Here is a 288358-nt window from a genome sequence, read left to right on the forward strand (position 1 = left end):
AGGGGGAGGAGCGAGGGCATGGCAGGCTTGGGGGAAGGGGCAGGGGCCTTGGTGGAAGGGGTGGAGTGGGGTCAGGGCCTGGGGCAGAGCAGGGGGTTGAGGAGTGAGCACCCCCCAGCACATTGGTAAGTTGGTGCCTGTAGCTCCAGCCCCAGAGTCAGCGCCTATGCAAGGAGCCGCATATTAACCTCTGAAGAGCCGCATGCGGCTCCGGAGTCACAGGTTGGCCGCCCCGATATAGCCTGAGATAAGTGATTCAAATTAGGCTACAATTATCTAGCAGTAATTCGTAAGAAAAATATTTATTTTCATTTTCAGATTTTCACTTTTTGGTGTTAAATTCTTGGGTTACAGCAAAAGGAATCTAACACACTACTACAGTGACCTATAACTAAGCCATAACACTGCAATATACCAAAATTGTGTAAACAAAAAGCCTTTCCATACTGATACTCTCTGTGGGCCAGATTCTGACCTACGAATAGGAGTACCCAATAGGAGTCAGGGTATCAGTGCATGGCCTTCTAGCTCTGCGATAACACTGATCCCCTTTTTATATTTAATAGGGGGGAAAATGCCTGCAGCCAATTTTTAAAGAGATAATTTAACCTTGGATTGGTTCACACATTCATCCTGCATAGAAAAATATTATTCTTATTTTCTTATTACTGCATAGTCCAAACTCAAAGTAAACACTGTGGACCAAAGTGTTGCCTCATTTATATCCAGTGCAACCCCATAGGATTGTTCTAGGGGATAACAGAATAGGACTCTGGAACATTACTGATCTTCTAGTATGAGGGATGTACTTGATATTCATTTGGCAGCAAAAATTAGTTCATTGAACAAAAATGCAAAATCCAAGACGCTCCACTGAAATTCTTCCTCTAGGGCCCCAGTACTAATTATTATTCCTTCTGCATGGGAGCATGAGCCACCAGCACAATCTCTGGACCTATGTCAGGCAATAGATGTCTAAGAGAAAGTTTAGTACATTTTGATGGTAAGTAAACTAGTAGTTCCTTAGATTAGTTCTAAAAGGGCAAGTTGTGGCAACATTTAGTGAGTCAGAGAGTGCAAGAAGCTAAAGAAAGGGGGATATTTCGTTTTTTTTGTAATGAAATAAACAGGACATGTGCATTTAATATCTATCTCCAATTTGATGTATATTAAAGTAAGGCAACATAAGTACCGTAAAATCTAAGGGATTATATGAATTGAAAATATATTCTGTTCAAAAACTAGTTTAGCTACTAAAACTTAAAATCTACCAATTGAATATAAACATTTTTGACAACTTTTGTACCAGACATTAATTACAGAGCTGATTGATTTGTATGGTTTCACCGGCTGTGTTTCGGATAGCATTCAACAAGATTTTACTCTTGATAGATATTTATGGATCTGGTCCCGCCGCCCTTACTTGTATGTAACTTCCTACTGAAGTCTAAGAGAGTGTTGCGTGGCTCAAGACTGCAGAATTGGATCCTAAAACAATAACGTACAGATGGCGTCGCATTAAAAAATACTGGAAAACTGGAATACAGTGATAGATTATTACAAGGTGATATTTTTAGTTACAAAGTTATAAAGTTACAAACTTGTTTGCTTTACAAAAAAGCCACACACAGTTCACACAAACTATTAAAAATCCACATAAATTCTTGCCCTTTACATGTTTGGCAAAATCAAAATCTTGGAGTTTGCACATATCCATGCTTTAGTACTTCTCAAATGAATTAGTTCAGAACAAGGACATATCTCTGAAGTTGTATAGATCTACTGTATGGACTCATTCAAGTAACATAGTTGTTGCCTCGTAGTGACAGGTGAGCGGTAGTATCAAGCACGGAATATCATTTGATTTTATTTAATTTTAAAGATGTCTTCAGTCCACAAGTACACTTTTCATTAACCAAAAAAACTGTCTTTTTATTATTTCTTTGGAGGAAGAACGTTTTCTTCATAGAAACCTGGATTTACTACATTTCCAGGTGGATCGTATCTGGCCACCACAAATGTGGAGCCATCATTTGCTGTGGCTTTTCCAATTCCCATCTTCTTTGTGTTCTTCCAAACCATTGCTGTAAAGTGACCTAAGAGGAAAAAGGTCAAATAAACACATTATCTTTGGACTTTGGATTTCTAGTGATTGAGCAAAAACAAGTCACACCAAACTAAGTTAGTTTCTTTCTCTGACAGGATAACAAGCCTAGAGGGTGAAAAAAAAAATGCAGCTGATCGAATAGTTTGTTTTTAGAAAGACAGCCAATATGGTTCTCCACTGCACTCATGAGCTCCTTGCTCTGTTCCAAAACCAAAATACATAGGAAAAGTTACGTGGAGATAACCAGGCCTTGATGAACATCAAGTACAAAAGCCCCAGATTCAAGACCCTGGGTAGGCATCATACCATGCCCAGCAATGATCCCAGCCCCTTCTCTCCCAGCAGTATGGCTGACAAAGTAACCATCCTACCACTGACTGTTCCCCACCTGCTTCAACGTTCTGATTCCTCCGACTATGTTTCCATGGTGCACAGCATAAGTTAATAGCATTAGTGAAACATTAACTTCCCTGGCTTTTTTCTAGTCTCTTCTGACAGTTGTGGAGTGGCTGTCTCTCAGAACCTATTCCACCAGCTGTTCCCTCTATGCACAGTTACAGATAAATGAACTTTCCTATGAAAAACTTTTGAAATCTCTCTCATTGTTTCCTGCCAATTCCAAGAACAACGGTATTTTCATCTCATACTAAGTTGCTAACAGGCAACTAAGGAGCCAACATTTGGCCCCAATTTCTACTCTAGGTAACACTTCATTGACATCAATGGAATTAGATGATAGGAGATGTAAACCAAGGCACACATCAGCACAGTATCTTTAATTAAACAGCTGTACGGTTTCTATTATTACAATTTTGATAATTTGTGGGAAATAAAGTGCATTTGTCCTCAAAACCAACACCTTTTAATAATGACAGTTGAAGGAAAAAGACTGAGACATTTTAAAAAATATATCTACTTTGTTTCTAATACAAATTTTGTTTACTTTCTCATTCCCCTCAGAGTCACAGTTTCCTTTTATCCTTCCAGTTCTTGTCATTTTCCTGTGAGCAATTCTAACACTGGTCTTTTACACACACACCTGAATTTTTTTTTAAACAGCTGATTTTTGAAAAATAGTGAGAAAGTAGCTTTAACAACTTTTTAAAGTAAGAGCTGCATCTTTGAAGGAGCAGTGCACAGCCTGAGCTCACCTGTCCCAGAAGAAAACCCTGGGTTTTGAAAGCTGTAATTTTTTATTTCAGTGTACCATCTTTCAGCTACTTCCTTTCCTGCAAGACAAAATAAATGATGCTGTGGAATTGCAACAGACAGAGTGAACTCAGCAAACTGCAACTCACATCTCCTTGCCCACAAGATTCTTCTGTTAATAGATCAGCAAGAACTCTTGATGATTCAATGGAGTCATATAAACATAGAATGAGTAATAATTTTAAGCTTCTTCTTGAATCAAGGGAAGTTCTTAGTTACAAGTGGCCTTCCCGTCCCACTCCCCAATTACCATCATACTCAAATACAGCATTCCATTATAAAAGGAATTAGAGCAAGAAAAGAGAAACAGTGTGCTGATGGATGCTTTCTGTAACAGAAGAAAACCCTAGGCCCTTTCTGAGAAACAGCAACAGAAAGAGACATAAAAGGCCACACCCTAAACAGGATGATGTACTTTCAGAGAGAATTAAAATTAAAAACCACAAACCTACCCAAAAGGATGAGCACTAAAGTGAGGTTTCAGAAAGATTAACTCACCCTGTTGGCTGATGACATGTACAGTAAAATTATCCACTGTCTGTATTATTTACACAGAACAGAATAAGTTAAGGATGAAGTGCTGGTCTTTTACAGAGGGGTTTCTGCTTGGGGATTTGTGGACAAGGGCAATGCTCCCACCACCCCCATTTCCACATGTCTGGGTGATTTCTAGTCTTATTTATTCCCTGTGATCCGAATAGCAGAGGGCAGTATGATTATTACACCTAGCAAATTTATCCACCAAATAAAGCAGAAATACCCCTTTCCCAACCCCACCAAAAACCCCAATGGTAATCCAAGCCTGTCAGATTTATAACCCCCTCAAAACATGAAAAAATAGAAAAGCAATAAATCAAAAGCAATGATAATATTTGGTCCCAATATAAAGCAGTTACCAGCAGCTTTAAGCTAATGCATTCACTGGGAAGACTTAATTTCCCTGATATCTTTGAGACAATTTCCTCTGTCTCAATGAACTTCGGCTAGAGAAGAATATGAAAAGGCTTGCAGTTCAAATTATTGGGCCCTCTCTGGATGGCAGGTGTGACCCAAGAACCTCTTGATGTCCATTGGCAGAGGGCACAGGGGTTCACCAAAGCAGGTCAGATAAAGTCTTTGCTGAAAGCCTGTGTCACAGTGGTCATCAAATCATTGTGAAATGTATGGGCAGAATGTGGAAATGTATACTGAAAATTATATTCATAAGGCCTTGTAGCTAAAGGCTGGCCACTTAGAGGTAGTGTCACTGAGACAGACTTCTCCAGATAGGAGGTGGGAGACGACCATTGTGAATCTTACAAAGGAAGTCTTTCAGTCAGACTGCGAGTGCTGCAGGAAAAAACAAAACCAGCAGGGGTTATCCTGTTTATGAGTAAAGACAATGAACTTTTGGGGGCAAAACTGGGGGTACGGAGGTACACCAGGTATCCTTCAGTCTGTGAGGACAAGCTGCCAGCAGGCTTGATCTTATGAAAGCAGGTCTCAGCCATTCTGGTTGAAAAGGCTGGGGAAAGGACTTGGGGGAAGCTAATCTTTGTGAGGCAGGGCTATTCGTCTTGTGTGTTATAGGCTCTAGCAAGCATATTATCATTTTGTTTTACACGTAACCAGTTGTTTCCAGTATTCTTTCTGACTATCATTTGAATCTCCATTCTTTGATGACAAACTTGCTTTCACTATAAATGTATCCAAGTGCTCCGTGTTAAGTGGAATGGTGATCCTGAGGTGAAACTAGTAAGCTGCTGCGTACTATTCCTTTGGGAGTAGCCAACCTGATAGTTCTGTGAGTGTTCAGTGGAATAGGGGCTGGGCACTGCAGAGGGATGCACAGAGGACTTGGGGATTGGTGTGTGCCTATTGCTAACCCATACAGAGAGAGTGAAGCCTGTGGAGGCCTGGAAGGCAGTGCTTGTTTTGCCAGAGGCTGGTGGAGTTATGGTGCTGATCCACACCAGGCAGATAAGACTTCCTCATGCGAAGGGCAGGTGACAGCGAGGTGCCTCACAACCCTGGGTAAGCTGGGAAGCGTCACAGCAGGTGCACTCCAGAAGTCAGTAAGGAAAAAGTCACAGAGCGTCAAGAAGGTTCCTCTATCCACCACCAAAGAAAAGCCAGTTAAAGGAAAGAAGGAGCCACTTGAGACTCTACAAAAAATTCAAAGCAGGTCTCCTCTGCAGTATTCTTTTGATCAGGGATAAGTGTAACACCCCCTCCCCATTGTAAGCACTGAACTTACCGAATACTGTGCCTGTGCTGTAGAGTTTGTGTTGTGTGTGTGTTTTTCAATGCTGGCTGTTGTGCAGTCAATCCCTGTCCCCGGCATTTTAATTCTATACAGCTCCTGCACCATTTGGAGAACATCTATGTGGTCCAATTTTCTTGTTAAGCTTCTGATACAGTCAACTACTACAGCTGCTCTTCTAAACTTTTTGAATGAGTTATTAAAGACACTAGACCAGATTAGCCAGTGCAGTGTAGGTGCTTGGAGTCACATGGAAAGCATAGTCTTGATCTAAACCAATGTAAGTGAACCAGGGAAGATCATGTCAGTGTGAGGGTAATCCTCTGGTGGGACAGAGCTGATGTAGAGAGTCCTGCACCATTCCCTACTGCAAGTAGATTAGGGAAAGGGGGGCAAGGCAAAGACACCTCTGTGATACACCAATCCTTGGCTGCAGTTAAAATCCCTGGGGCCATTTCTTAGGGTAGCCTTCAGTTCACAGGGACTGGCCCTGCATAAAGCCAGTACCAGGATCAGGGAGGTAACAATGTGAGCTTTAAGCTACCCTTGCTGACACACCTGAGCGGCACTGTTCACCTCCACTCCAGGAGCTATCTGACCAGAACCATATTTCAATAGCTGTTTTTACTATTTACCATCTTCTGCTATTTTAATCCTTTTTTGTCCTGCAATGAAATTAAGAAACTTTGATTATACTACACAAATCCTTAGAACAAAAAAAATGACTCAGGCAAGCTCTGTCTTGAGTTAAGAGTTTTATCATTTGTTAGTAGCATTGCATCGTGGCTTTGTTAATGTTTATAGCCCTGTGATCTGTTTATTCCCAGCCTTGGCAAAACAAGGCTTGCAGTTTGTTGGAGTTCAGAGGTGTTAGGATATAGATATTCAGGCCTGTCTGTAAAGACCTATACTCTAAGAAATTAGGTGTATTCTTATCACTTAGCTAGTTATAGAGGTATACAAGAAAGAATTAAAATCACTGTCTGCCGGTGTAAGAGCCTTGTCTTACTGTGACAGTCTGAGGCTCTGTTCTTAGGCTAAGATCTTTGGCTAAGCAACTGAGGCAGCCATAAGCTGGGAAGCGAATGGTCACCTCCTCACATTCCAAACTAGTCACGTTGAAATAACCCTGTTCTTGGGCTAAGGCCTTTGGCTAAGCAACAGAGGCAGCCATAAGCTGGGAATCAAACGATCACATCCTCACATTCCAAACTAGTCACATTGAAATAAGGTGCTATTGGGCTGTTAGGAATACAGTCCTGTCCTGATAATGCCTATCACCTCCAGAGAAAGGGGAGTGCCTAGAGGACGTAAAAGGAAACTTAGTTTGATAGCATCCTGTCTGGCAAGAACTCACTTATCGATAGCTGGGATGTGAAATCCTCATTTCTGTGTTTGTTCTATCACTGTAGTCCCCATTTCCCCATTGTTTGTCTGTATAATCTCTGTCTGGTTCTGTGATTGTTTCTGTCTGCTGTATAATTAATTTTGCTGGGTGTAAACTAATTAAGGTTGGGGGATATAATTGGTTAAATAATCATGTTACAATATGTTAGGATCGGTTAGTTAAATTTCAGGAAAATGATTGGTTAAGGTATAGCTAAGCAGAACTCAAGATTTACTATATAGTCTGCAGTCAATCAGGAAGTGGGTGGGAAATGGGAACAGGGAATGGGGGTGGGGAAATTGGAATCATGTTTTGCTAAAGGGGGAAATGGGAACAGGGAATGGGGGTGGGGGAATTGGAATCATGTTTGGCTAAGGGCAGGAATGGGAACAGGGACACAGGTAAGGCTCGGTGGTGTCAGAGCTGGGAAGGGGGACACTAAGGAAGGAAACTGGAATCATGCTTGCTGGAAGTTCATCCCAATAAACATTGAATTGTTTGCACCTTTGGACTTCGGGTATTGTTGCTCTCTGTTCATGCGAGAAGGACCAGGGAAGAAACTGGGTGAACGAATAAGCCCCCTAACAAGACATTTTATGTGGAACAGATTGTGTTTAATGGGGCGAACTGATCATTGACCATGTAGTTCCACTAAACTGTATGGCAGTGCATGGAGCAAGGCTGGCCTAGGCGTTTTGCCACCCAGGGAGGAAAATGTTTTTGGCATGCATGCACACATATAAGCAGATCAGCTGAGAAAAAGGTTGGCATACAACTTGACTGCCTCTAAGGCTGGCTTTGAGTTTACTTAAGTGATGAATTTGGCTCTATTTTCGTTCTTTGTTTTGGGGGAGGAAGGGGAAAGCTGTTGAGGATGGAAGGTTTATTTGCTCTTCTGTTTACTGTCAGGTTCTTTTGTGTCTGCAACTTTGAGGAGGCCAACAGCCATTTCATTTTGCCTCTCTTCCATGAGGGACTAATCCTGCAAGTTCACCATTACTTCCTGACAGTTGTTAACTGTTGGAATTCAAAATGGGAGTTGAAGGTGCTTTGCACCCCTCAGGAACCAATCAAGAACTTGCAGGATCAATAAATTGAGAGTGTCCTGGGGGATTTGCAAACTCAGACCATAGGGAGTCTAGCTGTATTTTGGGTGGCTTCCATGGGTACCAACTGAGTTTTGAGCTGCCTCTCCATACCTCTGAATTTAACTGGGAAGATCCTGAGTGCTGCAATCCCGCCTTGGAGATTACAACTCCCATAATGCCTTGGGGAAGGGAGAGAGTCATCCTCTCCCAGGGAGTGCAGGGGGAGCGTGTGGTGGGCTCCGTTTTTGGGAGAAGAGCTGAGATTGCTTTTGTGGATCACTGTCCATCCCAGGAGCTGCTGCTAACCTACTGCCAGGAAGCCAGAAGCTACTACTGAGAGCCTGCTGCGGCTTTGACCAAACAGGGAGCCTCAGAGGTGGTTGGTGGCTTCACTGGAGCCAGGGAAGAGACTGTTGCTGTTCCTGGAGCTGACTGAGGTGGGCCTCAGGTGAAGGCAGTGTGTGAGTAACCATCAGCCTGGTTTGGGAAAGCATTTGTATGGGAAGGGGCACAGCAAAGAGACTCTAAGGGGTTGTCTGAGTCTGAGAAGAGGCAGAGTGGTCTTCTCATCAAACAAGAACCAGGATTTCTGACATTTGGTTGAAACAATCTTCAGAGGGGTTGTGCAGCTTGTTGCCTTGGCTGGATGGATTCACTGGACCAAGGGAGTGCTATCTCCAGTTTCAAGATCTCCAAGCACGCCCAGCCAAGCAAGTGTTGAGAACTCTGAAATCCAGAGGAATGTCCACTTTGGGGAAGGGCAAATGGTGGCAGGGTAAAGGCAAGTTAGATACGTTTCATTTACTATTGTAAACTATATTTGTTAATTGATTTATTGAACTGCTCCCCCTGCCGATTTAAATTAGAGGTGACATTTAATCTCAGTCTGTTATATCATGTTTTTTAAAGTTGTTAAGTAAAGGTGTGTTAATTCAAATCTAAGTGTATATTGGGAGTACATTGTTTATAATTGGAATTGTTGAGTTAGACCAATTGCACAGATTAGCTCAGGGTTACTCCTGGAGGTTCCCAAGGCACACCATTGAGTGTGGACAGGGCCCAGCCAGGGGGAGGCACCACCAATTTTAATTTCCTCTACAAATAAAAGGACTGCAGTGGAGGGTGTCAGGATTTCCACCTATCCAACACCACCACTGGAATACTCAGGATCTCCTTTATTGTCAACATCAGGTTCTCCAGCACACAGGTGAGTGCTGCCTGCTCCCGACCAACCCAAAGCGGAAAGGGGGTGATTTTTACATAATTACGATAATTTATGCAGCACCACAGATGAATGTCGCTCTGTGGACAAGGAAAAGTTTATCAAATAAATAACCCTGCTCTAATTTATGCTTTCGTGTATCTGGTTTCCCAGTCGATTAATCTGTAATAAGTAAGCCAGAACAGAAAATACTGAAGGCAGGGGCTCCAAACACAATTTGCAGATGCAAAGCACTCTCTCTGAAGTCAATTTGAAAAAAAACCCCACAACCACAATTTTCAGAGATTGCTTATAACAAGCATCAAAGGGCCTAGATTTGTCTCCCACCCCCATCAGCTATGTTATCTCTGCTTAACATTCCAGGAAGGAGAGTAATAAGTCAGTTAATGCTGCCAAAGCTGATAGGCCTACAAACATGCACAATGTTGGGCCCTAGTTAATTCTCTGACTGCAGAACAGCAATGACTCATGTTTTGCTATTTCACAGGCAGTTTTAGTCTTCGACAGCTACCAATTTCTCAAACTGAACTCTACTGTTCATATGTGTGTGGCTTCAGTTCTCAGGATGCAACACACTCAACCCCTCCACTTACATGCTCCCATAGAATTATGACTTCACTAACCTCCCGGCCTTAGTTGACAAGAGGGCAGTGGTGAGCTGGAGCCGGTTTGCACCAGTTCGCTAGAACCAGTTGTTAAATTTAGAAGCCCTTTTAGAACCAGTTGTTCCGTGAAGGACAACCGGTTCTAAAAAGGCTTCTAAATTTAACCGGCCAGAAGTGGCGCCTTAGGCACCGACTCCATGGGTGCTCCAGGTCTGGAGCACCCAAGGGGAAAATTTGGTGGGTGCAGAGCACCCATCAGCAGCTCCCCACCCCACCCCCGGCCACAGTTCACCTCCGCTCTGCCTCCGCCTCCTCCCCTGAACGCAGTGCCCCGCTCTGCTTCTCCGCCCCACCCAGGCTTCCCGCGAATCAGCTGTTCACGTGGGAAGCCGGGGCGGGCTGAGAAGCAGGCGGCGGCTTCGCACTCAGGCCCAGGGAGGCAGAGGTGAGCTGGGGCGGGGGGACGCGAGGAGGGCCGCCTGCGCCACAGCAGGTAACCTGGGCGGGGCGGCACGTAGGGGAACCGCTTCCCATCCCAGCTCACCTCTGCTACCCTCAGCCTGAGCGGGAAGCCGCCGCCTGCTTCTCAGCCCTCCCAGGCTTCCCGCTGAACAGCTGATTCGTGGGAAGTGGGTGGGTGCGGGGCGCAGAGAAACAGAGCAGGGCGGTGCGTTCAGGGGTGGAGGCAGAGCGGAGGTGAGGTGATCTGGGGCCGGGCACAGGGTGGGGAGCTGCTGGTGGGTGCTCTGCACCCACCAAATTTTCCCCATGGGTGCTCCAGCCCTGGAGCACCCACAGAGTCGGCACCTAAGGCGCCACTTTTGATGTGATCAGTGGGGGGAGTGGCTGCTCCCCCTGCTCCCCCCCCAGCTATGCTCCCGCACCCCTAGGAGCCAGAGTGACCTGCTGGATGCTTCCTGGGAGCTGCCCCAAGTAAGGACCGCAGGACTCCCCACCTCGCCCCCCCGGCAGGTCCCTCTGGCTCTTAGGGGTGGGGTGGGCACGCACTATGGTGGCCCACGAGACCCTCCTGCCTGGTTCTGGGGGCAGTCAGGGGACAGGGGTGGATGGGGCAGGGGTCCTGGGGGGCGGGCGTCAAGGAACGTGGGGGTTGGATGGGGCAGTAGTCCCAGGGGGCGGGCAATGACCCCCTCGTGGGGTGAGGAGGGAACCCGTAGTTAAGATTTTGGCAGCTCATCACTGCAAGAGGGTTAAGTCAATGCTCCGCCCTGAAGACAAAGAGCAAGTGAAGTGCTGTCTGTGATACAAATCTATGAACTGAATGCATTATGTAGTGACCTACACATGACTGTTTGCCATCCTGGTGCTCTCCAGCAGGTGTTAGTTTACATTTGACACATAAACTGGTGGTAAAAGTAAACTGCATCTCACTCAGACACTTTCTGAAGCAATTGTTTCAAGCATAATTATGGGCTCTTCTCTCTCCCCCTCTGCCTTCTCTTGAGTTTTGGCCCAAGAAAAGCCATTGAAACAAGACCTGTTTCGGAGCTGCATAGGCGGGGTGGGGTGATCTCTGTGCACCTAGATTTGCAAGTGTGATTCCCATTAATGCTAACAGAAGTTACACCTGCACACTGAAGACAAATCATAGACGCTTTGTGCTTCATTCAAGAGTAACGTGTCTAAAATAAATTGCTCAATCAATCAATGAGGCCCAAACCAAGATCTTCTTGATGCTATGAGCTTATTTTGAATGTGATGTTTTTGTATCAACATCTCCGTTAAATCGAGTGCATGTCAAAATATAATTCTTCCTGGTTAAGTGGCTCCAATTGCAACCTTTTCTTCAGCTGCAGAATCTGAATGCACCCTATGTTATTCCTGCTATAGGTCAGTGTAAATGCACAGCATTACACAGTAACACAGGAATGAATTAAGCCCACAGTCTTTATTCTAGGTCTGATAGATGCTTTCAGACTTCATATGAAGAAAGAACTTACCAGGAACAGAACAGAGAATATGCAAGAGATGACGAACCAATGACAGACATGGAGTTGTTATGTAATATTTTAAGAATTCTACTAGGTAAGAATTTTATGAATTCTCTATGTGACCTGGTCAGTGAGGTAAAGTTACTTTATACTGGGCTATTAGAATTTTCTGTATGAATGCCTTAATCTAATGCATACTGGGGGTGGTCAAACTCACTGACCCTCTAAGATGCATATGACAATCTTCAGAAATTCAAGGACTAGGGTTTGCCTGCCGGGCCTTGGGGATTCGGCCCTGTGGGGAGGAGGATCTCGGGGCTTCATACCCATGGGAAGCACCTCCTGGGACTCAGGGCTTCAGCCCTGCTCTTGCTGAAGCCCCGAGCCCCGACAGGTGCACTCCTCAGGGCTGAAGCCCTGAAACCCCCCTCCCTCTGGGCACAGAGGTGATGCATAGGGAAGCACATGGGATCATGTCGTCCCCCCTGATTTTTGCCATGGTTTGCTGGTGGTGCTTGGTCACGTGGTGCTGCTGGGCCCCCTCCCTGCACGGCAGCTGCTGGAGCCAGCAAGATGGCAACTGCAGCTGTCAGGTGAGGCAGCAGCAAACAGCTGGGAGCTGCAGGGAGAGCCACTGTTTTTGCTGAGGCTGGGAGAGAGAAATGGGTTGCATTAATGGAAGTAATTATGCCAGCCAGACCCCAGAGGTTTTGTGGGATTTATCGGAAGCTTAGCCCTATGAGGAGCCCCATATGGATAATAGTTAAATACCTTGTAAACTAGCTATAAGTACAATCTGCTTTATTATTCACAATTTTATCATCACTTTAGCAATTTTGGGGTGTTTATCTGTTTCATAAAAATATGATGATTGGTTGCCAACTCATGAATTTTCCCTTATTCAAAACATGAGATGAATGGCAGTTCCTCTAGGTTAAGGGTGAGGAGAGGGCAAGTGGAGTTTCCATCTGAGCAGCCTGGAGAGGTATGAATTGTTGTGTGCATTACAGGTTGACTTTTCTACCTGAAATTGTCCCACACACATTGGCAGGGGAATAAAGGGGACTTAAAAAGTCAAAAGACAGAATAAAAACCATGATTTGATTTAAAAAAAAAGACTATTTTGGGGGCCAATCTCATGATTTGAGGGCATGATTCATGAGTTTGGATCTCAAGAGAGGGTCTGACTTATTATTTTTGATCGCATAAGGTTGGCAGTATTGTTCTTAAGATCTTTTTTTCTCTTAAATGCTTGTGTGTTAATATTTGACACTTTACTTTAAAAAGCCTGTCCGGTCACTGGGTACCACTGTCATAGCTTCCAGAGGGAACAGGCTTGCAGGTGCTGGATATAAATTCAGACCTGCTCAGATAAGCACAGAATCATGCACAGAAGACTGCAGCCAGAGACCAGCCTGAGAATAGGAGAATGGCACAATTCCACTTTAAGACAGGTGATGGCTAGAGATCTGAGAAGGGGTGAACGCCAAGAGACCGGGGGGGGGGGGGCGGGAAGGGGTGTCAGAAGTGCAGTTAGCCAGTAACTGTAACATCATCTATTTCCCCAAGTTTGATGATATAGAGAACTCACCACCACATTTCTAGTTAACCCACCTGAACTGATTTTTTATTGAGCAACGTAATTTTATATTAAATGCCACCGTTTTACTTTACATTTGAATAAACCTTTTGTAAAACAACAGCAACAACAAACAAACAAAACCCCAAAAAGGAAACATTTGGCTGAGCTGGCACTCCTAAGAAGTACATTTTAGTTTAAAGGAAAAAGCCAAACAAACCAACCACACCCACCTACCCTAGATGACAGTTACCAGATCATAGTGGAAGTGGTGGGTGCAAGCAGTGTGCAAACAGATGTGATCTTTTTTTAAATCACTTCCGGAGCTTCCTTTCTGCTGGGCTTAGTTGCAGAGCAATGTGCTAACACTTTAAAAAAAAAAAAACTTTACTTGATTTTACTGCTGTGAACCACAGCTGAAATTGCAAAACTTTTCTAAGGAAACACAGCTGTTCCTGACAATGTCTGACTGATGGCCCCTACTAGACAGCAATCCTGGCATGCCTCTCTGAAGTGTGAACTGACAGTCTTGGATGGTTTTTGACATGTCCTGGCTGTGAGGAAAAGCTGCTAAAATCCCATATAGCATGTTGATGACAGAACATGGATAATAAGAACAGGTCAACCCGATAAGCAGAAACTTTATGTTCTAAGAGTTGATACTGCTCTATTGTGATGATAGTGATTTTATAGTGAAGATGGAGAAGAGGTATGCATTATACTGCTCCCTCTAAAACCTCTTCTCTCTCTCACTCGCTTTTTTGTACACTTCCTTAATATCTTGTGGTGCCTTTCCTCATACTGAGTAGTACGTTACTCCATGAGTAATCCTAGTGATTTTCGTAAGTAGACTAACAGAGTTAGATATTATTCCTTGTAAAGAAAAGCAGCGGAATTGGGCTTGATTTTAAAAAAAATAACATTTTTCTAATTTCATTTTTAAACAAAAACTGTCTTAGAATTATGAGGAAATGTAGATTTGTTTCCCCTCAAAAATAAACCACGTATTTGCTTACTGTAACCAATATTTATTTATAATATTGAAACTTTCTTTTTTGCCAGCCCTCATACAGGTCTTTCTAGTAGACATGCAGTGTGTGCTGCTGCAACGCACCAGGTGCTCCAGCCTATACAAACCTTTATACTGATCAAGTCCGTAGTGTGCGACTCTGCACTGAGTGGTAAGGAGCCATCCTTGCCACGAGGCGTATCGGGAAGTCTCAAGGCATGCCTGCTACTACACTCCTTTATTGTGGTGAAGCTTGTTCCCTTCTGCATGCTGATCCATCTCCATAGGCTAGGGCCTGCATCCTTCCAATCCTTTGGGAAATCATGTGTCCCCTGGGCAGTAGAATAGTGAAGTCCCTTTTCTCCCCAGAATGCACAGCCTGCATTCCTCTATGGCCCTTTCATGGATCACAAGGTGCCCTCTTGTACTTCCCACCACATAGGGTCTAGTCAGAATATTGTCCTAAGCGTCTCTAGTACCTGCCTTCAAGTTCACGAGACACCTGGCATGCCATCAGGTGTGTGGTGTACCAGAGCAGTCCAAAGAAGAGAGAGGTAGAATACACTAGGTAAATGGTGATGATGATGTCACTCATCTGAGCATAGAAAAAGAAAGTCTGCAACTCAACTTCCTCAAGATCAGAGGGAGCAAATGACCGATGCATACTTGGTAGAATACAGGGCTAAATAAATTTCAAACAACAGCCACAGACCGTTTTACTCTGGAACTCTTATAATGAAATGTAAAGAAATTCTAAAAACGCACAGTTAAGGCATTACATTTTCAAACCCTAGTTTTTTTCTGACACATGAAACCCAACTATGCCAGCATTCTTGTCGAACACTAAGAATCCAGCAATGCAACAGCTCTTTTTAGAGAGACTGCATGCCAAGTTGGAGACTTACTGATGTTTCCTTCATCTGGAAAGGAAATTGGAAGACACTAACTCCCTTTGTTAACTACTTGAATAGACTCCATAATACAGCCAGTTTCCAGCCTCATTCAGCATGACACAAATTAATTATTTGGATGGAACTGGACAAGGAAAAAAGTGGAAAGAGAACCAACTCCACAGGGGCATAGCCTAAGCCAACAGCTGAGAACAATTTTCTGCACACAACTAGTTTTCACTCACAAGTGCTTAAAAAGGCCCTGCTCTATAGACAGTGTAGTTGTCTCAAAAGATTTGTATCATAAAAGTTATCATTTTGGGGAAAAAGGAGAGGACATGGCTCAGACTGCTCAGCAGGATGTGCAACACTGTAAATAAATAAATTAGATACAGCCATGTAAAAAGCTCTCGGTGCAGAGTAGACAAAACAGCTGTGGAAACAGCATGTAGAAGAAAAAGCTGCTCCGTGAAGAAGTACGGATTATATAATGTAGAGGGTTTTTTTTTTTCTTTGCTAAGTTGTCGAACAAAGTCATCATATAAACTGTTAAAAAATGTTTTTGGAACATTAGTGCTAATAAAAAGGAGGAAATAAAGTACAGCTAGCAAGGGACAAGCCCTGTGCTAACTTCAAACAACTATGCTCCCCCATGTTGCCCCAAAAGCACGTTTCATGCTATTCCAAAGGACATCATGCTAATAGTTCTGAAGTGAGCCAAAGCGTTTAATGATTTTTCACTGTGAACGAATATCCATTAAGGGATGTCTGGGATTTTCAAAGGCGCTTAGAGGCCTAATAACAATGGGATTTGGGTTCCGACCTCCCCAGGGCTCTTTTGAAAATCATGGTCTAAGGTGACAGTATGAAACTATGTTTCTTCTAAGTCAAATGCTCTTCCTAACCTACTGCATTGCTGGGTCCCAGCAGCGGGAAAGCAAGCCTTAAAGTCACTAAAATAAGGGACTGGAGAAGGGATGAATGGGAGCTCAGTGAAAATTGTTCTTCCTGAGCACTCACCACATGCTGCCTATGTGAGATAGTTTTACTAAGAGCTCAGTTCGTCACACGTGTCTAAACTAACCCACATAAAAGTCATCTCTCTTTTAGGTCAGAAAGTATTTGCACTGGTGATTCAAGAGGGATCACAAAGGTGTTGACACAAAGGGTATGTCTACACTATGGAATAAGGTCCAATTTATAGAAGTCAGTTTTTTAGAAATCGGTTTTATATATTCGAGTGTGTGTGTCCCCACAGAAAATGCTCTAAGTGCATTAAGTGCATTAACTCGGCGGAGCGCTTCCACAGTACCGAGGCTAGAGTCAACTTCCGGAGCGTTGCACTGTGGGTAGCTATCCCACAGTTCCCGCAGTCTCCACCGCCCATTGGAATTCTGGGTTGAGATCCCAATGCCTGATGGGGCTAAAACATTGTCGCGGGTGGTTCTGGGTATATATCGTCAGGCCCCCCTTCCCTCCCTCCCTCCGTGAAAGCAAGGGCAGACAATCGTTTCGCGCCTTTTTCCTGAGTTACCTGTGCAGATGCCATACCACGGCAAGCATGGAGCCCGCTCAGGTAACCGTCACCGTATGTCTCCTGGGTGCTGGCAGACGTGGTACTGCATTGCTACACAGTAGCAGCAACCCATTGCCTTGTGGCAGCAGACGGTACAGTGCGACTGGTAGCCGTCATCGTCATGTCCGAGGTGCTCCTGGCCACGTCGGCCATGAGCGCCTGGGCAGACATGGGCGCAGGGACTAAATTTGGAGTGACTTGACCAGGTCATTCTCTTTAGTCCTGCAGTCAGTCCTATTGAACCGTCTTATGGTGAGCAGGCAGGCGATACGGATTGCTAGCTGTCCTATTGTATCATCTTCTGCCGGGCAGGCAAGAGATGAGGATGGCTAGCAGTCCTACTGCACCATCTTCTGCCGAGCAGCCATGAGATGTGGATGGCATGCAGTCCTTCTGCACCGTCTGCTGCCAGCCAAAGATGTAAAAGATAAATGGAGTGGATCAAAACAAGAAATAGACCAGATTTGTTTTGTACTCATTTGCCTCCTCCCCCATCTAGGGGACTCATTCCTCTAGGTCACACTGGAGTCACTCACAGAGAAGGTGCAGCGAGGTAAATCTAGCCATGTATCAATCAGAGGCCAGACTAACCTCCTTGTTCCAATAAGAACAATAACTGAGGTGCACCATTTCTTATTGGAACCCTCCGTGAAGTCCTGCCTGAAATACTCCTTGATATGAAGCCACCCCCTTTGTTGATTTTAGCTCCCTGAAGCCAACCCTGTAAGCTGTGTCATCAGTCGCCCCTCCCTCCGTCAGTGCAACGGCAGACAATCGTTCCGCGCCTTTTTTCTGTGCGGACGCCATACCAAGGCAAGCATGGAGGCCGCTCAGCTCACTTTGGCAATTAGGAGCACATTAAACACCACACACATTATCCAGCAGTATATGCAGCACCAGAACCTGGCAAAGTGATACCGGGCGAGGAGGCGACGTCAGCGTGGTCACGTGAGTGATCAGGACATGGACACAGATTTCTCTGAAAGCATGGGCTCTGCCAATGCATGCATCATGGTGCTAATGGGGCAGGTTCATGCTGTGGAACGCCAATTCTGGGCTCGGGAAACAAGCACAGACTGGTGGGACCGCATAGTGTTGCAGGTCTCGGACGATTCCCAGTGGCTGCGAAACTTTCGCATGCGTAAGGGCACTTTCATGGAACTTTGTGACTTGCTTTCCCCTGCCCTGAAGCGCATGAATACCAAGATGAGAGCAGCCCTCACAGTTGAGAAGTGAGTGGCGATAGCCCTGTGGAAGCTTGCAACGCCAGACAGCTACCGGTCAGTTGGGAATCAATTTGGATTGGGCAAATCTACTGTTGGGGCTGCTGTGATGCAAGTAGCCCACTCAATCAAAGATCTGCTGATATCAAGGGTAGTGACCCTGGGAAATGTGCAGGTCATAGTGGATGGCTTTGCTGCAATGGGATTCCCTAACTGTGGTGGGGCCATAGACGGAACCCATATCCCTATCTTGGCACCGGAGCACCAAGCCGCCGAGTACATAAACCGCAAGGGGTACTTTTCAATAGTACTGCAAGCTCTGGTGGATCACAAGGGACGTTTCACCAACATCAACGTGGGATGGCCGGGAAAGGTACATGACGCTCGCATCTTCAGGAACTCTGGACTGTTTCAAAAGCTGCAGGAAGGGACTTTATTCCCAGACCAGAAAATAACTGTTGGGGATGTTGAAATGCCTATATGTATCGTTGGGGACCCAGCCTACCCCTTAATGCCAGGGCCGTACACAGGCAGCCTGGACAGTAGTCAGGAGCTGTTCAACTACAGGCTGAGCAAGTGCAGAATGGTGGTAGAATGTGCATTTGGACGTTTAAAGGCGCGCTGGCGCAGTTTACTGACTCGCTTAGACCTCAGCGAAACCAACATTCCCACTGTTATTACTGCTTGCTGTGTGCTCCACAATATCTGTGAGAGTAAGGGGGAGATGTTTATGGCGGGGTCGGAGGTTGAGGCAAATCGCCTGGCTGCTGGTTACGCGCAGCCAGACACCAGGGCGGTTAGAAGAGCACAGGAGGGCACGGTACGCATAAGAGAAGCTTTGAAAACCAGTTTCATGACTGGCCAGGCTACGGTGTGAAAGTTCTGTTTGTTTCTCCTTGATGAAACCCCCTGCCCCTTGGTTCATTCTACTTCCCTGTAAGCTAACCACCCTCCCCTCCTTCCTTCGATCACCGCTTGCAGAGGCAATAAAGTCATTGTTGCTTCACATTCATGCATTCTTTATTCATTCATCACACAAATAGGGGGATGACTACCAAGGTAGCCCAGGAGGGGTGGTGGAAGAGGGAAGGAAAATGCCACACAGCACTTTAAAAGTTTACAACTTTAAAATTTATTGAATGCCAGCCTTCTTTTTTTGGGGCAATCCTCTGTGGTGGAGTGGCTGGTTGGCCGGTGGCCCCCCCGCTGCATTCTTGGGCGTCTGGGTGTGGAGGCTATGGAACTTGGGGAGGAGGGCGGTTGGTTACACAGGGACTGTAGTGGCCGTCTGTGCTCCAGCTGCCTTTGCTGCAGCTCAACCATACACTGGAGCATACTGGTTTGGTCCTCCAGCAGCCTCAGCGTTGAATCCTGCCTCCTCTCATCACGCTGCCGCCACATTTGAGCTTCAGCCCTGTCTTCAGCCCGCCACTTACTCTCTTCAGCCCGCCACCTCTCCTCCGGTCATTTTGTGCTTTCCTGCACTCTGACATTATTTGCCTCCACGCATTCGTCTGTTCTCTGTCAGTGTGGGAGGACAGCATGAGCTCGGAGAACATTTCATCGCGAGTGCGTTTTTTTTTTCTTTCTAAGCTTCACTAGCCTCTGGGAAGGAGAAGATCCTGTGATCACTGAAACATATGCAGCTGGTGGAGAAAAAAAAAGGGACAGCGGTATTTAAAAAGACACATTTTATAAAACAGTGGCTACACTCTTTCAGGGTAAACCTTGCTGTTAACATTACATACATAGCACATGTGCTTTCGTTACGAGGTCACATTTTGCCTCCCCCCACCGCGTGGCTACCCCTCAACCCTCCCCCCTCCCCGTGGCTAACAGCGGGGAAACATTTCTGTTTAGCCACAGGCAAACAGCCCAGCAGGAACGGGCTCCGCTGAGTGTCCCCTGAAGACAAGCACCCTATTTCAACCAGGTGACCATGAATTATATCTCACTCTCCTGAGGATAACACAGAGAGATAAAGAATGGATGTTGTTTGAACGCCAGCAAACATACACTGCAATGCTTTGTTGTACAATGATTCCCGAGTACGTGTTACTGGCCTGGAGTGGTAAAGTGTCCTACCATGAAGGATGCAATAAGGCTGCCCTCCCCAGAAACCTTTTGCAAAGGCTTTGGGAGTACATCCAGGAGAGCCGCGAATGCCAGGGCAAAGTAATCCTTTCACATGCTTGCTTTTAAACCATGTATAGTATTTTAAAAGGTACACTCACCGGAGGTCCCTTCTCCACCTGCCGGGTCCAGGAAGCAGCCTTGGGTGGGTTCAGGAAGTACTGGGTCCAGGTCCAGGGTGAGAAACAATTCCTGGCTGTCGGGAAAACCGGTTTCTCCGCTTGCTTGCTGTGAGCTATCTTCTTCATCCCCAAAACCTGCTTCCGTGTTGCCTCCATCTCCATTGAAGGAGTCAAACAACACGGCTGGGGTAGTGGTGGCTGAACCTCCTAAAATGGCATGCAGCTCATCATAGAAGCGGTATGTTTGGGGCTCTGACCCGGAGCGGCCGTTCGCCTCTCTGGTTTTCTGGTAGGCTTGCCTCAGCTCCTTAAGTTTCATGCGGCACTGCTTCGGGTCCCTGTTATGGCCTCTGTCCTTCATGCCCTGGGAGATTTTGACAAAGGTTTTGGCATTTCGAAAACTGGAACGGAGTTCTGATAGCACGGATTCCTCTCCCCATACAGGAATCAGATCCCATACCTCCCGTTCGGTCCATGCTGGAGCTCTTTTGCAATTCTGGGACTCCATCATGGTCACCTCTGCTGATGAGCTCTGCATGGTCACCTGCATCTTGCCACGCTGGCCAAACAGGAAATGAGATTCAGAAGTTCACGGTTCTTTTCCTGTCTACCTGGCCAGTGCATCTGAGTTGAGAGTGCTGTCTAGAGCGGTCACAAGGGAGCACTCTGGGATAGCTCCCGGAGGCCAATACCGTCGATCTGTGTCCACAGTACCCCAAATTCGAGCCGGCAAGGCCGATTTAAGCGCTAATCCACTTGTCAGGGGTGGAGTAAGGAAATCGATTTTAAGAGCCCTTTATAAGAGCCCGAAATAAAGGGCTTCATCGTGTGGACAGGTGCAGGTTTACATCAATTTAACGCTGCTAAATTCGACCTAAAGTCCTAGTGTAGACCAGGGCAAAGGTCTTTAGAAAGTATTTATTCACATAGCAGTTCCCATACTTAGAGAGGAGAATGCAGGAGCAATTAGCATTCACTTAGGGCTGATCTACACTGAAATCCTACATCAGCCTAACTACATCTCTCAGGGGTGTGTGGAATCCCTCCGGTTGCTGTAGTATGGGTCTACACTGAAGTGTTGCTGCAGCTGTGCCAATGTAGTGTTTCAAGGGCAGACAAGCCCTTAAGCTTCTTGGCAATGTTGGGCCAACGACTCTCCTTTGCTGCGCTGGTGCAAAATTGGGACAGGGAATAGAGAAGGCGTAGGAGCCTTCGTCTTCTCTGCTCCCATGCAAGCAGCAGGGAGAATATCCCTTGAGCACTCTGGAGAGCTCTAGGTCTGGGGCTTGGCTACTAAGTCAACCCGTGCACCACAGCACCAAAGGGGCATGGCCTGCTACTCACACCACGCAGACCCAGCACACTAGCTGTCTGTCACCTGCCGTTAGCAGACCATGCTAGCTGCAGCATGCACATCTTCTTTTCAGCACAGCAGTTTAAGTGTCCACCACTGCACATCCCCTAAGCCAGTCCCATGGAACCATGTCCATACTGTCAAGATTTCTGGAGCTGAAGAAATATCTACCAGTGCCATTGCTCTGAGCCACCCGAACAGCCAGGATGGGATCTGGGCCTTTGTATTATAAGTATTTACATTCCTAATTCAAAATGACTAAGGAGGCTTCAGAGTAACAGCTGTGTTAGTCTGTATTCGCAAAAAGAAAAGGAGTACTTGTGGCACCTTAGAGACTAACCAATTTTGGTTAGTCTCTAAGGTGCCACAAGTACTCCTTTTCTTTAAGGAGGCTTGTTTACTTAACATCTATGAGTTAGGAGCAAAGACCAAACTTACCTGGCTGATCATAGGAAGCCCACGCTAGATTTTCTCCACATTTTCCATTTGAAGACTCAGGGCTGTGTTGGAGGACCCTGGTGCTAGCCAGTGTTTCTGCATACCTAGCAAAGGAATCATATGCCAGTGACAGAGCAGTACCAGCTAATATCGCATGCAGAGAGCAGTCACACTGACCTGGGGGTTTATAATCCTGTTACTGAATTTCCAGGTGCCTAAAGTAGTGGGTGCTCCGAGATCAACACAGATCTCAGCAGCATGAGGAGAAGAGTCCAGAGCCCTTCTGCCTTCTTATTGCCTCTAGGGCCTCTGCACTTCTATTACAGCATGACTCTCTGCCACAGAGGCTTTGGAGGCAACAAGGTACAAAGTCTCATGTCACTGAGATCTGCGTAGATCCTGGAGAATCCAGGAGCTGCAGCCTCTGCCACTTCTGTGTATGGAGAAGAGCCTGCAGAAACTGCTGTAAGTGCCAATTCCTATAGTTTTTAGTCCCCTGTATAGGAAAAATCTGCATAGGGACAATATGGATTATAAATTAGAATATATTTGGGGGCAGGGTTCCCAAGTCCCCGGCCAGAAGCTATTAAGAGAACAAATTAATTGTGGTATAAGAGGTAAATAGTCATGGATTAGAGACTGTTTAAGAGACAAAAAAGAGTGAGCAGTAAATAAATAGTCCATTTTCAGTGTGGACAGAGGTGATTTCAAAGCATTTAAGCCCAGAAGAACCATTAGATCATCTAGTCCAGCGACTCCCAAACCGCAGTACATGAACACGGGATGGGAGCCTGTTGGAAGGGTTACATCCAAAACTCTAAAAAACCCTTTCGGTTTCAAAGGAACAGTCGTTGCCTGCACTGCGGAGACCAAAAAATGCCCAAGAAGCAACATGTATCGGGGGTAGCCATGTTAGTCTGTGTCCACAAAACCAATGAGGAGTCTGGTGGCACCTTAAAGACTAATAGATTTATTTGGGCAAAGGCTTTTGTGGCTAAAAAACCCACTTCTTCAGATGCACCATGAAAGCTTTTTTTTACCCCAATAAATCTGTTAGTCTTTAAGGTGCCACTGGACTTCAAGAAGCCACATGGCACTTTCAGCCACAAAGGTGAATGACTTGCCAATTGCTCCGGTGCAGTAGTTTTATTCGGTGGTGTGCTGAGTGCTGTGGCTGTCCACCGGGGCGCTCTACTCTCACCAGACACCCAGCTAGCTGCCTTTCTGATATATTATTATTTGCGTCACTGTAGTGCCTAGGAGCCTCAGTCACGGACAAGGCCCCAGTTGTGCTAGGCACTGCACACAGAACAGAAGGCCAGACTAGTCTTCTACTTGTACTGGGCTGCACTGCTCAAGTTATTGTAGCAAACTCGCAAAGTTCCCTGTCGTGCCACAAGAGCTCCTCTCATCCGAAAAGACACAGACAGGCAGGGCTGGTTCAGGGCAGCTGCAAAGCTCACAGTCACAGGGAACCATGGGATTGAAGGCCTCCTTACCCCCACCACACACATAAGTAACCGCTGCAGAGTTCCTTTGCACTTCCTGCCCCACAGAGGCTGAGGCCTGACCCCTGCAGAGCTGGAAGGCAGGGGATGCATGCAGAATGCCCCCTGTCTCTGCAGGGAGGCCAGGAGGGTGGGGTGGCAGCTGGTCAAGTCCAGTGAATAAAAGCCTGGCTACAGGACTAAGCAGAGTCACAGTGCTCTGGCTGCAATCTGAGCTTCATCCTAAGAGTGGGGGCCACTGTGCAGTTTGCCCAGGATTGCAGATGTCCATGGGCCCTGTTTGGGCGTGGAGGCTAGAACTGCTGAGGAGCAAAAGGTCTCCTGGAGCTGAACCTGCCTGGTGCCCAGATAAAGGCCCCAACTTCCAGCAAAGACTCTTCCACCATCGCTTAAAGTGGAGGGGGCAGGAAGGAGCATGCAAAAGATGACAGACCTAGCAAAAGAAATTTAAACTCAAGCTGGGTTGCTGAGGGGTGCACTGTAAGCACTGTTTTACCAAAGGTGCTGCTCCCAGGTTATGATAGAACCCCCACCCCTTCTTTCAGACAACTTTAAGCACTGTCCTCACCTCTCTACCCTACCCCCTGAGTCCCCCAGCCCTTTCACACATATACACCCCCTTTTCATTAATGGTACTGTTCTTTTTCTCTGAGAGCTACTCAAAGTATTTTGTGTTTTTCTTGATTTACATCTTGCGAAAGGAAAACAACGTGACCTTTGGCTTGTGTTCAGTGACCATCCAGATAAGAATTAGCAGGAACTCTGAATTTAAATGAGATGATTTAAAAAGTCAAGCCACTGCATGTAGTACAACCGCATACTGACACAGATCAATGCATCATGGATGAGATATTTAACTGTTTCCTTGTAATCCGAGTACTACAAAAGGCCAATTATAATAATGGCTGCTTCAATGTGCTGCTTCTTGTTGCACTGTCTAAAAACCTGAGATGTTTTCAAATGATATTATAATAAAATATTTTAGGCTTCTGTATGCATTTATTTTTCTATAGATTCTGGAAATGCATAAGGTAAGCCTATTAAGGCCTAAAATAAATATGCACAACAAGGACAAATTTTCATGTGGTATCTCAAACATAAATTTTTTTAGGAAGGTAGTATGTGAATCAGTCCAGTTTGGGAGCCATAGATCTACTCTGTCCTCATGTCTATCACTCGGCATTTCACACAGAGACCTCTAAACTGAACCCAGTGATGTATTAATTTTTTTTAATAAAAAAAGCATTTCAGTCATCAGGAGACTAAACTGTTGTGTGCCACAAGCAGAAGAGGAGAGACCAAGGTGCCACCAATGCCCAAGTTTTCTGTGAAGTCTTCTGCACAGTGGGAGGCATCAGTTAATGACAGGGAATTGCTTGATTGAGGGTGTACAGCGAAGTTGTCCAAGGTGCTCTACTAGGACCGGTATTTAATATATTAATGATTGGAATAGGGGCTTACATCTGCAATGACACAAAAGTTATTAGGTGCTTGTAGTGCCTGTTTACACTAGTATCTGAGTGCCTTCCAAAGTTAAAATAAATAAATACTGTACACCAAGGCGACTAACATCAGTCAAGCAAAGGTTTCTCTCCGTTCCATGCCATACTGGGAAAAGTTAAGTGGTAAATTAGTCAAGAACAGAGAGGATTGTGAGGAATTCCAGAACTTAACAATACTACACAATTGGGCAGCACAATGGCAGATGACATTCAATAGAGACAAATGCAAGGTAATACACATTTGAAAGAATAATTTGAGCTATTCATAAACATTGTTGTTTATATTAACTGTAATCATGCAGGAGAAGACCTAGGGTGGCTGTGGACAACCCAGTGTAAGGCAATCAGTTAAAATACCAAAAATTTAGGATGCATAAAGAATGGGTTAGAGAACAGTAAGAATATTACTGTTTATATACAATCAATAGTGTGGCACCACCTGGAATATGGGGCTAAGTTCTGGTCACTTAAAGAAAAGGAATACTTGTGGCACCTTAGAGACTAACCAATTTATTTGAGCATAAGCTTTCGTGAGCTACAGCTCACTACAGGACTCGGATGCATACTGTGGAAACTGCATACTGGTCACTGCATCTCAAAAAGAATATGAGAGAAGTAGGAGTCGTCCAAAAGTGACCAATGAAAAGGACTGTAGAAATGGGGAGGCTCCTGAAGGAAAGACTGAAAATAGCAGGACTATTCATTTTAGAGAGAAGACAAATACAAGGGAACCCAAGAGAGATGTACAATAATTAATGGTGTAGAGAAAGGCAATTGGAAGCATCTCAAATAAAACAAGGGGACATCAGATATAATTATAACACAACAAATTTTGAAGCATTTTTTAAAATCAAGCCCTAATTAACCTGGGGTTCTCACTACTGCATGATTTATTGAGGTCAAAATTTAGTAATACTCAAAAATGATTTATTGATATAGATAACAAGAAGACTTGTTTACTACACAGTTACATTAGAAGGATAAAAGGATATAAGCTTACATGCTTTAGGACACAAACCAACCACTATCTATCTGTCAGGAGTAGAAAGAAACTTATTTTAAGGGTCGGTTATTTCATATATTGTCCATTCTCAGATTTTGTATACCTTCTTTTGTATGTTCTAGTACACCTACTTTCAGGGACCCTAGAAAGACTAGTGTGCTGATGCAGTGTGGTAGTTCCTACGTTTCTAAAAGAGGATTTCTTCCGTCCTCCTTCCCTCAGAGCACAAAATAGTAGTCTCACAAAAATGTGTATTAATCAAAGCTCTGGTCTTATTATATTAGTCAAAGCTATGTGAAATTATTGTATCTCTCCACTATTCCATCTCCAGAATAGGGTACTTTTGGAGATGACAAGAGTAGGATCCTGGGATGCATAGACAGGGGAATCTCGAGTAGGAGTAGAGAGGTTATTTTATCCCTGTATTTGGTACTGGTGCAACCACTAGTGGAATACTGTGTCCAATTCTGGTGCCCACAATTTGTGAAGAATGTTGATAAACTGGAGAGGGTTCAGAGAAGAACCATAAGAATGATTAAAGCATTAGAAAACATGCCTTACAGTGATAAGACTCAAGAAGCAAAATCTATTTATCTTAAGAGAAGATTAAGAGGTAACTTGATTGCCATGTATAAGTACCTATGAGGGAAACCAATATTTAATAATGGACTCTTCAGTCTAACAGAGAAAGATGTAACACACTCCAATGGATGGAAGTTGAAGTTAGACCAATTCAGACTGGAAATAAGGTGTAAATTTTTAACAGTGAGAGTAATTAACCATTGGAACAATTTTACCAAAGGTCGTGGTGGGTTCTCCATTACTGGCATTTTTAAAATCAAAACTGGATGTTTTGCTAAAAGATCTGCTTTAGGAATTATTTGGGGGAAGTTCTATGGTCTGTGCTATACAGGAGGTCAGACTAGACTATCAGAATGGTCCCTTCTGGCCTTAGAAGCTAGGAATATGAATACCTCCACCACCATGAGAGATTCACTGGTACGGAAGCATCATTTATGGAAGCATCATACATTGGAGGCAACACCTCAACAAAAGACAATACATGGCAAAGTGCACATATTTCTGGGCTATGCATAGGCAATCCCAGCGCTGGGTAATAGAATAAATAGAATGTGCTATGCGTAATTCATATATGTGATAAAAGTCTCATTACAAGAAAGGAAAGGTTGAACTCACTGTTGTGCTCCACTGTTTAACTTCTTGCAAAGCTTCAGTGGCGGGACGCCATGCTTCTTCCTGTAGTCATTGTGGGCTTTTAAGACCTCTTCAGCAAATTGTTTGGAAGCTGAAATAATGCAAAATATTGGAAAGGTCTATCAAATACAGGCTTCATTAAAATCAGGAAAAGAAAACTTGAAATATATTGGGAAGCTGGTAGAGCACTCTGAATGAATCCAAAGAATACTGTGTGCGCTGTTCAGTGAAATAACAACAGAGCTGTACCACCCTAATTACCTATGAGCAGAATGAAATGAAGCCAGAAATATAGCAAGTGCTTTACATCTAAGAATTTCGAAAGGTGTTATATATATTTAAATACCTACCTATGACCTCAAGAGGGAGTTATGTGGGTTAATTGATTATTAATTGATCATTATTGATTAATGCCTGCAGAACACAGAACAATAAGGCTCTTTTACACCACGGTAGCAGTGTAAAGAGGTCTTAAAGTAAGCATAATTTAAGGCCCTTTTATACTGCTAGGTCATAAGTGTAACCTGAGTGTAAATCAGAATCAGGCCCTTTGAGATACTTTTTTGGAAGGACACTATATAAGTAGCATTATATTATGATGATGAATAAAAATAAAGGAGTTTTTTATACAGGACCATTCTACATATGTCAACCCCCCCTGTACAGATAGTCAAAAGACTATGTTAAGATATATGCAAATATTTTGAAGTATACATTGCATAAAGTCACTCTCCCCCCCACACCACTCCCCATCACCCAGTACTAGAAAAAAAATGTATGAGGAATTGAAAATACAAATCAGGGGTTAAAGACTGAAACAATCACCACAAATATTGAGAGGCGAGACAGGAAAGGATTGTTTTGTTTCTTGTAAAAATTTGCTTTTTCAAAAACTTTAAGATGTTTATTTTTATACCCTGGTAATCTTCACCTTTAAGACAGCAAACAAGGGGTGAATAAGTAGTGATATATGGTGTCACTGGAATAGTGAAGCAGGAGCAACTCACTTTGTTGACGGCAGTAAGAAGTTTGCAGAGACTGGAGTTTCCTAGATGCAATGAGCCAAAAAGCCATTAGGAAAGGTTTCAAAAAATGAACAAGGGAAATTTTGAGACATCATAGATTTACAACGGTTTTGCTGAATTTTTCCAAACTTCACAGAGAAACTATACTTTAGGATAAGCTGTGGTGTGTGAAGTTTCAGTTTCTTTTGGAGACGGTTTGGATTTGAAAAAGAAAAAAATATATATACAAACCTTAAATGGGAAGCTAGTTTCAACTTTAACTACTGCTGCTCTACAAGAGGACAATTCCCATTAGAATGTTAATTCCAACTCCCCAGTGATGCAGAATTGTTCACTATTATCCATTTAATTATGTTTTATCGAGTCTATTTTTAAATATCCTAAACAACAGGACTTCCAACTCTTCCCCTGTAAAATCATTTCCAGTTTATTTCACCTCCTGGTTGGGAAGTTTTTCCTGTTATTAACCTTATGTTTTCCTAAATTTCTTCTCAATACACTGCCTGCAGAGGCTGGGGAGCTGAGTGGGCCACTCCGAGCTCTGGGGGCCCCCACTGCCTGTGCGGGTTCGGAGCTCCAGGGTCCCCCCACCACCTGCAGGGGCCGGGAGCTTTGAAGGACCCAGGGTGGCTCGAAGCTCCTGGGTCCCTTGCCGCTCCGAGCTCTGGGGGCCCCACCGCCTGCGTTGGGCTGGGAGCGGGGGAGGGAGGCGGCCACCTGAAACAGCTCAGAGCTGTGGGGGCCCCTGCCGACCACATCGGCCAGGAGCTCTCAGAGGGCCCACACCACTGGCCGGGAGCTACTGGGGGCCCCTGCTGCCTGCGGCGGCCAGGAGCTACATCCCCGCTCCCGTGGCAGCTGGACGCTCCGAGGGGCCTGTGGCCACGGAGGGTGGCAGGAGAACCTGCAGCTCCTGGCTGACAGGGCTGAATTCATGGAGGTCGCTGGAAGTCATGGATTCCGTGTCTTCTGTGACCTCCATGGAAAAATTTTAGCCTTAGTTATGTACAGTAAAATGACAGGTGTACATTCGTCAGAAGACACTATGAATGAGTGTTGAGTGGCAGAACAGTGTGATTTGCACCAGTTTGACATTAAATAAACATTAAACTAATCCCTGAAATAAAGATTAACAACTTCCACTGAAGTCAATGTGACTTGTGTTCACTTATGCAGGTCTGAATTTGGCAATGGGAGTTTTCTGGGTGATGTAACTTTATTAAAAGAAACCAGCCTAGCATCCTCCCCTACATCTTCCTGTAAGATGTTTTTCCTTCCACTTGTATTCTGTACTCACTTTTCATACCTTTAAATGCCAAATTGGTGCCAGTTATACCACTTTTCCTCTTAAACTCACATACACCCATTTTCTGAACAATTTACGCCACCATTTTTGTTATCACTGAATTTGGCTCAGAGATTGCTTTAGGAGTTGCATCTGCATGCTCCAAGCTGCACTTGCCGGAATAAGAGCCATACTACTGCATGCAACAACTAATCAAATTCCACGATGACTGACTGATGTCATCTACAGTGGATTAGCACTTCTGTCCTGTATCAAACAGTGGAAAATCTTGGACAGCAAGGGAGAGAGCTTTTATTCAAATACAAATTGTGACAGATGCTTTTGAAACATGTGTTAGGATATAGATATGCAGGCCTATCTGTAAAGGCCTATACTTTAAAACTTTAGGTGTATTCTTATCACTTAGCTAGTTATAGAGGTACAAAACAAGAATCAAAATCACAGTCTACCTGTTTATAGGCCTTCTCTCACTATGATAGTCTAAGGCCATGTTCTTAGGCTAAGATCTTTGGCTAAGCAGCAGAGGCAGCCATAAGCTGGGAAGTGTATGGTCACATCCTCACATATCAAACTCGTCACATTGAAATAAGGCAATCTAGGGCTCTTAAAAAGGTGATCGGATCTATCACCTCCAGAGAAAGGGAAGAGCCTAGAAGATTTAAAGGAAACTTAGTTTGATAGCACCCTATCCGGCAAGAACTCACTTATCAATAGGTGGGATGTGAAATCCTCATTTCTTTGTTGTTCTATCACTGTAGTCCCTATTTCCCTATTGTTTGTCTGTATAATCTCTGTTTGGTTCTGTGATTGTTTCTGTCTGCTGTATAATTAATTTTGCTGGGTGTAAACTAAATAAGGTGGTGGGATATAATTGGTTAGATAATCATGTTACAATATGTTAGGATTGGTTAGTTAAATTTCAGTAAAATGATTGGTTAAGGTATAGCTCAGCCGAACTCAAGTTTTACTATATAGTCTACAGTCAATCAGGAAGTAAGGGGTGGAATGGGAACAAGGAATGGGGGTGGGGGAATTGGAATCATGTTTTGCTGAAGGGGGGGAATGGGAACAGGGACACAGGCAAGGCTCTGTGGTGTCAGAGCTGGGAAGGGGGACACTAAGGAAGGAAATTGGAATCATTGCTTGCTGGAAGTTTACCCCAATAAACATTGAATTGTTTGCACCTTCGGACTTCGGTTATTGTTGCTCTCTGTTCATGCGAGAAGGACCATGGAAGTAAGCGGGTGAAGGAATAAGCCCCCTAACAACATGGACTATTCAATGACTATTATATAAATGTTATATGTATCTTTGTGGGCTTGCAAGTGAGCATCCCTGGCTCAATGGGTAAGTTAAAAATGTTTCCTGCAGTAAATCAATGGATGACAGTTAATGAACATCCCCAATTCTGAAACAATGCAGATAAGTTTTTGAAATTACGTCTCCTTGCAGAAATAGCGTATATTGGTTTGACCTAGTTCAAGAAGCCTATGAATACAGAGGACCTGAAACTGTACACAGTGACAGCCCTGACCTGGGAGAGGGTCATTCACACTTGATCAAAGAGCTGACATGAGTCTGTGCCCATAGACAGGCCCTGTGAGAGGACCTGAAGTGCTTTAAAGCCTGCCAGGGTTTCCATATGAAAGATGGATGACCACCTGAAAAACCATGAGCTTATGAGCTGTTTATTGTTTTTTAAGATATGTTTGAGCTGAAATGTTTTTGTTCTAAAAAAATAGTATGCTACTTTATGAGAGCTGGTTGGTCACTGAATAACCTTGTCATTGCCTCTGAAGTGAGAGGTGCTGAGGTGATCACAGAATGACAGGTATGTAGTCATGTCTGGAGGGAGAGGATTGTGGGATCTTGCCCTGAGAAAGGTGACAGCTAAAGGCCTAAGACCTAATGAGATACACTCATGGGGACCATGGAGGTTTGGAAGTATAGTTAACTCAGGAACTGTGACACAAATATCTCCAATAACAGCAAGAGCAAAAGAGAAAAATACTAGCCAAAGAGTCCAGAGATTTACAAGATCATGTAAATAGTCACTCAACGTATTAGCAGAAACATAGCACTGAAAATTATTTTTGCACTCACATTTTGGCTTACAAAAGCAAATAAGTAACAGACACAGCTGACAATACCAACAATTTCCTCAAGGCTTAGCAAAGATTACTTAATTTTGCCTAGAGTTTCTCTGTCTCTTTCTCTGCTCTTTTCCCACTCCCACAAAAAAGCTACTATAGAACAACTATATAAATGAGCAATTATCCACCATGATCTCAGGGCCATGTGCTATTTTTGCTCCCCCCGTCCCACCCAAGGATCTGTGTGCTCTGATATGCAAGTAGAGACTCCAAACTGCCAAAAATCTTTTAGTTTGTTTTGGAAGGAATTCTAGTTTTCCATTTCAGTGACATGCCATTAACTGAGAAGCCAGACACTGAAAGTAAGAGTTAGTGAGAATTTCCAGGCTAAATTATGCCAGGAGCTCTCTTGGTCTTTGTTTGACCCAGGATCAGGGGATTAGAAAGGTGCTTCAGAGCCTTAGTAGAAGCTGTGCTGGTTTGTACATGTCATATTGTGTTCACCTATGATAGGTATTTTATAACTTACCTTTTATTAGTAAAGCTATGACTCTGAAATAAAAATGGGAATATCATAACACATAGTACAGATATAATTAAATGTACTGGGACAAACGTCCTACTCTGAAGCAAGACCAGCTACAGTAATCTTTATTTAATCATTTTATTCCCCTACAATAACAGCCCTTCTGTGGAGAAATACCTGAGATTTCTGATTTGGGTGAGAAGTTAAAAGTCCACAGCTATACCTATCCTGTGCCTCACTTTGTTCCACATGCCTAAGGTCCCAAAGGCCTCAGGATGGTCTTTATAGACTCTAAGGCCAGAAGGGACCATTGTGATCATCTAGTCTGACCTCCTGCACGTTGCAGGCCACAGAACCTCACTCATCCACTTCTGAAATAGACCCATAACCTCTGGATGAGTTACTAGTCCTCAGATCATGGTTTAAAGACTTCAAGTTACACAGAATCCACCATTTACAGTAGTTTAAACCTGCAAGTGACCAGTGCCCCATGCTGCAGAAGAAGGCAAAAAGCTCCCAGAGTCTCTGCCAATCTGATCTGGGGAGAAATTCCTTCCTAACCCCAAATATGGCAATCAGTTAGACCCTGAGCATTTGAGCAAGACCCATAAGGCAGATACCTGGGAAAGAATTATCTGTAGTAACTTAGAGCCCTCTCCATCTAGTACCACATGGCCGTTGGGGATTTTTGCTACTTTAATTATGAAACCTTTTGGAATGCTATCAAGGAGTTAAAATTTCATATTTCTTACTCCATTTTAATATTATAGAATTTCTCCTTCCCCTCATTTCAAAACTTTGAATTTTCCCACTGTTAAGGCTCCCCTCTTTCAAATAAAAGAAATAATTGCAATAATTATGGGAAACACAGAAGCAATAAAAAGTTATGTACGCACAGGGTGAAGGATGCTGTATTAGGAGAGCAAAGAGGCAACTCCATCTTTCCAGAAAATGGGAGGAGCATTCTTGTAACTTCCTGCACATGGCAGGAGTTAAGAAAAAATACCTCCTGGTGCGGTACCTCAAGTTCACAGAGAAAGTATTGCCAAAAGGCACTAGAGGTTTTGGGGTTATAGTTATACATGGACTGGAAGGGACGCAGTTTCCAGGAACACTGGGTTTTTTTTTTTTATGCTGGACTTTCTTGTGTGTGTGTTAGACCTGCTCAAAATAGCATTCATTTCAATCTATGAGATCCCTTTTGGTGAGGATTTTCCTTGATCTATTTTTGTATTTTTTTCCCCTCCCATCTTGCCTTTTCTTACACATTTCTCAACATGGGGGGGGGGCTATATTTTCAGTGAGGCTCATGTCTCTCAAGCTCTCATTAAAGTTAAGACAGAATCTCTTCTCATCACACTATTTCTCTCTACATTACACTGGCTATGCAATAGTATATGTGCCACATCACGTAACAAGGTCTTGCTGCTTGTCCATGGAGATTTATTGCTCCTTCTTTCCAGTTTCTAGATCACATTAAAATACGCTTAAAATACATTAAATAGTTTCCTAACTTTTTTTTACCACATAGACAATTGTTGTATTTGCCACAGGGACGGAAAATGTCCACACAACACTCTGTGAAGATGTGGTCCAATTTATTTCATTACAGTATTTGTATGACAGTAGGACCTAGAGACTCCAGCCAGGATTGGGCCCCATTTGGGCTAACCACTGTACAAACACATTCAGAAGCAGTCCATACCCTAAAGAGCTTTTTCTAATTATAAAATCATTTGTGAACCCCTCCATCACAGTAACAGCTGCATAAGACTCCAGAGTGATGGCACAGGTTATCTTCCAAGTTACCTTATCATACCATAATTTATTTGCGCAGTACACATGGCTGTGTGAACTGATCACACTGAAACCTGAGACCACATGAAAATTACATGGTTTCTATGGAAATCTAAAACTCATTCTGGTTCCTTGTCAGTGAACTTTAGAGATTTGTGTTGACCTCAGGCAGGCCCAAAACCTCTTCCTCCAAATGACTCATCCTGCTCCTTCCTTATTTTGATCTTCTGAGGGTTTGGGGGAGAATAGCAGCCTTTGGCCCTGTGCCCGCAAGGGCTGGGCGGGAGACACCAGTGAAAGGAGGACACTCAGGCCTAAGAATAGTAAACTACGCTTTATTGAAGGAAGGAAAGAAGAACTTACGCTCCAATCTGCGTGGAGAGCCCCTAGGACGCGCGGAGGGGCTGCAGGGGACTCTGGCCGTTCGGGACAGTTGACCAGGCAGGACTCCGCCAGGGGGGAGTCCTCTGCGGCGCTATATTCTCCGCGCTTATCTCGGGGTTACATGGGGTCAACAGCTGGTTACATTCTTATATGTTTGCTTTATGCTTATTATATAAACTAACTTGTTTACAGGCAAAACTATGCTGAGCTATGCAACAATATATTTTGGCAGGGTCTGTCAGAGAAAGTTAATTGAAACTGCCTGCATCCTCCGCTTACATCCAGTCACATAGTCCACCACTTAGCTCCTCGCCAATCTTCCACAACCTTGCCCCTACAGGCCCCCTCCCTCACCTCCATATTTCTTTAGGGGAGCAGCTACCTGACATCGGGCCCTTCCCTTGGGGAGGAGAGTGGGGAAAGGAAACTCAAGGGGGGAGGGGACACCAGTGTGCCATCCTCTAAATCCATGGGATGAATCTTTAAAAGGAGTTGGTAATCTACCTTGCACACTCACATCCCTGGATTTCTGCTGCACTATGAAACTAGAACTATGAAATACTCCTTCAGTCCCACTGCTAGCACTTATGTGACTTACCTCACTCTGGGGTCAGATATCACAGAACACTCTGGAACACGTGCACAACATAGACACAATAAAGCCCTGAAGGCTGGATTACTGCAATCGGGTGGTCTTTGTATGCATAAGGTCCTGTCAGCAGTTTTTGCACCAGATGCTATCTCTACTACTATGATGACCTTCCTGAAGGTGGGCACACTCTTAAGTCTGCATGGCACACATACAAAATAGCACACTCTCTCCCACCCAAACTTCTGATTCTCCAGTGTATATGAAGCAGTGATTATGTGCAATTCAAACCCACACAAGCAAAGGCAGAAACTACCACTGTATTAATAAATAAAATAATAATAATAACAATAATAATACCTCACATTCATATAGCATTTGTCATCACTAGATCTCAAAACAATGTACAAAGGAGATAAATATCATTACCTCCATTGTACAGACAGGCAAGCTAAAGCACAGTGTTGAAGTGACCTGTACAAGGTCACCTAGGAAACCAGTGGCATAGCTGGGAACAGAACACAGGTCTCAATCCTAGTCCAGTGCTCTGTCCACTTGGCAACACCGCCAGAAGACTCATTGCTTGGATGAATAACTTTCACCTAATTTTAGTAAAGGAAAAATGTTTGTGATGCCTTATTAACTTGTTGAAAAAAACCCAACGGTTTTCCTTTGGATTAGGAGAAAGCAACAAAGAGAGCATGTTTTGCAGTTCTACTTTATGAAGAACCTTGAGATAGAACTGCATACAAGTACAGTCTGTCTTGCTCTTTTAAATTGCTCGGATATGTTTGCTCTGAGCATTTTTCAGTTTTGAGCACAGGTGGGCTGCACTTAACCTTCAATAAACAGGAAGAATTGGAGATATGCCACAATCTACTGCAACATTGGTGAGTCTCATGTTTAAAGGGCAAGTGCTATGCAAAATTAGAGCCAAATTCTGCACTCTCTTACACACCATGCAGCTCCTTTGACTTCAGCAGGGTTACATGGAGTGCAAGACAGATTTTGGCCTAAAGCATTATTTGCTGGTTAGGAATACTGTATTTTGATTTTTTTTAAACATAGCATCTCGAATCCTTTGTTTGATTTAGGGCCTTTCCACACAAGGAACAGACTAAAAGCAGGTCTGTGTGTTTTTAACTGGATTAAGTAGCTTGATTTAAAAAAAGCACTTTTTTTAGTCTATCCCTTGTATAGAAAGAGCCTTAGATAATAAGAAGAGATAACATTTCTAAGATCAGCAATTGCCCTAATGGTCCTGAACATGGACATCCTGTTGCTAACAGACTAATTCATCATCTCCTGTCTATCCCCTCTGGTCTGGTAAAACATACAAACACAGAAAATGAATGATCATTTTGGTAGCCTGTGTGCATCAGGTTTCACAGAAAATGAATAGATGGGGTCTCCAGTGAACTTGTGATACTTTCCTTACGAGCGAGAACAAGGCAGTTGCAACAAGTGTCGAAAGACATTTTGTGTAACAGCTTCATAACAGGGACATGAATTTTAGCTCACTTTAAGATGTATCTCACTCTGCATAAAGAAATGGAAGGCATTTGAATATTTCCAGAAGTTGCATTTATCCCCCATTTCTTAAAGAGAAAAATGACATTTGCTTCTAAAGCTGTAACTGTGTTTAAAACAAATTCTGAAAAGTAATTTGTTTTTCTTTTGTAATCATTTGTATTCTTTTTGGATTTTATCAGTTATTTATTTGTTGTACTGGCTCAACTGGCAGTACAACCTAGGATACTCCTAGTGCTCACTCACTTCTCACGGATACAGTTATTTTGTTTTCAATTCTGACTCATATTTACAGAAGGCTATGTAAGAGGATATACAACAGTGGTTTTTAAACTGCGGGTTGGAGCCGGACCTGCTGCTGGCCCCTTCTGGGTCCGCGATGCCAGGACAGGCAGGAAGCCTGCCTTATCACCCCGCTGCGTGGCTGACCGGGAACCGCCAAAGGCAGTGCCGGGTTTACAATGGCGTCAGTGGCGCCATGGAGCCGGGCCCATGCTCATAAGGGGCCCCAGCCTGCTCCACTTGCACTGCGCCCCGAGACCCCACTGGTTCCCCCCGCCCACCAGTTGCTCCTCTTGGCCTGCCCACCACTTGGCCGAGGGCTTCTCTCTGACCCCTGGCCCCACCCCCCCACGCCACTCCCCCGCTCCTCTCTGCCCCCTGGCCAGACCCCAATGCATCTCCGGCTCCAGGAAGTCTCTGCTTCCTATCACCTGTGGGGCACCCAGACCTGAGCCACCTGGGACTGGTGCAGAAGCCCGGCCAGTCTCAGCCAGGTGGGGGTGGGGGGAACAATGTGGGGGGCTTGGCTGGGCCTCTCCAGGCAAGTGCGTTTTGAGGGAGCCCAGCCAGGGCCGGCTGATCACGTCACTCCCGAGGGGCCAGAGCGATTCCCCACCCCGGGACCAGCCCTGGCTATGCTGCTGTCTCAGCCTCCCAGCAGAGCAGGTGAGTGTGGCTGGGAGGCAGGGTGTGGGGGAGTGGGTCAAGTTGGGCTATTTCCTGCACAAATCCAGGTTCTCACATCCCCCCACCCCCATACACACACAAACTCACTCTCCTGCTGGTAATAGCTCATCCAAACTGACCACTCTTCAAGTTTAAATCCAAGTTAAACCAGAACATCTGGGGGGGGGGGTAGGAAAAAACAAGAGGAAACAGGCTACCTTGCAATAGCCCAACTTGATTGTCATGCACATTGTGTAAAGAGTTGTCACTTTGGATGGGCTATCACCAGCAGGAGAGTGAATTTGTGTGGGGGGGTGGACGGTGAGAAAACCTGGATTTGTGCTGGAAATGGCCCACCTGATGATCACTTTAGATAAGCTATTACCAGCAGGACAGTGGGGTGGGAGGAGGTATTGGTTCATATTCTCTGTGTATATATAAAGTCTGCTGCAGTTTCCACGATATGCATCTGATGAAGTGAGCTGTAGCTCACGAAAGCTTATGCTCTAATAAATTGGTTAGTCTCTAAGGTGCCACAAGTACTCCTTTTCTTTTTGCGAATACAGACTAACACGGCTGTTACTCTGAAAAATATCTACTGAGTCACTCCTTATTGAATCTCCCCTAATGTGATGTTATTTTATACCACATTAACAAGATTACTTCAAAGAGCAGTTAGTGACAGATCCCCGGGCCATCCCGTCTGCTCAGGAGTAGAAAACGCCCAAATTAAAAATGCCTTTCTTGGAGCCTGGAAAGTGGGCAGGGGGAGGGAGAGAAAGGCAGTGCCAGTTTTGCAATATTCTTCCACCCCTTCACTAGGGACCTTTAGAAGCTTATTTATGGGTTCTCAGCAAGGATCAGGCTCCTCAGAGCCTAGGGTGGGGTTGGCAACCAGCTCCTCTCTGAAACATCATTGCCAGCTGGCCCTACAGACATCCAAATGGGAGTTAAAGCTGCAGAGCCCCTGCACAGCTGCAGTGGATTCAGCTGTTAGGAATCTTGCTGAGTGGAGGTCAACAGCAACAGAGCAGCATAGAATTGCCAGCCCCTGGTGTGGTCATTTCTTGTCAAGAAGTATGTAGAGATTCTTTTCCTTTCAGATCCCCAGGATTCATGGAGTTGAAAGGCTGCCCCAAATACTGTCCCCAAAGGAATGATTTCCTGAAAACGTAGGTAAAATCTGGGGAGTTTCCTGACTGGTGTGTCCTCCAGTGGGTTATTTTCATGGGAGGGGATGTTCTAGTCCTGACGGGAGTATTGCTATCATGTTCAATGTTCTAAAATTACAAAGCGAGAAGGCAGTCTGACTGCTAGGCTAGGAATTTAGAAATATCGCTACTAGGGCTTGAAAAACCCACTCACCCACAGCAAATAGCAATCTTTGCATCAATTTCTGCAGAACCTCGGCTTACCTTTTTTTTTAAAAATGCCCTTAAAGTTTCAAACAAAATCTTCTAAACATATCCCATGTAGCGATATCTGTCCGCAGGCTCAGAGAGATGGTTCTACTACCCACACCACTGTTTGGGAGCAGGGTGAGAGCAACTGCCTCTGTAAGGGGGGAACCTGGCTGGCATTGCAGATAAGGCAGGGGTGCTCAAACTGGGGGTCGTGAGGTTATTACACAGGGGGTTGTGAGCTATCAGCCTTCACCCCAAATCCTGCTTTGCCTCCAGCATTTATAATAGTGTTAGATATATTTAAAACGTGTTTTTAATTTATAAGGGGGGTTGTACTCAGAGGCTTCCTGTGTGAAAGGGATCACCAGAACAAAACTTTGAGAACCACTGAGATTAGGTGCTCGGTAGGAGGGGCACAGCTGCTGCTGTTAGGAGTACGGTTCTTTGGCCAGCCTGTGACTCTGAACTGAGTGAATCATTGATTTCTTTTGGTTCCATGGGCAAACTGGAAAAACAAATTAATTTCAAACAGAAACAACTCTTTCGGTTTTTCTCAAAACAAAAAAAGTCATTTGAGTTGAAACGGAAAATTCGGAATGTCAAACAAACTGTCAAGTCAAATCTTCATTTCTTTCCTGAAATGTTGATTCAAAACATTTCAATATTTTCAAAACTTTTGTTTTCTGGCTGTTTTTCCAGGTTAAACTATTTGCCAAATTTGACTTGAATTCATAAACAGTTTGGGTGCCTCCACAAATGCATTTTTCGGTAAATGTACTCTTCATTGAAAAAAAATTTGTTCTATATAGCTCCTGGAGCAGAAAGCTCTGCTTGTATGGGGGGCCTCCTGCCAATACTGCCCCATCAAGGGCTGAGTAGGGGAATGGGGGGAAGCCTCCTGCCCCATCCTCTCACCAGAAGGTTGTGTGTGTAGGGCCAGCACAAATCAATTTGTTAAGGAGGTAAGGGCTGTTTAGCATTTACTTGTCCTAGGGAACTCATAAACTGATTTAGTTTGTAGCTGGTGAGGAGGTAGCATTAATTGAATGCTTTGGTATTTGGGATGAGAAATGTGATCTGTGGAGCACATTACATTTGCACAGGAGTTTGGATCTTTACCTAAAGGGCTTTACAAATATTAATTAAGCTTCACAACATTGAATATATACTAGGAATCAGTTCACCTATCACTGAAATGCAGCCACCTGTATGGAACACACAGTTATTTAAAGAGCAAAGACCACAGAATGGTTCAGGACAGGAAATGAAGAATACTACATCAAATTGAAATTGCACAGAGAAATTAGTCAGTGAATCTAATTGTCTAAGAGGGAACAGGGCCAGGACATAGGGCTCAACACCCCTACTCTTATTGTATGCCTGGAAGATTTTTAATGATAGATGGTCAGGATCTCCAGTGGTGCTGGAACAATTTGTATAGTGCAGGTACGGAGAGATTGAACCAAACTGTACGTCCTGTATGTGATGGAAACCACGTCAAGCCAGGGGTTGTAGCAGCACCTATGAGGACCTCACTTATATATCATATCTGAATGTACCCCCAGCAACACACACTGCCCACTGATAGCATGCTGGGTCACCCAGTGCTGATTCAAAAGGAGGAGGACCACCTATTAAGTAACCAAAGAAAATCCACTTCTGGGATGTATTTGTATAATGGTTATCTAAAAACTACACCCACAAGAACTGTCAAGATTGGCAAACTAAAAAAAACCAGTAAGAGACTGGAAGTAATTTCAGAAAAAAAGCCACAACTGACGCTCAATAATAAGTATCAGGGAAACATAATCGGTTATTTATTACAGAGATTAATCTCATCATCCACAGAATTACCAGTATTCAAACATGGACCATGTCCATGCCAAGATAAAAAGATTTTAATCAAATTGTAATTGGATTCCACCTATTTTGATTTCCACCACTTTTGCCCAATTAAACATAATCTTTATTGGTGTAGCACTGAGTTATTAATTTATCTGATGATTGTTGTTTTTATTCTACTACCATAAAAGTAACAAGGAGTCTGGTGGCACCTTAAAGACTAACAGATTTATTTGGACATAAGCTTTCGTGGGTAAAAAAGCACTTCTTCAGATGCATGGCCAAATAAATCAGTTAGTCTTTAAGGTGCTACCAGACTCCTTGTTGTTTTTGTGGATACAGACTAACTTGATAGCATAAAACTTGATAGCATAAAACTGTTATTCCAATCTAAAAATTGTATAGTTAAATTTGGAAGTGGTGAACCAGGATAGGTATTTAAATCACAAACATATTTACTAAGGACCTAATCCATTTGAAAATGTCTGTAGCCTTCAGAGCCATGTGACTACAAAGAGCACTCACTTGCTAGCCACGTAACATCTGACATAGAATGTATGTATCCTACTTCCCTCTGTTGGATGGATTAAGTCCTGCTCAGGTTTTTGCAATTGTCTCATCTTTTATGACCAGATTTTCTAAAGACCTCAGCACTCAACATGATAAGCTGTCTGAAAATCTGATCCTAATTATTGGTGCTGAGTGGTTTTGACGATATGGCACCTGGTATATGGTCTTCCAAGGATTAAAGGCACAATTCAACTCCCAATAAACAGATAAGGTCAAAAAGCCCTACCATAACTGACAGATAATGAAGATGTTTCTTGAGCTTAACTGGGAGAGGCCTGCATTTTTAAGAACTGAAAGTCCTCTGTTCTAGTTTCTAGGCCCTATATATGCCATTTATTGGTGACCATCCATTGTTTGTGTCAAAAGAAATGATTCAGCTTCACAGCGGTGAGAATATGTAAATAAGTTCCCCATTTTTCATGCCCAACTAGCCCCTTATTTTTCTCAGAACAGTCAATATCCCCATGTGAGCAAGAGAGTTACAAGTGTTCTAGTGGAGTAACTTCTCCTGTGTGTCCGCCAGGGGACGGCATGATTGAAGCCTGGCCTGGCCTGTGCTTAGACTATTTTTTTTTCAAGTTACCTATTTGTATTAGAGGAAACTTCTGTTCCACCATCTAAAAGCTATTTTACTGGAGTCAGAACTCCTCTTCTGCTATGTTTGGTTTTCAGTTCCTGTCAACTGTGTGTGTAGACAGAGCATTAATCTTTAAATTGCATAATGCCCTTCTTCCCCTTCTCTGAAATGCAGTTTCAGTGAGATAGTTTAGTATCTTTGCGGCATGAGCCCTTTCAAATTCTTCAGACTAACAGATATAAAATCAACTGGGTAAAACTCATATCCCCACATTAATAGACTCGACTGAACATAATAAGCAAATCTCCATCGGCTCCATAAATCTGATAACTAATACAAAGACATCATGCTGGCCCTAGGCCCAGTTCTGATCTCAGACACACTGGTGTAAAACAGGTGTATTTCCAGTGACTTCAGTGGAATTTGTTCTGATCTACACCAGCATTAGAGATATCAGAATCATATCCACAGACTTCAGCCGTGCAAAGAGGACAGCTGTGGAATGTCTAATGCAGCAGAGGGGGTAGATTTCATCCTCACAACAGGGAGGAGGATACACAGCTGTGAAACCTATGAACCCTGCAGAGCCAGAGACTATATTCTGCTGAATTGTAGCCAAAGGCTGATCCTAACAGTTTCCTGAATATGGTCATCTAGGCAAGAAATACTTAACTTAATTCAATAAGCGTATTTATAACTACATGATTTGCCTCAGTTATACGTAAGAGCCACACACCAACTGCAGTTTTAAAACTAAGGTGCTTATCATTATAAATATCCTGCTTCAAATACTGTATAGTTAGTCTAACTGCATACATAAAAGCAAAGCTACCTTAAATATTAAAGTCACCATATCTAATATGCAAAAAGGAGTATTTGTGGCACCTTAGAGACTAACCACAAGTACTCCTTTTCTTTTTGCGAATACAGACTAACACGGCTGTTACTCTGAAACCTGTCATATCTAATATGGTAACTGGTTTTGTCTTATACATTTTGTACAGTATTTTTAAATCTAATGAAAACATTCCTTTGTCACAAAACAAAGAAACTCCTGTTATTGTATGCATAAAAGCAATCAGCTTATACAAGACAAAGCCACTAACATTTTTGCAATTCTTAAACCACAAGGAAAGATTTTAGCATACAAGCTTTGTTTACATAATCTACAGATTAAGTATTCACAACAAGCTCCATATAAATATTCACCAACCTGACTTTCCCATGACCACGTTCTTGATTGTTACCTGAAGCTTCTGTTGACTTAGTTTCTCTTATAAGATTAAGATGTGTTTTGAGCTGACTGTAATTTCCTTGTAGAGCTCCAAGCCTGCAGAGACTGCCTGCAGAGCTGACAGTGCTAGAGTGCGCTCACAGCACAAAGAAAGTGTAACTACACCCATTTATGAGCCTGCCCATGCCTTATAAGGAATAAGGCAAATTCTTTTCTTAGCAAGATTCCAGCTTAGAGTTGGGGTTATTTATCTTCCACAGAAACCAAGCAGCTCAAAAACCACCATGTGCATCCACATACCAATTTAGTTTAGTAATAACAGACCATTGCTGATACACTAAGTTGTTACAAACAAAATACTAAACCATATGGGAACTGGCACAACAGGCTTCACAACAGTACAATAAAAAAGAAGTTAACTTACTTTAAATTGGGTGTGTCAATTTCATTAAGGTAAAAATAACTAGATATTTTAGAGTGTGACTGGGGCCCTGGGGGCATGGGTGGTGGGTATGGTAGGCAGGGGGAGGCTGTGCCTCCCCAAACAGCCTAGCATGGCCCCACCCACGCTCTGGCCCCAGGCCAGGCCCCCCATGCAGTGCCCAGTGCTCTGCCATGGCTGGCTTGTCTGCCTCCCACACTCAGGGCAGCTGGTGCTGAGCTGGCGCACCAGGGCTGGGGGTGCTGCAGCTGTGCCAGCCGGCACTCTGGGGCTGGCCGTCCAGCACATGGGGCTGGGAGCGCTGCGGCTGCACTGCCCAGCCACCCGGAGTCTGTATAAACAGAGGAAATAAGAATGTAAATCTAGCAAAACTACCAAGTCGTATAAACTGATTTTGAACTGGGGAGTCATCCTATCACATCCCTCATACTAAAGTTTTCATGTCTCCTCCTGGTTTGTTACACTATCACCTCAAACAACCAGTTTTTGTTGTTGTTGCTGCTGTTTTTTCTTTTTGGTATATAGATATTCAATTATGAATGTTTAGCACTAAGGACTTTTCTTTCCTATGTTTGTAAAGCATGTGACAGGGTCGGTCCAGATGGCAACAGGAGAGTAATAGAAGGCAGATATATTAGCCCCAGGTTAAGTTGGTCCCTTTTCCCTGGGTAAGGTTGTCATAAATATAAAGGGAAGAGTAACCACCTTACTGTATACAATGCAGTAGAGGGTGGGCCCGGGTTCCCCCCCATCCCTCCATCCCCCGCAACTCCCTACTTCATACCAGAGGAGTTGAACTGGACTGTGGGTTCCACCAGAGGGGAAGGTCTCTGGCCTGTTCCCCAGTCTACTAGGTGGATCAGCAGAGACTGCGGGGATTGTTCTTCTTCCTTTCCCCATGCTGGCCAGTGATGAGGCTAACTGAGTGCACGGCAGATTTGAGCCACGAAAGTGGCCAACTGAGGGCTGCTGTGAACCTCTGAGGCGAGAAAATCCGCCAATAAGCACAGGACCCACCAAGGCAGAGGAGGAACTTTGTCACAACTCGTGTCAGGAGTGGGATTTGGTGCGCACAGCGCAGCAGAAGGAGGGTGTTATTATTTAAAAAAAAAAGAGAGAGGGTTTATTTATTTTTTTTCACCACCATGGAGGAGGTAGTGCGAACACTGATACAAGCCAAAGCTGCCCAGCAGGAGGCTACCCGTGTCCAGGCAGCCGCCCAACAGGAGGCAGTATGGCTGCAGCAAGAGACTAATCGCCATCTGATGGACCAGGCTGCTCAAGACCGTGCTATGTTGAGGGAACTGGTAAATCAAGTGAAAGCCCTTACGGAGATGAACCACGGCCGTGATGGGATGCGGATCATACGGGCCAGCAATTGCCTGCAGAAAATAACGGGGGAGGATGACACAGAGGCATATCTCCTGGCCTTTGAGAGGACAGCCCTACAGGAAGCCTGGCCTCAAGATCAGTGGTCTGGCATCCTCGTCCCATTCCTGTGTGGGGAGGTCCAGAAGGCCTACTATGATCTGCCTGAAGAAGCTGCAGCAGACTACCCCCAGCTGAAAGCAGAGATCCTGGCCAGATCTGGAGTAACGACTGCAATGTGGGCCCAGTGGTATCACGAGTGGAGGTACCAGGAAAACAAAACCCCACGGTCCCAATTGTTTGACCTCATCCATCTCACACGAAAGTGGTTGCAAACTGAGTCCCGAAGTCCAGAGGAGATACTAGAGGTTCTGGTCATCGACTGGTACATGAGAGGACTACCACCAGACCTTCGCGCCTGGGTAAGCCAGAACGAACCCTCCACCTACGATGAGATTGTCGCACCGGTAGAGAGGCGAAGGACTGCGAGGGAGCTGACCCGACCAGTTAAGGAAGAAGCATCCCGGGTTAAACTAGCAGAACCATGCCCTAGAGCTCGGGTGACTGGGCCACCAGGAGAGTCCAGATGGAAAAATAAAGGGGCTGAAAGCCCACCAGAAGCCACAAGGAGTCAGAGCACTGAGGGGAAAGAGGATCGTGATGTTTGACTGCCCAAAAGAAGAGACCTGGGAACTCCTAGCACTCCATACAGATGTTACGCCTGCGGGGAGTGGGGACACATAGCTGCACAGTGTCCCAATGCTGAGGAGCCTATGCAGTGTAACCTGGGGAACTGGGCAGACCCATGCTCCCTAATCCACCTTGTGGGGGTCGAACTAACCCCACATATGTACACCAGACCAGTGAAGCTAAATGGGGTAGGTACCGCGGCACTGGTTGATTCAGGGAGTGCTATCACACTTGTCTCGGGGAAGCTCATGAAGCGTAGTCAGCTGCTGTGGGCTAAGCGTACGGGGATAACATGCGTACGGGGACAGTTGGTTATTACCCCACCATCCCAGTAAAAATTGAGATTCAGGGGAACACTACTGAGGTAGCAGCAGGTGTAGTCCCTAAACTCCCATACCTGGTGCTCATAGGGAGGGACTTCCCAGGGTTTGGAGACTTACTCCCGGGAGGGGAATTGGAGAAGGGGGGAAACCCTAAAGTCAGTGAGGCATCCACAGTAGACTGTCAACCCCTAATCTTCTCTGAAATATCCCCAGATTTGTTCTTCACTCCCAGAGAGGGTAGAAAGTCGAAAAGGAAAAGGAGGGCAGCTAAGGCCTTGGGAACCTGAATACTGACCCAAAGCCAGAGGGTCACTCTCATAGGGAGGTGGACCCGAGCCGCTGAGAAGAAGTCCACCCAGGAGGAAGAAGCATCCGAGTCTGACCCACAGTCTAACGCCTCTGAACCAGTAGAGGCAACAGAGACTGACCCCCTAGATCTCGGGCAGATTAGCCCCGGGAGAGGAAAGTTTGGATGGGACAAGGCTGAAGACCCAAGGTACGACAACGTTAGGAAGGAGGTAACTGAAATAGATGGGTCCCCGTGGAAGGAAAAACCCAGGGACCAGGACCCTACTTCATAATGAAGAAGAATCTCTTATACCGGGTTGCACCAGTACAGGGGCAGAAGGTACACCAGATCATAGTACCTCAAAAACACCGGAATGCTGTATTAAGTCTTGCCCATAGTCATCTTTGGGGGTGGGGCATTTGGGGGTAGAGAAGACCCTGGCACGGATCCTGCAACGATTCTTCTGGCCCGGAGTACATGAGGCAACCTAGTGACAGAGGATGTGGAAAAAGCTAATGTACTCAATGCTTTTTTTGCCTCTGTCTTCACTAACAAGGTCAGCTCCCAGACTGCTGCGCTGGGCATCGCAACATGGGGAATAGATGGCCAGCCCTCTGTGGAGAAAGAGGTGGTTAGGGACTATTTAGAAAAGCTGGACGTGCACAAGTCCATGGGGCCGGACGAGTTGCATCCGAGAGTGCCAAAGGAACTGGCGGCTGTGATTGCAGAGCCATTGGCCATTATCTTTGAAAACTCGTGGCGAACGGGGGAAGTCCCGGATGACTGGAAAAAGGCTAATGTAGTGCCAATCTTTAAAAAAGGGAAGAAGGAGGATCCTGGGAACTACAGGCCAGTCAGCCTCACTTCAGTCCCCGGAAAAATCATGGAGCAGGTCCTCAAAGAATCAATCCTGAAGCACTTACATGAGAGGAAAGTGATCAGGAACAGTCAGCATGGATTCACCAAGGGAAGGTCATGCCTGACTAATCTAATCGCCTTCTATGATGAGATTACTGGTTCTGTGGATGAAGGGAAAGCAGTGGATGTATTGTTTCTTGACTTTAGCAAAGCTTTTGACACCGTCTCCTACAGTATTCTTTTCAGCAAGTTAAAGAAGTACGGGCTGGATGAATGCACTATAAGGTGGGTAGAAAATTGGCTAGATTGTCGGGCTCAACGGGTAGTGATCAATGGCTCCATGTCTAGTTGGCAGCCGGTGTCAAGTGGAGTGCCCCAGGGGTCGGTCCTGGGGCCAGTTTTGTTCAATATCTTCATAAATGATCTGGAGGATGGTGTGGATTGCACTCTCAGCAAATTTGTGTATGATACTAAACTGGGAGGAGTGGTAGATACGCTGGAGGGCAGGGATAGGATACAGAGGGACCTAGATAAATTGGAGGATTGGGCCAAAAGAAATCTGATGAGTTCAATAAGGATAAGTGTAGGGTCCTGCACTTAGGACGGAAGAACCCAATGCACAGCTATAGACTAGGGACCGAATGGCTAGGCAGCAGTTCTGCAGAAAAGGACCTGGGGTGACAGTGGACGAGAAGCTGGATATGAGTCAGCAGTGTGCCCTTGTTGCCAAGAAGGCCAATGGCATTTTGGGATTTATAAGTAGGGGCATAGCGAGCAGATCGAGGGATGTGATCGTCCCCCTCTATTCAACATTGGTGAAGCCTCATCTGGAGTACTGTGTCCAGTTTTGGGCCCCACACTACAAGAAGGATGTGGCTAAATTGGAAAGAGTCCAGCGAAGGGCAACAAAAACTATTAGGGGTCTGGAACACATGACTTATGAGGAGAGGCTGAGGGAACTGGGATTGTTTAGTCTGCAGAAGAGAAGAATGAGGGGGGATTTGATAGCTGCTTTCAACTACCTGAGAGGTGGTTCCAGAGAGGATGGTTCTAGACTATTCTCAGTGGTGGAAGAGGACAGAACAAGGAGTAATGGTCTCAAGTTGCAGTGGGGGAGGTTTAGGTTGGATATTAGGAAAAACTTTTTCACTAGGAGGGTGGTGAAACACTGGAATGCGTTGCCTAGGGAGGTGGTGGAATCTCCTTCCTTAAAAGTTTTTAAGGTCAGGCTTGACAAAGCCCTGGCTGGGATGATTTAATTGGGGATTGGTCCTGCTTTTGAGCAGGGGGTTGGACTAGATGACCTCCTGAGGTCCCTTCCAACCCGGATATTCTATGATTCTAAGAAGTGTGGAGGTACTGTGCATCCTGCCCAGAGTGTCAGCTGCACAGTCCCCGTCCCCACTTGAGGGCACCTTTAGTAACCCCTTCCCATCATAGAGGTCCCCTTCGAGCGAATAGTCATGGACCTAGTGGGACCCCTGGAGAAGACAGCCCAGGGCCACCAATATATACTTGTTGTTCTGGATTATGCTACTCGCTACCCAGAAGCCGTCCCCCTGCGGAACACGGCCTCTAAAACGATAGCTAAAGAGTTGGTGGGCATCTTTGCCCGAGTGGGGCTACCAACAGGAGATATTAACAGACTAAGGTACCCCATTTGTGTTGAAGCTAATGAAGGACATCTGTACGCTGCTCCATATCCATACCCTGAGAACTTCAGTCTATCATCCGCAGACCGATGGTCTGGTAGAAAGTTTTAACCGAACCCTCAAGGCCATGATAAGGAAAGTGGTAAGTTGGGACGGGAAGGATTGGGACACCCTATTAACCTACCTTATGTTTGCAATCCCGGAGGTACCTCAGGCCTCAACTGGGTTTTCCCCCTTTGAGTTCTTATACGGACGCCACCCCCATGGCATACTAGACATCGCAAAAGAAATCTGGGAAGAGGAACCCAATGAGGGGAGAAATATACTTGACCATGTGTTGCAGATGCGAGAACGGATAGCCCGGGTCACCCCTATTCTATGGGAACATTTGGAAAAGGTGCAGGAGGCCCAGTGAACCCATTACAATCGTCAGGCAAAAGTCCAACAGTTCCAACCAGGGGATCGGGTGATGGTGTTGGTACCCACGGCAGAAAGCAAGCTTTTGGCCCAATGGCAGGGGCCCTATGAGGTGGTTGAACCCGTGGGGGAAGTAACCTACAAGGTGTGGCAGCCAGAATGCTGGAAACAAGAACAAATTGATCACATTAACCTCTTAAAGCCTTGGCACCAACGAGAGGTGTGTGTAGTGACCCAAGAGACCCCTATCCAGGGAAATAACATGCAGAAGCAGATCAGGATATCCACTGATCTGACACCAAACCAGAAGAAGGAGGTAACTGAGATGATCAACCGATACCAGGACGTGCTTTCAACTAAATCAGGTCGGACCACCAAAGCATATACCACATTATCACAGACCCTGGGGCAAAGGTAACTTTAAGGCTTTAAGCAGCAAAAAGGGAGGAGATCAAGGAGGAGTAAAAAGGATGTTGGAGCTGGGAGTCATTGAAGAGTCCCACAGTCAGTGGTCAAGCTGATTGTGTTGGTGCCCAAACCTGATGACACCACTAGGTTTTGTAATGACTTTTGCCGGCTGAATGAGAGATCCAAATTCGATGCATACCCCGTATCAAGGAGTTAGTTGACCGCCTGGGCAATGCCCGATTTTTGACCATCCTTGATTTAACAAAGGGATACTGGCAGATTTCCCCTGCCAAAGATGCGAAAGAAAAGACGGCATTCTCTACCCCAGAGAGTCTGTTTCAATATACTGTTCTTCCTTTTGGACTGCATGGGGCACCTGCCACCTTCCAGCGTCTTATGGACAAGCTCCTATGGCCCCATACCAGTTATGCAGCAGCATACCTGGATGATGTGATTATTCACACCCACGACTGGGAAACCCACTTGGAAAAGGTGGAAGCGGTTCTGGACACGCTAAGACAGGCTGGCCTCACAGCCAACCCAGCCAAGTGTGATATAGGGCTAGCCGAGGCTAAATACTTTGGCTACATTGTAGGAGGGGGCATGGTCAAGCCCCAACTAAACAAACTAGAGGCTATCCAAAATTGGATCTATTTATTTTAACAAAGAGAAACTTAAACTGTAATCAAGTCACCCCTTATCAGTACCTACATAGGAAACAAATATTTGATAATAGGCTCTTCAATGAAACAGAGAAACGTATAACAGAATCCAATGGCTGGAAGTTGAAACTAGAAAAATTCAGACTAGAGACAAGGCATAATTTTTTAATAGTGGGAATAATTAACCATTGGAACAATTTACCAATGGTCGTGGTTGATTCTCCATCACTGACAATTTTAAAATCAAATTTGGATGTTTTTCTAAAACATATACCCTAGGAATGATTTTGGGGAAGTTGTATGGTCTGTGTTATACAGGAGGTCAGACTAGATGATCAGAAAGGTCCCTTCTGGCCTTAGAATCTATGACCTGATCAGAGAATTTTAAACTATGGTTAATATTTCCTCATAAATCAGTCCCTCCATATTGGTAGCCTTTTTTGCTCTTTCCGGAATTCCAAATGATATATAACTATTTGTTTAGCTGCCCAGAACTAAGTATACAGAATTCCAGATGCAGTCTCACCAGATTCATAGTTCACCTTCCTGGTCTCAAGTATCATGAGGGTTAGTCATGTTAATCAGTGTAAAGGTTCCTTCCCCACTCTGAACTCTAGGGTACAGATGTGCAGAGCTACATGAAAGACCCCCTAAGCTTATTCTTCCCAGCTTAGGTTAAAGAATTCCTCAAGGTACAAACTCTGCCTTGTCCTTGAACCCTATGCTGCCACCACAACGCGTGTTAAACAAAGAACAGGGAAAGAGCCCACTTGGAGACATCTTCCCCCAAAATATCCCCCCAAGCACTACACCCCCTTTCCTGGGGAAGGCTTGATAAAAATCCTCACCAATTTGCATAGGTGAACACAGACCCAAACCCTTGGATCTTAAGAACAATGAAAAAGCAATCAGGTTCTTAAAAGAAGAATTTTAATTAAAGAAAAGGTAAAAGAATCACCGCTGTAAAATCAAGATGGTAAATACCTTACAGGGTAATCGGATTCAAAACATAGAGAATCCCTCTAGGCAAAACCTTAAGTTACAAAAAGACACAAAAACAGGAATATACATTCCATTCAGCACAGCTATTTTACCAGCCATTAAACAAAAGGAAATCTAATGCATTTCTAGCTAGATTACTTACTAACTTAAGGAGTTAGGAAGAGCATTCCTGATCTGTTCCCGGCAAAAGCATCACCCAGACAGACCCTTTGTTTCTCCCCTCCCCCCCTCCAGCTTTGAAAGTATCTTGTCTCCTCATTGGTCATTTTGGTCAGGTGCCAGCGAGGTTATCTTAGCTTCTTAACCCTTTACAGGTGAAAGGGTTTTGCCTCTGGCCAGGAGGGATTTTATAGTTCTGTACACAGAAAGGTGGTTACCCTTCCCTTTATATTTATGACAATCTGTATCCACAAAAACAACAAGGAGTCTGGTGGCACCTTAAAGACTAACAGATTTCTTTGGGCATAAGCTTTCATGGGTAAAGAAGTGGACTTTTTACCCATGAAAGCTTATGCCCAAATAAATCTGTTAGTCTTTAAGGTGCCACCAGACTTCTTGTTGTCTTCCTGGTCTATGCAGGAAGTCCTTAATTGCACTGAACTCTTTTCTGCCCGGTTCCGTTGTAAATTCATAAACTAGTTTGCAATGTTCTAGAATGCCACCCAGGTCTCTTTCAACCTTGCTGCTTTCCTATTGTCTTCCTCCCACTGAATATCTATGTTTCATATGTTCTGCCTTGCTGCATTAGTTTGCATTTTTCCTCAATGTAATCCCATTTGTGCAATTTCCTGATCATGCTCTTTATTTCCTTTGGTATTATTTCTCATTTCTCAGTGAAATATTTCTCATTTTAGTATAGTCTTCCATTTTAACCAATGTACTATTTAATACCTCTTTCTAACCATCCTTACAAAGGATGTACCTAACACCCACCTCTACATTTTGGTCCAGTTTATACTTAAAAAGAGTTGTCTTTGCTTATTCCATTTTAAAAAACAGGTTCAGTCTGAGATTCATTAAATTTTTTGCTTTGTCACTATGGACCTCACAAAAGTCCAAACTGGCTTCCCCGCCCCCCCCCCCCCCCGAAAATCTTCCAGTAATTAACACCAAAGCAGCTTTATAGGTAATAACAACGCTGATATAGACAAGGCATCAGCAGTCAGTGGTGTTTCAGCCACTGTGTTGAATAGACTTCTTCTGAACAGGGTAAAGCCTGGTCTGTGCTAGGAATTTACATCAGTATAGCTACATCTCTCAGGGATATGAAAAATCCACATCCCTGAGATATGTAGCTATACCAACCTAACCTCCAGTATAAATAATGTTAGGTCGACAGTCAACCTGGCCACTGCCTGTGGGTGAGGTGGATTACCTATCAAACTGGGAGAGTATATCTAATGGGGTCTCACAGGAATCAGCATAGACGTGTGCAGCACATTTCATTAGGGTGTGCACCCAGGGAATTTTTTTTTAAGTTGAACATTTATTGAATACTCAATCATAAAGGGATAGCTCAGTGGTTTGAGCATTGGCCTACTAAACTCAGGGTTGTGAGTTCAATCCTTGAGAGGGCCATTTAGGGATCTGGGGATAAATTAGGGACGGTACTTGGTAGGATGATTTAATTGGGGATTGGTCCTGCTTTGAGCAGGGGGTTGGACTAGATGAACTCCTGAGGTCCCTTCCAACCCTGATATTCCATGACGAAGCCAATTCTTGTTCAGTGTACAAAATCGTGAGTCGAGGCGCTGTTGGGACATTGTACTTAGTTTTTTACATGTGCTAGTTTTGAAAAGGCTCTTTCACATGAACAGCTTGTAACAGGTAAGACTGCAAAGCATTGAATAGATTTGTAAAAGGCCTGGAACATGGAAGATTGATCTGATTCCTTTAGCCAATCAAGCCACTCTCTGGTGGTGCTCGTAGTGCTACCTTTAGGAACAGATCCGTCATAACCCAGAAGCAATCCGACTTCAGCTTCCAACTCATCCAAGGACACTTTAAATTTGTTGGCAATGATTCTCATATCGTCCCTGCCAATGTCTAAGCTCAGCAGTTTTCCCATTGCAGTCACAATTTTACAAGTCTGCTGTTCAAATTACTGGTCAATGCCGGTAATCATTGAGTCTAGGAGTGGGTAAAATGAAGTTATTCTCTCCTGCTCCTCTTTTGTATCAAAGTGATGCTGGGACTCAAACGCGTCATCAATATGAGTGGACATTTTTCTCTTCTTAACTGGGGGAACCAATATATCATTCTCTACACCCATTTTCACATTGTCATTGAAAATACTCTGGGCCACTTCTCATCGCAGCCAAAGAGTTACGCAAGCTTTTCACCCCTGTCATTGCAGTAAGTTGAGATCTGGAGCTTGAAGAACCTTACTCACTTTTACCACCATCTGGAGAATAGGGTGCTTCATGTGAAGGGCAAAGATGAACTTGAATGAATTTAGTTCATGGATAAGGCCCCTGGCTTTTATTTTAGCGTCAGCAAGGCAAGTTGTTTCGATAATCTCTTGTAAAGCTTGTGAAATGAGGGAGTATTTTTGTTTTACAGCAGCCACTGCTTCTACTCTGCAGGCCCATCTTGTGTTTGATAGTGAGTTCAAAGTCTTCAACTGGGATCCTACTTGTGAAATCTTCTCCATTACTGTATGTCACACAGGATTCCCCTCCATGAAGGCATAAAGAGTCTGAATAACACCAAAAAAATCAAAGACAGTTCTGTTTTGTTTACTTGAAGTGCATGCATCTACTAGGATGAGGTTCAAACAATGCACACAGCAGTGTACATAGAGTATTTCACTGTTTCTTTACATTTCATTTAAACTCCCGCAGTACATCCAGACTGATCGTAGATGCCCCATCAAAACAGATAGACATCACTGATGACCAGTTAATTTTAAGAATGCCAAGGATGTCATTTAGCTGGTCAAAAATAGACTGAGCATCAACTGTTAACACTCTCTGAACAGTCAGAAAATGTTCAACTGGACTATGTTTTTCATTGTCAAAATACCGCAACACAACGGACATCTGTTCATGGTGTTCACAGTCAGTAGTGTCGTTGGCAATTATTGAGACCATTTTTCCATGTGGTGAAGACACAATCTTTTGTTGCACAACGTTATGCAAAGGCCACAATTAAATCATTTTGGATGCAATTACTCAGACAGGTAGTGTTTCGAGGAGATTGTTGCACATGCTTTGCCATTACAGGATCGTATTTTTGGAGCATACTGACAAGATTTAGAAATAAACCTTTCTCAAAACTGTCAGCTTTTTCACCTGATGATCACTTTAGATAAGCTATTACCAGCTGGACAATGGGGTGGGAGGAGGTATTTTTTCATATTCTCTGTGTATGTATAAAGTCTGCTGCAGTTTCCACGGCATGCATCTGATGAAGTGAGCTGTAGCTCATGAAAGCTCATGCTCAAATAAATTGGTTAGTCTCTAAGGTGCCACAAGTACTCCTTTTCTTTTTGCGAATACAGACTAACACGGCTGTTACTCTGAAAGCTTTTTCATTGTGACCCCTGAATGGTCTCCCACCTTTCGCCAAACACAGAACAATGTCAGTCAGTCACTCCATTACAGTTTGGTTATGGCACCGTTCTTCTTGTTTAGACAGATAAGCCTGCTTGCCCTCATCCAACAATACATCAATAGGTTTCCCTTCATTAACACTTGACCATGAAGAACAGCTCAACCCATGAGATTTTGACAATTGGTGGTTTTAAAAACATTTGTTAGCCCTATGCCAGTTTCTGAATCCCTTATCAATAAATGCTGGATCAGTGTGACCTTTGTTTGTTGCATCATTAGAGAAGAAGAAACGGCAGTAAAAGCAAAATGCTGCATCCTTTGTTGAGCTATATTTTAACTACCTATACTGTTCATACCAATCGGACTGAAAACTTCTTTGTTTATTCCCTATTTTACTTCTAGGAAACATGCTCAATCTAGGCTGATAAGGACCTCTAGATAATCAAGACCGGCATTCTAATCTATTTTTTGGAATATCACAGACCGGGTCATCAGATGGAATGTTTAATGGCTTTGAATAGGAACTACACTGACCTGAACTAAGAGACAAAGTCTGTTTCTGTTGGTCATTACTCAGTTTATTGCACGCACTGGAACTGGTGGCAGCATTATCTTCATGTAAATTCTTAACCAAGGTATTTGCACTGCTATCGGCACATTCATTATAATTCAGTTTGTCTGCTCCTTTTCTTAACAACGAACCAATCCATATTTTAAAATTAAAAGGGGGTATAATACGATTGAATTAAAACATAAAGCCACGGGCTTGTTATGCTATTTCAGTAGAGTACACGCAACAAAGATTACAAACACTGTAGACACTGCGCTGGGCACACCTGATGTGGCCACTTGTACAGGTCAAATAATTTTCTAAAATAGTAGTCGGAGGAGGCGGGGAGGACCAACGGTAATGCGGCACCGCAGTAGTGGAGACGTATGCTGCGAGCGAACGCAGGCTTTCTATACCTTTCTACAACATCTATATAACACAATTTGGCGCTTATTGCATAATACAACAATCCATACTTTAAAACTAAAAGCGTATCATGCAATTAAATTAAAATTCAAAGCCACTTTTTTTCAGACATTAGGGCAGGGGTCTCAATCTAAAAATGACCATGAGGGCCCCATGAGGACTAGTGCATTGGCCCGAGGGCCGCATCACTGATACCCCCATCATTGCCCCCAGCCCTGCCCCTTCCATGAGGCCCCGCCCCGCCTCTTCCCACCCCTTCCCTGTCCCCCATTCCAACCCCTTCCCCATATTTTTCCGTCTGATTTTATAACCAAGTAGTTTTTAAGTGAGGTGAAACATGGGTATGCAAGACAAATCAGCCTCCTGAAAGGGGTACAGTAATCTGTAAAAGTTGAGAGCCACTGGTCTTGCAGGTTCCAGAGAAGCAGCAGTGTTAGTCTGTATCCACAAAAAGAAAAGGAGGACTTGTGGCACCTTACAGTCTAGCAGGCATTACATGGGCCTGCCATAGCACAGGGGGGCTGACCTTCTACTATTTCTTGCCACCCATTCCAGCCCTACATTTCACTGCAGTTTGTGCTACGCCACCATAAACCAGGATTTGTACTGGTGCAGCTTCCCCGCTGCTACAAACAGGCCCAGTATAGGCAGCGCCTGAGTTAGGGCAGCTGCAACTTGCTCCATTTATGCAGGCTCGTGCTTTGGCCGCGCCCCCGGAGAGGAAGCCCCTGGCCCAGTTCCACCTCAGCGGCCCCCAGCACCGCTCCCCGTGCGGCTGGTGCGCTGCCCCCAGCAACTCGCCCCGCCCCCAGCGGGCATTCTGTTACATTTACGCGGGCGCTGGGGGGGAGGGGCGCGGCGCGAGGCTCAATCTCGGCGCGAGCGGGCGGCGCCATGGAGCTAACGGCCCCGCCGCGGCCCTGGGCTTTCCTCTCGCTGGCGGCCGCGGCGCTGCTGCTGCCGGAGGCGGCGGGTGAGTGACCGGGCCCCAGCTTCGCCTGACCCCAAAGAACAGGGAGCGAGGCGGGGCCTCTCTCGAGTGACGTCAGCGCCCGCCTCGCCGGGAGATCCTCGGGCCGCGCCTCCTTGGCTCCGGCCAGCGGCCCCGCCTAGAGGCCAATTGACAGCGGCGTCTCCGCGGGCTGAGGGAGTCCGCGCTGCGCCTGCGCGCCGGACGCTGAAGGCTCAACCGGGCGCGCGCGCGCGCGCTTCCCTCCCCCGCCACGGGCCCGCCCGGACTGGTGCGATTGACAGCGCGAGGAACGTCCCGCGCGCCAGCGGGGCTCGGGGTGCGCGGCTGCCGGTCAGCTGCGTGTCAGTCATCCCAGGCGGTGCGAGGAGGAGGGGGCACCTGCTGAAAGAGCCCGCTGGGCCTGGCGGCTCCGGCTCCTTCGCCTCGCGTCGCTCCGCAGCGCTGCTCTGGTACAGGAGCTCCGAGGAGCAGCTTCGTGCTCGGTGAATTTTAAAATCGCCGAGTTGCTTAAGGTCCCTTGGCTGCCAGCTGGAAAGGTTGGCGGAGTTTTCCCTCACATGTCCCTCAAATACTGGTCAGACGGGCCGGTGACAGGCTCATGGCTATTCGGTCTTCTGCATTGCGGTCAAGCTGCTTGCCCTTGCATCTGTTGTATACAGGCTCTGCTACGACGGACGTGGCTTCCCTCCTTTGCCACACTCTTAATGGGGGATTCCTGGACCTGGGGGTGCAGTAGCACCCCTTGGCTTGAAGTAATTATAACAACCCAAATAAATGGTTTCCGCCTTCAGCGCCCTCACTATGCCCCAGCACCAGTCCCCTTAATAGGCCCCAAACTTTGTCATTACTCTTCTATTTGGTGCTGATCCAATTTTGATTATTCCTCCCCTTCTGAATGAAACAGCTGGTGAACTTTTCTTTTGCCAGACTCCTTTACTTGCTCATGTTAAAAAAACTAGTGGAGACCCACCTGTGGTGCTGCCAACTCAATTTTATCAAGACTCACGCTACTTGTGTTCTTAAAGGCTCAGCTTCTTGAGTTGTTATTGTATGAAACTCTCAGCTTTCTTTCTTTCTTTTTCAACGTAAATTTTTAGCCCTCCTGGTTCTTGATAAAGGCTTGAAAATGTACAATAAAGATTCAAAACCAGATGGCAAACAGGAAGGACCCAAAATGTGTATTTGGAATATCTCATGATTTTAAACCACTCAGAATTTTTGCACAGCTGGGATTGGGAAGCGGGTCACTTACTTTGGGAAGCATTTGAGTTGGACACATCTTCCTTTCTTTGTTTTTTGTCAAATGTTTGTGTGATTCTGTAATCTATCAACATGTCTTTTGACTCAAAATTCTCTTTGGCAGGAAAGCTATTAATTTGCAATCGATTTTACTTGTCATATAATTAAATGTACATGTAGTGCTGTATAAACTTATAAAAAGAAAGGGAGTACTTGTGGCACTTTAGAGACTAACCAATTTATTTGAGCATAAGCTTTGCATCTGATGAAGTGAGCTATAGCTCACAAAAGCTTATGCTCAGATAAATTGGTTAGTCTCTAAGGTGCCACAAGTACTCCTTTTCTTTTTGCGAATACAGACTAACACAGCTGTTACTCTGAAACCTGTATAAACTTATGTAACCCTTCTGCCAGATGCAGCCAGCAGCAACCAGGCAGGGTTCAATATCTAGGAGTTACTTTGCATTGATACAGAACCGGCTTGAATCCCAACCCAGTAACCTGGGAAATTTACACACCACCTCGGGCACTTCTGAGAGGCAATACTTCCCCAGTCGTAAGCACAGAGTCTGATTGTAGAAAAACTTTTAATAAAAGGAGGGAAGTAACTGCATTAATTTGGGAAAACACTGCAAACAGGGTTCATAAACATAAACCATGAGTAAACGACTCACCCCAAGTACAGTAACTCCTCACTTAATGTCTTGCAGATTAACATTATTTCGTTGTTACATCACTGATTTATTAGAAAACATGCTCATTTAAAGTTGTGCAATGCTCCCTTCTAATGTTTGGCAGCCGCCTGCTTTGTACACTGCTTGCAGGAAGAGCAGTCTTTTGTCTGGTGAAAAACATTTCCCTGGAACCTCCCCCCGCATTTACATTAATTCTTATGGGGAAATTGGATTCACTTAAAACCTTATTGCTTAAAGTAGCATTGTTTCAGGAACATAACTACAACATTAAGCAAGGAGTTACTGTAGGTTGGGCATTGTCTATGCCAGGTTAAACCAGCCTAGGAATGGCTCTTGATGAGAGTGTGTAGCCTCCTGGCTAGGGATACCTGTCACCACCCCTCTTACTTTTACAGTTGTTGGACATTTGAGCCTGTGGCTTAGCAAGATTCTTTCAACTGAGGGTGGCCCCCTCATTTGGGACAGGTTAAGCACAGTCCTGCTTTCCTGTATTCCTACAATAATTACAACATTGGTAACCATATTTCACTACCCCTGCATTCAGTACTAAGGTGATTTGTACCCAACACCAGACAAAGTTGATCACTTGGACACTGCTGTATCTGCTGAATATGTAAGCAAAGCAGGAGCAAACTGTATTTACATAAACACACCCAAGTGATTTCCCTTCCCAGCTAGCTGTCAGGGAAGCATTCATTCAGACCCTGCTTACACTTATAATAAAAATAGTAAGAAAAATTGTTGTATACTTTGATACCATATAGATAACCATTTGACTGAAAACATTAGCGAAGCATGCTTTCTGCTGCAGCATACTCAAAGGACTTCATAGTCATATATTTGAAAATATCCCCTTTCTATCCACTAAACAAAATTCATATCTCCCCCAACCTAAAAGTATGGTTAAATTAAACTCAGCAGTGCTTCAGTTATGTTTAGTGGCTATGATGTGGGCTTTATGCATGATACTCTGGTTTCATGTCTTAAATTTTCATCCCTGCTTAGTGATCAAAATGTGGAAATCATTTATCCTTGTTGTTCACAAGTAAATAGATGGACCGATGACTGCATGATATATTGTTTGCATTCTCCAGTAACATTGGCTGTTGGTTCAAATGTTTTCCTCTATCCTTACTATTCAGACCTTTGTCAATCTGGTTAAAGCATAATTTGAATACTTTAGAATTATTTTGTTTTCATTTTAAAGTTCCAGAGAAGATTAGCATTAAAGACTTTGTGAGTGTCTATCTCAAGCAAGCAGATAGGGGAAGTACTGTAAATCTTGAAAGACAGTTGGAATTCTAGGTTAGAAATTAGACCACTGTAATTTTAAAACTGGAAACATTTTCAGACTTCACTGACACTGGACTTTTCCAATACCATCATTCATTTAAAAAAAATAAAAAATCTAACATCTACAGTTAACTCAGAAGATGACTTCTGAACTTGCTTATTGCACTGCAGTATTGTTTGTCTTATAAGCCTTGGCCTTGGAAAAATCTGCAATTAAAAACAAAATTTGATAACTGGCCTTTGTCACAGTTCAGAGAAACTGCACCTGTATCCCCCTTCTATCATCCAGCAAGGGCACCCACTCTTAGGCTTTCAGCTCCCCAGCCATCACCTCTCTTGGGTGGAGACTCATGTCTCCCTAATGATCAGGATATTTCCAGGCTGCTGAGCTCCCCGACTACACTATGAATCCCCAAATAATACAGATTTTTACAGTAAGCATGCTTTGCCTTCTCTTCAGAGGCTATAAACAAAGTAATTACATACAGTTAAGAAGCAAGCACATTTATTCTTAAGGTGAAAGGCTTACAGAGAAAACAAAAGAACCTGCATGCAGGCTTATAAGCTTACCCCCTGACTCCAACAAGAACTCTGGCAGATGAACAGTCCCTCAAACCCCACCAAAGGGTTTTTCTGTGGTCACAAGTTCATAACACCTGTTAGATAAGAACTATCACCCCCATGAATCTGTGAGACACTCTTTGATCAAGTTTGGTCATCTGGTCTGGTCCTCATGTAACTGGCAATCAGCAGAAATTAGGTTTCTCCTCAGGCTGCAGCTGTAAAAGGATGGCTCTGGCGGTGGAAAGTTGCCTTCACCTTCCAAGTATTTCCTAGGAATCCCACTTAACATTGTTTGTCTAGCACGTTGTTTCAAAAAGTCCTTTGATGCTCATAACACTTGCAGTGTTTAAACTAGCACTGTGTAGAAAAAAGTAGGTCGACTTTGCCTCTGTGTCGTTCTGGGTGGTGGTGTTAGTGTATCAATGAAATGAGGCACTTACAGCAGCGGGAGACAAATTTAGGTTTGGGTGCATCCAAAACTGACAAAATGAGTCAACTTAGGTTGACCTAACTTGATAGTGTAGACCAGTCTGAAGAGTCTAAATAGAAGAATAGAATTGTTCTTAGAAGCAGAAACTAACCAGTCACCTCATGCATGGTAGGATCCAAATAAAGATTTATTACTAATTCATAGATTAGCATTGCAGGCTACTTCAGGTTTGAAGATTGTTCTCTACAGAAATAATAACTGCTAGACAGGTGATTTTAAAATAACAGTTTAAAATATAAGTAGGTTTTTGTTTAGAGGCTATGAAAAATCTGAAGTATTGCCTGCCATGCACTGCATCCTGATTATAATGAGTGGAGCTTTTACTGTACCAAAACATCATTGCAATAAATAGAGATCTTTCTATGAATCATGATCTTATCTAAAATTTGTAGAATTATCAAAAAATATGTAAATGTTTACAATTAAGTATATTAGTAAGGAATACCTTTATTAATGTTTCATCTCTTATGGAAGAAAACAAGATTTATGTGCGTCCCAACCATCAGGGAACAAACCAGTTTTGAAGTCTTAGTTAAGGTTCTGAATGACCTCCCCTTAACACCAGCACCTACCTGCCTATTTGGTCACCACCTAGAGCATTTTTACCAAGCTTGGGAGCATATTACACAAGACCGTTGGGTTTTAGAAATAGTTCAATCGGGCTATTCCATGCCTTTTACTTTTTGCCCCCCTACTCTACCCACCTCCCCGCCTTGGGTCTGTTCTCATGAGCACCTTATAAGACTGGAAGTAGATCGTCTGCCACAGCTAGATGCTGTGGAACCTGTACCAACACAATACAGAGGGAAGGGTTTTTATTCCCACTATTTCCTAACCCAGAAGAAAAGTGGTGGATGGCGACCGATAGTAGACATTTGAAAACTCAACAAATTCATATGCTCCCAAAAATTCAAGATGGTTACCTTAGGCACAATAATCCCAGCGCTGGAACAGGGGGACAGGTTTTCAGCCATCGACCTACAAGATGCATATTTTCACATCTCAATACATCCGGCTCACAAACGATTCCTCCGATTCACAGGGGGACACGATTGGGACTGTCCACAGCACTGAGGGTGTTCTCCAAAACCCTTGCAGTAGTCGCAGCTCACCTGCGCAAACAAGGGATCATATTTTTGCCATACTTAGATGATTGCCTTACCAAAGGACACTCATACACAGAGACAGAAACAATCACACAATAGACCATCAACCTCTTCCAAAGACTGGGGTTGCAAATAAACTTTCAGAAGTCACATTGATACCCACAGAACAACTAGAATTCATCAGGACACATCAGGACTCAACTCAAGCCAGAGCCCTAGCCAACAAACATCTCATAGATGTCAGTTACATCTGTCCACGAATCGAGGCATGGATGTGCCTATAATTACTAGGACACATGGCTGCCTCCATGTTCGTGGCAAAATACATCAGATTACACATGCGCTGTCTTCAGGGCTGGCTGCGTTCAGTATACAAACCCACCAAACAGCCTCAACATGGTGGTAACACCACCGACCAAGGTTTTAGCATCCCTACAATGGTGGACAAGATCAGAGAACATCTGCATAGGGGTTCCCTTTCACCACAGACCTCCTTCAGTCATGATCACAACAGATGCCTCCCTACGGGGCTAGGGGGAACACCTGGAGCACCACACGACACAAGGCAGGTGGTCGACATCGGAAGCATGCCTTTATGTAAACCTGCTAGAACTCAGAGCAGTAAGATACGCCTGTCTTCACTTCCTACCACTTATAAGAAACGAATCAATTCGAGTGATGACAGACAATGTCACATGTATATTCTATATCAACAGACAAGAGAGGGCACGATCCCACTCCCCATGCACTGAAGCCATGAGACTATGGAACTGGTGTATCCAACACCACATCGACATCTCAGCTTCTTACCAACCAGGATGCCAAAACACCACCGCCGACACATTAAGCAGATGGCTCTCACAAGAGCACGAATGGGAACTGAACCCTACAGTCTTACAACAGATATTCTATCAATGGGGGTTCCCATCTATCGATTTATGTGCCACAGCACAGAACCACAATTTTGTTCCAGGGGTGGGACTTGGTCCCCTATCCCTGGGGACACTTTCCTAATCTAGTGGGACTAGTATGCATTCCTACCGATCCCACTACTACACAGAGTCCTATGCAAGACCAGGGATGACAAAGCCAAGATCATCTTGATTGCTCCAGTGTGGCCCAGACAGACCCGGTACCCTTACCTGCTGCGTATGTCAGTTTGCCCTCCATGAACTCTTCCAATGAGATCAGACCTACTGTCACAGTCCGATGGTCAGATCCTCCATCCACAATTGGAGAAGCGCCATCTGAAAGCGTGGCTCCTCCATGGTTCCAATTACACGCGTTAACCTGTTCGGAGCAGGTTAAACACGTGTTTTTGAACAGCAGACGTGAGTCCATGTGCAATACTTACCTACAAAAGTGGAAACGTTTTTCCACATGATGCCTACATAAACGACTTACTCCCTGCACTACGCCACTTCCAGTAATGCTAGACTACCTTGTGGAGCTAAAGAACTCAGGTTTATCATTAAGCTCTATCAAAGCACATCTCGTGGCGATTAACACCTTCCATGACAAAATCGACAGATTCTCAACATTTACACATCCAACTACAAAACACTTCCTTGCAGGACTTCAGAACCTTTACCCTGAAGTACACTCTCCCACTCCCATGTAGGTTCTAAACTTAGTCCTCAGGGCACTCATGAGACCACCCCTTCAAACTCCTAACTGCCTGCTCCTTACTATACATGTCAATGAAGGTAGCATTCCTCGTTGCCATCACATTGGCTAGAAGGGTAAGCGAGATTAGCGCACTGATGGCCAATCCACCCTACATGATCCTTTTCAAGGATAAGATCACATTGTGACCTTACCCTAAATTCCTTCCGAAAGTGGCATCCATCTTCCACATCAACCAGCCTATACACCTCCCTATGCTCTACCCTAAATCACATAAATCCTCACAGGAGGCTTCATTACACACCCTTGATGTTAGGAGGGCCATAGCCTTCTACTGAGAACAAAACTTTTCGTAAATCCCCAAGTTCATTTTGACAACCAAATGATCCAGGGTACTGCGATATCCAAGCAACGACTTTCCAAGTGGATATCGGACAGTATCTAATCATGCTATCAAACCCATGACATAGAATCTTCTCCTGGGATCAGGTCCCATTCTACTCGTGCCATGGCAACACATCGTACCCATTCCAGACATTTGCAAAGCCACCACATGGGCATCAGAACATACTTTGTCCAAGCACTATGCCAGGGTGGATGCCATATTAGACCTTACTGTCCTTTCCGCTGCTACTATGCACACAACTCCAAAGCCTCCCCCCAACCATAGTGGGTACTGCTCTACATTCACCTGAAGTGGAGCACCCACAGGGACAGCACTCTAAGAAGAAGAGAGGGTTACACACCTTGTGCAATAACTGAGGTTCTTCAAGAGGTGTGTCCCTATGGGTGCTTCACTACCCAACCCCCTCCCCTCTACTTTGGAGTTCGACACGTGGACTCTACGGTAGAGAAGGAACCGAGGGGGTTGGGCTGTGCGTGCTCTGAAGAGACTCCAATGGCGCCACTAGACAGTTGCTGCTCATGTGCAACCTGACTAGGTGCTGCTACCGAAAATCTCCAATCAACATCCCTGGGACGCACTGTCACCTGAAGTGGAGCACCCACAGGGACACACGTCTCAAAGAACCTCAGTTACTGCACAAGGTGAGTAACCCTTTCTTACATGGATTCTATTTGAAGAGCTCTTATTGTAAAAATAGTTAAATATGAAACTAACATGAGGCACCTGGTTCTGATCTCACTTAAAAGCAGGGCTTCTGATTTTCAGTTTTAACCAATAAGCACTGATAAAACACCCCGATAACAAAAAAATAAAATTAGTGTTTATCCACTAAACTCTGGAAAAACACCAGAAATGGTTACTTGCATCTAAGGGTCTGTCTACACAGATCAATAATGCAGACTATAGGGATGTGATTTCTAAAGTGCGCTAACTTGTTGCACATTAATTAGTCCATGTAGATCTGCTGGTGCTTACCAAAGATTCCCTAATGCATTTTAATGTAGTGCTGTTTGAAGCAGCATTATGTTAAAGCACACTAGAGAACATTACAAAGAGACTACTCATTACAGTATATACAAAGAGGAAAGCCTTGAAAAAACCTGATTTTTGACATCTTAAAAAACCCTCAAAAATTGCAAAACATAAATATTGAAAAAATGAAATAAATAAGCCCCCCAAAACAGAAATCCTGTTTACAATGAAGTAACTACTATTGACTTCAATAGAGTTACTGTTAGTGTATATTGGAGCAAGTGAAATCAGAATCAGGTTTCAAGAGGCATCAGAATCAGCTACAGTGGAACACTGTAAATGTTCCCATTATTATTATTTGTATTAATGTAGCAACTAGGAGTCCTAATTATGGACCAGAACCCCACAGAGCTAGGTGCTGTACCACTGCAATTCAGTGACAACTCCATTTAAGAGGGCTGAGTGGGCAGCGATACTCAGAGAAAGGGCACATGATATAGATGTTAGAACAACATGAAACTTTGAACATTTACAAATCTGGAAATAGGTGGCTTTTAAGATTTGGATGTTACTGATTTCAGGCTGGTAAAAAGAGAAAATATAGGGCCTGGTTCTCCACTCTGTTATACTATTTTTACATTGATGTAACTTACACTGGCAAAAAAAAAAAGCAATGGTATTGGAGAATTAGGGCATCTTCATTGGTTTGAGCTCTCTCTCTCTCTTTTTGGTTGCATTCCCACTTACTGAGGCTAACCAAGAATGACTTACTTTTTGGTGTACCATGAGAAAGGGGTGGAGATACATATCATGACTAACATTTGCCATTAAATTGAACCTAGGGTCCTTGTTGGTATGTATGGGTGAGCATAATTTTTATAACTTCTTAGACTTAGCGGCTGCGAATCACCAAGGAACGTTTATCCCTCTGTGTTACTGCGACTTGTCTTTAATATATAACTTTCCAGGATTCTTTAATTATTCTGTCTTTTCTCTTATAGCATTTTCTTATTAAACCCCCCTCCTTTTATTTGTAGTGTTTGCACCATTTTACATACAACACAGACCCCCAGGCTGCCCCTGTGTTGATGATTAAATCACTATATTTGTTGGAGTTTGTATAACACTTTGAAGATTAAAACTATGTATTTTTAATATATAGTTATGTCTAGCAATGCATGGATTATTTCCTCTTCATATAAGTTCTCACTGATATATATAACATTTTTATAACTAGAATTGCCAGGATGTTAGAGAGTATAAGTTTTTTTCAGTTCCTTATTAACTTAATTTAACATCTAAAATATTAAGATATCTTTTTAACTGTGAATGCACACTGTTCTCTATTGTAAAGAACTGGAACATCTGGTTGCATGGGAATTTGCTTTGTCAGGAATCAATTCTTGTAACCAGAAAGCTATTTTAAAACTACATTTAATTTAGGTCATGTATTTAACTTGTTCAGTATTGTGGATGTTAGTGTGTTTAACTGTATTAGACTATTACATTCTTAAGTCATCAGTCTCTTATTTAATTTAAAAGGACCCAACATAACTTCAAAGATTCCTCATGCACAAACTGGATGGTGGTGTATATGATTAACATGCTGCTGTTGCTAGAATTGAATTTTTAAGTGCTGAAATATTGAGTTGAAATCAAGAGGAGCTGAAACATTAGAATTTCTTTGTTCTCTTAAGTAACTGTAAACATTTAATTGCTTTAAGTACTGTAGCTGATTTACACAGCATTACCTGGCTAATTTTTAGTTTGGCTAGGTGATCTGCTCCTTTCTTCCAGATTTGTAATGTGTACTTATATGGAATTGTATTTTCCAGACCACCCCTCTGAAAAGTGACAAAAATTTACTTTATAGCTATATTTTACACGGATATTAATTATAGGCTGAACATTCTGCACATTCTTTATCATACTAATATGGATAATGATGACTACTTTTCCTTTTCCTGCCAGATGTTGGCTCAGATATACTGTTTACAACCTCAGTGCCAGGTGGTGCTGACAGATAAAAGACTATATGGTTTTCAGTGCTATATTCTTTAGTATGTAGTTCCCACAGTTCAGCTATCTGCCTTTTCTTATGCCTGCCACACAGTTATGTCTTGGAGGCTGAAACCTGTTTCACATTGTTCAGATAATGCATTCTATTTTTCTCTGAAATTCGAATATCGTAAATATGATTACAGTACTATAGCAAACTACAGTTAGACAATGAAGATATTGATGGTGAAATACATTGACTAAAGAAATAAAAAGAATGAAAAATGAAAGAAAAATGATGATGAGCGTCTGCTACAGAGCACTAGGAGCAGAAGAGAGCACATTTGACAAATTCCTGGTCTTGAATGATTTGGTCTCCTTCTAGGTGTGATAAGATGAAGTATGAAAACCCAACAGTGTGGAAGAAGGCTGGGCAATTTGTGATGTTATTAGGAAAAACACAATAACTGTAAAAAATTACACAACAAATAAGCAGCCAATGTGACTTTGAGGGTACTCAAAGATTTGAGGTTAGAAAACAAACTTGTGCTGTATTTAGAAAAGAAGAAAAATAACTAAACATCAATATAGAAGGAATAAGAAAGGGGCAGCAAAAAAACAGAATAAGTTACCACTAGCACATAGATCTTAAGCAACTTAAGAATGGTTTTTATAAATGTATTAGGTGCTCTAAGAACATCCCCTGGCAGAGAGTATTAGTGTCAAGAGAGTCTTAAGAAATCTTATACTCAATATTAATTCAAACCAATGAGGATACAATCAATGTTGCATGGATTAACAATGACTGAAAGCAACATACTGAATTGGGGAAAAATTCGCTAAAGCTTCATTAAGGGCCCAAGTCTACTCCCATTGAAGTCAATGAGAGATTTAGGAGAAATGGCATATTAATGAAATTCACAGAAAGAACTAAATACAAAGAAATTGCAAACATGAGGATCAGTGGAGGTAGAAAAGTAGCTTAGAGCCACCTTTGTCTCCCCACATTCTGGCACAAGCACACCAAGAATACGTTTGACACAGTCAAGAAATTAGCCCACTGTAATTTACATAGGTCTAATGCCTCTAGGCATTGCCTCTCCGGGAGAGTGCTTCCTCCTCCTCCTTCCCAGCATGGCTTTGTCTTTGCAAAGGCCTGAGCTCTCAATGCTGGTCCTTAAGCACTAGGGTAACTTTCATTATCTATCTAGGTTATCTCAGTATCTACAGTATTCCCTTCTACTTTTCAATACTTATTCTAAGGAATATCTTTAATACTGAACGTTTTTTTAATTATCTAAGACAACTGGCAAACTTTAAAGGGCCACTATACTACATATTCAAAGTACTGTAGAAGAATTAATTCATAGTAATAGATTTTTCAATTGTACTAGTGTAGTAGATCAAGCTTTTAATACAAATAAGAAGTGAGGCTGAAATGATTTTTACTGAGACCATATAATAGCTCTACTATGGTTAGCAAGGATTAGCACCAGCTAGAGTGTTGTTCATTGGCAGAGTTGAACTATAGTGTCACTATAGGGTATAAAACTTAAGAAGGGTTTATATTGCTTCTCTAGTAAACAATTCTGTTCAGTTAGCAGTGACTCCATAGCTGAGGGTGTACTGAGATTTGCATTAAATGTAAGATAGCAATCCCTGGATTGCACATGTATAAATGATTGAATTTAATCTCCATATTTTACATTCTAACTCTTTCTATTTGCAATTTTCTCTAATATTGCATTTTCTATAATTATTTTTCTAAAAAATGTAACTTTAGCAGAGGAAACGCTTGAAAATGCTCCCCTTTTGAAATTTGCCCTGAGTCGCTTTTGTTCAGTCTCTTGTACCTAAAGAATCAAAGTTATCACATACTCCAAGCTTCAATCACATACACATTCTAATCAGACAGGAGCAACTTTCCATGTATTTATATACAACCCAATAACATTTACTACCATAGTTTCACTTCCTAGTTTAGCTCTACAAAGAGTTAAGTGACATATCCATTTTCTAATGCTGCTAGCTAACCTCCTGGCTTCAAGCTCCATGGTGGACTGAAGTTTTGTTTCAGAGTGCTAGAAAGCAATTAAAAATGTAAAAACATGAAACTTCATCTTATGTAACATACAGTAGAGTACAAATGCAAAATTATGCTATTTCAGTGTTACAGATCCCTGGGTATTTTAGAGCACAACTGCCTTTACTTTATTTGTAAATGTTTACATTTTTATTTGTTCTGTAATACTGTTTTTTTTTTCTGTCTATTGATCTAGCTGGAAGTCCTTGCTTTTTGGACAAGACTCGCCTTATAAAGAAAGGAGCTGCACGCTTGAAGCGAGAAAATATAGATAGAATTCATGACTCAGTGGCCTTTTTTGAAACTGGTGGAGTCACATCTATTCCAGATGCTCCACAAATTTCTCATCAAATACTTGGAATAGAAGGATCAACTAGTAAGCCAATAATACTGAGAGAAACCTGATTATTCATTTATACTAATCAGTGTTCCAACAATTCATAGAAATTGTTAATCTAGGGTGTTTTTGTTTTGATCTTTTCCCCTCACATTCCTTATTCCCTAACACTGGGTGATAATTCTAGTCCTAGATTCACCTCTCTCAGACAGGCTGGACGGACAGCATTAGAAACCAAAACTCTTTTTGTGCCTACACAAAACAAGAATGGGAATTTTGCCATTGTCTTCAGTGGGGTCAGTATTTCACACTCAGAGCGTCTATGAAGTAGTGAGTTCTTTGCCACTGGGCCACAGGGCCAATCCTTGTCTATATTCATTTTTATGTCAGTCTGTCTACTCTTGTATCTAATTATTTTCTAACTTTTTTTCTGTTTTAGTTCCAGTGTATGTTCTCATTAATTCCAAAGACTTAATTCTTAAGTGTTTGACTCAAAAGCTGTTAAAGCAGAGAATCATTGATCCAAAATATCAGTGGGTTGGTCCCATAGGACTGATAACCAAAGGTAATTATATTTTTAATATTTGCAGCCAATTTACACCTTCTAATTTGACTTTTGCACTGAGCTGAACTGTAATAGAATATGCAAACAAGAGTAGTTTGGATAAATGTATTGCATTTGATTGGAATCATAAATGGATTCTGAGGAAAAATAACCAATCAGGAGTAATATAAGTAGAGAGTAATCTAAACAGTTTGAAGGGTATATTTGGTAAAATTCTAAGGCTGAAATTATTGGTATAAAAAGAAGAAAAAGTTTTATTTTAAGGAAATATTGGTGCACAATATTTTAAAATTCTGCAAAATTCTGCATATTTTATTTGTCAAAATTACACAATATAATCACACCAGTTTCATTTATTTTTGGTCATTTATTTCAAAATACCAGTCAGCAAATATGTCTGTAACAATACAGACAACAAAAAAAATTCAGGAAATGTTTTTTGACAAATAGTTTCTTTACTAGGCATATTAATACAGAACTCTGAGTAATAATTCATTTAGACTAGAATACAGAACCGTATTTCCCATACCCTTCAGAAGCAGTGCAAAGGCTTGGGGAAGTTGGGGTAATGGAGGAACTGAGGGAGAGAGAAATAAATTGCTGGGAAGGAGCTGGGTGTGAACTTGGAGGGTTGTTGGGTATGGGTGGGAAAAGTATGGAACAGGTTTTTTTGGGAGATGGGGAGGGATTGTTAGGGAGCTTCCCCCATGCAGACTCTGGCTGACCTTTAGCCTCTCCCATTCAGTCAGGCACATCTGCCCCATCCCCATGTGTTCCTGCACCTCCATGTGTCCTTGCACCCCTTGTCCACATGTGTTCCTCCACCCCACTCAGACACCCACTCCTCCCGTCGCCATGTGGCCCTGTACCCCCTCCCCCATCTCTATGTGTATCTGTGCCCCCACCCAGCAAGCTCTGTCCCTATGTAGGTCTGCACCCCCTCCCCAATCACTGTGTGGCCCTGTGCCTCCACTCCCATTCAGCTACTGCCCCAATCTGTCCTCCCCGACTAGCCCTTATGAGCCCTTGCCTTACCCCCCCCCCAGTACCCCACACTGTTTGTCTCCCCATAGCCTCTGTCTCCTGATCTGGCCTGACAGGGTGCTGCAAAGAAGGCAGGCTCTTTCTCTTCCCTAGATGCAGGGAACTGCTGCTTTGTTCTAGCACCACACTGCCCTCTGGTGGGAAAAAGGTGGAACTTCAGCAACATTTCAGCAGAAACTTTTTTCTGCACAACAAATTAAAGATATGCACACCTCATTAATTATGCATGCACTCAGTAGCACAGAATTTCCCCAGGAGTAATGTTTAGACAACTTGACATAGAAGGAAGTTGACTGTTTGTAAATTGTGTCCTTGTGTTTGCAGTGCTCTGTATGTAGGAGTTCTTAAAGAAACTGACTAGAACATCTATCTTATTTGGAGGGCGGAAGTAAAGGAGAGAAGATGCTTTAAATGTGGGAGAAAGACATAAAATATGAAAGTGGAAGTGCTAGAAACTATGCAAAAAAAAAGAAAGAGGACAAAAGAAAAGAACAGAGAGAAATCAGATAGTAACAGGAAAAATGGGAAAAGAAGGGCAAAAAGAGAGCAGTCAAATAGGGACCAAAATGAGATGATGAAGAGATGATGTGAGAAGAGAAAAAGGAAGGCTTTATTTTTTTTTATTGAACTCCCAAAACCTCTTCCCTAGCCATCTTGACTGGGCTCACTGTTTTCATTAAACTGAATTTTCAAATATAAGACTACATCAATTTTGGGAGCTTCAGGCTTGCTTTTCACCCAGAGCCCAATAAGTAAACAGCAGTGTATATGTGATCTTTTTCAATAAAGCCAAGAGACACCTGTACAGAGTTCAAATCTAGGATTGTATTGGAATGATGATTTTGATTTAGTATTTCCTGTATTTCTGCTATTTTTAGCATTTGATGTTCATATGTACGGTCTTAAGAAAAGCTAAGGAAGATTATTATTCTTGCTGAGTGGAGGGGTAATTGTAATTTGTAATTATGATTGGTAGATTGTGTCTACAAATTTAGGGTCATATAATCACCTGTCCAAATAAACACTTTCATTAATTTCAGTGGGAGTTTTAAAAAAGTTCAATATATTCCTCAAGTATAATAAGGCCCCAGAGTACTTATCACTTCCCCATGGAAAATCCCTGTGTGGAGGAAAAGTCTGAAAAAAAATTCAAAGTGCTTTTTCATTTTCTTCTTAATCTCTACTATCTCAACTTCTTAATGTTTTAAACGTTTGCAATACTTGAAGCTATACCAGACTTGTGAGACTTCAGAGTTCTTTTGGTAAGATCTTATTTTCTTCCAGGCCCTCTGAAGTCCAGTGGAGGAGCAGTGGACTGAGAGTCAGGAGACCTGGGTTATATGCCCTGCTCTAACACTGACCTGCTGTGTGACTTTGGACAAGTCATTTCCCCTGTATGTGCCTCAATTTCTATTCCTGGTAAAGTGGTAATAATATCATCCTCTGTGTAAGGCACTTTGAGATCTACAGATGAAAAGTGAAATACGGGCCTGATCCAAAACCCACTGAAGTCAATGGAAGTCTCCCTAAGGATATGTCTATATTGCAATCACAGGGAGCGACTGCAGCTCGAGTAGACATACATACATAACTTTAATCTGACTAGCAGCATGCATTTCAGTGAGGGCTGCACAAGCTTGCCTGGAACCCTGGGTAGTTACTCACAGGGCTTGCCCTTGCTGAAGTGTGCGCTGGCCACAGTTTCACTACTCCAGTACACAAACTAGCTAAACTGAAGCTAGCTTGGGTATGTCTACTTAAACTGTGACTATACCCCATGACTGCTGTATAGACATATCCTGAGCCTAAAAGCTGAATATTAATTATTATTATTTATAATTATTTATTTTGTATCTAACATAATACCCTACTTTCATTTAATTATATTATTGGTTTGTATTCACTAAATAGTGGAATCTGTGTAGTAAACCCCAAGTAAAGAAAAATGCTATCATATTTAGAGTTCTCCAGATTATTTGTTCACATATCCCACCATCTGCTTATCCTTTCCTCCTTAGCTATTTATTAACATCATTTATGTTTTGAGAAAAATGGAGTGTGGGGATTGGACCATTTTTCACACATCATCAATGTGATGCACTGGAGCCAACAGAGCAAGCATAACTGTTTTACTTTCTTATGTGTCCTCTACATTAGAGGTGGCTGATGAAAAGAATGGTACAATCCAACCATACAGAAGACTTCAACTATGGTAACACCATTAGTTACTTTATATCATTATTAATTTTAAAATATTTTATTGTAATTTTTTATTTCTAGAATCACAAAGATTTGTTTTAACTGATGACGGTAGCCTGGAAATTTATAATATTCATGGAAGTGACTCTGGAAGTTACATTTGCAATGTCATCTATGTACATAACAATAAACATGTGACAACAGAAATCCGTTTCATGGTCTATGGTAAGTGAAGCTTTATTGTTTTTATTTTTGAAATGCTTTTACTCAAATGCTGGTTTTTACTATAGCGTTCATTTCAGGTTTGTTATTAAAATACATGAATATTCAAATGATCTGGAAGCATAATGCCATAAAAGTACCTAAACATTTAAATTGTGTAGAAGTACGCTTTAAGGAGACTGCTTAGAGAAAAAACATAAAATTATGTACAGAGATAGTTATTTCTCTGCTTACATGGTATACATGTGGCTAATTATTTCTAGTACACCTTGAAAAGGAAATGATTACAAAAAAGGAATTGTGAAGTGTCCTTACAACACTGGCGAAGCAAACTTGTCACAAATAAATTCACCACTGGAAACTCCCTCTTGGTTGCATGAACCTCATAATGCATAATTTTTTTCTGACTGTAAAGCTCCAGAGCCATTCAAATCTTGTGCACTTTGTAGCTGAAGAGGTACATGATACACGCTGGAGTATAAAGGGTTTATACCAGAGTGAGATTGGCTTGTAGTGCTACTGAGGTATAGAGTAACTGCCATGGCTCCTGAAAGCCCCAGAGCCAGGTGCCTCTGAAGGACACAGTTAGTGACTCAGAGACTTGTTTAAATGTATGGGAGGAGTGCTTGTTCACAGGCCCGAAGTTGGGAGATATTAGAATGGTTTCATGGAAAGCAAGAGAATTTGAGGGGAACTTCAGACAAAGTTGGAGATGGAGTCTCAATTATTTTATTTGTATTCAAAATTTGCTTGATTTGAAATATCTGAACTCATTATGATTAAACTGAACTGGTTAGAAAAGTATGGAGAGGCACTTAGTATCTAACAAGTACACTAGATTTCTCCCTACTTACAGGAGGTTTCTAGAATTTTTTAAGAAGTGTGTGAGTTTCTCTTCCTCTGTCTGTCTTTTCTTGGCTATTGTTGTAGGAAAGCAAGGCTAAAGAAGTGTTTTTTGTGCTTTTGTTCCAAGGGCAAGGAGGTCTATGATCATTCTCACTTCTTCTAGAAGGACGTTCCATAGTCTCAGATCAGCTTCTGTAAAAGCTCAGTTCTCCCCTCTCCCCTCCAAGTTTGACCCTTTGTGTTGACCGTTTTATTGTTATTATGGAACATATCTGTCAAGGGAGGAATGAGCTACTGGGACTGTTGGGTTGAAATCTGAAGTTTCATGTCCAAGATGACAAAACTGCAAGGGAGGTACATAATATTGATTGGTATTTTAAATGATATGCCTGCATATTAAATTATTACATCCTAAATTATACTGATGTTGAGTGTTTCCTAGTGTGTATCTACAGAATGAAAAAATTGGAATATAAAATCCCTGTGCTTCCAAATTCAAAGCAGCTCAAGGGGTAACTAAACTAATGCTGCACTGCCACCTGGTGGACACATGAAGGGAACAGTACCATGGATACTATCTTGATCCATGCATGACTCAATTGTACATTTGGATTCCAGTTTTATTTCAAAACATACAGAATGATTTGCTCACAAATCTGCCAGGATAAACCTTTTTCCAAGCAGTCCCTGTGTATGTTTGCATTTAATTGCAGGAAAACATCCACTACCTTCAAATGGAAATTTAATACAACAGTTCTCATGGAACACAAACATAAGGTCTGAGCTGAACACCTTGTGCAAGGTGCTGAGCGTCTCAAGTCCCAGTGCAGTCAGTCCCATTGTCCCAGTCCCATTGCAGCTTCACAGGATCAAGACCATTAAAATACCTGGAATGTAAACTACAATATTCCTTTCAAGATAACTGTGGCATAGTATCAGAGTAACAGCCGTGTTAGTTTGTATTCGCAAAAAGAAAAGGAGTACTTGTGGCACCTTAGAGACTAACCAATTTATTTGAGCATAAGCTTTCGTGAGCTACAGCTCACTTCATGAAGTGAGCTGTAGCTCACGAAAGCTTATGCTCAAATAAATTGGTTAGTCTCTAAGGTGCCACAAGTACTCCTTTTCTTTTTGTGGCATAGTAGCTGCGGTTTAGACACTGTAGAAATTATTAAAAATGTACTTGGATGGAGAGGGTATACATAGTCCTTGAGATTAGCATCATGATGTCACAAATAACATCCAAGATTTTAAAAGTGGATGCTACAGGGAAGCTTCTAAATCCTGATTTAGGTAGGCAGTGTGGTCGATTGATTAGGGCACTGACTTAGGAGTCAGGAGATATGGGTTATATTCTTGTCTCTTCCACTGACCTGCTGTGTGATTTTGGGGCAAGTCAGTTTATTTCTCCATGCTTCAATGTCTCCACCAGTAAAATGGGAATAATTACCTTTTGTAAAATACTTTTAAGGTCTATGGATGAAAACTGTTAGACAATAGGTTATTATTATTTAATAAGTGGCTTGATTTTCAGAAGTGCTGAGCACTTAGCAATTCCCATTTAGGTTTACTTAACTTAAAGTGCTTTATACTTTCACTTTGGTAATAGATAACACAGTAAGAATCTGACACTATCAACTTTAAACATTGTTACTGAGATAGTCAGCTTCAGTATTTTGCAACGTCAGCAAACTGAGAGCTGGATCCTGCATACAACTGTTGAACAGGGACAGTATGCCCAAAGGACAAAGTGAAATGCTCTTGACTGACAAACATGGACTACCAACAGATCCTCTAGGGGAATAAGTTTACAGTATAACAAAGAAAATATGTAAAGAATGAATGCTTTATAATCTGGATATTAGTTCTTGTTTAATTTATTACAAGCAAAGTAAAGGAGAGGATAAGTCAAACTGTATAGGTGCATCTAGTTTAGTGCATAAGTATTGTCGGACTATATTAAGCTTCCCAAAGTCACTAAATCTTGTTGATATGTCTTTGGAGAAACTAGGATAGTAAAAACCAAAATCTCTAAGATAAAAAATTAGTAATATAACTATTGAGATGAAAAGGAACACTAATGTCCCTAGTTAAAGAACAGGTGCAAATGTGTGAGCTAGCCAAAGCTGTTTCTGTTAGGGTCTGGTTTAGACTGATTCACTATTCATACATTACATCTTAACTACTGAATAAAATGAAATGATAAATTTTTTTTAATACTCCAGTTGCTACACGCATGCTGTTGTTGCCTTGCTCCATCTCATCTGTGAGAGTCTATGTCTGCAGACAGCAGTATTGTAGGAAGGTAACCAAGCCAATTGCTCACCAACTGGAGTGAATACTGAGCATTAACGCTGTGAGAGCAAGTGCTCAAAAGTTAGGACATTCCAAAAGTTTAAGTTGCTCAGGCAATGTTAACATATCTGTGTTACTCATATGGTTATTTTCTATTCCTGTTTCACTTGCTGACTATACAACTTTAAATTATTACTTTCTTCTCATTGTAGACCATAAAATAGATAGAATGTGATTGCCCTTCCATTACCAGAGCAACCTTAGTTTCTAAGATTTCCAGACTTTTTAGTGTTTGGTTTTTGCAGCAGTATCATTTCATTACATTAATTCTAGGGTGTTTCCCCCCCATTTAATACTTTTTTGACTACTATCAAACAAATGATCAGGAATACATAACAAGAAGATACCAAAACTTAGCTTAGCTACTATGGTGTCAAGTACTATATATTACTAGTAGCTGAAAGCCCATGCTGTCACATGGGTGTGGCAGCTGGGCCAAGCAATCCACCATCTGTGCAGCCTCTTTCATACAGCTGATGAAATTGTTGCATGCAAATTAGCTGTAGAGAAAGGAGGGTGATTGGTTGAATTACCTCTGATCTCACAGTGTTCTAGGACTCTTGGCAAGGCAGAGATACATGCTTTGCTGTCATACAGGTGTAATTCATAAAGTCAGAATGGCTGAGAATTTAACAGTTGGATCCTAATGGAGCACAAATCCCCATGATAATTGAACTTGGTGATATTTTGAATAAAAAGAGCTCTCAGCCATGTTTGTAGCTGTTTCCATCGTTTGACAGTGACTCAACAGACATTCTGGGCTTCAGAGTGACACACAGAATGACAATCCTGGTATCTTAATACATGGAGATATATATATAGCTAATTAGAAGGAGATATATAGATTAGATAAAATAGAAAGTTTATATAATTGACAGAGCATTTTCATTTTTATAGTATATCATAAGCCAGGGAAAAGTATACATCTATCATCTGAATTCAAAACAGAAACCTGTGAAACCAATGTAGTCACTTCATTTGAAAAACAACTATTAGAAAATATGGAGAACTTAATCCGTGATCTTCAATGTGAGATCCGGCAGTGGAACTCTCAATGCCATGCAGCTACAGATACTATGGCGATGCTAACACACAAACTTACATTTCAGTTTGTAGGTAAGATATATATTTTTCTATTAATTAAATATTCTGTTACTTACAAATGACATACATGAGGAAATGTTGCATGATTTACATATAGCAAAGAAAGAAAAACAATACATGATATTTGTGGTAAAATATGTTTTGGCATCTGTGTTCCCATGTCAAAAACTATAGATCATATACTCTGAGAAGTATCTCGTTTGCCCTCGATTTTCACAACTCAACAGTTAGTTCTTTTGATTCTGATTCTGCTCCCATTGAAATCAATATCAAGATTCCCCAGTGATTTCAAAGTACACCATCAGGTCATAAATACGTTAACTTCAGTCTTTAGAGTCTAGTTTGAGGTTTAGCCCAGATGCTGTGGTAATAGGTTCTCCAGAAATACCTTAGATTAATTTAGATAGGGGGTTAGACAATTAATTCCAATGTATAAGGATCAGCTTTTACACCATGAACTAAAATCATAGGAGCTATCTACCTTGATTTTTGGTAATTTTATGTACAAAAAATAAAAAAATGCTGAACATAAAAAGAAGTAAACCTAACCCACAGAGGCTGGATAGCCAAAAGAAGATGGATTCAGAAAACTTTTTTATATTGGAAATATTAGTTCTAGTATAATATATATCAACATTAAAAACTTCTACTTGAATTACTCACCTAGAATAATTTGTATTTATTTTACAAGGGAGTAAAAAAATCTTTGTCCCCCCCTCCATTATTTCAAGCATCATGTAAACAAAGAATCAATCAACATATGGATGGTTTGTTGTTTTTTAATTTGTTCATTTTTTGTGTGAGATCTCTCATGCATATTCAAATAACAGTTCTAAATTAAATAGAGATTTTGACTGCTTCTTCATTAAATAAGTTAAAGCAATTGGGAACATTTATCAATGGACACAGGTCAAGAAAGCTTATATCTGCAATTTCAAATTAATTATATGATTATCTGTCTGCGCCTAGATGCTATACAGTGGTGATGACCATATTATAAATACATAGAATGGATAGATTAAATAAGAAATGTTGGATGAACTCAGCTGTATTTGGTTACTGATCCACTCATTTGGGGAAAAAGGTCAACATGATGATACAGAGATAGGGGATTCAGATCTGCTGTCACAGTCTGTTCACATTCTGAAGTTAAATGAGGGATTCCAAAATAATAGATTTACATTGCTCCAAAAGTTTCCATACTAGAGCAGGCCATACTGTGTTCATTCTGGTATCCTGCCTTTGGGAATGGTGATTCAGAACAAAGTGAAAACATTTGTACTTGCAGTGAGTCACGTGTACAAAGCTTCAACATGCAGGTGGGGTGGGAGGACTCTTTCTTCATCCTGCAGGAAGTTAAGTTTTAGACCAAAATCATAATGTTTTCTGCTACTGATTATTTTTTTTCATCCGAAATCAACTTTAAAATGGAAACTACTAGCTTAGAGTAACTGCCTGTGTTATACTTCTGTATATATATGTCTAGTCTCCTTAGCTACCTTACCTGTTAAAATTAATTATGGCATCTATTCTTGATTCCGTGCTTGATGACCATTACCAAGCAACTAGAGTGGGGATAAAAATGACAAAAAGCTGATTTTTTTGAGACATTTTAATTACACCTCCCCCCACTCCCACTCTCTACCAGCCCTATAAGCTTTCAGAATTTCAAATAGATCACAACCTTTTAGACCCCTCTCATATTAATGTAAAACATTCAAATTAAAATATTAAATATCATTCTTTCTCTGTTAATTTGCAGTTTTTCCTTTTGCACTGGCATTTGCAGAGTCCTGTAAAAGTTCAAAATGTGAAAATTCCACCAATTACATCAAAAAGGTACAACTATTTTATTAAGAAAATAATAAAAATGTCATATTTTGAAGCATTGATTCTTGATCACAGTTTTCTCACACTATGGTTATATTAAAAGTCATGATAGATAGAAAAGGACGCTTACTGCATTAGTATTGCATTTAATAGGGAATCTGAGGTACTTCTGTGAGAGTTTGAAACAATGGCACTTTATAGTTTGGTGCTTTTTCATAGACTGATTCATTCTAACATCACATCCAACAATAAGCCCCCTAAACACTTTGCTAGGTGCTGTATTTCTGAAGAAAGACACGGGCCACATGCAGGGAAATTGTTCTCACTCTTTTGTTGGCAAACCAAAATGCTTGGTGGCAACCATAGTCACAGTTGGCGTTAATTGGCACCCCTGTTGTTAAAAATCAACAGGAAAACCAAGAATCAGTTAGGCATGAAGATCGACCTGCCTTCTTACCCTAGAACTGGCTCCTCAGAGACAAGCTTGAAGCACAGCTGGTGCCCATTTTTCGAATAATCAGAGGCCTTCAGTCTCCAGGGCTGTCATTTTGGCACCTTTTCCAAGTGTTCTATTAATTTTTTTTAAAATATACCTTTACAGTATAAACTGATTGATTCACTACTGCCCTGCTGAATAATCATGCTCTTTACCACCTCCTGTCCCATTATATCTCTGAGCCTCATAATATGTTCTTCTCTGGAGTACCATTATACTTTTCTCTTCTTTCTACATGCAAATAAAGGTGAAACCAGTCATCAATTTCTTGTATTGAATGGCCATGTCCACCTCTCCTGGGCAAGACAGTAGACATGGTATCTCTGAAATAGGACTCCAACAACTGGGCCACTGTATGTGACAGGTGCAGGATGATGTCCATATACACCTGGTACTGTGTGTTGCATTCTTGGATAGCCATGCATTTGTCTAGCAGAAATTCACTGCGTCAAGCACAGCTGTAGCTCCTTCAGAACGCGACATGCTGATTAGCCAAAGTTAGAGTCAGCCTGATCTTCTGCACTGTAATCAACATTCTGTGTGTACCCATTCATTTTTTTCCTTCTAGGAACTGGCACACAATTACATTCATGAAGTGTGTACTCACAGGATATGATCAGCCATTCATTTTTTTTCTTTCTCAGCTGATTGTACAGATTTTCAAAACTGTATGTGCGGTGTGATGTGATGTGCAGTATGCTGCTGCTACTAGTAACGACCCCTTCCTCCCTAGCCACGTTTGCCCTTAAGCTGACCCAGTGGAGCAGGAGTCTGACAAGTGGTCCACATAACTGTTCCGAGTTCACATACACGCAACAAACAAGAATACTAGGAAATTGAATGCCAGTGTCCAGGAAGAATGGAATTGATCCCATGAAGAAAAGACAGACAATAGCCTGCCAATAGCTCAAGGAATTTTTCTTCTGCTTAGTCCAAAAGCCTTTTTTTTTTTTTGGGGGGGGGGGGGGGGAAGGGGTCGGGTCCTGACAGTTATTTCAGAAAGGACATATTTCCTCATGTTTCTCGGAAGCCTTGTCCCCTAGGCTGTCTGATGTTACCCCGGTGATAGTCTTTAAGATTCTCTTATACTTTTTTAAAGACTGTTCAAACCTTGTGTTTGTGCCATGTGATGATAATGTTGGGCTCAGTTATGGCTTTGCTGTGAGCCCAGAATAAGAGGCAATGTGTTCTTGTGCTGATCCAAAGTATCTTCCCTCCTGGTTCCCCTTCTGCTCCAAGGGAAGACAAAACTGTGTCGAGCTGTACCTGGTACAGCATACATTCCCCATTGAATGACTGGAGATATGTTGGCCGGTGCACTGGGGGTGGAGGTGTACGGAGCCATGGCTCCGCCCAGTCCTGGTCCCATTCTGCCCCCTCCAACCCACCTATGCAAAGGCAGGAGGGCTCAGCAGTTCCGCAGAGCCTATTTCTCCTCCCACTCCGATATCCAGTGCAGGTGGAAGGAGGCATTTTGCTCTCTCGTATGTTCCTGTGCTGTCACGCTAGATGTCTCATGATTTGAATCTGAATAATTTATTTCTTCTTGTTGCCTTTTTTTTTTTTTTTTTTTTTACTTCTAGGCATACACTAGGATTAAACAATTCTTTGAAGTCCAAAATACTGAATCAGATCACATTCACCAGATACATTATATTTCTGGCTCCCTTACTGGTAAGAAGGTGGATCACTGCAAACCAGGATTTGGTAAAAATATAAACAACAGTACACTGTGTCCAGGATGCTGTGGTGAGTGTCCAAGGCGTGTTTGGAAAATAATATCTGATTACTTGCCTCAAGAAAAATATAGTGTTGTCAGTCCCATCCTGCAAATGGAAGACATCCTAATAATTAGCAGTATGTTTACATATACCAGGGTTCAAGGCTGTGGTATAAACAGAGATCTTCAGTCTCCGGGCCTTGTCCACCCTAGGATATTTTTTTTTTTTGTAACTGCATTAACTATAATGTTTTAAGACTCTAGTGTAGACAGGGAAAGTTGTGTTGTGACCCGTGTTAGTTGGTCCTGGTGAGCCCTATAGAAAGCCTAGCTTACAACAGAATCAGCTAATATATTAAGACACAGATTACTGGGGTTTTAAAATGTATTAACTAATGAGTTTTGAAAATACACTTTTTATCCTCAGGTGGACAAGCCCTGGGACTATAAATCTGGCACTGTCCATGTGCACCAAACTCATTTTTTTTTAAAAATGAAACAGGAGAGGATTTGAGTTTGATTCTAAGGCAGGCTGACCAGGACACAGAGCAGACTCCATATGCTCAAAACTAGAAAGAAACCTTTAATAGAGCATATTTTGAAAAGCCTTTAAGTGTATGTCTTCACTTTCAGGTTAACTCAGTTATTGGCACTCATGTGTGAGCACTCGGCTTGTCCTAGCTTAGGTACGGGGCAGCCACACTACACAGCCATATTCAAGTGCATCCACTTGACTGGTGCTGTACTCATTGTGTGAGGTGCTAGGATTTCTGGGGGGCATATTCCATGGTTCTTAGCACTGCAGTAAGATGGGCAGCTTTGATTCTTTCCCAGAAAATTGTGGGAGAACTTGTCTGTCCTTCTGGGCACACAGGGAATTGTGCAAAGGCACTGAAGGACTATCAGCACGCAAGTGTTTATCTTGGGTCTACACTGCAAAGTGGGCAGATTTCTAGCCCAAGTGTAAGCAGCACTCAGGCTGGGCCAGCTGGCCCAGGTGTAAAGTGAGTGAGGATTGTTCTGTGTGGATGGGAGCCAGATAAGAGGTAACACCCAGGTTAAAAGCCAAAGTTAATACTGCAGATAAGACAAGCCCTAGACAGAAAGGACGGTACTGTGTAAAGTGGAACAACATTTCTCCATTTTGGGGAGCAGAGAAAGCTAACAAGACATTAATGTGGACTGCAGTGTGGAGTGTTAACAGCCTCATTGAACAGGAAAATTACAGAAACTTCTGTGGTTGGAAGATGCATATGTAGGTAGTGTAACATTTCCAACTATGTTAAAAATATTGGAACAGTTAAGGGGGAGTGGAGATATGAACCCAATGGAGCCTTCTCAGGAAAAAGAAGAGACGGAACTGATAAAAAACATTAATACTGTGACCCCACACTTTTCTGGAATTCTTGAGGTAGCACACTCTATAGAGGAGCTGAACAGACAAACTGACAGGATAAAATACATGTTCTTCCACACAAAGAGAGCCTAAGCTTCAAAGTCTTTTTAAAAAATATTCAGTAATAGAAAAGTATTCTTATAAATTCTTTGTGATGTAGGTCAGCCATATTGCAAATGGCTGAATGGGTTGCAGTTCTTGATTAATTTAGCCCTTTTTTGTTTATCTATCCACTGAATAAATCAAGACTTTAACAATATGTTCTTATTTACAATTGTTCAATAAATAGTTTAGGTAACCAAATTTCAACCTATGGATTGCTCACATATTGTTCATGGCATTCTATTATTAGATACCTAGAATTTGCTATTCCAGTGGTGCAACTGGGTCCCTAAATCTCGTGGTATTTTTTATGTTTCCTGAGTGGATAATCTAATCCTTAATTTCATTCCATCACAAAATACCTTTAGTGTTTTGCTTAAGTAAGTCTCAGGTACAGGTCTGAAATATGTTTTCCATGAACACTTGTATGAACAGAACTTTGCTCATGAAAATCAGACAGGAAAGGATGTGAACGTGGGCAAATAGATGTGTGATTCAGATTTTGCAAAAGTGTTCACAAATACTTTCCCCCAATATCTACCCAGTACTCTCGCCAAGTATTTCACATCATTGTCACTAATTTCCTCATCACTGGAGGGACCTGAGAGGATTTGGGTATTTGGGGCTTGTCACTGGGTTTCAGCAGCTAGGAGCGGGGCACCTTAGGTTAAATTTGTCAAAACATACATTTGACATGATCATTCTTTAAAGGTGACATGTAAAAGTGGGGGGGGCATGTTTTTGAATTTTTCCTATTTTTATAACGTATAAAGAAGGCTAGAACTGAGTTTTGCTTTCTTTTTTTTAAACAGAGGAAACAGTCTTACCTACCATTTTCTAAAGAACATGCTATTAATAAACAGTGAGCTAGTATTATGATGACATTGTAATCTGATTAATTGGGAGGGGAACTGATTTCTATTAAGATTATTTAAAAAAGTCAGTGGGGTTTGTTTTCTGAAAATCCTATTGAACCTAACTCAAATACCTAAAAGAGTTCAAAGAAAGACTGCTAAAGATTCTCAGCCCCATGTCTTCAACTAAAGACTGAGAGCCATTCCCAATCTCCTCTCTTTCCCTCCTTACTCTTCCAGTTATTAAACAACAAAAATCTGTTTAGGTCTTGTTTAGACATCAAACCAAGGTGGAAAAAAAGGACTAAACCTGTTTTTTTCCCCTCTTTGCAGGTCTCCTTTAAGGTGGAAACCTTCCACACTTAGCTTCAATCTCAGTGATTTCTTTCTTTCTTCCCTCTATCTAAAGTAAATTTGAACTTTAGATGACTTTTTATCACTGAAAACCAGCTTTGCTTTAAAAGGCCAAGTTCACCAGGCCTTTTGTTGGCAAAGGACAAACATTATTTCCTCTTATACAGGCCAATAATTAAAATTATTCAAGTAAAACAACCTAATGTGTGTTTATTAAAATCCATTTTTACTCTATTGTACATTTTTTTTTAAATAGTAACATGCCCACCGGGTCGATTCAGTGCAAGATATGATACCACATGTATTCTCTGTGCATCTGGATCCTATAATAAGAAGTACGGGCAGACTGCATGCAAAAACTGTCCAAAAACACAAACTAGTGATAGAAGAGGAGCCAAAACTGAGAGAGAGTGTCACGGTAAGTTATTTTCTGTAAAGAAGCACACTGGATTGACAATGATAGAAGTGGTGTGGAATTGCTAATTTTTAATTATTCTTATTGCAAATGTATGTGTTTTCTATCACGAGCTAACAAACTTCTTAGAAATCTCCCCTACCAGACTTATTCAATGGCTCCATCTAGTATCATGCTCTAGCGATCCATACAGAAGACCTGGGTCCATTTCCCAGTCCTTGGACCCAAATCCTCTCTTGCTCTATGCCTTGTCTGGTCATTTACACCAGGTCAAGTGAGTGCAGAGAAGGTGTAAAATTTTACTGAATCAGAATGGTAATGATCTGCACTAGTGTGCAGGACAATGCAAGATGGGAGAGTCAACGAGAATCAAGCCCCTTGTTTCTTGATTACTTGGTCAATGTGCTGTCATTGACAGAAAGAAAATATAGCATAAGAATGAACCCCGATGGCTAGTTGTTGAAATGCTTCCAAATTAACCTTTATGATGATTTCTTTTGGGCTCCCACACAAATATTGAATTTCAGTCTTATCGTTCTGGCTCCCCATTCAGACTGTCCATATGCTACAGTTAGACAAGCGGAAACATGACAAATATGTGAAGTGCTCTTTTCTATTGGTTTTGTTTTGTTTTTGTTCATCTTTTTCAGGAACTCTGCAAATCTGGATTGTGTTCTTAATTTCCTCCTTAGGAACAAGCCTTATCCTAGTGACATCTTGGGTGTAAGAACCTTTATGGCATTGTATCTATTTCTATTATTCTTTAATATTGTTTGTCAGATAGGACCCCTGTACATCCCTTCACTTACAGAAACTGAAGGGAGCCTGTGACAGTGGATCTGATCTTGGAGTACAAATGAGTGAAGTGCTGGTTCCATAGGACACTCTCGCGCTCTTCTCTTGCCTCTAAGCATTGGGGGCTAGATGCACAGGAGATGGTAGATCTCCACTTGATTCTCACCCACTCAGATCAGCACAGACAGAGAGTATAAGTTGCTGCAGGCAGTCAGCACTAAGTTATCCTACTTCCTCCTTTGTACTAGGGAACCCTTACCTCCCTAAACCCCTTAAAGGGACCTTCTGGAGCAGCTGACAACCACAAATGTTGCTGGATGCACATCTTGAGGCTATAAATAAGCCAATATGATTGGGCAGCTGTGCACAGGCCAGAAACCTTTGCAAATGTCCTTGCATATCTGTGGTTTGCAGAGTACAACCTCCATCCTTTAGTTCAGTGAATGGAAGAATGCTATGGAAACCGTGGAGAGTCTGTGTCAGGGTAACCAAACTATGAAAGTGGGGCACACACGCACAGCTTGCCAAGAGCCAGAGGTCCCCATCTTATCAGGATACACATTTATATACATTTTGTATAAAAATAAATGCAGAGGTATTTTCTTTGATGGATTAATCTTGATGCTGGTTATTGGCTTCAGTGGGACTTAGATCAGGCCTATACTGATTAAAGGTCACCAACAATCTTGCTCAGGATGAGGGAGGCTGCATTTAGCCCTCAGGCTGCCCCAGGTGTTCCTAGTTTGACAATTTGTTTTTAACATTTATTTCATTAAATTAATAGTTCTCTGCTGCCATGATGCAGGGGGTACCCAACTTGCTTCACTCACACTGAAGAATTTCTTACCTGATAATTTTCAGTTACCAGTTGCTCTCTTCATTCACCGCAAAACGGTAATGCACCTCACCTGTGCAATTCAGAGGATGTCCAAAGTTGCTGTTGCCTGAGGCACAAGGATTAAGCCCTACCCTTCCATGCAGGCCACCAGAAGAGTTCGTCCACCATTGTAGAAACCCTCCAGCAACCAGTTATTGGCATTAAGACAATAACTAGAAATTACATTAACTAAGCCTTTAGGCAATTATATTGTTAGGACTTCAAAGGAGAGTAAAAAGTTTAATTTGTTACAAACGGTATTCCAGTTATTTACCAGACTACTAGGGTAGATTGAATGAGGAGAGAAGCTGCTAAAGGGAAGAAAATTATTAGGTGAATTTCTCATTCTGCTGTAGTTTCTCTGGTTCTTCACTACTAATAGGAAAGTAGTGAGCAGACATTCACAAAAGTGGAGTGCGGGGGAGGCTGAAGCAGAATTTTAACAATTATTAGAGTAGGGTAATAGGTAGAAATATAGTTTCCCCCCTATAAAGCAAAAGCTTTGTAATGTAAGGAATTATTTGAGACCCAGCCCCTTGGAATCTCTTCACCAAAGGATGCCTCTCAGAGGAATGACACTCTAAACAGGAAAATGTTCCTCAGATGTGGCTCAGACACTCCGTTCCCACAATGCCATTAGGGACCTTACAGAAGGAGCATTGATTCCTTTCATGAATGGTCTCCCAGATGCCAGTTGGTACAGGATTTTAACACGTTGCTTGCAGCAACTTTGAGGTCCGAAGGCCTTGGTAGTTTGGATAGAATGAGATGAACAGGGTACCACTGGCATATATACCATGCTTGATGTGTTTCTATAAAGCTGTAGCAATACCCATTTATGCCCCACATTTTAAAGCAGTTTTAAAGATTGGAACAAAACGATGGGAGAAGTATTTCCCAGGATTTATGGAAAGAAATAGACTTAGGAAGAAAGATTTCTGGAGCTATAAGCATAACCCTTTTCTCACAACAGCAGCAGTGTGGTTCTTGTGTAGAGAAAGGAATTAATTTCAAGACCTGCTTTATAGAGGTGATGGTAATTGGAAAGGTTGGCCACAAGTGTTTCTAAACTGGCCTGTTTGATTAATTTTGACACGATGATATTTACATAGGGACTCCATCGTACCTACTTAAAGAACGCTGGTACCTCCTTTTCTTTAGTGAGGAGCTGTAGAACTCTGCCACCCATCCCTGAGAAACTCTCAAGCAACTAAGAGCTCCAGAATGTTGTGGCGATGATAATCAGAATCATTGTTATTATTGTTAGTATCATTGTTATTACCTAACTGCCTGATACTAAGTTGCTTGCACCTTTCTCTGAGGCAGCTAGTACTGGCAACTGTCAAAGATAAGGTACTGACTTAACGGGCCACAAGTATGATCCCATGTGGCTATTCCTATGTTTTGTCTCACACGTCAGCTGTTGAAATGAACTAAAAGGATGCATGTGCTGAGATTTTAGAAAATTGTACAACACAAGGCATGAGCTGGAGCCTGCTTTTCTGTGAGGACCCATAACCCAAGATGTCTGGTCTTTCAGATTGTCTCCCCACCCTGATAGGCATGTTTCCATAGTTTGTATGCAAGAATCTAGAATGAAAATTGGATTGAATTAATGTACATACCTGTCCATAAATGGAAATTCAGACATGATTTGGAAATGCCTAATTTTGCATTGCAGCTGTTCTGCATGACAGATTTTGTGAAATCCCAGTCAGGGGTGAAAGCAACATGTAGCACCACCAAACCTAGTTGATGGAGACAATTGGCTGTAGACTACCACTACCAAGAAATGACTAATGCAATGAAAATTTGGATCTTTGTAAATCTTCACCATGGTGGTAAAATTATGGTCAGACCTAGGCCTATTTTGACCTCTGGGTGAACAATTTTTTGTTAGGCTCAAGCTAGTCTTGATTTTAAACAACTGGTGGGTTTGAATAGTTTCTAGCAGCTGACAAGTTAGGAGTAGCTCCGTTTCTCTGGCCAGGCCACTGATTTGGTAGATCTGTGTAACTTGAAACTGACAATTGCTGTTACTATTACCAGCCATTTCTTAGGAATGTAGGTGCAGAGACTACATCAAAGAAAGAGAGTCCCGGAAAGGCACTATAAGCTCTCAAATTAAAAGGTTCATTTTTTGTTTGTCATGCTGAGGATTTTATGGGTTTGGAAAGAGGTTTCCCTGCTTCAGACGTGCCCTGCTCATAGGAGAACAGTCCTTTCTTCAGCACCAGTGGTGCTCGTAGTGACCGACGGAGCGTTGCTCTGCTGACTTTGATAGCGAGGACTCAGGCTTCTCTGCATTCTCAGCTGCTAATTTCTCTGGTTCCCCAAACATTCTCACACCTGTGAATTTGGATGCACAGGCTCGTTGTTTGGGGACTCTGGGTATGATTGTTTGCTACTCAAGAATTTAAACACTACTTTTTTTAAGTTAGGAGCTATTGCTCTTGTCACAAAGCACTTAGAGCCAGGAAAGGTTAACAAGAAAGAATATTTTACACACCACTGTAAAGATTTGACCATAATATGAACTCAAGATATCTTGCACTCCAAGCACGGACACACCCCTAGACAACAATCCAGTTGCTTGCCACCAAGTAGGTATTCTCTGCTCTTAATTAAGGATATTTTTGGTCTGAATGGTTATAGTCAAGGATTTTACATTTCTTAGTAGAGTGTCCTCACTTTTATGGTGTAAGGCATCTTTTGGAACTAGGTCAATGGTGTGGATATTGTTTTAACCAACCTTAGGTTCCCAAAACTTATGAAGTATCCTGGTGTGTTTATGCAACATTTTAGTTTAACATTTAGTTTTAACCAGACATCCACATTCTAATTGTATGATGGCTTTACAAAGGAGAGTACAGGAAACCCTGTGTCTCATTATTACTTGAAAGGAAGGTATTTATTATTAATAATGAGCTCGTTGTGAGCCACCAGCTTCCTATCCTAGGAGAACCATGTGAAATTTCTCTTTTTGTGATGGTATGTGTATGCAGTGCTTCCCTTGACTGTTTACAGGAGGACAGTAGCATGCTATTCATCCTGGTCTTGGGATACCCCAACTAAGGAGAATAGCCCCCTAGATGGCCCTGGTAGCCTGACACGAAGCTCCTGCAGGCTTGCTAGGACCCTAGTAAGTTCTGTAACAGTGACCAAGTACCACTCAGGGCTTTATGCTCAGTAAATCAGGAGCTCTTGACCATGGGAAGGGATTTCTCACTTATGCCCCTGTAAACCCATGATGGAGCAGCTGCATGGGAATCAAGTCCTCATGTGCCTCAGCTTCTGGGCACAGGCTGCCTCAAGTGCTTCTTATTCTTTCATAGGGTGATAGCCTCTGGGGCAGCGCTAGAGACCGACTCCTTCCCAAAGCAAGGGGCTGGCTGATGATCACAAGGCACAAATCCCATTCTACTGCTGCCTGATTCTTAGCACCTTTCCCTGGCAGAGCAAGGTTCCCTGAGCTGAGAGCCAGCTAGGCACAATTCCGAGTAGGCTGCAGCCTGAGACAGGGCTGCACAGGAGGAGCAGGCTTCTCACATACCCAGGCATGCTGCATGGTGCACTGTGACAGCTTCTGAGAGGAGAAAAGCCCCAGCAAACATCAAGAAAGGGTTTAACCCTGATTTTTACCCTACTTGCTCATTAATATCACAAAACTGCTGCCTCCCAAAGGGGATGTCTGCTTTTGTCTTTTTGGAGCTAGAGTCTCTGGAGTTTGCTGGACTTAAGGCCCAAGCAGGTTGTGAGGAGATCTCCCTTCCCTGGGAATCTTCATGCCCATGGTTAATCCTGCCTAGGGTGGAGTTGCAGCTTTGAGCAGGGGATTTGGCAGGGTCCTAGCACACTGATCTGACTCAGACTTATACCCTACCAGAGCGAGGGTTGGCAGCTTACAGCTGCAGAGTGGAGGAAGCCTACTAGACAGGTGCTGTAACAGAGGATTAGAGCCTTAATACTCCAGTGATTGCTCACCTTAGAAAAGTTGAAATGAAGTCTCTTCTGCACAAAAATGAATAAAAATTAGATACAATGGTCAGGAGAAATTGAACCAACCACAAACCTGTTCCACTGCCAGAGGCAGAAATTCTACTGGCCTTAGCTGAAGGGCAGGGCTCAGTCCTCAGCCCTCTGGCAACACCACTGGGACCACCTCCAAATTCCACAGGTGAGAGATTACCCAGTCATTATGAATGGAGAGAGAAGTTGTGCAGCAGAAATCTATTCTGCTGTTCACACTGTGGACATTACTGCCTGACTCAGCATTTTTTTAAATCCCCAGAATAATACATAAATGCTGTAGAAGAACATTAGCAGCCCGATATATAGAGGAAGCTGAATCTGAACTTAAAACCAGACTGAAAGCATTTGCCAATATTGCAAGTGATGCAGAGATTGAAGAGCAAAGAAGTAAACTAAGAAACCCAGACAGATATGAGAGAAAGAATCTGCCAAAATATAAAGTTGGGTTTATAGAGGAGGAGTCCATAGGATTATTAAGCAATGATGGCACAACAGAGACATCCACACCTGTTGGTTCAAATCCATCTCCTGACCGTACATGGCCAAGTGAAGTAGAAACAAGCTTTGAGGAAGGCAGATCACAGGGTACTTTGGGAGGAGAAGAAATCCACTGTGTTTCAAAAGGACTGGTTTCTAATCCACAAAAGTTTAACACAATGAATCACAAATTGTCTTAACTTCTCTGTATTATGTAGGGTGAATTGTAAAACAAAGTCTTGATCATCTGTTGAAGAATGTGGGGTTAAGGACCCTTATAAAAATATTCATGTCCATAAGGATATTGCATTATCTTAAGAGTTCTCATGGTTATTTGTTATCTACAATAAGGTGTATACTTTATAGTGGTGTTTTCTGGCAGCTGGAAAAGCAAAAGCTGTTTAAAAGATCAGCATTCTCCTTCAGGCAGACAATTCTCCTTAAAAATGTGTAGCAATCATCAGTTTTCGGAGCTCCATTCTGCTGAAGCATACTGAACCTTCCCTTCTCTGCAGAAGCATTAAATACTTTCTACAGATGTGTGTTAACATATATTTTATTGTTTTTTTTCATATGCAAGCTATTCAGCTGTTTGATAATGGCTCCAAACTAATTAAATTTCTGACTTTCTAAGAACTCCACAGAACCAAAATAGAAGCTAAACATTAACTGATATAATTTGATATTATGATACAATACTGTCATGTTACATTTTTCATAAGCTCAGTACAAACTACATACAACTATACAGTATTTTAATATGTGCTACATGCTTTGCAGTGTGTATTAGGCTCAGAATAAATTTAGAGAAATTTAAAACTCACATGTTATGCCTGTTCAAAACTGAAGTTCATGTGAACAAAAAGGGTATTAGGACTTTAGTCGGTAGTAAATCCACTGGATGGTTTCAGTATTATGAAGGTGGGAAATGTTTTGGTCTGTTAATTTATATAATAAAAACCAAGAATTCGAAAAACAAAATTCGGAACAGACATCCTATCAGATAGTTCTTCATATTCATTTAATATCATTTGAACATTTTCACAATGAGCTAAATATTCAAAATACTGTATAACTGTTGTGTAGCTAAAATCAGTTTTTAATCCATGGAAACCTAGAATTTCCCATTAAACATGCTCTCTATGCCAAAAAATAAATTAAAATTAAGAACCTTTTGTCTCCTCACCATTCCATCCAGTCAAACTGTTGACATATAACTGACATACCAGGTATGCAGCTTAAATATAAAAATATGCTCTTTCAGCTTCTGAATTGGTTCCATAATTTGCATACGAATGTCCAGTTTCAAATGTATTTGGATGCCCATAATTTCAAAACAGGAAGTACAGAAAGTAAGCTGCCTCCATGTATTATAACAATAGCAGTAGATTTCAATGAGTTAGCCAAACATAAGGAGCAGACAAATATTGGAACCCCTTTTTCCAAACAGTTTTAAAACCGGGGTGAGTCACACACTGGGCTCTGCAATGACTCATAGTCAGACCTACCCTTGGAGAGATGGGAGAAGTAGCATGAAACAAGGAGTGGATCCTGGAGACATACCTGTGCAGTGGATGAGCAGGTATAATGCCTCAGAGATGGTTGGCGGGTCAATGTTAGAGGATTGTTGTTAAACCTGTTCTACAGATGTAGCCTGCATTCATTCATCCCAGTGAGGGAATAGGTGAAATGCACAGAGCTATCTTTTAGGGGTACAAATAAACTTTTCAAAGAAAATGGGTGTGGGTAAAGTCAAATCCAGCAGAGCAAAAATAAATTATTGAATCCCACAAGTACGGCAGACTAGATTACCTAAAAATGAAAAATATGTAGTTGAAACAATGCTTTACCTGATCCAGACGGAAGAAGCAACCTTGCAGTCTAATCTTCAAGTAGGAAGCACCTAGGCCCCAATTTTGCAAAGAACTTAACCATACATAACTTTGCTCATGTAACCTGTTCCATTCCATTCTTAAACAGTGGTCAACAGGCTTGTTGAAACCCCTAAAATAGCAGTTTGTGAGTGTTAACAAAAATATGAACTTAAGAAATGATTCCAAGGAGAATCTGTCTTCATGAAATTACAACTTGATATACAGCTGCAAAAGCAAGGCCTGCATAAATGTCAAAAGGATCAGTAGCCATATATAGGCAATACATTTGGAGAACGCCATTTGTTAGTTAACCTTCCTTTTCCCACCAAGAAATGTCTATGCAGATCCCCAGTGTAGGACACTGACAATACAATAAGTCAGGAAGATGACTGAAGAGTACTCAGTTAAAAAAATTATTGAAGCACCATTCTCCTGAACCAAGCATTAGCGCTAACTCCAACTTTGAGCCGTGGAGCTTGCTCCAAACACAAGAAAATAATGTTTTGTGAATGTGTCAATTGAGTCGTGTCAGCCAAACAATGGGAAGGTTCCACAGTTTCTCTTGTTTTTCAGTTTTGCCTTACGTGGTTCCAGTTCTTTATTTGACCAAACTGGATTTCCACTGACATTGTGATAAAAGCGTCATCAACCTGTAACTTGTCAAGCTCACCCGAAACCCATATTTACAGTATCCAGAGAGTACACTTTTTTCTTTCTCTGAAGGAGTCAAAAGGCTTGTAAGAGTCTAGGAAATCTTCCAACAAGTAGTAATATGCTTTTAAAATAAGTATTTCCTTGTTTTGACCCATCATTGTGGGGGAATAGCCTAAGACCTGGTAGTTTCCTAGGAGTCTGACCATCTGTTGTTCTTCAAGATTTCAGAATCTTCAGCCTCAGTGAACATGTACTGAGGTGGTATGCTGAGCTGTTTACTCTCTATCTATTCAAATATCTTCAGTATTTGCTCATCCAACACACACTTTTAAAAATGCGTGTGACTTTAAAAAGGTGCATTATACAAACCATGATTTGTGAACCTACAAATCCTTGGGACTTGACTTCTGCTCTTACCAGACTGAATCTCTGGGGGTATTTTTTCTGCACTCTCTGTCTCATTGAAGACTGTTTTCTTCATGGCTATAAAATCATACAAGTGCCACACATGCTATCCCACAAGGAAAAGATGGTTTTAAGGCCTCATCCAAATTATTGTTTTAAAAAGTGTAAATAGATTTTCATATATATTATATAACTCCCCATTTTTCTGTAGACCCCATGATCTGCTGAAGCAAGATTATATAGGCTAGATGTTGAAAGGTTGTTTCCTCATTTATTTGTTAACAGCTAAGGCATTCAAATAAACCTTCCCAATTGTTTGCAGCTTTTGGTGAGAAGTCTAAAGTCCGAAGCCTTTTTAGTTCAAAATCTTGTCAAGCGTACTATGCTGTTATTAACATACTGGAAGACTCCCAGAACCAAATGGATTAACAGCATGTTCTACAAAAGAACGACTGCAACAGTTGTTTGTATCAAGAGTATATTTATCAATAGCTATATCTCTATATCAGTCTTTCCAGTGACATTTGGTGGGCGCACTCAAGCAGATTGCCTACATGTGCATCCAATTGCCAGAAGTATGCTGAAATTTGCACTGAGAAAGAGGGTACTTTAATCAAAATATAGCATGCTCTTTTCACAGCAGACTGTACAAAGACGACATACACTTATAAAAGCACTTGGAGGAGGTTTCAGAGAGACATGTCAGATTATAAAATGAAGTCAGTGGGACTCTGCAGGTCTAAGAGCCTGACTGTGTCAATCTGCTTTGCAGAACTACACCCAAACATTTTAGTTAATTCTATCCTTGATCTTTGTGCAGATCTCCAGCTGATAGCTGGAAGATCATCTGTGGACTGAGGATTATATCTGACTGTAATTTTGCAAACCTGGAACATAACAACAAATGTAATTCAGCTCTCTCCATGAAATGAGTTTGACACTCCTGGTATAAGGCGAATACAAAATGTTTAGAGACCAATAGAGAGACTATACAAAACTACCGTAGGAATGGTAACTTGAAATTTACTTACTTTGGCAAGTTTTAAAATCTAAAATTGCATAAATGTATATTTTTGCATTTAATTTTTTCTAGGTACTATATCTGAAAGCAAACAAAAACACGCTGAAATATGTGGAAGGTTTTATAAAATTGCATATATATTTTTAAGTATACATGAGAAAATAGAAGTTCTTTTTATTAAAATAAAAAAAGCTTTGATACATTTGCACTGAAAATATTTTTAACAGAAAATAATTGCTACAAACATTCTACAGTAACAAACAAAATGTCCAAAAAGTTTTCAGTGCCTTCTTTTAAAGTTCAACATTTTGGCAAAAAAGTTTTTCTGTAAAAACTTCAAAAGTTGGCTACTATAATACTGATACAAAACACTTCATGTAGATTAAGTTCATGTGCATAAAACACAGTAACTTTTAATGTATTGTTTGTATAAAAACAACATATTTAAAGTGTAATTTTCATTAGATAACATGCAAATACTGCAATATTTAAAATGGCACTTATAAATAGAGGCTTTATAATTTTGTATCCAATAAGAAAATCAGATAGAATACATGGTATTTGCAATATACAGAACTGTAGAAATGAATATATTTGTCCATTTCTTAATGTAAATAAGATTCTGGCTTAGAAAATGATTGTCATTTTACAAACATGGGGCCCAATATCCTGCAAGCACTTAAGCAGGTGAGTAAAGCTACTCAAGTGTGTAAGTTTGCTGGGATAGGCCCATGGCTATTTAGCTTTCTTCATAATAAAATATAAGATAATATACTCACACATAAAATTACTCAGTTCGTTTTTTGGTAAATTATTTAAGTAGCAGCAATTTTTGTTTCTTCCAAAAATTGATGTTTAAAATAGGTGCATGCTTCTCATAATTCTCAATGATATACATCTGAATAATAAACAAAAAACACTTTTCAAAAATCTCAATACATTTGTTCACTGCTGAAAATAATAGAATTTATGTGTAACAACTCCCTTTTCACAGAATCACAATTTTAGAGATTTTTACAATATTTTTAAGGTAGGCGTGCATAAAGAAAATGATTCGTCTGTGAAAAAAATCTTTTGACTAGTGATTAATAGGAGAGTTTTCTTTTGGATTATTTCAAATATTTTAAAATTCATTTTTAATGAAAAAATGTACTACATTAAAACCTTTTTCTGGAATTTTGTTGAACCAAACTGATATATATTTTTCTTTCTGCTTAAAATATATTTTGCTCTATTAACAGATCAGCAGTTCTGAATGTCCTTCGCAATATAGAAAAAATACAGTAGGATATTTATTTTGCACATTTTCTAAGCAGTTATGTATTATAGATTGCTGCTTGCAAGGTCAATATAAGGCTCAAGAGCAGGGTCTGCAATACAGGTATAGCTTTAATAGAGGAAGAAGATATACTAAAGGAAACTTGCACTTGGGATGTGATAAGTGCTGATAACGGCACATGGGATGCTAAAGTTGGGCTGTCAGAATTTATCAGCGACTCTATCTTTTCTGCTTCTTTATTGCAGGCTTCAATCTAAAAAGAAATTCCAACAGTTAGGTATTAAAATCTCTTGTCTTTATCCAGAAGATTAGTATAAAAGTTTAGGGTGGTGAATAAAGGATGGCAAAGCCACAAGTGAATCATACAGCTCAGCTTTTGAGAGTTTTTTAAAATTGTATTTTATGTCTCTGTCAGGTACCTTAGTTACTTATGCATGCTACCATGGCAGCTTCATTGGGAGAAAATTATAAACCTCAAAAATGGTTCATCACAATTTTGTGATTTTTAAGGCCCAAAATCTCATTATAGACCAGAATTAGAAAGAAGGGCCTCACACCACTGGAAATCATGAGATTTCTCTCCTGGTTCACAATGTACTGCACTGAAGTCTATGCGAGTAGAGAACCCCCAGAGAACCTTAGGAGGGTTGGTGTCCCCAGGCCTGCGAACCTTAGGAGACTCAGTAACCCTCTCAAGGAAATTTTTCTTTTTCTCCTGACAAGTCTTTATAAACGTTCAGGTTACATTCTGAAGCCCTTTGCACAAGGACATGGACGAGACTTACTTTTCCTAATAAAAAAAAATGAACAAACCAACCTTCATTTTTCAGAAATTCTTTTCATGAACTCACCACAGATGATGCTTCACAGCATTCCAAGTTCAGAAGTTAATAGTCTATTTTCAAAAGTTATTTTGGGGTTTTGGAAAGGGGATATCTACAGGGCAAACTAACTTTTATTTTCTACAAAATAGCAAAAAAAACACAACAGATTTTTGATTTTAAAGGCGTTAACTTAGAAACCACTTGTCTGATTCAATTCAAATTTTATAGAAAAATTTGAAACAGTGTAGTTTCAGTCCTAGTCCTCAGCCTGCCACTTTTACAGCCAATTTGTTTATTTGTTGAGATTTTAAAGGTGGAGGATGGAAGAGAAGGTTACTCACCCTGTGCAGTAACTGAAGTTCTTTGAGATGGCTGTCCCGGTGGGTGTTCCACTTTAGATGTTCTTGCACCCTTGCACTTGTAATTGGAGATTTGTGGTAGCAGTGCCTGGTTGGGTCAGACATGCATAGTCCCAGTCTCGCGCTGCTTCAGGCCGTGTGACCAACCCCACCCCTCTGTTCCTTCTCTATTGCAGATTATGTACTATGAAATTTCAAAGTAGAGAGGAGGTGAGAGGGTAGTGGAGCACCCACAGGGACAACCATCTTGAATAACTTCAGTTACTGCACAAGGTGAATAATCTTCTCTTCTTCTTCGAGGAGCGTCCCTTTGGTGCTCCACTTTAGGGGACTTCAAAACAGTGCTCTTCAACTCCGAAGCCCCTTCCTTCCACTGAAGACATGGTAAACGATAATACGATAAGTCCAAATAGTGCATCACATGCTGAATATTGTTCTAATGCATAGTGTTGTGTAAATGTATGGGCTGAGGCCCAAGTTGCCACTTTATAGATGTCCATAATGGGGACACTGTTAAGAAATGCTATTGAAGCCAATAAAGCTCTGGTGGAATGTGTGTGGGTACCCATTGGGGGTTGAAGATACTGTTGATGATAGCACAAGTTGATGCACATGGAAATCTGTTTGGACAGTCTCGGTTTAGATATAGCGTCTCCTTTTGATCATTTTGGGATGGAGATGAATAATTCTGGTGACTTTCAAAAAGTCTTTGTTCTGTCTATATAAAAGGCTAGAACCCTTCGGACAGGATGTGAAGTGAGGACTCTTGTCTATTCCCATGGGAGGTTGGATAGAAGGATGGGAGGTGAATGGGTTGGTTGAGATGGAAAGAGGAGGCAATCTTAGGTAAGAACTTGGGATGAGGTCATAGGATAACCTTACTTTTTAAGAATATCATGTATGATGGATGTGCCATGAGGGCCCATAGCTCTCCATCTATCAGGTGGACATAATGGTGATGAGAAAGGCTACCTTCACTGAGAGGTGAAGAAGTGACCATATCATTAGCAGTTCAAATGGGGTTCTGGTGAGGCCCCACCACACTAGGTTAAGATCCCATGGTGGAAATAGGGTTCATATTTCAAGGTAAATGCTGTTGAGTCCTTTTAGAAAGCGCTTGGTGACTGGGTGAGTGAAAAATTGATAAATGTAGCGTGTTCTGGTGGAACGCTGTGATGGCTGAGAGGTGTAACCTGATTGAGCTCATGGAGAGGCCCGATTTCTTAAGTTCTAGTATGTAGTCTAGAATTAAAGGTAGCGGGGAGGAGACCTCTGTGATTTTTTTATTTTGGCACCATGTAGAGAATCATATCCATTTGTGTAAATATGTATGATGGGTAGTTGGTCTGCGACTATTTAGTAGAATGTCCTTTACTTCCTCTGAGCAGGTCATTTCAGGTCCTTGGAGCGATAGAGTAGCCACATTTTGAGGTGGAGTCTTTCTAGATTCAGATGAAGGACTTGGCCTGCATCTTGCGAGAGGAGACAGGGCTCAAGAGGAAGGGTGTGTGGTATGCATGCTGCCATTTTGAGAATGTAAGGGATCCACATTTGTCAAGGGCTAGCTGGGGGCTATCACAATGACTTTGGACTTGTCCAATGTGATCTTGTGTATTACCCGTCATAGGAGAGGGATGGGAGGGAAAGCATATAGGAAAGGAGCATCCCATTTGATAAGAAAGGTGTAGCCCATGGAGCAATGGCCCAAACCTGCTCTGGAGCAAAACTGAGAGCATTTGGCATTGTGTGCCATTGCAAAGAGGTCTATAGTTGGGAACCCCTAGTCTTGGTATATGTTGTGTAGCACCCATATGTCTAATTCCCACTTGTGGTCCTGAGAAAAGTTCCTGCTCAGTGCATCTGCAGTGGTGTTTTGGCATCCTGGTAGGTAGGAGGCTGAGATGTTGATGTTGTGACGGATACACCAGTTCCAGAGTAGCATGGCTTCCGTGCACAGGGAGTGTGAGCATTCCCCCCTTACTGGTTTATATAGAACATGCATGCAACACTGTGTGAGGATTTTTATGGTCTTGTTCTTGATCGTGGGCAGGAAATGGGAGCACACATTATGAATGGCTCGTGGTTCCAGTAGCTTTATACGTAGGAGGGATTCTGATGGGGACCAATGGCCCAGGATAGTATGAGTGTTCAGATGTGCTCCCCAACCTAGTAGTGAGGTGTCCGTCATGATCATCACTGTTGGAGGGTTCAGGACAATGGAGACCCTGGCCCAAACATTGTCTGGTCATATTCACCTTTGTAGCGAGTCTTTTACTTTGTTCGGTATTGTGAGGTGTTTGTTCATGTTGTGCTTGAATGGAGTGTAGGTTGTCTGGAGCCAGGCTTGCAGACACTGCATGTGTAATCTCACATGTTTGATGATAAATGTCGTTGCAGCCAGGTGGCCCAGCAGTTGTAGGCAAGTCCTGACCATTAGCTGAGGGCTGTTTAGCATTGGGGAGATTAGACTGGTTAGAGTAATTAACTCTAGAGAGATAGAGAGGTCATACCTTCTGGAGAACTGAGGTAGGCTCTGATGAATTCTAGTTTTTGCATTAGAGTTAGTGTTGATTTTTGTGCATTTGTAGGCCTAGATGTGTGAAGAGAGCTACCTTGCTTCTAGCGCTCCTTATCATGTTGATGCTTTCAGTAAGCAATCATCTAATTATGGGAATATCATAATTCCCTGTCTGCGGAGGTAAGCTGCGACCACTGCAAGAATCTTGGAGAATACTCGTGGGGCAGTGGATAGGCCGAAAGGCAGAACTTTGTAGTGAAAGTGATCTGCTCCTGTAACAAATCTGTAGAGCCTCTGATGTGATGGATGTATTGTTAAATGAAAGTGTGCGTCCTGGAAGTCGAGAGCCAAGAATCAGGCCCTCCTTTCTAGTGCTGGATTTATGGTTGCCAACGTGACCACCTTGAAGCATTGGGTCTTCACGAATTTGTTGAGTCTACGTAAATTGAGAATGGGTCTCCACCCTCCAGTTTTTTTTTGGGTGAGGAAATAATGTGAATAGAAACCCTTCCCTTTGTGTTTTGTTGGTACCATTTCTACTGCATCTAGGTGTATGAGGTGGATTACCTCCTGTCGCAGTAGATCTTCATGAGAGGGGTCCCTGAAGAGGAATGGGGAGGGAAGGTCGGTACAGGGGATGGAGATAAATGGGATGGAATACCCAGACTTGATTATGTCTAGTACGCATCTGCTGGATGTGATGGTCTGCTACATTAGGTAAAAAGGGGTGAGACAATCTCTGAATGGCTGGGAGATGACAGGTGTTTCCAGCACTTGAAGTTGTGGGGGTCTTGGACTGTTGACCAAAGTCTCAACGTTGCTGTCTTGATGGCAGTGGTTGAAACATAGAAGGCTGAGGTGGAGGCTGTCGTCTCCTCGTGGATCTCTGTTTCTGCCCTTGTTGCACATATTGTCTGTGTGATTGCGCGTAAGGTGTAGACCGGAATCTTTGTGAGGCATAATACTTGCCCTCCTTTTTCTTGTTCTTAGGCGTGTAGATGCCCAGGGACTTTAACATCACCCTTGAGTCTTTAAAGTGTGTGGAGAGATTCATCTGCTTTGGCTGCAAACAATTTAGGACCTTCGAATGGGAGATCCTTGACCACTGATTGCACCTCTCTGGGGAACACAGGGATATGCAAGCAAGATGCTCGCCTCATCACTATTGCTGTGGCTACAGACTACACTGTGGTGTCTGCAGAGTGCAATGCAGCCTGCAATGCTGTTCTGGCGAGAAGATGTCCTTCAGAGATTATGGTCCTGCACTGTTCTCTTTTCTCTTCTGGAATGAATTCAATAAATTCTGACAATTTTGAGTAGTTTGAGTGGTCATATTTGACAAGTAATGCCTTGTAATTGGCAATCCTGAGGTGTAACGTTGCCAAGGAGTAGGTCTTACAATCAAAGAAATCTTGTCTCTTCCAATCTCTGTCATATGGTGTGTTTTTGAGGGTATTATTCTCTGCCCACTTCATTTACTGCATCCACCACCAAAGACTTTGGTGTGGGGTGTGAGAAGAGGAACTCCGTTTCCTTCATTAACACATAATATTTGTTGTCAGACCTCTTGCATGTAGATGGGATTGTTGTTGGGGTCTGCCAAATCGATTTTGCGGGTTCCATAATTGCGTCATTCATTGGTAGAGTGATTCTGGAAGAGGTTGAAGTCTGTAGGATATCTAATAGTTTATGTTGTTATTCCTAGACTTTTTCCAGTGATATATCCAATGAGCCTGCCATTCTCTTAAAAAGGTCCTGAAATTGTTTCAGATCATCCCCCATGTAGGGAGGTGGGGGCATGATGGTGTCATCAGGGGAAGATGATGAAAAATTGGCTGCTGGTGTCACCTCGTGGTCCAAAATCTCCTCCTCCTCTTTGGCCACATCTTCTGGGGGCTCAGAGGGTCACTGGTACTGAAAGTGAGGGTGAATGACATGCACTCACCCTGAGTGGGCTGGAAGGTTTGTGGTGTTGTGGGGGGTATGCTGCCCATGGGATCCAATAAGGCCACTGAGGTTGAAAAAGCATTGGTGGCATCCCATGGGTGTCCATACCACTTTTGATCTTTGGACCCAGTATAATAGCCCCTGTTCTGTGGTGGATCTGATCTAGTAGGTACACAGATGGGAGAGGAATGGTGAAAGGAGCATATTTCTCCTTCATCCTCATCCCCCTCATCACTTGATAATGGAGAAGCAGATCTAAATGGAGCGGTGAGACGGATGACGTCGGTACCGAGGATAGGAGATTCCGACATCGAGGTGACCAATTAGGTCCTTCTAGCATAGGATTTGCTGCGGTGCCAGTAACATTGGTACCGTTTAAGATGGAGCGCTCAATACAGATTACTTTGATGAAGTTGTGGGTGTTGATGCACACACCGAGTGTGTTATGCCAGCAGCAGATGGCGCCATGAGGTCTGCAGTGGTGCCGAGCTGCTCAGTGCCAAATGTTTCGTCGGCTCTGATGGTGTTGAGGCAGGGGGTTTCGTTTTCCCTTTGCTGCCCTCATCTGAGCTAGCCTGCTTAGGTTCTTTTGCTCTTATGGTACCCGTGGTACTGGAGGGTCCCACTACTTTGGCAGTGGAGAATACCAATGGAGTGTGCCGGTTTGGGAACACCATTTCTTGGCAGATTTCCGAGCCGCAGAAGTTGGAGCCCAGTTTTTGGTCACCTTCTTGGCAGAGTGGTCTTTCGTGTGAGCCGATAAGAAAGAGCCTCTGTCAGCTGTCGGGGACCTCTGTTCAGCGGGGGTCTGTGATTCGGGCTCAAATGCTGGCCAGAGAGACTACTCTACCATGAGGAATTTGAATTGTAAGTCTCTCGCCTTCCTGGTTTGGGCTTTTAGATTGTGACAATGCAAGCACTTTTGAGGGATGTGTGTCTCGCCGAGGCAGCGAACACACTGCGAGTGCCCTTCTGACACCGGGACATAAAGTCTACAGATGAGGCAGCATTTAAAACCTGGGCAACTGGGCATGTCCCTCAGAAAACGTGTCCCCCCCCCGGGGAAAACAAATTACTCTATTCTAACCTACTAATGGCTAACAACAGAAACTTAATTTTCTAGTCTGAGAGATTTTTTTTTTTTAAAAGGAAGAAAAAAAATTAAACCGGGAAGGAAAGTTAGCTATAATCCAACAAGAATGAAGTCTAAATTGTGAAAAAAACCCTATTCTAATAAAAGCAGGCATAGAGATGCTGCTAAGTGCGCTGACTCAGGTGAAAGGTGGTAGAGAAGGAACTGAGGGGGGTTTGCCCCACGGTGCTAGATAACCACCCGAAGCGGCACGAGCTGGGAACCGTGCACGTGCAACCCAACCATGCACTGCTACCACAACTCCCCTGTTACAAGCACAGGGGCGCAAGAACACCTAAAGTGGAGCACCACAGGGACACTCCTCGAAGAAGAAATTGGATTTGTAACGGAAATTTAGCTGCAGCGTGAACTATTGAATGTAAAAAACACTCCATGGTCAGTCAAAGTAGATAAATTCAAGAGAACGCTAGCAATTATAGGTATTTTGATAGATGAGGCTGGACAACATAGCTTTGACATAAAGCCAACTTCAGTTACAGTGTAAACTGGTGTGACTTCAATGCAACTGATCAAATTCTGTCCACTTAGAACAGACTTAACTCTGGCCCATACAGGAAGCAAAACTGAATACACAATATGAGCTTGGGAAAATAAAAAGGAAATTGGAGGCAGACTTTACTAAACCAAACAATTTGAGGAAATGAAATTGCCTGAATAATATTTGTGTTGTAGAACGAGCAGAAAATGTGGATTCCAGTCTGCTTCTTCTTACCCACTCCCCCCTTTTTTATTTTAAAGATTAACCTTCATTTTAAAATACTGCAAGTTAATGCACAAGTTAAGAGCATCAATCGGTCAGCGTGAATCCTAAATCCTGAGGGAACTTCATTATAAAAATGTGCTGTCAACAGGGCAGGGAAAGACGCTTAACAAAAGGATAGTGGTTTTTTGGACTTGCAAAAACCTAACCAACAGAATGTCAGAAAGAAGCAAGAGTTCCAGGAAAAAGAAATGCAATACATATTTGAAGCTTGTTTTTATTGTAGTTCTGAGTTGCTCCAAGCAAAATAATACAGCGGCTTTTGTCTAGGTTTATTAATCCACACAGAGTTCTAGGGTTGCCAGCTGTGTGCATGTGTGTGTATGTCTTTGCTAGTGCAAAGTAGGTATGTCACACCATTGTTATGCTGGGGCAGCACACTGTGACTTGATGTCCTTTAACATATTCTGAAAAGTATTTGGGGACGTTGTAGCACACTGATAGCTAGTTTTGTAAGAGGATCATCCTATCAAAACTGTGTTGGTCCCAGAAATATAGGAGCAGATATTTAGCTAGTATGGTTCCACTGAAGTCAGTGGAGCTATGACAATTTCCAGCAGCTGAGGACCCACCCCATAGAGCTGGGTGGCAGCCTAATCCATATCTGTATTTAGCATCAAGACAGACAACGGTATAACCCATTCATACACACCCAGATGCATTTTTTAAGTAACAGACCAAGGGCTCGATACTAAAACCTTATACTCCAAAGCACATTTATTAAAATGCATGGCAGTCACTCTTCTAATCATATTTTTTCTTTGTGAAATTGTAAATGAAAACTCTTTTGTATTTTACTCAATTGATCTATCTGCTATGAGATATAATTCACAGAAAGCTAAAGTATTGAATTTTATATTATTTTATTGCCTTTTTAAAAATGATAAAATACCAAACACTCCAGCAAAATGGAGCAGTGTAAAGTTTGTAGTATTTTCGCTTCCATTTGCTGTAGTCTGCTGTGTGATCCAACATACTCCACTAGCATCCATAACTAGAGCTGGGTGAAGTTTTTCGAACTTTTTTTGCTGAAAAATTCACACTTGGGTTGACCAAAACACTGCATGAATTCATGTCAAATTTGCCAAATTGTTTCAGCCATAAAAGAAAAAAAGTTCCAACAGTCAAAATGAAAGAATTTAATTTTTTAATTCAAAATGACTTTGTTTTTAAAATGTTGCTTCAATTTTATTAAAAGAAAAGAAAAAAAACCTCAAAAACTAAATGAAACATTTTGCTTGACCTGAAACTAAACTTTATTTTTGATTCAGCACCAAATTCAAATACTGGTTATTTTCACAGCTATACCCACAACTTCTTCTTCATTCAGAACCTCTTACAAAAACAGTAACTGTTAAACACATCCCCTTTATCCTTATAATAGAAACTCTTAAGCACAAATCACCAGAGAAGTCTCAAAACAGTCATCATCCAGTACAAAACAATGAAACTCAATTCCATTTTATTCTTGCCATCTTTCATTGTAGCTTTTCAAGTGTAAGTTGAAAGTAAAAATAAATGGTACATAGCACAGATTGTACATATGACAACCTGTACTGAAATAAAATGGAACCGTATTGACAAAAGAAAATAATAATAAATTCTACCTGCAACGGTTTGGGGTTTTGATCAACGGGTATGATGAGAATCACAATTTCAGATTCTATGCTTAAGTATCCGAACACATCGCATTGTGGCACTGAAACATGTAGACGGATTTTTTGAAGTACTTCAAGTACAGTTATTGGCTTTTTATTGGTTACCTGGAAAAAGATTGAATAGTTTATTATGCATGCAAAATTAAATAAAATTACATTTGTCCTCTTCAGAGATGTAAATAATAAGGTTAGGTCATACTAAAAAAGTTGTTTGAACATACTCCATTTTAAACCAAATTATCAAACCCAGTCTATATAAGCAACGACTAAGCCTTAAGTGAAGGGAAAGAGAACACTTACTTATCTTCCAGTAACTGTAGTTCAAGATGTAGTATCCATATATATTTCGCTCTTGGGGCACATGTACTCAATGTGCTTGCGACCAGAATCTTCTGGCTACACCGTCTATTGAGCCTGTGCATGCACCTCACTTAGTGTCCTTGTGCTCCTGTACTAAGGGCATAAAGGGTGGTGCAGGCCACCCACCACTCTTTCTTCAACACTGTTGTAGTGGGGAAGAAGGGCAGGTCATGGGACACATTTGGACAACACATCTCAAAGAACTTCAGTTACTGTAGAGACAAAGAAAGATGCTTACAGAGTCCATCAGACAGCTGAAGCAGGTCTACGTGCCACTGCTGTCTCAGCCAAGATGAAGCAATCAGTATTATCCTTCCCCTGTCCTGACATATATTCCTCACCACCTTCTAAATTAATGGAAAGGGAAGGAAGAATACAGAAGGCTCTCTCCCTAATGCAACAGGAAAGCATCCAAATACGGACTAACTGTCCCTTCCCACTCTTGAACAGAAGAGATGATACTTTTTGCTGGTTGCAGTCAGGTCTACATCAAGTCAGCCCCAGCTGGAGAAAATCCGTTGTGCCACTTGGTACTTCAGGGATCACTCATGCACATGAGAACTGTCTCTGATAAGCCAATCTGCCAACATACTGCTCTTCCCTGTTAGATGCCTGAATAGATATTGTGAAGAATGCACCAGTCCTATAGATTGACTGCCTCAGCACACACCAGGGAAGAATGGGCACTTCTTTGTTTGTTGAAGTAATATATAATGGTTGTATTGTCTGTTGATACCTGAACAACTTATCCCTTTATGTGAGGAAGAAAGTATCTGACAGCCTCATGAATGGCTCTTAATTCGAAAACATTTATATGCAAATTCTTTTCTTGAGATGCCTGGTGGCCCTGAACTGTGAGCAAACCCTGCTGAGCTCCCCATCCATTGTCTGATGGGTCGGAGGTTATTGTGACAGATGGCAAAGGGGGTTTGAACGAAACACCTCTGAGAACATTTTAACTATCTACCACATCAACAAATTTAGACTGTCCTGAGGCGTGGTGACTGACATCTGAATACTGTCAGATTCAGTTTGTAAACCTGAGCCATACAGTGCTGCGCTGACCTCATTCTGAGGCATGCAAATAGAATAACGTAAGTAGTCACTGCATAAAAACCATCAGACCCAAAAAGAAAATCAGTTTCTGGAGCTGACAGTGTCAAATATCTAAAGTGCATTGCTCGCTCTTCAGAAACCCTTTTTTCTGTGAGGAAAGCTCTTCCTGCTACTGAGTCCAATATAGAACCTATTAAATGAATTCCTTGAGTCAGGCAAAGATTTTACTTTTTGACATTCAGAAGCAGTCCCAAATCCGTAAGGAGGGAGATTGTAAATGTAAACTACATCTTTGCGTGAAGACTTTAAGCAGCCAAATTGTCTAAAACTGGGTAAACAAAGATAGCCTGTTTTCTGAGGTGCACCCCTACTGTAGAAAAGCAGTGTTTTTGTAAAGACTCTTGGCATTATTAGAAAGGCCAAATGGCAGGACCTTGTACTTGAACGGTCTTTGTGCCACCACAAAAGAAAGGTACTTCTGATGAGCTGGCTGGATAGAAATATTTAAATATGTATCGAGAGTTGTGAACTTATCCATAACTGAAATCAAGGGCTAATATGGAGGCTAGAGTTTGAATTCAAAACTGAAATTTCTTGATGAACCTATTCAATTTCTTTAAATCTAAAATTGGAGAGAACCCACCCCCCATCTTTCTTCTGAACCGGGAAGTATCTTGAATAAAACCCTGACCCCACCCCACAGATATTCAGGTTTCCCTTCCATGGCACCTTTTAGGAGAAATTTCTGAACTTCTGATAGGATAACCTTGTGAGAAGGTTCTATGAAAAGGGAAGGGTACGGGAAATGGAAAGGGGGTAACTATTATTTCTAGAACTCTCTTGCCCGATGTCACAAGCCTCCAATTGTCAATGAAATGGGCCAGTCTGTCTCCAAAGGAAGGGACATATCCTTGCCAACTGGTCCCCAGGTCTTGATCCTAATGTCAAATCTGAGGCCATGTATTATACAAAGATGGAGAGGAAGTAGCAGATTGCTTTGTCTTAGTTCTGGATCTGAACAGTTTCTTTTAAAGTAGAGACTGCGATGAAGATGTAGTTTGATGATGTTTCAGGTGCAGCCAAAGAGTCAAATATCAAAAGAAGCCCGAGAGCACGCTTTGCCACATTTGACATCTTTGACCCATATTAGACAAACTGCTTTGATCATCTCATAGTGCTTGTAGAAAACAAAGCCATCTTCTCCCAAAATGGAATTGCTAACAGGCCATCCGTGCCTGGTAATTAGCCACCCTAATTCCTAGAGAAGAAGAAGAAGGGAAGAATCACCCTTCTCCCCATCTTTATCTGCAGGAGTTGCACGGGCTTGACAAGACCTGAACCTATTACTGGCTGCAACAACTGCCAGAGAATTTGCCATGGGGGGAGTATGACAGTACATACTCTTAGGATCTGGCAATGCTAAAAGTGGCTGTCTTCTCCTTGGCCTTTTTCTGCAGCATCAACACAGCCAGAACGGTCTGCATGATCATAGGCTCCTTAGCTGCCAACTGGACAGATGGAGCCTTTGTCACCCTAAGAACTTTAACAGGAGGATCCAACGAAACAGGAACAGGAGCCAGAACCAACAACAACCCTGATCTGCAGGATTCTTTAGTCACTTTAGCCTTACTAGATGAGGCAGCTGGAGCCAAAAAAGGACTTTTAGTCTTCAGATCCAATGATCTCCTGGAACCTGATGGCTTAGCAGCAACAGCTTCTTTAAGCAGGGGTACCTGCAGTCTGTTCTGCCTCTCCTTATGCACGCTGGTTGTGAAAGTCTGACAAATAGAACACCCAGAAGAGGAGTGGCACTCCAAGGCACTTAAGGCATCTAAACGACAGCTGGGCATGAAGTGCATCTCTTAAAATCTATCTTCTTCTTTGGTTCTGCCATTCCATGTAACTGAACCCTAAAAGTAAACTAAAATAACTATAACTACAAACTACCTTAAACTCAACCAATGCTAAAACTTACACAACAGCTATCTAAAGGTACTAAATATAAGAGAAACACCCAGATCCGACAGACTGAAACAGTTCATTTCTGTTTGGCACAAGCAGTTGAAAAGAACCAAGGCAGCAGACAGCACGGAATCCCTTATACAGACTCGCTCTCAGACATTCAGTGATGCTGAGTGAAAGGGTAAGAAGGGGGTGCACGTGCGCTTTAACATGCACTGCTTGGAGAAGGTTCTATTGTTAGCCGAGATCAGTCAGTGCATTACCTGTAAGTGGTGTGAAAGTTCCTCCTCTGCCTTGGTGGGTCCTGCGCTTATTGGCGGATTTGCTTGCCTCAGAGATTCACAGTAGCCCTCAGTTTGGCCACCTTTTGCTAGTGGCTCAAACCTGCCATTCACTCAGCTAACCTCATCACTGGCCAGCATGGGGAAAGGGAGGAGAACAATCCCACAGTCCTGCTGACCCACCTAGTGGGTTGGGGGATGGGCCAGGGACCTTCCCCTCTGGTGGGACTCACAGTCCAGGTCACCTCCTCTTGTCTCAAATAGGGAGTTGAGGGGGATGGTGGGAACCCGGGCCTGCCCTCTACTCCGGGATCCAGCCCAGGGCCCTGTGGATTGCAACTGTCTACAGTGTCTCTTGTAACAGCTGCGTGACAGCTATAACTCCCTGGGTTACTTCCCCATGGCCTCCTCCCAACACCGTCTTTACCCTCACTGCAGGATCTTCCTCCTGAAGCCTGATCACGGTTGTACTCCTCAGTCCTCCAGCAGCACGCCTTCTCACTCCCTGCTCCTTGCACACCCTCCCCTAACTAATAGGAGGTCCTTTTTAAACCAGGTGTTCTGATTAGTCTGCCTGCCATAACTGATTCTAGTATGTTCTTAATTGGCTCCCGGTGTCTTAATTAGCATGCCTGTCTTAATTGGTTCTAGCAGGTTCTTGATTGCTCTAGTGCAGCCCTGCTCTGGTCACTCAGGAAACAGAAAACTGTTCATCCAGTGGCCAATATATTTGCCTTCTACCAGATTCCTGTATCCCACTGGTCTGGGTCTGTCACAGTGGGAATATGCACAGCCACTCGAAGAATATAAAAGTAAACATCTTGTAGAAGTGGTTTTTTACCCATGAAAGCTTATGCCCAAATAAATCTGTTAATCTTTAAGGTGCCACCGTACACCTTGTTGTTTTTTGGATACAGACTAACACTGCTACTCCCTGATACTTTAAGCCAGTCTTGTGGATCTAATGATGGAGTTATGGAGGCTAGGGATGCCTCTGAATTTGAAGCACCAGATGAAGGTGTTGGGCCCCCTCAAGTCCAGAATCAGGTGCCATTCTTCCTTTTTCTTCATTATAAGGAAATAATTAGAATAAAAGTCCTTCCCCCAGAACTGTAGAGTAATTTCTTCTATTGCACCAAGAGACAGAAGTGACTCTGTCTCCTGATGCAAGTCTCTCATGAGTGAGGTCCTTGAGATGGGGTGGGGGGTGGAGGGCAGATGTAGTATCTGATAGTGTATAAAACCCAGAAATTTGGTGTTATGAGGTTCTGACATTTTGAAAAAATGAAAGTGATTCCCAAATCAGGGGGAGCAAGGGTAGAAATCCAGCAGACTGTTTATAGAGCAACTCCCTACCAACATTAGCTGTCCATCAGAAAATTTTAACTCCTCACCCTGCATTTCTGTGGGAGTTTGTCAGTAAAGTCTGAGAATCTATGGCAATTCATAAAGTAATGCCTGATAATTAGCAACCTGGAATTGCAGGCTGGCAAATGAATAACTCTTATGTCCAAATATATCAAGCTGCTTCTTTATCTCTGGAGGCTGTTGTTGCTTGCTCCTTTAACTAGCTGCCACATCAGTGGCAAGCCAGGCACTAGGTGAGACTGTCTGGGTGGCACCTGGTACCTCCTAGCTGCCTTTTTTAGAGGTTGTAGTTCCTGATGCTGATGTTTGCCAGCTATGCTTTGATGACTGTAATAGGACTTCGTTGATGGGCAGTGCTATACGAATGGCACTGTCATAAACATACAGCTAAGGGTAGCCTAGAATTCCTCCTTACCTGTAAGGGGTTAAGAAGCTCAGATAACTGGGTTAGCACCTGACCAACAGGACCAATGAGGAAAAGATACTTTCAAATCAGGGAGGAGGGGGTTGTGCTCTTTGTGTGTGTGGGGGGGGAGGGGTTTGGGACTGAGAGAGGCCAGACAGAAATCCATCTTCTCCAACCCATCCTAATCCAAGTCTCCAATATTGAAACCAATATAGGTAAGACAGGCAAGGCGGATTAGTTTATCTTTTGTTTTGCTTGTAAATTTTTCCTGTGCTAAGAGGGAGGTTTATTCCTGTTTTCTGTAACTTTAAGGTTTTTCCCAGAGGGGAATCCTCTGTGTTTTGAATTTGAATACCCTGTAAAGTATTTACCACCCTGATTTTACAGAGGTGATTCTTTTACCTTTCCCTTAAATAAAATCCTTCGTTTAAGAACCTGACTGATTTTCCCATTATTCCAAGACCCAGGAGTTTGGGTCTTTGATCATTTTGTAACCAATTGGCTAGGATATTATCATCAAACCTCCCCAGGAAAGGGGGTGTAAGGGCTTGCGGGGGATTGCTGGGGGAAGAGGAACTCCAAGTGGTCCTTTTTCCTGGTTCTTTGTTAAATCACTTGATGGTGGCAGCGTTACTTAAACCCAAGGTACAAGAGAGAATTTGTGCCTGGGGAGTTTTTAACCTAAGCTGGTAGAAATAAGCTTAGGGGGTCTTTCATGTGGGTCCCCACATCTGTACCCTAGAGTTCAGAGTGGGGAACGAACCCTGACATGGTGGCAGAGCAGTGGAATCATTTTTGAACCAAAAGCACAGCAGGATTTTAAAAAGGACAAATTTTTCTTTCCTTTTGGCTGCTTGGAAACAGGTTTTTGCTGAGAGCAATTAGAGGGTTTTTTTTTCTCTGCCTGAAGGCAGAGGGGTCAAGTTACAGAAGCAAAGGAATTCTAGGCTATGCTTAGCTGTATGTTTATGACAGGCACAGAGACATGAAGAATATTCAAGAGCCTACAGGAGCTCTCTTGTACCACTTCCATTGGTATTTCAATAGATTTTCTGTGTGCCTGAGCAGGTCTTGGAAGCTCTTTTGTCATCTGTGAGGTGGTGTAGATGTGACCACTGCCTTATCTGGGGAAGAAAAGAATATAGTAACTGGTTTTGTCCGCTATTCTGTCCGCTTCTCCTCAGATAACTCCTTGGGGGGTAAGGGAGAGGGAGCAGATGTCAGATTCAGGAGCTTCAAAGCTAATACTCCAAGCTCCCTGGGAAGTATGCAGGAGAGGAGGCTCTAAACCCTGGAAAGTGGTGATGAAGTGTGGTGCCTTGTATGGTGAAGACCCCAGGGGTTCCAATAGGGCCCTGATTAAATATTATATGGAAAAGGGTCTGGGGGCCAGGGAAGAAGGTACCAGATTATATAGGGAATAGAACAGTAGGCATATAATCTAGGTATATATGAAGCCCTCTTTCATACTAATAAAGGATCAAATAGTCAGAGGGCTCCAATGAATATTTCCTACTGTGTTGGGACTCTGATGAAGAGAAATAGCACTCTAAACCTAATGTGAGGGGCTTCTGAAGCGGGGGTTGCTAGGCTGCATCATTAGTTGAGATGTAACTAGCAGGCAGTACTGCCAAAGTGGAGGGCCATCAGCATTGTGGTTGAGATATTTAGTCCTGTAGAAAGCAGTGGAGAGTCTAGCTCATCAGTGACATGAAGATCCCTCAGGACCACATACTACTTCAGAATGGAGAATGATGGCGCTATAAACTTCAGTGCAGACAGTATTGATGCACTTGGCATCAAAGCAAGTAGTACTAAAGAGATTGGGATCACAGGGGTCAGTACCAAAGTGCTTGGTGCCAAGGTAGTCCCTGATACTCTGGTATTCCTGAGACGGTGCTAGAGTTCTGACATCACACTCCCTCAGAGCTCTACTCATACCTGACTTGAGCCAAGAAATCATCTTTAGATCAGGAGCAGTGAGGTGACTTGGACTTCTTTTTTACTGGGAATTTCTAGCAGAAAATTCCTTTTACTAGAGGAGCGATGCTCCTTCTTTCTCCTAGGTTCTGACACAGAGGAGGGTACCAAAGAGCCTGTCCCGGAGCCCCAAGCCTTTTACTGCTTCAAGAGAGATCACTGGAGTCCCTCCCTGACTCCATGTGGTACCCACGCAGGGGAAGGAGAGAAGGAGAAGGAGTTGAGCCTTTATTATGTCCAAGGTCAGAAGACTAAAAGTAATGCACCTCCTCCAGCAGGTGCGACTAGTCTTTCTGGTGTGCTAAGATGCTCTTGCATCGCTTGCACTTGGGTAGGGACGTAGATGATGCTGATGTCTCAACAGCTGTATTGGTACTGTGGTTTTGGTGACTGGAGGTCTAGGTAGCACTGCTGACTGGGTCCACAGACTATTCTGCGCTTGTCTACAGTGCAGCTGTACCGCTGAGCGGCACTGCTGTAGCGCTTCAATGTAGACAGTAACTACAATGATGGGAGGGATTCTCCCATCTGTGCAGGTAACCCACCTCCTGGAGAGGCAATAGCTAGGTCGATGGAAGAATTCTTCCATAAACCTAGTACTGTCTACACAGGGACTTAGGCTGGCTTAACAATACTACTCAGGGGTGTGGATTTTTCACATCCCCGTCAACATAGTTAAACCGACCTAATTTTCCAGTGTAGACCAGGCTTCTGTGCTTATAGACCTTAAGCTCCAAAAAGGGACAGTACGCATGAAGATGCTGGCCACTGACATGTGGGAGCTGCAGGTATCAAGCTGCTGGGTACCAAAAAGGTCAGCGTCAAAGGACAGGCAGCAGATTTAGCTGGTACCATAGGCGCTCGTCATTACTAATACTGAGGCATAATAAGGCTGCCCTTCAGCTGCAGAGCTTGGGATGAGTCTAACACTCTTGTGTCTCGGCTCTGAGGGTCCAGGAGAGGGAGATTTATGTCTCATCTCTGAAGTGATAGCTCCTTCCTACCCGTTTCTGAAAAAGTCAATGTATGGATTGAGATCAACAAGTGGGGTTTATTAGGCATCTCAGCCCTGGAGCATAGGATGGAATCACAGCTTGCTGGGGCACTAACCAAGGACTGGAGGGAGGACTGAGCCTTAGCACAGGTGAATAACCTCCTCCTCCTCCTTCTTCTTCTAGAAATGTCCCTGTGGGTGCTCCACTTTTAGGTGACTATGGAGCAGTACCCTTCAGTGGAAGGTGGGGCTTCGAAGATGTTTACTGAGTGGTGGATAACACTGATTTTCTGAAATGAGCATCAGCAACTGATTGCTTCTCTATGGCGTAATGTCTGGTGAAGGTGTGGGCTGATGCCCAGGTAGCTGCTTTCCATATATCAATGATGGGTGTATCTTTAAGAAAGGCTATTGATGTGGATATAGCCCTGGTGGAGTGTGTGTGAAGACCAGAGAGGGGTTCTAGGTCGTGTTCATGGTAGCATAATCGGATGCACTCTGATGTCCATTTTGAAAGTTGCTGTTTGGAAATGGTTAGTCCTTGAGATTGTTCCGTTGTGGAAATGAACAGTTTGGTAGATTTCCTGAATGTCTTTCTTCTATCTATATAGAACACAAGTGCTCTACGAATGTCCAATGTGTGAAGAGATGTTTCCCTGCTGCCAGCGTGCAGCTTCGGGAAGAATACAGGTAAGTAGATGAGCTGGTTGAGATGGAAGGATGAGGCCATATTAGGTATGAATTTCAGATGTGGGCAAAGGATTACCTTGTCCTTGAGGAATACGGTGTAAGGTGAAGTTACCATCAGGGCACCAAGCTCTCCAACCCGTCATGCCGACTTAATTGTGACTAGGAAGGCAACTTTCATGGACAAGTGTAATAGGAGCAGGTAGCCAGAGGTTCAAAAGGTTTGCCCATGAGGGTACAGAGGACTAAGTTAAGGTCCCACATAGGGGCAGGGTCTCTGACTGTAGGGTAAGTATTCAGTATACCCTTGAGGAAGTGTTTAGTGTGAATAGTGAGGCCATCTACTTTGGAATGGAAAGCTGTGATTGCAGATAAGTGTACCTGGAGTGAACTGATAGAAAGACCCGATTTTTTTAGGATCAGCATATATTCAAGTATTGCGGGTAATGGAGCCATTCGAGGGGAGAGTTGTTTGTCTGCACCATATGGAGAAATGAAGCCACTTTTGAGTATATGTTTTTCGTGTGGCAAATCGTCTGCTGTTCATCAAAATATCCCGGACCTCTCTAGAACAGCCTGCCTCCAGAGGTGTCAGCCACAAATTAGCCATGCCTTGAGATGGAGGATTGGGATGTTTGGGTGATGGGGATGACTTGAGTCTGGAGTGAGTAGGGGAGGTACGAGTGGAAGGGGCCACAGTGATGTTCAGTGATCTGGTTGAGATAGTGAAACCAGGTTTGTCTGGGCCACATTGGTGTGATCAGGATTACTCGGGATCTGTCCTGTTTTATCATATAAAGGACACGAGATATCAGAGGAATCAGGGGAAAAGCGTGCATTAGAGGCGCTTCCCATTTCATGAGGAAGGCATCCCCGAAGGAGTTTTCCCCAAGTCCTGCCTGGGAGCAGTACTGAGGGCACTTGATATTGTGGGATGTTGCAAAAAGGTCTATTGTGAGGAAACCCCAGTTTTGGAAAACAGTGGTGAGGATTTCTCGGCCCATTTCCCATTTGTGTGTCCGGGAGAAGTTTCTGCTTAGCTCGGCCACTGTGCTGTTTTGGCTTCCTGGTAAGTAGGCTGCTTTGAGGTCTATGTTGTGGGAGATGCACCACTCCCAAAGGTGAACTGCCTCTGTGCAGAGCAGGTAAGATCATGCCCCACCTTGGCGATTGATATAAAACATGGTGGCCAAATTGTCTGTAAGGATCTGCAATGTCTTCTTGTGAATGAGGGGCAGAAAATGGTGGCATGCATTGCGGACCACCTGGAGCTCCAACAGATTTATGTGGAGCATGGACTCCATGGAGGGCTATCTGCCCTGGATGGTATGTTCGGACAGGTGTGCCCCCAGCCCAGGAGAGACACATCTGTAGTTATCGTTACTAATGGGGTGTGTCGTTGGAACGGGACACCTTGTGCAGAAGTTAGAATGGTTTGTCCACCAGGATAACAAGTTCTTTATCGTGGTGGGCATGGTCAGTTGCTTGTGAATGGAATGTCTGTGAGGAATGTATACTGTATGGAGCCATGCCTGAAGGTGCTTCATATGAAGTCGTGCATGTTTTACAACAAACATGGTTGCTGACGTGTCCTAGAAGTTGGAGGCATAACCTGGTGGATGTCTGTGGGCTGTTTTGTATGGTTGCTGTGAGGTTCGTTAATGTCAAGAAGCGTTGTTGGGGTAGACTTGCCAATGCCGTGGTGCAGTCCAGGTGGGCACCTCTGGATTCCAACTGTTGGGTCAGAATTAGGGTGGATTTTAGGGCATTGATCTGTAGGCCTAGTCTTCTGAGCAGAGTTGCAGTGAGCAACAAAGCGTCCACCGCCCATTGGTATGTAGAAGCTTTCAACAGACGATCATCCAGGTAGGGGAATATGATTATTCCCTATCTGCGAAGATGGGCTGTGACCACAGCGAGGATTTTGGAGAAAACTCACGGGGCTGTGAAAAGTCCAAATGGGAGCTCTTTGTACTGGAAATGCAGGTTGCCTACTGTGAAACAAAGGAAACTTCTATGTGCAGGATGTATGGTAACATGGAAATAAGCATCCTGGAGGTTGAGGGTCAAGAGTCAATCTCCCTTCTCCAATGCCAGGATTATGGTTGCAAGAGTAACCATCTTGAAATACTGAGTTCTGATAAACTTGTTTCGCTTGTGCAAGTCCAATATGGGCCTCCAGCCACCCATTTTCTTTTAGGTGAGGAAAGAGTGTGAATAAAACCCGGTCCTCCTATGTTTGGGAGGTACAGGTACTACGGCACTGAGTTGTGGGAGGTGATTTATTTCCTGCTGTAGTAGGTGCTTGTGAGAAGGGTCCCTGAAGAGGGATGGGGAAGGGGGGTGGGTTGATGGAATAGAGGTGAAGGGGATGGCATAGCCCTTGCGTATAATTTCCAGAACCCATTTGTCCGATGTAATGGTTGCCCAGACCAGATAGAAAGGTGTTAGGCAGTCTCCAAATGGACTGGAATCGGGAGATGGTTGTGGCAATGGAATTTGATTGGCTCTCATGCCCTCGATCAACACTTCAAAATGCCTGTCCAGAAATATATGGTTGGGACGTGGGGCATTGCCCTGGTGTCTGTAGTCATCTTGGCTGATGTTGTTTGCGACATTGATAGTACTATCTCTGCGGCTGGGTATACAGAGCAGTATGGAAGCGCTGGGTGTAAAATGTGCCGTTCCTTTTTGTTATCAGGTACGTGAATTCCCAAGGTTTTCAGCATGGCACGGGAGTCCTTGAGTGGATGCAAGGCTGCATCCGTGGTGTCCGCAAAGAGTTTCTATCCCTCAAAAGGTAAGTCCTCGATTGTCGCCTGGATTTCCTTGGGGAAGCCAGAAAGGTGGAGCCAAGAGGCCCTCCACATGACTACTGACATGGTGATGGAGCGAGCCACCGTGTCTGCAGAATCCAGTGATGCCTGCAAGGCTGTCCTGGCAATCAGGGGACCTTCTGAGATGCTCGCTTTGTATTGTTCTTTTTTGTCTGTTGGAAGATGCTCAATAAACAGTCATCTGTGCAAAATTGTTGTGAGTGGATTTGGCTAATAGCGTGGAATAGTTAGCGATGCGTAACTGAAGAGTCACTGAGGAATAGGCCTTTCTACCAAACAGGTGAAGGCATTTCCAGTCTTTATCATAAGGGGTGGTACGAGACAGGTGTTGTTTTCCCCTTTGATTAACGGCTTCCACAACCAGTGAGTTTGGGCTAGGGTGAGCGAAGAGGAACTCAACCCCTTCAGCTGGCACGTAATACTTCTTGTCTGAATGTTTACAAGAGGGTGGGGCTGTGGCTGGTGTCTGCCAAACCATTTTTGCTGGGTCCATAATGGCAGAATTAATAGGCAATGCAATCTTGGCCGTAGAAGAGGCATGGAGAATGTCTGTGAGCTTATGCTGTGTCTCTGGCAGCTCTTCTAAGCAGATGGCTAGGGAATCAACAGATGCTTGAACAGATCTTGGAAAGATTTACAGTCGTCCGCCGGTGTAGGGGGAGGCATGATTGTATCCTCCGGGGACGATGAAGAAATATTGGTAGGAAGTTGGATGTCACACTCTATTAAGTCCTCATTGCCCTCTTGCTCCTCCCCGGCAACTTCAGGAGAAGCTGAGGCAACCAGTGAAGTAGATCTGGCTGATCTTGGTGTTCTGGACCTAGATTGGTTAGAGGGCTGACCGGAGGTGGCGCCACAGCATTGCTCTGTGCTGAGGGCTTCAGCTCTCCAGGCTCTGAGGGAAAAGACAGTTACTCGCCTTTGTAACTGTTGTTCTTCGAGATGTGTTGCTCATATCCATTCCAATTAGGTGTGCGTGTGCTGCGTGCATGGCCGTCGGAGAATTTTTACCCTAGCAAAACCCAGTGGGTCGGCTGTGGAGCCCCCTGGAGTGGCGCCTTCATGGTGCTGGATATATGCCCCAGCTGACCCAGTGCCCCCTCAGTTCCTTCTTGCCGGCCACTCCAACAGATGGGAAGGAGGGTGGGTTTGGAATGGATATGAGCAACACATCTCGAAGAACAAGTTACAAAGGTGAGTAACCGTCTTTTCCTCTTTGAGTGCTTGCTCATATAGATTCCAATTAGGTGACTCCCAAGCCTTACCCTAGGTGGTGGGGTCGGAGTGAAGTACCGTGGATTGTAGGACCGCTCTACCAAACGCCACATCGTCTCTGGCTTGTCGGACGATGGCATAGTGTGAAGCAAAAGTATGTACTGAAGACCAAGTAGTGGCTCTGCAGATCTCCTGGATTGGCATCTGGGCCAGGAAAGCCACCAACGAGGCCTGAGCCCTTGTGGAGTGAGCGGTGAGGGGCAGGGTCAGATCATCGGCCAGATCATAGCAAGCACAGATACAGGACATGATCCAAGAAGAGATACGCTGAGAGGAGACTGGGAGGCCCTTTATCCGGTCCGCCACCATGACGAAGAGCTGGGTCGTTTTCCTGAATGGCTTCGTACGCTCAATGTAGAAGGCAAGGGCACTACGAACATCGAGGAAGTGTAGCCGCTGCTCCTGACGACTGGCATGCAGTTTTGGATAAAAAACTGGGAGGAAAATGTCCTCGTTGATATGGAAGGTCGATACCACCTTGGGAAGAAAGGCAGGGTGAGGTCACAGCTGCACCTTATCCTTATGGAAGATCATGAAGGGTGATTCCAAGGTAAGAACCCTGAGTTCGGAGACACGCCTCGCCGACGTGATAGCAATGAGGAAAGCCATTTTCCAAGAGAGGTATAGGAGGGAACAGGTGGCCAACGGCTTGAACGGGGGCCCCATAAGCCTGGAGAGGACCAGGTTAAGGTCCCACGTGGGGACTGGCTGCCATACCTGCGGGTAGACATGGTCCTGTCTCTTAAGGAACCTACCGACCATGGGGTTGGCGAAGACAGATCATAGAATCATAGAATATCAGGGTTGGAAGGGACCCCTGAAGGTCATCTAATCCAACCCCCCGCTCGAAGCAGGACCAATTCCCAGTTAAATCATCCCAACCAGGGCTTTGTCAAGCCTGACCTTAAAAACCTCTAAGGAAGGAGATTCTACCACCTCCCTAGGTAACGCATTCCAGTGTTTCACCACCCTCCTAGTGAAAAAGTTTTTCCTAATATCCAATCTAAACCTCCCCCACTGCAACTTGAGACCATTACTCCTCGTTCTGTCATCTGCTACCATTGAGAACAGTCTAGAGCCATCCTCTGTGGAACCCCCTTTCAGGTAGTTGAAAGCAGCTATCAAATCCCCCCTCATTCTTCTCTTCTGCAGACTAAACAATCCCAGCTCCCTCAGCCTCTCCTCATAACTCATGTGTTCTAGACCCCTAATCATTTTTGTTGCCCTTCGCTGGACTCTCTCCAATTTATCCACATCCTTCTTGTAGTGTGGGGCCCAAAACTGGACACAGTACTCCAGATGAGCCCTCACCAATGTCGAATAGAGGGGAACGATCACGTCCCTCGATCTGCTCGCTATGCCCCTACTTATACATCCCAAAATGCCATTGGCCTTCTTGGCAACAAGGGCACACTGCTGACTCGTATCCAGCTTCTCGTCCACTGTCACCCCTAGGTCCTTTTCCGCAGAACTGTTGCCTAGCCATTCGGTCCCTAGTCTGTAGCGGTGCATTGGATTCTTCCATGCTAAGTGCAGGACCCTGCACTTATCCTTATTGAACCTCATCAGATTTCTTTTGGCCCAATCCTCCAATTTGTCTAGGTCCTTCTGTATCCTATCCCTCCCCTACAGAGTATCTACCACTCCTCCCAGTTTAGTATCATCCGCAAATTTGCTGAGAGTGCAATCCACACCATCCTCCAGATCATTTATGAAGATATTGAACAAAACCGGCCCCAGGACCGACCCTTGGGGCACTCCACTTGATACCGGCTGCCAACTAGACATGGAGCCATTGATCACTACCCGTTGAGCCCGACAATCTAGCCAGCTTTCTACCCACTTTATAGTGCATTCATCCAGCCCATACTTCCTTAACTTGCTGACAAGAATACTGTGGGAGACCGTGTCAAAAGCTTTGCTAAAGTCAAGAAACAATACATCCACTGCTTTCCCTTCATCCACAGAACCAGTAATCTCATCATAAAAGGCGATTAGATTAGTCAGGCATGACCTTCCCTTGGTGAATCCATGCTGGCTGTTCCTGATCACTTTCCTCTCATGCAAGTGCATCAGGATTGATTCTTTGAGGACCTGCTCCATGATTTTTCCAGGGACTGAGGTGAGGCTGACTGGCCTGTAGTTCCCAGGATCCTCCTTCTTCCCTTTTTTAAAGATTGGCACTACATTAGCCTTTTTCCAGTCATCCGGGACTTCCCCGGTTCGCCACGAGTTTTCAAAGATAATGGCCAATGGCTCTGCAATCACAGCCGCCAATTCCTTCAGCACTCTCGGATGCAACTCGTCCGGCCCCATGGACTTGTGCACGTCCAGCTTTTCTAAATAGTCCCTAACCACCTCTATCTCCACAGAGGGCTGGCCATCTCTTCCCCATTTTGTGATGCCCAGCGCAGCAGTCTGGGAGCTGACCCTGTTAGTGAAGACAGAGGCAAAAAAAGCATGGAGTACATTAGCTTTTTCCACATCCTCTGTCACTAGGTTGCCTCCCTCATTCAGTAAGGGGCCCACACTTTCCTTGGCTTTCTTCTTGTTGCCAACATACCTGAAGAAACCCTTCTTGTTACTCTTGACATCTCTTGCTAGCTGCAGCTCCAGGTGCGATTTGGCCCTCCTGATATCATTCCTACATGCCCGAGCAATATTTTTATACTCTTCCCTGGTCATATGTCCAACCTTCCACTTCTTGTAAGCTTCTTTTTTATGTTTAAGATCCGCTAGGATTTCACCATTAAGCCAAGCTGGTCGCCTGCCATATTTACTATTCTTTCGACTCATCGGGATGGTTTGTCCCTGTAACCTCAACAGGGATTCCTTGAAATACAGCCAGCTCTCCTGGACTCCTTTCCCCTTCAAGTTAGTCCCCCAGGGGATCCTGGCCATCCGTTCCCTGAGGGAGTCGAAGTCTGCTTTCCTGAAGTTCAGGGTCCGTATCCTGCTGCTTACCTTTCTTCCCTGCGTCAGGATCCTGAACTCAACCAACTCATGGTCACTGCCTCCCAGATTCCCATCCACTTTTGCTTCCCCCACTAATTCTACCCGGTTTGTGAGCAGCAGGTCAAGAAAAGCGCCCCCCCAGTTGGCTCCTCTAGCACTTGTGCCAGGAAATTGTCCCCTACGCTTTCCAAAAACTTCCTGGATTGTCTATGCACCGCTGTATTGCTCTCCCAGCAGATATCAGGAAAATTAAAGTCACCCATGAGAATCAGGGCATGCGATCTAGTAGCTTCCGTGAGCTGCCGGAAGAAAGCCTCATCTACCTCATCCCCCTGGTCCGGTGGTCTATAGCAGACTCCCACCACTACATCACTCAGATGGGCCATTTGCTCCCGGGTGGAAAGCTGAGATGGCCGCCAGGTGAACTCTGATGGATGATATAGCCAGGCCCTGCTGTTTCCTACCCAGGAGATCGTGCCACTCATTTTGGACTGACGCTTGGAGGGGGGGGGCGTGCCGCGGTGAGTGCATCAGCATGAGAATCGCTTCCACTCAGCCATATATGTGGCCCAAGTGGAAGGTTTCTTGCTACCCAACAGAACCTGCTGCACCAAATGAGAACAGAGGAGTTCTGAATGGCTCAGTCACGCAGCATCCATGCTGCAAGGTGGAGCAATTGTAGGTCGGGGTGACAGAGACGTCCGTGATCCTGAGTGATCAGGTCTGGAAAAAGGGGCAGCAGCACTGGGGCGTCCATGGAGATCTCCAGCAGCGTGGTGTACCAATGTTGCCTGGGCCATGCCAGGGCGACCAGAATCAGCCATGTCCTGTCCCTGCGCACCTTGAGCAGGACCTTGTGTACAAGGGGAAATGGCGGGAAGGCGTAAAACAATCGGCTCGTCCATGGGAGTAGAAAGGCGTCTGTGAGAGAGCCCGGGGAGTGATCTAGGAGGGAACAAAATGCCGGGGATTTCTGATTGCTGCGTGAGGCAAACCGGTCGACCTGGGGAAACCCTCACTTTAGGAAGATGGAGTGGATGACATCCAGATGGAGCGACCACTCGTGGGAGTGGAAGGACCTGCTGAGGTGTTCTGCCAACATGTTCTGGACCCCTGGAAGAAAAGACGCCACCAGGTGAATGGAGTGGGCTATGCAGAACTCCCACCATTGAATGGCCTCCTGAAAGAGGGGGGAGGAACGAGCCCCCCCTTGCTTGCTGATGTAGAACATGGCCATGGTGTTGTCTGTGAGGACTGCCACACCCCGACCATGCAACCACTCCTGAAAGGCTTGACAAGCCAGACGTACTGCCATTAGTTCCCGTACGTTGATATGGAGAGAGAGCTCAGATGGGGCCCATAGATCCTACCTCTAGATCCTACCGCTGATAGGTGTGGAAGGGGACTCCTTCGCATACGGCCCTGGGGTCTAGCCACCAGTGGAGAGAGGCCAGGACTCTCTCTGGGATGGTGACCACCAGGTTCAGGCTGTCTCGACCTGGACAATAGATTGATGCCAGCCAGGCTTGAAGTGGGCGGAGCCATAGTCTGGCATGCCTGGTCACGTACGTGCAGGAAGCCAAGTGTCCTAGAAGACTCAAGCACATTCTTGCCATCGAGGTTGGGAAGCTTTGAAGGCTCCAGGTGAGGCTTGCCAAACCTTGGAAACAAGTGTCCAGCAGAAGGGCTCGAGCAAGCAGAGAGTCCAGGACTGCCCCGATGAATTCTATTCTCTGGGTCAGTTCTAGCATAGACTTCGCCACGTTGAAAAGGAGGCCTAATCGACAACACGTGTCCGTGACCAATTGAAGGTGGGACTGTACCTGTTCTTTGGTGCGACCTCGGATGAGCCAGTTGTCGAGATATGGGTATACCTGTATCCGTCGTTGACAAAGGAAGGCTGCCACGACTGCCATACATTTGGTGAACACCTGGGGGGCCGTAGAGAGACTGAACAGAAGGACCGTGAACTGATAGTGTTTGCGGTTGATCGTAAAGCGGAGGAAGCATCTGTGCACTGGATGGATCGCTATGTGGAAATATGCGTCCTTCATGTCGAGGGCAGCGTACCAATCTCCAGGATCCAGGGAAGGTATAATGGTGCCCAAGGAGAGCATGTGGAACTTCAACTTTACCATGAATTTGTTGAGTCCGCGCAGGTCCAGGATAGGCCGAAATCCGCCCTTTGCCTTGGGAGTTGGGAAGTAAGGGGAGTAAAACCCCCTGCCCCTTAGCTCCCTTGGACCCTCCTTGAATGCCCCCATGGCGAGAAGCATCTGAACCTCCTGAATGAGGAGTTGCTCGTGAGAGGGGTCCTTGAAGAGGGACGAGGAGGGAGGGTGGGAGGGTGCGGAGAAAGAAAATTGGAGAGAGTATCCCCTTTCCACCGTGCAAAGAACCCAATGGTCCGTGGTTATGAGGGACCAAGCACTGTGGAAACGGGATAAATGATTCAAGAAGAATCCTGAACGAGGTCCGGTACATCATCCTCACGCGTCCCTTCAAAAGTTTTGTTTAGAATCTGCCGAGGGCTTGGAAGGGCCCTGGCCCTGCCCGGATTGGTGGTTGGAGGACTTCCTCCTGCCATTACGCCCCCGTCGCCTATAAAAATCCTGCCTCGGCCAAGGAGGGGGATAGGAGCGTTGAGGCTGAGGTTTAAAGGGCTTCTGCTGAGTAGCTGGTGTGTGCATGCCCAGTGACCTCAATATGGCCCTTGAGTCTTTGAGGTTCTGAAGCCTTGAGTCAGTCTTGTCCGAAAACAGGCTCTCTCCATCAAAGGGGAGATCCTGCAATGTTTGCTGAAGCTCCGGTGGTAAGCCGGAAGCTTGAAGCCAAGAGATACGCCTCATTGTGATGCCTGAAGAGAGGGTCCGAGCGGTAGAGTCCGCAGTGTCCAAGGAGGCCTGCAATCAGGTCCACGCCACCGTTTTGCCCTCTTCCACCAGGGCCCCAAACTTTTCTCTGGACTCTGGAGGTACCAGCTCCTTGAACTTCATCATGGAGTTCCAAAAGTTAAAGTTGTATCTGCTCAGGAGCGCCTGCTGGTTCACGATCTGGAGCTGAAGTCCCACCGAGGAATAGACTTTGCGCCCAAATAGATTGAGGTACTTGGCCTCTTTTGACTTGGGCGCCGGGGCTTGCTGACCATGCCGCTCCTTCTCGTTCACTGAGGCCACCACCAGTGAACAGGGCTGTGGATGAGTGTAGAGACAGTCATATCCCTTGGAGGGGACGAAATACTTCCGCTCCACCCCTTTAGCAGTTGGGGGAATGGACGCGGGCATTTGCCAGATTGTTCTGGCCATGGTCTGAATGGTCCGAATGAGTGGTAGGGCCACCCTAAATGGAGCATCTGTGGACAAAATGTCAACCACAGGGTCCTCCACCTCAATAACCTCCTGTGCTTGCAGGCTCATATTCCACGCCACTCTGCGTAAAAGGTCCTGGTGGGCATGGAGATCTATTGGAGGGGGACCCGATATAGCAGTTCCCACCACCGCCTCGTCGGGTGAGGATGAGGAGGAGGCCAAGGGAGGCAGAGGATCATCTGGAGCCTCTTGCTGAGCTGGGCCCTGTTGCCCTGAGCCCGTGACTTCGGTTTCCGGACCAGGAACTGGAGTTGGAGGAGGGCCTGGAGGCGGGAAGGATGACACCACAGTCTCCATGCCTCCAGGAGTAGGATAGCTGGAGGTGGCCTCTGGCACTCACAGCTTGGACGGGGCTGAACGAGAAGCCCAGACGGAGCATCCTGGACCTGCTGGTATGCCCAGGGCATCCAAAAGGGCCACTGAGTGGACCCTTGAGCGGGACCTTGCTCCTGTACCTGCCAACGTCCAGCCCAAGTCCAGGCAGCAGTGATCCAAATGGCGGTGGTCTGAGAAACACGACCCTGCCTCCGACTCTGATGAACGAGAGGCAAAACACGATGGCCACGGTGGTGCTGAGTGGGTCTGCGCCGAGTCACATCGACAAGATGATGGAGAGTAGTACCACGAAGCTGGAGATAGATGTTGCGACGGTGGAGAGCGGTACCGTGATGCTGGGGAGTGGTGCTGGGATCTACACCGGTGTCTGGATCTGGACGTAGGCCGCGACGATGACGCATCAGGAGCAGTGTCTGGATCGGGATCTACTCCTGGACGGCGACTGGCATACGGAGCGGCATTGAGAACAACACCAGGAGTCAGAGTGGTGCCGCGAGTACGACCAGCGCCGTGATGGAGAGCCGTGCCGGGACTGCAAGCAGTGTTGGGAGCAGGAATGGTGCCAAGAACGGGATCGGTGCTGCGGCTCGACCAACAGTGCCAGCGAGTGAATAAGAGCCGGCTTGCCCCGGGATGGTGCCACATGAACAGGTGCCAGTGCCTGTCATGGCAATCAGATCCCTTGCAGCCGCAAAGGTATCTGGAGTAGACTGCAACTGGACCTCAACCACGCTGCGAGTAGGGGAGTCCAGTTGCACTGGACTCAACGGATCCGTTCTTGGTGCTGGAGTCTATGGTGCCAAAGCTGCCACTTGTACACCTGGGCACTCCCCTGTAGGATGCGGCTCTGTGGGCGGATCCAGGGAGGGTGGCGCCTGCTGAGGTGGGCCAGCCTTTTCCGGTTTGCAGTGCCACTTCTGGCCAGGCGAGTGGGAGCGCTGCTGGACTGATGAAGTCTGTTGCGGTGCCAGGGAATGTCGGTGCCATGGGTCTCTATCAGAGTCTGATCACAGTGTCGTTCCTACCTCTGTTGCTGGGGAGCTGCGCACCAAAGTGCTCGATGCTGGGTCTTGGCACACCGCTGCAGGCTGAGGACTAAGAGCTGCCTCCATGAGGAGCTTTCTTAAGCGAAAGTCCCACTCCTTCTTAGTCCAGGGACGAAACCCTCTGCAGATCCTGCACTTGTCTGCTTGATAAGACTCCCCCAGACACTTCAGGCAAGAGTCATGGGGGTCGCCCCTTGATATGGGCTTAGAGCAGGAACCACAGGGCTTAAAGCCCAGAGCCTTGGGCATGAGCCCAAGCAATAGATGGGGAGCAGGGAAACCCCTTCCAACCCCACTAATACAAATAACTATAACTACAACTATAACTATTAAACTATTGACAAACTGTGTAGGAAAAATGGTAGGGAGATTGGAGAGCAGCAAAGCCGAGCTCCAAAGTTCCAACGACCGTCACTGGCGGTAAGAAGGAACTGAGGGGGCGCTGGGTTGGCTGGGGCATATATCCAGCGCCATGAAGGTGCCACTCTAGGGGGCTCCACAGCCGACCCACCAGGTGTTGCTAGGGTAAAAATTCTCCAATGGCTGTGCACGCGGCACACACACACCTAATTGGAATCGGTATGAGCAAGTACTCGAAGAAGAACAGCCTTAGTTTTGCCTGTATGAGTGGCTGCCTGTCTGAGAGCTAAACCACACCGGGTCTTTCGCGCCTCGGGTTGCCTCTGCACTGGACGAACCCGGTGCCATGCGGTCCGAAGCTCTACGTGCCGATGGTACTGGGGTGGATTTAGTGGTCGGAGATCGCTTTTTGCATGGCGATTCTCCCTGGGGGGAGGAGTGAGACCGCTTCTCTGTTTTCATGGGGGCTGGATCCTTTGTGCTCGTCTTAGAGGAGGACCCCATGTCTGACAGGGCAGTTGGTGAGTCAGTGAGCTGGTGGGGAGGGGTCCCCTGCTCAGGGTCAGAGGCAGGATGCAGGGATTTCTCCATAAGCATCAGTTTGAGCTGGAGTTCCCAAGCGTTTCTGGTCCTTGCCATTAGCTTTTTGCGGTGGTGGCACTTCTGCATAACGTGAGTCTCCCCCAGGCAGCATGGTCACTAGGAGTGACCGTCAGAGACTGGTATTGACAGTCTACAGGTGAGGCAATGTTTAAAGCCTGGGGAGCCAGGCATAGCTGTTTGAAGAGTGTCTCTGGTTGGTTTGTTTGTTTGTTTTTAAACAGAAAGGGAAGAGACAAGAACCTTGCAGGGAACGGGAAGGGGTAATTTTGGGCAAAAAGGAAAGGAAAAAGTATTCTGATGAAGATTATTCTGAGGCTCTGCTGTTGTTCTGACCAAAGCCAAAGAAAGCGGCAAAGAACGAACTGAGGGACAGCTGGCTACGCACATGCGATACCCACTCAGAGCAGCACGAGCTGACAGCAGCGCGTGCGTGGCCAACCAGGGCACTGCTACCTTAAATCTCAGACTAGAAGCTCAGGAGCGCTCAAACCCCCCAAAAAGTGGAGCACCCACAGGGACATTCCTAGAAGAACTAGTATTTCATGATCCCCTTTAGGGTCTGTGATGTGGTGTACAAAACCCACACTGAGCACCAAGAGGTTAAGGGATTATTTTGGGCTCAGCCAGCCCCGCCCACCGCACCTGCAGCAAATGCTCCATCTGCTAGAGGAATTAAAAGGCAGGGAATTAGCTCATTTGGGTGGCAGAGCTGGAGGTGAGCAGACCTGCAGTCCACAGCTGCAGCAGAGCAGAGGGAAAGCTAAAGGTTTTGACGCTGCTGCCCAAAGGGGCCCTCCTTGAGGGAAGGGAGGATCCACAGCAGAGACAACCAGAGAGGGAAGTATCCTGTGACATTGGTATCTCCCTCTTATTTCTTTTGGTTTGGATTTCCCCACCAGGTGAAGGCCTTGGATTGAGCTGACCCCGCAGGGGAAGATGAGAGGAAGAGGCCCAGGGAGGACAGCCTTAAGCAGCCTTGGTTGCCAGATTACTGGTAGCCCGAAGGACCCTGAGTCAGAGCCCAGTGGAGTAGGAGGTCCTGGGCTCCCCTCCCCACAATCCCCTTGGCAGGCCTGGGTTGTGCCCATGACCACTAGGCCACGCTTCCCAACCAAACCCCGAGTGAGGAGCATTACAGGGTCAAATTTGGGATTTACATTATTTGGCACTTTCATTAAGCCATTTTGTAATTATTCTTCTTTAACTCAGAGAGTATAACACATAGAAGCAAACTGTTTAGAAGAGGTTGTTTGCATCCTGCAGACACTTTGGAAAAGTATTGAGAAACTGTATCCTGGATATGAACACTCATCACAAGAAGAAATTGTACGCTTGTAAATAATTAGCATAGCTTCCACATAATTGTCTAAATATTGATATCATGTTTCAGTTGTTGTTGGGGAGTTATTCTGTTTTATCTGTTGGTTGTCTTTTTTGAAAATGAGAAACACCATGTTGATAGGGGAAAAAAAAAGTTCCCTTTTTTCATACCAGATATCATTATCACAAGATATAGCAATGTGATGTGGTACCAAATGTTATTTATGGCATCACACCATAGGCCAGTAGGGAATGTAGCTTCTCTATACACTGCATTAGGGAGGCAACATCTCAAATGTTCTGGACACTCAACAGCAGAAAAAATTATTACCAAACTGGAGGTTTAGAGAAAGGAACACAGGGAGGGGAAGGAAATCTGTCTTATGTGGAAGTTAAAAAGAGTTAACCAGGAATAGTTTGGCTAAACAATGACTTAGATAATTATCACATTTTTAAAGTATCAGAAGAGTGTAAACCATCAAAGTTAGAGAATATTTTTCAGGAGGTGTATCAGGAGGAAATAGGTTAAATTAAGCAGAGGAAAATACGAGTAAAGGTACTTACAGAGAAATATATTAACAGAATAGAATAGTTCTTCCCAGGGCAGTAGTAGGAAAATATTAAGTAACACTACATCAAATTCTGAAAGCTATAAAGGAACAATCCCATCACTGGTACAGAACGGATATAGGTATTTTTCTTCCCCAATTTAAATTATTTAAGCTGCTGCAATCTTATATCACAAAACTATTGTAAAATTGTATGGAGCACATGATAGTATTTATTTGAACCTTCTCTATTTTGTTCTCTATTACAATTCAATTCTTACACCTTAATACCAATGACTAAAACAGACTGTAAAATTATTAAAGATGATGAAAAGGAACCATTATAGAGTATTTTAAACTTTCTGGTTTATTACACAATAATTTGGCATTTTTGGAGGTTAATACTCCCAATTTTTTAAAACAACCGGCTGTCACAAACTGCCCTTCAAAATTTTCAGCCATTTTACATGGGAAATGGCTACAGTTCTTTACCTTGGCAAAAGTGTCCAGCTTGTCTTTATCATATAAGACTCTCAGCATTCCAGCACACAGTGGGCAGCAGGCTCCTACATGACACAAACAAAAGCAGGTGCACTTCAGGGTTTTAATCAGATCTTTCAAAAAAAGTGAAAGTCAAAATTAAATGGTAAATGATACACAGTAACAAAACTCCCAAACACAAAGTTTCCTTTATGAAAACAGACCTTTCCAGTCAGTGGTTGGGTTATGAAATTTCTGTGCAATTTTTATGTTTAGCAGCTGCAATTCAAAAACAATCCAATCCCACATGCATCAAATGCTATTTCAATGTGGAGTCATAGGATCAACTTCTAATCACTTAAATATGGTATCACATTGCTATGAGGCTACAAAAATATGCAAGTACATGCTAAGTCACAAGGCAAGATACACTACATGTGCACAGCTCGGGAAAGTACCCCAAAGTCTGTAATAACTACTGGAATGGAGGCAAGGGAGAACTAGAGCAACAAGAAAGATACCAGATTATTGTAACCATTATAGATGCAGGTGGAAAGAGCTTGATGGCATAAATCATTAGTGTAATCAAAACACTGCAGAGTAAATGCACAATTTTAACTTGTTTATACAGTTATGGCATGTTGGGATTTAGGTTCTTAGCTTGTCAGGCAGATTTCTTCTAAGATTTCCATTATTTATCTATATTCAGCAATACTTGCTTTCCTTGTTAGCCACCTCTCCCCTGGGGCTCCTGTTTTACCACCTACCTCTGACTCTACTATTCTCCCCTCCCTCTTCAGGTGTCTGTCTTCCAGAGCTGCTGTTACTTCATTCCCTGAATGAGCTTTCTTCATCCAGTCCTCCGCACCACCTCTGCAGCCCACCCAATTGCCCCATTACCACTGAACACTCCAAAGAAGAATTCAAGAGTCAGATGGGTGACTAAAGACAGTCTTTAGATAAAAGTCAAAGCCTCTTCCCCACTTCTGGCTCTGTCCCACTCAGAAAAAAAATCACAATATATTTAGCTTAGGTATTTAAATAGTCTCAACTACATTAAACACCTGAGCACTTCACACAATCTTACATGCATTTATCCTCATAAAACCCCTGTGAGATCGTACTTATCCTATTATCCCCAGCTTACAGATGGGGAACTGAGGCACCAAGAGGGTATGTCTACAGTTTGAGTTGCAGGGGTGATTCTGAAACTCAGAGACATACTCACATGGAAACTCTCATCGAGCTAGCACACCAAAACCAGAATGTTGCTACAGCAGTGCAAGCGGTGGGAGGGGCTAGCCACCTGGTGTATGCACCTAGCATCTCCAGTGGGCATGTAATCAGGGTGGCTAGCCCCTCCTACCACTTGCACTGTTGTGCCTACTGTCTATTTTTAGCTAACACATTCAATGAAAGCTAGCACACACGTCTCCTGGAGCTGGGAATCACCCCCAGCTCAAAAGCACAGACATGCCAAGAGGCTAGGGCAAGATTTTTAAAGGAATTAAGGCATCTACACCTAAATAGCTTTAAATACTTTGCCCTAAGTGACTTGCCCAATGTCACATAAGAAGTCCGGCAGAGTGGGGATCTGAATCTGGGTCTCTAGAATCCCAGGCTAGCACTCTAACCATTGGACCATCCTTCCTTACAATCCATACACTTTGAGAACGTTTTACTTCTGCATATTTAAATTATTTGGTTTCTGTAGCATGAAAACATGTGTGATCTGTTAGATCCTGCACTTGTGTGAAAAGGCTGGTAGCAACCTAGTGTGACTGTTAACAGTTGGTAGGCTTGCTTTTCATCACAAATCTTGCTAGAGAAGAATAGTTGAGTATGTGAGCTTTCCTAAAGTAACTCTTAGAGGGGACTGTTTGCTAAAGCTCAGATTTCTAGGGTACAACTTATGACAGTTCCACACAAATTTCCATAAGCAAAATATTTAGCAATACTTTTATTATTGAAAATGAAACATACATTATCCTTGGACATAAGAGTTATTTCCAAGACTCTTTGGCAACAAATGAGGACAAATATGTATCACACACCAAAATCTCTAAAAAGTTGTTTGGCAGTTAAAGGAGAATACTCATATCTTTCAGATGGTTCCTTCTGCTGAAGCTCTCCATGCAAGACAATAAACGTTGATATCTATTATGTAGCCATATTCTACATTCACTGTTAAATTTTATATGTACAACACACACACGAGACACAAACATTTTAATTTGCTTGACTACAAACCTGCCTGAAGGGATAGTAAGAATCCTATTATATAACTGTGACATTGAACTCTATATGTTTATGGAAATATGCTTATAAGTGTAAATATAACTGGAATATGCTTTATGCTAGATATGCCATGTGACATATCTTTGCAAAGGTTATGGTCTACTGACTATATTCCTCCTATCTGTATGCATGTATCATTTTTATATCTGAAGTTATTAGAGTTGGCTTTATGCTTGTATTTGAAGTGTTTGCTGTAGGAAACACAAAACGGAGGTTTGGCCAGTATATTGTGAAGGGGCTATTTAAGTAACTGGGAGTACTTAACTAACAATGGACTTTAGGAGATGCCAATCTACATCTGAGCTTTCTTGGGAACATTCAAACTAACATGTAAACAATGGCGTCAGCCTGCAAAAAGCTGAATCATTCATGGACATGTGACTTGCCCAGGTGGCTACAAACTCCATCTTGTTTCTGTGATTTTGCATAGAAGAACAAAGGGGTTTCTGCCCACAAGAGAGAATATAAAAGGCCATGGAAGCCTCTCCATTTTGTCTTCAGCTGGCTCAAGAGATGGCCTCTCCACCCCAAAGAGATGCCTGGAAAAAACTGGAACAAAGGACTGTAACTACGGGGGTGTGAGTGATTGCTGGACCCAGGCCATAAACTACAACGTTGGTCTGAAAGGGATTGTACCAGAGATAAAAATCTAGGTGAGAAGTTAGTATTGTAACTAGATCCTTAGTGTATTAAGTTAGCCTTGCATATTTTGACTTATTTTACTTAGTAACTTACTTTGTTCTGTCTGTTACTTAAAACCACTTAAATCCCACTTAAATCACTTTTGCTTATTAATTAACCCAGAGTAAGTAATAAATACCTGGGGGAGCAAACAGCTGTGCATATCTCTTTATCAGTGTTATAGAGGGCAAACAATTTATGAGTTTGCCCTCATAAGCTTTATACAGGGTAAAATGGATTTAATTGGGGTTTGGATCCCATTGGGAGCTGGGTGTCTGCGTGCTGGAGACAGGAGCACTTCTTAAGCTGTTTTCAGTTAAGTCTGCAGCTTTGGGGGTGTGGTTCAGACCCTGGGTCTGTGCTGCAGCAGGCTTGCGTGTCTGGCTTAACAAGGCAGGGCTCTGGAGGCCCAAACTGGCAGAGAAAATGGGCTCAAAGGTAGTCTCAGCACCTCAGGTGACAGTTCCAAGGGGGTCTCTGTGACCGAACCCATCACAATAACCACTGCTGAAATTTATGTAGAATATACCCTCCTGTCACACACAACTATCCATTAATTTATTGTGCATGTAAAATGTGTAGCACAATGGGGCCTGACCCCTGATGGGAGCTATACTATCACAATACAAACAAACAACAGACAACCAAGTTCAGAGAAGGAATGGCATTAGCACATATCTAAAGTACATGTACATCTATCGAGAGAGACATCACAGATGGCAGTAAGAGAAGATGAGCCTGCCTATTGGGCAGGAAGAAAGAGAAACCACCAGTACCACTCAGCTAATCAGTCTATGACACATCTGGATATGCTGTTGCCCAAACACATCTTGGTCATGTTAGCTGAAAGGAACTGGCAGCTCCTCTTTCCATTGAAATCAGTGGGAGCTGCTGGGTGCTCAGCTCCTTTGAAAATGCAGGTCACTTGTTTAGATAACTAAATATGGATCATGAGGCTTGTCTACACTTAAAAGGCTGCAGTGATGCAGCTGCGCCACTGTAGTGCTTCAGTGAAGACACTACCAATGCCAGTGGGAGGGCTACCCCGAGAGGCGGTAGCTATATCAACGGGAGAAGCCTCCTGTCAATGTAGCACTGTCTATACCGGAAGGTAGGTTGGATTTTCCACACCCCTGAGTGACAGTTATACCAACATAAGTTGCTAGTGTAGACTAAGCCTGAGAGTCTAATTTTAGGTACCGACTTTGGAAAATACTGGCCTTAATGATTATCTCTAAATTTTAAGCTTCCTCTTAGAATCTTGAAATATTAAGCCCTTACTGCAAACTTCTTGTTTACTGTAGCCAGGGTACCCTTTCACCAGAGCCCACCTGACTTCTTAGCAAATAAGTCAAATTCATATGTCTACATGTGCAATACTAAAAGCAGACAGACCATGTTCCCGATCAGTGGCAGCATGAGAATGAAATGCATGAAGTTTTTGGATCCTGGACTTCTTTGGCATTGTAAATTATCTTCCCATAAATTACTAAATGTAAAAGGAGCAGGTCTATGAAAGCTTCCCCAATTCCTTGCCTTCCCCACAATATTTTCTAGTGTTGATAGCTACGAATATGAAGCCTTTTTCTCTGCAGTACTACCCAGAGACACCTGGTGAAAACACACCACTGAATGCAGGAGCATTTCACAATATCAAAACAGTGACAAGAGTGGACTGCAGAAGCAGCTGGCATTGGGATACAGAGATTTAATTTAAAAGGTATGTCTAACAAAAGGGCCCTGAGCGAAGAGAAAGCAGGAAAATTTGGTCAGGTACTGTTGTGTTTTGGAGGAGAGGGGGACAAGTCTAGGATGGGAAGGAAGATTCAGTCTTCAAACTGAGTCCAACACTAGTTATTTACATACCCAAGGATAATGCAATAACTGGAATGATTTTAAGAAATAACATTCAATGAAAATGTCCTGCAGACATCAGGTTGAAGTCACTCAAATTTAGTACACAAGTCAGACATTTTGTGGGAAGCCTCTGGATCTCACAAGAAACAGCAAATCTCTAAAATGGTTTTAGCATGGTGGCTGAAATTTTTACCTTGTGACTAGGTGTTTTATCATTCCTCTGCTCTACCTTTGAAATAAAGCACATTCTCTTTCTTGTCCCAAAAATGTAGTTTTCTGCTGTTGCTACTTTAAATATAGTTTGGCACTGCTGTGTTGTATCCACATTATAGATTGTGGAAAACTGCTGTATTTTCAATAGCTAAATATTTATATATTATAAGTGAAGCACTAGTTCAATACAAAGCACATTCTGACTAAAACTGAACTCTAATGCAGAAGGACAGATTTTATATTCCATGATATGCATTTTGTGTGTGTCTAATTACAGACGTGCATATTCTGCAGTAAGCTGGATCTGTCTGGATTGTGACTTTTGCCACAGCAGACTGGAAATTCAGTGGTAGCTTTCCCCATAAATAAATAAAAATGGAGATTCTGAATCCATAAATTATGAAACTGAGTAATACAATCAGTACAGTGGCCCATGTGTTATTTATTTTGCTATTAAATTCTCCATGTGAGATATGAAAGACGTAAGAGATCAAACGTCAGCAGTGAAACATAGTTAAGAGTGTTAACATTTGAACAGTCATCTTTTAGGTTTCAAAATCAGCCCTCCATTGGAATGAATGGGGAGTTCACACATCTTCCAGCAATAACTGCAGGTTACGTGCAGATTTAGGAAGAAATTACCATACGATACGATAACAAATTAGGGATACGTAAGACCAGTAGGTTGCAGAGTTTAACACCATTCACTGAAAATGCCCTATGACAAGCCCCCTACTATTTAACTCAGGGTCTATAAACTTGAGCTCTTCAGCTGATTACAACTGCGAAGGGATCACATTAAGAAAGAGGCAACCTTCAAAGAAGTAGGACTCGAAACATTTAGGGCATTACATCTTAAAAACACCACCTAACTTCTCACAGAAACCAAATGAAAACCAATGCAGACCATGGGCATAGCAAGCCTAGCAACAGATTCTGCACAAGCAGAACATAGCTTATGTCAGCTCAGTCTCAGCCAGCTAGCTCATATTCAAACCCCACTCTTGGCTATACACTGGAAAAGTCACTCATCTGCACCAGGTGTGTCTAGTGAAACAGAGACCGCTCTGACGGCACATCTCAATATTAATGAAATCCTCTCTGCACAAAGGTCTATCAGAAGGCTTATGCACCACGTAAGTCCCAATTAAGTCCTCAGAATAAGTCTTGTAATGGTCTCTCTCTCTCTCTCTCTCACACAAACACACACACACACACACACACACACACACACAGAGAATAAAATATATTTTTCAAATATATCATTGTGATCCACACCAACGTGCTTATATGAGTAGCCTTCAGACACACTCATACCTTGATTAAGCATTAGCAACAAACATACCTGGTGCAACAACTGGTTTGCATCCAGTTGCAGAAAGAGGAGGACATTTAACAGAGGTGCATTCTGTTTGTAAACTATAGTCTGAAACAACTCCTACAGCTTGACAATGTCCATAGTAGTCCACAGCCACACGGTCAGAATAGGCAGCACACACATTACTGTAGGTTTCACCATTATGTCCACATACTGGTTCCACTGATTTGCAGAAGGGCTGAAAAAGAGTTTGTAAAGAAAAAAACACTTGGTTTATTTACACTGGAGATAAGACTTCAGGATGACCTCACAGTAGTTTTAAAGTTGATAGGGATACACTGCTCATGCAAGTAAAGACTGTGTCAAAAATCAGTAATGGAAATCTAGAGCAGATAGCCCAAGCATTTTTATGCAATTGACAATAAACAAAAGGAATAAGTTACCAGACAAGACAACAGAAGAATATAAATACTGTAGGTTTAAGAGGCACCTAAGATTTACTTCTGTTTAGGGAAAGGAAATGAGGTTCAGAAACAAGCACTAAAACAACAAAAAAGGGGGAAGCGTAGCAAATTCTGGATGTGTTATTGATGTTCTTAAAATTACTTTATAAAATAAAGTGTTTAGAGAAACTATAAACACAAGGTTATTTCAAAGGAGTAAAATTTATTACTGTTATTACAGATTTCAGCCCAACATATGTATATCTGTTTGGTGCTTGGTTTTGTTGTTGTTTTCATTTGTGTTTTGTTTATTACAGTTTGTAGAAATGTCCCTATCACACCTTCTAGGCATACATACAAACAACCATAAAAATAAATACATATATTTTCCAACTGAACTAGTGCCAATTAACAATAAATCCCCAAAAGAAAACCAATGTAAACAAACCAACACTCAGGAAAAGTGTAAGAGACCGACAGGCCATACAATGTACTCGAAAAGCCAACAAATTCAAATTGTTGGACCAAGGGGAGCAGTGAATTGAGTTCAAAGTCCCCCCAGAGTACTCCCAGATAAGCTGTGACCCCACTCTATCTTCAGAGTCCTCTTAAGTGGGGGAAAAAAGAGAGACAAGCCCAACATCTTCCCTTGCTAGGGACTACAGCCCTGACAATAATACCTCTGCCAGCAGCGTCAGAGGTAGCTGACATCATCATGGACATTTGATCTTTGTGCACCTTGTAAAGAATTGTAAAATGAACCGTGTTAAATGTATATTAAACGATGTCAGAAAAATAGATATTGTTGTGACGGTGCCCCCCATAAGTCTTTATGGAAATATACTTATGAATGTATATATGACATAGCTAGAATATGTTTTATGCTATATATGCATGTAACATATTTCTGTAAAGGTTATGATCTACTGAATCTATTAATCCTATTTGTATGCCTCTATCATTTTTATATTCGAAGTTATGAATATTGGCTGTGTACTGGCTTGTTTTCTAAGTAGCCTTAGTAGAGCATTTGGTCAGCTTCTTGAGAAAGGAATGTGCAAATTATGTGCCCAATCAAGAAACATTTAAAGGACAATGAATCTTGTAAGGCTCCAATCCACATAAGAAGTCTACCTGAGAAAACGTTCAAGGAAGCATGTGAACCATGGCTGCTACCTGTAAGCTCTGAGTCATGCATGGACATGTGACTTGCCCATGCATGGACATGTGACTTGCCCATGCAACTCCAAAACTCCATCTTGGAGCTGGACTTTGCATAGGAGAGAGGAGGGGGTCTCCACACACAAGAGAAAGTCTATTTAAGCCCGTGGGAGACCCCTCTATTTGGTCTTCAGCTGGCTCAAGAGCTAGCCTTTCCACCGCCAAGGATACCTGAAAGATACTGAAAAGGACAGTAACTACAGGGGGTGTGAGTGATTGCTGAACCCAGACTAGAAGGAGACTAGTCTGTAAAAGGAAGCTTACTGGAATTCCTCTAAGGGTGAGGTTTTTATCTGTATTCAGTTTTCTTAGACATAGACTTGCATATTCTATTTTATTTTGCTTGGTAATTCACTTTGTTCTGTCTGTTATTACTTGGAACCACTTAAACCCTACTTTCTGTATTTAATAAAATCACTTTTTACTTATTAATTAACCCAGAGTATATATTAATACCGGAGTAGGGGGGCAAACAGCTGTGCATCTCTCTCTATCAGTGTTATAGGGGACGAACAATTTATGAGTTTACCCTGTATAAGCTTTATACAGGGTAAAATGGATTTATTTGGGGTTTGGACCCCATTGGGAGTTGGGCATCTGAGTGTCAAAAACAGGAACACTTCTTAAGTTGCTTTCAGTTAAGTCTGCAACTTTGGGGCACATGGTTCAGACCCTGGGTCTGTGTTGGAGCAGACTGGTGTGTCTGGCTCAGCAAGACAGGGTGCTGGAGTCCCAAGCTGGCAGGGAAAGCAGGGGCAGAAATAGTCTTGGCACATCAGTTGGCAGCCCCAAGTGGGTTTCTGTGATCCAACCTGTCATAATTGTATATTTAATAGTGTTATAAGAAAATGTAAAAGGGAACTTTGCTGCTTTCTGACTGTGTCTTCTTGACATAGCTATTAAAACACTGCTGAAACAACGTCTAAGGTAGTAAAAATCAAAGCTGGTTTGTGTCTTATCTACAGTGGAATTCTTGGCTTGTGTAGATAACAAGACAAAGCAAGCCACACAAATGTCTGATTTACTAGGCGGCTGCAGATCTCCCTAGTAAGATAAACTGAGAGGATGGTACTGAGTGGACAAAACTAGCCAACCAGCAACTCCAAGGCCACTGTTCCACAGGGCTCTCTGGTGCTAGCAGGTTCCAACCTGCCACCCAGGGACCTGCTAACTGTTGTCAGAATAGGAGCTGAACTCAGACAGAGGACCCCAATCTTGGGAGCTGACTGGCAGAATGCTGAGGGTCCTAATTGGTCCACAGCTCCTATTTATACACAGCGTAGGAACAGGAATTTGCCCATACAACTGGGATCCATCTTGCTCTGGACTGTGTGCCTTGTGCTTCCTCCTTGGCCTCCTGCTCTCCTGGCTACACATCCTGGTACCCTGACCTGGCCATCTATCCATTGCTCTGCTCTCAAGTTTGTCTCCTGCTTCTGATCTCCAGATAACCTAACTCTGCCAGTCTCCTGACCGTCGACTCTCAGTTTGCCTTCTGGCCTGTCTCAGACTCTGATCTCGTGATATTTGACCTGGCCTGTCTCCCAACTCCTGCTCTAACTACTAGGTAAGACCATCCACATCCCAGTCATGACAGCCACAAAAAGCAGATAAATAAGAATAAGACAACTGTAGTAAGAAATAATGGAATACATGAAAGCAATGAAAAGACAGCTGGGTTGAGTGAGAGAGGAGGATAGCAAAGGCAAAAATATATATACAGTATATTGCTTTTTTAAAAATGTATCAGTTAAAAGGATCTGTGGTTAGTCTGTATAAAAATATATTGTGCATTTTAATTAAATTTAAATTTCTAGCCAGAACTTTAAAATATTAAAAATGTATCTTGTAAATAAGAAATGCATTATTCACCATTTTCTAAAATAATAAAGTAAAAATTAAGAATCTGAATACATTTAAACTAAATAAATGTGTATAGACATGTATCTTCCTGGTTAGCAAAAAGAGCACCTAATTTAGTGTAAAGTCTATATTTAGTTGCAAATTAATAAATTTTAATGAAAAAAGGAGTACTTGTGGCACCTTAAAGTTGTAGCTCACGAAAGCTTATGCTCAAATAAATTTGTTAGTCTCTAAGGTGCCACAAGTACTCCCTTTCTTTTTGCGAATACAGACTAACACGGCTGCTACTCAAACCTAATTTTAATGGTTACCAACCAATGAGAATCAACATGTCTTTAAGAAAATAACTAAAAAGTACAAATGCAAAACACCATTAAAACTGATTTGTTAAGTCAAGGTTTCCTGATTGCTTATTTAAATCATGATTAAATTGCTTTGATTTCCACCCTGTTTTTTATATATATATATATATATTTTTTTGAGTTCCCCACTACATTTTTGAAAGCATTACTTTAATGAGAATCTTTCTGTGAACCAGAAATAAATTCTGTTTGGGCATGGCAAATGAAAATGGAACATTAAAGAATGTTGTTGAACATCTGGTAAATATTGCAAAAGCTATTTCATACCTGGCATGGACCCTTGTATGATACATTTTTTCCCTTTTGGTACAAAGTACACAAGTTATTATATTCCATATTATCTGTGTCACAAACAGGATCCCGTAACTGATCACAGTTGAATTGTCTTGGCACACATTCATGCTGGCTACATCCAAACTTTTCAAAACTCGTTAAGCAAACCTGCTGCTTTGGTATGCACCTGCATAAATTAATAACATTTTCACATTATGTAGGTTTATTAACTCAAAATATTCAGGGGAACATTAACTTTTGGAATTCTTTCACAAGCTTTAGAGCTAGGTATGGCTAAGCAGAGTTGTAGAAAACTTGTGTAACAAAATATTTCAGGTAATCTAGCTTCAGGGTTCATTACAAACCTAGTATTGCATAAAATTTTGTCAAGGTCTATGAACCTGAGATGAGATTCAAAACACAAATCCTCCTCGCCCCAAGTGTTCTCTGGTGGGTTTGGGGCAAACTAAACTAAACTTGCTAAAACTATCAGGTTCTGAGTTTCGCTTTGTAAATATAGGTTCAAGCAAAAAGTCAGCTTATGACCCCATCTGAATCAACACCAAAACAACAAACAAAAGCAAAAAGTTAACTGAATTTTTATGAACAGAAACAGCTATGTTGCACAATTCTAGCTCAACACTGCCCTGAGATAGTATACAATTTCCATTAAAATCAATCAATTAATGGAATTTGGTCCTTTATGTTAAACATGCTATATAAAGCCTAGGATTGAAAAAAAAAAACCTGAAAAATGTAATCCCTAATATAACTTCTCTTCTGACAGTGACATCTTCCCTAATCTGTCACTGAAGGGAAATACAGAGCAGCAAAGAACAGAAATAGAGAGGGAAAGGATGCTAAGATAAATTAACACAAATACTTTTTTTTATACAAAGTAAGTGCTTTATATGGAATTTTATCTGGGAACCACTGTTTACAGCACCTTCTTGCCAAGATATCCCTCTGTTAAGGGTAGAAACTCTAACCTGTAGTGTTTGATGAATGTACTGATGGAAAGCCAAATGGCTGTTCTACAAATCTCCTCTATCTGCTCATAATACTACCAATCCTTTTGTGGTGCGTGCCTTAATTGTCACAGAGGCCTATTTGACTGAAGATAGTCAGACACTAATATTGGGAGCTGTGCATTTTATTTATTACGTATCTTTTAGTTCTCTCGTGAGTGGTATTGTGCCACATTTTTGTTTATGTTCTTTTAAAGAGTATCTGACTGTCTGTAAAAATGAAACAGCAGGGACTGGACAGAGACAGAGATTTCACAAATTAGCAATATAACACTTAGCACTTATATAATGCCTTTCACCAGAGAAGTTATAATTGCTTTACAACGGTGGGTATTGTTTTTATTTTACAGATGAAAAAAAGGCACAGATCACTTCTGACTCAGTTCCTTTCTTTAACCATTTGACTGAACAGACATCAGATGGCATCTTGAACAAAGGTTACAAAAAGGTAAAATGCCCCATATCTTATTTCCAATTCCATAAACCATCCAGTCCCCCCATTATCACAATTATATAATAATTCTGTTTTATTTCTAAAAGTAGAATCTGCAGCAGGCATTTTAAAGGAAGTGTTAACATTCCAGAAATGATCAACAGAACAAAATGCAGACACTTACTGCAATCTGTGACTATTGTAAAATTAGAAAGTAGGTATCTCACAAATTCCCACTTGTTTACTTGACTTGTGAAATATTGCTATAATTTACAATATATAGTATCATTGCCAGGGAAGGAAGTATAAACTGATTTATCAATTAAAAACAATTTACATATTTAATCGTTACCTCTGATTTTTGGTACAAGGATTAGGGTTACAAGGATCCTTGGAGATACATGATCCAAATTCAAACTGATTGTCCTGGAGCCCAACACATCGTGCTATGCATGCGCTTGGATATGTGCGTCCATTTTGCCCACATACAGGGACAAACTGATCAGCACAGTTACATGGTAGACCTGAAAAAATGATATACAGATTAGTAATTTGGCTTGTATATTTTCATTGGCAGAGAGTGTACAAAATATTAGGGTATGTGTGACCAGCAGCTGAAGCAAATAACTGAGCTAGCTGTATTGGGACAAGTCATATGTAACCTTGGGCAAGTCATTTGACCTTCTTTGGCCTCAACTCAGTGCAAAAATCTTAGAGTATGTCTACACTTAAAACACTACAGCGGCAGTTGCACTGCTGTAGCACTTCAACGTGGACATTACCTATGCGAGTGGGAGGGTTTCTGCCATTGGCATAGGTAGCCCACTCCCCCAAGAGGCAGTAGCTAGGTTGATGGAAGAATTCTTCGGTCAACCTACTACTGTCTACACTGGAGGTCACGTTGGTATAGCTACATGTGTCAGGGGTATGAAATCCACACCCCTGAGAGATGTAGCTATACCAATATTAAGTTTCTAGTGCAGACCAGCCTTTAGTTTAAAAAAAAAAAAAAGAAAAGAAAACAAACAGAACCATAGTGAATTGCCACTGAAATTTTGAAATTTTCTGGATAAACTGCAGGAAGAGTTGTAAGTCAGCCTTTTACTTTACTGTTGGAACTCAAATGAACAAGTAAAGTTTCTGGATTTTGGAAAACGTTACCTGTAAACATACGACGTTCCTCTGCTGAGCTATGCTCATTAAGACACTGACGAGTGGAACATATCAAGTTTCCAGCGAAACAAGAACAGACATTACAATCTATGTTAAAGGATGTTCCATGGCCTTAAAATAAAAGAGAGATGTATTTTATGTGTATAATTACAAATGAGTACAGACATTCCCCCCACCAAGAGACACTGATCTAAAAAGAACAGGAGTACTTGTGGCACCTTAGAGACCAACAAATTTTGTTCTTTTTGCAGATACAGACTAACACGGCTGCTACTCTGAAACCTGATCTAAAAGACTTATTTTATATTGTTAAAGCTGCAGACAGAATTCCATTATAAACTATTCCCCAATTTTCTCATGTTTATGAAACTTTCAGAAATGTGTGTGTTTGTTTTTTGAGCTGAAATTTCTATTCTTGGTCAGAGTTCAGAATATGTTTGTATTTAACTTAAGGAAAATCCACACACTCATGTTTCTGACTAATGGGAAAGTGGGGGAAAATACTCAACAGGCAGTTCCTTTTATTTATTTATTTATTTATTTATTTTTGGAAGAAATGTATAAATGAAATGCTAAAACCTATGTAAAACTGAAATGTTAAGGTTGCAAAAACAAAATACTCAGGAAATGAAAATGCTAAGGCTCTCCAGATTGGTGTAAAAAACGTTTATAACACCTTGGCTTGTGATTTTCTTTTTTTAATGTTTGACTTCCTTAAAGATACGTTTAAAGATACTTTTCTGTTGAGTTGCACGTAGGTAAACTCCAGGTAAGTTTGCTAACTTTTGTATTATAGATTTTTTCCCCTCAATAGTATTAAAATTTCTGTTTAAAGTGCAATGTAAGACCATCACATCCTGAGCTAGATCCTTATTTATGAGCCTGCACCCTTTGCACTGCTCACTTCCCTCCCCGGTGTGCCCCTTTTTATGAGCTGAGAGTTATATCTCAATCTAACCCATAGTCAATAATTTGCAAATGTTTTTTATGATCTTAATCTAGCTCCCAGTGCACATCTGTCCAAGTTTAAAAAAAAAAAACATATCACAATCTGGCATTATTAGCAGCAGGCAGCTGTGTCTACTCAGTAGCAGAATGGAATAATGAGTGTTTACAATCACGACTGAGACATACTGGCAAAACTGTATAGAGGAATTTAGGGCCAGATCCTTTAAAGGGATAATGCATAAACATAAAGGCCTATCCTCAGAGTTTTCAGGACTGAGCCCTTAATATTGCAGCTGCCAAGGCCCAATTTGGTTTCAGTGTTTTACTTTCACAGTCACTTAGGGTAGCTCTACGCTGCAATTAAAAATCTGTGGCTGACCTATGCCACCTGACTCAGGGTCATGGGGCTGTTTAATTGTGGTGTAGACATTTGGGCTTGGGGTGGAGCCCGGGTTCTAGGACCCTGAAAAGTGGGGAAAGAAAGCAAGAAAACAGCCCCACAGCCTGAGCCCTGTGAGCCCAAGTCAGCTAGCACTGGCCAGCTGTGGGTGTCCAACTGCAGTGTAGACATACTGTAAGATTCAACAAACTAATCACCCCTTAATCTAGATGGCAATCCTTCACAACAAATAAGCCAAAATTACTAAATGCCATTTCTGTAATGAAATACAGATAAATGTAACAGTATGAAAGCAGACCAGATTAAGGAGTGGTTAGTTTGTTGAATCTAAGTGATTGTGAAACAACTTATATATTTAAATCTGCAACCTTAACATTGCATTTAATATAGATTTTTTCATATAATATAGTAAAAGGTTATCTGAAGATGAATTCCTACATTGGGCCTGATCTTGCAAACATTTATTACAGACCATAATGGTTACTACTATGAGTAACCCACTGTAAACTCCAAATAAAAAGACCCAGAAAAAAATCAATGTTAGAATAAGCAATTCCTGCCTTTATGAAAGTAAAATAAATATTCCATCTTCATCATTCCATGAGAAACTATGACAAATGCTTTGCAAATAGGTTTTTTTGTTTACCCTAACTTGAGTCATAGCATTATTTGATTCAGCTAAGTTCTAATGAAGTTTCTAAACCAAACACAAAGAGAGGCACTTGTAAACTATGGATAAACAATGGGTAAACTTAATATATGCACCTTAACTGTAAACAATGAAATCCATGGAACCTTTTAGAGTATACTAGTAGAGTATTGAAAGAAAAACTTCCATAAAAGCAGTTACACTTTTAGATAACAATTAAATAATCAATATTTATGTCTTGCTGCTGTGTGTGGTTTTTGTTCTCTCTTTTTAAGAAAGATTTATGTACTTTATGTTGTTCAGAGAGTATTTTTCTCTATAGAAATCTCATGAAACCACCTAATACAGAATGTTGCTCAAACACATGAGACTATATCACTGCAGGAGTAGGGACTGGGGAATAAGCTCTGCACAGCGTTCCTCCACCAATCTATGGAGTAAGCCTGTCTAAGTCAAGACCGCCAGAGGCAGCATTCACTTATGCTCTTCTGTGCTATTGCCACGCCCCCATTTGGAGGAGTTCCAAGTGTACTCCCGGGAGCGAGAGCCCTTGGCACCATGGCTCCTTAAATAACTCACACTGTCAGGGAACTTGAAAAGGCCAGAGAACATGAACCAGTGCTGAGGGGACAGGGTCTGCAAGCAGATGGCCTTGGCCTTCACAGCCTTCCCAGAAAAAAGCTCTCAGTTTTTAGAAAGCGAGTCTAATCCTGTACTTACTTTTCCTTTGTCCTCCAACAATACATGACTTTTGAAGGTCAACACAATGCATCTCCATACAGTTTTCTAAAAGTCCACTCTGTCCACAGGTACAAATTTTGAAGCAACCAACATCTCCTGCAGATGATGGAACCTGAATAAGTGTACCTTGGCGGACAATAAAATCTGAAGCTTCTCCTAACTTGCAACCTATGCACACAAAAGAAACATTAGCTCAATAACAAGTAATTATGTTTCAGAAATGTTTAGGGATAACAAATACTCTGTGTGAAGAAATTCTGATGATGAAAAATCACTTCTGAGGATTGTGGAAAATATATATACACATCTTCAAATTTTTGCAAAAATGGAAAGCAGTTTTTGGAGGCAGAGGAGTGTCATTTTGCATCCAAAAGTGGTTCTCTTTGTGAATAATGACATTGGTACAATCCATAATATTACTCTGGGGAAAGGATTTCACCATTTTCATTTTCAGGATCAATGATAACTGGCAGGAGCGTGAAGAATTTGCCCAAGATAAAATTCTTAAGTACATGCAGAAATACTACTTTTTGCATGCAAATGCAGAAAGAAAATGTGTAGTTTCATATCACTCTAATCAGCTCTCCTTGTTTCCCATCATTCTGTGGCAGAATATGTGGGCACGACAAATACCACACACTTCAGATACACCAGCCCCTAACCTGTACTGAAGTCTAGCAGCTAAGCTCTGTTATTTCTCTTTCCTGACCTTCTTTCCTCTCCCTTGCTTCCATTCTTGTGTGCATTTTGAAGACACTCAAGAACACATTATAAAAATATGTTAACAAAATAAAAAGGAATAAAAAAGTTAAGGAAAAGAATAAGGAAGAGGAGGAGATAGAAAAACAGCAGTGAGATGGACAAAGGAAAAGGAGGAGGAAGATTAAAAGCCAGAAGGTGCAAGGGATAGTGAAAGGAACAGGAAAGAGATTACTTACCTCTACAGTAGTTAGAGTTCTTCAAGATATTTTGTCATTGTTGGTGCTCATGCTAGGTGTATGGCATGCAGGTGCACCTTTGATTGGAAATTTTTTGTCAGTAGTGTCCGCCGCATCTGTACCCTACACATTCTCATGCTCCAGAATGAGGTTATATAGGGAGAGTTGGACCTGCCGCAACTCCAGCTCCTTCTCAACTCCGAAGTTCAAGGCAAGAATTCTGAAGCAGAGGGGAAAGGAGGGAAGGTAGTGGAGCACCCAGAGGGACAAAACACTTTGAACTTAAGTGACTGCAGAGGTAAGTAACCTCGCCTTCTCCAGGCTATTGTCTCTAGGGGGGCTCTACGTTAAGTGACTGCAGAGCAGTACCTTAATTACAGTAGTGGGTGTTGAGGAGATGAGTTAAGAACAGTTCACAGAATGGCCTCAACAAAAGCTGCATCAGGTCTGAAAGTGTGAACAATAGCATAATGCTGCAAAAATGTGTGCACTAATGATCAGATGGCAGCTTTGAAATGTCTGCAATGGGTATGTTCTTAGGCAGAGCTACAAAGGTAGATTGAGCTCTGATAGAATGGGCTGTCACCCTAGGTTAAAGGTGCACCCCACAAGCTTTGCAACATATTAAGCTGCACCCTGAGACCTATTCAGATAGACTCTGTGAGGAAAGAGGAGTTCCTTTTATTCTCTCATCAATGGAGATAGGATCTGAAAGGCAATAGTTAGTCAGTCCTGTGGCAATAAAAAGTGAGGGCTCTTCTGAAAGCTAGAGGATGTAGACTGGCCTCTTCCCTTGAAGCATGAGGTTTGGGATAGAAAACCAGTAGCTGGATGTCCTGATTGACATGAGAGTCCAACAAGACTTTAAGCAGAAAATGAGGATGAGGACAAATAGTCACCTTGTCTCAACAGAACACAGCGTAGAGGTGGATCAGTCATAAGGACTCCCAGTTCACTTATTCTTTTGGCCGAAGTAATGGCTACAAGGAAGGCTGTTTTAAGAGACAAGTGCAGAAGAGAATAACTGCACATGGGCTCAAAGGGTTTTTTTTATTCCCTCAAAGCATTAAATTAAGGTTGAGTGGACTGTATTACAGGAGGAAAGAGTTTGGTCAAACCCTTCAGAAAACTTTTAGTGGTAAGGGGAGTAAAAACTGAAACCCCCTCAGCTGGTTGGTGAAAGGCTGTAATAGGAGCCAGGTGGACCCTGGCTGACCTGAAAGATAAATCCCAGGGTTTTTAATTCAGCAGGTAATCCAGTATGGTAGAGAGAGAAGACTCAGACGAAGACAACAACCACTGTGCACAAAAAATGCTTCCACTTCTGCAGGTATGTTTTCCTTAGGACGTGCTTCTTACTGTTTAGGAGCACAGGCTGCACCTCAGGAGAATTGTCCTCAGGAGAATTGTCCTGTTCTAAACCAGAGAGCAATCAAGGAGCCATGGTCAAAGATGTAGCAATGAGAAGTTGGTGTAGGTTACACAGTCTGATTTCTGGGTCAGGTGGTCTGTCACCAAAGGGAGGAGAAGAGGTGGTCTCAGCACTAGGCAAATGAGGTGTGACAACCAACCTGTCTGCTTTCTCCCTCTCTCTGCTTGTTTAGGACTTTGAGAAGCAAAGGCATTTGAGGGTAGGCATATAGCAGCGCACAGAGCGTGGCAGTCAGGAGAATTCTGGGAAGCCTGAGATGAGGCAGATCTTCCAAAACATATGATTGTTCAGTTCCTATTCATGATCCTGAAGGAAATGCTTGCTTAGATAGTCTGCAATCGTGTTCTGCAGACCTATTAGGTATGCTGGAGAGATTGATTTGGTGGATTAGACACCAATTCCAGAGTTTTATTGCTTCTGCAATTAAGGACAGGGACTTTGCTCCTCCTTGGTTGATGTAGTACATCATTGCCATGTTGTCTGTCATAATACTTACAAAGTGGTCCTTGATATTGGATAAGAAATGACAGCATGTGTAATGGACTGCCTATAGCTCAAAGATGTTGGTATGGAGCAATGATTCCTGGGGATCCACGTGCCTTGTGATATGAAGTCCTTAAGGTGAGCTCCTGAACCCAGCATAGATGTGTCTGAGGTGATGGTCCTTATGGGAGGTAGATATGAAAAAGGTGTCCCAATGCAGACCTTGCAGGGGTCCTTCCAGCAAGAGAGGGTCGAGGACTTTCTGGAGTATGGACACTTTTGGACAGGCTGTGTCTGTTGCATGTATAAACAGTTCGAGCCAGGCTTGAAGGCATCTGGAGTGAGGCATAACAAATGTGCAGGCTGCCATATGGCCAAGGAGCTGTAAGCAAGACCTCGCTGTGGTCTGAGTGCTCTGCTTTCGAGTAGATGAGATGGAGTGTGGAAAATATCCAATAGGGAATGCTGGGCCTCCTGAACCTTCTCAAGAGGAATTAGCAGTGTCTCAGCCATGCTCTTCATCAGATCCCAGAAAACTTTAAAGTCATCACTGCAGGATGATGGAGGGGACAGGACTGCTTCATCTGGGGATGCCAATCATTTATTGGAAGGAGGTGTTTCCTCCTCAACCATTGGCTCCTGATCTTCTGAAAAAAAGTCTCCATGAGAAGGTGGAGCTTGCTGTGGAAGGGGTACTCTGGGCCTGAAGGCTCCTCTTGGTGGGCCTTTTTACATCAAGGCATCCTGTAAAACTGGTCAGTGTAGGGGACCCATGTGGTAGAATGCCAACATGGTGAGGCATATGGAAAAGGGGTGGGGCCCCAGGGATGTTCCTGCCAACACTGGACTAATTCCCAGAGTATCCTTGTCAGGGTACATGACAAGGGATGGAGGCTGTAAGGGAAAGGTAATCAAATCCTGGACAGAAATATTTTACTCTGAAGACGTATCATCCCATGTCCAATAGAGGAGCTAGAGTAGTGGGTACTGGCAGATGAGTCGGTACCAGTGGTAGAATAGATGCCGGCATCCAAGTCCAAAGTTGGCAAGCTTGTGCCCAGGAAAAAATAAGGAATACTAAAATAAAATAAGATACAGATAGCTAGAAGATAAGCTAGTGGACACTGCAAAGCTCTGTCTCTAAACGCAGGTGGTTGAAAAGGAACTGAGTGGCAATAAAGCTGACCCTCCCTATATATCCTTGTTCTGGAGCACATGGAAATGAAAGACGCAAGCATGGACCCACTGACACTGTTGAACAAATCTTTGATCGAAGGTGTATGGGTACCTTACATGATGCCCCCCCTAGGGACAGTAACTCGAAGAACTAAAGTTGGGGTTTTTTTGTTTTAAGTAAGATAAGAGTAACTAATTAATTACTAAACTAAACCCATGGATTGTCAATTTTTAAAATAATTATTAAACACAAGGAAGATGTTAGTCACATTTCAACCTTCTGAAATACAGTTTCTGTCTCCATTAGCAATGGGTTTGTTTGCTCCTAGATCAGCCACTTTGAATCACTCTCATGTAACAAGGTCAGTCCAGTGCAATCCAATGCAGTGGAATCCATCTTTTTCAGCCTCAGGGCCAAACGTACTATTTCATAAAAGTGGGACACAATCAATACTTTTAACTAGTTCTCTGAGCTCAGGCAGAGCCACTCAAGCACCTGTCCATTCTCTCTCCAGGGCTCCCACAGCCCAGCAGGGATGTAGGTAGTGGAACAGCCAACCAGCGAGCTACCCTTCCTTCCTTTGCGATATAGCAGATGGCCAGTGAGGGAAACTGCTGAGCAGCTGCAGGAGTAAAGTAACAGCAGCTGTTCAGAGCACTCCCAGCTCTCATCAGAGATGCTCCTGAGGCTGCACAGGGAAATGGTGGGATGTAGCTGGGGAGGTGATAACCTCTACTTATTCCCAGTAGCAATGGAGCTGATTCAAAAACTTCAATTAAATCAGTCTCTCTCTCTCAGGGGGACATATTTTCAATTCACAATCAAATAAAAATATTCTTCCTAACACAATTGCCCTCAAGGGACAAAATTTAGGGGCACAAGTGGCCTCCAGGCCACAGGTTGAATCCTGCTTCTTTAAAGGGAACTGAAAGAAATGGTGGTGATATCTGTCCATAAGACTGATGGTGTTCAGTCACCCTTGGCGACTGGGTTTATGACTTGGGAAGTCTGGTTAGAGAATCAGGTAGCAGCAGTCAAAAAGGCATTTTACCATATCTGAATTCGGCCATATCTTTTAAATGAGGATCTTGCTATCATCATCCATGTCTGCCACTTCAAAGTTAAACTATTGCAATGTACCCTATATGTGAGGCTACATCTCAAATTCATGATTTGGCATTTGGACTTGGTGCAAAAGGCAGCTCGGGTGCCATTCATTAGATGACACCTGACACTGCTCTAGGACCTGCACTGTTTACCTGCAAGTTTCTGGAAAGACTTTAAAGGTGCTATTTTTGACCTATTAAGCCTAGGACCAGACTACTTGAGATACCACCTTTCTCTAATACAGGTCAGAGTAGAGGTTAATGGAAGCATTGCTGCTATATCACTCTCAATATTGTCGAAAGGACAACTGGTCAGGCATTTGCCACAAGGACCTTCAGGGCTCTTGGAATGTTCTCGAGACCCTGGTCTAAAACAGCCGATACCTGAGGACTTTCAGGACTCACTGCAGGGTCATTTGTTTCACCTGGGAAGTAGGGAAGTAGTATTTGACTGTATGCTGCTGCTTGCTGAAGGGGTGAGTTGATTCATATTACATTATGTTTTTGTAATTTTAAATAATTAGCAGGATGCTCAGAGGCTGCACACTTTTCTTTATTCTAAATTGAAATAAAATAAACATTCAGATCTCCTACCGGACAGAAAATTCCTTAGCATGTGTGTCTTCTGAGGGAAGGGAGAAAAATGAAAAAAGGGAAATGAGAAATTCTTGGGGAGATCTAAAAAACCCAAAAAGTTGAAAAGACAACACCCCCTCCCTTGTTGGGAAAAAATGGTAACTGTGACAATCTTAAAACAGTTTTTCCTTTTTTGGTATATTACCAGTACATTTTAAAATGTTTAGCAAAATCTCTACAATTCATGTTTAACTAACAGCTAAAGTGTAAATAGCAGTCCAGACCTCTTACCTTGAACACAAAAATAGGGAAGACAGGGTTCTCCAGACTGACATCCTTTTCTATTTACTTCACACAACTGATTGGCAGCACAAGGATTTGGATTACATGGATGTGTAACCTCCTCCACAATGTTACCTAAAGAACTCGGGTCTGAAATTGTAATTACAGATCAGCTGCAGTGACTTAAATAATAATGAGGTCCATGATAATTTTTCTAATAAAGCATGGCATTTCCTATTTTGAACACCGAGTTTTATTCTGCCACATACAACTCCTTCAAATCTTTCATTCTCCACTGTTGAGAATGCTTATGTAGAAGCTTGAAATGAGAGGTTACTTGTAATGGATTATCATATTAAGCCCTTCACTCCTGAAAACCCTGACCCAAATTCTACTCACAAGTAACCATGTGTTTAATCAATCTTTTTCCCCAGATAAGTTTTGTCTACAACACAAAACATAAATTGGGACTGATTGGCAGTCTCTAAACAAAAGAAACCCCATGACAGCAACAGCAGGGTTGTTAAAGGACAGCCTTAAGATTAATTGGAAACGTACATAGTTTCAGCCTGAAGATGAATTGGAAACATACATAGTTTCTTGAAGACAATTTGGTATCACTGGTGAACTGTTAAGATTCAACTCAGTTTCCCTCGACTCTGTAGTAATGACTTCCTTGCATAAAGAGAAAAAGGAAAGTGAGGGGAAAGGAGAGACAATGACATGGGAAAGGTAACTCAAATACAGAAATATGCATCTCAGAATCTTTAATAAACCACTTCTGGGAATGATGAGAAGAGGGTGTTATGAAGGATGCTGGGACAGATATTGCATTCACATATTGTATTTTATATTTAAAGCACAAAAACCTCAAACAGCAACAAAAAAAACATTGTAATAAAGACAGGCCAGACAGTACGAGTCATAAAGTACTCACAGCCCTTTGTATCAATATAGATAATGTGTATTAGTTTCTTTGGGCGGGGGGAGGGAGAGTGTAAAAAAGACTTTGGCCTAACAGGGCCTCGTGTGTACGGGGAGACTTTGGCAAACCAGTAAAGGGCCTGAAACCACTATGGATTATTGCTAAAAGCAGACAAGTCAGCAGGCTCTAAATTGGCCATTCTGCACTCAACCTGACCAAGGCAGGAGGCGAGGGGGTTTTGGGTGCCACAGAAAGGGCAGCTTGACCCTGCGTCCTTCCTGATAAGAACTGTGTTGAAGTTGCTGATACATGCATTTTAGAAGAGCAGGATGTGCCCCAGGAATGTCTATTGGGGCCTCAAGGCTGCAAACTCGGGAAAAACCCACACCTGGTTAATCATAATCAGAAGGAACCTCTTGACCATTGAAACTGCTTACTTAACAAGTTTTCTTTAAGGGACATGTCATTCTATTACTAATCTATAAATAAGGGAAAAAAGTTTGAGATAGTGGGACTCTTTTTAGACTCTCCCTCCGGATACATCTTGCAGTCCCCACCGGCAGATGGAAGATTTGGCCACTGGAAGCCTGCCGCTGTATCACTCGAGAGCCACATTCAGCTTTGGTAATTATCAAGGTCTGGGGGTGTTTTACTAACCTGTTGCAGACATGTGGAAGTGCTTGAGACGAAGTAAAGTTTAGCTTTAAGTGAAAGCACTCTTGTGTTGTCCTATTTGTGCCAGCCATCTATCGGTCAGACAGCCATGTCTCCCCTGATTTATTTCCTGACACCACCTCGCATAGAGTAAAAGTTACCAAGAGCTTTGGGTTGAAAGAACCCCGGGTAACACGTGGACAATCTCTGGTATATTTAGTAAGCATATAAATCCATGAATAGTTTTATGTATGTTTTCTCTCTGTCCTTTTACCCCAATAAATATACTCTGCTGAGAATGAGCTGTATGATAACTTGAAACGGCTAAAAGAAAAAGGAGTACTTGTGGCACCTTAGAGACTAACCAATTTATTTGAGCATAAGCTTTCGTGAGCTACAGCACTCACTGGCCATAGCCTTCAGAGGTAAAGCACAGCAGAAGTGCTGGCTGTTAGGCAGACTGGCTTGCTGGGATATCACAGTATATGGCAGGGGGCTGTGTAGCCTCAAATCTCTGCTCAGATGGTAGTGGAACAGCTGAAGGCCTGAGACCTGAATGAGTACTTCTACAGTGGACAAAGGAGCAAAGAATGTAGATGCAATTACCCTGAAACTGTGACAGATGTCTTCTCTTGTGTAGGGAAATGTGGGGGTCATGTTTTATTGTCTTCTTGTTTCTCAGTACTTTTGGGTGTGAAGGGGTTCTTTCTGACACACAGGTTAGTTAACCTTATCAAAAAGACGTTATTATTTTGAAGAACATTAATATTAAAATTCAATGGGACAGATTTTCAGCTAATATAAGTCAATGCACATCCAGTGAAGCTGCAGAGTATGAGAAGTGAAGCCATGCTGGGGTTCTTGTCCAATATATTAGATGAAATACTTTCAGCTGAACAATTTCATGTGATTCCATTTTAAAAAATGGAAAACTAAATTTTTAGAATTCAAAAGCATTTTACATTCCAACCCTGTTGCACAGATATTTTGGTACTTACTAAGGTATGTATCCAAAGGGATACAGTTCTCAAAGTCATCTGTTGGAGACAGAAGTTCACAAATGCTTTCAGCTGTGTGACCCTCAGGAAATTTATTTTGGTCTCCACATTTCTTGAGAATTTCCACACAATCTGATCTTCAGAGAAAATAAATTATACAGAATGAACACACTACTGGAGGCAAAAAAAATTTTTTTTAGAGAAGCATAAAAAAGTTAATTTCCCCCAGTCATTTACACCATTAATCACACACAAACATACAGAGAGATATACATTTATGGTCTGAAGATAGGAATTATAGAAACTTATTGCTGAAACTGCAAGTTTTTTCACCCTGGATTTGGAGAGTTTGTTTTGTAACTGTGCCAAAGCAAAAACAACAAGAAAATCAACAAAAACCTCTGTGACCTTAAGAGCCCCTTTATGCCAGCTGGCAAAGGGCACACACACTGTTGTCAGGATATTTCGGCAAACGGTCTTGTAAGAGATTATACAAGAACTGGTCACACTGGTCATGAACAACACTGTGTGATATATGGACCGTTTCTGTATGAGAAGTTATGTGTATACGTGCTGGAAATGTTTCCTAAAATATGTTTTGGAGGCAGTGGATAAACAAGCCTGCCTTATGCAAAGGAAAAACAGTGATTAACCTTTCCATAACTGTTGTTCTTCAAGATGTGTTGTACGTTCCCATTCCGCTTTAGGTGTTTGTGCGCTCCAGTGAACAGTTGTCAGAAACCTTTTACCCGTAACAGTACCATCAGCGCAGCCCAAACAATCTCTGCTCTCTCACACATCACATAGGCATAAAGAGCTGAGCTGCCTCAGGCCCCCCTCAGTTCCTCCCTACCAGAACAAATCCAATAGAGAGGGGAAAGAGAGCAAGTCATGGAATGGACATGTGCAACACATCTTGAAGAACAACAATTACGGAAAGGTTAGTAACTGTTTTTTCCTCTTCAAGCGATTGCACATGTCCATTCCACCACAGATCACTCACTAGCAGTTTTGTGTGGAGGGGGGGGTTCAAAATCCATTTGAACAGTGACTGGATGACGACTTGTCTAAATTTAGCATTGTCTCTAGATTGTCTTCCACTGTGCAATCTCTCAACAAACACGTGACATGATGATCAGGTTGCCACTTCGCAAATGTCTAATATGTGCGTATGAACCAGAAAAAGGTCAGAAAAAGAGGCCGTTTGAAATCTAGTCAAACGACCTAATACACTATCTGACGGCTCCTTATTAGTCAACTGGGAACACAGACAAATACAACCAGATAGCCATGAAAGCACTTCGCATGGAAACCAGACTGCCCGTCATTCTGTCTGAAAATGCAACAAACAATTGAGAAAAAGACCTGAAAGATTTAATCAGTTCCAGATAAAACACTAACACTCTTCTAACATCTTGAATGTGCAGTGTCTCCTCTCCCTTATTACCGTGAGGCTTAGGGAAGAAGGTCAGTAAGAAAACTACTTGGTTGATATGAAAAGAGGAGACCACTTTTGTAAGAAAACTTGGATGCGAACAAAGGTAAATTTTATCTGTGTAAAAAACTATATATGGAAAATGTGATACTCATGCCCTCAACTCCCCTATTCTCATGGTCAATGTAACGGCAATTAAAAATGAAAAGCGTAACAGAGAGCAGGTCGCTAGAGGCTTGAAGGGAGGATTCATCCACTTTAACACTAAATTCAGACTCCAAGATGGATTAGGGCTCTGTGTGTGTGGAAACATCCTATCCAAGCCCTTTAAAAATCCTACAACCATCAGGTTAGGAAAAAAAAGGAGTGGTTATCCACAGGAGGATGAAATGCTGATACAGCTTCTGGGGGACCTTAACTGAGCTAACTGCTAATCCTTGATGTTTCAGATACAGAAAATAGGAATATTTTCTCGTGAGGGGGTCCCTGATAGGGACAGGGAAGGGGGAGGGAAGGATGGGGTAGAAACAAAATGGAGCATATATCCCACTTCCACCTTGCTTAGAACCCACCCAACTGTTTTGATGTGGGCCAAGCACCATGGACATGGAACAGGCTGTTTGCAAAAACTGAAAAGAAAAAGATGTCACTCCTAGAACTGACAGACTGCTCTCAACCTGCCCATCAACATAAGCTCTTGGAAGATGCCACCTGCCTTGACAAACTAGCAGCAGCTGAAGCAGAGGGTAGTGGTGGGCATCTTTTGCCAGCTCTGTTCCTTCTCCTTGGTAGTTCCTGGGCTCAAGGGGCAAACCACTGAAAATGCTGAGATTGTTGAGGGTAGAAAGCCTTCCACTTCCCTGCTGGGGTATAAATTCCCAGGGATTTCAGGGTCGCTCTAGAATCTGAGATTATGCAGAATCTCAGTCTTTTCTGAGAAGAGCAATGGCCCTTTAAAGGGTAAGTCCCGAACTGTCCATTACACCTCTCGCGGGAGGCCAGAAGAGTGTAACCAGGATGAGTCTCCTCATGATAGCAGAGGCCATGTTGCACACTGCAGCATCTGCTGCATTGATTCATCTGCAGAACTGTTCTGATGACCAGCTCACCTTCCCCTATTAAAGTCAGGAGCTCATTTCACCTCATCTGAGAGTTGGTCTTTGAATTTTGAAACAGCATCCCCAGGGTGAAATTGTAGCATCCCAGCAAAGCTTTCTAAGAAGGGAAATAGTACCATGTCTCCACTCTTTTTGCAGTTGGATGCAGGGAAGCTGGGGTCTGATAGAGGATCTGGGTAGGCTCTAACATAGGCTCATTTATTGGTAGAGCTATTTCAGCTGGAGCCACAGATGTCAGAATGTCTACCAGCTTGTGGGATTTTTCCTGGGCCTCCTGTGGATGAATATCTAGGGCCATAGCCATCTTCCTCCACGGCTCTTGAGGAGTCTTAAAATAATTCAGAGGTAAAGAAATAGGCTCCATTGCAAATTGCCTCATCTGGGGATGAGGAAGAGAATGCTAATGATACCAGAGCAGATTCAGTTCCTGCTCCTCTTGCAGCTATTCAAGAGACGGATCATGACTCTCCCGAGTGTCAAACTTGGTACCAACGCTATGGTGCTTGTGGGAACGATGTTCCTGACACTCAATAGATGGAGAAGAGAGGGCTGTATGGATGCTCTTGATTGGGAGGGAAACCCCACAGGTTCTAAAAGGGCCACTGGTACAGCCCCCAACCCCAACTATGAGTAGCCCAAGGGTCCCCCTATAAACTCCCTGCTGGTACTCAGGCAGAAACCAGGGCAGGCAGGTAACATAGTCCTCCTGAGGTGAAAGACTAAGCTGGGATACATAGGATCCAACTTCAGAGTCTGATGAGGACAAAGACCCACTGGTACCGCAGAAGGAGGCTCAAGCTCTGAAGAAAGGGGATCTTGGGATACTACCTGCAGCTTTTTCCTGGACAGTACCAGCTTCACTGGTACCCTGATGGCCATGTGCAATGGAGCTGCTCAATGCTTAGGTGAAGTTGCTGGAGGTGGTACCTTTGGAGACAGTGCCAGGTGAGTCTCTTGAACTTCTGGTAATGGCACAACTGAGAGATTCACCAACTCCCTTGCAGGCTCAAATGCCTCAGGAGTAGATAGTACCAGGAAAACACTCTGCAGTAGTGTGGTGTGAGAAGTTGCTGATTAAGGTGCTTCTGAAGCTGGTCTCGACAGGGCCACACTGTGCTTTGCAGTCAACGAACTCCTTTGTTTAGAGGTGTGCCCCGAGAAGCGCTTCCTCTTTGCATGCACTCCAGAGTCTTTAGAAGAGCTCATTCTCTTCAAGTCTTTTGTTGACTCTAGCACTAAGTCCAATTTCCAATGCCTCTTCTTCAGCACCGGTGATACTGATCTGCTTCTTGGAACTCATAATGCCAGAGATGCACTACTAACAGACGCAGAGGTCCTTGGTTCAGGGACCAAGGTAGAGGGCTCAGATGGAGACCTCAGAACTGATTCTATCAGCAGACATTTTAACCTGGCTTCCCTGTCTTTTTTCAAACAGGGCTTAAAGTTGTTACAAATGCCACATTTTCCTTCCATGAGCCTCCTCCAAGCAATTAAGGCAGCTGGGGTGAGGGTCACTAACAGGCATAGCCTTACCGCAAGAATGGCGGGCCTTGAAACTCAGAGCGCAGCATCTCTCCAGTTCACAACTTTGTTATTTTTATTTTACTAACTCAACTAAACATGGGTACAATAAAAAGGTATTGAGAAAAAACTTGCAGAAGGACAGGGAGCTCCAACAATTATCACAGGCAGTAGGAAGGAACTAAGCAGGCGTACGGTACCTGTGTGATGTGCATGAGACAGCAGAGGGTGCTGAGGCCACCGATGGATAATGCTAAGAGTAAAAACTCTCTGACAACTGTGCACTGACGCACACAAACATTTACAGTGGAATGGACATGTGCAATCACTTGAAGAAGAGTGTGGATTTACAGGCATTACAGGCAGAGAACAAAGAAAGTACATTTACATATAAGGAAAAAAGCAATTAGGCTAACAGCAGCTGGAGGAAACGCCTAGATGAGCATACCAGGGGAAGCACCAGACTCTGAACCCCAGGAAGTCTTGGCTCTTTAGACAAAGACTATAGACTTTGGAAAATACAAGGGGAGGAAAAATACATTCTAGTAATCCATCACTTAGAGGACAAAGAGCCAACATCCTCTCAGTCTGTGACCGCTCAATTCTCGTACCCAAAGGATGATGATGCCAGTGTCTTGAAGTAAGTGAGAAAGCTGATTAAACCAAGTTGTAACTTGCTAAAGTTACAGCGTAAACACTAGAAAGTGTGTTTTATTTTGTTTTGTTTGTAACCATACCTGTCTCCTTTTCTCTTGCTTAGTATCACTTACATCTATGTTCTTTATTAATACATTTACTCTTAGTTTTACTATAAATCATCTCAGTGCTGTTATAATGAAGTAAAGTGTAAGTCCTCAGCTAATCCAACAGGTGAGCATGTGCACTGTCTCCTTGGAGGCAGAAAACTTAATTTCTGTGAGTGTTCAGTGAGAGGGACTGGGAAACTCGGGAACCTGTTCACTGGTTTGCTGGTGAGATGGACAGACTGGTGTGGCAAGGAGCGGACACATAGTTTAAGCCCCAGAAAAACTCACTCTTGCTGCTGCAGAGAGGTAACACAATGGCTTATGGTTCTGGGTGCTCTGAGAAGAGTGTCACAACCCTCCACATACATGTGGAGCTCAAAAAGAATGGTTGTGTCTTCCTTTGCTGCTCCTGTCAGAGACGGGTTTTTTCCCCCCCTTTACTATTGATGTGGCCCACTTCTCACTTTCACTCCTAATGATTGGAAAGGGTGAGAACTAGGACAAGACGACTCATCCAGCACCATTTGTGTGGGAATTATGGTACCCATTGGTGATACCACCCAGAAAGCATCCACAGAGGATCCAGAAGCCAATACCAGACGGAAAATACAAACTGTGCTCCCCCAAGAGCGATTAAGAAAACTGAAAAGTTATTCGTATACGTGGGGAAATAAGGAAGCTAATGACAGAGAAAAAAGATTATGTTGGAGAGAAAGCAGGGGAAAGAAAAAAAAGACAGGAAAACAATAAAAGGGGAAAGAAAACAATGGAAAAAGAAGAGGAAGAAAATGTTATGTATTTAAAAGAAAGTGGGAGATGAAAGGAGACCGAGAATCAAATAAAAGAATGGGGGGAAAAACTGAATTTGAAGGTTCGTAAATTATGCTTTGTTACTTGTCCTACATTTGACTGCAAACCCCCACGCTAGGAAAGGGGAAAGAGGATGATCACATCACTAAAAAAAGAGAGAATATATAACTGTACTGAATGCAACTCAGGTAGGAGATGAAGAGTTTCCACTCTCCCCCAATTCAAGCACTGCAGGGATCAAGAAAAACCAGATAGGCAGTAGTCTTGCAGAGAAATGGTTATATATAATATATATAATTTAGTCTGTCTAGGAGAGGCAGAATGGTCTAGTGGAAAGTACACTTTCCTGAGAATCAGAAGTCAATTGTTACACTGATATGCTGTGTGACCTTGTACAAGTCTCTTCTGCACCACTGGTTGCCCTTCCAACCTCTGTCTTGTCTATTTATATAGGTAAAGCAGGATGTAAAAACCTGAAAAATGATCTTTATAATAGAAACATGGAGAGATTCTTCTCTACACCCTATTCAAGTAAGGGCTTAGGACTTTCAACTCCCATTCACTTTACTGGAAGTACATCAACTATTCAATATCACATTCCTTCTGTGTTTGCCTTTTCTAACACAAGTCAAACCCAGTACTATAGTAGATTGTGGTTTTGGTTTATATGTAAACTGAAAAACTACTGAAGTAAAAAAGACTTATGAATGTACTTACTTGCAGATAATACTTCCTCTAGATTTACTATGACAAGGTTTAATCTGCAGTGAGCAAGCAATTGCCTTCCATGTTTCTGGTTGGCATTTTTTAATGTCAAGAACAGGAATGTTTATAAATGGCATCTTAATACTTCCTTTCTCCCAAAGCTTCATGTCATTCATGGCTCCTTGATCTGACTGAGCATTGCAGCTTCTAAAAAGTTCTGTTGGTCTTAAAGGAAAAAGTTAATATAGCATCTTTATACAGCAGGGAAAAATAAATTTACTTTATACAACAAATTCTACAACCCTATGCTATGTGTCATTAGTGGTATAAAAGACAATTGTGAACGCCTGAAAGGAAATGATTTTTAAACATAATTTCAAGAAGCTACCTTAAAAGTAATAAAAATGAGAAAATAAAGTGTTCAAACGATTTCACCTGTTGTGTCTATATCATTATCCGTAATTCCTAGACAAAGTTGGAGGGATCTAATTCAGTGACAGACTTTCATATACACATTTAAAATTGTTGATATATTCATTAGTGACCTTGTACCTTATTTTTACACATATATTAAAACTAAATAAGGGACAAGGTTAAAAATGTATACATTCGTATTCTTTCAGAGCATATTTACCACCATCACAATCTGCTGGGAAAATTCAAATTCTTTTTTAAAAAGCTGCCTGAATACAACTCTGATTTTTATATTTCTGAAAGAATAAGAATTCTGAAAAAGAAGAGATCATTATGAGACATTCTAACACTCTCTCAGGAAAATTTTAAAATGTAACATGAAAAACTATGCATTTTGGCTACATTTTGCAATATACAGTATACAGTATTTAAGATAACCCAGCTTTTTTGCTTTTAAGAACTGAAGGTTTATTTATAAATTGACAATTTGGTCTCTGAAATATTTCAAACTAAAGAAAAACATGAAAATAATAAAAAAGTCCAGGTTTTGTTTCATAAATGGCACAGCAATTTTAAGAACATTTGTGGAAACTGTATTCTTATGTGTAGAAATAGATACTTATCTAGAACTAGACACATATCTAAAACAAAACAACAATGAGCAAGCAACGTCTATTTGTCTGTACAATGAACAGTCGGGAAAACATTTTACTAACGAGTAGCAAGATTTTACTATAGACATGAACTTTTATTCCAATCAGCCGCATCATGATAGCATTGAGTATGTCTTTCTGAAGTGTGCTTTATGTTGCAAAATTAAACACTTTCTCAAGAGCCGTTCTAAAAATATTTTACTTTAATAATTAAATAAAAAGTCACTATCTGATTACAAAACAATCTTTGGGAAAAAAAACCCTACAACATGCAGAATACAAATCTGAAAATATTTACTCAACACACAGGAATTCCTTGATGAAATATTTAATGCATTTATCCTACCTGTTATTAAAATTAGTGCAGTAAGTGAGATTTCTACAGCCCAGCTGACAAGGTTCTCGAACGTCTGCTAAACAGGTCAACATGGAAACTTCAACTGGGCTGTACTCACAAATGCGATCAAATTCTTGCCAACTCTGTGTATTGCCCCAGCTTGTGCTATAAAGTTTAGTGCACAACTCCCTGAAAAACATTAAAATAAAAGCAATTTTTCAGAAGTCTTGTACCATACAAAAAGAAACTACAGGTCCTCATCATGAAAGCCCACATCCTTCAAAATTCTCACTGAAGTTTTTGACATCCAGACAGTTTGCAAGATTGGGCCCAATATGTGGCTGCAGACAGACCATTCAGGTGTTCTCCAAAGTGAGGAGCTTTCATTTAAATAGCAAAGTAACCCTCTAGCTGTGATGCTTGTGAAGGAAATGTCAAAATGTGAAGTGGGTACAACCAATACAAAGATACCTACTGAAGTTTGCAGAGAGCCTGAAACAGTAACTCTGAGGTGAGAATCGCCCCACTCATTTCTGTGGGTGGTAACTCAGATGGCAATAAGGAGGGGAAAATGTCTAATCCCATTGCTCAATTTCAGATTATATACACTTGTGTCCAAAATGGGGAGCAAGAGAAGATGTCTGTCTTCCCCCAGTACCCAAAGCTTAAGAAAGTCCAGCCGTTTTCATGGTCCAAAAATACCCACACCATTTTACACACATCCTGGGTGGCAAACACTACAGTTGTCCCTTACCCAGCTGTCAAGACCTCCAGCTTCCCCTCCCAGATGACTGCAATACCATTCACATTGAAATATAAAAATCTGCAGCATATTGAAAAACTGAAGGCAGACTAAAATAAATTGAGAATTTATCATCAAATTAAGTAAATAACAAAAGAGATACCATGTTGATTGTTCTGCACTGTATTGTTCTATCTTGGAGGAGAAGCAGCATTGCATAATTCCAGGACATACCTTCCACTATAAGATCCTGTTTTCAGTTGCTTATAACTGTGCCAAATGTATCATTTGGGATGAAATTTTACATATTTTAGGTCTCCCTCAGGCAGAATTTTTTTTTCGAAAATTTCAGTCAAAACAGTTGAGCTGTTCAGAAAACGAGATTGAGGGGAGGGGGACACATTGTTCTACCCACGTCAAACTCTGGTGACCTTTTTTTGTGAACAGCTCTAGCGCCTGCATGCTTTGGAGCAGGGACTTGAAATTTGGCTAGAGAGGTGACCCTTCTATCAGGGTTGTGTATTTTGCCATCTCCGTGAAAATTCACCCAAATTTTGCAAAGTTACAAGCCATTGAAAAAAAATTACAGTTTGCACATGCTCAGTAGATTTCTTCGGTTTTATCAGCGAAAATTGCTGACAGAACATGCTCAAGTGTTTTACATTTCTAGTGCCGACCAGACTGTGCATGCACCATCCCCACAGAGCATCCTCTTACATACAAAACTTAAGGTTGTACAAGCAACCTTATTTCTGGCATTTCCTAACTTTTGACTGCTTGACTCTGCAACCTTAATAATGTTCTTTTAACATTATCATAGCCTGAAAACCCAATGAAAAATCATAAAATTAGCCATAGGCATAGTATCTTTCAGGTATTTGAGTCTTCTCCCAAACACATGTTAAAATAAAGTGAAAACACGAAGGCTAAACTCATTTATAGCACTGAAGGTGTTTCTGAATCATATGAATTCCAAAAAACCCCAAAACAGATACCGGCGAAAAGTTGTTGGTGGTTTTTTGTGGTTTTTTTATTAAATACATGCAAAAAATCTTCTAAATGTCCAAATCAGTTTTGCTCATAAAATTTGCAAATGGGTAATCTCTTGCTGAGCTTAGATTTTACACCAGTAAATTAAGCGGCTTTGGAGGCAAGCGTTTAATTTTGAAAGAAATAGTGGCTTATTATTGAAACCTTGACCTGCTATACCTACAGTTTTAACCAAATTTAATAAATAACAGATGAGAATCAAATACAGAGGGAAAAGGGAATGGAACATTTAGAGAAGATCCAAGCAAGTAGACAAAAAAAAAAATCTCAAAATATATATTGAATTCAAAAGTGAATTTTCATTTTACTGCAACCATTTGGGATCTGCTTTCTGTGCACATTAACACACTTAATCTTTATTATTGCAAATGTTTACAAAACAGATTTTTTTAGCCAGAATATCTGCCACAAGCAAATTTCAAATTGTTAATGATTGTAAAATTCACAACTGACACTACTGATAGTTGCTTAGGTTATATAGTATTGTTTCTGTAATCTTACTGGATGATTTAGCTCTCCAATGGGGTAAACTGGGATTATTATAAATTACTACATAATTTGTACAATAATTTAGGTAACCTATGTCATAAACTACACAACAGTTATGTTTAATTGATTCAATTCATGAATCATTTTAAGAACATAAGAACATGTTAGGTTTCAGAGGAACAGCCGTGTTAGTCTGTATTCGCAAAAAGAAAAGGAGTACTTGTGGCACCTTAGAGACTAACCAATTTATTTGAGCATGAGCTTTCGTGAGCTACAGCTCACTTCATCAGATGTTTAAACATCTGATGAAGTGAGCTGTAGCTCACGAAAGCTCATGCTCAAATAAATTGGTTAGTCTCTAAGGTGCCACAAGTACTCCTTTTCTTTTTAAGAACATGTTAATAATTAAAAATTAATTATTCAAGCATTAAATGGTGCATGGACATATGAGACTAGAAAAAACTCATGCCATTAGAATACATTATACGTTATGAACTGTTTGCTCAGTTCTAATTCAGAATCACTACACAGCTTTTGCTGGTGAAGGCCATATTGGCAAGTTTTTCAAGCATATATTTGTGGTGGGTCAAATTGGAAAAATATATGTAGTTGAAGCTTTAAGCTATTCTTCCCCCATTAATTCTTATCAGCAACTAAATGCCCCACTTCATCCTGCCCCAATATCTGCCACTGCACTCAGCCAGCATGGATACAGCATATTCATTGGGTGTTTCTCCAAAATTTGGTTGGTACTCACCTAAGATGAAAGGAGTAGCTCTAGCCTGAAAGATATTGTTTCATGAAAGTTCAAACTGGAGCACAAGATGACGGACACCATGGAGAGGAGCCAATTTGCTGAGTTTCTACAAACCACCCCAATTTGACACTTGAATGAGAACATCTGTTACCTGGGCAGCTTCTGGAGCATTTTCACTATTAATTGTTTCTAACGAAGGAGGAGTAACAAAAAGGCTACTGACCTACATGTGGAAGTGTTTGCTTTAGAACAGCAATGCAATTTAGCCCCATCAAGGCCTGTTGAAGGAGGAGGATGCACAGTGACTCCAGGATGAACAGACCTTGAACTCTCAAGAAAACACTGCCAGAGTGGATCTTGAGGCAGAGGCATTGTTTTACATCCTTCTATAAGTCCATCAACAATTTCAAGTTCTGTTTTCTTTGACATTAGAATCTTTTTACAAGCACTTTGGCAGATATAATCTTCTGCTCTGTCACAGCAATACAAACCTAAATATTCAAGAGAATAAAAATTGTCATCTATCACTGGCAGCTATCTAATGACAACAACAAATGTATTCTTTACCATGCTGCTTTACATTACAACGTGTTCATAAACATTTTAAATAAAATCAACAACAATAGCAAGCAGATGCTTCTTTAGTTTTAAATACTAGCAGATTGAACCATCTGAAGAAAAGCAGGAAGTGATCTATGGCATTAATAGATTATAACAATTAATAACACTCACCCCAAAATCTAACAATGTATTGTATATTCCATTTCAATACAATTATTTTTTTATTTTGGAATGTTATAAACATTTTATAATGTTTTACTTACTATCTGTAGGGTTTCTCATTGGATATGACTGTGTGTAGTTGTTCACGCAGTGTATTAACTGAGGACTAATAGAGGCACAGTAACTTTCAACTGCTTTTATTTGTGAAGGACCAGGAGAAGAGTCTGTCCGAAAAATTGCTTGACAATATTCCCGGCAGTTTGTATGATGTCCTGCATAACTGCAACAAACTGATCCCACTGGAAACACATGAAAAAAAAACCTATGTGTTTCTGTGCACAGAAACTAATATATAGAAAAAGAACATACGTACTCAGTCAATAAATTCACTTAAAGACTTAGAATGATATTCATACTACTATTCTAAAGAAGGACCCCATTTTTGAAAACTCTACTAAAATAATTATCAGAGGCATGGAAATTGTGTGTGTCTGCAGGCTGGTAAAGGGGCCAATATTTTTTGGGTTCACCAAGGGTGGAAAAATCCTTACAGCTAGTCTTGGGCTCGAGAGAGTTTTTGTGACACAGTCAGATTTTAGTTTCAGTTATTTTGCTTTTACATATTTGTAATACAACCATACATGTATTATAGTACAATTAGAATATACACACAAAGGACTAAAGAGAGCAGCTGACCCCTGTAACCTATAGGATAGCTTAGATTAAGAAATAAACAGAAGTTAGGTTTTGGACCTAAGTGTAGAGGGGTCTGGAAAACGGAAGTCGCTAGTGTGAGAAAGTTAGAGATAAATTGGAGATAAAGTTTTATGGGAAAGTAAAAGTTAGCAAGATGTTACCGTTATGCTTTGTTTATAACAAGCTTGAGCAAGTTTTTTAATTATTGTTTTTAAGAATTGTGAATGTTTTATTAAAATGCTATCTGTATTGATAGTATGGGAAGGACTTTGGCCCAGATCTTAATTTAAAGAATGTGTATGGAAAGAGCCAATAAGGAGGTGGCAGAACTATAATTATGCCATGGTGCAGTTTAATGTTAATTAGAATTGTAACATATTATAAAAGGAGTAGTTTTGCTAAATTGCAAGAATGCTCTAAGTAACAAAAAAGGATACCATTAGGTTCCAGGAATATAAAACTGTACTTCAGTCAGTGGACTGATCACCGATTAATAAACTCAAAGATAAAAAAGTGTAAGTATAATTGTTGTATTGTATAAGAGATAATTGCATGCCTGTTTGTTTAATTAATCATTTTCCTTTTAAATAAGGTTGGTTTTTATCAAAGTGTCAATCAGTGATCTAAATAAATTTTTCTGTAACCGACCTAGATGTTGGAAACTGAAAACTAAGTTGGGTTTTATTGCGCTCTTATCTTTAACAACTTAATATTAATTGGGGACATTTCAACATAAAAGTTATAAAAGGTTACACCCCAATTCAAAAAACAAGAGATCCAATAAATCTGGCTCATTCACATAAAATATTTTTCCCACATTATTAAATACACAGAGACACTTCCTGGGAAATGTTTTATCAAGAGAGAATTCCATCTGTGTAACTTTTTTCATTTCTTCTCCTCCATTCTTTTTCTACTAATAGAGACATTTGTAGCAACACAGTAACTTTGTTGATTGAAGTTTCATCTATGCCTGTTACTTATTTTTCACTTTAAATCATAAAATGGAGTAAAGTAGCAGAAACAGATAAGCTTCAAAGAAACTGTTCAAATACCCCAGTAATAAAAAAATTAGAGAAGATAAACAGATATACACATTCACATCTAAACTAAATATATATACAAAAATACACACAAAGCTTGATCCTGCAAACACTTAAGCATATAACTTTACTCATGTGCTCCCTCCCTCCCCCCATCCCTTGCAGGTGTAGGGGTGTAAATACTGAGAATACAGAAGGGAAAATAAAAATGGACAAAAATAAACATTAAATTTAACTATATAGAGAATACTTACTCTCGTTTCTGTTAATGCAACTAAAAAGAGCATTCTGCAAACAAAACAAAAAACAATTACCAAAAAAAAGAATTTCACATATCAATAAAAGTATTGAGCAATTTCTTAACATTACACAGTATTTATTTAACAAATAGGAATTCATTAAAGAAACATTCTACTGTTAAAGTGTACCTAAATAGCACAGTAGAAGTAGAAGTGTATAATGGATAAACGGGCATATTTGCTTAAAAAATAAGGAAACGAGGTAAATAAAAAGAATTTTAAAAGACCATGTATCATTCCAAATTCTTTTTGCATATTTTAATGGAACACATAGGAAGGTTAATCATCTAGACAGAAAGATCTTCATAAACTACCTCAAAGACAAGGAATAGGATATACAAAGACCATATTAATGACTGTTAATTTAGGGACAAATCCTGCAGTTTAAATTCACACATAAATCCATGGGAGTTTAGCCTGCATAAGGAATCAGTATGCATGGCAGGATAGAGCCTTCAGTGAGTCCTACCCCTTGGAGGCAAATGAAAGTACAAACAGCAGGAAAAATTCAAAAAAAATTTTTACAAGTTCATGTGACATGACAGTTATGGTACAGAACAACAATATTACTGTCACCAAAAACTTTAGAAAATTATATTTTAGAAGTTCAGTGGACATACAAAGAAAGTGTTTTCTCATCTAAAATGAGAAAGATAAGTCTTGTGTGCAAACACAAAATGGACACACAGAAACTTGACAATAACATGGCTGACTAGTTAAAACCAGTAACTAGGTGGCAGGCAGATTTTGTATTCTAATCCCAAATAAGCAAGTGGGGAAAGTCACTTGACCTCATTGCAAGGCCAGCCTTCAAAGCAGTAAGCCATATTGGCCACCTCAGCCTGTGTTTACAGACATGAATAAGTAATCAGCTCTTATGGACACGAATAAGTTGTCTGTGTGTACAGAACATTTAGATGCTGATATTACTTAGGCAGTAGGGTGTAATTACCTAGTTTTAAAATTGATCTTGATAAATTTAGGAACTGGATAGTAAAATGGAGTTGCCTGCAATCACAGGACCAGACGCAGTGAACTGTGAGGTGATTTCAATTCCCATATTCCTATGTTCCCACAAAAAAAAAAAATCTCACTGAATTTACTCCTAAATGTAAACCATTTGGCTATTTCTTCGTCACATGGAGGCAAAGTTCTGAGCATCTGATTTGTTATCGTCATATATTAATGATCATGTATGCCAACACAATAACAAAAGCATGTGCTTCTGCCAGCAGATTTTCTTTGAAATAAAAGCTTAATGTCATCAATTAGAATAAAAGTCTCTTTTAATGTGACCTTTGTCCACCTTAGCTTGATAGAAATGAAATATTTTTTGCGAATCTTTCTTCATTATTTAACTTATTTCTTTTGGCACTTCTCTCAGTGAAAAGTCAAACAGAAATTAATCTATTCATTTTCCATTTCTGACTCTCATACTGTAACACCAATGTAACAATGTGTGGACAAAAACACTGCAAGAAAATGTTTGTTTAAAAATCCTTCAGCATATTTAACTGGAAACAATTTTATTATCTGAGGTTTTGAGGAACTTATTTTTTATAAAACCTAAATGCTGGGCCAAATCTGAATTCAGTGTTTCTAATTTGGTTAATTACAAATTTCATTAAAACTCTTCACCTGATCTTATCGATCTAGATTTTTGCTCAGCAGAAGCTTTAAGACGAGCCTTGTCTCTTTATGTCTCAGCAAACTAAGATAGGAAAAAATTATTAAATTATTTACCACAGTAAATAAACAAATAACTCCAAGATCATGTCCTCTAGACTTACACCCTAGGAAAAAAGTCACTCAAAGAGGAAGACTGACTCTGGGAAAGGGGAAGCAGCCTAAGAAGGAAATGCCATAGCACAGGCCCAGCAATTAAAAAGACTAAAAAAAACAAACACATATTACAGAAGTGACTTACTACACTATTTAAAGGGGAAAAAAGCATGCAAAAAAGTTTGTAATAAAGGGAAAAAATAGTGATGTATCTAGGTGAGCGCCCAAACCTCTGCTGCTGCAACATCACTATAATCAATCAAGTTACTTTGATGGCTTTTGGTGGCCAAAACAGTCTAGATTGTGAAAATCAGATAATAGTTTTTAATTAAAAATTTTATTAACTAAACTAGAGACACTGTAAAGTCTAAACTGGCCCAGAATTTGGTTTTATAAAATAAAGATGTTATGAAGTCAGTGGAGTTATACTTGCAGAGAATTTGGGCTTGAGTGGGCTCCCAGCTCACAGGGCCTTCAACAGTTAAAAGGTACAGGGAAAGATTGTTTGAGGTTACCCTGCCTTTTACACCTCCAGAAGGTGGAGAAGGATATTGACCCAACAAATGCTGCTTTCCAGAAGGTTCTGAGTGCACTTATCCCAAGAGTGGGAGAATCTTGAATTCTTGGAGAACTGATTAAAAAGCAGAACCTTCAATGAAAACTAGATGCTGTATAGGGGTTAAAATACATAGATCCCAATGAAAGACTTGGAAGAGAAGAAATAAACTGGGGAAGGAGGAATAAACTGCTAGGAAATGAAATTTGAACATTTTGCTTCAACTGATTCAAATGTGGACATATTAAATAAAGGCACATAATAGATGACCATTTTCCTTCATTAATGTCCCAATCTTGCTCCCTGTGAAATCAAGTACAAAGTTCCCATGTCAGGTTTCAGAGTAACAGCCGTGTTAGTCTGTATTCACAAAAAGAAAAGGAGTACTTGTGGCACCTTAGAGACTAACCACGTTCCCATGTGTTTCTTTTCTTGGGAAGATACTGTAAAATGATGTTCTATATGTTTAGATAAGAAAACCGAAAAACATTAATGCTGCTCCCTTTTTCCCTTTATTGTTCCATCTCCTCTTCCATTTCAACCCCAAACACACCCATGCTAAAGACAGTCATAAGTAGCCACATGATCTTCACATTCATACTTTCCCATAGCTACCCCACATCTTTTGGTCTCGGGGAGGGGGGAGGCAGGGGGTTGTTTATTTTTGTTTTCCCTTTGTATGTCTATTTAGATTGCAAGCTCTACAGAGCAGGGGCTGTATCTTCCTACATGGTTATGCAGCATCTAGTACATTGTGAAGGCCATAAAAACAACAACAGTAATATGAGAAATTGGTCTTCCCTAAAGTGTAGCCATAATTACATAAGAGGGAATGCACCTCACTGGGTAGCTATACCCTGCATGAGACCTATCAAACCAATGGAGTAAGATCCTGGTTCAGAAAACCAGAGGAGAGATAGGTCTCAAGAAACTGTCACTCACCTGTAAGGCTAATTGCTACCAGGAAGTTTTGTTATCAGAGAGCAGGGATATAAACTCAATAGGAAAAGGACTGTATAGTTCTACTGGGAGCCAAAAAAAAAGAGAAATGAGTTTCTTACTGATCTGAGAGCTGTAGGAAATTTACTCCTATTGAGTATGAGTTACAAGACACTCAAGCATTCTTGTTTCTGTTTGAATCCTGCCTGACATATGGGTTTATTTTATGTTGAGGCCTGAACTGCAAGTCCAGACTTTCTCGCCTTGGTGCAGTCATCACATTGACCAGGGTATCAAAATGCTGTTTTCTACTTTCTAATAAAACTGATAAATTATCTGACATAATCAACTTTCAGTCTCAAGGAGATAATTAACAGCCAGAGGCTAGATTCTAAGGAAGACAGTTCTAACATTACATTTTATAACTAGACAGTCCACTTCCTCTGTTAGTGGTAGAAAATATATTTATTGTATAGAAAAACCAGTTATCTTCCACTGTATCAACAGACAAGCACATTTCTACCTTCAAAGGGTTATTATAATAAATTCAAGTTCATGAGTTATTGAGATGTCACTCATCAGCCATTCCAACTACAAGTCGCCATTGTTGCTGACTTCTGATCCATAGAATGGCTGATAATTGATGTCTCAAGAATTCATGACACCAATAAAGTATACAGTTACTAAAAACCACTAAAACAACGTATCTTAACCACACAAAAATTCAAAAGACTATCTGCTCAACATAATGGTCCACAAACAAAAAATAATGATTAATACCACCACCACCCAGCTCTTATTATACCGATTCTCATCAGTAGATATCGAAGCTCTTTACAAAGGTTTTTATCATTACCCCAAAAAGGCATCCAAGTTTTATCCTCATTTTTTCCACTATTCCCCTAAAAACCTTTAGTACTGTTTAGGGATGAGCTTGGAGACCCTCCTAACTTGTTTGAGGTACACAATGCCACCAAACAGATGAAGAACAACAAGGCAGCAGGTCTAGATGGGATCCTCCTGAAATCTTTAAAGACGGTGGATCAGAGCTAATTCAGCAGCTTTACTTGCTTATTCTTAAAATCTGGATAAAGGAGGAGATACCCAGTGAAATGAGGGATGCCCAGATTGTCACCCTCTTCAAGAAAGGGGATAAAGCAGATTGTGGAAATTATCATATCTCCGTCCTAGTCATTGTAGGCAAAGTTCTGGCACAGATCCTTGCAACTCGCCTTCTGCCCCGTCAGAAGAAATTTTACTGGAGTCACAGAGTGGTTTCTGACCATGTCGTGGAACTGTGGATATGATCTTCACAACACAGCAGCTGCAAGAAAAGTGTCGGGAGCAAAACCAACCACTGTACATGGCTTTTATTGATTTAACTAAAGCCTTTGATTCAGTGAATCGCCATGCCCTCTGGACTGTACTCTCTAAGATTGGATGTCCTGATAAATACAGCAAATGTCCTAAAATTGCTTCATGATAACATGAAAGTGACTGTTCTGAGCAGCACTTTCAAAGTACAAACAAGAGTAAAACAAGGCTGTATCATCACTCCAACCACGTTTATGGTTTTTATAACCGTCATTCTTTACCTAGTTGCTGGGAAGTTTACAGCCGGCATTGAAATCACTTACAGAATGGACAGAAAGCTGTTCAAGCTTAGCAGGCTGAAAGCCAAGAGTAAGATCTCCACAACATCTATTGTGGAACTTCAGTATGCTAATGACAACGCCATCTTTGCCCAACCTGAGAAAGATATTCAAACTATCTTGAATGTGTTTGCCAATGCTTATGCATGTCTTGGTCTCACTCTTAATATCAAGAAAACTAAAGCACTCTATCAGCGCTCTCCAAATGAGTTATTACATGCCCCATCTATCAAAATCAATGGAGTGGCACTGGAGAATGTCAATCATTTCCTCTACCTTAGAAGTCATCTTTCATCCAAGGCAGATGTTGATGCAGAAATTCAACATCGCCTGAGCTGTGCCAGTGTAGTTTTTTCTCGTTTACGGCACAGAATTTTTGAAGATCACGACCTTCGAACAGACACCAAGCTTCTTGTTTATCAAGCCATTATTTTCTCAACACTATTGTATGGGTCCGAAACTTGGACAACCTATAAACACCACTTGAAAGTCCTTGAGAGGCACCATCAACGCTGCCTTAATAAGATTCTGAAGATCAAATGGGAAGACAGGCACACCAATATTAGGGTCCTCAAAGAGGCAAAGACCACCAGTATCGAGGCAATGATCATCAGTCAGCAATTCCACTGGACTGGTCACATTGTCCAGATGCCAGACTATCGCCTCCCAAAACAGGTTCTGTTCTCTCAGCTGAAAGAAGGGTACCGTAACGTGGGTAGACAACGGAAGTGATATAAGGACTTACTGAAGGACAACCTAAAAAAGTGTAATATTGACATTCACACTTGGGAGACATTTGCCCAGGATCGCTCAAAATGGAGTGAAGTCCTACATGATGGTCCCTGCATTTTGAACTTGTTCGCCAACAAGCTGAAGAGGACAAGAGGCGCAGAAGGAAGGAGAGACTGACTTCCAGTCATGGTCAACTGCCTCCAGCTGAGCCTGAAAACACCTGCCCACATTGCAATAGAACTTGTGGTTCAAGGATTAGCCTTATTAGCCACCTGAGGACCCATAACTCCCATGGAAGATGATCATACTTGGTAACGAGTGATTGCCCATCATCATTAGTACTGTTACTGTTTTAATATTTACTTCCAAGTACATAGCAGTTACTCATTATGCCTCAGACAGTTTTTTTCCACAGTTGATGGCCGAGAGCTTTCCACAAACTATTGCTGCTGCCACATCAATCTTCATTTCAGTCCTCTGGGTAGCAATTTTTCACCTGATTCACTTCAGATTTTACCCCTTTCCTGCCTGTGAGGCAAATCTGTCCCCTTCACCAAATCAAGCAATCGGGCTGAGGCAGTGGTGCAAATAGAATTCATTTCTTACCAGTACGCTGCACTCATGGAAGTGACACAAAAGGGGGGCACCAGCTAAAGGAGGGGCATGTGACCTCCCCACATGACCCCTCCCCACCCCCAGCCCAGAGCCCCGTGCTCTCCCCGGCCCCTCCCATTGATCCATGCCACATTACCTGTGGGTGGGGCTCTGTTCTCCTCCCACTGCACCGGAGACTTCTGAACCACAGGGCTCTTCAGAACCACAGCACCGAAAGGAGCAGAATGTGGGGACGCTGGGAGGCCCCATGCTGGCAGCTCTTCTAGTGCAGCTGTACCCCGCCCCCAGCCCTGTCCTCCGGCTGGGCTATACAGACCCCAGACAGGAGACGCAGCTGCGTGGAAGGGCTGGGGGCAGTACAGCCACGCCGGAGGAACTGCTGGCAGCCCCATGTTCTGCTCCTCCTGTGTCTTTCCAGTATGGAGTACTGGCTATAAATATCTCAGTGGTATGGCGTATTGGACCATACTGCTGTACTTGCACCACTGGGCTGAGGAAACAGAGAGAACTCATGGCAAGAGGGTTTTTTACAGATAGAATCATCATCCTATAGCTGCAAAGTAAAAACAGAGCAATTCTATTATTGCTACAAAAGCCTCAAGGTTGCAATAATGTCCTTGGAACTGTTCCCCATCCCTGTGGGTGCAGGGGCGGTAGCAAATTGATCTGCATAGCCACAGATCCACCTGCCCTGCATAGCCACAGATCCAGTAGCATCACACCTTCAGCATGGTGGAACACAGGGAGCTGTGGAGCTCAAAGGAGCTGTGCAAAGGAGCAGCAAGTGTCGGGTATGGACCTACAGGGTCCCAACATTTCCCCAAACTTATATTGTGGAACCACAACGGTCCACTTTTAGATATGAAAAGGACAGGGTTTGTCCCTTTATCAAAACCCACAAAATTGTGTGTGTTATAATGAGGTAGAAGATCATGGTCTCTGTGAGACTTAGGCTGCTTTTATAGCATAAAAAAAAGAAAACACCATGCTCTCTTTTCAAACTACAGTTAGAGCTAGTGAACATTTTTAAAAAAATTTCAACAAACATTTTGTAATTCGAAAATTTTGTAATTTGAAATTTAATTCCTGAAAATTTTCAATTTTTTAAATTAAATTGAAACAACAAGATTAGCATTTAGCAGTTTAATTGTTCTTCCCTCACTTTTTCCTGCCACTGGAAAAGACAGAGAGGGAAAATCACACTTTAAAACAAAAAAAACCCCTTCTTTTCCCTCCTGAAAAGGTGGGTGTGGGGCTGAACAAACTAAATGGATTCTTCCACAACCAAAACTATTTATTTAAAAAAAAAAAAACCATCAGTCAAAAATTTGCCAAAAATCCAAATAGATTCTGTCAAAAAAACATTGTTAAAAATATTAACAAAATTTGACTAGCTCCAACTTGTGTTTTTTAAAAATAATTTCAAAGAAGCATTCTAGAAACAGCTCAGAATCTTAATACATCTTAATATCCCCCTTGAGTACTGTGTTGCACTGATAATTTTATATGAATAAATAAATAAATAAGGCATGAAATTATAAAGCATTCCAACATGTCTACTTAGTGTTAGTTTGTTTGGAAAAGATATGGTTCTTCTCATTTGGTTAGAGCTATAAGACAGCAGCTTTGTTTCAATAAAAAAAATGGAACACACTTCTAGGTTACTACCCCTGCACTTCTCAAATATAATGGTCTCATTTAAATTATTAACAAATCTGTGAAGAGGGTGAAACTCCTCCAATCTCCTCTGAGCCCCAATACCATGACAGGAAAGTCCCATTTAGAAATGAAAGGCCTGTCCCGGAAAAGTCAGGAACATGAAGTCATTAGTCTACATTTTCAAGAGTGACTAGCGATTTGGGGCATCTCAAGTTTTGGACAGCTTAAGGAAACCTGATTTTCAGAAGAGCTGAGCACCTGCCCATAGAAAATCAGGCTCTAACATGTTTCAAACTGGGCACCCAAAAACACCGGCACCCAAAATCACCAGTCACTTTTGAAAATTTAAGCCCTGTATTATTCATATTTCTGTATATATTCATATTTATTTATGTCAGAAGGGACCATTATGATCATCTAGTCTGACCTCTTGCACAATGCAGGCCACAGAATTTCACCCACCACTCCTGCGAAAAACCTCTCACCTATGTCTGAGCTACTGAAGTCCTCAAATCGTGGTTTAAAAACTTCAAAGAGCAGAGAATCCTCCAGCAAGTGACCCGTGCCCCATGCTACGGAGGAAGGCGAAAAACCTCCAGGGCCTCTTCCAATCTGCCCTGGAGGAAAATTCCTTCCCGACCCCAAATATGGCGATCAGCTAAACTCTGAGCATATGGACAAGATTCACCAGCCAGATACTATAGAAAATTCTTTCCTAGGTAACTCAGATCCCATATTAGTGCACATCCATTCTATCATTATAATTATGTTTTGTAACCATTTTGTCATAATCATCTGAACTGATTACAATAAATGTTTTAATCATACCCACACATCAGCTTTTTTTCTACAACACAACCATCTGTCAGCTATGTTTTTGCATCTACACCAAATAAGCTGCCTTATCATCTTTGTATCAATGTATACTGGGAAAATCTGGGAAGCTATTCAATAGTACCCAAAGGGGACCATGCCCAGAAAATATACACAAAGGTAGTAAACTCTGTGATGTCTGGTTGTACAGGGAGCAGGAGGGCAGAAGGATCAACAAACCAGTCACGTAAGCACTGTTAGCAGATTCTGTCCATATAATAAAGCAACAATGTTACAGATGGATTACAGTAAGACAACCATGCGACAAATAGGCTGCTGGCAAGGATGCAACATTATTAGCAGCCATAGTTACTAACTGAATAGTGACCATGTTGTGTGTTGACACAAACAATGTTTAGTTGCAAACTCATTTAAAAATTGTAATGAAAACAGGACCTTTACAACTTTTAGGCCTGGTCCACACAGTAACATTTAACCATTTGTACTCAGTTAATGGGGTGGTTTGCTCAAACAGTGTCTTCTGATCACACAGAAGGCAACCACATTTTTTCTGAGTAACCATGACAGCTACCAGCATTTCTCCTCAGCAAGAGACCTGCACTGGAATATGGTTATCTTCATGAAATTGGTTCAGCACACCATTCCCCCTGCCACTCTCATTTTGCAAGACGGGCGGGACCCCTTAATCATGTCTGTGTACCAAGTGGGCCAGTCCTCCTTCCTTTCCACTTTCTGGATAGTAGAGCATCTCAGAGTGCATTACCCCACATGGTGCAGCTCTGTGCTGCTGAGGGTTAGCCAGTTTCCCAGAAGGCACTGATACAGTTAGGCAACATGATAGAATGCAGCTATACAAACATGGTTAGGATGGCATTCTAGAGAAAACCAGGCTGAGGGGGGAACATGATACCAGTCTTCAAATATATAAAGAAGACAGTGATCAATTGTTCTGAATGTACACCCAGGGTAGGACAAGAGGTAATCAACTTAGTTTGCAGCTAGGATGATTTAGGTTGGATGGTAGGAAAAAACTGTCTAGCTATAAGGATAATTAAGCACTGGAACTGGTTATCTAGGGAGGTTGTGGAATCCCTGTTACTGGAGGTTTTTAATAACAGGTTAGACAAACACCTATCCAAGATGGTCTAGGTAGTCTTAATCCTGTCTCGGTGCTTTGGATTTGACTAGATGACACGATTAAGTCTCTTCCGGCCCTAACATTGCTATGATTCTAAAACCTGCTATATGGTCATAAACTGAACTGTATAATTTATAAATTAAGCTGACCATGCCTTTAATTATAGTTTGTCTTAAAAGGGCCACTAACCATGATTTTATACCTAGAGGCACAGTCACCTTAACTAGTCACAAGTAAGGTATCAAGTGATCAAAAAGCTGCAGTCACAAAACAGAGATATTGGGGGCGGGGGAGGAAGGGAAAGAAGACGACAAAAAAGGTGAGCAGAAAAAGGAATATGAAGAGCAAAATCACCTGTCAGATAGGAAAATGAGGCTAAAAAACAATTTCATAGAGAAAGGAAAAAGAAAAGCACATCTGGTGCTCCATTTTCAAAATCCTCATTTTACATTAAATGATCAAAGATTGCAAAATATAAATTTATAACAACATCATCACAGAAGTATGATCTCTGTTTTAAAGGAATCTATTCTGGCTGCTTCTTCTGTATGTGAAGTTGCAATCCTCCATTTGTAATACAGTATTCTCCACAAACAATTAAGATATCACCAATATAGCATAATGACTTCCAGGGAGGAATAAGATTTGCCATACATGCCACTTTATGCTAGCTAGGCTAAATTAGTAACAAAAAATGCCTCAAGTAATAACAGTTAGTTAAACAAATAATTGAAAAGGCAAACAGAGTTTATTCTCCAGATATATTTTTCAGATTTCTCTGTGGTATCAGAAGATCTTTGAAGTTCTTTTGGACCGTACTGCAGGACCTACTGGTTTCGCTCTTTTTGGAGCTCATCAGCTGCAGGCAACGGCCTAATTAGGGTGTCAAACATACTGTCTACATAAGGAACCTTCAGTATCAGAAGAGAAGCTTCTGCATTTGCAGTGCTGAATACAATTTTTTTTTAATTGTTGAATAACCTGCATCTTGAATGAAGAATGACAGCTAATGGAATTACTCTTACAGTGCAAATGGGAAGTGCATGTGGTGGTTGGTGCTTACAGTCCTGCATTAGATCCCCCACTGACCATCATGGCATCTGTATTATGTGTACCATATGTGGACATAGTTAGCTGGTGAAATAAGCTCTTACTGTGCAAACACCAGCTAGGTCACAACCAGTTTGACTGTAGAGACTAACCAATTTAAATAATTTCCATTTAGGCATATTCCCAACTACAAATACTCTATAAAACTTGTAGTACCGTTTCATTCTATCAAATTACTAACCAAAGCCTTCTCAATCTAATTTAGTTGGTAAATTGTGAGGTTAAAGAAGAAAGCCAGGAGGTAAATGTACTGGGTTTAGTGGGATTTAGTGACTATCTTCACCAAGAATTTCAGATGTGGGTGTAAGACCACTTAAACCTTATGGAGTACAGGAAAAAGAGGATCAGCCACCAAAGCCTAGAGCAGAGGTGGGCAAACTACAGTCCGCGGGACTGTCCTGCCCTGCTCCTGGCCCGGGAGGCTCGCCCCCAACCCCTCCCCTGCTGTTCCCCCTCAGCCTTAACTCGCCACGCCACCGGCATAATCCTCTGGGCAGCGTGGCTGCAGAGCCCGGCCTGACCCAGTGCTCTGTGCTGCGCAGCACAGCTGCTTGTCCTGGTGCAGCCGTGCTGCCAGCCACCAATGCTCCAGGCAGCTTGGTAAGGGGGCAGGGAGCGGGGGGGGGGGCGTTGGATACAGGGCAGGGGAGTTTGGGGGGTGGTCAGGGGCCAGGGGTGTGGACAGTGGTCGGGGCAGTCAGAGGGCAGGGAACAGGGGGGTTGAATGGGGGCAGGGGTCCCAGGAGGCAGTCAGGAGTGGGAGTTCTGGGGGCAGTCAGGGGACAGGGAGCATGAGGGGTGGATGGGGCAGGGGTCCCGGGGGGGGGGTTGGATGGGGTAGTAGAGGCAGTTAGGGGCAGAGGGTCCGGGGCGGTCAGGGAGAAAGGGTGGTTGGATGGAGCGGGGTCCCGGGGGCGGGCAGTCAGGAAGGAGAGGTGGGGGTTGGATAGGGTGGCAGGGGAGCAGTTGGGGCAGGGGTCCCCGGGGGGCAATGCCTGGCTGTTTGGGGAGGCACAGCCACCCCTAACTGGCCCTCCGTACAATTTCAGAAATCTGATGCGGCGTTCAGGCCAAAAACTTTGCCCGCCTCTGGCCTAGTGCTTATTCACTTTCCCAGATGATGTAAAAGAACAATAAAAAAATACTTTCAGAAATAGACTGTATAGAGAACCCAAACAATCTGAACTTCAATTTTGACAGGACAAAAGGGAGGCGTGTTTCCAACCCCACAGGTTCTTTACAACACCTATCTTTTAATGGAAGAAAGAATGAAGACCAAGAGCCCTGGAAAGTTAAATAATCACAATACATAAACTAGTAGATGTGTCTTGGTAGTGACCAAAGCCTTCCCAGGCTTGCTAAAACTAATCAGGTCACCTTTCATATCAAACTATTAAGAAGCACGGTAGACAAAAGGCTTTAATTGTCTTAAATTTGCACCAAAGATTGTCTCCATTTCAAGGAACAGGTCTCTCCTAGAGCTTTTATAAAAATTTGAATAGAAATTTTTCCACTTCCGGTGAGCATTTATTGTTTAAATTAACCATGCTGCTTTTGGCAGAAGGAGTGGGGTCGGTAGATAGGGTTTCAATTAAGGATCTGATCCTTAATCTGAAATAAGAGCCAAATGAAATAGGCAGAGTGAACTGTGGTTCCATTGACACGGCTAGAAAAGCAGAACATGAAAATTGGTAGCTTACCTCAGAAATATAAGATTTACATATACCATGTGTCTCATCTTCTTGATTACATTATGAAGACGACACAGAGAATGAAAAGCCTGAAGGAAGTGCTAACTCTAATCTAACAGAAAAGTATCCGTCACTGAGTGGATGATTTTCTACTCTTGAATGGGATAGAGAACAGAACTGTCTCTGTGCAAATTATGGTACCACCATTTTTGGGGGGACAGTTCTGGCTACAGATTCCTTCCTTTACTGATCTTCTTGCCCATGTCTCAAGTCATCTGCAAATAAATCATGATTCTCCACAAGATGAAGGGCAGCCAGAAAAACACGTTTTATCCTTCACACTCAGATCCATGGTCTCACATCATCACAGTTGGATGCAAGGTTCTTTTCCTCTACCTTGTCCCTTTTTCACATCAGGCAGAGTGGGAAATTGAACCTGGGACTCCCACATCCCATGGGAGAACCCTAACCACTTGCCTAAGGGTTAGGATACTCCCATGGGATGTGGGAGACCCAGGTTCAATTCCCCACTCTGCCTGATGTGGAGAAGGTATTTAAATAGGGGTGTCTCCCACTTCACAGAAGAGTGCCCCAATCCCTGGGCTATGGGATATACTGGGGCAGGTCTATCTCAATCTCTCCTGTTGAGGCAGTTCCACTTTATTCAAGTATTTTATACAGTCATTGGGCCTGAGACAGAGAGAATAACTCTACAACCTGGTGGTTAGAACATTCACCTTCAAAGTCCCTGCTTCAATAGCCAGTGAATTGAAACATCATTCACCCACTTCCAGAAACAAAGGATCTCAGAGATAAGCATACTGACAACTTAGCTTCAATACATTTATGTTCACTCTGGTTGCTATGAACATTCAAAGGCCAAGAACAGTCGCATGCTTTAGGGGTATGTCAAACAATTTATGAGCCTTTTCCTCTATTAATGAAAGTACTAGATTTAGAGGACCCAAAAGCTCTTTGAATTGTTGCTAATCTGAGCACAATACCGAAGCTACAATGATACTACCATCACTAAATGTAGAAATTGTTTGGACAGCTTCAGGAAACTCTGAAGGCTCATCATGCACCTGCTCTTCATTACCATTAATAGCAGTCTTCGACAGTATATGCTAACCACACCAGCTAGAGGTGGTGGAGACTCTTTGCTGGTGAGACAGGGACAAATTCTGTACTTCCCTGCTGAGAGCAAAGGGGATCATATTTCTCCGATGGCCTTTTTTGGGACAGAGGAAAGCAAGGAAGCTATTGACATGTTGGTCACTTTACCCATTTGGCCAAAAGCCACCTGGTCTTAGGGTATAAGCAAAGCCCACAGAGGAATTCATCAAGAAACTTCAGAATGGAAAGGAGATCTGGAACCAACAAAAGAAAAAAAAAATCGAACATCTCTCTAGAATCTTCACTCTGGGGATTCTCTGATCAGACTCCATTCCAGAAGAAGACGACAATTCAGAAAAGCTCTCAAATCCAAACCCTCTGAAATGGGAGTAACATCCTCCCTATAGAAGAAGAATGAAGTGCAGTGATAGGGGAAACCAGATTACCTGGAGTCAGAAGAGATGCATCACTATCTCCTAAGAAGTGGTAGTGAAGGTTGCTCCTCAGACCAAAGAAACTGAGCCAATACCGGGGTCTAGTCAGAACTAGGAAGGCAAGACAACAGCAACTGTTTGATCCCCTAGCACAGGATTAGGGAGTCACCCTCAGCTGCAGCCTTTAGATCCAATGATATACTGTCCCTGGACCTATGGGATTTGTAGATGGAAGTCCAAGTGAGGTGTCCAAGAGAAATGGTTGACTGATATCTCTATTTTTAAAACTTCTGACACTGTTCTTAATGTTCCAGTATGCAAAAAGTAAACGTGTGGACCAAGCCCTAGGACACAGAACACCTTAAAAGAACCATGAGATCAGGAAGATTTCTTGGGGCACATCAAACTGACCAAGACTTGAATCCAAAAGATGGATTCACTATACCAGCCATGCTTTAGCACCACCTCCATGAGAAACAGCCTTAGCCAACACTCCTTTTTACATTTGGTCTAAAGAGAAAAACTGGCAGAAACCAAACATTACACTTCAGTGATTGCCCGCTGCTTAAAGCAACAAGCTTGCTGGTCTGTAAAGGGTATTTTTACATTACAGGAAGGCCACCACTTAAAATCACACTTCCTTTCAGCCTTGACCATGTCAGCCCTGTGAAACGAGTATGAGTTTTCCAGGGTCAGGACCCACAGTCAATTTATTCATATATTAAGGCTAACAGAATTAGCCATGACTTGGAGTCAGAACCACAAGTAATCAAATTGACAAGTAAATTGGGCTGGTTAGTGTCCTGGTAATTCAGACCCAGTATGGAGCTGAGGAGGATACCAGTACAAAATGGAACCTTGCAATGGTACAAGCTGTAATAATTCTAACGAACGCTTTTTTTTTTGCTTGACAATTCTAGATGTAATAAATACACTACTCTGACAAGTAAATCTAGCAGTGAAAACAAGAAAATTTGAGCCAATATTCTGTTGAGAATGATGATGTTTACAAAGTCTATGTTGGTGACAGAGGAACTGAGGACTTTGGGGACATAGTGACATATGTACCCTTACACTGAACATTTGGATACAGGAGAAGGCATGTGCATAGCTCCAATGATAGCCGCTTTTAGATCATTCCATGCTCACAGTAGGGAGGACATGAACATCTCAAGAGTGGGAGCACGCAGAGGAGATCAGATGAGAACCAAAAGTTTCAGGCTGCATTTTTTACAGGAAGTTATTAGCAATATTTACGGATTTCTCAGCCATTGACTAAAGCAGAATTCCATTATACTAAGATCTAGAACAAAAAGTAACTTTGAAGCTGCTATTCACTGAGTGTAAAAAGGTATGTTTGAGACATATTTTTCCCCATACAGAGCACAGCATTTGAAGCACATGCTCTTGCGCTGCTTTTTAAAAGGTTTTAATTAATGTAGGAAACATGAAAAAGCTACACAAAAAGAAATAAAATGTTGCAAAAATTAAAGTAAATAAAAATACCTTTTAACTGTCCCAGGAGCACCAGGAGGAGTGCCCAATACTGTTCTGTGCAAAAAATAATTTTTACAGTGAATGCGAGGAACAGAAACTAAAAACTAAGGAACATTCCCACTTACATTTATCAAAGATGGCTGCTGCTATTGCTACCAGAGTTATATTATTATTGGTCGATGTCTACAAGACACAGTGAACTAAATTAAGAGAAACTTCAGCCAAGACTTACGAAAAGTGCACTGCATTTAGCAGGATAAAAAAAACAAAAAAAAAACACCTGGAGTTCTTAATGTGTAGGGAAAAGCATAGTCTGCAGTGTGTAGGACTGACATTTGTAGTGTATAAAGGGAAGTTACAGTACTGCCCCTTCAACACAAAAAGTGACCTCAAGTAGGCAATTACACCCTCCCAGTCTATTATTTCAGGCATTATATCCTACTGTGTCATATTCTCAACACAGTAAACCTCAACTCTATGCACATCTTAATAATAAAAACTCACATGCAGTTTCCCTCCCCTGTATCCCACCTCTTACTTGTCTTTTACCTACCTTTTTGGAAGGAGATGAACAGGATAGTAGAGAGCTGGAAGAAGTGAAGAAGGAAAAAGAAGAGATATACACAGGTAGAAAGAGGATGAAAGGAAGACAAGAAAAAGCTGCTGAAAAGGAGCAGAGAGAAAAAGGACCAAAAAAAAAAAAAAGTTGAAAAAACCCCCAGTGAAAGAAAGTGTATTTCAGCTGCATTTTATAAATATTTGGATAGCATTGTTAAACTTTTAAAAATGTATTAATATAATGTTACCTGAACACAATAATAAATATTTAGTAGCTAAAGAATAGGTGCTTTACATTTTCAAAAACAAAAATCATTTATAAACCCACACTTACAAAATTCACAAATTGCACAATAGGTGCAAATATACCAACCAAGACTTACATATGATTCACACACATTTAAAGTGATGCTGATCCAACAACATTTATTGAGGGAAAAATGTCTCCAATAAGCTCTGAGGAAAGTGTCACTTTGGTGACAAAGTGAATCTATTGTGACACCAACTTGTAGAAAATGGCCTCTTTGGCAACCTCATTTCATGTGCCCCCCTCCTATTTCTTCCCTATACATTATGCTCCATCTTTGTGGTCTTACCTCACGCGTCACACTTATTGCGCTGGTGGTAGGCTGAAAGGAAACTCAGATGCAGATGTTCCCTTAGCCTCAAGCCTCTGCTGATTGCTAAAAAACACTAGCGCAGCTCATCTGACTATTTCTAAGAGGCATCTTATAAAAGTTCTTGGGCAGATCCACATATACCGGTATTATGTAATAACAAGCTATGAAAATTTGCAAAGAAGGAATTAATTGCATTTCAGGCTCTTTTATTTAAGTTACCTAGCTTTTATATGATTTGTACTTAGATACATAGCACTCGTGAGTGAACACACCACAAGAAAGGAAGCTGAGAGCAGGAGAGATGAAATGAAAGTCAAGGCTAGAAAATTAATTCTAATTTGCCATTGCATTAAAGATATACCATCAACATATCACATGTATAAAACAGACTCAGATGTACTGATACATGCCAGTCACACACATTCATCATGTGCCATATGGATTCTGTTCCAGATCACACAATGATTTGAGGTTTTGACCAGCCACTCTTATCAACTATTCTGTTGCTTTTCCATCTGATTTAATATACAAAACCAATACGAGGGGAAATGCCTCCAAACTATAGGAGACAGTGCACCTAGTTTCAGAAGATCAAATAGTTTGTGGAACATCTCTCCCTTCCCTTTTGCAAAGCTTCCTTGTATTTGGTACAACCAAGGAAGCAATTTTCACAATACAGAAATAAATAAAATAAATCTAACCCATTAGTACCAGTAGGTCTGAATTTAGATATAAATTAATCATTACAGGTTGTCCAACAAAAGGTGACAAAATCAGTAATTATTGAAGATCCATCATGCCAGGTTCTTCATTTCAATCCACAATATATTATAACTAGTCCATTATTTCTACCACCTATTATTTAACTTAGGTATATTTGCTCTTTTTCCACCCTGTCCAATTGATCTCCCCTTTCAACATTTAAGAACTTGTCCTTTCTCTCCTCTTTATTTATAAGTTGTTCAGTTAAAAGTTGTGCAAATAGTCAAAAAGAATATTTTCTGTCCAAATGAAGAGAGATCAATCTAGGATAAAATGGAGAAACCATTTTGTATAATTCCAGCCAAAAACAATGCAAAGAAGAAGAAATGGGCAAAGTAAACATTCTCAGTAAAGAGCAGGGTGTTCGGTTACCATCTTGTTGTCATTTTTAAGCCTCTCTTACCTTTCACATTTCCTCTTCTGTTCTCCATCAACACATATTGGCCAACCTCCTACAGCAATACAGAAATCCAGAAAAGAAAAGGAAACACACCAGCATAACAGAGGAAAAGGTTGAAGATGTAGAAAGCATAGTATAAACAGCAGTAGAGGAGAAAGAGATGCTTAAAATAAAGGTGCTTGTTCAAGAGAATTCAGACTATGATAATCCCGGTAGTAAAGAACTGGAGAAAAAGATTTTTTCCCTAGCATTTCTTTGACAAAAGAAATGAAGCAAAGTTGTGTTTAATTTAATAAGGTCTTCTGCAGAATGGGCAAAACATTACATTTATTCCCTAATTAGAAAAGAAACAAAGAAAAGAGAATTGGTACAAGATTATACACTGTTGATTACGAAAGGTTACTATATGAACCTAATTTATGTAGGACTCTATAGGTGGGGGTGGACTTGGATTTTAATTTGGAAACTAGAGTGAAAGTAAAGAAAGATAATCCTAGCTTGATCACTTTTCTTCCAAACAGGAGAGGTAAGCAATAGCTTTCTCAAATTTTCAGGTGTTGAAAGGCACAAATATTAAAGAGAAATTCTGAAAGCATCATCATTTCTTACCTTAAGGACAGAACTTTTAACATTAAAAAGGCTTTAAGATTATTGCTGATGTCTACAGTAGCAATGTAGTTACTAAAATCACTGAAAAACTTCATATTATATATAAACACCTCTAAAAGGTATCTCCGTTTTTAAATAAAAGCCTATATTTTGAAGTTAAAATATTTCTTATAAAAGGAATGCTCATTTACTCTGAATAAAAAAACCTCATATGCAATTAGAATTATAGAATTATTTTAGAACCTTCATTTTTGCTAAGAAAAAGGGTTTTCTTTTGAGCCATAAAAATTAGTCAAATATTTTTACAAACTTGAGCAATAACTCTGTGGTGTTTGTAAAAATACAAATACAACAGAGGGTTTTATTTTAAGTGGCAAATAGTACATTTAGGAATAAAAGTGGAGACAAGTTCTTGTAGAACACATATGCTGTATACATTCTACAAAGTATAATCAGACAGAACACTTTAATTTTGTAATTGAAAATATGTATACCTCATATTCTTTTCTGCACACTTTCAAAATGTCATTTTTTGAAGAAGCCTGAAAGATAATTAGATTTCTTCATTAATGTATAGCACAAACTAATCAATAATGAAATCATGCAGCAAAGAACAAAATATAGTAAAAGTATATTTAGATAAAAACTGGGAATTTCACTTACTTGCACAGTTTCCTCTAGAGAAAAAGAATTATTAAAGGTTTTATGGTTCTGGGACAACGTGATGGGCAACTTTCACATTTTATTCAAATCAAACCATGTATTTATCTACCAAATTGGTCAGAAAAACAAAAATACCATGAGAAGCATCCGAATTTGCATTTATCTCAAATTTTTTTTTTTCGCTAGTTCTAAAAAAGATAAACCACAATTTTTAGCAAAGGGAAAAGCCCATACAGACCAACATGTGTGCACTAAAAACAAATTCTTAACACCACTTTCCCCACCAATCACATCACTGCATCCCTTTTGCTACAAATGACTCTGGGTAACACTGATAATTAAACTAATCTCTTGAGGATAGTGCCCTTGTATTTTACTTGTTCTGCAAAGCATCTCACACACCTATTACTGCTGTATCAGTAATGATAAACATTTCAATTATCCATCTTGAAATCTCAGCAATCTTTGCTTCAGTTGCTTTCCCCAGTAATTTAAAGCAAAGGAAGGACTTCTGCACTTGTGATAATGCTCTTTGAAATATAGTATGGAAAGTACTGTGAAATGAGAGTATGTTGCAAGATTCAAGAATACACTTATTTTGCTATTAGCCCTTGTGATTACAGTCTTTGTACTACTACTGGCCTGACCTGACTTTTATTTAAGCCAGTGGTCTCCAAAGTGGGGTGCGCAAGACGATCGATTGGGGGGTGCAGCAGGAGGAGCGCCGCCGAAGCAAAAGGGCAGGTAGAGCACCGCTGGAGGGGGGAAAAAGCGGGGGGGGGGGCAGCCCTGAGTCCTCTGGCCCCTGGAGGAGCAGGGGCAGCCGCGCAGCCAGCTGCCGGAAAGAAGCGGCACTTTCCCCTTCAAAGCCGGCCAGAGAGAAGCGGCGCTGGATGCGCTGCTGCCCGCACCGCGGCCCGTCCTCTCAGGGCCGCATCACAAAAGGGGCTTTAGAGCTGCAGCCCAGGGACCTGAAGCCCCTAAAGCCCCTGCGTTCCGGGTGGCCCTGCCTGGCCAGGGGGCAGCTCCCAGAATCGTGGCCATGCAGGTGGTGCTGTGCTGCGCAGAGCCCCCTGCACCAAACAAGAGCTGCCCCAGGTAAGTGCTCTGCACCTCCTGCCTGCCCCAGCCCTGAGCCTCCTCCCGCACCCCCACCCTGAGTGCCCTCCCGCACCTAACTCCCTCCCAGACCCCACACCCCACCCTGAGCGCCCTCCAGCACCTTAACTCCCTCCCAGACCCCACACCCCACCATTAGCGCCCTCCCGCACCCTAACTCCCTCCCAGACCCCACACCCCACCCTGAGCGCCCGCTGTATCACAAAGTGTTAAATCAAGATTTTCAAAAATAATAAAGCATATTCAATCACATTGCTCACTAAAATATTATTAATAATACATTTTTTTAGTGAAAGCTAAAAGGTTTTTTGTACCGTTAATAAAATAATTTTTTTAAAAAATAATTGTTTCTCATCGTTTTGATTTCTATTTTTTCTGTATGTTTTATAATTTACACAATATATTAGTACAGTAGTATATGTACATAATATATACATAAATATACATATATTGGGGGTGCGTGTTCAACATTTTTACTGATAGGAGTGCGCGATCAAAAAAGCTTGGAGACCACTGATTTAAGCAACAGAAAATCCTGTAGGAGTCAACAGAAGCTGTGCTCTCTTGTACCAACGCTGAGCTTGGTCTTATGCCTCCTCACAGAATTTCCTTTTGAATGCTGGCAACAAAATCTCAGCTCTTAAAATCTAATGTAAAAGCAAGCAGTACTGGAGTCAAACCCAAATATTTTCTCAGACTACTTGGCAGTTAGATAAAATATGAGCATTACAATTTAAATGCATATTCTGGAAAATGTATTTCTCAAACAAATAAATGGAAAAGTGGTTATGGAAAAGAATATAGATAAGACACTACGATGGTGCAGATAGTAAGCAATATTGTTCACTAAACAGAGGAAAAAAAAGCAGTGATCAAAAAAGCAAAACACCAGCCAGAGCCTCTAAAAATCCCAAAGTCTGTGAAAATGAAGCACAAGCCACAGTCCCTCTTGAGCTTGTCACTGCTTTCTATTTAGAGAGAGGTTTCCTTCACTTCTGAAAACAGAAGGAAACATAAGAAACAAAAATTGTGACTGACCAAAAATAGAATTTTACATAAAAAACAGAACTACCATTTTATTTAAAAAAAAAAAAGGGAACAATCATGCCTTTCACAGAAGACGACCAATGGCTATGTATACTGGACTTTGCAGATGTTTATATACATTTTAGTGCCATTTTTTCTATTAAAAATCTGAAAAGCATTCTGTGACTAATTCCACTTATTGCTTCTAGGGTTGTCATTGGCACATTTAGATACGGTAACTTCAGATCAAAGACTCATCAATATTTTGGAAGGAATCCAAAGAAAAGTTTAATAGGTCAGTGGGATGCTGGCATCTTTAGGATTCCAACTATCCATAGCAAGGCTTAGAAACAGCCAATTTGTGCCAATATGCTGTACCTACATCTCTCTAAAGCTACTACATTGTTCTTCAGAATCATAGCATTCATTAAAAAAATAAAAGTAATCAAGCACAGAGATGTCTACCTGAGTCTGAAGTGAGCCTGGAACTATAGCTCTTAGACCTGTGAACTCATTTTATTAAGATATTAACTAAGCTGAACAACAATGATAGCTAATTGTGACATTTAAGTTACTTAATTCTTCATGTAAGAAGGGTGGGGGAGGACATCACAGATCTACACAATTTATTGTGAGCCATTTATGTTGCAACACAAGTTGGTGGCATTTGGGAGAGTCCAACATTTCATCCCACCCCTGACCAAGTCAAGAAGAAACCAAGCCCAAAAAGCCTAGTAGAGCCGATGGGAAACGCCCCTACCCTGACGTTCTTACCAGTTGAAATGTCTTTCATCATCTTGATCGATCGGTTCTTCAGCCCTCATATAGATTGCGCCGATCACAACACGTCTTCCATTCTTCTCTTATCCTGGCTTTCCTTCTCCATCTGCTGCCATGTCTTTTCATGAATAAATTTTCCCATCTCTTTGGAGATCAACCAAGTGGTTGTTTCAGTTCCCATGGGTACCATGCAGCGACAGCTGCAATCCACTGATTGTCAGTGAGCCTCGCTATACGCCCATCCCATCACATTTTACTGTACCTGCTTCCAGCAATGACGTCCTGCACTCCACTCTGCTGTCTGATCACTTCATTTGAGACTCGGTCGCGAATTGAAATCCTCAGAATTCTTCTTTCCATCTCCCTCTCCGTGACAGACGGTTGTTGCCCCTCTATCTTCATCAGCGCCCATGTTTTGCTGCTGTACAACGTTGCTGGCAGTGCTGTTGAGTTGAAGAGGTTGGCGCATGTTGCCTTGTTGATTTTTCTTTGGGGGACATCCTTGACAGAACTGAATGCGCGCCAACCTCTTTCTTTAGGAAAGTTCACCTTCCTGATCGTAGCACATGTTAATTTCTTGGCCCAAATAGAAGAATTCGAGCAATACGTCTATTTGTTCTCCAGTGGCGTGTTCTCAGAAACTTGTGTCTCTTTCTGGGGGGTTCAGCAGTTCTTTGGTACCCCAAGAACTGAGCAGGGCATGATCTCTGGGCATTCTCTGAGCTACTAAAACACTTCTTGCTCATATGTATAAATTCCAAAGGACCGTAGGGTAGCTCTGGAGTCCTTAAGCATGTGCACAGAGTCATTCATGGTCTTGGAGAAGAGTTTTGTAACCATCAAAGGATAAGTCCTTTACCACGTTTTGGACCTCTCTTGGAAAACCCTAAAGCTGGAGCCAGGACACCCTGTGCATAACCACTGCCATAGAGATGGACCTGGCAGCAGTAGCCGTAGCATCTAAGGACACTTGGAGAGCAGTTCTGGCCAACAGCTGACCCTCTGCAACAAACAGACTGGAATTGTTCCTTGCAGTCATGTGGCACATGTTCAATAAAGGCTGTGAGCATGTTGACAGGTTTCAGAGTGGTAGCCGTGTTAGTTTGTATCAACAAAAAGAATGAGGAGTACTTGTGGCACCTTAGAGACTAACAGATTTATTTGAGCACAAGCTTTCATGGGCTAAAGCCCACTTCATCAGATACATGCAGGGGAAAATACGGTAAGAAGTTTTTATATATATATATATATATATATATATATATATATATATATATATATATATATACATACATACACACACATACACACACACACACACACACACACCATGAAAAAATGGGTGTTGCCCTACCAACTTTAACAAGACCAATCAATTAAGGTGGGCTATTATTAGCAGGAGGAAAAAAAACTTTTGTAATGATAATCAGGATGGCCCATTTCAAACAGTTGACAAGAGGGTGTGAGTAACAGAAGGGGAAAAATTAGCAAGGGGAAATAGTTTTTACTTTGTGTAATGACCCATCCACTCCCAGTCTTTATTCAAGCCTAATTTAATGGTGTCCAGTTTGCAAATTAATTCCAGTTTTGCAGTTTCTCATTGGAGTTTTGAAGTTTTTTTGTTGAAGAATTGCGACTTTTAGGTCTGCAATTGAGCGACCAGGGAGGTTTAAGTGTTCTCCAACTGGTTTTTGAATGTTATAATTCTTGACATCTGATTTGTGTCCACATATTCTTTTGTGCAGAGACTGTCCGGTTCGGCCAATGTACATGGCAGAGGGGCACTGCTGGCACATGATGGCATATTAGATTGGTAGATGTGCAGGTGAACGAGTCTTTGATGGTGTGGCTGCTGTGATTCAGTCCTATGATGGTGTCCCTTGAACAGATATGTGGACACAGTTGGCAACAGGCTTTGCTGCAAGGATAGGTTACTGGTTATGTTGTGTGGTGTGTGGTTGCTGGTGAGTATTTGCTTCACGTTGGGAGGCTGTCTGTAAGCGAATGGATAGATCCTTAATGATGCGTTGGAGGGGTTTTAGTTGGGGGGGCTGAAGGTGACAGCTAGTGGCATTCTGTTACTTTCTTTGTTGGGCCTGTCCTGTAGTAGGTGTCTTCTGGGTATTCTTCTGGCTCCATCAATCTGTTTTTTCACTTCAGCAGGTGGGCATTGTAGTTTTAAGAACACTTGATAGAGATCTTGTAGGTGTTTGTCTCTGTCTGAAGGATTGGAGCAAATGCAGTTGTATCTTAAAGCTTGGCTGTAGACAATGGATCACATCATGTGGTCTGGATGAAAGCTGGAGGCATGTAGGTAAGTACAGCGGTCAGTAGGTTTCCGGTATAGGGTGGTGTTTATGTGACCATCGCTTATTAGCACTGTAGTGTCCAGGAAGTAGATTTCTTGTGTGGACTGGTCCAGGCTGAGGTTGATGGTGGGATGGAAATTGTTGAAATCATGGTGGAATTCCTCAAGGGCTTCTTTTCCATGGGTCCAGATTATGAAAATGTCATCAGTGTAGCGCAAATAGCACAGGGGCCTTGGGGGACGAGAGCTGAGGAAGCGTTGTTCTCAGTCAGCCATAAAAATGTTGGCATGTTGTAATCAGTAAAGTTACATTTGGCAACGATCACTTGATAGTTCACGAGCTTGAAATGCAAGGTTGCAGAGGACTAAGACTTTTGCTCAAGGAGGTTCCATCGCTTCTGATCCCTATGATAGAGGGTAGCCCTCCAAAAATGCTGACTACTCCGTTCATTCACAGCATCCATCCTGAGGGAGTTAGGTGGGGAATAGGAAAACAAAAGTCAAAGTCCTTAAGGCAGCACATTGTCCATCCTTTTGCACACTGGTGGAACAGTGGCGGACATCTGCCATATAGTCTTAGCCAGATCCAGGAGAGCCTCATTAATATGTAGCGCCACTCTGCAAGTGGTTGCCAACTGCAAAATATCAAGCAGTCTGTGCTGCTGGTCTTTGACCTCCTCCAGAGGGATGTACAGAGTGTCCACTACCATTCTAATGAGGTCCTGGAATTGTCTGAAGTCGCTGGCAATGGAAGGAGAGAGAGGCATGAGCACCTCATCCAGCAATGACAATGGCACTTTGAGGAGCTGGAGGCTAGGGCAGATGAGGAATTCACCCCTGAAAGGTCTCCTCCTGCTTTGTAAGGATACAGAAAGGATTTGGATCCCCAATTTCCCTAAGAGATGGTACTGGTGGTTTATTGAATGGTTGCTGATAAGCAGCCCATGGGGCCCAATACGGCCATTATGAGAGTGGCAGATAGGTTGGTTCCACTGTGATTGATGTGTTGCAAAGTCCTCCCTGCATGAGAGCAGATTCTCAAAAGGGGTATGTAGGAGAACTCCTAACAGAAATCAAAGAGACCAACTGGGAGTCCTCTTCTACCTTCCTGTCCTCCAATGGGGGTGGGGGTAGCCAATGAGAATGGAGGAAAGTCCTGTGCCACAGAGTGGCCTGAGATGCTTGGTACCTGACAGCAACAGGACACCGGCTCATTCAGCACAGATAGATCACTTGAGTATTGTAACTCTTGTGGTACCAGAAAGGACACCGGTACTGACATTGAAGCTAAGGTCACCAGCAACCATGTGCCAATGGTACCAGCAACAATGAGCATACCACAGGCTCTGTCAGATGTAGATACTTACTTGATATCAAGGGTATTGCTTGTACAGTCACCCCCCACTGAGCTCCTTGCAACAGTACCAATGACTGGGTTAAGGCCCACAACAGCACCCATGTCTGAGCTGAGTGCTTCAGTGTCAATGACAGAGCTGAGATAATACCGTGTGTTTCTTCTTACTAATGGAGGGTTCAGGCACCCTCTCCGAGCAGCGTTTCCTCTTCTTGAAGCTTCGGAGCCCCACAGGCCTGCCGGTATTGGAGAAAGAGTCCTTGGCCTCCACAGTACCCTCTGAGAACTTCAGTGGGGACCTGGTCTTTTTTGGAGCTGGTTCCTTAGATATGGAGTCCATGCTCCTCTTTTTGGGATTCTTCCCAGAGTGTTCTAAAATCTTCCCTTTCCTGGGAGAAGCATGCCCCAAGGTTGACATGACACTGTATCTGTCTGGGGACAAATGTACAAAGGAGGGGACTGGGGGTCTCTTGACCTGGCTGAGAGGTTGCAGGGAATGTTCATCGCCAACAATCTGAGCTTTATGTCTCTGTTCTTCCTAGCCCTGGACTTAAGGGCTAAACAAAAGGAGCACTTCTGGGAGATATGGGACTCCCCAGGCAACAGACACACTTCAGGTGTCTGTCACTCACCAGTGTAGCCTCCCAGCAGGAGAGGAAATATCTGAAGTCTGGCAAATCAGGCATATCCCACCAAGAGAAGACAGTCTCCCAGGGGGGAAAAAGGAGTAAACAAAAAAAAAAACGACAACAAAAAAACAGTCCTCTCACCTAAAACTAATTAACTGTACAAACACTAACAACTCCTCTAAACTAACTAACTTTAATAGAAAAAAAGTGAATAGGAAGGCAGAGTACGCTCTAGGTTGGATCATGCTAGTTTTCCCGGGCCAAGGCAGTAGAGAAGGCACAGAGGGTGGTTTGCCCACACATCCTATATAGCCTTGGTGTCTGCCACAAGAAGGCATAGGGCGCATTCGTGGGCCTAATTAGCACTCCTAGATAGAAATCTCCTATGAAGCATTTCTGAGGTACATGCGCACCTGAAGTGAAACGCCCATAGGGACACTACTTGAAAAAGAAAATTGGATATTTGGGGTAAAAAATGGTTACATCAATCAATTTAATCTTCCTGTAAAGTTAATTTACTTAAAGGAGGCAGAAATAAGTTACCTCAGTTGAAATTTTGTCACAGTACCAGTCTAATACAATTATTTTTTAAAAATGTAATTGGATCTTCCATGACTACACCTGGTCAAGGAGTTAGTTCTGAGATGCACCCAAAAGAGGATTATAGACGTCTCTAAGCACCATTCAGGGTAATATAGTTTGTTACTGACTCAAAGTAGAGTTTCTCTACTGAGTTACCTAAACCCCAGCAACCATAAAGAGGGTTTAATCTAAGGAAAAAGTATCAGGGTAGGAGTGAGACCAGACCTGAAATAGAAAGGACAGTTGATCAGGAGCATTGGACCACCTATATTCATTGACTGCCCTCTCTATAGGGCAATGGACCTCAAAAGATCATTTATCCTAAAGCCCAAATCTGTGCTTGCTTTAACTACATCTGAACAAGAGTTATGTAGTCCCTGGTTTTATATTCCTTAATATGTTAAGGAGTTCTTACAATGCATTCTTACTCTTTTCAATCCCTAGAGTAGACACATACCATATTTAATGCTTTGAAGCATTATATAAGCTGGTTTTGTTCTCCAATATGTCAAATACTTTTACAGTTATAGTCTTGCCCAAAGTTCACAAGATGAAAGAATTGTCTCAGACTGACTACACAGCTGACTTTTGACCATCCAAGGCTATTGTGGATAAACTTGAGCAGAAGCACGAAGATCTGGGAGGCTTGGTGACCTCAAGTAAAATGCTACATTCCTTTGTCATACAGAGTTTCCAGCAGTCACACAGACTTTTGCTGTTTAAGCTGGTTTCAGCTTCCCATAGAGATAGCACATTATTTAGGGAGGATGTGGGGAAAGTGACCATGGAGCTTCCAGAATCATGTAATATAAACATCATATTAATTAAGCACCATAAGCTAAGAAGGCTCTTTTAGTATCATGAAGAACTTGTTTACACTATAATGATCTGTGCTTCAGTCAGTTATGCTGAATCGCTTTAAGAACAAATGATACCATGCATCCACACTACATATGGCTTTACCCATTTAAGTTTTGCTCTGCAACCACATTTGCACCATCTTAAGCCAATTTAGCACCAGTGGCTTGAGGGTTCCTGAAGGGCATCAGAACAAAAGATACAAGCTACACTTTACCATTGCCTTAGCTAGTAAACCTCCTGCGTGTTCCCTACCAGACTCCATTCTCTGCCCCCACAACCATGACCCCTAATCATGCCTCACTACCCATACTCCTGCAAGGTAACTACCTCTCTGGAAATGCTCTCCCCGGGGTCTGCTAATAGTCCCTATTCCAGCTCTGGAAGTCCTCAGCCACAGATACAGTGCAACTCTTCCAACATAATTAAAAGGAAAAGATACTTGGAAAGATACAAGATCATATAAATGTTTTCTTTCCTAATTTATTTTACTTGTTTTACTAATATTTAGGTTTTCTTCTTCCTGCATTCCTTTTCTCCTCCAAAGGTCACCCTATTGTTATCCTGAACACTTGTAGACTGAAGAGCTATAAATCTAAATTTTGGCCTGTAAATTTCCAAGAAGAAAACTAAAACTGGTTTAGGTCCCCCCTCAGCACTTCCTTCTCCCTCCCCAAAAAATACCTCAAAAGATTTGTTGCGGTTCAATTTAGGCTTAAAAAAAAGGCAGAGCTTCAGTTAACCAAGAACACGATGGTATACATCATAGGTGTACACAGAAAATGATTTCTTGACCTATTTCATAGTTCTAAAAGTAATTGCAGAATATTGTCCCCAAAATTAAATGAAGTGTAAAGGTGTAGATGTAATAAATGAATTTAACTTGCCATATTACTGTTCACAAACTGCAGTGTTCTATTATGTTTAATACTGATCACAGAAGAAAATTAGAAAACCTCACCTGTTTACATGCTTGTCGACATTCCACAACAATAGCTAGTTCACAGCAACCTAAGCCAACCCAACCATCAGACTTTTTCAAAACACCTTTAAAATAAAATGACAGCAAATATTATAGTAATACAGGCAGCTATGACAAAAATACCCAACTAACTATAGGACTAAGCCAAAGTAGCTAAGAGGGAAAATAACTAAAACATAAACATTCCTCTTTTCTTTTAAGGCCATGTCTCCTATATGTTATCGAAATCAGATGTGTGCAGTTTATTGTAGACTTTATTTAATAGTATATTTTCAATCAATTATTTAAATTAAAAGGAATGTAACCTATTACATTTCTCTTGCCTTTGTTAAACCTTCAGTCCCTTCCTGGCTTCAGTCCTCTCTGTCTCTCTCTCCTTTTCCACAATAGATTTTGATGCATTTCTTCCTGAATTATGTTCAGTAACAGTCTCATATTTTCTTTTTGCCCCACCACACACCCCTTATATAACTGCTCTTCCCACACCATATTCTGTATATTTCTCCCCAACCCCATTTTTTCCTCTTTCTTCTCTCACTTTTCCCCACAAAATATCTTAATACAACAATTCTCTTTTCTAATTTACACAATTTATCTCTTCCCCTCTCTCCCCATGCAGTTTATCATTCATGGTTTTGTCCAACAAGGCCAAACACTACAGCAAAGGACTGCCTTGTCTGCAGCTACTTTTTGGGTGGAGGGGAGATGGTGGAGCTGTAGTGGTACAGATCATATGAGCCCCGGATCCTGATGCAGAGTCCTAAAATCTGATATCATGAATTTCTTAGAAAAAAATTAAAACAAGTTTCAGGATATTCATGCATTATAGCCTTCCTCTAGGAAACAAGTTGCTAGTAGAGGTAGAAGAGAAAACAACAGAATAATAAAAAGCCCTAATATGCACATATATCTTTTAAAAGATTCCTTGGTAATCTTCTTCCATTCCTATAGTCTTGGCTGCCATTTCAATTTACAACAGATTTTAAAATGGCTGGAGGTCCACAAACTATGACAGATAAGGCAGTTTGGCATTCTGGGGAGAGATTAACAGTTTTTAAAGTGTTGCTTTTTCTCTCCATTCCCTCAGCTGCCTTTTCATTTTCTCCCTCTCTTAGTTCCCTCACTCGCCATTTCACACAACATGTGTAGGGATGTTGATTGCTTTAAGATCCATCTGCATGGAAGCCCCCGCCACACTCTAATAGTCTGTACGGAATATCTAGAGCTATTAAAAAGACACATTTCACCAATATAGACCAATTATTTTATCAAGGAAGTATGACATACATTGTGTGCCATAATTCAAAACTGTAAGAGTAAATAAAATGGATTCTCATTTAGTCAGACAACCAGTTCATGGGAAAGTCACACGGGGTAAACACCCATCCACAGTTAATCACAGGGTTAGCTGCCTGCTACATGCTATTTTAGTATTTAATATTATATAGCAGCTGTTTCTGCGGAACTTTTGCATGAACAATCTTCAGGAATGTGGAGCTATGGAAACAGTCATCTTAAGAATAAATCCACGATACCGACAGTTTCACTGAAAACTTCATTTAAAAATATCAATTGAAAAAAGTGAGATAAAGAAAAGAAATCTGTAAGATTTAAACAGTAAGACAAAATGAATGGCTACTGATTAAAGCTCCGTGTTTGTCACAGAGGTCATGGATTCTGTGACTTTCTGTGACCTTCGTGACTTCTGTAGCAACTAGTGTGCCTGGCACGGGGGCTGTCTGAGCAGCTCAGGTAGCCTCCAAGCCAGGCGCACTGGCCACTGCTGGGGCAATCTCAGCCCCTGCACTCCCAGCAGTAGGAGTTGGGTGGGGGCACTCGGGGCTGGGGCACAGCGGTTCCCAGTCAATGGGAGCTACAGAACTGGGGCTCAGGGCGGAGCGGAGGCAGCACGTAGAGCTAGGAGCTGGAGGTCGCTGTTTCCCAGGAGCCAGGTAGGGCACCTACCCCATCCCCGTCAACCCCCCTCCTCCCCCGGAGCACCTGTGGCGCCCCCTCAGGCCGCCCCCCCTTCCGAGCATCTGCAGCACCTCCTGGGCCACCTTTCCAGCACCAATGGTGTCCCCCAGGTCGCCCCCCGATTCCCCCCAAGTTTTAGTCAGGAGTATATAGTAAAAGTCATGGACAGGTCATGGGCTGTGAATTTTTGTTTATGGCCAGTGACCTGTTCATGAGTTTTACTAAAAGCACCCATGACTAAAACGTAGCCTTACTACTGATCAATCAGAACAAAACTTCCAGGGGGCTGAAATCTCTGTTGCAATGAACTGGCTATGCCACACAGACCACACTAAGATCAATCCACTTTTACAACAGCAGGGGTATACTACACTGGCATGAAAAACTGAGTAATTAGGCAACTAAATTTTGCAGTAGAAGGAGTTTGAGTGTTTCAGGTGTAGAGCCACTTAGATCACATTATGGTAAAACAATGAAGTAATCCTATATTAAAGTTCAAGGTAGAACACACAAAGCAGCTACGGATACATGCCAAGTTAAAGATGCCACAAGAGCCTTGCTATGGTGTAAGTTTTATTGCATGTGATCCTCTCTCAGGGGTATCTCAAAACAATCAGGTGATTGTCGGCTAGATCTGCTGCCACATCTAAATAAAATTGTATTGAGTTATGTTTACAACGGCACACAAACTGATTTTGTGACTAAGGCAATCTGAACACACATTAATGGAGTTGTAACTTCTGTTCACAGCAGTTTGGAGCATGTACTTCTAATATTTTTTGTGAGGTGCTCAAATAGTAGAGATTAGGGTAGTATAAAAGAACATACATTACATAAATGGTTCCTAAACTATGGTCTCTGGACCAGTGGTCCACGGACAGCTGACTAGTTACATGGTGCTGGTTCTCTTTCTTGTTTCTAGCTGCTATATCACATTAAAAGGCAGTTAAAAAGCAGAGTGGATTGATTTAAGTCAAAGCAATTTAAATAACTGATTTTAATCACAATTTAAATGTGCCAATAGAAAACCTTCATTTAAATACCTGATTTTATCTTGGTTTGCATGTGTACTTTTTAGTTACCTTCCTAAAGACCAAAGGACCATTTTTATCAGTGGGGGGAATTACTGTATTATGATTACACATACAATGAAACTAGTTCAGACAATCCATCTGGACAAGTGATGGCGATTAAAAAGGCTACTCTGATAGATAAAACATTGATAATGAAGATAGTGATTCAAGTGGCAATGAAATAACTGTTACCTGAAGTAACAGATCCAGGTTTTTAATCTCAAGGGGCTTCCCTAGGGATTTCATGAAAATTGGTCATGCAGAATGCTCCCAGAAACATTGAGCATGTAGATGAGAGTGAATGGGACTTAGGTGCTTTTGAAAATATATAAAGAGTTTGTATAGGAGCTGACTGTTAATCAGAGTAGTCAGCGAACAGGAGCAGCAAACAGAGGAGTTTAGAGAGGGTGTGTGAGAGGCAGAAACACCTAACAAACATACACTAAAATTTTAGGCCAATCACCGCCCCCACAAAAAAACACAGAAGAGTAAAAATAATGCAGCCAGCATTCCAGCAACAAACTGGGGACTATCCAGTTTAGTGTACTGAATGCAGCATGTACGATAACCTGCCTTGCAGGCAGGTGGCATGTGTGTTCATTTGGTGCAAACATCTCATGGCCCTCAGAGACTGAATACGGGCTCTTGAGACTGAACTGGAGGAGCTAAGGGAGACAGACTTCCAGGGACACAGTAGAGCAGTTCCACTCCCAGTCTGACAACCTTTGTGCTGTTGGTGAGAATGAAAGTCTCAGGGAAGGAGAACATAAAGCTGGAGCAGAGGGAAACGATCCTTCCAGATGACATCATGGTATCATCTCACACTGTCGCTACCCGTCCAGGGGAGGGGACCCCAGTTACTAGGAAGAGACAGGTAATAGTAATGGGGGATTTGATTAGAAATATAGATAATTGGGTTAGTGATGACTGGGAGAACCACATGGTGAATTGCTTTCTGGGTGCAAAGGTTGTGAGCCTCAAAAGACATATAGACAGCCTTTTGTACAGTGCTGGGGTGGGGGGAGGTGGTCGTGATAGATGTAGGAACCAATTACATAGAGAAAGGTAGGAGAGAGGTCGTGGAGGCCAAATTAGAGCTGATAGGTAAGAGATTAAGGTCCAGGACCTCCATCGTAGCATTCTTTGAAATGCTTCCAGTTCCATGTGTAGGGCCATTTAGACAAGCAGGGGTGCAGGGTCTTAATGAATGGATGGAACAATGGTGTTGGGAAAAGGGATTTACGTTTATTAGGAACTGAGGAACTTTTTGGTAAGATCCTGTACGCACAAGATCACCTTCTAAATTTAAGTGCAACCCAGGATCTACCCCGCCTCTTCCCGGAAGCCCCACCCCACTCACTCCATCCTCCCCTCTCTCCATCACCCGCTCTCCCCCACCTTCACTCACTTTCACCGAGCTGGGGCAGGGAGTTGGGGTTCAGGATGGGGTGAGGGCTCTGGGCTGAGCCTGGGCCAGGGGGTTGGCATGCAGGAGGGGGTGAAAGGTGTAAGCTCTGGGAGGGAGTTTGGGTGCAGGAGGGGGGTCTGGGCTGTGGCAGAGTGTTGGGGTGCAGGAGGGGGCATGGGGTGTTGGGAGGGGGCTCAGGGCTGGGGTGCAGGCTCCCAAGTGACACTTACCTCGGGCGGCTCTCAATCGGTGGCACAGCGGAGCTAAGGCAGGCGCCCTGCCTGCCCCAACGTCATGCCGCTCACCTCCTGTGGGGGTGGCACATGACTCCACGCACTGCCCTTCTCTGCATGCACCGGCCCCGCAGCTCCCATTGGGCACAGTTTCCTGTTCCTGGCCAATGGGAGCTGCGGGGATGGTGCTTACAGGAAGGAGGAGCACGCTGAGACCCTTGCCATCCCGCCGCCAGGGCTGCGGGAGTGTGCTGGCCGCTTCTGGGAGCGGCGTAGGGCTGGGGCAGACAGGGAGTCTGCCTTAGCGGCAACCCCGCTACACCACCAGACTTGTAGCAGCAGAGATCACGATCGACTGGGAGAGTCTCCAGGATCGACCAGTTGATCGTGATTGACCCGTTGGTGACCACTGCTGTACAGGAAGAATGGGCTTCATCTAAACCAAAATGGAACCAGATTGTTGACGTGTAAAATAAAAAAGGTTGTGGAGGAGTTTTTAAAAGAAGGGCTGGGGGAAAGTTGACAGGTGCAGAGAAGTACACGGTTCAGCTAGAGACATCCCTCAGGAGACAATTTATTAAAAGAATACTCTCTACCTTAGTAAAGAGGCGAGGACAGAATTCAATCAAGTTGAGAAACAGTCAAACAAAAAATAGTGTCTATTCAATTACATCACATGAAGGCACACAACTCAATATTGACAAATTTTATAAGTGCTTGTACACAAATGCTGTAAGTCTAAATACTAAGATGGATGAACTTGAAGGCCTGGAATTAAATGATGATACTGATACAACAGGCATCACAGAAACTTGGTGAAACAATAATCATCACTGGAACATGGTAATATCAGGGTACAAAATATATAGGAATAACTCAGTGGGTCATGCTGGTGGGGGAGTGGCACTATGTGAATGAAAGCACAAACTCGAATATAATAAAAATCTTAAATGAATCCAACTGTACCACAGAATCTCTATGGATAGAAATTCCATGATTTAATAGTAAGCGTTGTCCTCCTGAGGGAATTCTGTGCCACTATGCATGCACAGACTTCATGTCCCCCCATAGGTGCTGGAACTAGGGGTGATACCACAAACCCCTGGCTTGAATTAGTAACAACTCAAATACACTTCTACCCCGATATAACATGGTCCTCGGGAGCCAAAAAATCTTACCGCGTTATAGGTGAAACCGCATTATATCGAACTTGCTTTGGCCCCCCTGCTCCTTGTCCCCCGACACCCCCTCTAGAGACACTCCCGTCCGTAATCACCCCCAGGACTCCACCCTCTACCCAATCCCCCTGCTCCCTGACTGCACTCACCGGCAGCAGCGGGAAGCGGAGCAATGCTTTACCGCATTATATCCAAACTCATGTTATATCGGGTCACGTTATATCGGGGTAGAGGTGTACATGGTTTCTGCCTTTAACACCCCCACTACACAAATTGTTTCAACACCTCTGTGTCCACTGTAGATTTTTTTTTTCCTCCACAGAATGTAGATTCTATTGAGAGGTGCTGGAATTACATATGCAGGGGCTGCTGTGGCACCAGAAGAGAGGGCAGCCAGCCATCAGCGAGGAAAGGGGAGAGGCCACATTACTCACAGCGGGCCCAGGTGAAGAGGCATGGGGCACAAAGGGTTGCTGGAGGGTCACAGACTGGGGTTCAGAAGGGCTAGGGAGGACAGACTGGGGCACAGGCTCAGGTGCTAGTGAGGTGACAGCTTTGAGCCAGAGGTTGAATGGGAGGGGAGCTGCAGAGCCACACAAGGGATGTGGGGGGTGCAGGGACGAACAGAGACAGGGGCATATGTGCCTGACTTATGAGAGAGAGGCTAAGGGTCACAGCCAGAGTCTGCATTAGGGAGGCTCCCCAACTCCCTAACAATCAATCCCCCCCGCATACACACACACCCCAAAAAAGCCCTGTACCATACTCCTCCCACCCATACCCAACAACCCTCCAGGGTCACTCCCAGTGTCTTTCCCTCTTCCTCAGCTTCTCCATTACTCCTGCCTCCCCCAAGCCTTTGCACTGCTTCTGAGGGATGCAGGAAATAGGTTTCTGTATTGTAGTTTAAATTACTCAAAGTTCTGTATTAATTTGCCTAGTAAAGAATCTATTTCTAAAAAAAAAAAAAAAAAAATTACTGAATCTTTTTTTTTGGTCTGCATTGTTACAGACATACTTGCTGACACGTATTTTGAAATAAATTATAAAAATAAGTGAAACTGGCATGATTATATTATGTTATTTTGACAAATAAAATATGCAGAATTTTTAATTTTTTGGCACAGAATTCTCCCAGGAGAATAGTAATATACTACTATAGCAATGCACTACTGACCACCTGACCAAGATGGTGATGGCAACTGAAATGCTGAAGGAGATCAGAGGCTACAAAAACAAACAACTATAATAATAATGGGGGATTTTAACTATTCCTGACTGGGTACACGTCACCTCAGGACAGGATGCAGAAATAAATCTTCTAGACACAACTGGCACCTTCTTGGAGCAGCTAGTCCTGGAACCCACAACGGGAGAGGCAATTCTTGATTTAGTCTTAAGTAAAACACAGAACCTGGACCAAGAGGTGAATATATCTGAGCTGATCAGTAATAGCGACCATGACCATAATGTAATTACATTTAACATCCTTGTAGGGGGGAATGGCTATTAGCCAAGATGGTCAGGGACACAACCCCATGCTCTTGGTGTTCCTAAAACTCTGACAGCCAGAAGCTGGGACTGGACGGCAGGGAATAGATCACTTGATAACTACACTGTTCTATTCATTCCCTCTAACGTATCTGGCACTGGCCACTGTTAGAAGACAGGATACTGGGCTAGACTGACCATTGGTCTGACCCAGTGTGTCTCTTCTTATGTTCTTGGCAACAGTCCAGACTGGGAGCTAACTAAATAGTTTTAATGGTTGGTTAGAGGAGAAATTCTCTCTATTATTTGGCTGTTCTGTGTTAGAATTCAGTATGTGGAAGCAGGAAAGTTGCAGGGCTATTTGATAAATTGTATGGCATAGCCCCTGCTGGCTATCTTCATCAGTCCAAAGAGGAAGTGGGTTATTGGAGCTAACAAGCAAATAACTCCCCCCACTCAAAAACAAACAAATAAATAAAACCACCAACTGTAACACAGGAGTTTTTAATCCCAGAACGTGCATCTTCTCAGGCAGATAAGCAGAGGATTCAGATGTTCTTGTTGCTAGTGGAAAGCTGTCCAGAGAAGTTGTCTGGATTTTCCTCTGCAACTCTACTTCAGCATCCCTTGAAAAATTTTGAATCACATCTGCATGATCTAGATGAAAAGAAGCCATAAAAAGACAGCCTGCTTCTGAAAGATTTCTTATATTTCTTCATCTGTTTGTAGTTGAAGGAAGCATCTCTTTGATATTGCCTTTGGCTGCAAGGACTGCTTTTGCCCATAGCTTCTCTTAAAAGCTTATTCTGATGAAGCTATCAAATGTTCAGCTTGGATGTTTACCTTCTACTTCTGGAAAGAATTATCTTGCTACAATACTGAAAGCCACAGCCTACCTGCAAATCTGAAGGAGTCCCAGTATGCATCTGGGACAAGGTCGCTGCCAGGGAGATCTTATGAAGAGTCAATTTTATACCTTTGGCCTGATGGGTTAAGTCTTCTTAAAGGGAGACTATCCAGACTGATATCAGAGTAATAGAAGCTGCCTTTAGTTGCACCATAAAACAGACTCTATCCTGTTGTCCATGAGTTGTGATGCAGTCAGATTTTGATTTAGACATTACATAGATTTTGTTTAGCTGCCTTCAGAGTCTAATATTTGTTTGCTCTCACTGTGACTTGACAATGTTCTCCAGTCAGATGGAGAGAGTTAAAAAGTTCTCTTGGAAGCAGAAGGAAAGTGGATTTTATTTGTTTTGCTTTTTCCTTCACCTTCCTCTGAGGCATCTAGAAGGTTCTTTATTAATATCTAAGGTAGTCAGCACTGATGTACTCAAACTCAAATCAGTCCAGGAGAAAGAGCTTTTCCTGGATCCCTTACTCTTCTTCAGAATTGTTAACAGAGCTCATCCTTCTCTCCTCCCAATGAGGAAGTAGGAGAATTTGCCTTTACCATCCTTTTTATTACATGTACTTTAGTTCTCCCTTGTGAAGAGAGACAGATCCTTTAGCAGCTTCTTCCTTACTCTTAAATTTGACTGATTTGATCTGGAATGAGGGGCCATGAAGAGCTGGCAACTCATAGCTCCTGGCTTGAATCGTCCTACTTTTTGTCTTCCTTATGGCTTCTCACTGGAACTGATCTTTGGTGAGGGCGTATTTTGGCCTTCGGTTTAGTGGGATTCCTCTCCTCACTGAAGTTGTTTATTCATTTTAGGTGTGGTATAAAAATATGCCCTGAGTGGAAGTACTCAGAGAGATACTCCCAGAGATAGTTCAGGCACCAATCTTCTCAAGGTCAGCTGTTCAACTGGGAAAATAATGACCCAATTCCACCTCAGCAGGCCTGGCTTGAGAATATGGTCTGTTTAAGAAGAGCAGAGGTGTGGCTGGAAAAGCCAAAAGAGGAAGCTGGAAATGCAGTATTGACTAATAGGAGCCACTCCTGCAGATGAGTGGTACTACTAAAGAAAAGCACTAATCCCAAGGGGAGGGTGGGGGGGTGAGCATTGGCAGCTAAGATAGACACCCCAGGATCAGAGCAGTGGAGTCTGAGGTAGGGGTTACAAGTGGTAGATCCCATGGAGAGGGTGGCCCTATTGTTTTTCCTGATGCAGGAGGAACTTAGGGCCCTCACAGAGTTGGGATCCACAGAGCTGCTGGAGCCACCTGGTTAATTATACCTTCCCAAATGATCACAGCAAGCACCTTTTCTCCTTCACCATCTTGATGGGCTGATAATGACACAGGGGAAGAAGAGGCTACAGCATACTGTGGAGCAAGAACAGGACTCAGGATAGGCTAAAACTTTCTGCAATATCAAAAGGAGTTAGGCCTCTCTGAAGGAGGAAGAGGCACAAAAATTCAGAGCCAAAAATATCAAATTCAGTGGGATTTTTTTCCTTATGCTCTGTATTTAGGAAAGCATGTGGTCTAGAAACCCGTTACTGCTACCAGGCAGCAAACTGAGTTGAAGCAGTTTCCTAAAGGGAAATCCTAAGCCCCATCCTGCAGCTGAGAAATCTGATTCTGACTATTCAATTGCAGAGCAGAGGAAAACCCCTCTACAGAAATGGAGGCTGTATGAGAGAAGAACAAGAGTGCTTTTTATATCCAGAGAAAAATCCTACAGTTTCTCTAATGTCAGGAGTATATCAGAGGGACTCCTTGTCAATGAAAGGGGCAGGGGAAAAAAGGCTAGATACAATTATTTTCTGGGTAAGATGGAATCAAGGGGTAGCATGCAAGATGAAAAAAAGCAGAGTGGAAGGAGATTGCTGTAGCCAACTCACTAAAATGTCAGTTGGGAAACCAGTGCAAGTAGTAAAAGAACCTTAAAGATTAACAGTCTCAGGGTATTGGAAGTCATAGGTTCAAAGGGAGACTGGCAAAGGAACCACAAACCAGGCAGAGGCTTGATGCGGAAACACTATGACTAACCTGAGGCTGGACAAGACCAGATGAACAGAGAATTTACCACTGATGGGTACAGACCTTCTTTGTCAAGTTTTGCTTGAAGAAAATTAAGAATATAAATAATGAGACAGCAGATTATATGCTTTTAAGATTCCCCCCCCCCCATATTTTGTAACAAATGACAGAAATGGCAACTATCAGACTGCAGGAGTGTCAGTTACTTTAGAAACTTAAGAGTTAACCTCATGTATTACGCTGGCAATGCCAGCATTTTAAGATAAGACTGAAAGACATTCTCCACCTAGCCTTATTAGGAAAGGATATACGGGGAAAATGAAAGTAACCACAGACTGCATACCACATCTGTAACCTAGGCCCTCCCTCTGAGACCACAGGAAGAAACTCCTAGGATATTGATTTTGTCCATCACCTTGTTATGGAGAGGGAAAACTGAAAAAAACCAAACCATCACATCATGGACTCTCTAAGGTAATTGTGTCACCTGCGCATCCTTAAAAGCAGCTGCAAAAAGTTTGTCATTTGAGAACGGTAGCAAACTGTCTAACGTGGAGGGATGTCCTCCATCTAGACACCAGGTTCTGGATACTAGAGGAAGACGACTTCCCTCCCCTGATAAGATTATATTGTGACACAGACCATCTGTGATATGTTCGGCCTCAAAAGAAAGATTTCTCTGCTCCCAGGAGAAGAGGGGACTAGAATTCTAACCCAGAAACCTTGCATTAGTTCAGAAAAATCAAGGCAAACAATTGAAGAGTAGCTGCTCAGCACCAGTTTCCAAACAGCAGTAGCACTTTCTTTACAAACCTGTGTTCTAACAGTATGCATTCTTTTCTTTCAAAAGACCACTGCCCCTCAACTATTCTGTAACTCAAACAAGTCCTCTTAAGCAGGGAAACTAATATCTGCAGTTAACCCTGCACAAGTCAGTTTTCTAGAAAGAGAGATTTGATATTATCCCCAGTTGAAACATTAGCCACAGTCTCTGGAGAAAATACAAAATATTCCTATTTCATTCGAAGATTTCAAGGTGCTTTGCTAAGGTGAGTGTTGTTATCCTCATGTCAAAGATGGAATGAACTGAAGCACAGAAAAGTTAAGTTACTTATCGAGGGTTACAATGTGCCAGTGGCTGTATTGGGCCTAAAACCAGATCTCCTGATAGCTAATTATGTTCTAACCACTAGACAACACTGCCTCCCAAACATTAGTTACAAAATACTCCCACAAGATCCCCATTTTACAGACTGGAAAACTGACACAGACTAACGCCCAGATTTTTAAAGGGATTTAGGCATTGCAGCACTGAGCATTGCAACACCTAACTGATTTAGGAGCTTAAAGTCTCATTTTCAAAAGTGGTACAGGCACTAACGAGGCTAAGCGTCTTCATCACTTTTGAAAATGAGACAGGCATTGCAATGCTGAGCACCACTAAAAATTTGGGCCGAAGTAGTGCAAGCAAGGTTACATAATAAATTAGTGGAAGAACAAGGACTAGAACCTACAGGATTCCTCAGACCCTCTAAATCTACTGGAATGGACAGTTTGACTCCTGAGAACAAGAAAAGCAGGTAGGCTCACTGGTGGCAGGTTGAGCAGCCTGTAAGAAGAACAATTAATAGTCTTCTTTTTTTTCTCCTGTTTCTCCACTTTTTCAGCTATTGTATGCTAATTTTACTCCAAGTTTCTTTGTCCAAAAGGAACAGGAGAGTGTTACTGAGATTATTCTGTGACAAGGCAGAGCAAAATTAGATAATTTAGGAGAGACAAGATGGGACTTGGAGCGCCAAACTATCTTTAATGAAACAGCTACTACTGAATCTCAGTACGACATCATGAATCCCACCCCCATATTCTAGACTGAATAAGAGTGGTATAAATTTGTAATTAAAAAATTGGAAGTTAAGGTCTAGAAGGGGGACAGTATTTGGAGGGGAAATAGGCAATCACAGGACATCTAGAATCTTTTAAAAAGGCAAAGGAGTGCTGGCTCAAGGCTTTTCAATACTTTTAAGGATGAATTCCCAACCCTTGACCTTTTTCTTCAACATATACAAGAAACGGATAAGAGATATTTGAGTAAACATCAATGTAATAAAACTTATTCACTTAACATATTTTCTACATGAGAAAAAATGGTAAGAAAAAAAATTTATTTGCTTTCCAATTTTGACAAAGTCAAAGCACCACAATTTGGGGTAAATGAAACAAACAAACATACATTTCTGGCTTATGTGGAAGCCTTATCAAAGCAAAACTATTTTGAAACATGTACAATATGGAAACTAGACAGATCTGTTGTTAAATTAAGCCTTTTATCAGCAAAGGCAAAATATAAATATTCTAATATTCTAAATATTCTTGAGAATATTCTAATATTGAGAATATTCTAATAGTTCTTACCTGGCAAAGAAGAGTTTATACAACCCCAAACTTCTCCCTGAAAAATAAAATGAAATTAAACAAAAGTCTTTATTTATGATAGATTAAAAGCTTTTAAATATAGAAGATGATTTAGCACTGATACAAAAAAAGTGTCAATACCTCTAAGATAATTGATCTCATGGAAGAACTCTGCCTCCTTCTCAAAAAAACCACACAAATCAGAGACAAATGTCATCAGGTGTTTATTGTCAAGAAAAGGATGATGGGACCTAAAAGGACTCCTCTCACTCTACTGTATTTTAATTAAAAATGAGATTTTGGGGGTTTCTTTTTTGCAGATGCAGAACATACTTTAGACAATGGCAAAAACTGAAAGCTATGGGTGTTTCTACATCCTGGAAGATGTAAAAGTGTGCATGTAGTAGACAACTCTGTCAAACAGTTACTGTAAGTAACTTCCCTTTCTCCTTCAAGGTACCCTCTGCATATTTCCAGCTGTGGAAATATAGCAAGCAGTACTACCACTTGGAAAAAGTGGGCTGAAAGTGTCATACTGCTAAAAAGTTCAGAATTCAAACCAAGATGATGTATCATGGGGGTTACAGTTGTACATAAAGTTATTTGTTTTACCTCTTTCCTTTAAAGAAAAAAAAACACTAAGGAATTACATGTAAAGAGTGACATTAAAAGGAAGATATTTAAGATGCAAAGTCAAGTAGTTGAAAGTTCGGAATTGTCAGACTTATGGCTGCCCGGGCTGTGTTTTGTTTGTTTGGGGGGGTTTTGGTGGGTGAGAAAGAGAGAAGGATTCTATCATATATCCTCAACTCAAGATGGTTTCTAAACTTTTCCCCAAAGTTCCTATTACTTTATCCTTTAAGCTCTCACCCTTAATCCTTTCCATGTAGGTTACAATAATCTATTTTGTATTGGATAAGTATATTTGTCTTTTATACCATCCAAGACCCATCTGTTCAAGGTGACCTTTTGCCACTCGCTGTAAAAATGGCATAAACAGTCTCCAGATATTAGGGGAACCGAATTCAAGGTTGGTTTGCTACTCTCAAACTTCATGTCACACCTGCGGATTAACAGAAGGTAAGGTAGTAGTGGAGGATGAATTCTCTTCTCTCTTCTTAGATTTACAGGGACGTCTTTTATATTGCTGCTGAGAAGCAAAGGATTGTTGTTGCTGCTGATAGCGTTGCCTCCCTCTGTTAACATACAAAGATGAAGAATAATTTGGATAATATTGTCTTTAGATATCAAATGCAGGCACAGGAATTATTCTCTTGAAAGGTGCAAGAGACCCAGAGATCCATCAGTTAATCTTGTGTCTCATTTTCGCTAATACTTCATCCATTTTACAACTAAAAAGTCGAACACCTTCAAATAGAAGGTCTTCAATCTTCATCTTTGTTTCGCGAGGAAGAGAGAAGGAGTATATCACTGCAGCTATCAGTCTTGAATATGCACCAGAGACATCAAAGGACACACACAGCACGTGCCTAGAAACATTCTGACCCTCCTTAATAAGGGCATAAGTCAGTCTGCAGCACTCAAGAATATTCTTGGTAAAGATTGAAATCTTGTCCCACAGGTGAAACTGGTACCTCACCATGACAGCTAGGTAGTTAGCTACCCTCAGGTTTAAAGAAGATGAAAAGAATAGTTTCCCCCGGAATCTATTTCCCCCCCCCTCCCATCTCTGTCATTGGGAGAAGAATATAAATATTCCATTCTTATCGCTACGTCACTGCAGCCACCAACAGAGAATTAGGGGAAAGATGTACATGGAAACAAGAAAACCCTTCATACAGAATCTGATAAAACTTACCTGCTTTTTTTGCATTTCGTTGACAGAAACCCTTCAGAAGAAGCAGAAAAACTTTGTAGAGGTATTCCCCACGGATGACAGAAAGAGGATGAGTTTCCTTCAGTGAAACAGAAGGCAATTTTGAAGTAGAAACCTTCTGCTGACCAACTCTTTGAATTGAATAGCATCCTCAGGAGGTGAGGTATCTGAGGCTATGCCACCATTTTCATCTAGAGAGGAGTTGCCTGCAGGTTCCTGGTCCTGATGCACAATATGGATTTGTGAAGATGCATTATCTTCCTTGGCATATAAGATGTCTTGGATCAGTGTAGGGACTAACTCTTGGTACTGGATTCATTGGCATAGGATCTGAGTGTCTTGGATCAGTGGAAACATCCCTGCTTCAATGTGGAACCGAGATTGTAGCTCTCGAAGGAGGCTGATACGGAAAACTTGGAGTTGACTGGTATGGACAAAGCACCCAGGGAGGCACTTGCCACTCCTGTCAATTTGTCTAGTCCAGTACAGTCATAGTCATGGGATACATGTATTCATGAGAACCCAAAAGAATGGCATTGAGGTTGAGGGTCCAAACAAACAGTTGGATCCAAGTCTTCCTCTGAATGCGATCCAAGCTCAGATCAGACTATGAAATAACTGAGGGTATCACTGAGGTAGATAAATATCCCATACCTACCCGCTAGTGGCTCTTGAGACAACACACCTTGAAAATCTCACATATCCAAGACTGAATATTGCTCATCTTGCATTTTGGACCTCAGCACAGTTTCACCAAGATGGTTGTGGCTGCCTGTGGTCGGAGAGAAAACTACACTAAAACTTTAAGTGGAGACTGAAGTATTGTGGTGGAGCTCCATAGTATTTCAGAAGGTAAAAAAATTGAAAGCTATGGGAATTTTCACATACTGTGTGCTACAAGCTCAAGGGCTCAGATTTGGAGTCCTCTGAACAGGGTTTCTTTAAACAAAATGGTAATATTACAGTTAAGTACATAATTAAGTACATAATGGTTACCCTTAAATGATTTCATTAACATTAGCACGAAGTCACTGCATTTAGTGCTTTTTAAGCAAACACTAGAAAAAAATTGACCATTTCTGTAATACATCATATCAACTGAGTATTACGGCATCAAAGGAAGATTCCATAGAAGCAGAGGTGTATATGCTAGCAGGTCAGGATGCTGGGATAAACAATGAAGAGATAAAAATTTTAAGTGCCTACAAGTGAAGGAATGCTGAACATGTGCCTCTCAAAAGATATGTAAAAAAGTACTACTCACCAGCAGTGAAACAATAGCCAATTCTGGCAGGAACAAACTCTTTGTGATGTTTCTTTTTTAATACAGTACTTACACAGGTATATAAGAAGCTCTTATCACCTTGCTAACATAGTCAAGATCAATTCCCTCTACTCAGCCCTCCTCCATCATCAGCCTCCCTCTCTAAATCAAAGCAGACTAGAAGCCAGCAAAAGGAGATATTGCTGCCATTAGGGGAAAAAGCTGGCTTCTGGCTCTGCTACTAGTCACCAGATCACTGATGAAAGGTATTTCCCTTTCTTTCCCTAAAAGATAACTGAGTTTATTGTGATTACTGCACTGTTTGTGACTACTGCATTGAACCCAATTCTCTAAGGTATTCCAAGTGGCCTCCCAGTCTGCCAGTGTCTGCATTCCACATTCTCTAATGAGTTGCTAGAATGCCTCCTCTATCCTACCATCTGAGAGATTTGGAGAGGAAATTTCATATATTCATGTTCCAGCAAGCAGAAGGCTATACTGGAACACATTTTGTATGTCTTTTGTCTAATATTATCAACAGAGTACTCATGAAAATTTGATAGCAAATAAAAAAAACGGCGGGGGGTGTGGAAGGCAATGTCTGAAAATAATAAGCATGGAGTTAAACTAAAACTGTTAAACTTTTTAAACAGAAAGATACCTAGATTGCTTTCTCTTTATCAAAGCACAATTAAAGATATGAAATACACGGTTGTGGAGCACAATCACACTTTTAAACGATTACTATTTCATGAAAGTATATTCCATTCAGTACTTCCCTCCCACATTTGCCCCAAAAATTGCTAGAGACCCTCCCTTTTTTCATTCAGTTGTCCCCAAAACATAGAAACTCCCCATCCCTGACTCTATATCACTCTTGAAAACACTTTCTTCCATGACATCAATATACCCTAGTTGCCAACTCTGAGAAGCATTAACTCTGTAACATAACTAAATTTAAAATAAAAAGCAAAGTTATCAACACAACGCTATCACCAACTTGCAATCTGGCCAGGAACAGCGAACCACAGCCCCTGGGAGTTGCGTGCAGCCGTGCCTATGGATGGTCAATGTAAACAAACTGTCTCACAGGCTGCCAATGGATTACCCTGATGGGCCACGTTTGGACCACAGGTTGCCCACCACTGACTTACACCATCAGTTTTCAAACAGTGATCTGTGGACCACCACTGATCTGAAAGACTTAACTGATGATCCACAAAAACAAAATGTTTAAAATCATGCCTTTGTGGATTGGGAGGGGAGGCAGTCCATGAGAGGGAGCACTGTAACAAAGTGATCCATGGAACATTAGAACTAAAGAATAACTAGGCCTATACACTGTACATTTAGACAGCAAACTCTTTTGGGCAAGGACTTGGTCTTCACTAGTCTATCAAAAGCCTAGCACATTGCTGACACTATATAAAGTAATAAAAACTGATCAGTAAAGAAAGAAAATTAGAATTTTGTATTGGAATTTTCAAGCAAAACTGTTGCTTTTCTAAGGCAGAAGGGCTTTTGGATTCATTAATCTGAATATTATTTAATAATTATTTTTATAGTAATATAACTGAACCAGCAGTTAGATACAATCCACTCTATAATTTTCTAGTAATTAACGGGAGAACTTTTAGATAGCTCATTCAGATATCCATAATTTTACTTAACCAATAAAAAGATTGCTCCAGATTCTCAGCTATGACTGAGGAGCAGTTAGAACAGCTATAGAGTTTACCTTTGCACTATCCCAATGCTGGACAGGCTGTGTGCCAGGCTTTTCCCCTAGTGAAAATTAAAATAACCTGAAGGCTGCTCTAAATTATGCTGGCTGCCAACAATTCCAAGGAGAGTAATAGCAGCCACATTGCACCAGACCATCTGGCCCAGCATATACAAATCTACCCTCAACATAAGGCAGATCTTAACCTTCACTATCTCTCGTAACTTCTATGAACCCAGGACATTTAGCAAGATTGTCAACTCTCTGATTGCATCATAAGTCTTGCAATATTAGGTCTTTTCTTAAAAACCTAGCTCCCAGAGTCAAGTGATTAAATGACAATCTCATCTTTCATTTTAAAAAGTTTTCTAGACCTCACACTTTGGGAGGAAAAGCTTGAAAACAAACCCTAAAGGATCAAAACCCAAATAAAATGAACCCAAAATTTATTATATTTAAATTTCAATTTTTAAGCCAAATTTCATGATTTTTGAGACTTCACTCATGGCTTTTGAATGTTTAAAATTGTCGATACTGATTCAGCAGTTTTATCAAAAACAGTCAAGGCTTACCATTGACTCTGGGCAATATTCTGGTGCCCGCTGCAGCAAATGTTTCAAACGGGAATCACTTTTAGAGGATAAAATCTGTTACAAAGAAGATCAGAAGATAACACATTTTTAAAATATCAGAACTAATTAGGAAAAAAAAAGTATAAGTATACATTCAAGCTCATTTGACTTCTTTTTTAAATTTTGTTTTCCTAAATTCACAGTTTGGTTTTATTTAATTAGTAAGTTTTTGTGATAACTTTCATTACCAGTAAATTTGTGTAGAAACGTACATAACACATTCATATATAAAGAAAGCTTACTTATAATTTGAGTTTACTGGACAATCTTTCAGACATACAGCACTTGTTTTTGGAGAGGGAAATAAATTTTCTTCTTGTTTCTAAAAATGGAATATATATTCTCCTAATCAGGAACTCTTGGTCCATTCAACAGCATGAGATTGATAGTAAAAACCACAGGTTAGACTGTAGCAAAAGTTATAATATGGAGATCTTTAGGGACTCAGAGTAACAAAGCTGCTAGGACCTAATTTCATGCTTCCTCGCTACAAGACATTTTATAAATACACTCCAGCTAACTTGTGACTGAAAACAAGGAATTACTTTACTGCAGTTCCACTTCTCTAAATGTATCATTTGACTGGATTCCTACCCTTTGGTAAGGAGTGCCTGAAATTCATGTAGCCTTCAAAGATTTTTTGGCCCTCGGAAGCATAGGCAAGCCAGTCTCATTCTAAAACCAACTGCCAGTGCCTCAGTGCCCTTTAGAACAACCAATTTCAGCTCCTTGGTGACTGGAAAGTAGAGAGCTCCCCAAGTTATTGAGCAGAAAATGGACAGCTTCCCAAATTATATATGTAACAGATGCCCAATGAATATTTATGACAGTTTCATCCTGGGGAGGGGAGGGAGGTTGTCACTAAAAATATTACTCCCATTTCCCCCAACCATGACAGTTGCAAGGTGAGAAGGAATCAAGGCAAATGATATCGTCAGACAAGTTACTTATCTTACAGTGACTGTGGTTCTTCAAGACATGTTGTCCACATGGATCCCACTCTGTGTGCAAGTGCCCAGAGATTCGATTCTTTTGGCAAGCAGTGTGCATTAGGGCCATTCCTATACCCTGGATGCCCTCATGCCTCTTCACCCTAAGACAAAGTGTGGAGCTGGCCCAACTGACTCTCAGTTCCTTTGCCAATACAGAATCCTGGTAGTACAGAACCCCATAATTGTGGGGAAGGAAGGTGGGTTATGGAATCCATGTGGACAACATATCGAAGAAACAGAAGTTCCAACAGAGAAGGCCCTCTGCTACTGCACACCCCACGTCCACCTCATGGCAGCAGTTTGTCCTTGTTGAAAACTGAGCCCTTGGAGAATACCTTCCTTCCCCCTCCCCTGCCATCCCTTTTGGCAATCACCTTTTTATTTTTGGAAGGCCTGGAAGCAAATTATCTCAGGCCACTCAGTCTTGGAGATTATTAACGTGGGGCACCACATTCAGCTTCATTCCCTTCCTACCCTCAAACCCTGTGTCTCCCATTTAGCAGCAGCATCAGCTCATCATCCTTACATCCACAATCATTTTACCACTCTACAGTTGCTAGATTCCTCATGGGCCTTATTTATGCATTTCCCCCAGTCTAGGAGCCCCCTCTCTCCCAGGACCTAAATATCATGTTAGTGTGATTAACGGGACATCCATTTAAGCCCCTAGCAATTTTTTCCTCTATACACATGAGCCGCAGGTTGCCCATCACTGCTCTATACCATCTATGAAAATTACTTTTTCAGTAGCTATAAAAGCAGCTTGAAGGATAGTGGAGATTCGGGCCCTCATGACTGGTCCACCTTAAATGGTGTTCCTAAAGACAAAAGGGATCCTTAAACTTATTCCCAGATTTTCATTTAAATATTTATTTCACAAACCCCACTCCAACCTGGGGGCAGCCAAATTCCATACCCTTGATGTGATTAGGGCTTTTCCATATTACTTTGAGAGAGTAAAACCCCAGGCTGCTTGCTGAATTTGTAACGAGAGAAAGGTCATGCAATATCCATCCAAAGACTATTTAACAGAGTATCTAAATTACATTACATCATGCAAGGAGTTGGCTAGATTAGATCCACCCATGTGGCTTAGAGCCTACTCCACCAAGTCTCATATAGCTTCTCTCAGAAGCATACCAATTTCAGAAATTCGCAGGGCAGTTAAGTTGGGATCAGTACAAACTTTTCCCCAGCACTGTTTCTTAGCTGAAGCCTCAAGATCTGATGCCTGCTTTGGCACAGACTGTCCTGAAATCATAATTTAAATAGGACTTCTTTAGCACCTACCTCCTGATTGGGATCATTGCTTGGTAGTCACCAGAATACATGTGTACAATATTTGAAGAAAGAATGGTTATTTATCCTCTGTGGTTCTTCCTCAGCAGCTCCAATTATATATATATGTCTGGATTATAATAATAGGTGGAGGGTCTTTATCTAGAGGAGCTTTGTGATCTGGCTTGCTTTCTCCTGTGGGCTAGCAGGTAAACTTTCAAGGGATGGGGAATGTTTCTCAAATCTTTCAGAGACTAGAGGGCTTCATCAGTTCTTGTATACAAGAGCTCACAACCTTCAAATGGGAGGTCTTCAAGTGTTGTCTTGACCTCCTCTGATATTCCTGAAGATTGTACCAAGAAACCCAGATCATCAATGGAGGTGGCCACTGATCATGCTGCAGAGATATTTGAACTACCAATTCAGCTACAGCAGACTTTAGTTCCTCCTAATGTTATTGAAGGAGTTTCTCAAACTTTGATACCCTGTCCTAATTAAGATAATCATATTTTGACAGAAGCACCTGGTAATTTATAGTGCTTATCTGTAGGCTTGACAAGAAGTAATTTTTCCAGAAAAATAAATTAATTTTTTATATCCTTGTCTTTTGGAGTAAATTTTGGGGGTCCCTGTTATCTGGACCTTTGATGCATTGCCACAGCTATCAGAGATCCAGGAACTGGGTGCACGTAAAGATATTCAAACCCACTTGAAAGGACTTGATCTATATTTTCAGAGGTAGATGCACCAGATGCCAAAGTCTGATAATTTTTTTTGGGGGGGAAGAGGGGCTGACTCCCACAGTAATAAGTAAGTGGGCTGTAAAACTCTGGTCAAATTTCAGTTGCTGTGTTTAGTGTGAAGGTGCTGAGTGGTGTTGATGGCCACAGGAGGTCAGACTAGATGATCTGGTGGACTTAAACTGGTGGATCTTTCTGGACTTAAACTCTATGACTAAGTAAAATCAATTTATTCATGTCTGAATATTGGTGACATCATAGCAGAAAGAAGACTTATCAATCCATCACTAGCTTCATGTACTTAGCAGCTGACATCCCAGTGATCTGCCACATACCATCTCTCTCCAGTCATCCCCTACTACCACCATTCCTTCTATGTTAACTTGCTTTAGGGTATTTCCATCTCTGTGCCTGATGTGACCTAAGTTCATGCCTACTGATTTCTGACAACATGGTCTGCTTCTCTCCAATATTTCTTACACAAGCATTCATCTCCTTTGCCATCCAGGAGATATTCATGAGTCTTTGGCAGCACCACATCCTAAATGCTTGAGTTTTCTTCTTGCCAGCAGCATTAATTTCCTGTGATTCACATCCATAAGTCACTATGGAAAAAATTAAGCTTCTTTTAGCCCCATGTTAATTAGCATGTCCAGCCTTCTAGACATGAAGAAATGCAGAATGTTCAAAAGCTTATGTGATATTTCCTACATTAGCTCCAGGACTTCTAACTTATCTGCCATGAACAATTTTGAAATCATCAAACTGAGTGGAAGTAGACAAAACTATTCCCTCATCTGGTGAAGAAGGGAAGACTGCTGCTGGTCTCAAGTGCTCCTTCATTCCAGGCGCTCTTCCTGGTGTAGAGTCTGAGTCTGTGCCAGCTGTCACTCAAGCCACTTTACAAGGGGAGGGACATCTAACTCCGGGGGGGGGGGCAGGAAAAGCAGGAGGAGGTAAAGGATAAACTAAGAAATCAGTGTGAATCACATCTGTAAGTTTGATGCTTCTTGGTCAAATTCTGACCTAAAATATGCACATGCACCTCCCACTGATTTCAATGTGAGTTTTTACATATATCAGAGGGAAGAATATCGCTTTAGAAGTTAAAATCTGTTCATTAAAACAACAGAACTATTACACAGACTACCAAGGTCTCTTGTGACATTCAGTATCTACATGTACCGAATATAAATATTCCCTGTGGGAGTGAAACCCTTATCAATTTCAGGTCCACTTTTCAAGTAACTGTTAAAATCTTGAATATACAAATACAGAAGTGAATCAATTTTCGTGCTACTGCCCAAGTTTAAAACAAGCTTACCTGTTCACAAACATCACGGCACATTAAGTTATCCTTTGCATGATAACAACATGACATACCTACAGGAAAAATGAAGAATTCCTTAGCATCAGTAAATAATTTAAATAGACACAGTGAATTTAACTACCTTTTTAATGTTCTATATAAGTTTTGAAAAGTAACTGTTTATGCTTTTCCACTCTGCAGTTCATCCATGTTCTTTAATGTTTAGAATTAAAATTCAGAACTCAAGAGATGCTATATATTGAACAGTCACAGAATGTTTACAATGCCTAAGGTGGTCCATCCAAGACAGGATTGAAGACTACTACCAAAACAGTGTAGGAAAGCTGTTCCTGAAGTGATTGTACACAGAGGATTTAGACCCCAGGGCTGATAACTTAACAGCTTTCACCAGAACTAAATTCACTAGGATATATACTTTAAAAATTTACAAAACTGCAAAAATCACATCAGAGTAGACAATTTTCTGTTTTAAATCCATTTGGCTTATTATTAAACTAGCACAAGAATAAATGCCAACATCCATTACATGTCAGATTTGATATATTTTAAGATACATACAGGATGGCTCCTATAAATCAAAAAGCCAGAGGATCAGTTTACAAATATGAGTTCTTTGATTGGCTTTATAATTTTATTCTGCTAGGTTTAGCTTCCTACTTTAGATCATACTGTTGGATCATATTAAAGAAGTTCTGTATTAAAATCACAAATGAGTTTGATTCCCCATAGTTTAAATTCCAGGGTATTACTAATTAAGAGGTCTCTCGGTTTTTGGTACTGTTTCTCTCCCTCTCTGTGTGAAACTTGCAAGCTGCTAATTGTGTTAGTACATTCTAAGACAGAGTCTGTTCTCAAAGCAATTCTTTGTAACAACTACTCACACAGAGAGAGACTCAAAGCAATATTCTGTAACAACAGAAACAGCACCCAGAGACTCCCCGCCCTTTTGTTGTATTCATCTCGCTTTGTTAACAATTGTGATTAAAATAGAGATAGAGGATGTATGTGGATGGATGCTTGGTGTGGATAATAACTGAACAATCAGGGAGGTGCCAGCCTAAGAATCTAGTGTCCATCGGCTGAAGAAGGCGTCTAGTGGAAATAACCAGAGGACCCCCGGAGGGCAGACTGGAATCCACCCAACAGCCTCAAGAATGGGAAAACCAAAGAACAAGATAACATCTGGCAGCACGGAGCAGTCAAGAATGTGCCATCTGCTGATTGATTCAGCAACAACATGATGAAGCAATTCCCATAGACTGGCATAGGAAGAAATTTCTATAAAAATGGACTCTAGAAAGTGAGAACTTTGGGGTCTGATTCTGCAAACCAATTTCCAGGAGCGTCTGATGAGCATCTGACAAGGCCCTGCTCCCTCCTCATGTCTAGGCCGCCTGGCCAGTGGCTTGGCATGAGCAACTCTAAGGCTGGTACCTATGATAACAACCTTGCAGAACCCTGTGTGTGTGTGTATGTATGAAGGAATGTGTGAATAAATATGAAATTGAATGGAATGTTACAGCTATAACTAACTGCTTACTATGATTCTTTCTGTATTCACAGTAAATGTGGCATTTTGCCTTTTCCCCTTTAATAAGATCCTGCTGGTTTTTATTTTATTGGTATAACATACAGGATGGCTCCTATAAATCAAAAAGCCAGAGAATCCGTTTACAAATATGAGTTCTTTGATTGGCTTTATAATTTTATTCTGCTAGGTTTAGCTTCCTACTTTAGATCATATTATCAAATATAACTCACTGTGATCCAAAACTCACTGAAGTCAATGGGAATCTGCAGCAGTAGAAGAGAGTGTATATATATTATATTTTAAAAATTCCAAAACAAAACACTCCACTGCACATGCTTCTCCCCCGGAAAGAAGATGAGAAAACACATATGACAGATGTTAGTCATGTTGCTTAATGTGCTACTCCAAGTTGCTCAGATACTATGTTGATGAGTGCGAAACAGGAACCTATGCAGAACAGAATCCTAAGGGAGACCAGAGGTCAGACTGGGGGCTACAGTCAAGAGCCAACATATGGCTAGAAGCAGTGGGAGGGAAGGGAATTGAGGACAGACCACTATCTATATCAGGAGGCAAAGAAAGAATGGAGTATACTCTCTGAAGTAGTCTCAGAGGGAGAGCTAGCAGACTCATTCTGTGAACAGACTTTTTTAGCTAGGAAGAGATAACCTGATCTGATGATTCTATGTAGGCTTGTCAGCCTAGCACAGTAGACAGAGAGGCCACTGGGAGCTACGGGCGGCTGTGCCTGCAGAAGGTCGACGTAAACAGTCTCACGGCCCACCAGCAGATTACCCTGACAGGCTGTGTGCAGCCCATGGGCCGCAGGTTACCTACCACTGATATATACATATACACAAGTGGGTAAGAGTGTGCATGGAAGTGTGTCTCTAAGGGCTTGTCTACACTACCTGCTGGATCGGCAGGCAACGATCGATCCAGCGGGTGTCGATTTATCGCGTCTAGTATAGACCAGAATGAGGAGCACAAGCGGATTCGACCGGAGAGCATCAGCTGTTGACTTACCGCAATGAAGACACCGCGGTAAGCAGATCTAAGTACATCAACTTCAGCTACACTATTCACATAGCTGAAGTTGCATATCTTAAATCAACCCCACGCGGTAGTGTAGACAAGCCCTAAGCAACACAGAGGTTGCAAGCTGAAGCACTCAGAAGTCAGGAAATGCTGAAGTTAAGGCTGCAATTTTAACTGCCACTTTGCTGTGCTCTTTTTTACAAGATAATTTCTCCCTCGTGCAAAGTACAATTTGGGCAGTGCAATTAATGGAGCAGCAGTTCAATATTTATTTTCATCCTCACTGTTCAATGAGTGGAACCTTAACTCATGTGCTATATTCTATATATTAATAGATTATAAAGAATGAAACAGCACTCTGCCTAATTTCACACACATACATACACATTAGAGCAGAGGTCCCCAAACTGGCGTGCGGAGGAACGTTCAGGGGGGAATGGCAGGACCCAGAACAGCCCCCCATGGGGGCAGGGAGGGAGTGCCACTCAGCCCCTCCCTACTCCTAGCTCTGTCCAGTCCCGCCCCCTGCTGCAACCTTGGCTCCCAGCTCCACATCTGGCCCGCTCCCAGCCTCAGCACGGCTCCACTCCTGCGCCCACCCCCAGCCTCGGCAGCTGCTCCATTCCCAGCTGAGGGCCGAGGCTGGGGGCGGGAGCAGAGCACACCTCGCCACGGGTTTGTCTCTGTCCCAGCCTCAGCCGAGGCTCCGGCCCCAGCCCCACCTTCAACTGCTGTCCCAGCCTCAGCCCCCTTATCCCTGTCTGCGTCCCACCACACACACACCAGCCACAGCCCTGCTCCTGGCCCTGGCTCTGGGGGAGGGGCAGGAGGACACAGTCAGGGGTAAGGTGGGGGCACAACCCTGAAAAGTTTGGGGACCACTGCATTAGAGCATGCACGTACAGTGCCAACAGAACGTTAAGAGAGCATTATTTAATGAATGGAAATTTCCACTCAACTACGCATGCATCTATGTGCGGTGCCAACATAATGATGCAAGATTCTACTTTTTTTTTTTTAAAAAAAACAAAACACAAACCATCATTGTGTAACAAAACCGCGCACATGTATGCATACCCCATGCATTAAACTCCTTGTGAACTGGTCTAAATGGATTTCACCAGACTAATAAAATGCACGTTACTCCTGGGGGCATTCTGCACCAAAAATTAAAAATTCTGCACCAAAAAATTAAAAATTCTGCTAATGTTATTTGTCAAAATAACACTACATAATCACACCAGTTTCTATTATTTTGGTAATTTATTTCAAAATACCTGTCAGCAAGTATGTCTGTAACAATACAGACACACAAAAAATTCACCCAGGAGTAGAGAATTAAAGAAACTGCTATGACAACCCAGTTCCTGCTTCTGTGACCCCTTCCCTCCCCCCGCCCGAGCCCAGCCAGGGGGCCATACACCCACAACATCTCCACCCCCCAGAGACCAGCCATGGGCCCCCCACCCCGGCCCAGATACCCACATCCCCTCTCCCACCCAGAACCCAGCCATGCCCCACCCCCTTGCCCAGACACCCGCTCCCTCCCCCCAGGATCCAGAGGGAGAAATAGCCTGATGCTTGGTCCCAGGCTTGCATGGAGTTTCCTGTGCGCTGCCCTCTCCTTCCCCCAGGGCACGCTGGGAACTACAGTTGCCAGGAATCCTCTAGCTCCCTCCCCCCAGCAGTGTCTTCTATGTGTGAGCTCAGCTCTGCTGGGTCCAGCAGTCCCTAGTGGCAGCTAGCAGCACTGCAGCCCATTTCTGTGCAGTAAAGGAAACTCTGCATGCACATTAATTTCTGCAAAATTCTGCATTGCGCAGTGGCACAGAATTACTCCAGGAGTAGCACATGTAACATACAGATGATATACTAGTCAAATGCCACATTTATACCTGTTCTCATTGTGGAAAAGGAAACAAGTCCTTGCTGACACTTCTGGCACTGCAAGGAACGAACAGATGTCGCAGGTGGGGCGCTGTGAATTCTCAAAGGAAGAGGAATATTTGCAGTTTTGAGGGAGACCAGCTTCATCATAAACAGGTTGCATAATGTTCTTAGTTTAGTAAATATTTTATTTAGCTACGGTATAATTAAGAGCAGCTTTCCTTTAAACAGTCTTTTAGCATTTCTAGTATAAGGCAGTTTTAGGAGATTACAACTATAAAATAAATTAACTTCAGCTTGAAATTTGGCAAAAACAGTAACTTAGCCTTGAAACAAAATATATTTGTTTTTTAAAAAATGTTTTATAGCGAAACAGATTCAGCTGCTAAGCAATAGCATTGCAAAAAGTAGAGTTCACTGGCTTTGCATTTTTTAAGATTTTGTAATGGAAAAATCATCTAAGGTCAACTGCCAAAAAAACAGGTAGAACCACTACTGGCTACTGGATAGATTATCTACTTAAAAAAAAAAATCAAAAGTACCATAAAATATTCCATTATAAAACACAGTCAGTAAGGGATATTGCCACATCTAGAATATTCAAGAATTCACAAACAACTTCATACAGTCCAAAATACAAACAGAATTCTCATAATAAACTATACTCCACAATAACTGAGATTTAATACGTATGAGTCATCAGCATTTGATTTCCTAAAAGGTTTCCATTTGGCCCTGATGGCATCCAATATATAAATCAAACTGGAAAGTCATTTCATTTTTGTCTCTCCCATGGTTTTTATTCTGTATTTGTACAGCACTTATCACAGTGGGGTGTTGGTCTAGGACTAGGGCCCCTATATGCTGAATATTGTTATTTATTATTATTTGTATTACTGTTGCAACAGCCAGTTTACCAAGGAAAGTGTCCTTTTCCAAAACAAGGCCATAGTCTGTATGAGTCTCACGTAATCTGAGAGTTTGATACGTAGGAAATAACTCCTTGAGGTAGGAAAAGGAAATAAGGCTTACCCTCCTCGATTGTATATCAAGTAAAAACACAGAAGGGTCTAAAGGAATGTTGCCTCCTCTGTAATATTTCACTCTATTTATACAGCCAGCAGGGTACTAAATCATTTCTCTTTGTTTACAGTCCTGTCAGACATTTTTCAATCTCTGTGATTGTGCTCCAAAACAAAGCTATTTTGAATGTTTCAAAACCAAGAGATATTCTATCAAATACTTTATTAAATTCTAAATGTACCTACTATACTCCCTCTATCCATTAATTTGGTAATTCTATAAAAAGAATACAATCAACAAGTTTGTCTACAACGATTTGTTCTTTATAAACCTAATCTGTTTTCTGTTCATGGGTCCATTATGCAATAAAAATCTGAAGAGGTTCTCTCTCAATGTAATCCATTATATTACCAAGGACTGAAGTTACGCTTCCAATTTGACATTACATTCACAACTTCACATGAAACTAAGTCACGATTGTAAACCTTCAACTCTAGTAAGGGAATATGAATGCTACAGTTTAATATAATACTATAACTGATGTTTGCATATGGGTGGCGGTCCCTCTGCCATATGATGGTTGAAGCAGCACATGAAGAGAAATCCTCTACTAAAAAGTGAGTATGGAGGACAGTGCACAAGGAAATCCTTTTAGGGAATAAAGATCTACAGCAAAATTATTTGAACCCATATTAGTATAGCCTTGTAAATCTCCAATTACTTTCCCTAGGTAAGTGGGTAATTTGGGCATGCAAGTAGAAACTGACCCTTTTAGTGCTTGGACTGCTGCTCTGCCAGTGGCTCTCTTAAGAGACACTAAATACTTGCAAGCAGCTCCATTCTTCCCAGGAACTCTGGACTCTTATTACAACCTCATATATCAAGGAGTGGGGGAAAGGATGGAAAATGGATTTGCCGAGCCATTAGGACAGAAGCCACCTACTTTATAAAGCACATTGGTATGGTCCCAGTCCCAATGGACAGTAGGGGGAAGACAACCAGTAGGCCTGTTTTTAGACTCCGCAAATGCCCCTCCACACACACACACACACACACAGAGCAACTTTCCCCACAGGTGCACACGTCTTCTTCCTAGACGCCTCTTTGACAAGCCACCACATGTTTTTTCCCTTGGCCCCCTCCTCCTCTTCCAGTTTCCAGGATCTGTTCTTGCTCCAACTTTTTTCCAATATATTTACAAATGACTTGCTTCCAATATCTTAAGTATGCAGAGGACATCTGCCTTGTTTCAAGAGATATACACTTCAAGAAAACTGGGGACAACCTGACATGGAAGCCATCATTGGCTATTGCAAGAAGTGGAGATTTAAGCCCAGCGTGTCAAAGACAGTATCATCAAGCTTTCATCTCAACCATATCAATGAACTCAACATCATCTTATATGGAGAATGACTGGCTCATGACCCTAAGTCAGTACATCTTGAAGTAATTCTAACTCACACGCTTACCTAACAAGGACCACCTAATCAAGGAAGCTCAGAAGATAAAGAGCAGAAATGGTCTCCTAAATAAGCTTGTGGGCTCAACTTGGGGAACTAATGAGTAAACACTGCACAGTTTGGCACTAGTTCTCTGCTACTCAGCTGGAGAATACTGTGCTCCTGTACGGCTAAACTCTTCCCACACAAAGCTAGCTGGTGTACAACTGAATCAAACGATGAGCATAACAACAAGAGAGACCAACAAATACCAAGTGATACGAGTCCTCTTTAATATCCTGTCTCCTAACATCAAGCCTCATATTACAGCAAAGAACCTCCCTGACAAAATTCAGAAGATACCACAACTACCACTTTTCAAAGCTATATGGGAAGCCCCTCATCACTGACTCATCAGCAGAAGACCTATCTGTTTACTATATTGCCAACCATCTCTACAGCAGACACTGCCACTCCGTGACAAGCAGAATGGTAATGATCTGCTCTCTCTTAAGAAACTCCCTCCCCATCACTCAGTCAGATAAGCAACTGCCTGGCTTCGAGCTGCCATGCTATGTCTGTTGCAAGCTGAACCATTTCAGATGAGGGTGGGTGAGGTAGGAGACTCATGACCACACCTGGGGGACGCAAACAGCCCTCAGTGCAGCAGCAGAGTGAAGGATGTTGCACACCTATTAATTAGCTGCTCATCTCATGCTGGTCTACCAGGATGACTTTCCAGAATCCACACTGCTGATTCCAAGGCTACTGAATGGCTAAAACATGTGATGCCAACCTAAGCCCTTTTGACATTTTTCTTTTTTCCCCTCACTTATACATCTCTGTTTTATCTCCTTACTTCGTATTTTGAACTTTTCCCCATTTTACTGTACCACTTGTACATTTGCTAATAAAAATAATAAAATAAAATAATTAATCATAAAAATAATAATAAAATTTACCAAAAATATTAGCTTGAAATTTTAACAATTTCAAAGAGAGTTATGTCAAGGAATCTCAACATTTGTTTTATTCATCTTGAGTTAGTACTAGTAGCTTTTAAGGTTGGTTTGTTGTTTGTTTGTTTTTTAAGTTGGGTGATTAATTTTAGGGATAATCGCTACAAACATTTAACCTCTGAGGACTCTAAAAGGTCCTTCAACAAACGTAATGCAGACTTTTCAATTATACCTCATAGATGTCCTAATTTCCTAAACTTTACCATACTCAATTCTAATACCCTAGTATTGCGTATATGTGAACAATTCTTTAGAATGGTGAATTCAGATAGCCCATAGTCACTGGTACCAAAATTTCACTTTACTCTCGATCAGTTCTCCTCTAGTTGTAAGAAATGGTTCATGATGTCAACTTCAGATCATAAGATTGTCTTATGTAACTTATTAACAATTTTGAGCATTATGTATGGCTGATATCTGGATAGTTAAAATTCCCCATGAAAACTATATCCCATTTCAAATATCTCAATAATTGGTCTAGAATTTTGTTTGTAGTCTTCTTCAATCTAGGAGATCTGTGATAGATGCCCACTGTCATTTCCAATCTCTTTTTAATTCTCTGGACCCTATTCACAAAATTTCATCATTACACCATTTATTGTCTCATTCTCCAGCATCCCTGACATGGACTAATATAGATTGAACAATCTATACAGATATTCAGATTATGAAAATCATCCTTCCACGTTAAATTTATATCACCTAAAATCAGGGATTCTCAAACTTTTTAAAAATTGTGGTCCACATCCGAATAGAGAGATTATTTTATAGCTCATCCCACACCAATTCCTAATCAGATAATATTTTAGTGAAACCACAGCAGTTATTAGGAAAGAACTGTATATAGCGTACTTTTGGCTTTCAGTGCAATTTAGCAAGTAGAAACAAAGAAAAGAGCTAACACCAAGGACATGGTCTGCTGCACTGTGGACTAACTGAAATTTTTAAAATGCTAGACCTTCTTCATTGCAAGGCTCGTGAGCCAGTGGCGGTTCCCATCGACCCTAAGTGCGGCTCCCTAGGTTTCCTCTAAGCTGCATGGCTGCACAGCAGGCTATAAATAGCTGAGCAGCAGCTCTAAAGGGCCACACAGCAGGGACCTGGAGAGGAGAGGTAGGTGGGAACTGGGGAGGGGAGCAAGTTTCAGGCTTGCAGGGCTGCTGTGGACCTCTCCCACAGCCCCAGAGCTCCCTGCTGCCGGCAGGGGCAAGAGAGGGCCCCTCTCCCCGGAGCTCCCATGCTGCCTGTCAGCAGTGGGGAGAGAGGGCTCCTTCCCCCAGAGTTACCTGCTAATGGCAGGGAGAGGGCTGTGGGGGCGGGGGGAAAGAGTTCTCTGTCCCCAGCCCTGGGGCAGCACTGCCTACCCCCTGAACTCCTTATCCCCAGCCCCACTCCAGAGCCCACATCCCAGCCAGAGCCCCCCCATCCCAACCCTCTGCCCCAGCCCTGAGCCCCCTTCTGCATCCCTCATCCCTGGCCCCACCCCACAGCCCTCACTCCAGCACCCCACCCTCTGCCCTACCCTGGGTCACCTCTCACACTCCAAACCCCTCAGCCCAACCCCCCATGGCTCTCACATTGAAGGGGTTTTTTTTTTTACCAAAATGGCCCCCACTTCAAAAATAGTGAGGAGCACCGTGCTAGAGTGTTCACACTTGCAGAGAATTGCAATAATCCCACTTGGAGATCCTGAAGTGGGATTCAGCCCTGAATCCCACTTGCGAGGGGAACTGGGAAACTGGTAGGGAATAACTGTGTTTGCAAGTGGTTCTTTGCTTGATTCTTGAGTAATTAATGGAAAACATCACATTGGGCAGTAGTTTCTAAGATCTGCTGGTCTAGAAATAGCCAATTCTAAAAAAAACGAATTTATGGCATACATTACAACTATGTGTCTCTCTCTCTTTCTGATGATTCCAGTTCAAGTGCTTGTTTTCTTGATGGTGGACTGGATATTGCTAGCCTCAGTATAAGGCATTCTCTTTGGCAGAACTGCCTAATGCAGGGTTACTTTCACCTTCTTCTCCAGCAGCTGGTATGGCTACTATCAAAGGTGCAATTCCCGGATTAGATGAATCACTGATATAAACCAGTATGGCAATTCTACTGTTCCTAATTGCAACTGAAGCTCTTGCATATTTTCCTCCCTAATGGAAAAATGTTGACAGTTCATACACATGCAGCTCTCATGATAACGTGTAAATAGGACACTGCACACATTCCACTTGGAATTCCTGGGATCTTCCAGGAGCCATTTCTTATATCGTTCTTTTATTTTCATTTCAATGTAAATAGCCTCTTGTTGGATTTGTTACCACCTTAATTCACCTATTAGCAATCTCCTGATTACTGCTAGGTTAACATTAAAAAAAAGAAGTCTGTGTCCGTCCCTCAGTTCACCAGTCAGCACCTTAAATCCCATTCAGAACAAACTCCATTTGTTTGGACACACAGTCTTATTCTGCAGCTAAATGCCTTCAGCCGGACACTCGCTTATTTACATTGTAGCTTTCCAAACAAGTAGTAACCTCTAGATTGGTCAGTTCTCTGAACTGCTATTATTTTTACTGTCTCTTTAAATAACATTCCAGATAAATAAAAGTCTTAAAATTATTTCGAAGTATTAATTTAATGATGTCAGTTCAAGTTTAAAACACAATGGCATTCCTAGGACCGCAGAAGACAAAACTGACATAACATAAATCAAATACTAAGGATCTAATGTCTGCAGACTACATATTTTGACATCAGTATAAATAAAAAATTGATAGCTTACATGAAAATCAAATGAATCTCTTCACATATATGGACTACCAAAAATCAATGGTGGGCCAAAAAAAATTGTCTTTTGGTAGCACATGATGTTATCAAATTAATTGTTCACCCAAATTAGATTTGGAGCCAAACTCTGCATTTTTCCTTGAGAGGAGTTTTCCTGCTGTTAAACAGGAAGCTCACGGAATCAATTTCTATAAAAATTAATCTCTTTAAAAAAATGTAGTCCTTAAGACTTCAAAGATACCTCCCAATATAAGCCAAATAAAAGTCAATTGGATGTTGTCTTCTTGAGTCTACAAACCAGGTTCCCACTTCTTTGTTGTTTTTCATGATTTTCCTAAGCAGCTTGAAATTAGTAAGACTCTGGTCAGTTTCACTCATCTATTCAAAACTCTACAGGCAATGTGAAACTGATCAGAATAACCTAAATTTCACATTGCTGCTTTCCCAAGTAACAACAAAGACAGGAACTGAAGTACTCACAAAGAAGAACGATGCACCACAAAAGATCTGCGGGAAATACAAAAGATGGAGCCCACTGAAGCAGGTCTCAGATTCAGCTGGTACCAGCACCTCCTTCATGCTGCCTTCTTGTTCTACAGAATATATATTTTTTTTTTCGTGAAAGCTAAGTCTCTATATAATTGCCAGTACAGCCTCAAAATATGACCCAAGTGTAATAGATGTAGTGACAACTGTCTGTTTGCAGAACCTAAAACTAAAGCTCTAATGCATTATGTGCACCATTCAGCTACATGGGTGCTAATTCAGATGCCAATGAAAATACTTTAAATGCTAACATTGTTTACTCTTTCATGGCTCAAAGTATATAAGAAAAGAGAGGGAAGATCATATTTTCAAGTTCTGAAACATCTAATGTGCCAGTTCATTTTGGCACCACCTATGGGTTCACTTGGTATATACCGTGACAGAAGTGGAGCTGATACGTAACAATCTATGATAATTTTATGAACATTCAGACAGGTTTCAGAGTAACAGCCGTGTTAGTCTGTATTCGCAAAAAGAAAAGGAGTACTTGCGGCCAGCTCACGAAAGCTCATGCTCAAATAAATTGGTTAGTCTCTAAGGTGCCGCAAGTACTCCTTTTCTTTTTATGAACATTGTATGTAATAGGTGAGTGAGGGAAGTTATTCTACATTGGATTATAAAACTTTCCCGTGTGAATGCACTGATCTAATTTACACTGGGGCTGTGGGGAAGAACAGGGAAGCAACATAATGGCTTCCCAGATAAGAACATCTAGGTACACAACAGAAAGACAATGGACAAGCTGTTAGTTTCCAGCCTTGGCAGAACAAGGCTTACATTTTGTGGGTGACAAACTTTTAAATTAACAGGTCATCGGGCTAACAAGTGACTTTGCCATTGAGAAGGAGTGTGATCAAAAGGACTATACACAACTTTATAAGGAGTCTCTCCCTGAGTCTGGATGAGAAATGGTTTGGGAGTTTAGGGAACTGAGTATGCCCTCCAGACCCTAGAGGTCCCAGAATAGTCTTCAGGAAATTAGACCAACCAGGGTCCCTGTGTGGAAGATGGTTAAATGCCTGATAAACTAGGCTGGCTTATAGTTTTTAAGATACACACTACCGAGAGAACATTTGTTCTAAATAAATAAAATTTTGCTTTAAGGAAATTGTATGGCCACTGATTACCACTGTCATTGCCCCAGAGGGTAACAGAATGTCAAAGTCTGAGCTTAACTCAGACCTGCAGAGGTGATCAAGTTTGATACTCAGGGGACTAAAACTTAACACGCAGTCTGAGAGCAGAAGTGTTAGGGGCCTTATTCCTTCACCCGCTTCCTTCGCTGGTCCTTCTCGCATGAACAGAGAGCAACAATACCCAAAGTCCAAAGGTGCAAACAATTCGATGTTTATTGGGGTGAACTTCCAGCAAGCATGATTCCAGTTTCCTTCCTTAGTTTCCTCCTTCCCAGCTCTGACACCACAGAGCCTTACACCTGTGTCCTTGTTCATGTTTTGCGTTGTTTGTCTTGTTGCTAGCATTGTTGTGTTTTAATCAACAGAAAACCTCATGACATGGGTGGGGGATGGCTTCAAAAGGCTGACCTGGGGGGGGGGGCAAGATGTGTATGGGAATGCAAAATGCTCAACTAGGAGGCCAGCACCTGTGTAATAGCTACCATGGTACCTGGAAATGGAATGGCAACCAAGGTAGTCCCCACAAGCCCTATGGAAATAATGAGAAGGGGAGGAGGTCACTGGGAATCAATGGAGGGGTGTGTAACATAGTGTAAATCAACAGAAGATGTTTGGATGTGCCCCTCTCCTATGACTATAGAGGAGCAGGATCAATGGCCTATGCAAGGGGTGGACAATTGGGTGTACTGTGTATAAGGTGTTTTTCTGGGAATGTACATATTACTTGGGGCACAATTACACCAGCCCATAACCAAACTACACACATCTACATGCTGCTATATGGACTTCGGTGCACAAATGGATCTGTGAATCTTATTGCTGTAAATAAGCCAGGGCCCACTGCCTGATGCCATACCAAGTGGTCAAGCTGGTTTGGACAATATCCCATTTCTCTGTGAACATTCAATGGACTTATGATATGGACAAAAGCAAGCAAAACCTGCAGGGGCAGCTTGTTGCAACTGCCAGCAACTGGACACATAAGATCGTGTCCTTGTCGAAGGAGGAGAGGCAGCGTTTTGGGGGTGTCTCGGATGTTGGACCATACTGCAGTGGTCAGGACTCGGTGTTGCTGTGGATTTTGTATTGTTAACTGTACTTGTGTTACGTTGCATAGGGAGATAACCTATAAGTAATGTAATAAGCCCTCCAAACCCTGCAGTGTACTAGACAACCCGGACCCAACCTTCTTAGGCCCACTCTAATGGGAAATCTGGAACACTAATTGGAATAGGTGTGGTATGTCCATTCGAGAGAAGGTGCAGGGCACTATACTACACAAGGGGCAGTGGGACAAATGGAATATCGACACCTTCCACCATGATACCTGGCCCTATCAGGAAATGTGTCGTCATATGTCCTATGCTTTTCCAGGGATACCGGGGCAGGAGGATCCCAAAAGAAAAAGGAAAAAAAGGGGTGGAGTGTTAGGATATAGATATTCAGGCCTGTCTGTAAAGGCCTATACTCTAAGAATTTAGGTGTATTATCATCACTTGGCTAGTTATAGAGGTACAAAAGAAAGAATCAAAATCACTGTCTGCCGGTGTAAGGGCCTTCTCTTACTGTGAAAGTCTGAGGCCCTGTGCTTAGGCTAAGGCCTTTGGCTAAGCAGCAGAGGCAGCCATAAGCTAGGAAGCGAACAGTCACCTCCTCACATTCCAAACTAGCCACATTGAAATCAGATGCTATTGGGCTGTTAGGAATACAATCCTGTCCTGATAATGCCTATCACCTCCAGAGAAAGGGAAGTGCCTAGAAAATGTAAAAGGAAACTTAGTTTGATAGCATCCTGTCTGGCAAGAACTGACTTATCAATAGGTGGGATGTGAAATCCTCACTTCTGTATTGTCTTGTCATTATAGTTCCCACTTTGCTATTGTTTGTCTGTATAATCTCTGTCTGGTTCTGTGATTGTTCCTGTCTGCTGTATAATTAATTTTGCTGAGTGTAAACTAATTAAGGTGGTGGGATATAATTGGTTACATAATCATGTTACAATATGTTAGGATTGGTTCTTTAAATTTCAGGAAAATGATTGGTTAAGGTATAGCAAAGCAGAACTCAAGTTTTACTATATAGCCTGCAGTCAATCAGGAAGTGAGTGGGTAGGTGTGGGGAAAATGGGAACAGGGAATGTGGGTAAGGAAGTTGGAATCATGTTTTGCTAAAGGGGGAAATGGGAACAGGGAATGGGGGTAAGGAAATTGGAATCATGTTTTGCTAAAGGGGGAAATGGGAACAAGGACACAGGTGTAAGGCTCTGGGGTGTCAGAGCTGGGAAGGAGGAAACTAAGGAAGGAAACTGGAATCATGCTTGCTGGAAGTTCACCCCAATAAACATCGAATTGTTTGCACCTTTGGACTTTGGGTATTGTTGCTCTCTGTTCATGCGAGAAGGACCAGGGAAGGAAGCGGTGAAGGAATAAGCCCCCTAACAAGAAGAATCACATGATTCCATCCTAAGCGAGAGGTGATGGCCTGATATATAGGGGGCTAGCCTCAGAAAGGCCAAGAGAAGTCAGAGGCGCAGTTCATCCAGGGACTGTGAAACACCACCACTTTTTTCTGCCTCCAGTCATGAAGAAGCCAAACCCAAGGAACTTAGCAAAACCCAGTGGGGATTTTAACCCCACCCCTCCCCAAAGGAGAGCCAAGCAGGACCTATGAGCATCACCAAGGCCAAGTCAAGCCTGAAAAGCTCAACAGAGCCCATGAACGTATTCAGACTCTACCGAAAAGAAGCCACACCCAGAGAACAGGCATGACCATATTTTGAACATTGTACAATTTACTGTAAGTGGTGTCTCAAAGGACAGAGCTTATTGGGTGAAGCTTGTAAAAATACATCACTTCCTTCTTTCCCCAAAATCTGACCCCTACCTAGCATCATTGAGAGTCAGTACTCTTGCAAAACTTATTGCACCCTACCCGCTGCCAGAAGCTGGGAATAGCAGAGGACATGGACTTCTAGCCAGAGCATTTCCTGCTCATGAAGATCACTTGCACACCTCCCGCCTCCCAACATTTAGTATTGACCAATATAGCTATTGGATATAGTGCTTTGACTAAAAGTTGACTGGTAAATTTTTAAAACCTTGGCTTAATGAGCTAGCAAAGACCTTGAGCACTAGAAAGGAGATTAGCAAGGTCTCAAGAAGATGACAGGATTTGAATAGTTCAGAGAACTATCAAGCCTAGTCTAGACTGAAGCCTTAAGTCAACCTAGCTACATCACTCAGGGCTATGATAAATTTCACTCCCTGAGCACCATATTAGGTCAACCTAACCCCTAGTGTAGATGCAGCTAGGTCGACAGAAGAGTTCTTCCATCAATCTAACTACCACCTCTCAGAGATGTGGATTAACTACATCAACAGAAAAAACCCTTCCGTCAATGAAGGAAGCTTCTACAATACCGCATTGCAGCTGTGCTGCTCTAGCATCTGTAGCCTTACTGTCTCATTAAGAGAACTAGAACTCGAAAGAAGATGATTGACAAGTTATTTTCAAGTTGCCAAGTTATGTGACTTCATAATTGTAGGTAGAGATAAAAATAGTCTTCTGAAATGCAGAGAAGGGAATACAAGATTTTTTCCCTATTATTATTAGGGAAAATATTCAATTATTAAAAACGTGTATAAATGAAGGCAATACAATGAAGCACCTTGTCACCCATTTGTATATTTTGCATTTGCAAAATGTCAAAGTATAATAGTGGCTCAACACTAATGCCTGGAGAATAGGTCCTTAGATCCTTACTCTCCCTTCAGTCCCAAAGTTCTGCTGAGACCTGGCAAAGCATAGTGCAAGAAAACTCTAGAGGACAAAGTGAACAAAAAGGATGTATGAACGGAGCAAGTCTCTAAGCCTGGTCCAACTGACTCGGACTTGTGGGGCTGAAAGCAACAAGGCAGATGTTCAGGCTGTGGGACCCGGCCTGGCAGTCGGGTTTCAGAGCCTGGGGTCCAGCCCCCCGCTATTTCTAGCCCTACAGTATGTACCCAAGAGCCTGGGTCAGTTGCCCGGAGCTCTGAGACACCGCCACGGGGTCTTTTACTGCAGCGTGACGTCCCCGGAGAGACCCTAACAAATTCAGGCTGGGATCTGAGGGTCAAGCTGGGTTTTCCCCCATTCTCTTGGGCCACCATCAATAACGCCTTTCTAAGCCGAATTAAGCCCCAGTTGCCACCGTCTCCTGCCACACCAGTGCAGCCCCATGGCACCGGGGAGCGGGCACGGGCGGGAGGAGCCCGTGGCTGCGCAGGGAGGACACGGACCCAGCTCAAGCGAAGAGCGCCGGAGACCTGTTTTGGTCACTCCGGGGCTGTCAGCTCAGGGGCCGGGCCGGGCCAGAGCGGCCGCTCCCAGCTCTGGGGCCCGCAGGGAGCTCGGCTGGGCCCGCCGGGCTCGGGATGCCGCAGAGCCGCGCGTCCCCGCCACCGCCCGCCTTCGAACTTGTGGCCGGCCTGGGGGAGGCTCAGACCCGCCCCCGCTCCTGGCTCGGCAGCAGCGGAGCAAGGGGGTCGGGGTCACCCCGCTGGGAACCAGCCCCGCCGGCCCGCCTGACCCTGCGCCATGTTGTTGAAAGGAGCCGGCGGGGACCCGCGGAGCCGCCTCCGCGCCCCGTTACTCACCCGCCGCCCCGGGCGGCAGCAGCAGCAGCGCCGCGGCCGCCAGCGAGAGGAAGGCCCAGGGCCGCGGCGGGGCCGTTAGCTCCATGGCGCCGCCCGCTCGCGCCGAGATTGAGCCTCGCGCCCCCTCCCCTCCCAAGACCCAGAGAGACCCGAGGCCCCCCGCCCCCGCCGCTGCCTCCCCCCCCCATTGGCTGCGGCGACCCCGTCAGTCCCGCCCCCTTCCCGTTAAAGAAAGAACCAGCCGCGCCGAGACGGCTCAGGGCGGACGCCGTTATTCCGCCGGGGGGGGGTACAGCCCACCTGGTCGCTGTCAGCGCTGCTCGTGGGTGACAGCCGCCGCTCAGCTTCATCTGCCCCAGTGAGCAGCCACAAACCCAGCAGAAGAAACGCTGCTGCTGCTGGACCCCCGGCCTTGGAGTGGTTTCCATCATATACAGGGTTTACACTTTGGTTCAACTCTCTCAGCTACCCCCCACACACACACACACACATTGTTCCAGCAGGCTTAAGAAGAAATAATATGTATGAGTTGTTAGGCTGAAACTGACTCCCTCTCTTGGGACAGAGACCCGGAGGTACGGTGGGGTTGCAGTATTTCCAAATTTCACAGGGAGCATTAAGGAAAGTGAAATCTTTTACAGTTGGGGTGCTTGAAGTGGTCTCCATCATATACAGGGTTTACAGTTTGGTTCCATGGCTCTCTCTACCCCCGCTGCACAAATTGTTCCAATGCCACTCTCTACAATGTTAACACAATTTGTGTTTTAACAGCTTATAAAAGCTTTAACTTCTTTGAATTTCAGTGTTGATTGTCATTGAATAGTGCCCCCCATAATGTCCCAAAACTATGAAAATGTAAATTGATAATCTGTAAAAATGCTTAAAAATAAACGTCAATATTATCTGTTGAAATTATTTAAAAAATAAAAATTGAATTCTGCCAAGTCTACCTCAGGGGCTTTCCATTTGCATTTTAGTAGGGCCTCCAATACTGCTACAGTTTCCAGTTCTAGTAGTTTGATTGTCTTATACAAGACTGTCAGGTCACCTCTCTGACTAGCAGCTTCAGGCACTTTACATTTTCTATCATCTGCCCTTTTGTCTTTCCAGCACTCCTTTTTACCTCTCTGTCTAAGCTCTGTATTCTTCTTGTGACTTGCTTCTCTACTCATATATATCAGCATTCATCCGTTTTTTCTTTACTCCAGTGAAACTCAGACAGACTTGGGAGCCGCTAGTGGCTCTTTAATGTGTTTTTTGTGGCTCTTTGCAACACATGATATTAAAACACTGTGATTTAAGTATTAACCAGTCTAAGTTATTAATCAATCAGGATGCTTTTATTATGTTACTAACCAATTGTAGAAGACTTGGTAATTCATTTTGCTGTGAGAATAATATATACAGTATATAGAAAATGAAAGAATGAATTCACACTACTGTGGCTCTTTTGGGTAATGTTGATCGCTAATTTGGCTTCTGAACCACTGAGTATAATGCTTTACACTTCTCTTTTCCATTGATGCCCAAGGAGCTTCACTAATCTGTTCTTCCCTTTTAGATTTTGTTATTAGAACTGCCTTTGTATTTTCTTGATAGCACTCTTTGATGTTTTTGTATTGAATATCAATGTGAGGAGTAGGATGCTGGTAAAAATATTCAGCTCCCTTTGCAGAGACCTGCTATCTTCTATCCGCTTTCCTGGAGGTATCAGAGACAGAAGCTGGTGTGTGCCAGATTGATTTGGCGGGTTTCAGCAGCCCATCCCTAATTGGTGTGGCCAATCTCCCTGGAGCTGTAGAGTGGAGAATGTCCAGGAGTTTATGTTGCTTCTCCTGTATTATCTCAAGGGGGATATCCAGAGTAACAGTTCATAGAATCATAGAATATCAGGGTTGGAAGGGACCTCAGGAGGTCATCTAGTCCAACCCCCTGCTCAAAGCAGGACCAATCCCCAACTAAATCATCCCAGCCAGGGCTTTGTCAAGCCTGACCTTAAAAATATCTAAGGAAGGAGATTCCACCACCTCCCTAGGTAACGCATTCCAGTGTTTCACCACCCTCCTAGTGAAAAAGTTTTTCCTAATATCCAACCTAAACACCCCCATTGCAACTTGAGACCATCACTCCTTGTTCTGTCATTCCACACCCCTGAGTGACTTAAGTTATACTGAAGTAAGCGCTGGTGTCTACCAGCCCTTAGAGTGGTGTGGGGGAAGCAGCACAGGCAAAATTTCATCCCCTACACCAGGGCAAATGTTTTGGCCCAAGGGCCACATCTGGGTATGGAAATTGTATAGCGGGCCATGAATGCTCAAGAAATTGGAGATTGGGTTGCGGGAGGGCTCTGCTGGGGATGCGGGCTCTGGGATGGGGCCAGAAATGAGGAGTTCAGGATGTGGGAGGGGGCTCCAGGTTGGGGTGCGGGGGGGAGGGCTTTGGCTGGGGGGTGCAAGTTCTGGGGTGGGGCTGAGGATGAGGGGTTGGGGGTGCAGGAGGTTGCTCTGGGCTGGGACAGAGAGGTTTGGAGGCAGGAGGGGGATCAGGGCTGGGGCAGGGGGTTGGGGCAGGAGGTTGGGGCATGGGAGGGGGTCAGAGGTGCAGGCTCCTGGCAGCACTTACCTCAAGCAGTGGCATGTCCCCTCTCCGGCTCCTACACGGAGGCGTAGCCAGGCGGCTCTGCATGCTTCCCTGTCTGCAGGTGCTGCCCCTGCAGCTCCCATTGGCCGTGGTTCCCAGCCAATGGCAGCACTAGGGGCAGGGGAAGCGTGCGGAGCCCCCTGGTTGCCCTGGGGGAGCTTGGTGGGCCGCAGGAAATAACTCCGGGGGGGAAGGGGAGGAGCTTGGCAGGGTGCAGGAAATAACTTGTCAGTTATTAGCCAGTAAAATTGCTGGATTTTAATGTAGTAGTCACTAAAGTTTCTGAATGTATAAGTTAATATTCAATTATCCTTTAACAAATAAGCATACTGATGTAAACACAAGCACACATTTACCACACAAGCCACTGAAAATCTCATTTTTTCTACTTTACTTTCTCCATTTTTCCTGAACTGCTGTTTGGAATTACATCATTTTAAATCGTAAAAGTTAAATCTATAATATGTATCAAAGATTAAACAAACATATTAATTAACATAAGTGTTCATAAAAAAATGTTAGCAGTAGTAAACTAAACTTTCTAATGAAAGTGCCAAAAGAGAGTTTTAAAGAATACTTGAATTTCAGTAAGTGGTGTATAACAGTTGTATGGAATAAGAGAATACTGCCATCATGTCATCTGCCCATTTTGAAGTGTGTTAAACTTCTATGTTCTTCTTATGTACCCTGTCTAGCAGATTTCACCCATCTGGTCTCTGATGAGTTCATATACAAAACAAATCTTTTAGTAGTCTGCTTTTATTTTTTCCAGTGAATTTCTGATTTTAACTAGTCTTTCAGATGTGTAAAGCTGTAAGTCTTGCTCAGGGTTTCTGATACCAGTATTCCTTCATCAGTTTTGCAAGAGCTGTTAGAGTCTAAAGCAAGCACAATAAAAATAATTACGTGCTAGAGTTTTAAATGATTTTAAAAAATCTAAAAGACATTTAGTTAATTTCACACATTACTCCCAATATACACTACGGTTTGAGTCAAGTATCAATAATCTGTTCTAATATTTTGAATATAAACACATTAGAACCAAATGCTAACCCAAATATTTTAGTTTCTAATTTAGATATGTAATGGAAAACTTACATATGCAGAGAAGTTTAATAGCAAAAGAAAGGTAATTTACCAGTAAAGATTGTTCTCCTTAATGACATGGTAATCTGTAAATGCACACTACAGGAAAAGTTGGATGACCTACCATGAACCACAGAATGAATTTCAAAGTAGTTAATCACTGTGGGTGTGCACACACCTCCTTTGGAAGCAGTCTTCAAGTTATGAAAGCCCCCATTCTCTACATACAGACTCCTTTAAATCTCTGAAATGGAAAGGTGGGATCGAGGGCTAGTGTAGATCTTCTATGATGATACATTTAGAGTACAAAAAGAAAAGGAGTACTTGTGGCACCTTAGAGACTAACCAATTTATTGGAGCATAAGCTTTCGTGAGCTACAGCTCACTTGATCGGATGCATACTGTGGAAAATACAGCAGATGTTTGTTTTTTATACACACAAATCATGAAAAAATGGGTGTTTATCACTACAAAAGGTTTTCTCTCCCCCCACCCCACTCTCCTGCTGGTAATAGCTTATGTAAAGTGATCACTCTCCTTACAATAAGAAAAGGAGTACTTGTGGCACCTTAGAGACTAACCAATTTATCTGAGCATAAGCTTTCATGAGCTACAGCTCACTTCATCGGATGCATGTAGCTCACGAAAGCTTATGCTCAAATAAATTGGTTAGTCGCTAAGGTGCCACAAGAACTCCTTTTCTTTTTGCTAATACAGACTAACACAGCTGTTACTCTGAAACCTCTCCTTACAATGTGTATGATAATCAAGGTGGGCCATCCAGGTTTTCTCCCCCTCCACACATACGCACAAACCCATGCTCCTGTTGGTAATAGCTTATCTAAACAGCTTATCTACCAACAGGAGAGTGGGTTTCGGGGGGGACGGACCTGGATTTGTGCTGGAAATGGCCCACCTTGATTATCATACACATTGTAAGGAGAGCGATCACTTTAGATAAGCTATTACCAGCAGGAGAGTAGGGTGGGGGGAGAGAAAACCTTTTGTAGTGATAAATACCCATTTTTTCATGATTTGTGTGTATAAAAACAAACATCTGCTGTATTTTCCACAGTATGCATCCAATGAAGTGAGCTGTAGCTCACGAAAGCTTATGCTCCAATAAATTGGTTAGTCTCTAAGGTGCCACAAGTACTCCTTTTCTTTTTGCAAATACAGACTAACACGGCTGTTACTCTGAAACCTATCATTTAGAGTACAATTACTGACAACTCACTCTTTTATAACAATACCCTTTCAGATCTCTAGGGTAGGCAGCTAGCTAGCAGTGACAGTCCTCTGGGGGTGATTCAATACAACTGAACAGAATCTAGTGCTTTGCCTAGATTAGACATTTTCTCAAAGATTTCCTATTACTGCCTCCACTGATGCAGTTCTCCTAACAAGAGGATCAACAGCTGGAGGACTGCTGTGACAAAGGATGTGTCAGCTACAGAAGCTTGCACCAAGGTGTAATGTCTCACAAAGGTGCAAACAGATCCCCACATTGCTGCTTTGTGTATTTCTATTAGGAGGAATGTCCCAGAGTGAGACTACCAAAGCCATCTGGGTTCTAGTCAAGTGGTTCCTCTCACCCTGTAGAGGAAGGGTAGCCTCTAACTCAGCGTTTCTCAGATGTGGCCACATGCGGCCATCAGGGACTTTTCTTGTGGCCACAGCCTCCTGGGCAGTGGTTTGGGAGAGCGACAGGCAAAGCAGCAGCCCCTCCCCAGGGACCACCAGCAATGGTTGGGTCCTGCTTCCCTCTGGAGACACACAAGCTGGAGGAGCAGGCAGCTAGTGAGTTCCCCACCTTCCAGGGAGTGGTGGGGTTGGGCTTCAGTTCTGGGTGGCGGGCGGCAGGCTCCAGCCATGGGGCTTTGGGCTCTGTCCCCAGGCCCTGTTCCCTGGGTGTGGGGCTTTGGGCTCTGTTCCCAAGCTGTGTGGTGGCGGGCTCTGTCCCTGAGCTTATCCTACCCCCATCACCTCTGGCCCCTGCTGCCACCTCCAATGCCTCACACCCCCTGCCCCCTGCTGCCTCTGTACCTATTTCCCCATCCAGGGCTTAATTTGTCCCCGGGCTTGCCAGGGCTGAGTAAATCTGCTGTGAAAAGTGATATTAACAAACATACAAATATCACTTTTCACAGCACACTTACTTATAGCTAGCAAGTCTAAAATAAAAAAACAACAAACCCACAACCCAAAAAAGGCAAAAGAAACAATAAGAAAAAAGACAAGAATGTTCAAAGCACCTTATTTGTGTTTCTATTCTGTTTTGGTCCTCTAAAGAATAGAGACAACTGCACATTATTTGTATTATTGAGTCTGCAAAAAAACCCCAAACCCTACATAGATAAATTATAATGATCTGGACATGTATATGTGCATTTTTATTTGTTTTTCCTAAAGTTAATTAAGTATTTTAGGTAAGTGAATTGTCTGATTCAAATGGAATTCTGAGATGACTTTTGGGGGTGAATTTAGGATGTAATCTAAAAGAAATCTTGTCTTTATGGAAAATTGCGTAAGGTGAATCAATCATAAAGCTCAGCTACCCTTCTAGTTGAGGTGATGGCAACTAGACAGGCAAACTTCACTGAGATGGGTTAAAGAGCATGAGGCCAAGGGTTCAAACAGAGCATTTGTTAATGCCAAAAGAACGAGATTGAGGTCCTATGTTGGGGTAGGTCTCATCACAGGAAGAAAGATTCTGACCAGACCTTTCAGAAAACATACAGTCACAGGATCAGGATGAGCAAAAGATAGAGTGGTTCTTAATCAGGGGATGGGAGAGTGGAAGAAGGGTGCATGTGACAGGCACTGATAGCCACAAGGTACACATGTAGGGAGCTAAGAGACAGATGTGAGTGTGATGGGTTGGATCACAGAAACCCCCTTGGGAATTGCAACCTGATGTGCCAAGACTATCTCTGAGCCCATTTTCCCTGGCAGCTTTGGACTTCAGAGTTTGAGTCAGACACACTAGCCTGCTACAAACATAGACCCAGGTGTGAACAACATCCCCAAATAGCTGCAGGCTTAATTGAAAACAGCTTAAGAAGTGTTCCTGTCTCCAACACTCAGATGCCCAGCTCCCAGTGGGGTCCAAACCCCAAATAAATCCGTTTTACCCTGTGTAAAGCTTATACAAGATAAACTCATAAATTGTTCACCCTCTCTAACACTGATAGAGAGATATGCACAGCTGTTTGTCTCCCCCCCGGTAGTAATACATACTCTGGGTTAATTAATAAGTAAAAAGTGATTTTATTAAATACAAAATGTAGGATTTAAGTGGCTCCAAGTAATAACAGACAGAACAAAGTAAATTACCAAACAAAATAAAATAACGTTTAAACCTAATATAGTAAGAAAGTGATTACAGATGAAAATCACCCAGTAAGTTTCTTTTACAGACTAGCCTCCTTCTAGTCTGGGTCCAGCAATTACTCACACCCCTGTGGTTACTGTCCTTTGTTCCAGTTTCTTTCAGGTATCCTTTAGGGGTGGAGAGGCTATCTGTTGAGCCAGCTGAAGACAAAATGGTGGGGGTCTCCCAGGGGTTTAAATAGACTTTCTCTTATGTTTGGAGACTTCCTCCTATCCAGAATTCATCTCCAAGATGGAGTTTTGGAGTCACATGGGTAAGTCACATGCCCATGCATGACTAAGTTCCTTACCAGCCAGGCCACATTCCTGGGAAATCTCAGATGTGAATTGGCATCTCCATGTTCATTGTTAGCTTAAGTGTTTCTTGATTGGACACTTACTGAGAATAGTCTTTTCTCAGGAAGCTGACCAACTGCTTCAATGAGGCTACTTAAAATTAAACAAGTACATAGCCAATATTCATAACTTTGAATACAAAAATGATGCATGCATACAAATAGGATGAATATATCCAGTAGATCATAACCTTTGCGGAGATATGTTACGTGGCATAGCTAGCATAAAACATATTCCAATTATGTCAGATTCACTTTCATAAGCATATTTCCATAAAGCATTATGGGGTGCAACGTCACAGTGAGGTGTTTAAAGAAAGAACATATTCCAATATGATGGGGATATCAAAATCCTCTGAGGTTACCTGGTAATACTGACACCAGACAGAAGATCTTTTCCACTTTGCTGTATAGCACTTTCTTGTGAACTCCATCCTATTACTGTTAAGGATGGCTTGAACGTGTCCTTTCTAGGTTCGACAGCCACCCATATACCAGGCTACCAGGTAGCCTTGAGACGTTGAGCTCCCCGGAACAGTAGAGTGGGCACTGTCTGTTCTCTTGAGATCAAAGCAGCCCCAAGACTAAGACCCCTATCATCAAAAAATGTTCTGCATACCACTAAATCATGTGGTCCTTGAAGAAGTATCTGCTGAGGCTGTCTGCCAATGTGTTGTGTTTCACTGGGAGGTGTACTGCAGACATGGTGATCTGGTGACAAATATACTAGTTCCAAAGACTGGTAGCTTCTATACACAGAGGGGTGGACCTTGCTCCCCCTTGTTTGTTGATGCAGAACACTGCTGTCATGTTGTTTGATATCACTTCAACACATAGGGTTTGTATGAATGGCTTCCTGCAGTTCTAGGAGGTTTATGTGCCACCAGGATTCCTGGGGAGTCCATATCCCTTGCACTACATGCTCATCTAGATGAGTGCCACAACTAAAGAGGCATCCGTGATCAACCTCTTTTCAGGTAGGGTGTCATAAATATAAAGGGAAGGATAAACCCATTTTAAGTCCCTTCTGGCCAGAGGAAAAAATCCTCTCACCTGTAAAGGGTTAAGAAGCTAAAGGTAACCTCGCTGGCACCTGACCAAAATGACCAATGAGGAGACAAGATATTTTCAAAAGCTGGGAGGAGGGAGAGAAACAAAGGGTCTGTGTTTGTCTGTATGCTGCTTTTGCCTGGGATAGACCAGGAGTGGAGTCTTAGAACTTTAGTAAGTAATCTAGCTAGGTATGTGTTAGATTATGATTTCTTTAAATGGCTGAGAAAAGAACTGTGCTGAATAGAATGACTATTCCTGTCTGTGTGTCTTTTTTGTAACTTAAGGTTTTGCCTAGAGGGATTCTCTATGTTTTGAATCCAATTACCCTGTAAGGTATCTACCATCCTGATTTTACAGAGGTGATTTCTTTACTTCTATTAAAAGTCTTCTTGTAAGAAAACTGAATGCTTTTTCATTGTTCTCAGATCCAAGGGTTTGGGTCTGTGGTCACCTACGCAAATTGGTGAGGATTTTTACCTTCCCCAGGAAGTGGGGTGCAAGGGTTGGGAGGATTTTTGGGGGAAAGATGTGTCCAAACTACGTTTCCCAGTAAACCCAGTTAGAGTTTAGTGGTGGCAGTGGAGATCCAAGGACAAAGGATAAAATTAATTTGTACCTTGGGGAAGTTTTAACCTAAGTTGGTGAAAGTAAGCTTAGGAGGTTTTCATGCAGGTCCCCACATCTGTACCCTAGAATTCAGAGTGGGGGAGGAACCTTGACATAGGGGAAGAATGAAGGTGCCCCCCTACACACACCTGCTCCCTCTTCTCCTACTAGGTGAGAGAAGCTCATACTTTGTGGGGCAGTGAAACTAGTTTGTCCATACTCTATCTGCTAGGCACATATACTATATGTAGCCAAGCCTGTCTGAAACTACAACAAAGACTCATGAAGCATGTCAAATAGCTAGGGATACAATTCTGTAATAGTGGTCCACACTCACAGAACCTGTTCATTTTGTCATTTCTTTCAACTCCACTGTGAATGGTCACCTCTGCCACAGAACCTTGAATTTTTGCCATTTATATGGACCGAGATGCCACAAATAGTCAGTTAGTTTGTTATGATTTAATCCTTTTTGAAACAGGGCTAGGTCAAAGCAAATTAACAAACAGTTAATTAGTTCATTTTAATCATCTGCCTTCCCCCCCCCCGCTATTGGTTACCTACCCCCACGTTCTGCCCTGCTTCCTTCCCTACCCCAACTGCTCCCTCCTCCCTTACCTGTTACCTCCACCTCATCCCCCACTTATAACTCCCTTTGTGCACCCAATACAGCATCCCTTCTACTCATCACTACTCCTTACACATCTATCTGCTTTTTGCTCCTGGTCCGTCTACTGCCTTGTCTCTAACCTGCCTTCCTGCCTCTGCCCTTGCTTCCCCCTCCCTTCTGCACCCACCCAGCCTGCTCTACTCCATTCCTGCCTCTCCCTGCATCTAACACCCCCCTCTGCCTTCCTCAGCTTTGCTCCCATCTCTGTTCTCCCTTCTACTCTGATTCCCTCACACCCCACAGAGCCATATCCCCAGTGAAGAACTCCTAGAAGGGTCAGGGCTGGGACTTTGTCCCCCCTCCTCCCCCAAATCCTCTGTGGTGACAGCTCCCATTCTCTGCCCTTTACCCTTTGTACATCCTCCAGTCCTCAAACCCCATCCCTCATCCCCAGGTTGCCTGATCCCCAAATTCCTTCTCCCTCCCGGTTCATCTGATCCCTTATTCCCCATACCTGGCCTGATCCCCAATCCCCTGTCCTATGTCCCTGACTCTCCCTCCCCCAGCTCTCCTGATCTCTGACCTTGCGGGAGGTGTGGCTGGGATGAGATGTGGCAAGCTAGAGCAGATCATTGCCAAGCGGCAGGCCAGGGCACAGGACAGTGCCTCTCACTTCCCGCTGGGATGAAGGGACTTCTCCAGTGCAGGGTACTGGAGCTTGGGATCTGCCAATGAAGCACCAAGCTCAGGCACCAGGTCTGAGAGGTGGGCTAGGGAGAGAGATGGGAAAGGGGGTTGGAGAAGAGGGGAGCTGGAAGAGAACGGGGAGAAGTCAGAGATTGGGAAAGCTGGGAGGAGAGGGGAACGGGGATGTCAAGGACTGGGGGACTTATAAGGAGGAAAGAAGGCAGAGAATAGAAGCATTCACCTAAGGGGACTCAGGCTGAGGTTGGCAAAGATCCAGCCCTGCCTTTCTAAGAGCTCTGTATTGGGGACAAGGGTCTGCGGGTGTGGGTCAAGCACTGATTAATGGTTCATTCATTTGGATCTAGTCCCATTTTAAAGAGAACTACATCAAAGTGAACTAACAAAACTGTTAATGCATGACAGTAGGGTCTACAAGGTTGCTGTGGCCATAGTGTGAAATCTATTTTTTACTGTGACTGTGCCATGAATTATGCATAATTTTACCATGACAAAATCATATCCCTACACATAGACACAGGAAGCCAAGTGACCTAGAAGGATCAGACGTGCCGACTGATAAGTTCCTTTATGGATTGGACTCCGTCCCAAGGTACATAAACTCTGGCGCTGATTCAGTCCAGGAGTGCCCCGATAAGTGGTCTGTGTGGGACTAAACCAGACTTGAATGTGTTCATGTGGAGTCCCAGCGAATGTAAAAGATGAGGCAGGGTTAAGGTTCCTGTCAGTACCTCCTGATGACATCTCCCCATCAGTAACCTTCGTCATAGTAGGGCAAAACTGATGATCTGTGGCAACAGGAATAAGCTGCCACAACTTCTACCACCTGTGTGAATACCCTTGATGCTGTTGCAAGGGAGAACTCTGTGTTGATAGTGGTTCATGCCTACGACGAACCTCAGGAATCTTCTATGTATGGGGTGGATGTCTGTGACGAAACAGCCATTCTTTATAGCAAGAGCTGTGAACCAATTGCCTTCATTAAGCAAGGCAATCATTGATGCTTGAGTGATGATTCTGAACCTCAGTCTGCAACTAAAGACATTGAGCTGAGATCTAAGACAGGTCCCTACCCTCCCTTCTTTTCGTGGATGAGAAAATATTTTGAGTAAAATCCCTTTCCCCAGTGTTGAAGAAGTTCTGTGGCTCCCAGAAGAAGGAGGCAGGAGGGAGGGATAGCTCAGTGGTCTAAGCATTGGCCTGCTAAACCCAGGGTTGTGAGTTCAATCCTTGAGGGGGCCATTTGGGATCTGGGGCAAAAATTGGGGATTGGTCCTGCTTTGAGCAGAGGGTTGGACTAGATGACCTCCTGAGGTCTCTTCCAACCCTGATATTCTATGATTCATGACTGAGCATCCTCTTATGAGAGGGATAAGTAAAAGGGGGGCAGGAAACTATGGTGTAGCTGGTATGAATGGATGTTGAGAACACATTTGTCTATCATTATATGCCAGGTTTGGGAGAAATGAGCTAGGCAGCCACCAACTTGGGTATGGAAAACCTGTGTGGATGGATGTGGTAACCAGATTGATTTGCAGCTGTCAAAGGTCCCATCAAAAGTGATTCTTAGGGAGAGGTTGGGGTAGGAAGGTGGAATGTTTGCTATGTTGTTTCTGTGGTAGTTCATAGCCCCTCGGGTGATAAAAGGGTTGAGATGCTGGTCATGGTTTGTCTGGTTGTGGCCTGTGGTATTTCCTGGCTGTTGCTGGAGTGTAGATCCCTAATGAATGGACAATTGCCCGTGTGAGTCCTTCAATGAATGTAACAAGTCTTTTCCCTGGACAGCTTGTTTCCCTCAAAAGGCAAATCCTCCATTGTAAATCAGTCTTCTTAGGGAACTCATAGGATAGGAGTCACAATACCTCACATAAGAATATAGCCATTGCCACTGAACAGGAGGCTATATTTGCTGCATCAGCTGAGGCTGGGAGGACTTACCTAGTGAGCACTCACTACTTTGATGAGCACCTAGATCTGCAGCCTATCCTCCTGGGGAAGTTTGTCAGCAAATTCAGCAAACTACATATATTGAATGAAATTATACTTAGACATTTAATGTCTGATATTCTCCTATTCAGAACTGCAAACTAGTGGAAGTAAAAACCTTCCTTCTGAAAAGGTCCAGATGCTTAGCTTCCTTATCAGAATGGGTGGATCTGGGTTGATGCTGTCTGCCTATTTGCTTGGACTGTTAAAGAATTTGGGACAGGGTGTGTAAATTGAAATTCTGCTCCTTGGCTAGCACAAAATACTTTTCTGTTCTTTTTGAAGTGGGGGCACAGGTGGCTGTGGTATACCAGACCACTTTGGCAAGTCCTAGGATGGCCTCATTGATGGGAAATGTCATCTTACTGAGTCCCACTGTCTATAGATGTCCAGAGATTTATGAATTGTGTATTGCACCTCCTGTGGAGCAATGGTTTTCAAAATTTTTTCCAGCAACCCAGTTGAAGAAAACTGTTGATGCCTGTGACCCAATGGAGCTGGGGATGATGGGGTTTGGGGTGTGGGAGGGGGCTCTGGGCTGGGGCAGAGGGTTGGGCAGGGGTGAGGGCTGCGGTGTGGGGCCTGGAATGTGGGGTTTAGGGCTGTGGGCTGGGGCAGGGGCTTGGGGTGTGGGAGGGGGGTCAGGGCTCTGGGCTGGAGATGAGGGGCTTGGGGTGCAGGAGGGGGCTCTGGGTTTGGAGGGCTGAGGGCTGCGGCAGGAGATGGGGGCATGGGGTTGGGGTGCGGACCTACCTCTGGCGGCTCCTGGTCAGCAGCACAGCCGAGGTGCAGAGGCAGGCTTCCCGCCTGTCCTAGCACCGTGGACTGCGCTGTGCCCCAGAAGCAGCCAGCAGCAGGTCCGGCTCCTAGGCGGAGGTGTGCAAGTGGCACCCCCCCGCCCCACCCAGCTCCCATTGGCTGGGAACCAGTGCAGAGCTGGTGCTCCGGGCTGGGGCAGCACACAGAGCCCTGTGACCCCCCTGCCTAGGAGCCGGACCTGCTGCTGGCTGCTTCCAGGGTGCAGTGCAGTGTCAGAACAGTAGGGACTACTAGTTTTCATGAGTCAGCCACCAGGGTCCCTGGGTGATGTGCAAGGTGACCCAATGCCTTGCATTCCATGACCCAGTATTGGGTCACAACCCAAAGTTTGAAAACCACTGCTCTAGGAGCATTTGGAGTATGTCAGTGACCTTCCTCAGCAGATTTTGAAACTGCCTGTAGTCATGACGTGGGATGAACAGTGCTTCCACCTCATTTGGGGAGGGTGATGGTAGCCTTGTTGGAGCTGGTGGTTCTGATCTTCTTCATTCCCCATTGGCTTCTGACATGGTTCAGGGTCCTCTCTGCTAGGGAGGTTTGTCTAGATTCCCAATGGGACTGTATGGACTTAGGATATCACATGTATGGGTCTTATGGCTCCCAATACATCCAGTGAGATGGGTCAAATAGGAATTGAGGTGGACCCTACAGAGCAGTGTACACTGGTCCAGAGGAGCATAATCCCTTCTATTTGATCAGGATGAAGCTCAAGAAACACTGGATCCTCTATCTGGGCTAAACCTTTGTCTCAACAGCAGTGGTAATGCTCTCCTATTAATGTCCCATAGGTCCCATGAAGACTATGCAGGCTATGACTCAACAGGCAATGCCAATGGTACTGTGGGTCTTGTTATGACCTGGTTAGTAGAGGGCCTCAGTAAATGACTCTTCCCCCTTCCTTGCACTCCCTGTACCAGTATTATTAGGATCTCTTTGTCAGGACTGTGTCCAACAATATCAGAGATTCAAGATCTAGGAGGAGGAGGATGATAACCTCAGGAGTAGTGTATCTGTTCCCAGCTGTGAAGGAGTTGTGAGGACTCCTGTCTTTCTATACCAGTGGATTTCAACACCATCAAGTCTTTATCGAGGTACAATGCTACCACTGGTGTAGGTGGCATTCAGGGCTTCTCACTTGTTGGCACCAGGCATAGTCCCGCTGTCATGGACAATGCTGGTTTCGGTGCACTCTTGCTCTTCAGAGCCAGAGGACTGGTACCATGCTCCTTGTGAGCTCCTGTGCTAGGGCACAGAGTCTCCCCAGAGTTGGAGGGAGTCTGAAAGAAGGTCCTTTTCTTGGAGGAAGACCTGGAGAGCAATTTCTCTTGCCTCTTGTCAGTGTTTTCTACCCTTCTCTTTCTCCTCTCTGGAGGAGTCCTTACCTCTAACTCTATCAGCTTCAGAACCAGAGGTAACCATGGTTTGGAAGTGCTTCCTTGCTGCCTCTGCCTTGTGTACAGGAAAGGTCTGCCAGCCCAGGGTTAGAATAGGGCCTCGCAGCTTGATCCCAAAGGAATTATCACAGTCTGTACTCTGATGCTTGACTGATTCAGCAAATGGAGCACACTGGGAAGATGTGAGGTTCCCCAAGGCCATAGAGGCATATAAGATTGTCATTTCTGACCAGGAAATGGTTCTTGAAACGTAGGACCTTGAGAAACAGGTGGGGAAAGACCTCCCAAAAGCCTAAATTTTACTCTAACTAAGACTATAAGAACTATAAAAGCTAAAGTAAGATTGTATAAACTATTTACAAATATTTACAAGTCAACATAGACCAATCCAGAGAAAACTGCAGATCCTAAAGAGGTTCCATCTCAGACCACAAGTGGCAGAAAGGTACTGAAGAGGCTATCTGTCTGCGCTGTCCCTAATGACCTTGGTTCAGAGCACAAGCAGGAGAAGGGCGCAGGTGTGGACCAACAAACACTGCTAGTAAAAATCTTCCTGTCTCAGGCACATGCGCACCCGAGTAGAATACACACAAGAACCATCACTCAAAGGAGAAAAGGTTATCTTTAAAAAATACTAACTGGATCTGAAAACCATCTATTAGGGATGTTTGGTCTTTGCTTTTCTACACACACTACTTTCCTCATGTCTTCAGAACTAGGATCACTTGGAAGAAGATCATGAAATGGTAGTTTATAGTCTTCTGCAATCCCTTTAAAAAACTTGAATGGAAAATAGTCTGTTAACTTACTCATTCAACCCCAATCACCATAGTATACAACCGTCTATTTGAAAATATTTTTAACTAACAAACTACCTGTAAATTGTTCTTGCTGACATAAGCATATGTGAACCCACAGTAGAATACACACAGGAACCATCACTCAAAGGAGTAAAAGTAAATAGTTTGCCCTGAAGGCTAAAGAACTCGGGACAACATGGGAACATTCTGTTGATTAGGTTTCATATAAGCTTTTTACAAAATCTAAATTGTCTTGATAGTATTCCTCTAACAGGAACTCTCCTTCTGTGGCATATTTGAGATCATACCTCCCAGTTTGTGTGTAAAACCTGTTTGCTCACACCACGTCTTAAGACCGAATACCCTGACATAGCCAATATGTATGCTTTAATATGTGCAAGAGCATTTTCCATTAATAATGAGCTTGGACTTTGTGCTATGGGGAGATGAAGGTTGGGACGGCCATACATCTTCTAGGAAGTGTGTAGAAGAGTGTGTCTCATAAGGTATAGTATATTTTCTTAGGGCTAGTCTACAATACCACTTCGGTATAATTTACATCACTTAGGCTTGGTCTACACTCTGAGTTTATGTCGGATTTAGCAGCGTTAAATCAAGTTAACCCTGCACCCATCCACACAACGAAGCCATTTTTTCGACATAAAGGGCTCTTAAACCCGATTTCTGTACTCCTCTCTAACGAGGGGATTAGCACTGAAATCGACATCGCTGTTTCGAATTAGGGTTAGTGTGGAAGCAATTCAAAGGTATTGACCTCCGGGAGCTATCCCACAGTGCACCACTGTGACCGCTCTGGACAGCACTCTGAACGTGGATGCACTGGCCAGGTGTACAGGAAAAGCCCCAGGAACTTTTGAATCTCATTTCCTGTTTGGCCAGGCAAGCTCATCAGCACAGGTGACCATGCAGTCCCAGAATTGAAAAAGAGCTCCAGCATAGACCGAATGGGAGGTACCGGATCTGATCGCTGTATAAGGAGAGGAATCCATGCTATCAGAACTAAGTTCCAAAAGACGAAATGCCAAAACATTTCAAAAAATCTCAGAGGCCATGAGGGACAGAGGCTACAGCAGGATGCAACACAGTGCCGCGTGAAACTTTAGGAGCTCAGACAAGCGTACCAGAAAACCAAAGAATCAAATGGATGCTCCGGGACAGAGCCCCAGACATGCCGTGTCTATGCTGAGCTGCATGCAATTCGGGGGGGGGGGGCGCCACCACTACCCCATCCCTGTCCATGGACTCCGATGATGGGGTACTTTCTGCCATGCCTGAGGATTTTGCGGATGGGGAAGATGAGGAGGAGGAGGAGGAGCTTGAGGAGAGCACACAGCACACCGTTCTCCCTGACAGCCAGGATCTTTTTATCACCCTGACTGAAATACCCTCCCAACCCAACAAAGCCGGAGAAGGGACCTCTGGTGAGTGTAACTTTTTAAATATAATACATGTTATAAAAGCAAGCGTTTTTTAATGATTTAAGTAGCCCTGAGGACTTGGGATGCATTCGTGGCTGGTACAGCTAATGGAAAAGTCTGTTGATGTGTCTGGGGATGGAGCAAAAATCCTCCAGGGACATCTCCATGAAGCTCTCCTGGAGGTACTTTAAAAGCCTTTGCAGAAGGTTTCTGGGGAAAGCAGCCTTATTCCATCCTCCATGGTAGGACACTTTACCACGCCATGCTAGTAGCAAGTAATCTGGTATCATTGCATGACAAAGCCTGGCAGCATATGGTCCCGGTGTTTGCTGGCATTCAAGCAACATCCGTTCTTTATCTCTCTGTGTTATCCTCAGGAGAGTGATACTGTTCATGGTAACGTGGTTGAAATAGGGGAATTTAATTAAGGGGACATTCAGAGGTGGCCGTTCCTACTGGGCTGTTTGCCTGTGGCTGAAAAGAAATCCTCCCAGCAGTTAGCCACGTGGTGGTGGTGGGGGCATTAGCGCTGAGCTGTTCGCATTTGGCTAGCAGGGATCTTCCCTGATACCAGCCACGCAGTGGAGTGAGGGGAAAAGCGATCATCTCAGAGAAGTGGATGGGGAGGGGGTTAGTTTGGTTTCTGCTGCTGCACGTTAACACAAAAACCGCAGCACTAAATGGCCAACTCACCGTGCTTTGCTTGGTATGGGAGAGGAGGGCGCTGCTGTTATGAAGGTTGCAGAAGCAGAAAGACTATGGCTTACCATGGCTGCCTGCAAGCGGATTCTGTTGCCCGGCACTGTGTGTGTGATCTCTAACACCAAAGCTGCAGGCACTCAATATAAGATGCAAAATATGACCTTGTACCAAAATGACATGTGCTATGTAATGTGAATAGTGTCGTTCACCGTGAAAGAGTATAGCCATTGTTCTGTAAAATGTATCTTCACTCCCTTTTTTTCCTCCAGCAGCTGCAAATGTTTTAAGCCTCCCTCCTCCGTCCCAAAGACTATCTCAGATAAGGCAGCAAAAAAAACGCACGCGCGATGAAATGTTCTCTGAGCTCATGCAGTTGTCCGGCACTGACAGAGCTCAGCAGCATGTGTGGAGGGACACAATAGCAGAGTACAGGAAAGTGGCTGATGAACGTGAGGAGAGGTGGCGGCAGGAAGATCAGAGGAGGCATGAGGCAATGCTGGGGCTACTGCGGGATCAAACGGACATGCTCTGGCACCTGGTGGAGGTTCATGAACTGCAGCAGGATCACAGACTGCTGCTGCAGTCACCGCCCTCCCTCCTCCCCAAGTTGCATAGCCTCCTCACCCAGATGCCCAAGAATGCGGGGGGTGGGGAGGCTCCAGGTACCCAACCATTTCCCCCTAGTGGACAGCCCAAGCAACAGAAGGCTGTCATTCATAAAGTTTTAAAGTGGCCTTTTCCTTCCCTCCTCCCCTCTTCCCACACCCCACCCAGGCTACCTTGTGAGTTATCTCCCTATTTTTATAATCAATTAATAAAGAATACATGTTTTTTAAACTGTCATAAATATAAAGGGAAGGGTAAACCCCTTTGAAATCCCTCCTGGCCAGGGGAAAGCTCCTCTCACCTGTAAAGGGTTAAGAAGCTAAAGGTAACCTCGCTGGCACCTGACCAAAATGACCAATGAGGAGACAAGATACTTTCAAAAGCTGGGAGGAGGGAGAGAAACAAAGGGGTCTGGGTCTGTCTGTAGTCGTCTTGGCCAGGGACAGAACAGGAATGGAGTCTTAGAATTTTTAGTAAGTAATCTAGCTAGGTATGTGTTAGATTATGATTTCTTTAAATGGCTGAGAAAAGAATTGTGCTGAATAGAATAACTATTTCTGTCTGTGTATCTTTTTTGTAACTTAAGGTTTTGCCTAGAGGGGTTCTCTATGTTTTTGAATCTAATTACCCTGTAAGATATCTACCATCCTGATTTTACAGGGGGGATTTCTTTATTTCTATTTACTTCTATTTTTTATTAAAAGTCTTCTTGTAAAACACTGAATGCTTTTTCATTGTTCTCAGATCCAAGGGTTTGGGTCTGTGGTCACCTATGCAAATTGGTGAGGCTTTTTATCCAACATTTCCCAGGAAAGGGGGGGTGCAAGTATTGGGAGGATTGTTCATTGTTCTTAAGATCCAAGGGTCTGGGTCTGTAGTCACCTAGGCAAATTGGTGAGGCTTTTTACCAAACCTTGTCCAGGAAGTGGGGTGCAAGGTTTTGGGAAGTATTTTGGGGGGAAGGACGCGTCCAAACAGCTCTTCCCCAGTAACCAGTATTAGTTTGGTGGTGGTAGCGGCCAGTCCAAGGATAACGGGGGTAATATTTTGTACCTTGGGGAAGTTTTGACCTAAGCTGGTAAAGATAAGCTTAGGAGGTTTTTCATGCAGGTCCCCACATCTGTACCCTAGAGTTCAGAGTGGGGGAGGAACCGTGACATGGTGGCACAGTGGTGGGATTAACCTGAAATCATTTTGAGATCCAGTTGAGATTTTTTGAACTAGAAATACAGATTTTAAAAAGGAATTTTTAGGAAGTCCAGAAAGCAGCTTTGAAACTGAAAGCAGCTTGGTTTCTCTCTGCTTTGTGGCCAAGCAGAGACAAAAGGGGATTATCTTGTGAATTGCAGGTTTTCTTTGCCTGGAGGCAGGGTACTTAACTCCTGCAGGGAAATTCACAGTCTTCCAACCCAGAGGTTTTTTTTTTTCTTTTCTTCCTAAAAGTAAATAGGGGGGGTGTGTTCTACCCATTTGCCTGGAGACAAAAGTGGCAGGGTGTTTTTTTTAGGATTTTGATTTTTTTTGTTTTACAAGGAGCACAAGTTTGAAAAGGAATTTTTTTTTCTTTGGGCTGGGTAAGCAGGTTTCCAAGTAGTTGGAGGTTTTTTGCTTTAATTTGGGCCCAGAGCAGAGACAAGGGAATTGTCTTTTTCTGTAGGCTGACAATCACTATCAGAGAATATGCACCCCCCCTTTCCTGGGAAATGTTGGATAAAAAGCCTCACCAATTTGCATAGGTGACCACAGACCCAAACCCTTGGATCTGAGAACAATGAAAAAGCATTCAGTGTTTTACAAGAAGACTTTTAATAAAAAATAGAAGTAAATAGAAATAAAGAAATCCCCCCTGTAAAATCAGGATGGTAGATATCTTACAGGGTAATTAGATTCAAAAACATAGAGAACCCCTCTAGGCAAAACCTTAAGTTACAAAAAAGATACACAGACAGAAATAGTTATTCTATTCAGCACAATTCTTTTCTCAGCCATTTAAAGAAATCATAATCTAACACATACCTAGCTAGATTACTTACTAAAAGTTCTAAGACTCCATTCCTGTTCTGTCCCTGACCAAGACGACTACAGACAGACCCAGACCCCTTTGTTTCTCTCCCTCCTCCCAGCTTTTGAAAGTATCTTGTCTCCTCATTGGTCATTTTGGTCAGGTGCCAGCGAGGTTACCTTTAGCTTCTTAACCCTTTACAGGTGAGAGGAGCTTTCCCCTGGCCAGGAGGGATTTCAAAGGGGTTTACCCTTCCCTTTATATTTATGACATAAACGATAGTGACTTGATTTCCTTTTCAAGCAAGCTGTGATCGAAGTGGGGAGGGTGGGTGGCTTACAGGGAATTTAGAGTCAACCAAGGGGGCAGGTTTTCATCAAGGAGAAACAAACAGAAATGTCACACAGTACCCTGGCCAGTCATGAAACTGGTTTTCAAAGCTTCTCTGATGCGCAGCGCTTCCTGCTGTGCTCTTCTAATCGCCCTGGTGTCTGGCTCCATGTATTCAGAGGCCAGATTTGCCTCAACCTCCCACCCCACCATAAACATCTCTCCCTTACTCTCACAGAGACTGTGGAGCACACAGCAAGCAGCAATAACAATGGGAATATTGGTTTCGCTGAGGTCTGAGCAAGTCAGTAAACTGCGCCAGCGACCCTTTAAAAGTCCAAATGCACACTTTACCACCATTCTACACTTGCTTCACCTATAGCTGAACAGCTCCTTACTACTGTCCAGGGTGCCTGTGTATGACTTCATGAGCCAGGGCATTAAGGGGTAGGCTGGGTCCCCAAGGATAACTATAGGCATTTCAACATCCCCAACGGTTATTTTCTGGTCTGGGAAGTAAATCCCTTCCTGTAGCCATTTAAATAGACCAGAGTTCCTGAAGATGTGAGCGTCATGAACCTTTCCCGGCCATCCCACGTTGATGTTGGTGAAACGTCCCTTGTGATCCACCAGTGCTTGCAGCACCATTGAAAAGTACCCCTTAAGATTTATGTACTGGCTGCCCTGGTGGTCCGGTCCCAAGATGAGGATATGCGTTCCGTCTATAGCCCCACCACAGTTAGGGAATCATATTGCAGCAAAGCAATCTAGTATGACCTGCACATTTCCCAGAGTCAATACCTTTGATAGCAGCTGCTCAATGATTGCGTTAGCTACTTGCATCACAGCAGCCCCCACAGTAGATTTGCCCACTCCAAATTGATTACCGACTGACCGGTAGCTGTCTGGCATTGCAAGCTTCCACAGGGCTATTGCCACTCGCTTCTGAACTGTGAGGGCTGCTCTCATCTTGGTATTCTTGCGCTTCAGGGCAGGGGAAAGCAAATCACAAAGTTCCATGAAAGTGCCCTTACACATGCGAAAGTTTTGGAGCCACTGGGAATCATCCCAAACCTGCAACACTATGCAGTCCCACCACTCTGTGCTTGTTTCCCAGGCCCAGAATCGGCGTTCCACAGCATGAGCCTGCCCCAGTAACACCATGATCTCCAAATTGCCGGGGTCCGCAGTTGCAGAGAAATCTGTGTTCATGTCCTCATCACCGCGCTGCCATCGCCTCCTCACCTGTTTTTTCAGGTGCTGGTTCCGCATAAACTGCACGATAATGTGCAAGGTGTTTACAATGGTCATAACTGCTGCGGTGAGCTGAACGGGCTCCATGCTTGCCATGCTATGGCGTCTGCTTGGGCAATCCAGGGAAAAGGGCACGAAATGATTGTCTGCTGTTGCTTTCACGGAGGGAGGAAGGGTTGACTGACAACATTTACCCATAACCATCCGTGACAAATTTTTTGCCCCATCAGGCATTGGGAGCTCAGCCCAGAATTCCAATGGGCAGTGGGGACTGTGGGAACTGTGGGATAGCTACCCACAGTGCACCGCTCGGAATGTTGACGCTTGCCACGGTACTGTGGACGCACACCACTGAATTAATGTGCTTAGTGTGGACGCATGCACTCAACTTTATATAATCTGTTCCCAAAAATTGACTTTTGTAAAATCAAGGTACTTTTGTAGTGTAGACATGAAGATAGCAGGAATTAAAAAGTCTAGGACAACGCCTTATCACCCCCAAGGTATCCTCAGCCAGAGAGGTTCAACCGAACCCTATTAGATATGTTGGGAACTTTGCGACCAGAGCAGAAGGCAACCTGGAGCCAGCATGTGGCATTTCTGGTGCATGCTTACAATGCCACAAAGAACGATGCTATGGGAGTCACCCCATATCTCTTGATGTTTGGGCGAGAACCAAGATTACCCATAGACTTGTGTTTTGGTGTATCAGAGGATGGAGATAGCTATGAAACTCATCAGCAATATGTATCCCGACTAAGAGAAAAGCTGCGGGATCCTTATCGCTGTGCATACCGTGTAAAATGGTCAGTCACTACTAGAATGTTCCCAACATTCCTCTTGTCTACCTCTACAGACAAGAAATCAATGCATACCAATTCCAAAGGTTTGTTGCTGGTGATGTTCTTGAGATATGCAGCCCTCGTGGGCAGAGTTTTCCTTTGAACACATCGAGTGCAAGTCTCACATTTCCTGCGAACATCTTCAGCCATTCGGGGCCAATAGAACCTACTACGAATAAGTTTCAGGGTCCTCTCCATCCCTAAATGCCCAAAGTCATCATGCAGGGCCCTCATGGCCAGGGCTCTGTACTTTTTTGGCAGTACTAGTTGTGCTCGTTGTTTTTGTAAAGGGTCAGTGGTCATTCGGTGTAGCACTCCCTGAATCAGTTTTAGTTTGGTCCATTCTCTCAATAGTAGTTTACCCTCCGGGTTAGGCGGGACAACCACAGCTGGGCTTCGCCCCTCCCTTTTGGCAAGTAGTGTATCACGAATGTCAATATCTTGCCGCTGGGCTTCTTGCCAGTCAGCCGCATTGAGCATGGGCAAAGGAGGAGATTGGTCCAATGCAATATAGTTCACTGAAGCAGAAGGCATGCATTCAGGGGGCAGGCCCAAAGCTTCTGCAACACATCCCTGAAGGCTCTCATGGGCTTCTGGCTCTCGGCGACTCACACTGCAAATAGCTCTCACTCCATCTATGGGTATCACAGCAACTTCTGGAGCCTGCGGACGCCTGGACAATGCATCTGCATCTACACTGCTTCTCCCTGATCGGTACTGAATGCTGAACTCATAGCTAGCCAAGGCGGCCACCCATCTCTTCCCTGTAGCATCCAGCTTAGCACTTGTTAACACATACGTCAGTGGATTGTTGTCTGTCCACACCTGGAACTGAGCACCATACAAGTAGTCTCGAAATTTCTCAGTGATGGCCCATTTCAAGGCCAAAAATTCCAGCTTGTGGGTGGATAGCGAGTTTCACTATCAGACAATCCTCGGCTGGCAAAGGCTACAGGTTTACGTTTGCCTTCCACTTCCTGGTACAGGACTGCTCCCAGACTCTCCAAATTGGCATCAGTATGCAGGATAAATGGTTTGCTTGGGTCAGCAAAAACTAGGACTGGAGCATGAGTTAGGCAAGTAATGATTTCTCGAAGAGCCCTTTCACATCTCTCATCCCACCGTGGCCCAAATGGTTCAAAGGGGCCATAGTGTCTCTGCACAGGAGGCTTTGGGGACCTCCCCTTATTCTTGGACTTAGATTTGTTCTTGCTGGACTGATGTCCCCTGGTAAGATCGTTCAGAGGCTTTACAATCGTAGCATAGTTTTTCACAAATCTGCGGTAGTAGCCACTAAATCCAAGAAAGGTCTTGAGTTCTCTGTAGTTACTTGGACGCAGCCATGTAGTGAGTGCTTCTATTTTATCAGGATCAGTACTCACACCCTCTTGGAACACTATGTGACCCACATACTTCAGTGAGGTTCTGCAGAACTGGCATTTATCAATTGAAAGCTTCAGACCATAATCCTCCAACCTATCAAGCACTTTAAGAAGTCTTTCTTCATGCTCCTCTGAGGTTCTTCCAAACACAATCAGGTCATCCAAATAAACTAACACTTGCAGTAAATTCATGTCTCCCACAACTTTCTCCATGAGACGTTGAAAGGTGGCAGGTGCTCCAGAAATCCCTTGGGGCATCCGTTCGAACTGATAAAACCCTAATGGGCAGATGAAGGCTGTCTTCTCCTTATCTTCTTCTCCCAGAGGGATCTGGTAGTATCCACTTCAAAGATCCAACACAGAGAACCACTGGCTTCCCAGCAAACAGTCTAAGGCATCTTGCACTCGAGGCATAGTGTACTGGTCGACCACAGTACGGCTGTTTAGGGTGCGGTAGTCAATACGCATCCGGATTTTCCCCATTCTTTTTGTGGACTACCACAATGGGTGAGGCGTATGGGCTGCGGGACTCTGTAATGATGCCATTCGCAGCCAGCTCCTGAAGATGATGTCGCACATCTTCCATCTCAGAGAGAGCAATCTTCCTAGATCTCTCTCTGAAAGGTCGAGAGTCATGTAGTCTGATATTGTGCTCTACTCCTTTTGCACATCCCACATCCCACTCATGCAGTGAGAACACCTTGGATCTTTCACAAAGTTTCTTCCTCAGGCGATCTTTCCAGTCCTCGGACACTGCTGAATCTCCAAAGTCAAACTTTGCTGGGTCTATTGTCGGAACTTGAGTTTCACACTGGGGTTTTACAATCGACTCAGGCTCAAAGAGGTCTGCTATCTTTTGTCCTTGCTTCACAACAACATCATGACTCGTTTCATCATGACTCGTTTCATCATGACTCGTTTCAATCAGTATAGTCACCCTTTCCTGGGCTTCAGCAGGTAGGGTTATGACTCCACTGGGGACCAGCACTCCTTCAGGGAGCTCTCCTCCCATCGGCTGCTCTATCATTGCTAACGTCCCTTTACTGCCTTTCAGACAGGTACTCATGACAAGCACTTCTTGCTCCGTCCTTGCAGGCACTACTAAGGGGGTCGTGCCCGCGTACTTCAGTGCCCCAAGCGGTAGCTCAGATGTGTCCCTTTTAGCGCTCTCAATTTTCCTATAGGCTTCAGCACAAAGCGTATGGATCATCAGGGTATTCAGGTATTGGTCCCCAGCCCGCCTTCTCCAGTAATCCGCGAGTACCTTGAAGAGACTGGAGTTGGTCCCTATCAGCACAGACACATCAGAAGTTCCTTTAGGGTCAGGGCATATTAAGGCAGCTGTGTCTACCTCTTCTCTTACCCCAGCAACCTCCTCTGGGAATTCCAGGTGCACTATGACATACCCTTGGTAGGGGTATTCATCCATGCTGAGGCCACACAGGCCAAGGCCAGTCAGTGGCTGTATAGGCAGGTGCCTAAGCATCTGTTGGTAGAATGACTGAAATATAATAGTCACTTGAGATCCAGTGTCAAGCACTGCTTTACACTCCACCCCTTCAATCCTCACCGTGACCTCTGCTCGAGGCCCTATCAGTTCTGCGGGGATCCCAGCTGGACAGTCTTTTCTGGGGGAATCTTCAAATCCTGCAGACCTGGGGGGTCCCCGTCCCCAGACCCTCTGGCAGCTACCGGATCTCTCCCAACTGATCCTCAGCTTCTCATACACTAAGGAGGGGTTTTCTTCATTATGGCACTTGGCAGCACTGTGTCCATCCTGACCACATCAGTAGCAGAAGAACTGACCCTTCCCTCTTCGCCTGGGTGGGATGGTGGCTTTAAGTGCGGGCTTCTCAATCGCCACAGTTTGAGCCTTCTTATTCCCGGAAGTCTTAACTCGGTCAACGGTACTTTGCAGCTCAGCTATCCGTTCCGTCAGGACCTGCATTTGTTGGGCAAGTTCCCCTCTGGTGCTCACCATCAGTACACTGGCCATTTGCAGTGGTGTTGTGCTGGTGGGATCCGATGTTTGGGCTTCCCAAAATTCACTGGCAGCCTGCCATTCTTCCTCCTCTCTGACCTCCTTTATCAGCTGGGAGTAACTTGGGGGATGTTCCCGTCGTTCTCTTAGCTGGAGATGAAGTAGAATTGGGTTCTGATACTGAGTTCCTCTTACAATTTGAGCCAGTCTGGTCTGATCCATCTGCTCAGCAGTCACTGCTCCCCTCATGACAGCTCTCTGAAGCAGTCTCTCCAGTCTCTGTATGTAGGCTGAAGCCTTCTCACCCTTTTGTTGTCGGGAATTAAGGAACTTACAGTAGCTGTCTTCAGGGCCCTCTACTCTTCCAAAGTTGTGTTCAAGGGCCTCTAGGCAGTCCTTCACACTGACCCCAGGGTCAATGAGCTTCAGAGTGCGAATCACATCTAATGCTGGGCCGCCAAGGCTCTCTATGAGGCATCTTCGCTTTTCTGCATCTGGTATGGCCCACTCTTGCAGCATTTCAGTGGTATGCTCTAACCAGGGTTCAAACTCCTCCTCCCCAGCAAATAATCTTAACTTACGACAAGAGTTTGACGCAGCATGGGACAGCACAACCTTTTCCAATGTTTGCCCCAGAGCTTTTGTCCAATCATCAGCCGAGGCTGCAGCCTCTGAGCTAGAAGCTGCTGAGCCAGGGCCCAACAAACCTGACATATTAGCCATTATACAAACAGTAATTTCCTCAAAATATAAGCACAAACAAAAAAAATATAAATTGTTTCCCAATGTAGTGGATCACTCAACAGGTGCTTGCGAGGGGTACTGACCCAGGCATCCCGGACGAGCCCCCAAAAATGTAACCCTTCTGCCCGTCAGAGTTGGCAGCAACAAGGGCCGGGTTCAATATCTAGGGGATCCATTCCAATAACACAATGCAAACCGGATCGAGTCCCCACCCAGTGACCTGGGACAAATATATACCACCCCCGCTGGGCGCCTCCAAGAGGCAATACTTCCCCTCTCGCAAGCACATAGTCTGAGTGTAGCAAAAAGCCTTTTAATAACAGAGAGAAACAATGTGGCATTATGTTGGGGAAACACCACCCACAGGATTCATAACACAACCCATGAGCAAAAAAACCCACCCCAAGCAAATTGGGGCATGCCCTTTTCCCTTTGGTTCTTGAGTCCAGCAACCCCAAATCACCCAAAGTCCCAAAAGTCCAATGACCCAAAAGTCTCTGTCCCTGGTCAGGGCAGCCCCAGAGTTCGAAAGTTTATCTGCGGAGCTTTACCTCCCAACCTGGGTGGAGATGGGACGGGGGTAAGAGGCACCTTACATGATCTGAAGCTGACCGCCCCACAGCTCCATAGGCCTTCGCTTTGCTCCGCTCTGCCAGCCGCCCCACGAACTCCTTCACTCAGCTCTGCTCCGCGGCCCACAAGCAGCTCCCACCGTCCCATGGACTGCTCTACCAGCCGGTCCACAAACTGCTCCACGTCCCACCAGCAGCTCCCACCATCCTACGAACTGCTCCACCAGCCTGTCTACAAGGCACTCCAGCCGTCCCGCAAACTGCTCCACAATATATCTTCAGGCTCCCCCACTACTTAACACAATGCTCAGTGATTTCAGCTCTTAGTCAGTTCAGCTCTTTGGTGAATTCAGCTTGTAGTAGGGGATCCTCAGTGCTGGTGCACCATTAGCCCAAAGTGAGCTCAGCAGCCTGTAACTAGACTCCTAATAGAATCCAAATTAGCTCTGATATTCCACAGTGGAGAGAGGAGGAAGTGCAATTAGCATGTAAGGCCCTCACCCAGGGGCCCATGCCACCAAGTATTAATATTTGTCCCCAGCCTCTCTCAATTCACAGAGTTTTAAAACCCATGACCCTTGCCTAGCGAGTGCTACTTAGTTGATGGTGAGTCCCTCCATCATAACAAAAGGCCAAGTACAGTTCCAAGCACAGTTCCCATAATCAGGGTAATAACAATTTATTCTTCCTGCCCCAATAACAGAGACACTGGGGATCCCACAGCAGCCAAAGTGACCATTTGGGCAGCTATGGCCTCATTCTAGGCGGGGTGGGTGTGCCTATGCAAATGAGATCGGCCTCTGAAGTTCTTTTCCACAACTTGCCACACCTCACCACCAGATGTCAGGGTGGAGCTCATCCTGACACTGCTTACACTTACGAACTCCTGCAGATCTGCCCTCCAACCAAAATCTTTGTTTTAGCCTTTACCAGACTCTGTGAAAGTTCCATCCATTTCTCAAACACAGAACTGAATTCTATTAAGCTGTTCTAATAAACTGCATCACTGTACCTGTCACTTTCGATTCATACAGTTATGCTTTTTCTACAAATGAGCCTCCTCAAATTTTATCACTCTGGCCTCACTAAATATTCATGTTGTGAGAAACATAATATTGACTTGCTTTAAATAGGCCACATTAACGATTTATATGTGAGGATAATAATGTCCAATGTACTTGAATCACTATTTCACTTTTTTAAATACATTGGTATCTTTGTAACAAAACAGTCTCAAATGTAGGCAGTCATCAGCATCCACCGTATTTTGCTGCAAATAATCATAAAGTGACCCATTTTCATGACAGCAAGTAATTAACCAAAGCTGTGTACTGTAGTTTCTTGATGTCATGTCAGATGCAATGAAACTTAAATAAAATGGAAATTCTTCTAATTAGTATACTATTTCTGTTGTAAAATAAACTGACCTTGGACAAGAATAGAACATCTACCGCCTGTAGTTCAATCCACTTTCCCTTCCTGCTAGGGACTCTCAAGCTTTTAGTACCAATTGTACTTTACTGCAGACTCATTCAATGCATAACAAGAGAAGAATCTCTCGTAGATGGTTTTGTTATTGGATTGTTGTATTTTACCACCTTGTCCAAAACCTAATGAAAGTCAGCTTTGATTAAGCCCAGTATGTTCATGTGATGGGACGTACAAACCCCACACAAGTAAGAAAATGGTTAATTTTCTGAGGGCCCAATCAGTCCTGTCCCTTGATACATGAAGTAGGTGTTTGGCACAAGCCCAGGACATGTGGAAGTATTTATGTGTCTTTGTGTTTATTTTGGACACTGGGTATCATGGAAAGGGTGGAAGTGTTATGTGACCAAGTCAGAGGGCTAAGCCTCCTTAGCCCACAAGGTGGTGGAGGCTGGGCAGTTCAGCTGAAGGCTAGGAAGAAATCAGAGGCAGAGCCACCGCTGCACTGCACCACATCATAAAGGGGTGTCTGGGGGTGTGTACAGTAAGTGGATAAACTGCAGGAAGGAGACCATCTGTGAGTGATTTATGATGCTTACTTTTCCTAAAATGAGGTATCAGTCTTGGAAGTCTGAGCTTTTTTTTGTTTTTGTTTTTAAAGAAAATCAGGGATGCCTTGTGTCACAGTTTCCAATCCAGTGCTTTCCCACACTCTGTTTACCAAAAAACAGAACAAAAACATGAAGAGCAACCACTTGCAAAATACTAGTTATTTAAGGATAAAATACAAATGTTGCCACTTCCAATTTGTTATAATCTTTACAATTCAGACACTTTAAAAGGGTTTCTCTTCAGAAATTTCATGCACAGGTGTGTGTGTGTGTGAGTGAGAGAGAGAGAGAGAACACAATATGCATGCTTAATACAATACTTTTGCTTTAAAATATTATTCTACTGGACATACTTGCCTTAGAATCCCACATTTTATCAATCAGTATATTTGTATAAATATGCAATTGTTTACTTGAAAAAATTCATGCCCAGTATGTTTTCATGGCGATGAAGTATGTTATTGTACATTTCAGTTTCTCTGAACCATGATTTCTCATCCCTGGATGAAAAGATTTTCACTGCTACATTTTCTCCTTGCCATTGACTTCACCAGACTTCTCCATAATGGCCTTTTCCTACAAAATTTTGTATTAGGCTATTAGATGATTAATAAATGAGATATCCTCCTTCAGATTCAAAATTATTCTAAGCAACAGTCTATCTTAATTGAAAAGCTCTCCAATACAACTAACATAACTTGGTTTCCCAAGACTATTTAAACTCACTCCAAGACTTGTTTTTAAAGTCTCTTTGCAATTCAATGTAATCTTGCTAAATCAAACTGGCAAATCAAGTACATTTCCAGATTGCAGATTACAGAGGCACCAAAGAAATGAGGTTCTTCACGTGGGCAGGGTACAGGCCTAGGGTGAGGGGGTCACTGCAAGACCATTGTGGGAGGTACCATGTCAAACTTCAACAAGCCTGGGGACAGGCTGGTTTGCCACACCTCCTTCTACTCCCTGCTGCTTTTTGGTACTACTCACAATGAGATTGAGAGTGGGGGACATGCACTCTCATGCTATCCCTGCTGCCTCCAGAGGCTCTGCTAGGACTGTCATAGTAGGTATCCAGCTGAAACATGGCAATGGGCTCTTTAGAAAGACTCATTCATCTCTGCTTCAGATCTTAAAAGCTGCCCTCATCGATGCCTGAGGCTGAGAGTCCAGTGTTAGGGTGGGGCTACAGATAGCCAGCAATGACTCCATATGCTGAGGAAGAACGCCTCTCCCACTGCCTCCATCACCACTCTTTCCCTTCCAATGAAAAGTGAGAGAAGTAGTACAGGGCACTGTTCTCTCCACCTCTGTATACAGTGATTCTGAACACCTGTAACTCCCTTCCTATGGCTGGGGAAACAGAATGCTGAATATGAGAGGTGCAGTGATGATATTTCTAAAGGCCCCTCCTCCCATGCTGCAGCACAATGGCTATGTGAAGCACCAGCCAGGATATTCTTATTCTCACAGCTCCAACAAGGATGCCTTAGGAGCCATTTCGATGCCCATAGATGTACCCATGAGAATGACAAATGGCAAGAAGCCTTGACAAGGTTTATCCAGAGCAATGAAATACACTGTCATCCACATGTGGAAAGCATGATATTATGCAAACTGGGCTTATTCTTCTGCTCTCATTAAACTATAACCTTAATAATCTGTTCTGATGACTATATTAATCATGTTCTAGTATAAACAAATACTTTAGAATTACAGGATGGTTTAAGTAATGGTGCACTGTATTGAGAGACTGTTTCCAATGTGACACTATAATTTTAATTCACTACACATTAATGATACATAACCAAGAAATTTCAAAGCTAGAAGAATGATAGATTTCTTCTGTTCAGACAGGAAACAGCACATTTGTTTTGGTGTCAAATGTAATGGGCGATATTAAAAAAAAGTTGAACGATTTGTCAAATCTCAGCTTTCTACACCTAAGGAGAATCTATATCAAGTTAATACAAAAATGAAACAAATGTATATAAGGTACAATAATTATGCACAGAAAGATTTGCTTGTAAAGTCTTGAGTCATGATAGAATCCTCCACAAGTATTTAACAGATATCAAAATGTTCAGATTTCAATGCTCTTACATTTTACTACCTTATCATTCATTTCCTAAATTAAGACATGATTAACTCTTGACCTGCCTACACATTCTACTAGCGTTATTTGACAAGCCACTGTTTTTTGCACTAAAAAATGGTAATCCTGAGCCACTTCCAAAGGAACAAGAATAATCAAGCAATTCCTAAACATTGGGGAGATTTTTTTTAGTGAAAACAAAGAAGTCATTAAAATAAAGGGCTGATTATAACATTTTAACGTTTCAGATTTTTTGACTGACATTTAAAATTTGACTAAAGAAACAGGGTAAGTTGGCTAATATATGCAGGTTATTTTTTAAGTATTCTAAACCAAAATATATTTTGCAATTGTTATTGAATTTAACTCTTATATAAGGTGCATTTTAATTTAACGCAAGTGTACTGTCTCCAATGTTTGAAGTAATCAGCCCGTCTATTGTACCATGTTTAGCATCATGTGCATGAAGGCGATGTATCAGAGTTTGATTAATCTTTTGACAGGCTACAATAGCCATAAATGAGAGAATCAGCAGCACAATAATAGGACTTATCACAAAGATAAGAAATATATCAGTGCTGTATTGTATTGATTCAGATACTGCAAGAAAAAAATAGATATAAGGGACTGTTTGCATAGCTGGTTTGTTAGTTTATTTTAAGGGCTGTATCTGGCCCAAACTTTCCTCTGTATCCATATAGGCTTCACATGTTGTAAAGGCTATGCACCTTATTGCAAAGTGGATGCTTCTCCTCTTGCTCACTACTCTCAACCCAACAAGCAGCAGCTACATAATGCCAAAGTAGACAATATTACACATAGCACAACACCACTCATAGGAATGAAGCCAAACTTTACAACAAGCAAGTTAGTGTCCTAACTTCCATGTCTGACTGGGTGCCAGGATAGAGAAGAATCCTGAAGGGTCAGCATAGTCTGAAGTGCCTTTGAAAGGGAAGTTAGCTAGGGAGACAGGAGGAGAACCATAGGGACAAAGACTGCCTCCGCCCTGCACACTGCAATCAAGAGGGAGGAAAAAGGGAAATGTAGACCCATCCCACCTTCTGCAAGGAACATTGCCATAAAGGAAGCTGTAGTCAGGCTGTGCAGTTAAGCGACTGAGGGCCACCCACCACTTCTGGTAAAGAAGAGTATTCAATAACTGCTATATTTCATGCTCAGGGTGAGAGAGCTCCCTCATGCCATAATTAAACGTTCAAAATAAGTCACACAGAGGCAGCTGGTCTTGGAATGTGTGCTTCTCCCTACCTTAAGTCTACACAAAGGAGTGAAGAACTAGATTCAGCCTAACAAAAATAGTTCACAAGAAAACAGAAAACTAATGACCTAATTTATAAGTAGCCCCTCCCAGGAACAGCTCCACAATGCCTTACAGAGGTTTATTTTTTTGTTTTGGAAGGGAGTCTCCCATGCCAACCTAAATAATGAATGTTCAATTGCTACAAAACAAGAATGCAAAGAGAGTAAGATGAGAGGAAGATTTCAACTGCACAGAGTCTAAAGACTATAAGACATTACAACCATTTCAAGTGTTTATTTTAATACATAACTACATTAGATTTATAATCTTATTATATGTAAGAATAAATAATTTCACATTCCATATTCAATATTCTGGCTAAAATAAATTATAGCAATCATACCATGGGGAAGTAGTGGCTTTGCATTGATGGTCCAGTTAGAGATTTCTACAACAGCAATCCACTACATGATTTATAGACAGTGCAGTCTTTCATGTCATTTCTCCGTGTTCCAGAATAATAAAACATCCTTTCTGGAAGATAGATGCCTCACCATTCAGGATCACTGAAGCTAAGCATTGGTGACCAAAGGCATGATCTTGAAGACCACAGATGCATTCAGATATATATGGATGTAATGGCTTCATCTAGAAAATGAAAATGTATATTGCTATTGCAACTAAAGTTTCTGTACTTATCACCAAGAGACACTGGACACAAAACAGTAAATCACAAATATGTTTTTCTCTTATACTGTCTCAAAAGATCCAGATCCATTAACCAATAGGATTTTTTTTCATAGCACAGTGCCTTTGGAAAGGGTGAAAACAAAACCAGAACTATATATAGGGTTTTAAATTTCTTTTCTACTCCTGGGAGACCACAGCCTGGAGCACCCTTCTAGTGAAGAGGCAGCACCCACTGATGCCTGAATTTTCAGTTTGTAAAATTTTGACACGGTATCAACAATGACCAGGAAGACACACTACAGAACCAGTGTTGACCACATGAAGAGAAGGGAGTTACTTCACAAGTGGAGAAGGTTCTCCACTGTGAGGTAACTCCCTTCTATTCGTGTGTCAATATAATAATGCCTGCATCTGTAATTTTCACTCCATGCATCTGAAGAAGTGGGTTTTTACCCACGAAAGCTTATGCCCAAATACATTTGTTAGTCTTTAAGGTGCCACTGGACTCCTTGTTGTTCCTCTTGAAACAGTAAATTTTGATACTTTCTTTCCTTTAAATGTCAGAGATGCAAAAAACCTGTGTATGACAGATGTAGATCTTGAAGGCTGTACGGACATCCACTGCATGCCAGGGCTTGTCTCTGGGATAATATGGTCTGGGCTCTGGAAAAAAATGAGATAATTTTGGGAGATAAAGGCTGGGTCTGTTCAAAGAACCATCGTGATGAGGAATGTGCAGTGTTATTCCTCAACAGAGCTCGAAGTTCTAAACCCTCCTGGAAGAGGTGATGGCTACCAGGAAGGCCACCTCAAGGTGAGGAAATACATAGATAGCTTCCTGAAGGGCTCAAAAGGACACAGAGTCAGTATGTTAAGAACCAAAATGAAGTCCCCTGAGAGTGCTCAATTAATCTTAGGAGGATGAAATGAAGATGCTGGTTTGAGGAAATTCTTCATTTCCCACCTTAAAGAGTCACTTTTCATGGCTGTGGAGGAAAATATGCCAGCACAGCCACCTGACCTTTTAAATTTGAAATGATGAAGCCCTTGATAAACTGCTCCAGTAAGAATTCCAAAATCTGCAACAGATGGCAAAGAAGTTTCTTGTACTATTGCTTGAACTTCCACTAGGTTTGAGAATAGAAAGAATTTTTGGAAGCTGCAAACAGAGGTGGCTAAAAGGAGAGTTTCAGAGGGAAGAGTTGCAGACTCTGTGCATGGAGGTAGTAGGACTTGGTGAGCAGCATGTTGGGTATATTTGTGGGGGCTTGATTGTTTGTTCATTCTCCATGTAGGAGCTTCAGAGCTCGGCCACAGGCCACAGTAAGCAGCGGATGTGGGCCTGTTTGTTAGTGCACTGGTGAGGGCGACATACCTCTGACCCTTGGAACTTTGATCAGCCCCACTGTTTGATATCTGGGCAATTAATTGCTCCCTGGTAGTTAGGGACAGAACTGAGCTAAGAAGGGTGAGTTGGTATAAAAAGTCACTTGATAGGCAAACTCAAGAGCCACAAACAGAGACAGATAACAGGAGAGTTTCAGAGAGAGCTTGAGAGAGGCTTTCCTTCCAGGTTCAGGTCAATGATGGCCAACGATGGAATAGTGGTGGTGACCTACAGCAGACATGTCATGTTTTAACCCTGCCATGAGTGCAGGGAACTGGACTAGATGACTTCTCGCGGTCCCTTCCAGGCTTACAGTTCTATGATTCTATATTTTCTTTCCTGCCTGTAGACAGAAGGGACATCCTATGTATGAAATGAAACTTTTTGGCTGTGCTGCAAGAAAAGATTCTTGGATGGGAAGGGCAAGTAGAGACACGATGGAGAATCAGAGAAAATTCGAAGTTCCCAGACAACCAGCTTTCGGAAACATCAGTACCCCGGATTCAAGGAAGAAAGGAACTGGCCACCAAGTAGTAAAAAAGAATAGAAGTCAGACAGGAATCTTGGCAGTTCAAAACGACCGTAGGCAAAAGAGTGGCATTCTACACTGCAGGAGATAGGCAAGGATAGGCAGGCTGTAGCCATCAGAAAGAAGGGGGTCAGAAGGAATCCCACACAGCTAGAGGTTTCTGATTGATACCAGGTCCTCAGCATGTAAACTGTGGAAGATCTCTCTCAATATCCAATTGGTCCAAGGGAATGGAGAAATGTATATGACACACCTGTGGATGGCAGCTCAGCCCAACCAATAAGAAAATCAAGTTTACCCACAGAGATCTCCAGAGAGTAGTCAGGATGGCATTAAATTAAAAACGAAAGGGGAAAGAAAAAAGAGAGAAGATGTAAGTACTCATTTAGCACAAAATCAAGATGTTGAGAACAAAATTAATCAAAGATCCAAATGACATGAATAGTAAACTCTCTTTCTCTGCCCAGACACAAATGCTTGGAGCCTAGGTAACAAAAAAGAGAAATTGGAATTGCTCATCTATGAGCATAAATTTGATCTATTTGGTATTACTGAGTCTTGGTGGGATGACAGGCATGATTAGAATGTTAAAATCAATCATTATAGCCTATTTAGGAAGGATAGAGTGGGCAAAAGGGGAGGAGGAATGGCAATTTATGTTAAAAATGGCATTACCTGTTTCCGAGTCACTGACGGCTTGGAAGAAAATGATGCTGAATGTTTAAGGATCAGTGTCTTAGCAGAGATAAAGCACAAGATGGGGTATTAATTAATGTCTGCTACAGACCATCAAATCACACTAGGGAACAGTCTGACTGGCTCCTTAGAAGTCAATCTACAATGTGTAGAAAAAAAAGTTTTGTGATCATAGGGGACTTAAATCTGAGTGATGTATGCTGGAGGTCTCATGCTGCCAGTATTAAAATATCCTCAATTTCTAAATATTATAGATGACAATTTCCTATTTCAACATGTGTTGCATCCAACTTTGGGGAAGTCTATATTAGACCTTGATGACAGATCAAAAGGAATTGATCACAGCACTAAAAATTAATAATAGCTTAGATACAGGGGATCACAACTTGATCACATTTATAACACACAAATAGAATAAAGTCCATACCAGTAATATAGATGATTGGTGCTTTAAAAAGGACAATCACAAAGCTGAAAACAATTATGAGCCAAACCAGCTGGGTGCAGGAATCAGAAAAATGTCAATGACAATTGAGAATTGCTGAAGAACATTTTACTAGATGCCCCAAAAAAACACAATCAAGGAAGAAGGCTGTAGAGTTGTTGTTTCTTAAAAGAGAGACCTGATTTAAAGGCAAAGTGAAAGCAGCTACAAATATATATTGTGATAGACCCAGGCCAGTTGGGTACAGCAGAGTAACAGAAGGCAGATATACTGGCCACTGGATTAACAGTTTTCTGTTCCCTGACTGACCAGAGCAGGGGCTGCTCCAGGCTAATAAGAACATCTGCCTCCAATTAACCTGCAAAGAGTCAGGTGAGCCATTAAGTTAATGTGACCACCTAACTCTAATTAAGGCCCCTCTGTTACTATAAAAGGGCTCACTCCAGTCAGGCAGAGGACAGGAAGTGTGGCTGAAGGGCTGGTTAATGAAGACACCCTCAAGTCATTGGTAAGAGAGCCCTAAGGTAAGGGTGAAGAAGAGAGAAGCAGGAGAGCTGTGGGAAAGTGGCCCAGGGAAATATAGCAACTCTGGCAGTGAAAGATTGGCTGCCAACAGCTACTACCATTAGGGTCCCTCGGCTGGAACTTGGAGTAGAGGGTGGGCCTGGGTTATTCCCCCCAACCCGCCACTACAGAAACACCTCCTGGGAGGGGAAAACTGGGCCCTGTCAGGACAGGAGGCTAAACTGTTTTGGTGTAACAAGCAAATGGCCATAGGAGCAACAGAGACTGTGGGAGTTCTCTCACCAACCTCCTTGCTGGCTTATGATGAAAAGGGCTCAGTAGACAGTATCCCTGGCCCTAGAGAGAGAAGTGCTACGTGGAGGGTTTCAGTGAGCCTCTAAAGCTAGCAAAAAGAAAAGGAGTACTTGTGGCACCTTAGAGACTAACCAATTTATTTGAGCATGAGCTTTCGTGAGCTCAAATAAATTGGTTAGTCTCTAAGGTGCCACAAGTACTCCTTTTCTTTTTGCGAATACAGACTAACATGGCTGTTACTCTAAAGCTAGCATAAACCGCCTGGAAGCACGGGACCCCTGGGGATGAGGTTGGAGCTCTGCCACTATATATAACACGTGGAAGTTGTTAATAAATTAAATCAGATGCTCGGAACTGTAGAAAACTGAAAGGCACACAAGGAGAAATGGCCAGCAGAATTAAAGACACTAGGAATGAGGGTTTTGTTTTTTTTTGGGGGGGGGGGGGGGGGGAAGAATCCTAAAAATTGTATTATTGGTCCACTACTAGATGTAAATGGTAGAATTGTCAATAATAATGCAGAAAAGGCAAAATAGTTCAGTAAGTATTTGTTTCATATTTGGGGAGAAAAACTAATGTGGATATAGCACATGAGGAAAACACTCCTTTCATTTCACTAGTCTCTTGGGAGGTGGTTAAACAGCAGCTACTAAAGTCAGACATTTTGAAATCAGTAGGTCTGTATAACTTGCATCCAGGCGTTTTAACAGAGCTGGCTGAGGAGCTCACTGGACCGTTAATATTGATAAGTGCTGGAACTGGGGAAATTCCAGAAAACTGGAAGAAAGCATATGTTTTTCCAATATTTAACAAGGATAAATGGGATGACCTCCGTTATTATAGGCCTGTCAGTTTGACCTAGATCCCAGGCAAGGTAACTGAGTGGCTGATACAGGACTCAATTAATAAAGAATTAAAGAAGGGTAGTATAATTAATGCCAATCAACATGGTGTCAAGGTTCCTTCCCCACTCTGAACTCTAGGGTACAGATGTGGGGACCTGCATGAAAAACCCCTTAAGCTTGTTTTTACCAGCTTAGGTTAAAACTTCCCCAAGGTACAAACTATTTTACCTTTTATCCCTGGACCTTATTGCTGCCACCACCAAGCGTCTTACAAAAATAACAGGGAAAGAGCCCACTTGGAAACATCTTTCCCCCCAAGCCGTACATGCCCTTTCCTGGGGAAGGCTTGATAAAAATCCTCACCAATTTGCATAGGTGAACACAGACCCAAACCCTTGGATCTTAAGAACAATGAAAAAGCAATCAGGTTCTTAAAAGAAGAATTTTAATTAAAGAAAAAGTAAAAGAATCACCTCTGAAAAATCAGGATGGCAAATACCTTACAGGGTAATCAGATTCAAAACATAGAGAATCCCTCTAGGCAAAACCTTAAGTTACAAAAACCCGAAAAACAGGAATATACATTCCATCCAGCACAACTTATTTTATCAGCCATTTAAACAAAACAGAATCTAACGCATATCTAGCTAGATTGCTTATTAACCCTTTACAGGAGTTCTGACCTGCATTCCTGCTCTGGTCCTGGCAAAAAAACACAGACAGAGAGAACCCTTTGTTTCCCACCCCTCCAGCTTTGAAAGTATCTTGTCTCCTCATTGGTCATTTTGGTCAGGTGAGGTTGTCTTAGCTTCTTAACCCTTTACAGGTGAAAGGGTTTTTCCTCTGGCCAGGAGGGATTTAAAGGTGTTTACCCTTCCCTTTATATTTATGAAACATGGGTTTAGGGAAAATGGATCCTGTCAATTAACTGGATATCTTCTTGTAATGAGAGTACAAGTTTGGTTGATAGAGGTAACAGTGTTGATGTAATATACTTAAGACTTCTATAAGGCTTTACACTTGGCACCTAATGACATTTGATTAAAAAACTAGCAAGGTATCAAATCAGCATGGAACACATTAAATGGATTAAAAGCTGGCTAAATGATACAATCATATTTTGAGACCTAAGTGGAGAATCACTAAGCAGCTGTGATTTTAGAAAAAGACAAGGAGGACTTGTGGCACCTTACAGATTAACAAATTTATGTGATCATAAGCTTTCGTGAGCTACAGCATCCGATGAAGTGAGCTGTAGCTCATGAAAGCTTATGCTCAAATAAATTTGTTAGTCTCTAAGGTGCCACAAGTCCTCCTTTTCTTTTTGCGGATACAGACTAACACGGCTGCTACTCTGAAACCTGTGGTTTTTATGGGAATTTTGCAGCAATTGGTTCTTGGCCTATGCTAGTTAACATTTTTATCAACATACTGGAAGAAAACATAAAATCACCAGTGATGAAGTTGCAGATGACAAAAATTGGGGGAGTGGTAAATAATGAAGAGGACAGATCACTGATACAGAGTGATCTGGATCGCTTGGTAAGGACTGAGAGCCAAACTCATTGTGCGACACCCCCAGGGGGCCGTGGTCCAGCCCCCTGGTGCTGAAAGGAGCCGGTGGTCCCCCATTTACCCATTGCCAGGGAGAGGCAGGCCTGTGGCCACCAAGGGGCTGTTACTAGGGGCACCAGCAAGTGACCCATGTCCCACGCTGCAGAGGAAGGCAAAAAACCCCATGGCCTCTGCCCTGGAGGAAAATTCCTTCCCGACCCCAAATATGGTGATCAGTTAAACCCTGAGCATATGGGCAAGACGCACCAGCCAGACACCCAGGAAAGAATTCTCTGTAGTAACTCACATGCAAAAAGTATGTGTTTTAATAAGGGGGGTAAATGCATGTATCTAGAAACACAGAATGTAGGCCATACTCTATCCCGGGAAACAATAACTCTGAGAAAGATTTGGGGGTTGTGATGGAACAGTTGAAGATGAGCTCCCAATGCAATGCAGTGGGCAAGAGGACAAACCCTGGATGCACAAACAAGGGAATCTCAAGTAGGAGTAGAGAGGTTATTTTAACTCTGTATATGGCAGTACAGCAACTGCTGCTGCAATACTGTATCCAATTCTGGTGTCCATAGTTCAAGAAAAATAATCATACATTGGAGACCATCCAGAGAAAAGCTATGAGAATGAATAAAGGATTAGAAAAGATGCTTTATAGTGACTGATTTAAGGAACTCAATCTATTTAGTTTAATAGAGAAGGTTAAGTGGTGACATGATCACAGTCTAAGTACCTACACGGAGAACAACTATTTGATAATGGGCTCTTCAATCTAGCAAAGGTATAACATGATCCAATGGCTGGAAATTGAGGCTAGACAAATTCCAACTGGAAATAAGGAATAAATTTTCAACCACGAGGGTAATTAGCCACTGGAACAATTTATTAAGGGTCATGGTGGATTCTCCATCACAGGCAATTTTTAAATCAGGATCGGATGCTTTTCTAAAAGCTCTGCCCTAGGAATGATTTGAGGACAGTTTTATTGCTAGAGGTCAGACTAGATGATTACAATAGTCCCTTCTGGCCTTGAAATCTATTAATGTATTCCAGCAAAGTGGAGGGCATGCCTTCTGAGTATTCTCTCTCCCCGCCACCCCACTCTCAAATGAAACCACTTAAAAGCTAGTTAGTATTAGTTATTCCGGCTATAGGCAATAAAATGGTCCCTGGGAGAGCAAAGCCTAGCTGTAAGGGAGAATGATAAAATGGGCCATACTGAACACATTGAGAACATCTCAGAACAAGGGCCAACTCAGCCACTATGGAGCCACTAACATTACCAGCGCCCTCCTCCCTTGATCTTTTGGAGAGTTCTAGGTAGCTGGGGCGGGGAAGGAGGAAATGTGTACAGGATGCCTTCTGGCCACCATTGGGAGAGACAGAATTATATAATCATCATGTCCAGCCCCCTGCATTGTGGCAGGACCAAGTAAACCTAGACCATTCCTGACAGCAGTTTGTCCCAGCTGTTCTTAAAAACCTCCAATTATAGGGATTCTACAACCTCTGTTGAAAGCCTATTCCAGAGCTTAACTACCCCTAGAGTTAGAATTTTTTCCCTAATATGTAACCTAAAACTGCCTTGTTGCAGATTAAGCCCATTACTTCTGGTCCTACCTTCAGTGGACATGGAGAACAATTGATCTCTGTTCTCTTAACAGCCCTTGGCATATTTAAAGACTTATCAGGTCCCCGCTCAGTCTTCTTTTCTCAAGACTAAACATGCCCAGGGTTTTTTTTAACCTTTTCTCAGAGGTCAAGTTTTCTAAACCTTGTATAATTTTTATTGCTCTCCCTGGACTCTCTCCACGTCTTTCCTAAAAGTTGACACCAGAACTGGACAGAGTACAATTGAGGCCTCACCACTGCCAAGCTGAGCAGGACAGTTTCCTCCCGTGGCTTACATACAACACTCCTGTTAATATACTCCAAAACAATAGTAGCCTTTTTCACAGCTACATCACATTGTTGATTTATATTCAATTTGTGATCAACTATGACCCTAGATCTTTTTCAGCAATACTACCACCTAATCAGTTATTCACCATTTTATAGTTGCGCATGTGATTTTTGTTAAGTTAAATAATTTGTACTTTTCTTTCTTGAATTTGATCAGTGTTGAATTTTAACCAATTCCCTAGTTTGTCAAGGTCATTTTGAATTCTAATAGTGTTCTCCAACGTGTTTGCAATACCTCTCAGCTTGGTGTCAACTGCAAATTTTATAAGGAGGTCCTCCACTCCATTATCCAAATCATTAGTGAAAATATTGAACAGTACTGGACCCATCCATGCCTGACCCCTATGGGACCTTACTAGACATGCCCTCTCAATTTGACAGCAAACCATTGACAACTACTCTTTGAATAGAGTTTTTCAACCAGTTGTGCATCTACCTTAGAGTAATTTAATCTAGACCAGCGGTTCTCAAACTGGTCCGTGGACCACCAGTGGTCCACAAGCTCCATTCAGGTGGTCCGCAGATAGCTCCCTCTAAGGTGCGCGACTGGGTGGCTGCACACAAGAGAATGAAGGGCCACCCACCTAATTAGTGGAGCCGTGCAGGCGTGGCTCCACTAATTAGGTGCCTGGACCCTAGAGAAGATGTACATGTAAGGTAAGGTGGTAGCCTTGGGGGGAATAGGGAGTAGGTGGGAGGGGGCAGTGGGGTGAGAAGTGGGGGGAATTTGGGACATGCAGGGCTGCGGCAGTCAGAGAAAAAGGCTTTCCCTCCTTTCCAGCCCCAGCTCCAGGGCTGCCGTGACGGGTGAGAGAGGGATGAGACCCCTGTCCTTCCCAGCTTTTGCTCCCATACTAAGAAAAAAAATGGTCTTTGGAATGGAATGCAACTCTTAGGACAGATTCTGTTAGTACACCATCAGCCTGAACAGGTTCTCTTGTGCACAGGGTGTGTGTTTTAAAATACTTTAACATTGTATTGAAAAAATAATACTGGCATTTAAATGTATGTATGTTTCTGAACATGAAGATTATGATCTTGCACATACTTTCAAAAAGGAGATAAATGGCAAAAAAATTTAATGGGGAAGTTTTATTAACTTTTTTCATCTACCAAAACAAGTATTGGGTTGATAACTGAAATAACCAAAGTTGCCCATATAAAATTATACACCCTGGGCCAAATTTAGGGGTAACTATTTTGGAGCAGTTTACATTTTCTTCCAACCCCCTGATCATATAAATTACCCTAACAGACTGATGTGCCACTTACAGTTCCTTCTATGTCACATCTGAATTTGGCTAATGAAGCAAAATTAATGAAATTTCCATGCTAAAGCTCTGGAAGAAAACAGAAAGCAGGAAAAGTAACTAGCAGAAGAACATGTGAAGGCATAAGTTAAAGCAGAGATGCCCACAAGAAGGGGTAAATCAATTAGACTTAATTTGTAATTTGCATCTCTCCCCAGGGGTGTGCACAAGGGGGGGAAGTAGTGGCATGTCCGCCCCCCAATAATTGGCAATGGCATAGAGCTCCCCTGGCCCTGGAGTGGGGGGAGCCACCTACCCCCACCCAGTTTCATACCAGAGGTCTGCTTGCAGTGCATGCCCAGGAAGAGCTCTTGCTGCAGCACTGAGCAGCTAGATCCCCTCCTCCAGGAGCCGGAGTTCTCTGGCGCTCTCACACCCCCCACCCACTTCTCTGCCTCTGCTAATTAGCAGCTGAGGTGATAGTGACAATCCTACTAACCAATACTAGTGCAGCAATGAGCAGAGCCTCTGGGGCTGGGGCAGCCAAAGCAAGGATTGGTTGAAGAGGGAGCACAGGGCTCTGGCACAGCTCTGCTTCCCAGTTCAGCTCAGGCCCCTGCTTTCTCCTTAGTTCGGCCCCACTCTGTCTGACCCAGGCAAATCCAGCTCACACGGGAGACGGGGCCCCCCGGCCTCCTGACTCCTCCATTAGCCTGCTCGCCCTGTCAATCAGACTGACCTGTGACATTGGCCTCTCCCCATTGTTCCTGGGGTCTGTCAGTCTCAGGGTCCTGATTTCCCATCGACCCTTCCCCTTGCTTTTGATACGGGGAGCTACCCAACCAAAATACCCCCACGAAGTTTAATTTTTAGTAAGGGGCCAACAGTCTCCTTCCATGAGGTTCAGGGCCAGGGCATTCTCACTGGGAACACACTTTAGCCATCCCACCCTCTCCAGATGCCTGATCTTGCTGCTCCTCTGGGCATGCCACAGGCCAGCAGAGAGCAGCGTCCTCCTGGCACTGTTTGGTTCTGGCAGGCTCTGGAGCACCACATCAGGCCGGGGCTCACTCTGCACTGGAGTAGTTTGCCCTGACAGCCGTAGGACACGGCCTGACACCAGCACAGCAAACACGTCTCGAGGCCACTGTCGCATCCTGGGGTGACTGTGGCGATGGCGGCACCAGCCTGCTCTAGCACCTGCCACCTCCTGTAGGCTCACGCTGGTGCAACACAGGGTGAATGGTCGCATGGTGGCTAGTGCTGCTGGAGGGTGCGTTTCCGCATCCGCCTAGCCTGCCTGGCTGTTTGTGGGGTGGGCGCACTCGGAGCCAGCCCCTCACCCCAACCCGGATTAGGGACCCAAGGTCCAGCCACCCACAGGACTGAGAGCCAAACTCACTCTACGACACCCCCAGGGGGCTGTGGTCCTGCCCCCTGGTGCTGAAAGGAGCCGGTGGCCCCCCACTTACCCGTCGCCAGGGAGAGGCAGGCCTGTGGCCACCAAGGGGCTGTTACTAGGGGCACCAGCAAGTGACCCATGCCCCATGCTGCAGAGGAAGGCAAAAAACCCCCATGGCCTCTACCCTGGAGGAAAATTCCTTCCCGACCCCAAATATGGTGATCAGTTAAACCCTGAGCATATGGGCAAGACTCACCAGCCAGACACCCAGGAAAGAATTCTCTGTAGTAACTCATATCTCACCCCATCTAACATCCCATCACAGGCCATTGGGCATATCTACTGCTAATAGTTGAAGATCAATTAATTGCCAAAATTAGGCTATCCCATCATATCATATCTCCTCCATAAACTTATCAAGCTTAGTCTTTTGCCCCCACTGCTTCCCTTGGAAGGCTGTTCCAGAACTTCACTTCTCTGATGGTTAGAAACCTTCGTCCAATTTCAAGTCTAAACTTCCTGATGGCCAGTTTATATCCATTTGTTCTTGTGTCCACGTTGGTACTGAGCTTAAATAATTCTTCTCCCTCTGTGGTATTTATCCCTCTGATATATTTATAGAGAGCAATCATATCTCTTCTCAGCCTTCTTTTAGGCTAAACAAGCCAAGCTCTTTGAGTCTCCTTTCATAAGACAGGTTTTCCATTCCTCGGATCATCCTAGTACCCCTCCTCTGTACCTGTTCCAGTTTGAATTCATCCTTCTTAAACATGGGAGACCAGAACTGCACACAATATTCCAGATGAGGTCTCACCAGGGTCTTGTACAACAGTACTAACACCTCCTTATCGCTACTTGAAATACCTCGCCTGATGCGTCTCAAGATCTTGCTGGCTTTTTTTTACGGCCATATCACATCGGCGGCTCATAATCATCATGTGATTAACCAATACTCCGAGGTCCTTCTCCTGCTCTGTTACTTCCAAGTGATACGTCCCCAGTTTATAACAAATTCTTGTTATTAATCCCTAAATGCATGATCTTGCACTTTTCACTATTAAATTTCATCCTATTACTATTACTCCAGTTTACATGCAGATCCTCCTGTAGGATATCCCGGTCCTTCTCTGTATTGGCAATACCTCCCAGCTTTGTGTCATCCGCAAACTTTATTAGCACATTCCCGCTTTTTGTGCCAAGGTCAGTAATAAAAAGATTAAATAAGATTGGTCCCCAAACTGATCCTTGAGGAACTCCTCTAGTAACCTCCTTCCAGCCTGACAGTTCACCTTTCAGTGTGACCCGCTGTAGTCTCCCCTTTAACCGGTTCCTTATCCACCTTTCAATTTTCATATTGATCCCCATCTTTTCCAATTTAGCTAATAATTCTCCATGTGGAACCATATCAAATACCTTACTCAAATCAAGGTAAATTAGATCCACTGCGTTCCCTTTGTTTAATAAATCTGTAACCTTCTCAAAGAAGATCAGGTTGGTTTGACACGATCTACCCTTTGTAAAACCATGTTGTATTTTGTCCCAATTACCATTGACCTCAATGTCCTCAACTACTTTCGCCTTCAAATTTTTTTCCAAGACTTTGCATACTACAGACTTTTTTACCTTTTTTAACCTTTCTTAAAAATAGGAACTATGTTAGCAATTCTCCAGTTATACGGTACAACACCTGAGTTTACAGATCGATTAAAAATTCTTGCTAATGGGCTTGCAATTTCATGTGCCAGTTCCTTTAATATTCTTGGATGAAGAGTATCCAGGCCCCCCAATTTAGTCCCATTAAGCTGTTTGAGTTTGGCTTCCACCTCGGATGTGGTAATATCTACCTCCATATTCTCATTCCCATTTGTCATCCTACCATTATCCCTAAACTCCTCATTAAAGACTGAGGAAAAGTATTTGTTTAGCTATTGGGCCATGCCTAGATTACCCTTAACACTGAGGATGGAGAGGAGGTTAAGCGGTCCCACTTCTTCTTTCTTTGTTTTCTTCTTATATATATGGCTATAGAATCTTTTACGATTGCTTTTAATTCCCTTTGCAAGGTCCAACTATATATGGCTTTTGTCCTTTCTCATTTTATCCCTACATGTTCTGACCTCAGTAAGGTAGCTTTCCTTGCTAATCCCTCCCATCTTCCACTCCTTGTAGGCTTACTGCTTTTTCTGAATCACCTCTCTGAAATGCTTGCTCATCCAGCTTGGTCTACAACTGCTGCCTATGAATTTTTCCCCCTTTCTTGGGATGCAGGCTTCCGATAATTTTTGCAACTTTGACTTGAAGTAATCCCAGGCCTCCTCTGCCTTTAGATCCATAAATTCTTCAGTCCAATCCACTCCCTAACTAATACGAATCATGAACAAAACTACTCATCTTTACGTGCCCCTGGCAGCCAGGTATGGAATCACAGCTCTCTCACTGGGCTAGCGTCCCCCATCGATGGTCGCTCCAGCACTATGGAAGTTTCTCTGCCTGGTAACTCAGCCTCTGTCCAGGTCACCACCTTTAGTCCACCATTCCGGGGCCCAGCTTGTCTCACTAAAAGTTCAGAGAGGTCTTTTCATAGAAAGAAGTCCTTCCGCCCTCACTGCGGCTCTTACTCAGCCTGCAGCCCCCTTGCTGGGCTTGGTAACCCTCTCTGGGTGCGTGTACGCCCCCTTCTTTCTAGCCAGTAGAGGAACCCAGTCCCACCCTGACACTGGTAGCAACCCAGGGCCCTGTACCAAATAGGTAGGTCTGCTCCTTTCTCTTTGCTGCAGTTTTTCCTGGGCACTTCCTGCCTCTCTTCTCAAGTTCCCCTCTAGGCTTTCCTTGCTGCTCTGAACCTCCTACTTAGTTCTCATTCCAGTTCATACCTAGGCACGCAGGCACAGCAGCTGAAGCCAAAGCCCCCCTGAGAGCAGTGGGAGATTAGCCTGGAGTGTCAGGAGTGGAGGCTTGGCCCATGCGGACCCCAGGAACTGAAGCTCCTGCCACCTACATGTTGAATCCTCCAACCCATCGCCAAACGGCTCTTCCACAATCTGCAAACTGGCCTCACTGGTTGACAGACTATCTAGGAGAAAACAAATCCTTTGAGAGACCAGGAGAGTCTCTTCAATGCAGCACACTTTCCACAGCTCCCAGAGGGTCACAGTGAAACACCTTTCAGAGTAACAGCCGTGTTAGTCTGTATTCGCAAAAAGAAAAGGAGGACTTGTGGCACCTTAGAGACTAACCAATTTATTAGAGCATAAGCTTTCGTGAGCTACAGCTCACTTCCTCAGGTGAAACACCTGTGAGTCTCTAGGAGTCTCTCAAGGAGTTCCCTGCTCAATCATTTGGCACCCACTAGCAATGGTCTCTGACAGTGGCATTGCAAAGGGGAGCTCATCAGATGGTCCTTTCTATGGCTTCCTGAGTAGGAGGAAGGTTGGTCTTGTCATTTAAGGCCTAGCTGTCAGTGAGGACTCCTGGGTTCTCTGGCTTTGGAAGTGGGTGGATTCTAGTGGTTGGAGTTGGACTGGTATCAGTACCATGCTTCCTTCCTGCCTCTGTCAGTGATGTTGTGTGTGACCTTGAAGCCAGTTGCTTTCCATTCTTGTGTGCCAGCTAACATAGATAATACTGACCCACCTCAGAGGTCACTACCGTAATATGGCAGGGGTCACTACCTTAATGAGTCTAGTTGGAGTGAATTGTGTTCTTGACAGTGAAGCACCCAGATTCAGTCCCCATGGATGCTCAGGGTGTATATATGTGGCCATGGGTTGACTCACCTAGCATTACAGGCTGTTTAGCCTGGTCCTGGCCATGTGTGGTACATCTTCTCCTGGCCCTCTCTGGCACACAGCTCCATCACACACAAGAACCTGGCCCACCAAAGACAATCTATCAGCTCCCATCTGGTGTTCAGCTCCAAGATGGACGGTGAGCCTTAGTCAGACCATAGAAAGACAGGGTGGTGTTCTTTAGTGGAAACTGCTGGAGCTTCAGCCTCTGCTCCCACCTCCATCCCCATGCTAAGGGCTTCAAAAGTGGTCCCTAATCCTAGGTAAACAAAGTAGCTGACCTGAGGCCAAGGTGGGTGGAATTACTGCTGGGACCGATCCGAACAGAAAAGCAGATTTCTCCTCTGCTCTAGGGAGATTCCCACAGGAAAAGCAGCTGGGGGTGGGGGTGAGGGCGAGGGCAATGCAAGCACTAACCCTCAGCTCTTGAATAGCGGGCAACTAGGACTTTGGGAACCAAGGTACTGGTATCTTGCTGGAGAGCAGAAAAGGGCATTGGAGAAATTGTAAAAAAGTCAATGTCAGGGCTGGGTCAAGGGAAGCCAGACCTACTGGTCAGAGTCCACATTCACATGACAAGAGTCGAGAGTCAGTGGGGTCAGGATACTGGAAGATCAGAAGCAAAAGACAAACTTGCAATCACAACCACAAATCAGATGCCAGGAAATCAAGCCAGGGGAGCGGCAGCAGAAACAGACAGCAGCCCTGGTGTGTTCAGTCAGCTTCCTGTTCCTGCTGCTGTCTTAAGCAGGGCCAGGGGGACAATTAGCTTCTTGGGATTTCTCCAGGCCCTCAGGAGTGGAGCCTCAAAGTGGGGCTGAACTTCATGGGTCTCAGATAAGCAATTTTCAGCAGGCTTCCAGGTGGAGGGTTGGAGTGTGGCTGCTCCCATGAATCCTGCAGACCCAGGTTGAAGACCTCTGGCTTGTGACAGTGATCTCTCCCCACTCAAACCTCCTGCAGGAAAGAGTCTCCAGGAGCCTGGACGAAAGTAGTTAAGGACACTGAGGTCAATGGTAATTAGGACAACATCCTCTGAGAATAAAATGAGGATCTCATGATGAAAACTAGGTCTCTGTACCAGGGCTGGGATCCAGGGATAGGGAAAGCTCCCAACCAGGATGTGTAGCAGGAGCCCCCTGTTTGTTGCAAGAGCCCCAAGTGGCAGGAAGAGTGAACAATTCTTACCTCTAGGAGATGCATGGGATCTTCCATCTGAGCCTCAATGAGACCCATGTTTCTTAGTTTGACAGGATGAGATCACCTGTCCCCACTGCTCCCTGAGCTGGGCTGGCTGCAGGATATATCTGTGAGAGGCTGGGACAGAGCCCGAAAGACAGAAGTGACAATCAGGGTTCTGTCACCCTAGGGGGAGAACAGAGGGTCTGAACCCCAAAGAATAAGCAATTGAATCAACTGATTCAAGGCAGAATTATTGTGCCATACAGGTACATCATAAGGTCCTCTTGTGGATTGGTAACTGGTTAAACACTGCTCTGCCCTGACTACGGGTGGCCCAATGGCTCTCAGGTAGCGGGACACAGTGGAAATGTGGATCATCCAGTCTCTCATTTCCAGGCCTTCCCAGGGTTAAGGTAGAATTCCTGCTGCCCTTGCCCATTCTGCTCACCTCCAAGATGTGCTGGAGTTTGTCTGTGCTGGGGGTTGCTGCCAGCAAGCTCTTCAGCATGGCATCCATGTCTCTGGGCAGGCCTTCTTCAGAGCCTGTCAGTGGAGGGAGACCATGGGTCAGGGTTATGGAACCTGGGGCTTCACCTGCCAGGATGACAGCTGGCTCTGCAGTCCTTGCCCAGAGAAGCTCTCTGCAGAGGGCTAGGGATGGGAGCTGGGCTTCGTGGCAGAGTCCAGGAACCAAAGCACAGCATCTGCAAGGAAGAGATTCCCCACAGAGGGGTAACATCAACTCCCATGGAGAGGGAGTCTCCCCCTGACATCTCTGCCCACCGCACCCCCAACTTAGCAGCTCCAGCTACCGAAGACAGCGAGAACCAGAGGCCTTCCAGCTCCTGGGACAGAGGAGTAGGTTGATGATCTACCTGGATGTGAGTGTTGGCCTTCCCCATGTCCATGGTCTATACTCCATTCAGGACAGTGCACAGGAATTGCGATTCCTGTTTTGGATCTAGGGGCGGCTTCTGTTTGCTAGCAGGGGACTGTACATGAGACCTTGCAGTTGGGGGTGGGAGGAACGACACAGGCACTAACGTGGGCATGGAAGTTTGAGGAACAGGGCAGAGGCCTGTGTGGGGCAAGGAGGGCAGGGATTTGGGAAGCAAGAGCAGAGGATCAAACACTTTCTTAATGTGGGTCAGGATGATCCCCATTTCAAAGATAGAGAAAGTGAGGCACCAGGTGGGAGAGTGACCTGGCCAGGACCATGTTACCACTCAGTGGCAGGGCTGCAGTACAACCTGTTCCCTGCTGTCATCACTGGACCCTGCTGCCCCTTCTGTATGACCACTCCAGCCATCCTCTCCCATAGGCCATCCCCACCTCTCTCCAATACCAGGCTGTTTCCATAATGGAAGCAGTTTTGAAACAGAGTTCACTCACCGAGAGGTGCCCCTTCCTGGCCAGGCCTGGTGTCATAGAATCATAGAATATCAGGGTTGGAAGGGACCCCAGAAGGTCATCTAGTCCAACCCCCTGCTCAAAGCAGGACCAATTCCCAGTTAAATCATCCCAGCCAGGGCTTTGTCAAGCCTGACCTTAAAAACCTCTAAGGAAGGAGATTCTACCACCTCCCTAGGTAACGCATTCCAGTGTTTCACCACCCTCTTAGTGAAAAAGTTTTTCCTAATATCCAATCTAAACCTCCCCCACTGCAACTTGAGACCATTACTCCTCGTTCTGTCATCTGCTACCATTGAGAACAGTCTAGAGCCATCCTCTTTGGAACCCCCTTTCAGGTAGTTGAAAGCAGCTATCAAATCCCCCCTCATTCTTCTCTTCTGCAGACTAAACAATCCCAGCTCCCTCAGCCTCTCCTCATAACTCATGTGTTCCAGTCCCCTAATCATTTTTGTTGCCCTTCGCTGGACTCTCTCCAATTTATCCACATCCTTCTTGAAGTGTGGGGCCCAAAACTGGACACAGTACTCCAGATGAGGCCTCACCAATGTCGAATAGAGGGGAACGATCACGTCCCTCGATCTGCTCGCTATGCCCCTACTTATACATCCCAAAATGCCATTGGCCTTCTTGGCAACAAGGGCACACTGCTGACTCATATCCAGCTTCTCGTCCACTGTCACCCCTAGGTCCTTTTCCGCAGAACTGCTGCCTAGCCATTCGGTCCCTAGTCTGTAGCTGTGCATTGGGTTCTTCCGTCCTAAGTGCAGGACCCTGCACTTATCCTTATTGAACCTCATCAGATTCCTTTTGGCCCAATCTTCCAATTGGTCTAGGTCCTTCTGTATCCTATCCCTCCCCTCCAGCGTATCTACCACTCCTCCCAGTTTAGTATCATCCGCAAATTTGCTGAGAGTGCAATCCACACCATCCTCCAGATCATTTATGAAGATATTGAATAAAACCGGCCCCAGGACCGACCCTTGGGGCACTCCACTTGATACCGGCTGCCAACTAGACATGGAGCCATTGATCACTACCCGTTGAGCCCGACAATCTAGCCAGCTTTCTACCCACCTTATAGTGCATTCATCCAGCCCATACTTCCTTAACTTGCTGACAAGAATACTATGGGAGACCGTGTCAAAAGCTTTGCTAAAGTCAAGAAACAATACATCCACTGCTTTCCCTT

At 42.9% G+C, this 288358-nt stretch overlaps 3 protein-coding genes and 1 pseudogene across 13 annotated transcripts; 1 reads left to right on the forward strand and 3 right to left on the reverse strand.

Annotated features, from left to right (window-relative positions):
• Window positions 1-339: 339 nt before the first annotated feature.
• Window positions 340-43336, reverse strand: GLIPR2 (GLI pathogenesis related 2). 3 transcript variants are annotated; one of them, XM_073332545.2, is made up of 5 exons: window positions 43168-43336; window positions 27347-27455; window positions 22137-22240; window positions 3259-3336; window positions 340-2096 (listed from the first exon to the last, which is right to left on the reverse strand). In XM_073332545.2, the coding sequence occupies exons 1-5, from the start codon at window positions 43178-43180 to the stop codon at window positions 1936-1938; spliced, it is 465 nt and encodes a 154-aa protein (XP_073188646.1). In that variant the 5' UTR covers window positions 43181-43336; the 3' UTR covers window positions 340-1935. The 3 variants fall into 3 exon arrangements, with proteins under 3 accessions (XP_073188646.1, XP_073188648.1, XP_073188645.1); XM_073332547.2 differs by lacking the exon at window positions 3259-3336; XM_073332544.1 differs by lacking the exons at window positions 340-2096; window positions 3259-3336; window positions 27347-27455; window positions 43168-43336 and adding exons at window positions 18624-19735; window positions 20324-20708 and having other exon boundaries at window positions 22137-22224.
• A 13387-nt stretch (window positions 43337-56723) lies between these two features.
• LOC140906142 (zona pellucida-binding protein 2) lies at window positions 56724-89547 on the forward strand. Its single transcript, XM_078851323.1, has 8 exons — window positions 56724-56802; window positions 69471-69650; window positions 73501-73644; window positions 77740-77958; window positions 79709-79785; window positions 81856-82021; window positions 84955-85116; window positions 85764-89547. The coding sequence occupies exons 1-8, from the start codon at window positions 56724-56726 to the stop codon at window positions 85838-85840; spliced, it is 1104 nt and encodes a 367-aa protein (XP_078707449.1). The 3' UTR covers window positions 85841-89547.
• A 5948-nt stretch (window positions 89548-95495) lies between these two features.
• RECK (reversion inducing cysteine rich protein with kazal motifs) lies at window positions 95496-236647 on the reverse strand. 9 transcript variants are annotated; one of them, XM_073332537.2, is made up of 22 exons: window positions 236520-236602; window positions 223947-224038; window positions 219477-219535; window positions 215083-215157; window positions 209687-209723; window positions 196963-197048; window positions 187177-187224; window positions 167934-167967; window positions 166042-166239; window positions 165441-165708; window positions 162189-162368; window positions 160788-161000; window positions 154441-154577; window positions 151873-152013; window positions 145849-146037; window positions 143120-143242; window positions 142311-142482; window positions 140492-140684; window positions 136363-136573; window positions 129981-130054; window positions 105696-105851; window positions 95496-96780 (listed from the first exon to the last, which is right to left on the reverse strand). In XM_073332537.2, the coding sequence occupies exons 2-22, from the start codon at window positions 223954-223956 to the stop codon at window positions 96565-96567; spliced, it is 2820 nt and encodes a 939-aa protein (XP_073188638.1). In that variant the 5' UTR covers window positions 223957-224038; window positions 236520-236602; the 3' UTR covers window positions 95496-96564. The 9 variants fall into 9 exon arrangements, with proteins under 9 accessions (XP_073188638.1, XP_073188637.1, XP_073188641.1 ...); XM_073332543.2 differs by lacking the exon at window positions 223947-224038 and adding an exon at window positions 186084-186125 and having other exon boundaries at window positions 95497-96780; window positions 236520-236647; XM_073332536.2 differs by lacking the exon at window positions 223947-224038 and having other exon boundaries at window positions 145849-145965; window positions 236520-236647.
• Window positions 236648-264986: 28339 nt separating this feature from the next.
• Window positions 264987-280636, reverse strand: LOC140906143 (activin receptor type-1-like; annotated as a pseudogene).
• Between the last annotated feature and the right edge of the window lie 7722 nt (window positions 280637-288358).

The sequence above is a fragment of the Lepidochelys kempii genome, chromosome 2, assembly GCF_965140285.1.
Source record: "Lepidochelys kempii isolate rLepKem1 chromosome 2, rLepKem1.hap1, whole genome shotgun sequence".
NCBI lineage: Eukaryota > Metazoa > Chordata > Testudines > Cheloniidae > Lepidochelys > Lepidochelys kempii.

Excerpts from the sequence above, each read along its gene's own strand:
- GLIPR2 (XM_073332544.1), bottom strand. Across the intron at positions 19,736-20,323 it reads AGGTGGAGAAGGGACCTCCG|CTGCATATGTTTCAGTGATC; the intron begins GTGAGTGTACCT and ends TTTCTCCACCAG.
- LOC140906142 (XM_078851323.1), top strand. The coding sequence starts at position 56,724 with ATGGAGCTAACGGCCCCGCCGCGGCCCTGGGCTTTCCTCTCGCTGGCG. Across the intron at positions 69,651-73,500 it reads TGGAATAGAAGGATCAACTA|AATCACAAAGATTTGTTTTA; the intron begins GTAAGCCAATAA and ends TTTTATTTCTAG. Across the intron at positions 82,022-84,954 it reads ACTGTGTCCAGGATGCTGTG|TAACATGCCCACCGGGTCGA; the intron begins GTGAGTGTCCAA and ends TTTTTTAAATAG.
- RECK (XM_073332543.2), bottom strand. The coding sequence starts at position 236,604 with ATGGAGCTAACGGCCCCGCCGCGGCCCTGGGCCTTCCTCTCGCTGGCG. Across the intron at positions 161,001-162,188 it reads TGCACTAATTTTAATAACAG|ACCAACAGAACTTTTTAGAA; the intron begins GTAGGATAAATG and ends TTTTCCTTTAAG. Across the intron at positions 140,685-142,310 it reads CCTTGTACCAAAAATCAGAG|GTGCATACCAAAGCAGCAGG; the intron begins GTAACGATTAAA and ends TAATTTATGCAG.